Raw genomic sequence first — 288,358 nt, forward strand, 5'->3', positions numbered from 1 at the left:
TACACCCATTCTGCCATTTGCATTGCTCACTTCAGTCTAGAAACGAATCATGAGTCTATTTTAATGAATAGTTAGATATTTGTACCTGCCCGTTCAGGGCTGTCTCTACCATCAACTAGTACTAATCGGGAGGGGCAAGTTACATCCCTATTTAAGATCCCCACGTTCAGAGGAACGCTACGTAGTGGAGGTGCGGAATTTTTTCATTTATTTCACTCTGAAATAAATGAAAATTGAAATTTGTTAAATAGTGACATGTCAGAATTGTTTTTTTCTCTCCGCGAATCTTTATTTTTGGGGAAAGCTGCGTAGCACGCAGTTTTAATGTTAATGATGGTTAATGTCGATAATCAGCTTTAATTCAGTCCTTACCCACCACACCCACCCAACAGGCTAATCACCCGCTGCATTGAAGCACATTACAATGCGGAGGAAACGAAAATAGAATGTTTCCTTTGGTAGCCACGGGCAATGAGGCAACAGCTCTGCGCTCTTGCTTCGTCGCGGTTTTCCGCATCGATGCGATGTGGCTTAAGGTACGTCCGTCATTCCGCGCGCCGGAAGGTTCGATGTCGGACATTCGAGTGTCATATTCCGTCCAGAATTTGGCCAGCCCGGGCACGTCTACCGACGAGCCCTTGTCATTCCGCTCCTAGTAACGCCGTGGTTCGCTCGAACCCGGTACCTTCGGTCAGGCCCTGATGGCTATGACAAAACTACCACCTGGGAAATTTTCATCAATTCCCAGGATTTTATCTAAATTTTGAAAGTGGCACTTGATTTTGATGACCCTTGTTTTTGCAGTAGTCTCTTGAACAATTTGGTATTTTTTTTTAACAAAAATTTGGTGCGTAACTTATGATATTTCGGCTATAAACGATACGACTCAATCACACCATGGTGTGTGTACTTAGTGGGTCACGGCAGAGAGTATTGCTGAAGTTAATTGTGTTTTTAATTAATTAAAGTCCTTTAAAGTTTCAATTTCATATATATTTTTAAAACAGACCGTAACTTGTTAATGATCCGGAAAGTAACGCCGTTTGTGTTATGTGTTTTAAGTTTAAACTGTTAAAGATTATCGCAAGGAGGATATTTAATTTTATCACGTATAGTTTTGAAATGCACAAGGATCAGTGGTCGACTCACTCGTAATTTAAAATGACTGAAATCTCCTCGCCCCGAAGATGGGAGTCTTGGTACTAATAATTGTAGTGCAAATTGATAAGGAGATAGTCGAGAGAATACACGAGTCAGTCGCAGAGCATTTTTATTTTTACCTTGTTTAAGGAATATTTTTTTACTAAAGTAAAGTTAATATGTGGAAAAACGAAACGCTAATTATATTTCTAGGAATAGAGGAGCAATTATATGTCCGCTACTATATGCTGGCGTAAGTAGTAAGAGTGACGCTACCATTCGGTTAGAGTATAACCCGCTCGTTGATTCAATGTTCTAGCTAAGGATTAATAATAGGTGTTTTAGTTGTACGCGCAGAAATACCGGTAGTGAAATATAAAAGAGTGCGCAAGTGTTTATGTATATGTTTTAAGGAATAGAGGAGCAATGATGTCCGCTACTAAAGGTAGTAAGTGTGACGCTCCCTTCCATTAGTTTTAAGGTTATGTCTTCCCCTACGAATTAATTGTGTACACAGAGGTACCCGTAGCAAGAGGAATGACACTGTCATTGTAGTGCAATGACATAAGAATGACTTAGTCTGCATGACTTTTAGTTTGTTAAAACACCATAGTTAGGCGTAAGCCAACTTGTAATGAAAAGTAGAACGAGACGTAAGCGGTATTCAAGGCGTGGAGTATTTCACATATTAACGAGATTTGTTTTGTTATTATCCATATATTTATTGTCTCCTTCAGCTATTTATTAAAGGATAGCTTAATATTCCTCCTTTTGCGTTTTCTAGCTTTGAATTTTAAATACCTTAAATTTCATGTGTATTTATATTATGATATTTATATTTCAAGTTACGGCATTCCTTAATGTTTAAATAAACACTCTTCAGCATTATTCAACAGATTTCGTGTGGTTATTTAATCGCATCGCAAATCACTAAATAGCGATAAAAGTTAAAAAGGTTGTTTAAATTAAGGCAAATCTGGTTGTCATTTTTTTTCATTAAATAACGATGAAGTATTGCGAATAGTGTAATCAATCAAGCCCTCCCCTTAGGTATAATCACGTTTACATTCCGTCAGCTTACGATAGGTTTAAACACGCAAGTTTAATCTCTGCACCGAAAGCACGATTCATTCGTTGTTTTCCTTTCGTTCCTTCGAACTCAGGATATGTGCAGTCGCAAGACTCAAGTCAAAGATTTTCCTTCCATGTAAGTCGCCAGATTTCCGTGCGGAAATTTTCACATTCGAGTTAGCGGAAGAAACAAATCTTATTTCAGTCTCGGAGAGAGAGAATTTGGTGACACCTTTCTTTGTTGTAGATGAACTTTACACTCAGCTGGCGTCGACACTGAAATTCCTAGCCTCCCAACGAGGTGAGAATAAGAGTCTCTTCAAGGGTGCTTATTTATGCGTTTTTCTCGTTCCTTCAGAATTTTCAAAGTTTCCCGAATGAAATTTAATTACTTCTTACAGATTAATTTCATGTTAATCTTCGTAAAGTAGGTAATAGCGAGTAATTGTGCTTATATTTTAATCTCCCACACATCATAGACTTTAGTTGAAGTAATATCATACGAAAGGAACGTGATTCCCAGGTTATTTGTAGGGGTGAGGAAATCGTTACTGTTATCCTATTACTAATTTGGAACTTAATTTTAACTGTTAATTTATGCTATACGTCAGGCGTATGCAAGCGCAAACCAACCTTGACTAGTGAGCGTTAACAGTGCGTCACTATGTCGCCTTGATTTATTCATCCATTTTTATGTATCTTTCGTAATTAATGATCTTAACATCATTGGAGCCATGTCATTTACTCTTTTATTATATCTTAGTGATCCCGAATTTACTTGTGGCTAGGTCCGTTTTAACAGCTGTGACGTTACCAGATTTTGGGTTAATTATTTTTTTTTCGTCAGTTCCTCATTTTTTACAATGCTTTGACACTTCTGACATGATATTAATGGATTTCGTCGGGTTAATTTTCTGATACCAGGGGATATATTTGATACCATCTACATATTACTTTTATATATTTATCAATATTTAATCCTAGATATTTTCGTTTATTTTATTGTATATTGATCATGTCCCAACAAAGGGCATTTAGTGACATGTCATAACTTTAGTTATATTGCACATTATTTTATATTTTGGGAGAAGCCAGGGGCTATATATATATATATAATTTAGTCAATATATACATATATTACTTTTGATGAAGTCAGATTTTCATTTTAATGGTGTTCCAGTGTTAAGGCGTCAAATGACATTTTCCGCCTTTTATTTTCTTTAGCCTTCATTCAAACTTTGTTTTATACTTTATATCACTTATTGGGCAGTTTATTTTATTTTAGTTTACTTATTTTTACTCATGATTTTCACTTGCCTATAAAAGACGATTACTTTACACATTTTTTATATATTTTCAATATTGGATGACTGAGAGCAATGTAGTCTTTCCAAACCTACCTGTTTCCTACCCTGTTCGGAAATTCCAAGAGTTCAAGGAATTTCGAAAGTAGTCCAGCGATTTTTTTGAGGCCGGAAGAAGAACGCATTCCTGAAGGCTTTGGAGCTCACCAGCCTCCTTTGGTTTTCAGCGGTGTATGTCACGTAGCAGCACCGAAAATCCTATTCCAAGTGACATCCCAGGATTGGAACAGCGTCAGAAATATCAGAAGAAATGTCATCTTACAGAGCAAACCCCCCCCCCCCCCCCCACGACTCTAACCCCCCTTAAGAAGAAGCATGAACATCTTTCATGTACATCGTCCCCTTTTGCTCTGTAAGGCCAGGCAGTGTACTTCACCACATATTGGAACTTTCCGGGTACAGTCAACGACCCAAATGTGTTGAGACCCACCCCTGTGGATCAGCAACCTGCCAGGCCACCTGTGAACAGTTTCATCCTACCAGTGGCCATATTTACTGTTCCCCTTCTTGAAGTGTTCGCAGCATGGTACACCTTCCGTTTTCACATGCAACCAGCGTACGAAATGTGTCGCCATTCGATGTGTGCCGGAAATATGCAATGGCGTCTGCTGTGAACTTTCGGAGGCCTATCATAAATACCCCCCAGTGTCCGCCATTGAACAACGCATATTTTGGGGCGTGGATACGCTACTTGGAGTGGCTTTCCATGGACTACCCTGTGTTCGCCCGCCCCATGGCCAACGTCTTTTCATCTGACCTTTGCTGAACAGTATTCCAGAACTTTCCACACCGGGATTCGAATCCGGTCCCCCAGTGAAATTGTGATCGGTCAAGGACCGTGTATGTCCCGGAACAGTGCTTCGTACCCCAGGACTCCGGGGTTTGAGTGTATTTGGATTGCCCTGCCTTTTGATTTCTCAGGTCATAGTGTGCTACGAATGTCAGTGAAAACATCATCTTCAAATATTTTTTTTTAATCTTCGTGTGGTTGTGCGCAGTCCAGTGGAGCTTGGTGTTTACCATGGTCCTTTTGCTCTCGCCTCGAACTGTCATCCTGATGAGGCGGAAGATTGCGAGCATGCGGCCTTAAGGTTTCTCACGGATTAAGTTCGGTGCTTAGATAGCACTTGTTCTGAAGACATTCGCATGTATCGCGTTACGATGCAGTGTGTTGAACTTTCCGCTGACTCCACGGACCTGCGAACAACACTTTATATCGCATGTTGACCAACCATCAACATTGTTGATTACGAAAGACTCTTCCAGCGTGTGGCTAATGAAAACAAAAGACTTTCTTTCAGCATTCAAGTTTGAGCTTAATTCTGTTCCATTTAATTTTCGGTGAAGGGTCTCCGACATTTTTTTATTATTTTATTTTATGTAACCTTTTTTTTCATGTAATAAACAAAAACCTTTTAAATTTTGGTGAATGGCAGAAGGTTCAATTTAAACTTTTAATGATTACAATTTCAATTTTGGGAAATTGTCTCGCAAGAGGGAGTGTCGTACCATACCCTGTTCGATTAAGAAATATTGACCCTGGCAGACCTTGTCAGCTCCTGTTCAGAAATGTGATGGATAAGCTTTCTACAGGAAATGGTAAGAACACTGGCCTTTGGCAAGAGGTGACGAGAGGCCAAGCGAGGGTTTAAATAGGTGCGCATGAGAGCGACACGAGGTCTTTTAATCTGGAATCATCGGAGAAGCAGGAGCTACTGGTCTTATTTCTAAACCGAACAGGGTAAGCTAGTCTACACCCATTCTGCCATTTGCATTGCTCACTTCAGTCTAGAAACGAATCATGAGTCTATTTTAATGAATAGTTAGATATTTGTACCTGCCCGTTCAGGGCTGTCTCTACCATCAACTAGTACTAATCGGGAGGGGCAAGTTACATCCCTATTTAAGATCCCCGAGTTCAGAGGAACACTACGAATTCTTCATAGCAGGGAAAAGATGAAAATCTGATGGGGCAGGTCAGGGGAATAAGATAGATGGGGACGTGCGGTGAAGCCACACTCGACCAAAGCAGCCAGTGCAGCGAGGCCTTGCCGACAGAGGTACCGAATCACACTCTTCTCTGACACTTCATTCATTTTCAACCTGATAAAAAAATAGAAGAAAACATGTGAATTTCATAAAAGTTCGCACAGAGTGTCCTAAAACTCACACCTTACATCCTCCAAAATGTTAACTACCTAGCATCATTCCTTCCATGTGAGGCTCAAAACTCTTCTCTCCCCCCTTGTATTTAAAGGCACCAGGACTTAAGCGCATACCCTCAAATATATGGGGGAGGAGGCTTACTTCCTTTTTTATTGTTTCTGCAAATATCAACATTTTTTGTAGAAATGCACTAAAAGTAATTTTTTGAACAAAGAAAAAAGGGAGAAGGAAGAAATTTTTGATTTGTAGCAGACAAACTATGCTACAATTTGGTATACTGGGCATTACCGGTAGTTGCAGTAGAAATTATATATTAATACTCTAGAAAAATAGATCATGTTTTGAACTCTGAAGCAGAAATCTGCTACAGTAAGTGGCTATTGATTGTATCATTTTCGTTGCTGTTTTTTGATTGTATTTGATTGGTATGAGGATTAATGCATATCTTACTGAATTTTACTGTAATTATGCATTATTTATGCTATAAATGTTATGATTTTTTTTACAAAAATTAAAATTCTGTTTACCATTAGTGAACATGTAAAAGCTCGCCCCTATCCAACAGTCAAGTTTTGTTCAGTATTCTTTCTTATTGCTTTTAACATGTGAAGTGAATATTCTGAAATGGTTGGTTAAATTAGATTACAATTTCGTGTTTAGCTTCTGACACACATTTAAATACATGAATTGCCCTAATGACTTGCTTTGGAAAAGTTTGGTTCTCGGTCTGGAAAAGTTAGGGAATTTAGATTTTACAAAACTGTAGACACCCTGTTACCATTTTTCTTCAAATTCAAGATGCTATTGAATATAACGTGCTACTAAAATATTGTTTCAGTTTTTGAGAAAAAATCATAACAGTACTTTATTATAACAATACTGTATAGTATTAAATTTGCATTGCTGTTACATTTACTTTTAATAATACTACCATAAGACAATTTTGTTAAGTGCAATTTTTATCAATATTAGGATTTCTGTAAATAATCGAGGAAAAGCTTGATTATTGAACATATGAGGGACATTCCAAAAGCAAGTTTCGTCATTTTTTTTCACAGGGAATCTGTATTACGAAGTGAGAAAACACATTGCCATAACGAAAGACAATCTTTCCTGAATTCACAACAGGAGGAGCGAGAGCAGAGGAGCGATGGCGCATACGCAGAGTGCCGAAAAATAGAGATAAGCAGCACACCAATGTGCCCGAGCTCATTCGCTCTGGAATGCGAAGGGTGTCATTTGGTTTGATTACCTAACTACAGGGACCGTCAATGCAGCACGATATTGCCACACACTAAGCAAACTGAAGTCCGCCATTCAACGTAAGAGACCATGGTTCTTGGACGACAATTCAAGACCCCACACAGCAAGGGTCACTGCAGAACACATTCGTTGTCTGGGATGAGAGAGATTGAATCACCTGGCCTGCAGCCCTGATCTTGCCCCATCAGACTTCCACCTTCTTCCTGCGTTGAAGTCAGCACTATCGGGACGTCACCTCGGAAACAATGAAGAGGTGCAACAGGCTCTGAAGACCTTCCTTAAATCGCTGGGCACCGATTTTTACCAGGAGGGTTTCTTGAAATTGATTTCACGGTACGACAAATATATCAATGTTGGTGGCAACTATGTGGGAAAATAGCCAAAAGATTGTATTTTGTTATGACATTGTATTCTTTCGTTCGTAATAAAGCTTCTTTGTGAAAAAAAAATGACGAAACTTACTTTCGGAACGTCCCTTGTATATACTTGAAGATGCCATTGAAATCAAGATACATCTAAATTTTAAACATCCAAAATCCAAAGAAAAGGTTTGCCTTGGATTGGAAGACATTCAGTAGACTATATACTCTTAGCAATATATATACAGTATTTGTAAAAATAAAACAAGTTAAAATAACTCATAATATTTAATCTTGAAAATAAATCCAATTTTATTCTGTTATTCTAATACAATTTATATAACAGGATCAATATTGAGGAACATACCATACAATTTTGTAGAATTTTAAATGATGTACTACTTCCTCTTGTTACGATATGGAATTTTTCTTCTCACGAGAAAAATCAAGGTATTTGAGAAGATAGCTCCACTCATTAAAATCTAATGATAATATATCAACTGTTGTTCTGGCACGATATGTAAATTTGTGAGGTAAACCTGGTTCCTGAAACCAAGGAATTAAATTAAAGAAGATAAGAATAAAAATAGTGATAATTGATTTAAACAGAACTTCATGAAATAATATATAACAGTTGGGCTGAAAAGTTCGTAGGCTGACTCATAGATGGCGTTACTAGAATTAAATCCATGTGATTTTTACTTATTACTAACCTTCAAAAGATACGTGTATAAATTTCACAGCTGCCGGATAATTAGTTCGTGAGATATAGCATTGTGAGTGAAGCAGCTTTTGTTATTGTGAAAAAATGGATAAAAAAGAATTTTGTATGTTAATAAAGCATTGCTTTTTGGCGAAAAAAAATACTGTTGAAGCCAATGTTGATAAACATTATTCGGACTCTGCACCAGGAAAATCAACCGTTGAGAAGTGGTTTGCTAAATTTAAACGAGGCGAAATGAGCATCGAAGACGATGCATGCAGTGGACGCCCCAAAGAGGCTGTTACCGACGAAAACATCACAAAAGTCCACAAAATAATTTTCAATGATCGTAAAGTGAAGTTGATCGAGATAGCTGAGACTTTAAAAATATCAAAGGAACGTGTTGGACATATTGTGCATGAATATTTGAACATGCGAAAGCTGTGTGCAAAATGGGTGCCGCGCGTGCTCAGAATCGATCAAAAGCAACAACGTTTTGATGATTTGGAGCAATGTTTAGCGATATTCAACCGTAATAAAATTGCTTCCCCATCCACCATATTCTCCAGATCTGGCTCCCAGTGACTTTTTCCTGTTTGCAGACCTTAAAAGAATGCTCGCTGGAAAGAAATTTAGCACTGATGAAGAGGTAATTGCCGAAACAGGCCTATTTTGAGGCTAAAGAGAAATCGTACTATAAAAATGGCATCGAAAAATTGTATGACCGCTATAATCGTTGTATCGCCCTCGAAGGCAACTATATTGAATAATAAAATCGAATTTTGTCAAAAAAATATTTTTTACTATGTTAGCCTACGAACTTTTCAGCCCAACTGTTATGGTGCACAGTCGAGTGCTGCAATGAGCATTTTTCGCTCGAGTAGCAAATAATTAGCACAGGCAACCAGGGTGGCCACTCTAGAACCATGATAAAATTCAAGTATAATTCCCAGTTTTCAAGACTAACTTTCCATAAATTCAAGGATACAAGCAGATGTTTTCTCTATTTCAACGTTACATATTACCACCTCTCACCATCCACACAAAAATATATTACCAAATATAAAGAGTCTGTGTCATTCCAAAGTACCCCAAAATTCTATTTCAATTTAATTAAACAGCATATTTGAATTTTCAAAAATATTTAATTTAAGGTGCGGAGTTTACATGTGCCATTTCACATTCTCAGACTTGAAATACATCTACAAACGCAAGTCACAAATGTTACGGGATAAAAAAAATTGAAATTCTTATACAATTCACGAACTACCTAATCAACTTCAAGATATCTTATCTTGCAATAATCTTCTGTCTGTCAGGTAGATAGTTATGCAAAGGACAGTAGGAAAGTAAACGAGCTGAGAGAATTCAGTCTTTGTATTTTCCAAGCAGCTTTCTTTTCTTTTCCTTCTTCGATAAAAATAAAAGCTATACTGAAAATTTACCGCAAAGCATTAATAAATGTGTATGGGATTGTAATTTTTCACATCAACAGAGGAAAATTCACGCACAATTCTTGGAATTCAAGGAATTCCCAGTTAGTAACCACCCTGGCAACGCTAGATGGCACACAGATTTGATAGGTCTTCTGTTCAAGCAAAAAACACTTGAACGAGCAGAATACACTTGTACCTTATTAGTACATGTATTTCTGTCATTTGTCTATGATGGTAGTGGGTCCTCAAGTAAAAGACTAAGTGAATTGAAAATTAAGTGAGCATAGTCATCATCTCCATGTTAAAATGCAGTTTTGTATATCTTACCGAGATATGTGAAAATTAAATATATGATTATGAGCTGAAACTGCCTAGGCTGACATTTTATGTTTCTACACACATTAAAATGATATTCGATTGAATGTTATAACTAGTGCTCGGAAGTTGAGGAAAAATCCTTTTTTTTCACTAGTGTCCGAAGACGAGGCCCAACATAATATATGTTCATTTTGGGTCATTGTAGGCCAGAAAAAGGTGGGTTTTATTTGTCATTTTTTGCCTTTTTCGGCGATTTTTGGCTTATTGGTCCTTTTTTAAGGTCTTAACGGCTTTTTTCCTACTAAGTTTTTCCTGCCCATTCTCAATTCGAATCATCATCAGTTCATCACCTCTTCAACATCCTTTCTGTAGTAAAGAAATAAAAAAAGAGAAATATATTTGAACCATCCCTGAAACGAGAGAAAAACATTTTTGGACGACTGAAGCAGGTAACCCTAGTGTGGTTAGGCCAAATATAATTCTTCAAATATGATTTTTCAAATTATGTTAATCTAAAAAATATATAACGTCTGAAAGAAGATGCATTTCATTCATATAGTTTTTTCGCACTGTGTTTTCCATACCACCAGAATTTTGTATTTTTTTATTCATTATATATGTAATTAAAACTGAAGTTAATTAATTAATTTGGATCACATTTATACGTCCTTTTTTCAGTTTTTAGGTCTTTTTATAGATCTTTTTTTGGCAATTTATAGGTCTTCAACTTCCGAGCCCTAGTTATAACGCATTTTATTATTTCACAGAATATTATTATCCTTTTCGGTAAGTGAACAATGATGTACACGTACTTGTTGCATTGTGATACAATATTTTTAATTGCTTAGGCATGTCTGTCAGCATGTGTATGCATTTTACATTTCGGTCTGTAGATACTGAATACTTTCATGTACGTACGTTGTATTTGAGTCTTACATAATAATATAAGGAATTATGATTTAGAATTGCAATTGCATAGAGTGGTTTCCTTCCGTGTATGGGTTTTAGGTTGACAGTGCTGCTTAGTAGGCTTAGAAATATGACACTGCCAATCATTCCCTAAGATACCTTGAATCATTACACTATGAGTGCGGTACGCTCAAGCGTAGGAGACTCAAAACGAGTTTGAGCAAGCGAAAGTGGTCCCATGCCGCACTCTAGTGCACAGAGGAGGCTTAGGTCTCCACACATTCTTGAACTCAGCCATAATGAAGGTGATGTGATCAGCATCATGCTCTGGCTACCTTTATCCCCCCAGAGTCACTTATGCATGGATACTACCATAAAAAAATCCCCCCTATGAACACTCACTCCATGAACTGAACTTGGGTTCGCTGTGGCTGGACTACTGATCCTTATTCATGAAAGATACAGGCTATATTATAAATTATTGAAATAGTTCATGAAAATTTTGGCAGAATTTCTATGTACCATACCAATGCCACTGATGTACCAATCCAACCATCAAATCAAATTGTGCTGGGAATCCTCTGTATATTACGGAATTCAAAACTCTTCAAATGATGAGTGATCCTGTTTTATTTCTGAATATTTGTATATGTTATATCATCTGATCTAATAATTTAGTTACAGTTCTCATTAATAATACTCAATATACAATTAATATTCCTTTATATTATTAGTTACAATAAAATTCAAACTGATTTTGAGGGAAAATAAATATGCATTATTATTAATCATACATTATTCATAACAAAGCATTAAAATATTGAAAAAGATAAAATGAGTCACTAATATCTTCCCTGTTCGACTCTACTGATTGTTATTGCATTTTGTAGCACATGTATTAGACATTTTCTTTGTTCTACAACAAATATTTAAAACCAATTGTGTGAGGTACAAAACCTGTTGTTTAAATAAACATTAAATAAAAATAGTTGTAGCATAATAACAGTTGGGCTGAAAAGTTCGTAGGCTAACACAGTAAAAAATATTTTTTTGACAAAATTCGATTTTATTATTCAATATAGTTGCCTTCGAGAGCGATACAACGATTATAGCGGTCATACAATTTTTCGATGCCATTTTTATAGTACGATTTCTCTTTAGCCTCAAAATAGGCCTCAGTTTCGGCGATTACCTCTTCATCAATGCTAAATTTTTTTCCAGCGAGCATTCTTTTTTATGGTCTGCAACCAGGAAAATGTCACTGGGGCCCAGATCTGGAGAATATGGTGGATGGGGAAGCAATTCGTAGTCTAATTCATATAATTTTGCCATCGTTTTCAAGTATTTGTGACACGGTGCATTGTCTTGATGAAACAGCACTTTTTTGCACAGCTCTCGCATGTTCAAATGTTCATGCACAATATGTCCAACACGTTCCTTTGATATTTTTAAAGTCTCAGCTATCTCGATCAACTTCACTTTACGATCATTTAAAATTATTTTGTGGACTTTTTTGATGTTTTCGTCGGCAACAGCCTCTTTGGGGCGTCCACTGTGCATCGTCTTCGATGCTCATTTCGCCTCGTTTAAATTTAGCAAACCACTTCTCAACGGTTGATTTTCCTGGTGCAGAGTCCGAATAATGTTTATCAAGCCAAGCCTTGGCTTCAACAGTATTTTTTTCGCCAAAAAGCAATGCTTTATTATTAACACACGAAATTCTTTTTTATCCATTTTTTCACAATAACAAAAGCTGCTTCACTCACAATGCTATATCTCACGAACTAACTATCCGGCAGCTGTGAAATTTATACACGTATCTTTTGAAGGTTAGTACTAAGTAAAAATCACATGGATTTAATTCTAGTAACGCCATCTATGAGTCAGCCTACGAACTTTTCAGCCCAACTGTTATATCGTAAAAAGTGTGAAAGAAAATAGTATTTTCCTGTATGTAAAACAGTTTTTTTTGTTTTAGAATAGGCAATTATAACACCATTAAGTCTTGTTTCCATGATTATGAAAAACTAAATATGCTGACCAAGGCAGTAATTTATTTTATTAAAAACATAAACTAAACGTAACGTTTCAACCTTCTAGCAAGGTCTTCTTCAGACTCTGTATCAAGTACAAAAGTAACAAGATACACAAAAAGGGCATTATATATACACAAACATTACTCCCTCCAAGACTATTAGAAAGTTGTTAGGAACTTGATAGCAGGTGGCTTTCACTTGCCAACTGTACTTTCACCTAAAAGGCTAAACATAATTACTTTCATATAGAATGGGGTTGGACTTTTTATCTCACGCTCTTTTTCCTTCATTTTTCTCCCTTCTCTCCTCTTTTTCTCTTGTCCTTCCATTCTTTCTAACACCTTCTTCCATTTTTTGTTTAACTTCAGTCCCCCATTCCACTTCATTATGTCTTCTTCACCTTTCTTCTCTATTTCCTTGGCTTCCTTCCATTTTCTCACTAGCATTCTCCCCTTCCTATCTGCTTAGAATCATCCCACTCTATGTCATGTTCTGTTTCTCTCATGTGTTTAAATATTGCATTTCTCTCTCTCTTAAGTCGTACATCATCCCTATGTTGTTTCAACCTGTCTTTCAGCCTTTTTTTCGTTTCTCCTATGTACACACTCTGACATTCTTTACATTTTACTTCGTAGATAATCCCTTCCTCTTCCTCTTCTCTGTTCTCCTTTTTCTTGCTTGCATTCTTCGCTATTCCTAAGATGCTTCCACATTCCATATGAAAGTAATTATGTTTAGCCTTTTAGGTGAAAGTACAGTTGGCAAGTGCTAGCCACCTGCTAGAATGTTCCTAACAACTTTCTAATAGTCTGGAGGGAGTAATGTTTTTGTGTATATATATATTGTGTATCTTGTTACTTTTGTACTTGATACAGAGTCTGATGAAGACCTTGCTAGAAGGTTGAAACGTTACGTTTAGTTTATGTTTTTAATAAAATAAATTACTGCCTTGGTCAGCTTATTTAGTTTTTTTAGAATAGGCAATGTTTTAACCAGATTTCAATACATGTCGTCTCTGTTGAATCTCTACTGCTTGTTGTTTCAATGTCTAAATTTTTACTGCAACTTACAACCTTAGAGTACTTTGCTTTGGGAGGGGGGAGATTGACAGGGACACATTTCTATATTATTATTACTATTTTCATGGCATTTCCCCTCTTAGCATGTTATTGCAATGTAACCCAAAACAAGATTTGTAGCAATCAGCCCATCAGAAATATTGGGGCCCAAGCATAGCCAAAAATAAGAAAGTGTGAATATTGACACACCTATAAAAATGGAAGAAGGCATTCCTCAAATTTCAAATTTTTACAACAATGCTATCAGCAAATGTGCTTACTGGAAAAGAAATTCAGTCCTTCGAATTAAGCTTAACGTCCACTGAGATGTGGAGAAACGCTGCAACAGATGTGTTTCCGTCAACTCAGTGCACAATAACCTTCAAAATAGCCTGCAGACTTCTGGCATGGAAATTTTCCACTTCGGTTCTGTGCGTTTCCCTGTAGTGAGCGTTAGCGTTTGATTTCAATAGAAGCAGACGACGGAAGTTCTCCTGCCATGTTTCTGTGCATTTCCCCACATCTCAGTGGGCGTTAAGCTTTAACCTCTTCTCTTAACAAATGTGACACTTACGGAACAAAATTTGTCATTTAAAGAATAATTTGCAGAAATTATAACAATAACACCATGATGTTTCCGAGATTGATTATTTTGTAAAGCACTTCAGTACAAATTTCAATACACACCACATTATCATTTCTAAATCATACATGGTAAATAAAATAATATCAGTTTTGGATAATCAATTGGGAATGACAAACACATCTGGCTGCAACACTACTCAAGGTGCCATGTTGCAAATTCAGGGGCAACTGATTGAGCAGTGTGATTGCGAAGTAATAGAGCACTCCTCATATAATAAGTTACCACTGAGACTTATTTTGGATGCTACAAGATTCACTACAGGGACCGTCACTTCAAAACCACCAATGACACGGTGTGGGCCATAGGATGGTCCCACAGCAGTGGCGTAAATAGCACCAATGTGGCACTGGAGGGCGCACGAGCTTCGGGGACGCAGTTAGAATGAAAAGTTAAGGAATAAGTTTGTGCATTAAATTATATTTTCAACCGAACACATTATATTTTTATGCTCCTAAAACTGCAAACAGAAAATTTTAATCACTAGAAAAGTAGAAAGTGAATTTCTACATTAGAAGAAAACTTTTATTAGCTGAATAGTTCAGGTCATAGATTACGTCGCCGAAGGAGACGACAGGTAAGGAAAAGTTCTGGAACCGTTTTCACCCCTCCCTGCTCCTACTTACTGCCCGCGTTTTAGCAAGGTTTCGTTAAATTGTGCTGTTGTTAAGTTTTTTTTGTAGTTGTTGTAGAGGAATCTGCTACAAATTTCTGGGAGACATATGAACAAGATCTTCCACTATAGTTACATACATGGTTTCATTTGGGAAAGTGTAGAATCAACTGATATCATAAGAAGAACGCTGCTAAGCATTGAAAGTGATCTTGCTCGAAAACTGGACTTAACGAGACCAGCACAAGAATTTGCTTACATCAAAAAAAGACAGAGGACTGTTAATGGGCATTTAACAATATCGTAATTTTTGTAGTAACAGTGCATTTTCATTTGTAATTGTAACACAATTTTTTACCGTTTGTCTTTTAAAACCTTTCGTAGCAGTTTTTAAATAGATTCAAATTACACATGTATTTTCATATTTTTAAATACGTAGTATAAATGCAGAAGTGAGTTAAATTTTAGAAAAAGAAAGTTTAAAAAAAATGTGTAGGGGTGCACAACTGTAAGTTGCGGGGAGGCGCAGAGCGTGTTAGTTACGCTACTGCCCCACAGTGATGTATGGAAAACGATTCTGCTGAAAGCATGAGAAAATTGGGCATGTGAGGGTTGACTTTCTGCTAAGGGACCCAAATGTCAAAATCACTACCACAACTGCTTTTTGTAGGCCAATGAGACTCTGGCTTCTGAACCTACGGCCAGCATAAACCTCTGTAGGACTCTGTGTGTGTGTGTTGTCCTGTGATTTTTCCTGACATATGCTGAGCACCACTTTACAGCCTCAGCTTTTATCCCAGGTAGGGATATTTGAGTTCTCAGACACGGTCCTATTTTAGTTATGGTAAGGGACTGGACTCCATATAATGTGACAAGTGCAAAATAGCCTAAGTGATGACACACCCACAATTTTCGATTCAAACAATGAATCAAAGTGCTCCCCTGTGCTATGCACCTCGCCATAAAGGCGTATAGAGGGTGTGGGGTTAGGGCCCCACACATTCTTGATCACGGCCGAAGGTGGGAGTGATGTGATCAGCACCACGCCACAGGCCACCTTTACCCCCGGAGCTGCTTGAACAGGTGGAAAAATTCCCAGTTCTCCCTCGCCAGGGATCGCATGGTAGTCAGATGCCCTAACCACTGAGCTACCGCAGCCACTTTCAAGCAATGAATCAAGCATGAGAAAATTGCCAGAAATTTAGCAACAAGTGTTACACTCGGCCGGTAACTATTACGGTAGGTAAAGTTCCCCCCGTGCATATAGCACCGTGCCATGAAGGCACATTTAGGAGATGTGGGGGTAGGGCTCCACACATTCTCGACCTATGCCATTTGGAGATGATGTGATCAGCACCATGCTCTGCCCGCCTTTACCCCTCCAGGTACAAATTTATTTGATTCTGGGCGAGCCCCAGAGCTGCTTTATGCAGGAACAAGGCCAGAAAAATTTCGAACTTATATCACCCACCCTGTGTATGAAACCCTTCTGACACCCTTCTGACTAGGCCATATCATAAACAAGCCCCCCCCTCTCTCTCTCTCTCTCTCTCTCTCTCTCTCTCTCTCTATATATATATATATATATATATATATATATATATATATATATATATATATATATATATATAGAGAGAGAGAGAGAGGCTTGTTTATGATATTCTTGTATTGAGTTTTATATTTAGATATACAGTAGTCTCTCGCTAATCCGGCCCTCAATAGTCCGGCCTGTAGTCACTCAAGCAGAAATGACGTGCACAACAATGAATTATCATGTTCAACAATGTTGTTAGTTAAAAATGTTAAACAATGCTATACATACCTACAGTATTTGAAATTGTGACTTTCTTACAGTAAAGTTCAGTGCATACTATGGCTTCTAAAAGGAAACACGTAAAGTACAGCCTGTATAGTCCCTATGTGTTTAAACTACATAGTAGCACGTAATTTCCAACCCTCTCAATAATGCGGCACTTCCGCAAATCCGGCACCCATACGTGCAAGGAATGGCCGGATTAGCGAGAGTCTAGTGTGTATGCTATTCTTGTATTATGTCTTATATTTGTATGTTTATACTATTCTTGTATTAGGTGTCTAATATTTGTATGTTTATACTATTCTTGTATTATGTCTTATATTTGTATGTTTATACTATTCTTGTATTATGTTTTATATTTGTATGTTTATACTATTCTTGTATTAGGTATGTCTAATATTTGTATGTTTATACTATTCTTGTATTATGTTTTATATTTGTGTTTATACTATTCTTGTATTAGGTATGTCTAATATTTGTATGTTTATACTATTCTTGTATTATGTCTTATATTTGTATGTTTATACTATTCTTGTATTAGGTATGTCTAATATTTGTATGTTTATACTATTCTTGTATTATGTCTTATATTTGTATGTTTATACTATTCTTGTATTAGGTATGTCTAATATTTGTATGTTTATACTATTCTTGTATTATGTCTTATATTTGTATGTTTATACTATTCTTGTATTAGGTATGTCTAATATTTGTATGTTTATACTATTCTTGTATTATGTCTTATATTTGTATGTTTATACTATTCTTGTATTAGGTATGTCTAATATTTGTATGTTTATACTATTCTTGTATTATGTCTTATATTTGTATGTTTATACTATTCTTGTATAAAGTATGTCTAATATTTGTATGTTTATACTATTCTTGTATTATGTTTTATATTTGTACCAATCTATTGCACTATTGTAATACTTAATGATGAATAAACTATTGATATTGATATTGAACTGTGTCAAAAAAGCAATGAATTAGAAAGTTTAGTTGCTGCAAGAACAGGTATTATTCTTAAATTGCTAACTTTTTAAAATATTGGTACTGGTATTACCAGGAATTGATTGATGCTTGTGGAATAAATAAATGAATACATACCAAACCAAATGCCTTGCCAACCATCAAAACTTCTACCAGCTTTTCAGTCGTACCTATTGTAAGTACTTCAACATCTCCTCTGTGGATAAAATACACTGTGTTGTCAACGTCACCCTTATGAACAATAAAGTATCCAGGAAAGAACACATTGTGTCTGAAGTGGCCTATTAATTGCCGTTGAAAGTCATCATTAAATTTGGAAAATTTTTGTGACTGCAAAAGAAAAAAAGTACAAAATTAGCAGATACATAACTTTCAAAAGAAGCTGTATTTATTAGTCTTGATATGAAAAGTTTAGAGCATTGAAAACCCTGGACTTTTTTTGGGGTATTGCACCTACAGGACAATACTTTTGTTACTATTCTGTTTTTGTATTTTTTATATTTCATGCCTTTTTTATGTATTTTGGCTAATTGTGGTGATGAGGAGGAATGGTCATTAGACAAAATTAATGAAAGGGTAACTCTCAAAGAAATGGGCAGATCAGGACTAAACTAGAATCCATGGATTTAACTTGGGGCTTAAATTGGGGGAGGTCAGAATCGATTTTTTTTTATCCCATAAAAAATAAAAATACGAGGCATATTTTAAAGTAAGTACCTTTTGAATTCTGCCGCTGCAGTGCTGCGGTCGGTGTCCCGTGCATGCGCACTGTGTACGTACATCTGTTGGCAAGCAACAGACGCCATTGCGGCAACAATCGATCGTTTATAAATTTGCTTTTGCGTATTTAAAATGCCTCTGCTGATTGTGAATCCCGCCGACTGTGAAATACGCGCTGTTATTCGTTTTCTTAGTGCTAAAGGCATGAAAGCAGTTGAAATTTACCGTCACATTTGTGAAGGACAAAACATTATGAGTGATGGAATGGTACGTAAATGGGTAAGAGCTTTCAAAGATGACCGAAAGGATGTTCATGATGAGGAACAGAGTGGGCGACCCTCAGTGATCACTGTTGATTTGGTGCAGAAAGTCAATGAAAAAGTGAAAGGAGAACAGTTGCTTCACGATTTCTTCGTTATCAGAGGAGTTCCCTGAAGTGTTATCTACGAAATTGTTACCGAACGCTTAAACTATCGAAAATTGTGCTCACAATGGGTACCAAAAATGTTAACTGAGGCCCACAAAAGCAAATGTTTAGGTAGCACCTTGACTTTTCTTGTGCGTTATGAAGCTGAAGGTGACGCGTACTTAAGCCAAATTGTCACAGGTGATGAAACATGGGTGGCCTACGTTACACCCGAAACAAAACAACAATCCATGGAATGGCAGCATTCAACATTGCCCAAGGAAGTGAAGTTTAAGCACACGATAGCCTCAAAATGGTCGTGTTGCAGTGGCTGTCAACTCAGGCGGCAAACTTCTATGACGACGAAATACAAAAGCTTGTTGTTCAATATGATAAGTGCCTTAATATTGGTGGCAATTATGTGGAAAAGTAGATAAAAGTGTGGTCTTTCGTGTAACAATAAAATTGTTACAAAAAGTTTACTTGTTTTTTGTACATATCAAAACGGTACTTACTTAAAAAATACGCCTCGTATATCTAGTACTATTTTGCTAACTGTTACATTTGTGAAATCATAAGAAAATACTCATTACTTTTATTCTTCGGGTCCCAGGAGGTTAACGAAAGTACCATTAACTTCTAAATCTGGGAGGGGCAAATGCCCCCCTTGCCCCTACTATCTATGGTGGTGAGATCATAAGTGGACCTTTTAATGCACTATGCTACACTATCTTCCCAAAGTATTCACAGCTGGAATCTATTTTTTTACGAATTGTTATTGCATTTTGTAACACACATTACAGTAGCCATTTTTTTTTTGCAACGAATATTTACAACCAATGTTCTTGTGCATCTTGCAATAGTGGAGATTTTACCATCTTATAAGTTCCACACATTAAATTTATTTAAATATCAGTCTATTTTTTGCCAAATAACAGTACAATATTATTGAGAATTTCTGGGCCGTTTGAGAAATATTTGGTACACCCAACAGCAAAAGAAACAGTAGATGAATTGTCCATCGTCATTTTCATTTGATTTGCATTACACCGTGTGATGATAATGAATTGAAATAATGACATCAATAAGCAGAGGGCAATGCCTACTTTGAACTTACGTAGTTTCATTCCTTAAAACGACACAGGATGTAAAATACCATTATTTTTGCCTTTGACTGTACAAACATGGCAATAATTATAGGGCGGAGGTAGTCATCACTCGCAGGAATACTTGGGTTTGTTGGGGAACAACGGGTTGATCCCTGGAACCCTGCCACTTATTTTACTAGAGTTGTGTACGAGGGTCATCCAGAAAATAAAGACCGTTTGGTTATACAAAATGAAAAACACAATATTTATTGGAAAAAACAATTCTGTTACATACCTGAAGCTTCCTTCACTTCTCTACATAATCACCTCCTACATTTAAACATTTGTCGCATCTGGGCACGAGCTTCAGAATTCCCATGTTATACTCTTCTGCCGCCAGTTCATTAAGGTCATGGCAACAGTCTTTTGGGATCGTAAATGTGTTTCTTTTGGTGGATTTCATGCCAAAAGACACTACAATCAATGCAAATCGTTATTGTGAGACTAAGAAAACTACGGCGAGCCATCCAAAACAGGAGGCGAGGAATGCTTTCTGGACGAATTGTGCTTCTGCACAACAATGCCCGCCCTCACACTGCTGGTGCAACTCAAGAATTGCTGGATCAGTTCGAATGGGAATTTTTTGATCATCCACCCTATAGTCCAGACCTTGCTCCTAGCGATTTCCACCTTTTCCCTAAGCTGAAAGAGTTTCTGGGCGGTAAACGTTTTGGAAGTGATGAAGAGTTGGAGAATGCAGTGACCACCTGGCTTAATGAACTGGCGGCAGAAGAGTATAACATGGGAATTCTGAAGCTCGTGCCCAACTACGACAAATGTTTAAATGTAGGAGGTGACTATGTAGAGAAGTGAAGGAAGCTTCAGGTATGTAACAGAACTGTTTTTTCCAATAAATATTGTGTTTTTCATTTTGTATAACCAAACGGTCTTTATTTTCTGGATGACCCTCGTATTTTCTTTAAAAAATCAAATTATGTGTGACAGTTTTACTGTTCTATGTCAACTACTATTAGTTTTGAAAACAAGAGTAGCTATAGAAGAAAGCAAAATCAAACTTACTTGACGAATATGACGACCATATGCATTATTAAGGAGGTCATGCCTCAGCGGAAGAGGGGCGTTCTTAATTAGTTCAGGAAGTTGTTTCCCACCGTTTGTTGTCCACAGTTTCCTACTATAATGCCAGAATTGGTCTAGCAAGGTATGTCGAATGTTTTGGTTCCTTAAATAATCCTTTAAAAATAGCAATAATAAAAAGCAGTTAAAAAGAATATCACAAAACACTACATACAATGTATAACTAAGCTGATACCAAAGATGATTTTATTTTTTTCTTCCGTTGACCCTTGTTTAAAAGGGCATGGAAAACGTCAAGATACATAATGAAATAATAATTACAAGGGTCGTTCAAGGTTGACCGAGACTTTTATTTCTGCAGAGGAAATAGGTAGCAGAAGAAACACCAAACTATGTCAGTTTTTCAAAGTATTCTCTGTGCACGCAGAGGCACCGTTGCCATCGTTCTGGCAGCTCCCGAATTCCTTTGGCGTAGAAAGAACTTGGTTGTTGTCGTAGCCAGTGGAGGACATCGCTCCGCAGTGCTTCGTCTGTCGTGAATTTCTTCCCTCCCAGATGGTCTTTAAGGGGTGCAAACAAATGATAATCACTGGGGGCTAAATCTGGATTGTAGGGGGGATGGAGCAGAACTTCCCAGCGCATGTCGGCCAGAGTTGTTGTTGTCACATTGGCCGTGTGAGGGTGGGCATTGTCATGGAGAAGAATGACATTTCCAGACAACATCCCAGGTCTTTTCTTGCGAATGGACTTTCGTACAGCACCACTCAACAATGTGGAGTAATACTGGGCATTAATCGTGCTCCCTTTGTCCAGAAAATCCACATGGATAACGCCCTTCATGTCCCAGAAGACACTTGCCATGATCTTTCCAGCGGACGGCTGCGTTTTGCTTTTCTTGGGGGGCGGGGAACCTTTATGCTGCCACTCCATGCTGCGTCTTTTGGTCTCTGGGGTTGAATTGTGCAACCATGTTTCATCACACGTGATGATGGATTGCAACAATTCATCACCTTCTGCTCGAAACCGATTCAGAAGCTGTTCACAGACCGTCCAGCGTGTCCACTTCTGATCGAATGTCAGCTGGCAGGGAACCCACCTTGCACAGATTTTGCGGAAGCGTAAGTGGTCGTGAATGATTGTCTCAACACTCCCAACACTGATATTCACCTCGGCAGCAATATCCCGCACTGTTACTCTCGGGTTCTCAAGAATCATTTGCTCAACACATGCGATATTCACTGGTGTGACTGCAGTTGGGCGAATGTGTCCATGCGCTTCATTTGTCACCAGCTCCCGTCCTTCGCGAAACTGCTTACACCATTCGTACACTCTTGTCCGCGACATCGTTTGTTCACCATACTGTGCTTGCAATCGTCTGAAAATCTCAGCTGGTTTCACTTTCTCCTTCACGAGAAATTTGATTACACACCGCTGCTCCACAGACACACTGCTTGCCGCCATGTTCGCTGCAACTGCTGCGCATGCGCGAAATACGTCATGCCGGGCGCTAGTTACTCGCAAAGGAATACATTACGTCACCCGCACATTTCATCACGATCCGGCTATTCATCGATTTTTTACGTACGAAAATCCCGGTCAACCTTGAACGACCTTTGTAGTTAAGTACATCATAACAAAAAAGAAGAAACATTGTGTAGTACATTACATCACTACACCAAAGTAAAAATGAAAAAATACACTTCATTACACTACAATAAAAATAAAAAACACATTATCATTGTTGCATGATTGAAATAAGAATACAATTAAAATACATATTTTTTAGTACATTGGCCTTGTATTGTCTTGTTCCATGAATTCTCCGATACTGTAGAGAGCTCTATCTGTCAAAAAAAAATTTATTGTTTGTATTTGTTTATCTTTTGGAGATATCAGTTTTATGTCATGAGGCAGCTGGTTGTAGAATATTTTTCCGGCATTCATTGGTGATTGTTTTGAGATATTGAGTCTGTGTTGGTTCTGGTAATAATCATCTTTCCCCCTTGTATTGTGGTTGTGTAATTGATTATTTTTAATCAGGCTTCCAATATTTAGAACAAACGTTATAGCCTTATAGATGTATAGGGAGTATATTGTCATTATTTGTTTTTCCCTGAATAACTCTTTGCAAGATTCCCTACAGCCTAGTTTGTACATTATTCTAAGTGCTCTCTTTGAAGTCTCAGTATTCTGACAGTATTATTATAAAATGATCCACCCCAAGCTATTATGCCATATTCAACATAGGGGTAAATTAGTCCATAATATATGCATTTGTTAATTTCTGTTAAATTATATTCAGCCATTTGTTTTAGCAGGTATAGATTAGATGATAATTTACTGCAGATGTTGTTTATTTGTTCTTCCCACGTTAATTTTTGATCTAGTGTTATTCCCAAAAACTTTACTGAAGATACAGTTTCTATGAGCACATTGTCTATGCATAGTGTTTGTGACTCAAAATCCATGTTTCGGATTGTATTGAATATCATAAATTGTGTTTTATTGTTTTTTATTATTAATCCATGTGAAGTTAAGTATTGTGCCAGTTGGTTTATGGTGATAAAAGTGTTTATTTCAAGCTTCCTAGGGTCGATACCTCTGGCAAGAACAGTTGTGTCATCTGCATAGGTGACAATTTTTGTGTTTGGGTATTCTGGTACATTGTTTATGTATAAAATAAAGAGCAGGGGCCCCAGGATTGATCCTTGGGGTACCCCCATTAACACTTTCCTACTTTGCGATTTAAAGTTAGTGACTATACCATGCATGTTGTAGCTTATTTGAGTAATTTGCATTCTGTCCTGTAGATAAGATCATAAGCTATCCCTCTAATTCCTATATTGCTTAGTTTGACCATAAGCAGGTCATGTCTTACCCTATCGAATGCCTTGGAAAGATCTAGATATATAGTGTTTGCAGCTTCGTGTTTCTCTAATGTTTCGGTTACATAATCGATTAACTGTGCTAGAGCTGTGTTTATTGATTTCCCTTTCTGGAATCCATGCTGGTTTCTGTTTATGTTATATTTGTTACAAAACTTTATAATATAATTTGATAAAATTTTTTCCAATATCTTTGAAAAACAGATGTTAGGGAGATAGGTCTGTAGTTTTCAATGTCTGTTGCAGCTCCTTTTTTGAATATGGGTATCACTGTGCTGTGTTTTAGAACTTTGGGGAATGTACCAAATTTTATTGAATTGTTGACTGCATACAGCAGGGGTTCTAAAATAGATTCTGAGCAGGATTTAATAAGTTCAGCTGACCATTCATCAGGTCCGTATGATTTTTTGTTTTTTAAACCTTGTATAACTTTTTTTAACTCATTAGCACTTACTTCTGGGATATATATACTGTTTGGCTGATATTTCTCGATTGGGATCTCTAGTGTTTTGTCATTATTTTCATTCTCTCTGTTTGTGTTGATTAAGTTTATAAAATATTCGTTGAATAAGTTACATATGATATTCGGGTCAATTACTTCAGTGTCATCCTTGATGACTTTTATGTTTGCTTTATCATTGTTTGTGTTTGATACACGGTAATTGTTTACTATTTTCCAAATGGCTTTTTGTTTATTAACAGACTTTTTTATTTGTTTACTGAAAATATTTGATTTTTGATTCTTTATGGCTTTCCTGAATAGTTTTTTTACATTTTTGTACTTTTTCTGGTGCTTAGTGTCTTTTGTAATTCTAAATTTTTCATATTCTATTTTCATATTACTTTTCAAAAGTATAATTTCTTCTGTTAGTGGCACTTTCTTCTTATTAGGGTATATTCTTTTTGTTGTTTTGGGACAAGCTACATTTAAATAATATGTTAAGTGGCTTATTAGCAATTCCCAGATGCATGCATAACACCAGTGATATCTACATTAGAGATGTTGATTGAAATATACTCATTGATACTAGCTAATACTTTTATGGATTATCAGAATCTTGTGGGGTCTGAAAAAATGTTACTTGACACGTTTGCAGTCTGAATATCCTGAAAATTATGCAAAATGCATAATTTTTTATTGTTCTGCTAAGAGTACTGTGGATAGAAATGGTATTGTGATTAAATGATAGTATCGTTCAAATTATGAACATTTTGAAGCAAAACCTATAGTTAGAGGCATACATATTTTGTTTCTGATGCGAACACAAAATGTGAAATAACATGTTGATTTTTTATGTTTTTGAAGGGTGTGAGGTATATTTTTCTACCACATTTTGCAATGAAATGATGCAAAATGCAAAATAAAGTCTTAAACACAAAATTTAGAGTTTATATACTGATGTGACACTTTCTGAAGTCTGAATTATTCTGCATGATATGCAAATCATGGGAAATTAATTAATTCTGCTGTAAATATTTGAGAAATTGGGGGAAACCCTGGGGGGTAAAGGCGGTCAGGGGCGTGATGCTGATCACATCACCCCACTCACGACCGGATCAAGAAAGTGTGGGGCGTTACCCCCACACCCCTATACGCCTTCATGGCGTGGTGCTATGCACAGGGGAGCACTTTACCTTTTTGTAAATATTTGAGAAATAAAAATTGACTCCTTTACACAGGGAAAAACTTATTACTCTGAAAACTAAATAAATGTTCCATTAGAAGGGAGATGTTTCTTTTATGTAATAAGTGTAGTTTTAAATTCAAATTTAGGGTTTCATTCACCATTTCAACCCTGAAATGCCATTTGTCAATACCGCTTTTGATCCTGAAATGTGCCCAGTTTTTGTACCAAAATCTTGATGTTTTATTCACCACAAATGTGGTTCAACCTATAGTTCTACTACAAAACTGAACCTGGGTTTTTATCCACTTTATGCACAGATAGGCCAATCGGGACTGGACATACAGTTTAAATTGGGATCTGAAAAACTTTGTGTCTCCACTGAGTATTGAACCCATGACCCATTGATTACAAGTCACGACATTAGCACCACGCCAGCCTCAGTATTGGCACTGATATTGGGTCGAAGTGGCATTGGCGCAGCTCTATATATAACTATAAATAATATTATACAAGTTATGAAACAACAGAGAATATGCATTAAACTATGTTCCATTGTCAACTCTAACTCATTAATGTATTTTGGCAGCTTTCCTCCACTTCTTTGAAGAAAGTAGTATTAATTGTTGTTATTTTCCTGTAGTTTACGGTTATTACAAACATAAGCAAACAGTTTTTGTTGTGACGTTTCAGGAGAACACACGCTCCCTTCATGAGACATTTATTTTCATTTTGACTAAAGATATAGTTATAACAATGGTTAGTAATTTTTAAACAAAAAGAACCCTTTATATAATGGATGTTGTCAATGTTACATTGTTGTAATATAGCAACTTAACTGTGAAAAGAAGCAGTCTGTTTTATTCTTATTTCAGATATAAAAAATTTAATCACATTATTTTTTTTATTTAAAAGTATGAATCCCAAATATTATCAGGTCATTCAAAGTCATCATTGTTTTAACAAAGTCTCTTGATGTTTTCTGTTACATTAAATTTTAAAGATGTTAGCTTACTCCATTTGTGAAAAATAAAACTTCATACTGGATCTATGTTACAATTTTCATTATTTAATTTATTCCAGTGTTTTTCTGCAAGGAATGAAGCTTCCCAGACATTCAACTCTATGTTTCCCATCAATCTTCAATCAAGTTTCCCTTCTCTTTAAATCAAATGCTTCTCTTTGATGATGTGAGATGACAAACCTGTTCTTGGGTTTAGATTGATAATGTCCAAATCGCGTTCGTGCCATCTTATTGCCATTTTCCTTGCTGTTTGTCCCACATAATCCTTTGAACATGAACAACTTATATTATATATTCCTGTGGTTTCCACATCTGGTAGAGAATTTCTCATTTTGAATTCATTAAATGTACATTCCAAACTTCTTGATGATCTAAAAACAATTTTGAAATTAAATCTTCTAAAAATGTTGGCAATTTTATGTGAGAATCCCTTGTGGAATGGAATGCACACAAATTTCTTTTCAACAGATTTTTCATCTTTGTCTGTATTTCTCTTTTCCTTTAGTTTTCTTGCGACTTGTTTTTTGATTTGGTTTATTCTGTTAGTATGAAAGCCATTTTCTTTTGCTATATTAAAAAGCCTTTCTTCTTCATTTTTGTTTATCCTTATTATTAGAACATAGTCTTTGTGATCTGAGGAAAAAAATAAAAATATATTATCCATTGTTATAAGTGAATGTTCTGAATTGGCATGGATGTATTTTTTCCCTGCTATTATTCTACAATGCAAGCAATGCGTGCATACAAGAAAAACTATTAATTGTTGTTTCTTAATTGTTATTTACATCACATTATGAGAATGGTAAGTGGGTCTCAAAGTATGATCACTAGGCTTAGGATAGTTATGTTTGCATATAGCATATGGAAATGCATATTTTCATTGTCATCAGGATATATTGCATATTTTACAGATTTTTCTTATAAATCCATATTCTGCTGTTTCTGTCTGAAAATTTGTAGTTTCCTTTCCTTTGGAGCAGTTCAGAAACATGATTCAGTATGTGTTCGTGAACAATTCTGGCTACAAGCTCCTGAAGGACATTTGCTCTATTCATGAAGGGAATCAAAATGTGGACGGTATTCCAAGTGAACTGCACGTTTCCGATTCGTTGAAATTACAACATGTGCCTATTGTTTCTTGTGATTAGAGAGTGTTTTCAGAGTATAAAGGTATTCACGTGGATAACAGGCATAAGTTTACTTTTGAGCATCTGAAACAATACATAGTTATTAAGTGCAACAGTAACCTTTCATGCTGAGTAGAATGAGACACAGCTGGTGGAATACAACCTTCTGCTAACGTTCAGTGAAGTCAGAAACAGTTAGTGGACTTATGATAAAGACACATATGCAAAAACCATATGTAAAATATGGTCAATAATCAAAAAGGTCAGCCAAAACATATTTTTTTACTTATGTAAATAGTGGAATTAATAAATAGTTACAAGCTATGGCTAAATTTTCTGAGTTTGACGTACATTTTTAAAATTTTAAGTGCATATTTTGATCATTTAAAGAGCATATTTCGAGCATTTTAAGAGCATATTTGCATGCATATTTAAAGGTTTTTTTAGTGCATAACTATCCAAAGCCTAATCATCACCCTACTGCATAATGAGATAGGGCAAGTTCCAGTAAGAACGAATTCACAAGCTACATACAGAATTACTTACGTGAAATTTAGAAGATTTCGTACTTCCGCGTTGCACAATTTAATGGTTCAATCCTATTAATTTCGAAGATCCACTGTCTTCATTCACAAAAGGGTACGGCGTTTGAAGCGGAGATGGTATCGCGTCACTACATTGTTTGTTCCCGGGCAGCAGTGGTTGCGATTTTTCCCGTTTGGCAGCACTGGCGCGCACATCTTGGTTTGCGTCGTCTGCTTCCTGTTGTCCGGTGGCGTTGTCAGTTGGGGGTTGGGGGGCTGGGCCGTGTTGCTCGGTAATGTGCCGTTCCTGTTCCCCGCATGGCTGGAGGGGGTCGAGTATGTGCATAGCATCTTTTCTTTTTCAGGTCGGGGATCTTTCTGAGGACAGGGTGCCAAGTTGGGTGTGCTTGTCATTGTCCAGGTTTAGTGCTGGTTTCTGCTGGATGATGGCATGGGTTTATTTGATGGTGTTTTCTATGACAGAGCCGGTTGGGTGAAGTATGGATATGGAGGAGATGGTGTGGTTAGTGGAGTGGAGGTGTTGGGAGAGGCCTGATTTAGGTGTGTCGTTTTTGGCATCTTTTACATGCTCGTTAATCCGTTCTTGGACGGTGTGGATGGTTCTGCCAATGTAGGTGTTGTGGCATTGGCATGTGGTCTTGTAGACACCGGGGGATGCAAGTTTGGGTAGGTAGTATCTCTTGAAGTTGGGTAGTGCCCTTCCGATTTGGGATATGGGTTTGTGTGCTACTCGGATGTTGAAGGGTTTGAGGGCCTTGGCAAATTTTCCAGATGTGGTGGGGTGGTAAGGAAAGGCGATCCATTTGGGTTTAGGGTTTTGGTTCGGGTTATCTCTGTTTCTTGGGTTTCTGAACTGGGCTGAACGAGCATGTAAAAGATGCCAAAAAACGACACACCTAAATCAGGCCTCTCCCAACACCTCCACTCCACTAACCACACCATCTCCTCCATATCCATACTTCACCCAACTGGCTCTGTCATAGAAAACACCATCAAAGAAACCCATGCCATCATCCAGCAGAAACCAGCACTAAACCTGGACAATGGACAAGCGCACCCAACTTGGCACCCTGTCCTCAGAAAGATCCCCGACCTGAAAAAGAAAAGATGCTATGCACATACTCGACCCTCCTCCAGCCATGCGGGGAACAGGAACGGCACATTACCGAGCAACACGGCCCAGCCCCCCAACCCCCAACTGACAACGCCACTGGACAACAGGAAGCAGACGACGCAAACCAAGATGCGCACGCCAGTGCTGCCGAACGGGAAAAATCGCAACCACCGCTGCCCGGGAACAAACAATGTAGTGACGCGATACCATCTCCGCTTCAAACGCCGTACCCTTTTGTGAATGAAGACAGTGGATCTTCGAAATTAATAGGATTGAACCATTAAATTGTGCAACGTGGAAGTACGAAATCTTCTAAATTTCACGTAAGTAATTTTAAACCATGTTTACCGCAACCACCATGAATACATACAGAACTTTTAAAAAATCCGATCATTTATCAAAAGTTTTAGAAAACAGAAAAATTACAAATATATACTTACAGCATATATGTTCAATTGGTAATCATAGGTTACTAAAGATGCTGAATAAGCATCCCAAACTAGTGATATGTCACCAATTAATATTCCAATTGCAAATTTGGAGATAATCATTGCGGCAATTGCAAAAACCAGTTCTTCCAAATTTCGTGATGCTGTATCACCATAGCCTGTTGTTGTTATGAGTGACATTATATAGTATAATGCATGGGAATACTTCTCGAATGGTGTGGTATCATCAGAATCAAGCCCAGCTGTAATAACAAACAGAAATTGTTTTACAAATACAAATGAGAAGTTTTGGTATTGAATGAAGAGGAAAAAATAAGTTAATGCATTTGTATGCTGGTTACAATGTAAGGTTGGTACTATATGTTCAGAAACTAAATGCTCGGTGGCGGTGGCCAAATCTGGAACTAACGATGGTATGAGATATTATTTGCACATGTAAGAATGCCCCTTCACATTTACAATATGTGAGTTTTGTCACAGTAATGTAGACGGGACAGAATAAGTTGCCACAGAAGTCTAGTTCTGAGTTGCAGACTAAGTCTATTCAAGCTTGTAAAAATAAACTAGTGTATGTTAACAAAGTTTGCAAGATTGCTGACGATCCTTAAGACAAAATTTCAAATTAGTTTGTTGGAGTGGTAAAGTGGGAAAGAGGTAAAGGCCTGGCCCAGTTGTCTGAAGATCGCACGTTCAAATCTCTTTTAGAGCCGATTATTTTTTTTATTAAGTAGAATTAGTGTATTGTCGACATTATAAGAAGCAAATACGATAAGTCTAATTCCTCGTCCATGCCACTTAGGATGTGTTTTTCGTGTATCTTCTCCAATACTAAATTACTTCTAACAGAAGGCAATAGGGTGGACAGAGAGATATTGGCAAAAATCTTAAACCTTTGAGACCCATCCTGTAAGGTAAAATACGAGTTGATTGTTTTTAAATAAAATAGAAGAACAATGACAACCTAGATATCCAGTGGCGTAGCAACATATCGCGAGGTCTTGGGCGAGATGAGAATGAGTCCCCAACCTGTTTTTAAATTTGAAATCTCAATGTGACTCGATACAAAATCTTCAGAGATACGTCAGCAAATTATCATATTTATATAATAAATTATTGAAGAAAATTATATTTAATAATTTCACTCACTCTAATAATGTCTTTGTTTCCGAGGAGCTGAAATATGAAGCTATAGGAAGTAAGTAAGAACTTCCTATATTATCCATTGCCTTCTTCAGTTGCAAATGACCCAAGCGTTCAAATGCCTCACACTTGCTTTGTGGCACTTAGAGATGATTTATTGTTAACATATTAAAATCGGGAGTACAAGGTCGAGGGAAAGAAGAAAATACAAGACAAATTGCTTTTTATTCGAGAAATGAATAAATGGGTAAAAATGTCCACTCAAGATATCGTGAATTTCTGTGAAAATGTTTCACATGAGAAATATGACAATAATTTTTAAATTTTTCCGGGCCCCCTTAGGATTAGAGCCTGTATGTTATGCCCCTGATTTGACGTATTATAAAGTTATAAAGTTTAAAGCCAGATAAAAACAGAATGTTTTAATTTTATTGCCTACAAAAATTAGCCTGTTCCATCTTTTCCCCCTGACTTCTATTTTCTATTTAATATATTTTTTGTATCAACCCCATGAGATGCGGGGCCCGGGCGCTCGCCCACCCCTTGATATACCACTACATATTCCTTCTCTACAAATTCTTGGGCACCCTGCTGCTAAACCACCAAGGATGACGTCATACTGCTGAGAAAACCTTCGCGTTCACTGTGTGAATTGTGGGCTCAGAGATCACGAAGCTTGCCAATTGTAGAACTGCGCATGCTCAGCTCGCAGTCTTCTTAGGTAGACTGTTGAATCACACACGACATGGGCCATCCTATATGTGACCGAATTCTAAATGTCCTCGTTCACAATATGTAGAGTTAACAAGAAAACATTATGTTTCGTAGTTTCGAGGAACACTAATTTAATTGTAATATACTTTTTATGAATAGCAGATAGAATAGTGCTATATCGTTTCAACACATGGGTACGAGCATATAAGCGATAAATCAAGAAGGACGGTGTGGTCCGGTCACTATGATACCTGTTCACCACACGAAGGGTTCCCGGTTAGATTCTGCCCATAGCACTGTTTTTCTTTAAGGATAGAATGCCAACTAATGCAAGCCTGTAAAATTTTTTATTGCGTATTTGATGACAAATGTATTTATTTTTAATAGAAATTGCAAATAGTTTTGAAATTGCTCAATACAAAACTACAGTCCGGCAGAGTTAACTTGAGAGAAATGGCTGCCAGCTGCTGGCGCCGCTGCAGGAGTACCAACCTACAGCGAATGCTTCACTCTCACACAAATCATGGGCAATCAGCTGACAACGGGAGATGGGAGATTTGAGAAATACTTACATTGTGTAAGAGAAATATCACTGTATTAAGAGGACCTGCTAAGAAAATTATAAGCATTATAAGTATTCTATCTTACACAATAAATGGATAAACACTCTTTACCTTTAGTCCGTAATTTGAAACACCGAGCTTCTATGCACTGCCGCTTTGCTTGCTTCACCAGTCACTGCACGTGAGTCCTTTCAACAGTTGGTAACATTTCACGCACCTGAACATTAGTTTCCGTTGGCCCGTTACAGCGGGAAGTCCCCCGCTCTAGCCAATTCGAGCACAGTTGCATCACTCACAGAGCTGCCATTTCTCTCAAGTTAATTCTGTGGGACTGTACTTTAATAAAGATGAAGAAGTTCTCTCGGGATATCAGCCAGGTGATCTCTGGATAGGCTTCCGAGCTTTCGAGAGCTAACGTCACTATCATCTTCAGGGATTGAAGTGCAGAGAAAGGTTGAGGGTATGGTTTTATGTATTGCTGTGGGAGGGATACGGTGCAGGTGCTGGGCCAATCAGGTGCCGTCTCTACAACGTCCGCAATCTCCATTTTGTCCAAGGGGTTGAACTTCACCCCAGCTCCTTAAACAATTCCAACCACAGACATAATCAGCAGTATCGAGCAAGCCGTAAAAGACCTTCCAGTCACAGCCGTCCAAGACATTCGTCGAGAAGTATATGTGGCCCTTAAAAGGGCCTCTCAGCCATAACCAAACGTCACAGCAGCAGACAAAGCTGCGCTCAAGCAACTGAGAGAAGACCAAGACACTATCATCCTACCAGCAGACAAAGGAAGAGCCGCTGTTATACTTGAATCTACAGAGTACGACAGCAAAATCACCAACATTATCACCGACGGCACATACCGGCCTTTACTCCGAAACTCCACAACTGCAATAGAGAGAAAAACCAGGTTCTACTAAAGAAATCCACACTGCCGAAAGACCCGGGACCGGATAACACCCAATGGAACAGTACCTCCACGACTGTATGGCCTTCCCAAAATACACAAAGCTGCTGTACCATTAACACCTATCATCAGCACCATTGGATGCCCTACCTAGAGACTCGCCAAATTCTTACGGCACAACTCCAACCTCTGACGGGCAAGTGCCAACACCATGTCAAGAATTCATCAGACTTCATCAAGATCCTTTAGAACATCAGAACTTCTCCCGGCGACCTTCTAGTTAGCTTCGACGTAGTGTCACTCTTCACCAGAGTGCCTCTTCAAGATTCCTTGAAACTGTTAGAGCAACACTTCGCACCAGATTTCATCAGCCTTTTCAAACACACCCTAACTTCAACCTACTTCAGCTACAAGGGCAGGTACTACGAACATACCGATGGAGTGGCGATGGGATCCCCGCTCTCGTCTGCAATAGCAAATTTCTTCATGGAGAACTTTGAACATGAGGCACTCAGTTCAGCTCCACAGAAATCTATTGAATTTTACAGATAGGTAGACGATACCTTTGTCATCTGGCCACACGGCGAAGCAGCGCTACAGACGTTCCTGGACCATCTCAACAACCAGCACCCGAACATCAAACTCACCATGGAGACAGAGACCAATGGCAGCCTTCCGTTGCTGGACATCCTAATCACACACAAACCGGATGGGACCTTAGGACACAGCGTATAGAGGAAGCCCACGTACACTGACCTATACCTCAATGCCAAGAGTTTTCACCATCCAGCCCAGCGGTCAACCGTGTTCTCTACATTGTTTCACCGGGCCATCTCAATCAGCGACACAGAACACCTTCAAGATGAAATAAGACACCTGTGCACAGCTTTCAGACAGAATGGATACACGGAAGGCATCATCAACAAGACACTGGGGCGAGTCATGCACAACAAGATAAACCAAACAAACAAACCTGGATCCTCCAGACAACCAAGAAGAGAAGAAATTAGCCGTCGTCCCATACACTGGAAACCTCTCCACAGTCATCAGCCGCATTCTTACAAAACACAACATTAAGACGATCCACAAACCACCACAGAAAGTCAAGACCCGACTTCAAAACCCTAAAGTCGACCTAGGACAGAAGACACCAGGGGTTTACCATATTGTCTGTACCTGCAGTAAAGCCTACATCAGGCAAACGGGGAGGACAATCGAACAACGATGCAAAGAGCATGCCAGCTACATAAAGAATTTTCACAGAAAAATCCAGGTTAGCAGAACATTCCATACAAGAGGGCCATAGAATCGACTCCACAACCACCAAGATCATCAATAAGTCATCCAATTACTGGGACAGAATCATCAAAGAAGCAATAGCCATGGGGAAAAGGAAACCTGAACAAGACACGGGACTAGAACTGGACCCAGCCTGGCTAGCGATAGTCGACTGGGAGCGTGGACGTCGTAGAGACGGCACCTGATTGGCCCGCCATCTGCACCGTACCCCTCCCACAGCAATACATAAAACCATACCCTAAACTTTTCTCTGCACTTCAATCCCTGAAGATGAGAGTGACGTTAGCTCTCGAAAGCTCGGAAGCCTATCCAGAGATCCCGAGAGAACTTCATCATTCGTCACCAGGAAAGCTTCAAGAATTGCTTTAATAAAGTTGAAACCATAAAATGAAACATGAATGAAGTAAATGTAATAATAAAATATTGTAAATAGTGTACTATTTAAATCTAGTGTTTGCATAGAATTGATGTTAACTATATCATTTTCTTGTGCATCATGGGTTTACTGATGAAGCTATGCTATTAAACCTTGCCTCTAAATCCATAAACAGACGCAAATGTTAATGTTGTAATTGTCAGTAGCCTCGTGGGAAGCTGTCATTTCATAAAGTGATGTCTCTTGCAATTTTCCATTTATATTCCTTCAGTTTCTATTAAAATCATAAAAGATTTATGTTGTTTTATACCTTGAAAAATTATGTGGTTTTAGGCATTGTATACATGCAGTGAGCGAATAAGATATCAACTTTGTATCACTGCACTCATCATTCCCTACCCACAGACAAACGTTCCTTAAAAATTGAAACAATATCATCATCCCCCTCCCCCCCTGCCAAATAACCACATACCTTGCTTACAAAATTACTCGTCTCTCCACTGCACGGAGGTTTCGATTGTGGATCCACGTGATTGAACCAAGGTGTGATGTCATATATTGTATCGTCGTGGATGCTACACGTTGAGGCAGAGATCATTCTTCCCCAACCCTTTGGATAATGTCCTATTGCAGAGCAATCAAGGAACTAACTTCCTGTGTGTGAATTGTATCCCGGGCAAAACAGGCTTTTCTGTGCATGATCCCTATTTCCCTACATTTCCCTTCAATACCTAAACTTGCATTTATTGTCGAATAACATATAAAGTCATATATTTTTTTGTTTACAGAAGCCTAAGTGGACAAATGAAATGCTTTGTGAACGTGACATTGTGGTCAAGTCGGTATGAAAACTTCCCAACATATCAATGGTCCTGGTTTCGCCTCTCGTCAAAGGCAGATTCTTTTTACAGTGCAGTGCCAACTAGTGTATACCTAGGATGGAATTAATTAGACATATCGGCACAACTGTTATTTTTTAATAAAAATGTAATGGGTTTGAGAGTAACTACTCGCTATTAAACTTCTTACAAAATGTGGAAAGGCATGTGAACGAGACATACAGTTCTTGCTTTGCATATCATGCAAGATCAAGAAACAGTGGAACGTTAATGTGGAAATTCCTAGCAGCCACATCAAAAATTCAAGCTTTTTATTGAAAAAAAAATATTGGTTGAGTTATGAATAGAATTTCAATTGTTAAAACGAAAAGTAGCTAAGAACGTATTAGGTTATATGAGTCGACTGATTTAGTCCAGATCCTAACATTATAATTGTGTTGTAAAATCTGTAACTGTATATAAGAATCAGACTGAAGGAGCACCTGGGTTCTCGACCTGTGTATAGGACCGGTAGCAACCCACAATCGTGAGGCAATTGGGGAGCTATGAGTGAGTAGCATAACCCGGTTCGGAAATCTCCTGTAACGGCTGAGGGTTCAACATGCTGACCTCATGTCACCCCATTACCGGTTGAAGTTCTCCACACCTCTATGTAGGATTGTGGGAGGGAGACTGGCAGTCGGGAGATAGGCCAAGACCCTTCAAGGGCTGTTGCGCCATGGGTTATTTATTATTTATTTATTTAAGAAGGAAACATCTAAAGTGCTTTTCGAAAGTAGCACATGAAATCATGGATTAAAAATGTGTGTGCTGTGGTTACAGATTTTAAAAAAATCACTGTCTAAATGTGGATTTGAACACACACATGTTGGTGCCTCATTGGCAACTAAAAGAAAATAAAAAAAAATCTGTAACCGCACTCGAACATACATCCTTCAGAGCATGAAGCCGTAACAGTAACCACTCACCTACACCTTCTATTGGTAGGTATTTATTTACTTATCATGTAAGTTTTCGAATTGTTTCACTACTGGCGACGCAAATTTTTTTTCGCTTATTTTCCAAGTGAAAAACTTAAAATGTGAGAACATGTAAAATCTGAGAAAATTTCGTAGCACTTGTCTCTATTGGGACCATGAAGAATAAATGTATAATGCGGACAATGTAAAACCAGGTTTCACTATTCAATATACAAAGGCTGTCGCAGAGAAGGTGAGACTAATTCCTGTATAGGAAAACAGCAACTTCCATTGGCTAGCAAATGTACTAGGGTGAAAATTTGGTTCATTAGCTGCTGATTGAGACCAAAATGAGCGCAATAGGTCAAAAAGTCGTAACTGCGTAGCAGTTAAAAGACAAGCATGTAGATGGACACCTCCAAGAATCATTAAAATGAAACAAAAAAATTACAAACCACAAAATTTTTATTCAGAATCAGCCATATCGATTAGACGTACATCTTTTTCAAAATAGGCACCATTGACAGCTAAGCAAGCATCCATATTCTCCTGCCACTTTGTGAATGTCTTTGAAAATTCGTCGTCAAGTAGCGAACTGAAGAAAACTTGCGCTGTGGCGATCACTTCTTTGTTCGTCATGAAATGACGACCACGTAAAGCAATCTTTAAAAGTGAAAATAGCCAAAGGTCGCAGGGTGCAAGGTCCGAGCTGTATGCTGGATGCGGGAAAATTTCTGTTTTTCTCTTTGTCGCGTAATGCTGAAAAGCCCACGCAGTACGCGGGCGTGCGTTATCGTGGTGCAATATGAAGGAGTTCTTCAAATGCAGCCTCAAATGCTACATGCTGGCGCAGAGTCTCAATGACTCCTTGATAATACTGTGGCTCTACTCAGTCTGTCTTGATCGGCATATGCTTGTTGAAACATTGCATATGTTACCGCAGCACTTTTCTCTAAACACCAACAAAATTTAATGCATGTCGCTGTTCATCTTGAATACTCATCGCAATAAGTAATGTTATACACAAAAACCTGGAGGGGTAAACGAAACACGTTCCACGTAAATCAACACAGCTGCTCACTAACATTGTTTCGCAACATGTGACAACTTGCTACGGAAACAGAATGAGTCATCCAACACGACGTGACTAGTGCCGAAACCATAGGCAGTGTTGCCACACCAGGAAAAAATCTGTCTCACCTTCTCTGCGACAGCCTTTGTACATCATGGAAAATATAGGGTTATTCAAATAGAACTTACTGGTTTTGTGATTTTATTGTGGGGATCTTGCGGACCATATCATCATTATATCAATGTACATCTGTGCCTGATGTCCACACGTTTTTATTCCCATAGTTCCGCACAGGTTGCACACTTAGCCTCTAGAGTGTGTAATACAACATGGTGGCATCTGAAGAGGAGAAGGCATTCTGTGTCCTGCAATTCCACGAAACAAAGTCTGTTATGAACTGTACGACAAAAGTGAAGGAAGCTGAGAGAGTCATCAATGCAGAAAGGCATTCGTAACTGCTTGTTCCATTTGTTGACTTCTATGGGATTCGTTGGCAAGCTTTATGGATCCGGTCCACAGTCTCGTTCAACACTGATTGGCCACTGGATTTTCCTTTGCACAGAACCATAGTCTCAAACTATTTGTGCCACTTACAGGTTCTTTTTTCCATTGGTGGTTCTTTCTGAAATTTTGTCCTCCACTGTCGTATACGGTTGTAACAGACTTTGTTTTGTGGAATTGCAGGACACAGAATACCTTCTCTTCAGATGCCACTATGTCGCATTGCACACTCCTAGCGGCGAAGTGTGGAACCAGCAGTGTGTAGGACTATTTGAATAAAACCTTGTGAACATCAGGCACAGATAGGCACACATAATGATGATATGTTCCATAAATTCCCAACAATGAAACACAAAACCAAAGAGTCGTGTTTGAATAAGCCTATATTAAAAGTTGGTAACAACCAAGGAAGCTACCAACTATGGGATCATGTGTCTTTTGTCATATCATCAATCATTACCAGCTGCAATTTCACTTACTGGTTGCTTCCTTGGGTGTGAAGATACAAAAAAAGAAGTTTGCAAATAATAAACAAAATGTAAAAAAATGTGTCGAGACATAACACTATTTGTCCAAAATTACTAAATTAATAAAACAGGCTCTCACCGGTATTCACGGCCCATGAGTCAGTTTTGCACGTTCCATTAAGACACGCCAGCATGTACCAAACACAAGCCAAGAAATGTGCAAGAAGTGTGGTCCATATCAAAACACCTGACAGGACCAAGTTAAACTTATTGACTTTCAGCTTTTGTGATCTGGCACGATAGAACTGTACTATATAGACCTGAAAGAAAGTAAAAAATCATACCAACATGTTGCAAAATCCTTTTGAATAAATGGACAATAAATTGTACAACAATCTGTATAAGAAATAAAATAAAATTTGAGACAGATTAACCGGTATCAGGCAATATGGGCATATCAGGTTTTTGGTAATTGCTGATGATTTTAGTGGTCCCATATATCTTGCTACATGCCCCTTGCACAGTCTGTTAACCCTTTGCTCTTTCTGCTGGTGGCAATGACTTTATCAGGCCTACAACTGAAGTCATATCAGGATCATGGAATCACGAACACTGGATTATTATTAACGTGTAGTGCGTGTTACTCACTATATAATATAAGCAATACTAAATTAGTATAAAATTGGACTTACTTACGTGAGTGAGTATGAAGTTTTGAAAACAACGTTTCGGGGTACAACTGCCCCCTTCTTCAGGTTGTTATTTTCTCTAGGCACTAATCATTATGCCGCATCACGAAGTGTTAAAAAGTAGGTTAGAGGTTGGGTTAAGGAACACCTAAAATAATATTCCTGTCTAAAAACCACCAGTTAAAAATCCACTTTTAAAAAAGTTCCCCATTTCCCGAGAGACCTCTTAAAACTGGGATCCTAAAAATCGGTAAAACATATTCTGTTGCTCAGCCAGCACTGTGTGTCAAAGTGCGAGAACTTCTGAACAGTGATTAAGTGTTCGTTTGATAGCACAGGAGTTAAATTTACTGGAATCCATTGTGTGCATTCAATTGTGACTGATGATTTGCATCTGAAGGGAGATCGCCGATTCTTGGCTGCTGCATCACGACAATGCGCCCAGTCACACGTCGCTAATTGTGAGGGAGGCACTGGCCAAATGTGGCAATGCTGCTGCAAGCACCCTACAGTCCAGATATGGCTCCCCCAACTTCTTTTTGTTCCCTCGGATCAAAAGGAACCTGAAAGGACCGTTTCAGGATGATTGAGGCGGTCAAAGCAGCTTCGACGGGATGCCTGAACAGCCTTGCGGTTGCAGACTTCCAGGGGGCGTATGAAGAGTGGAAAAAGTGCTGGCAGCGGTGTATTGATGCAGGAGGGTCATATTTTGAAGAATATTAACACACTGTACATATATCTTCAATAAATTTCTTTTTATGACTTCAGTCCCGATACTTATTGGACAAACTGTGTACTACCAAAACTACTACAATTTCTGGGTATTTATACATGAGGTTTTACCCTCCAACCTCCTTTTGATTACATAATTATCACATCATAATAAATTTACATTAATTGAAATTATTTATATAAATGTTCATTAAACTTACAAATTTTAAATGTTGAGATATTATACATTTCTTTCTTCTATCTTGCTTTTCAAAAAAGAAAATTTAATTTATAAATTGCAGTCATAAGTTTATTACATTCAGGTTAGTCAATTCCTTACCTTTGAGCGCTGATTCATAGAACAACAATTATGTAATATACTAATGCTACATTTCTCAATGCCATATTTATAACAGAGCCCTAACAATCTGTAAGTTAGTATAGCATACTAGAATTTTGTTATTGTTTCATCATGAGCATTTGAATTTACATATTTTCATTTTGTAAAATAAATGCCAAATTATATAGTTTCTTTTCTATTTCAGTTAACCTAGTCACAAATAAATTAATTAATCATTTTTATGTTCAGGAAACACACAATTTCTACTTTGGATTAGCATCGATTTTATATTGGTTAAATTTACATCTCGACTCTTTTATAATATATTTCAGATGGTACAGACATGCCCATTTATTATCAGTAAAATCCAATATATCTATAAGTAATATAGTGCAAAATTCCACCAGTTTGTCATTCTTTTCATGCTTACGGTGGAACTCCAATTTTACATTCCCGGATTTAACATTTTCCCACAGTATATATTCAATCCTGATGGTCTAAACATTGTAAAATGTTATAAAGTTTCCCTATATTTTACATTTTTGCTAATTTTACGTTCTTTTGGCTCTGAGGCCAGATATGGAGGAAGCCAAGTGTGTGACCCTTTGGGTTTGCCATCCCAAACAAGTGACTGGGTACAGCTTAGAAAGAAATAAAAACCTTACAAATTCCTATGTAAGTAAAAGAAAATACCAAAATAATAATAATTAAATAAAATTTATAGTGGCACTACACTATCTTTCTTTCTCCAGTGAACATGCAGCCAGAAATTTTCATTTTGTGTGGTGGTTACCGTTTCCTTCCATTTTTATTTATGCAGATAAGGAACATTCCTGGTTCCTTTCCTTTTTTTATGCATCCCCTCATGCATGCACATTACATTTCTGCCTTTCGGTTACGTGGGTGAATCAAATATAAACGGGAATTTATTTGTTACTTGCAGGGAAAGTGTAGTGGAGTCCTGTGGCCTTGAGGTGATGATAGTGGGTGTATCTGGAGTCTGTTCCTTCCCTGGAATCCTTGTCAACTTTTAACATCAGTCAGTAGCAGGATGAGTGAGCAGGAGGTACACCCGTCCATTGCGCAACGCATCTTTTTATCACATTTCTTACAAACGAAGGGGTAAAACCAAGTGAAATTTTGACCAGACTTCATGCACAGTTTGGTGAGTCCATCCTTTCAAAGACTCATGTGTATGAATGGCACAACATGTTTTTGGGAGGACGGGAAACTGTGGAAAATGAAAGACATCAACGGCAGCCAAGCAAAAGCATCACTCAAGAAAACATTCAGGCTGTTCAGGACTTGACTGAAGGGGACCGTCGCTTGGCAGTCAGTGAAATTTCATCTGCAATGGGCATAAGTTATGGTAGTGCTCACACGATCATTCATGAGAACTTGGGCTACAGAAAAATCGAGGTGGGTCCCACGCCTCCTCACTGAGGAGCAGAAAAAGGTTCGACTGGAAATCTCTCAAAGGCTCCTGGTTCGTTATGAGAGAGAAGGGGATGAATTTTTGCACCGTCTTGCCACCTGTGATGAAACTTGGGTCCACCACTACACACCAGAGTCAAAACAGGGAGTGGCAGAAAAAAAGAAGAGGCTGGGCTAGTCAAGGCCAAAAGCCATGCATCAGCTGGGAAGATTCTTGCCACATTTTTTTGGGATTTCAGAGGTGTCATTTTTATTGATTATCTTCATGAAAGAAGAACAGTAAATGCTGCTTACTATTGTCAACTCCTGGAAAGTGTTAAGGCTGCTTATCGGACCAAACGACATGGTACACCCATCAGAAGTGCTCTGCTGCTTCATGACAATGCCAGACCTCACACAGCTGGTGCAACACGTGACAAACTGGACGAAATTCATTGGACACCACTTGAATATCATCCATACAGTCCAGACTTATCCCCTTGTGATTATCACTTGTTTGGACCCCTGAAAGAAGCACTCGGAGGTAAGCATTTTCAGGATGACGCAGAAGTGGAAGAGTTTGTGTGCAACTGGCTGCACACAAGACCGAGAACTTTCTGGGACAGAGGGATTGCCAAACTCCCTATCCGCTGGCAAAAGTGCATTTCAGTTCAAGGTAGCTATGTAGAAAAGTAATTAATTTGTTTTGTATTTGTATTTTGTTTCAATAAATTATGAAAAATAAATTCCCGTTTATATTTGATTCACCCTAGTAATTATGAATAAGATGAAAACTTCTACGCAAAATCTTCAGTAATGAGATCATGAAAAAGCTCTCGACATGACTATTAAGGCAGCTGTGGAATTACATCATGAATATTACAGCTCATTTATTTAATTTGCACTTAGATGTAGAAAGTGCTTTTTTTTAAGTCCACCATTCATTATTTTATTCCATAAACTTAAATTATTATCTCACTTACTATTCTTCCCAGATGTATTATGCGTAGATATGCAAGACACAATAACCTGTCATCAAGAGGCACAAACAGTGCCAAAAATTCCACTGGAAAATTTATAACAGCATCAACAACCAGTTTTATCTTATTTGCGCAATATCTGTTAAAAGAAAAGATAATATGAACAATACGAGCCAAAGTGGTTAAATTTGCTTGCAAAATATTAGGTCAGTCAAAAAGTAAATGCAATCATTTTTTTAAATTTTTCACAGCAACAATAGAAAACTTACAATTATATCATTTTCCAACATAGTCCCCCTGAACTTCAATACACTTGGTCAAACGTTCCACAAGCTTTCCGATACCCTGAGAAAAAAAGGTTTTCGGTTGAGCAGCAAGCCACGTATGCACCGCTTCCTTCACCTGTTGAATCGCCGGCCTCTTAAAGCATCTTTAAGTGGACCGAACAGATGGTAATCCGACGGAGCTAGATCGGGACTGTATGCAGGATGCTCTAACACCTCGAAGCCCAGATTCCGAAGAGTTTGAGCGGTGTTGGCGGCGGTATGAGGACGCTCGTTGTCATGCAACAAAAGAATGCCTTCCAACAATCGACCTCGTCGTTTGCTTCGAATTGCAGGCTTCAACTTGTTCGAAAGCATATCACTGTATCGTTCACTGTTTATTGTTGTCTCCCTTTTCACAAAATGTTCCATAATTACCCCTTCTGAGTCCCAAAAAAGTGTGAGCATTACCTTTCCTGCAGAATGTTGATGCTTGACTTTTTTTTCCGAACTTGTTCGACCGCTTTTGAACATTTCAATCCACTGGTAAACACTTCGCAGCGGTAAAACATTGTCACCGTATTGTGCTGAAAGTCTTCTATGGATTTCAGCTCCTGGTACACCTTCAGACCACAAAACAGACGCTGTTCTTCTGTGGTGCACACAGGCAGTGGCGCAGCCATGTTTACTTGGCAACACTGCAGGGCGAACTGAAGTGATAACGCTGTAACCTGCCACAGGCGAAGACAACGATACTATCTATCGGCTTGCGAGCGCAGAAAGCTGTACAGCCAACATACGGAAGAAAAGAGAAACATTGCATTTACTTTTTGACTAACCTAATATATTCACATACAACATTATTACAAGTAATAAAATACCATTAAAACATCAAATTAAAATCCCATTCTATTCATGGTTCAACAATGAATCGGTCTTATACAGGGTCCGGCAGAGGAGTTAGATGGTTTTGAAATGTGAATAACACACCTAATTTTCAAAGGTACAGAAATACAGGTTATTGTATGCCATTTTTATTTACCATGACAGTTCGTGCAAAAAAAAAAAAAAAAAAGATGCCTTCAATTTACTTCTATACACATTCAAAGGTCTTTTTCCTTTCCATTTAAATGACCTACGTAAGATCTTGAGTCAGCGCTTTGTCCGTTTGAACAATTGAAAGAAATTCAAATCAACAATCGGCGATCCGGTGAGAAGTTGGTAGCCTGCTTAACTGTTTGTCAGCCCAGTAAGCATGGAGCCCTGGAATGTGCAACATCGAGCGTTTGTTGTGGAGGGATTCTTCAAGACTGGAGAATCTGTATTGAAAACTCAGCGTCTTTTTCAACGTCATTTTCATGTGGCACGCCATGGGTGTGTACCAAGCTGCAACACTATTCTCGCGTGGGTGAAGATGCTGTGCTGCGTTTTCAATACAGATTCTCCAGTCTTGAAGAATCCCTCCACAACAAACGCTCGATGTTGCACATTCCAAGGCTCCATGCTTACTTGGCTGACAAACAGTTAAGCAGACCACCAATTTCTCACCGGATCGCCGGTTGTTGATTTGAATTTCTTTCAATTGTTCAAAGGAACAAAGCGCTGACTCAAGATCTTATGTAGGCCATTTAAATGGAAAGGAAAAAGGCCTTCGAATGTGTATAGAAGTAAATTGAAGGCACTATTTTCTTTACACTAACTGTCGTGGTAAATAAAAATGGCATACAATAACCTGTATTTCTGTAGTAATACATTTCTGTACCTTTGAAAATTAAGTGTGTTATTCACATTTCAAAACCATCTAACTCCTCTGCCGAACCCTGTAGATGTGCTGCTTGTTAGTAAACAAAATATATTTTACACTTGAAACTGCCACTTTCCTAAGTTGTGGATCCTACTTATTTTTCCACATCCTTCATGAAGAGCTGCACCCAACTCCATACCACCGAGTCAGTCATGGCATGTTCTCGTACACCTCACAAAGTTGATGATAAATTTTAACGGGTTTCATGTTCCTTGCATTCAAAAAACTAATTGCAGACTGCACCGTGGCAGGCTTCTGCATTATCTTAAGCATTTTAAACATGAGGCAAAACATGTAAATACTGTTCGAATATCTGCAAATGGCATCTTTGCCTTGCACAGAATTAATAAACTCAGGAGGCATGTGCACCATCATGACTGCAGCAGCAATATTTGAATAGGAACTTACTTTCTGTATAACCCTCATATATGTGTGCAGGTGCTTGCAAATCAAAATGGAAGAAACAGCGTCACTCAACTGACAAAATGATTTAGTTGATATTTTGCAGACTTTCCACATCATTAGCATAGAAGGGAAGATTCCATACATTAATTAAGGTGGTGAATGAACATAGAAAAAATTATATGAGACTCTCCCATGCACACATACCTATGTCTAACCTCGGACAAGTCTGTGACTAGTTCACCATTCTCATTATAGTACCCAGTATGAAGCAAAACAAATATGCGAAACGGAAAGAAGACCTCCATTATGCATATTGGAATCCAAGCCAATGGGCTGAAATCATGAAATGCTACCTGATACAGCACCAACACCCACGTTAGATATGAAAACATTAAGCACGTCCGATCCAGGATTGTGCTAGCTATCGACCCAGGTCGTAGACATACTTTATTCATTTCGAACCTGAAACAATAAAATTAAGAATTTCAACAAAAACTATCGCAAATTGTACATATAATTAAGGTTTCTTGTGATGCATTTAAGGGCATGAGGAAGGGTTTCTACAAGGCTCTCCTCTCAGCAGGAGCTGCGAGCACTGTTGCCAGCTTAGCTCTTTAGGAGCCAGATTTGGCTCTTTTGTGCACTTTTTTGGCTGTGAACTGTGGTGCCCCACTTTCATGCCATCACTGGCTCCAGACCACAGAGACAAACTTTTGCCTTAAATATACATTTTGCACGTTATATTTTTATATTGGTGGCATCGTCCCATGCCCTCTTACCCCCCCACTTTTTTATAGCACTGTGGCTGACATAATTATGACATAATATTGTTATCCAGGAATACTTTATTTTTTATTTCATACATGGTGGATATTGAGATGGGTGATGCTGCCAAAGATCTAGATGGTGAAAACTATGAATAAATTGTCATCACTTTAAAGTTTATTTATTTATTTAGCAAAAGATCCTTAACAATTACAAAGGATCATATTAAAAACATTTGTAATAGAGATTGAATATACATTCTAAAAATTACAAAAATACAAAACTACAGAATTGCAATATTACAAAATTCAAAGCAAAAGATAAAAATGGCAGTAGGTATGTTACACAAAGTAACAGAACAAAATACAAACACAATATAGTACAGTGACAACAGAGTATTGCTAAATACTTTCAGATTAAGATTAATTACACAATTTGTACAAATATCACATCCATATGAGAGTAAATAAGGCATGACTTTAAATACATAGTATCGATAAAAATAATATAATACAAACACAGCTTCAATCAAATTTATTGTGAATTTAAATGATTAGGCAATGACAATATATATCTTTTTATTATTGAGCTATATGTTATAAAAGGAAGTGCGAAGTCTACTTTAAGAGCAGCAGCATCCCCATTCCCTCCTCCTCCTCCTGACACCTAGGAGCACATTATCAAGCCTTCGAAAATCTAGCTCCTTGAAAGTGAGTTTTAACCCCATTTAAGGTGAAATTTAGCTTTTATGCACGTCAGGTGTGGCAATACTGCTGCAGAGAGATGTTGTGAGCCGAAGAAATACTTATCGGAGTATTATTTTATTTGTTCTCTTGGGAATATCAAACTTACCATTGCGTAAAAAAACATATGTACGGAAAGATTCTCTCCGTAAGATTGCTCAAGATTTTGTCACCAGTTGGAAAAGTCGAAATGTCCATTTGATTAGGTTTGTTTTTTGGTTTGAGTTGGTGTTTTAAGTCCACTTTATGTACAGATAGGCTAATCGGGACTGGACCTACAGTTTAAAGTGGGATCCGAACCACTATGTACCTCCACCGGGTATCAAACCAGGAACCCCTTGATTACAAGGTGATGACACAACCACTGCACCATCGGGGAGGCCCTCCATTTGATTAAACGTAACTAGAAGTTAATTGCCTCTTCATAAGGAATATATGGGATCCTGTAAATATTTATTCATTATATTTTTCAAAGATCGTATCTGGCTTCATAATACTTATAAAACTGCTTCCACTTCCAACATGGGGGGATATTCATGCTCTCTTTTGCCTCTGTCATTTTTCAGTAGCAGTTCACATTTCGATGTTATTGAAATAAATAGCCTTAAGTAAGAGCAGTGGTGGTCCAGTCAGTTGACCTCTGACTGGCATGCTGCAGATCCAGGTTTGATTCCCTGTGTAAGTGGAGCTGCTTTCGGGTTCACCCAGCCTCTGATAAATATATATTAGGTGGAAAGGAACATCGTACTGATCACATCACCTTGACAAAAGACAAAGATCGTGAATACAGAAGGTCGTTTCACGTCCATGGTAACAAAGTTAGAACCCACCTCACCTTAAGAAAATCCATGACGTCACGAGCGGTGGTGCTCCACGTGATACCCCTGTCTTTCAGCAATATCCCTGCATCGGAGTTTCCATTGAAGGAGACTGCGTTGAAGAACACATTGGTCCAAACGATCATATTCCTCCTGACAAGCTTTCCAAAGACCCTCAATTGTGCGGGGCCGTCTGCTTCCCAAGGCTCGTTTCAACAACGGAAACCCACAAAAATCCATGGAAGAGTCATCGGGGGATTTCACAGGGATGTCTGTAAAGGGGATTACATGAATGCCCGTTTCAAGTGCCATCCAATCCATGTATGCCTGCGTGGACTTTGCCGTATGACTGGAAGCCTTGTCCTGGTGGATGACAACACGAGATGTGTCGCTGCCATAGAGAGAAGGAATATCATGTCTGTAAAGTGGCTCCAAAATATTAGTCTGGTAATAGACTGCATTTATTTTAGCCTTTTTTTTCCACTCTGTGCAGTGGAAGTTTGCCATTATGGCAGTAACCACCAACAACCATGAACCCGCGTGGAAAACTTTCAGCACATTCACGTACCCACTCAAATCGACCTCTTGCATCACGTGGTCGATAGTAGATGGCCCTTTTTTTTACCACATACCGACAGATACACCCATGCTTCATCCAGAGACACCACATACTTCCAGCGGTCCCCTGCCAGACGGCGTTCGTAGAGCTTCCGACTGTTGGTCTTCCTCTCCTGGACATGTGAGGCACACAACTTACAAACTTGAGCCTTGTGCTTCCGCACAAGTTGTAAATCTTGGGCTATGATGCGATTTACAGTTGCAGGGAAACATTGCACTGCCTGTGCAATCACCCTTTGCGTTGCAGGGTTTTCACATCGCACCAAGGATCTCACTTTCCGCACAACATCGGAGGAACGCTTGGGCTTCAGATATGTCCGAGGCCCACTTTGACTGGTTCCAGCAACAGGTGTGGTGCAAGCTTTATGGCGATTCAACACTGCATTGATGCCCTTCTTTGACACATGGAATGCTTTCATGTGACACTGTTTAATTATCTGGCTATAACTATAACCAACGTCGGAAACGGCACAGATGTACCCCTCCCAAAAGACTGGAATTTTTGGTGCCATATAAAGACTCGCTCACACACCAAACATTGTCTTTGAAAGTCAACACACAATACTTTCGTCCTACTGGATCTGGCTGCTCTGTGCTGTGCCTACGTGCTGCTCCCTGGTGATCAAAATCGTTACCATCAAATGAAACAACCTTCTGTATGTCGGGGCCCTAGCTCCCCCCCCCCCCCAATATGCCTTTGTGGCATGTTACAATGTACAGTGGGTAGCTTTACCATTTCACAAGATACATTAACCCTTTCCAATCCTATGTTGGACCTCATCTGACATCTTGATTTTCCTGTTCCATTTCGATGTCGGAAGACGTCCGACACTTTATTTTGTTGCGTTTGTCTGCCCACTCTGCTGACCATTTTTTTTAAAAAATAATGACAAATTACAGACTATGATGAAAATACTGACTTCTACTAACCATTTTCCACCCCGGCAGTAGGTGATTTCAGTCAGTAGATGCCAGTACAACCCATGTTGATTACATGTTAGGTCAGTATTTATGCATTTGCAGATCCAGGACTAACATTAACATGAGCCCTCACATTCTTATACAGGGTGGGGAAGAAACAATTAAGATGATTTAAATTTGGCGCCATATCGACATCGTTGTAGGTGGCCTGGTGAAACACACATCCCTGAATAGAGTGGTTTAAAGCTTTCAGTCATCAGGCAGCGTTGATCGGAAGAGTGGTTGCTGTGGAAATGCTGAGGACTATGCTGAAATGCTTCTGCCACTCAGCACACACTTTCCGGTGTTCGTACAGTTCGAGGGCAACCAGGAGGACTCTTCCTGACAATGGATGCAGTAGTCCTCAATTGTGTAATCCAATTCGATATTGTTTGGCATGTCGGAACCTTTCTATTCCGATGTCAAAATGTCATCGAAAAACACACTGTGATACAATAGCGAAATCATTGTTTCAAAAGAACTTTTCCAACAAATTGTTGATGATCTTCCGACCAATGCTGCATGACGACTGAAGGCTTTAAAGCACCCTACTCATGGATGTGTGTTCCTCCATGCCACCTGCAAAGATGTCGGTATAGTGCCAAATGTAAATTGTTTAATTGTTTCTGCCCCACATTGTATATGAGAATTAGACACATGGAATTTCCATATGCAGGATGAGTCAGAATGGTGGCATCATGTTTAGACTCATTTTGATTTACTGTTTGATCTGAAAAGTCACATTTCCATGAGAATATTACGTGCTGGAGTTACATCAACAGTGACTGAACAATCATCCAAGATGGAGTTCAGCGGAGAGCATTACATTACAGTTGTTTGTGTGTGGAATTTATCATGTTACTGATTTGTTAGTTAATCTTTAGCCACGTGGTTAGTTCATAATGTTTCCTTTCTTATTATAATGATAATAATAATAATAAAATAATTTTTATCACACTGAATAATGCAGAACATGCATGATATTCATCAGCCAGTCAGAACAGTCAATGTTTGATCACATTGGTGCAAAATATGGATGGTGATTATTCAACCAGTTCTGACAGTCAATGTTAGGCACACCGAGCAGTGCAGAACATGGTTAATTCCCTGTAATACAACACCTTTGCAAATGGATACTTACATTGACTCAATTGTCCTGTGTTCCCCTGTACATTCTCCTTCCCTACCGGATTGATTTCCACACTGTTCAGGGGTAGAGTTTGGCTTATCGCTATTTTCATCATTACACTCCTCTGGCAACACATTCTAGAATAAAGTTAAAAATATATAAATATATTTCTTAGTTGTGAACCAACCCATTAAATATTTACTAGACTTAACTGAAGCAAGTTTTGTATTATGGACAAGTTGTTGACACCTGTCAAGAAAAAAATCTTTGAAAGTTAAGGTAGAAAAGAATTCAATTTTATAATTTTGACTACTCATGAAAACATTATTTTATTCCATTAAGCAGTAAAACATGAAAACATTAGGTTCTGCAAAGTATATGCAAGAAATGTTATCTTTTCACACACACACACACACACACAAGAAAGTCATATTCGTGTACAAGAAGAGTCAAATCCAAATAACATATTGATCAAATTGATTTAGTTCTGGGGCAGGCAGAGTTGATTTCATGATTAAATGACAGTTATTCTGATTGTCACACGTGTCAAACTATGAATATTTTAAAGCAAAGGTTTTGTAGTTTGGTACGGCAAAGTTGCAATGGAATACTTATGTATTAATATGTACAAATATTCAGAATGAGTTTTTTCCTTGTATGTACGCATTGCTTACATTGTAGAATTATTTTCCTGTAGTTTACGGTTATTACAAGCATGAGAAAACAGATTTTCGTTGTGATGTTTCAGGAGAACACACACTCCCTTCATCAGACATTTATTTTCATTTTGACTAAAGATACAGTTATAACAATGGTTAGCAATTTTTTAAAACAAAAAGAATCTGTTATAAAATGGATGTTGTCAATGTTACATTATTGTAATATAGCAACTCAACTGTGAAAAGAAGCAGTTTGTTTTATTTTTATTTCAGATAAAAAAATTTTGATCACATTATTTTTTTATTTAAAATTATGAATCCCAAATATCATCAGGTAATTCAAATTCATCATTGTTTTCACAAAGTCTCTTGATGTTTTCTTTTACATTAAATTTTGAAGATGGTGGCTTACTCCATTTGTGAAAAAGAAAACTCCATACTGGATCTATGTTATCATTTTCATTATTTAATTTATTCCAGTGTTCTTCTGCAATGCATGAATGAAGCTTCCCAGACATTCAACTCTATGTTTCCCGTCAATCTTTTTAAAACCCTTCTCTTTTTAATCAAATGCTTTTTTTTTGATGATGTGAGATGACAAACCTGTTCTTGGGTTTAGATTTATAATGTCCAAATCGTGTTCGTGCCATCTTATTGCCATTTTCCTTGCTGTTTGTCCTACAGAATCCTTTGAACATGAACAACTTATATTATATATTCCTGTGGTTTCCACATCTGGTAGAGAATTTCTCATTTTGAATTCATTAAATGTACATTCCAAACTTCTTGGTGATCTAAAAACAATTTTGAAATCAAAACTTCTAAAAATGTTGGCAATTTTATGTGAGAATCCCTTGTGGAATGCAATGCACACAAATTTCTTTTCAACAGATTTTTCATCTTTGTGTGTATTTCTCTCTTCGTTTAGTTTTCTTGCGACTTGCTTTTTGATTTGGTTTATTCTGTTAGTGTGAAAGCCATTTTCTTTTGCTATATTAAAAAGGATTTCTTCTTCATTTTTGATATTCTTATTATTAGAACATAGTCTTTGTGCTCTCAGGAAAAAAATTAAAAATATATTATCCATTGTTATACGCAAATGTTCTGAATTGGCATGGATGTATTTTTCCCCTGCTAATTTTTTCCTATGGACTGATGTTTGGTTAGTTGAGTCAGTTGTCTTAATTTGCAGACCAAGGAAAGAAATTACATTGTTATTCCATGGGTTCGCAAGTGAATTTTATGCGACGATGTGATTCATTTAACAATTTAAATACGTCTATGATGGTGTTCTCATTTTTAGCATTAATTAGCACATCATCTACATATCTGATGTAGTGTATGATATCCACACCTACCTCATTCTCAATTGGAGATTCTATGTAATGAAGGAAAATGCTGGAGATGATTCTGGATACTGGGTTTCCCATTGATAGACCATTACTTTGCTGATAGATTTTGCCATCAAATATAAAGTAATTGTAATTTGCACATACAGTAAACCATTGAACCATTTCCCATGATTCTACTGGGTTAACCTTCATCTCAATAAGCCATCTGTGTAATGCATCTTTGGCACCTTCTATTGGGACAATTGGATATAAATTTTCAACATCAAAACTTGCAATACGATACTCAATATTCCAAACAATATTGTTTAGTTTCTGTTTCACTTCATATGCATTTTTAACACTGAATGGTGTTTGTTGTTTAATTATAGCAAGTCTTTCAACTAAATATTTGGATAGTTTGTATGCAGGATGTGTGAAAGTTGCAATGATGGGTCGTATTGGAGTTCCCGGTTTGTAAGTTTTTGGTTATACATTGTTGTAACTGAATCTTTAGTCAAAATGAAAATAAATGTCTGATGAAGGGAGTGTGTGTTCTCCTGAAACGTCACAACGAAAAACTGTTTTCTTATGCTTGCAATAACCGTAAACTACAGGAAAATAATTCAGAATAACGCTGAACCATATCCAGAAGTACCAATTGGAATTTATTCATTGATACCAGCTGATATCTCAGATCCTGGGAGCTCACAGGTCTACAAAATCCAGTGTAACCAGGTTGCGAAATCCTGGGGTGGACAGGAGGGGGGAGATTGTCGCCCAAACAAAAGTTTCAAGGGGGGGGGGGCACTTCTGTTACAACAACAAAGATGATAAGCAATTAGTTTTGACTTCAAATATACTATACTAAGGATAATATCTACAACACACACACCAAAAATCGAAGGATAACGTCTGTCTCTGTGTGTCCTTGTGAGTCTCACGCTTGTGCTCTCTCTCACACACTCACTCACTGTCTCTCTCCCTAAGAGATCATTAACAGATCTACACTGTTCAGATACCGGCCAATAATTTATGAAGTCCATAAAAATGCCATGTGACAGTTCCACGTGTCAAAATGTAAAGAATATTGTGCAAAATGCATAATTTTCATAATTTTTGCAACAGCATTGTAGAGAAATGGATTTTGTGATTAATGATCTCATGTGCATATTTCAAAGTAAAACTCTCAAACTGTCTACTTCAGCACAAGTTCATTTTTTCTCTGATGTTCATTTTTAAATGTACAATTATAATTATTAAGTATTTCTAACTTCAAATGTTAATGTTAAAGTTACTGTTCAATGACGTTTGTTTCCTATTTATGTTAAATTGTACAATGTTTATGTGCTATGGTAACAGAGATACCAGTTGCGGAGGTTTGTGATAAAAGTATCAAAAAGTGTTTTAATTTATACAAATATTCAGGTAATTTCAAATTTAGGTATGTAAATCAGCCCATGGAAGTTTAGCTTCACCTTCACAAATCCTGCAAAATATCATTCAGTTAATAACAGTTAATCAACGACGGCAACAACACATGTTCCAATGGAAGACTTATATGAGGGTCATCCAGAAAATAAAGACAGTCTTAAAACGGTTTTTATTTTCTGGATGACCCTCGTATATTAAAATGTACAAATTGTTACAATTTTGAAACATACTCATCGGTATCTGGGAATTGTTAAGAATACCGGCACTGGTTATCAGTATTGGTTCAAAATGGTACACTTCTGTTCAGAGAAAGTGGCACACTCGTTTGAGTTGAATTCCAGCTTCGTGTCTGGCAATACAGCCGAAGTAAGTGTTTGGATCCCATTTTAAACTGTAGGTCCAGTTCCGATTATCCTGCTGTGCATAAAGTGGACTTCAATGCAAAACTCAAACAAACAAGCATATCGATGAAGAAACAATATTTCTATCTAACTCAATTTTTTTAAAAGTTAATTTCAGTTACTCTTCTTCCAAAGAATATTGAATGTTTCATCTTCAGTTGTATTTCACAATGCGTTTTTAGTATTGATTATTGTAAGCACGGAGTTTTAGCTGCAACATGACGAAGAAAATAAAACACGGTTTAAACTCAAAAATATTTAGACTGTCAGAAGATCTCTGGGTGTCATTTTTATTTTCATCTTGCCCCACGAACAATAAAACGTGTAAAAAAAATATAACGCTACAATCGGTGTGACAACTTGTTAGACGGTCCCATGTTCCATCCTCGGTCAAGACACAAATCCCACTTTAAAACACTGAAATACAAAGACAATGAAATAATTAATGTGTCACCATGAGGGGATTCGAACCTAGGATTTTAGCTTACAAATCCGACCTTAAATCGACATGCCACAAGCCACGGTGAGGAAACCTAGATTTTTGGGTAATTTCTCCATAAGATTGCATCTTTTCCTGTCCAGCTCGAAACTTTTGATGTCGCTTCTCGCTAATTACATTCATTTGAAAGCAATATGCTTCATCAGATAGTGTTTATATGCTGTGCACATTGCTGACAGAATACAAGTGAAGCTTGTGCATAAAAATTAATGAAGATATTGGGAACTTGTGCTTTTGTGGAAGGTTAGTGTTTCCAACCCTAAATTACCATCGTGATCTAGCTTCCATCAACATAGCGGATTGTGCTATGTGAGGACGAATCTCATTAAAATAATGTAATATATGTGCCGTTGGTTAAACTATTTATTTCAAAATTATGTCATTATTCTGGAATCTACGGAGGCATTAATTCAGTCGGCAAGGATTTTACGAGATTCACCATTCTATTTTCGTGCTCCATTACGAAACCAATGTGCACGTGTAAAAAAGTAAAGCCCAAAAATTTTTATTTTAGAAAAATGCCATTTACTGTTAAAGTTAAATGAGAGGACAACCATTGACTTATTTTTAATAGCCTCGATGACTGATGTGGGGGGGGGGGGTACCTCCTCTCATGTGCCTTCCTGGCTGTAACATATACTCACTCTTCTTTCTTTCGGATTTCTATTATTTTGCCCATTGCATATTCAGTGCAAACTTTGCGATTATCTTTGCCAAAGTGAATGAGGAAGGAGTTTAGTTATTCTTCAAGCCTTCTCCTGGGCTAGGAAAACATTATTTCCAATTTTTTTTCTTTTTTTTTGCATCATTATTAGGAATTACAACAGCACTATTTCCATCTCGCTTATTCTTATTGAGTTTTTTTTTCCCTTTCATTGTTTAGTGTTGCTTTTCTTTTATTTTTGGCTACTCTCGACAATGAAGAGAGACTCAAAAAGAACACCCACGCTCAGGCCAAATTCGAACCCGGGGCCCTCTCATTCTAATGCATTGTGATAACCACTTCGTTACGGACGTCAAAAATGCATTTTTTAAATATATTTTTCACGAATTTTTCACATTTACATTACTTTGATTGTAGACGTGGACAGTCCAGTTAATTAATACTTACGCTGCAATCTTTCTGTTAGCCTTTTTCTTTGAGTCTGAGAGACACAAAATTCCCTGCATGTGGTTAAAATGTTTGAAAGTAAGCAACACTGCTGCTTTCCAAACACTTACTTCGGCTGTACTGCTAGACACGAAGCTGGACTTCAACTCAAACAAGTGTGCGAGTTTCTCTGAACAGAAGTGTACCAACTCAACGCCAAGTAAGAGGGTATGGGCTAGCATCATAATAATATCGATATTAGGGTACATTTATGCTATTCTTTTACAAAGAAAAAACAATTTTGTGACCACATACTGATAAAATGTGTAATCCATCTTCCTTACTTCCATAATATTCTTTCATATGAGATAATACTTCACCAGAAATGCGTAGCACATCAACATTTCCTTTGGCTTCATATGTACATTCACTCCTTGCATATTTCTTAGTACTGATATTTCCAAATAAACTGAAAGAAGGTGACAATGAAGATATCAGAATACATGTAAATACGATATACTGATATTTGTCACATTATCTTTTCATTAATTCATAAAGGCAATTTATAGTACAGGATGTTTCACTCATGAATACAATTAAGAATAATGCTAAAATATTTTTCAAAACTGCTAAAGAGATAGGTTTGGAAGTTAACAAAGAGAAAACTAAATATATGCTATATGCTTACAGGCCAAAACCAAGTGTTAGGTAATAATCAAAATCTAATTATTGATAACAACTCGTTTGAACCAGTTTCCAAATTCAAATACTTAGGAGTAATATTAACAAATGAAAATTATATTAAAGAGGAAATAAAAAGTAGGCTTAATTCAGGAAATGCATGTTACTTCTCTCTTCATAAACTTTTGTCTTCTCGTTTAATATCTAAGAAACTGAAAGTTAAAATATACAAAACAGTAATTTTGCCTGTAGTATTATATGGATGTGAAACTTGGTCCCTTACATTGAAAGAGGAACATAAATTGAGAGTATTTGAAAATAAGATCCTTAGGAATATCTTTGGACCTAAAAGGGATGAGGAGACAGGTGAGTGAAGAAGGTTACATAATTTCGAACTACATAATTTGTATTCATGTCCAGATATTATTAGAATAATTAAATCAAGAAGACTTAGGTGGGCAGGCCATGTGGCACGAATGGGAGAGGAAAGAAGACTTTACAGGATTCTTGTTGGGAAACCTGATGGTAAGAGACCTGTAGGAAGGCCAAGACGAAGATGGAGGGACAACGTTGAGATGAACCTAAGGGAAATCGGTAGGGATGGAAAAGAGTATATAGATCTTGCTCAAGATAGGGAAAGATGGAAGGCCTGTGTTGCTGCAGTCATGAACCTTTGGGTTTAAGAAGGCTAGGGAGTTAGTTAGTTAGGGTGTTTCACTCGCTCTCGGCCCCTGATTTTTGCTCATAAAATTCAAACTATTGAACAGAATGTAATGAAATTTACTATGGACATACCTTCGTGTACAAGAAGCATGGTGATGTCATTGGAGATGGCGCCACAGTCTCTCTCGTCCTTGCATGAGCATGCACGTGAGCCTGGGCGATTCTGCCGTTAAATGCCAAAACGGTGTCCATAAATGCGTGGCAGTGACAAATTATTGCACAGTTTGGGGTCCGGAAACTGCCTGCAAAGTCTTCTGTTCAATATTTGGTGAAGAAACTGGAAACAACGGGAACATTGTCAGATGTGCACGAAGGAGGACATCCAAAACTGCCAGAAGCAACAATGCAGGAAGCGAAAAACAGATTGCTGGCCTCACCAAGGAAGTCGCACAAAATAGGAGTTTCCACAAGCACATGCCAACGTTCTGCCAAAAAAGGAAAGCAATATGCATATCATGTTACTTCTGTGCAACAATTGCGACCTCCCAACAAAGTGAAAAGAGTCAATTAAGAGACCACTTCCAACACTCGCTGTGACGTCAAGATGCTTCTCATACACCATGGTATGTTCGTAGCAAATTTCATTACATTATGAAATTTGTATACCGTTTGATTTTTATAAGCGAAAATCAGGGGCCGAGAGTGAGTCAAACACCCTGTAGTAGTTATCTCTGAAACTTCTTATGATGTAAGAATTTCAACTACAACATAGTAAACTACAAATATTCTACATTGAAATATTATTTAATTTACCTTCCATGTCCCATTTCTCTTTTAGCATTATTTTTATCTTTTATCGTCACTGTTCCTCGGTAAATTATATATAAAAATGGTTGCACATCATTCCTCCGTATAATTGTTGTTCCTTTCAAAAAATATTCTTCCTCCAAGTATGTTGAAATAACTTTCAAAATTCCATCACTTTCATTCTTAAATATTGGAGCCTAGAAAGAGAAGGCTCAATAACTAATTGATACAAAACAATATACAGGGTGTCCGAGAAGTGTCCATAGATTATTTTATATAGTGCATATTACTCTTAGAGATATATCTATTTATTTACATTATAACATACTTGTGAACTTTACATTATACAGGGTTTTCCAAAAGCCTTTCTTACGTTTGAATTCACTACAACTTTGTAACGAAGATATTTCAGCGAAATAAAGTTTGTATTGCACAGCAGTCTTTAAAGTTTTACCTTCGGAAGTGTGTTCGGACGTGGCTCTTTAGTGGTTGGAGCACGACGTGCTTATGCAGATAGGAGGAGGTGGCTGTAACGTGGTGCAGTTGCAGTACTATGAAGGGAGTCAATTTAGAACAGTGTTATACCCAGGTAAGAGCTTTCCTGTCCCTGCCCCCTTTTCACAGTGCAGAAAGGCTATTTTGACAAAAAAACAGTTTTCCTGCTGGCCTCTTCAGGGAGGATGATTCTAAGATTGCTGCTTGTTGTCGAAACAAAGCATGCTTAATTGATTGTTTGACTGCAAGTTTCTTCATAGATAAACTGCGTTTGGAATAAGCTGTCATTGTTCCAGCGCTTGCCGAACATTGACCTTTCTAGCTGAAACCACGCAGCGTTGTTGCTAGCTACTGTCAACTCCCTTCTGTTTGGAGAAGGCAGGCTGCAAATGAGCTACACATGAATGTATGAATGTTCCTACAGCACACTAATCATTATCACGATAATTGTGCAAAAAAAAGTTCTTCAATTTGATAAAGTGAGTAGTAAAGTAGAAAGTTGAAACACCACATGCGTAAGCGCTGTTTCTCTGCTTCCCATTCACTCCATTTATGCGTGTGACCAATGTTGTGGTATGGCAAATGTAAACTGCTACGTCTGACAAAAATTGCATGCATAAATGGAGTCTGAAAGTTTGTCTGATGAAATGTTGTACCACATAAGACAAAAAATGGCGTAGTGTGACATTTTGTTGCAATTCGACATTAGTCAGATGGCGATATATAACAAAAATAATATTGCATGCATCAATGGAGTCTAACTATTCGTCCGACAAAATGTTGTACCATGACTAGAGGCACAAATTTTTGGCAAATAAAAAAGCAAAATTTCGGTACAAAAACTGTCTATTTCGGGTTCAAAAGCGGTAATAAAATAAAATTTCGGTGTTATAGCAATAAATAATCACATCAAAAGTGCTATATAAAATGACATTTTGGTTTTAAAATTGTGCATATAATCCTAAATTTGATTTAAAAAATGTACTTATTACACAAAATAAACTTATTCCTTCTAATAGCACATTTATGTAGTTACCAGAGTATTAAGTTTATTCCTGTGTAAAGGGATCCATTTTTACTTCTCACATATTTACAGCAGAATAAATCAATTTTCCGTGAATTGCATAACTCGCAGGATACTTCAGACTTCAAAAAGTGTCGTGTCTGAATATAACCAGTAAATTTCGTGTTTAAAAGTCAATTTCTCATTTTGCAGTTCATTTCGCATTATTTTGTGAGAAAACAGGGTAGAAAAATGCACCTCAGACCTCTCAGAAACATGAAAAATGAACATTGCAGCATGTTATTTCATATTTCGTGTTTTCGTTAAAAGCGAAATTTGCATGCCTCTAACCATGACATACTGTCCGACGTAATGTCATATTATGGTGATGGACAATGCCAGAGTGGGTGCACTTTCTACCCTTTTGATTGACAGCTCCACCCTCTTGTAGCTCCCTTATAGACAAGAAGAAATGATAAGTCAATACATTTTACAGGTGATATTTAAAGGCTCATCAAATGGGTCTGCCCCTCTCCCACCTCCTAACCTTCCATCTCTTATTTCCGACACCATGGTTGTGTCCGATGCATAATAGGGACCTAAAAATTTGACACCAAGGGCTGGCAAGGACCTCTTTAAAGGCAAATGCCTGGCAGATCCATTGCATCCCACAAGTTCAACAACAAAAAGAAAATAAATGCCAATCAAGGCAAAATTCCATGACATTTTTGACCTCTGAAATTCCCTGACTTTTCCCGGTTTTCCAGGTCTGTAGCCACCCTGGCTTGAAGACTTCAGTGCTTTGGTCCATCCTATTTTTTTGTTGTAATATGAAGACTTGTATTATGTACCAGAGACATAACAAAAACTTGTGTAAGTCTTTACATGTTTTCCCAGGTTCGAATCCTGGCCTGGGCATGGATGTTTGTGAGTGTCCATTCATCAATTTGATCATCACTCATCCCCATCTTCGCAAATTAGCCAAAAGTGGCACAAGAAGAGAAGAAAAATAAAGCAAATTAATCTTTACATGTTTATTTTATTACAATTCATGAACAATGGTTTGCAAGAAAATTTTCAGTGCAAAGTAACTAAAAATAATTTATAGTTCTTTTCAAACCAAGTAACTGTGTAACTCTGTTACTTTTTAAAAAGCAACTCTCTTAATTGATGCCCACCAATCTATTTTGAATGTATCAGTATATTGAACATACAACAGTTAGAATGAAAGATTCCTTTAGAAAATTCTTGTGGTTAATTTACAGAAAGGGTTGATTATGAAAGTAATATGGATCCAAATAGTCCAAAAATTTTGGCTTTTACAAAATCTGGACAAAAAAATGATATCATGATTTTGGTATCCATGCTTTATATGATATAATTATGAAAGTAATTTATAACACCTCCAACAATAACAAAAGTACAGCTTGAATTAAGTGAATTATTTCTGCAGCACTTTAACAAGTTTTTTAAATTGCTTCCCCAAAAGAGAAGAAACTCCATCTATGGAACAGATCAATCTATCACTAAAAGTGCTAAGTTAAAAATACCTACCATCTTTAAAGTTTCCTCATACAATTGTTTTGTAGCATCCTCTTTTATAGATGTCGGCAGTTGCTCAAATATTGTGCTTGCGTTTAAGCCAGATGTTCTCTCCCAGGTATTTTCAAAATGATTAATGGCTTGGCTGTAAACAAATAAAAATAAAAATTGAAAGTGAATACATTTATAAAAAAGTTAGCTATGCACAAATTCACATTTTTTTAAAATAACATGGTTTTCTATGAATTATATAAAAAAATATTAAAAACAACAGGAATTTTTGATGCAATGTACACAAAGTAATAATAATAATAATAATTCCTTTATTTAGCGGGCGAAATTCAGCCGTAGGTTGCTCTGCCACCTAACCCTTGCCATGAGCTACATAAGAAAATATAAGTATATATAATATAATATGATAATATATGAGTACAGATGGAAAGCTTGATTACACTAAAGAGAAATTACCTACAATTATGAATATTCTCATTTCAGTAATATTAGTCATAAGATAATATAAATGTGAAAGAAAAAGAAAAGAAAAGATTTAAAAAAAAAAATATGAAAAGAAAAAATATAAATGTGAATGTTAACATAAGGTTGCATTTAAGTAAATAATAATAATAATTTGAAGATATTAATAAAATTCCAATTGTTACAGTTATAGAATATGAGTGTTTTGTCGTTTGTTGAGTGCCAGTTCACTTCTAGTATGTGCTACTGTTCTGCTGCTGTTCCTGTAGATGCATTTCTTTCAATTTAATTTTGAAACTCTTATTGAGTTTTATGGATTTAACATTTGTTGGTAGTACATTCCATGCTTTCGGGGCAGATATAGAAAAGGATGAGGTATATAGTGTAGTCAATAGAAGGTTGATTGATCCAATTGAATTGTTGTTTGAAGTCTACTTTATGCAAAGAATGGCTAATTGTGACTGGATCTACAATTTAAAGTATGATCAAACCACTGTACCACATACCTCTACCAAGAATCAAAAACGGGTGGACAAATCTGGACAAAATTTAATCCAGATATTGGCTTGATATCCAGATGTGTGCATTATCTGGACAGTTTTATCGTTTATTCATTTTATGGCTGTCCGCATATTCCATTATTCATCATGTTCATATTTTACTGTATGAATTTTCTACAAATCCTTCATGAAATCTGTACTATCCGGATATCCGAATCATCTGGATATCCAGATTATCTGTTGCATCTGAAACAGATATTGGATAATTTGAAATATATTCTTTATGCCCTTTTCTGAAGAAGGACCAAGGTCAATTTCAAGTTGCTGTGAAGTGGTTTGTTAATGTATCAGTATTTAATAAAACAATTGTTTACAGTAATTCTACCTTAAATGCTGATGTGCCTTTATCATTCAAAAATGGTACAGAAACAATTAATTTGTTACATTCTTAATGAATACTACCTGCTATTTCAAAGGTAGATTTCTTACATTCGCAAATGTTTGTCAACTTCCTCATGATCCATAAAATTGATTAAGTCTTGCAACATTTCTTGATGCTTTGAAAGGGTAAGATTTGCTGTTGCAGTACTGCTTGCTATACTAGCAAACATATAGCCAAACATCAATGTACCTGTAAATAAAAATATTTCATAGCATATTAAGAAGGGCTGAGCTGATTGCGATGTATTGGTATGTATAAAATTCGAAGTTTCTTTTATTTGCACAGTTTTGTGTAAAAGCTGGATATTTCGATTGCATAACATGTAATTCTTGATATACAGGGCAATTCAAAATGAATGGTGCAACTTTACACGGCTATTACGACGTTACTATTTATGAAAGAAAAACAGACAAGGCATCAATATAAAGAAGAACTCTGGAAGTATTATTCCCACTTAGTGGGCTTATTCTGCTTAGCCGATGTTCCACCAGGATCGCCAGTGTCGCAAAATGACCAGTAGAGGGCGTATTGTGTGTTGCAGCTATCGAGAAATGATTCAATCACAATGGTGCAAAGACATTTCCGCATGCATTTCGGTAGTAATGCATGCATTTCACCCTTCCGAAAGATTTACAAAAGCCTTAGAAACCGCTGACAACTTGCTGTCTCATGCATAGCAAGTACTTGATTATCGTTTGGAACTTTTCCACGTTACACTTTGTTCCCATGTTGAATCTTTATAATGTGAGTCATGTGAGTAAAACTTCCACAGTTTTTCTTTATATTGATGCCTTGTCTGATTTTCTATGATAAATACCAGGTATCCAAAAAAGTTCGTGCCGCTGGAACGAAAAGTGAAAGTCAAACGGCATGTGTCGGCAATCCTGTCTGGATGACATCAGAAGTTTACATTCCTGGCAACCGTCAGTCAGTGCAGAGTTTGGAGGCGTGTTGGTCGCATAGACAGCAGGTCTGTAGGAACTACAATCCTGAAGGGAACATGTCAGTGTCAAAGGACGTTTTACGGCCGTGTTTACTGTATGAGTTCAAATTTGGCAGCAATGCTGCAGCCGCTGCTCGAAAGATATGCCCCGCGTTTGGAGAGGCATCAGTGAGTGAGCGCACAGCACAAAAGTGGTTCAGTCGATTTGCATCGGGCGATGAGAGCCTCCAGGACAAGCCTCGAGCTGGACGCCCCACCACTATCGACGAAGCCCTGCTGAAGGAGACCATAGAGCGTGATCCACAGCAAACGTGCAAAGAACTTGCACAAGGGTTTGGAGTGTCGGAGGAAACCATTCGATTGCATCTGCATACCCTTGGGAAGACTTGGAAGCTCAGTAAGTGGGTTCCTCATGTTTTGTCCGAGGAAAACAAATGCCAGCGGCTCACCATTTGTGCATCATTGCTGCCACGCCACAAGAAAGACCCATTCCTGGACCAGATATTGACATGTGACGAGAAATGGTTGTTATACAGTAACCGCAAAAGAAAACATCATTGGTCGTCCCCTGGTTCTGTTCCATTGACCCCCAAAGAAAACATTCATCAACAGATGGTACTGCTCTGTGTTTGGTGGACCAACGCTGGCGTTGTGCACTTTGGATTGCTAGAGCATGGCAAAACCATCACATACGAGGTGTACTCGTCCCAGTTGCAAAGGGTTGCAGGTGCACTGCATCCGAAGCAGCCAGCACTAGTCAACAGGAAAGGAGTGATCCTTCTTCAAGACAATGCTAGACCTCATATGGCGAAAGCGACCAAGGAGGTAATCAACACACTTGGTTGGGAAATTTTACCTCATCCTCCTTACTCCCCGGACATTCCCCCATCCGACTTTCATTTGTTTTTGGCCATGGATAATCATTTGCGTGAGCAACAGTTCCTAAACAGAGATGATGTCACACAGGTCATAGGACAATTTTTTTTGCTTCTCGGGACCAGAACTTTTACAAACGCGGGATTTATAAGCTTGTATTTCATTGGGAACACGTAATTGAAGCTGAGGGAGCTTATTTTTTTTAATAAAACACATTTGCCAGAAATTACAGAGTCTTTATTTCTCACTGCAAAATACGGCATGAACTTTTTTGGATACCTGGTAGTAACGTCATAATAACCAGGGTGGCTACAAACAAGCAGAAATGAAATTCCCTGACTTTTCCAGGTTTTCCAGGACAAAATTTACATTTTTCCCTGACAATTACAAACTAAACTAAATCAATGTTTTTGAAAAATGTAAATAATAAACCCATACAGATCCAGGTACGGATTTGTTAAGTACCAATATTATCTTCTATGAAATTGACTTAATTTCTCTACTCTCTATGATTTGAATTCAAACAACAAAATTGAGAATTTGGAAAATTATTACAATTCATAAGCTAGGGAAGGATTACGGAATTTTATCATATGCAGTAAGTTTAAAATAAAATACTTGATTATTTTTAAAGTTATGACTAAATGTGATAAGAGTGAAGAGTGATTGATTAAGAAATAAAATTTGTAATTGTTTTTCTTGTATCTACGCATTGCTTGCATTGTAGAATTATTTTCCTGTAGTTTACGGTTATTACAAGCATAAGAAAACAGTTTTTCCTTGTGACGTTTCAGGAGCATTGTTATAACTGTATCTTTAGTCAAAATGAAAGGATGTGTGTGTTCTCCTGAAACGTCACAACGAAAAACTGTTTTCTTATGCTTGTAATAACCGTAAACTACAGGAAAACAATTTGTAATTTATCAGTCTCCTTATCCATTATCGGTATTATATGTTGATATTTCCACTGAGGTTTGGAACCCTCTGCTTGCAAGAACCATGAGTGCGGCACTAGTGGTCGGAGAGCAACACACACACACATGCAGGCAGGAAGAAGTGGCATGTAGCTGTAATCTGGTACAGTTGCAATGCAGCCGTTTTAGGACACTTCTAGGTTAAAAATTGCAGCTCTCATACAGTCTCCCACCGACTGTGATCTAGCTTAAGTGTAGTAATCAGATTTTTGCACTCAGAATTTGGCACAGAGCCACCAGCAATCTTGTGAGTTCTGCAGACCGGATGTCGTGAGTGATAGTATGGTCAGACGATGGTGCAGACAATTCACAGAAGGCCAATCGAATGTGCACAACCCCATACAGCTGAGTACACACGGGCCCTTTGCATCACTTCAGGTGAAAGATCTTGGACCGCAAAAACTGTTTCTATGATAGACCTCTTTTTCAGAAAGCCCTGGCCTTGAATGTACCGACTTTCATCTCTTTCTTTAACTAAAGAGGTTTCTAACAGGCCAAGGATTTCACAGCTACACTGCGGTAGAGATCATTCCAGTCTTTGCTGTCAGACACATATACCATGGGCATAAAAAATTTAGTGCCATGCTACAACAAATGTCAGAACAACAGTGGTGATTATGCCGAAAATTAGGTTAGGACTCACTGTTACTAATGCAATAAATTACAACTGATATTCTTGTTTTATTTATGCCTAATCGGTAGGGATCTTGATTATTTTTTTTTTTAAATTGGTGTATTTTTTTATTTTTTTATTTTTTACCATTCAGTGTTATTTTCCCCAAAATTCACTTTTTCATTTTAGCGCATTTTCTGGCAAATACCTAAAATTATACCCTCATTGTATTTTTAAACTACTGTTTCAAATTGTAAGTCACATGGTCTACCTCTTTGTGAGAGTTTGATATCTTGAAAGTTATTTTGGGAAAGTTATTTCCCATACCACCTTCTTAATTTTAAGGTAAGGGTTTTAGATAACGGAATTTTCCCTGTATATACTGAAGGGTGCATAATGACCATAAGTGGTGACGCACCCAAAAAATTTAAATCAATCAATCTCACGTGACAGATACCGATATATTATGGCACAAAAAATTGGCATTATCTTTTTTTGACTTGTTAGTGTTACGTTTCCCAAAATTTGCGTTTTTGTTTTAGAACATTATTCTGCCAAATATATCGGAACTTAATACTCCATTGTGCTCTTAAACTATTATTATAAATTGTAGGTTACGTGGTCTACGTATTTTCGTGACAGTTTGATATGTTGGAACAGATTTTTGAGGAAGTAAAAGCAAAGTGCTCCCCTGCACTTTGCCATGAAGGTGTATAGGGGTATGGAGTTAGGGTCCCACACTTTCTTAATCACGGCTGAAGGTGGGGGTGATGTGATCAGCACCATGCTCCTGGGTACCTTTATCCCTCAAAGTTTCCTCCAGGTACCCGCTTGATATGATGCTGTGTGGGCACCGGAGCAGTTTGAATAGGTGGAAAAGATTCCGGTTCTCCCCCGCAGGGAGACCCCGGGTCTTTCACATGGTAGTCAGACACCGTAACGACTGAGCTCCATTATTTCTCGCTCGACAAATGCCGATGGTGTGCACTTAGCTTGGTAATTCAAAACACATCTCCCGCAACAAATACTGAAGATGTGGCTCCCGTGTGACGGTAGATACGCTCTTGATCTCCTGTTAGCAGGGGTGCCCACAGGGGAGTATTATGGCACAGGTTGCGCCATCGAGATTTTGGGGTGGGGATTTTTTCCTTCAAATAATATAAAATTTAACATTTATATCTTTTTCCTAAAATACTCTGTATATGTAAAGATTTTACACCTTAAATTCACCATATTTAATCCATTAGATGAAGAAAAGAAAGTGTTTAAGGGTACTATCAAAGGTGGGGGGGGGATATCCAACTTTTACATATTAGGCCTTAATTGACATGTGGGGGGGATTCTGAATTAAATTTTGGGGACAGTATCCAACTCTAGGTCTTAGATTATGGCAGGTATTTTAGTTAGTGGGGGGATTGAGCATTAAATTGAAGGGGTATCCAATTCTTGTGTATTGCTTTTGTCTTAGACTGTTGCGGAAATTCTGGTGTGGAGACTGAAAATTAATTTTTTAGAGGAGACAATAACCACTCTTCAATATCAACAGTAAGTCTAAAATTGATTGAATATTAAATTTAAAGGGGGAAATATGAAGCTCTTGATAACTGTTCATCTGTGGTATCCCTTGGTGCAGGTGGAAATTTACAGTGGAGGTGCAGTCATCGCTGGCGAGGGCTGTTGCCTTGCTCACTGTGCACAACCAAGTGGAGAATTCTTGTTGCTCGGCTCTGCATCCGGTGGAATTTGGGGTGAATGAGCATTCAACTGACGAGCTTCAGGACGATGTTTTAGTGAAATTGATATTTTAGCCTTCCATGCTCCCAATTCCTTCATCAATATATACAGTGGCTCCCCGATTTTACATTTTCCCACATTTTAATTGTAACAACTGTAATAATAATTCTACAATTCAAGCAATACTTACATACAAGAATAATGTAATACTTACCAAGAAGAATCAGCACTATGACTAGATACATTTCAAAAAGAGTCTGAGCAGATATGTCACCAAAACCAACGGTAGTTGTTGTTACTGTTATCCAATAGTATCCGATTATGTAAATGACCAATGGGTTACTCGTATTCTGAAAAGCTGTTAAAAATTACAGAAGTTAGTATTTTCAAGATTATGTCAACTGATAATATATTTAAAAAACTTGTTTTTTCAAGGTAGAGATGCTACATCAGGGTGGCTACTCTAGGATCATGGTAAAATTCAAGTATAATTCCAGGTTTTCACGACGAACTTTCCAAAAATTCAAGGGTAGAAGTTTCCTCTATTTGTACCTTACGTATTACCACCTCAGTGTGGTATTTAAGAAATTTTCAGAGGGGGGGAAATTCTACAGACTGTCTAGAGACAGCATGAGATAATGCTTATATATTGTTGTGCGATATAATATATATATGTAATAATATTAATATAATATACCGGTGTATATATATTACACATGTATGTATTTATATGGTGAGGACGCTATAAGTGAGAGAACCTGTCGTGAGTGGTTTCAACACTTCAAGAACGGTGACTTTAACGTCGAAGACCGGCATAGTGGTGGAAGACCAGCTCGGCGTCGTGTACTATGAGCTGTTAAAACCAAGTGAAACAATCACAGGTGCTCGTTATCGAACGCAATTAATGCATTTGAGCCGAGCATTGAAGGACAAACGGCCGCAATACAGCGAGAGGCACGACAAAGTGATTTTGCAGCATGACAACGCACGACCCCACGTTGCCAAAGTGGTGAAAACGTACCTGGAAACATTAAGATGGGACGTCCTACCCCACCCGCCTTATTCTCCAGACATCGCTCCCTCTGATTATCACCTGTTTAGATCAATGGCTCATGAACTGGCTGACCAACACTTCCGATCTTATGAAGAAGTCAAAAAGTGGATCGATTCGTGGATCGCCTCCAAAGATGAACAATTTTTTAGACGCGGCATTCGTACGCTGCCCGAAAGATGGGAGAAAGTAGTGGCCAGCGATGGACAATACTTTGAATAATGCCTGGGTAAGCAATGTTTTTCATTACAGCATCATATTTTTGGGGAAAAACGGCGGAAGCAAAGTTGTACACCTTGTAACTATTCACGTATGCAGCGAAAACTCATTTGTAGGATACAAGAAAGATTTATTTTCCAACTAAACTTAAATTTAATTCTACACGAATTTAATTTACACACACACTTAAAATATGTAGAGTTTCTACTTTTGCTTAGAACGATGAAACTTAACCTGTGTGCTTTGAGACTTTTTAGAGGATGGTATTTAATCAATATAAAAGGTAAACAACGCACGTAAAAGTTTTGTAATGAGATATCTACGTTAAACACGAATACCCAATTCCTATATATACTATTAAAAACAAGATTTCAGTTAATTTGTGTAGTAGTTATGCTGTCTAATGTGTTTCTGTTTGTCTTGTATAGTATCGGTGGTGTGTATGTATGTGTCTTGTGTTGTAGTTGTGCTGTCTAGTACGTTTGTTTTGTCTTGCGTAGTAGTTGTGGTCTAATTTGTTTGTGTTTGTCTTGTGTAGTAGTTGTGGTGTGTAGTTTGTTTGTGTTTATATTGTGTAGTAGTTGTGCTGTGTTTGTGTTTATATTGTGTTATAGTTGTGATGTGTTTGTGTGTGTCTTGTGTAGTAGTCGTGCTGTCGAATGTGTTTGTCTTCATCTTGTGTAGTAATTGTGCTGTCTAATGTGTTTGTGTTCGTCTTGTGTAGTAATTGTGATGTCTAATGTGTTTGTGTTTGTCTTGTGTAGTAGTTCCTCCATTCATATTGGGGGTTAGGCGTAGAGCTGACAACTCTGCACTGTAAAAAAGCCATGTCAAGAATCAGCAATATAAGGCCATGGATGTTCCCAAGGTAAAATATTCCGGAGGTAAAATAGTCCCCAATTCGGATCTCTGGGTGGGGACTACTTTGGGAGGTCCCTGGACTAAGGATAAGATCTTCATTAGGAATAAGGATATTAAATTAGGCACCTGGAATGTTTTGAGCCTTTACCGGCCTGGGACATTTCAGTGTACAGTTAATGAGATAGTTAAGTATAAATTAGATGTAGTAGCTGTCCAGGAAGTTAGGTGGCCAGGAGAAGGGAATCTTAAAACTAAAAATTATACTTTTTTCTATGGTGGTACTGAAAATCATAATTTTGGAACAGGCTTTTTTATAAATAATAGAATTATCTCGGCTCTTAAAACAGTAGAATTTATTAATGATAGGATATCATATGCAGTTTTACAGGGTAGGTGGTGTAAAATTATTTTAATAAACATACATGCACCAACGGAAGATAAAGATGATAATACTAAAGATAATTTTTATACAGAGTTAGAACAGGTCTTTGATAAATTTTCTCAGTATGATATGAAAATTCTGTTAGGTGATTGTAATGCACAGATTGGCAAAGAAGAGACATTTAAACCCACGATTGGTAAAGAAAGTCTTCATGAATTAAGTAATGATAATGGTATAAGATTGATTACTTTTGCAACCTCAAAGAATTTAATTGTGAAAAGTACCACTTTTAAACATAAAGATATCCATAAATATACCTGGTCTTCTCCAGATGGTAAAACTCATAATCAGATAGATCATATTCTCACTGATAAGAGAGGGCATACTAGTATAATTGACGTTCGTACACATAGAGGTGCTGACTGTGCCAGTGACCATTATTTAGTAATTGCTAAATTAAGAGAAAGACTCTCAGTGATAAATCATAAGCAACAAAATCTAAAAGTTCTAAAATTTGATACAGGAAAGTTTACTGATGAAAGAATTAAGAAAGATTACCAAATTAAACTGTCAAATAGATTTGATATTTTGAAGGATTTAAATGATGATGAAAATATAAATGAAACAGACGTAAATAAGAATTGGGAGCACATACGTAATGCAATAGAGTCAGCAGCTAAAGAAAGTATAGGATACCATAAACCGAGAAAAAGTAAGCCATGGTTTGATAATGAATGTCATAATCTAACAGAAATAAGAAATCAGGTTAGACTTAGGTGGTTAAATAACTCTGATACAAATCTAAACAATTATAATAGAATAAAGCGAGAAGTTAACCGCATGTTTAGAAGTAAAAAAAGAGATTACTTGAAAAGCAAAATTAACGAAATAGAAACAAACAGCAAAAATAAAAATATCAGAGATTTATATAAAGGTGTAAATGAGTTTAGAAAGGGGTGGCAACCTAAAGTAAACTTGATAAAAGATAAAGACGGTGATTTTCTAGCTGACCCAAGCGATATTCTAAATAGATGGAAGAACTACTTTAATGACCTTTTAAATGTCCATGTAGGAGATAAATCAGAAGTGATTGAAGTACACACAGCAGAACCTTTAGTTCCAGAACCTAACTTGACTGAAGTTAAAGATGCTATTAAAAGGCTAAAGAATAACAAAGCACCTGGCATTGATTTAATACCAGCTGAGTTAATTAAATATGGTGGAAATTCATTAATATGTCAAATTCATAAATTAATTTGTTTAATATGGAATAAAGAAGAAATCCCTCAACAGTGGAAAGAATCCATAATTGTTCCTGTGTTTAAAAATGGTGATAAAATGAACTGCAATAATTACCGTGGAATTTCTCTACTCTCAACAACAAATAAAATATTATCTAACATTCTTTTAACAAGACTAACACCATATGCTAATGAAATTATAGGTGATTATCAATGTGGATTTAAACGTAACAGATCAACTACAGATCAAATTTTTCACATCAGACAGACACTTGAAAAAAAGTGGGAATATAATCAAAATGTCCATCAGCTATTCATTGATTTCAAAAAAGCATATGATTCGGTCAAAAGAGATAAATTATATAATATATTAGTAGAGTTTGGAATATCTAAGAAGCTTGTTAGTATGATAAAAATATGCACCAGTGAAACAGAAAGTAAAATTCGTGTGGGTATTAATATGTCTGACAAATTTACAATTCATGATGGGTTAAAACAAGGAGATGCATTATCTCCATTGCTCTTTAATTTTGCCTTAGAAAATGCTGTTAGGAAGGTAAAAGAAACTAAAGAAGGACTAAAATTAAATGGTGTGACTCACTTGTTAGCATATGCAGATGATGTAGACTTACTGGGGGATGATGTGAATACAATTAAGAATAATGCTAAAATATTTTTCAAAACTGCTAAAGAGATAGGTTTGGAAGTTAACAAAGAGAAAACTAAATATATGCTATATGCTTACAGGCCAAAACCAAGTGTTAGGTAATAATCAAAATCTAATTATTGATAACAACTCGTTTGAACCAGTTTCCAAATTCAAATACTTAGGAGTAATATTAACAAATGAAAATTATATTAAAGAGGAAATAAAAAGTAGGCTTAATTCAGGAAATGCATGTTACTTCTCTCTTCATAAACTTTTGTCTTCTCGTTTAATATCTAAGAAACTGAAAGTTAAAATATACAAAACAGTAATTTTGCCTGTAGTATTATATGGATGTGAAACTTGGTCCCTTACATTGAAAGAGGAACATAAATTGAGAGTATTTGAAAATAAGATCCTTACGAAAATCTTTGGACCTAAAAGGGATGAGGAGACAGGTGAGTGGAGAAGGTTACATAATTTAGAACTACATAATTTGTATCCATGTCCAGATATTATTAGAATAATTAAATCAAGAAGACTTAGGTGGGCAGGCCATGTGGCACGAATGGGAGAGGAAAGAGAAGTTTACAGGATTCTTGTTGGGAAACCTGATGGTAAGAGACCTGTAGGAAGGCCAAGACGAAGATGGAGGGACAACGTTGAGATGGACCTAAGGGAAATTGGTAGGGATGGAAAAGAGTATATAGATCTTGCTCAAGATAGGGACAGATGGAAGGCCTGTGTTGCTGCAGCCATGAACCTTCGGGTTTAAGAAGGCTAGAGAGTTAGTTAGTTAGTTTTAGTTATAATGTTAATATAATATACCGGTGTGTATATATATTACACATGTGTGTGTGTGTGTGTATATATATATATATTATGTGATTGGCTGATTCAGTGTTTTAAGTCCACCTTGATGCACAGTAAGGCTAATCGGGACTGGACCTACAGTTTTAAAGTAGGAACTGAACCACTATGTGCCTCCACCGGGTATCGAACCCGGGACCACTTTATTACAAGGTGACAATTTTAATTGGTAAATAGGGTCACTCCACACTTCGTTTTATTTCACTGAACTTTTTTAAAAAAGCTTTAAACAAAACTTATTTTTAATAATTGTTGAAAAATTGCCAATGTGAATTTGTATCTTGACAGAACGAAATGGCCAAATCCACATTATGATCAGAACAGTTAATCGGGACTTTGCCTACAGTTTTTAAAGTGAGATTTTGACACCCACCGCCAAACTCTAGTCTGGGACCTAACTTTTGGGGATCTCAATCAAACTTGGGCATAACTTTTTGGGGGAGGCAGAATCAAAAAGTTTTCTACCACATAAAAATAGTGCCCAAGGCTACTTTGCTAATATACCGTTACATTTGCGAAATCATAAAAATTACTCATTAACTTGCATCTATGGACCGGAGCTTAACACAAGTTCTATTAGCTTGTTAATTCTAAAAAATTGTTATGTGGGCAATGAAAGGTAATGTAGCGGCCATGTAATTTTACATTTGTTAAATCTTTCATAGGCAACAAAGAAAGAAACTCAACGCTTTACAACTACTTCCATCTTGTGTAGATGCACTTGCAAATTTTCAAAACCACTCCTTTGACCAACACAGCCTTCACTGCCACCAGCTTTATCAGATTTCGTTCATTTTGAAGGCAGATTCCTGATATAGCAGAGTCTGGAACTCGTAATGCTCACCTTTTCCACTAACATTCTAGCTTCACAAAGATATCTAACTCATTATTAAAAAAAGCAAACTGTTCTTTAAAAAATGACTTCATAAAGGGCTATTGCGTTTGCATCAAAAATTACATGTAGGCTAGCTTTGTGTGCTATTGTTCCATTCATACAAATTGAGGTGTTCTGAGGTGACATGTTCGAGTCACGTGACAACTAAATTGTAACTTTCACATACATTTTCCTACCAAATTCCGTGGACAAAGAAAAGGAGAGAGGGGAGGTGATCTTCAACCCTGGCCACTTGTTTGACAATTCCAGGAATAGAGCAGTCCTTGAGGCCACATCTGTGTTTGCCAAATGAAGCTTCCAGTTGTCTGACAGAAAATGTTGCAATTGAATGGCGAAGTAGGAAAAGTAACTAAATTGCCAATAATTTCTTGTCCCCCCCCAAACACCATTCCCCCAGGATAAAATTTATGAAGCAGAGAGAGGGACACAATTATCCAGAGGGGGGAATTCGCCCTAAAAATACCACACTGCACACACACACACACACAAATATATTAACAATATGAAGGGTCACCATGATTCCAACGTATCCAAAAATTCTAATTCAATTCCATTACACAATAAATATATTTAAAATATTTAATTTAAGGTGCATAGTTTACAGTTATCAATTCACATACTCGGACTCGAAAAAATTGTTAATTGTATATGATATAGACACTCAAATTTACGTAATCAACTTCAAGATATCTCATCTTACAATAATCTTCCATCTGTCAGATAGATTGTTCTTCAAATGACACTAACAAAGCTTAATCCTTCCTCGATAAAATAAAAGCTAAACTGTGAAGTACTTGCCTCAGGGCATTTATAAATATGTATAAATTCAATGGGATTTGGATTAATACAAGTTGCAATTTTGTCACGTCTACGGAGAAAAATTCACGCAGAAATCCTGGAGCCAATAATTCACAGAATTCCCGATGTGTAGCCACCCTGTACATGTGAATAACAAATAAAATTAATTGCAAATTACCACACAGTTTGATAATTGCAGTGCTCTATGATGGGCAGATAAAAAAAGTTCCCAGGATTCCCTTCCAGGTGGAGAATGAGAGATAAGGTAGCACATGCATGTTGTGGTGGGAAGGTTATCATGTATGCTACCAGTTGCAACAGGTCTGGTCACGTTTCGGAATACAGTGTGTCGTTGCTGTTGCATTTCAATTAGATGCGAGTGTTGGTTGGTAATTCAGTGTAATGTTGCAATTTGAACAGCATACAAACATCAAGTTCATGTTCAAATTGGGAAACTCTGCTTCAGAGATGCTATCGACCCTGCAGCAAGTTTATGGTGACACTGTTCTGAAGAAATCTGCAGTTTACGACTGGATTTCCTGGTTTAAGAATGGAGAGGATACGGAGGCTATGTAGCAGAAGGGCTACCACATCCAGAGCCGAAGAAATGATGAAAAAGTGCAACAACTGATTCGATCTGATCCAAGAATGACCATCGTGAAATTGGAGCAAGAAGTTGGTATCTTCCATGGATCCATTCATGCGATTCTGTAAGTTGAGATGTGTCGGTGCAAAGTTTGTTCTCAGGCAGCTGTCATGGATCCGAACCACACATCACTGCTTGTGCAGAAATTCTTTGCCAAGAAACACATTCCTGTCATCACCCACCCACTCTACACTCTAGATCTTGCTCTTGGCAGTTTCCTAATCTAAGAATTGCAACCACAGAGGACATCAAATTGAATGTGGCAATCGAACTACAGAATATTCCAAAATAAGCCTTTCTCCAGTGGCGTGTCTGCACAAGTGTCCTACTATTACAGTGCTATGCTACAATTCCAGAAACTATTTCACTGTTCCTTGCATATGGTGGAAACAGGATGGGCAGAGTTTGAATTCATATCTCTGGCGGTTACGCGGACAAGTTCACGTTTCATTTTTCCATGCAGTTTTTGTTCACAACAAACAAAACTTCGCTGCGAACAAAAACTGCACGGAAAAATGAAACATGAACGTCATGCTTTTCATATCTACATATTCAATAGAGTGAATTCATCTCTCTGATTAAACTCTTTCTTAACCCGGATACTTCCATCACTGTAGCTAAAGTGAGAATGTAAGTTTTTCATCGGTCCGACTTCAGTGCTGAGCACACAGAGTTGTTGACTCAAGATCACCCAATGAAACTTCAGGGTTCATATTTTGGTGTGGATGTAATCTTTGTTCTTGGTCCTTCATCACTTTCATCAAATCATCATTAATCCTCATCACTGTATAAACAAAAGAGGTACAAAGGAAATATTTAAAATGAGCAAATGTCACTTTTCCGCATCTTTGGCTGGTAATGATGATTATAATGAATAATTTGTATTTGTATTTTGTCATTTTATCTTGCTTTTCTGCCACTTTCAGCAAATTGCAACATCACGATCTTGGATGATGAAATGAAACTAATCAAGGGTACCTCACAAAGAACACCACCAGGACTCAAACTGGCGAACTTCGGTGGCGAGATCAAAAGTCGACCACTTAACATGCTCAGCCACCGAGCTGTCTCAACAAGATTCGCAACCATTCTTTTTGGAAGAACGGTTATCATCATAATTTACTATACAGGGTAATATTTGGTGCAATTATCCTAATTTTATTAAAGTACAAGAATATGAACATAATAAGTTTACATGTGCCATATTTAACCACTTACTTGATGAATAGAGCCAACATTCAGACAAACACTGGACATGATAAGTTGCCGAAGAGGTCTTGAAACCTTCTCCAAACGAAGTGGCTATAGACGAATTCTGTGGAGTCTCCATTGGAAATTTGCATGTAAACTGGATCAGAATACTGGTCCATATATTTAGAAAAATCACCGTGATTATAAAGTATTTTACAAACCTGGAGGAGAAAAATAAATGCATTTTTATTTAATATTTTTTTCTGAAATAAAGCTACTCTTTTACATTAATTGTACCAGTAAGTAAAACATGAAACGTACCTGATTCTGTCTGAATTTCTGAAACCGAACATCCGCAAACCCTCTAAAGCAGATGGCAGCCGATATATTTGTAAGACACGATTTAGTTGAAATACTGAGACGAGAAGGTGATGCACTCTGAAAATAAAATATAACAATTCCTTACTGTGCTATATCTATACTGTATTTCTCTACCTGTAATAATAGGAACTGCATTTGCAATGTGCACCATAGATAACAATCAGAATCAGGGTAGCCACTCTAGGACCATGATATAATACTCGGTTTTCATGGCTAATTTTTCAAAAATTCAATGGCAGAAATAGATGCAAATCCTCCTCAAATTCATTGTACTAAAGTAGTTCATAATATGGGAATGAGAGACGCGGTAATAGATAATTAAGCTACTCACGTTTTCCGCGAAGCTGTTTTACATTATTTTCTATTAATTTCGGTAGCTACTGCCACCATCCTCGTTGGAATTCATTGTGTTGTTGCTTGGCGTGTTTGTTGTTTTTTTCCTAAATCGCCACTAGGTGTGCTGCTGTCACCTGTATGTCTGCGCATATGTCGTCTGCTGCTCACCGGTGTTAATTGCTGCAGTCATGGAAGCCAGGCGTGGTGTGCCTGACCACTATCTATGTTCAGTTCATGGTTGTAGTGCATGATGGCATGTGTTTCTTAAATTTTTGTGTCTATGAGAGTGTGTGCTTTGTATTTGACATGTACTTTCTCAATTTTATGGTTGTGGAATTTGATATGCTTGGCGAGTCCGGTGGTGGGTTGGGCAGTTTTTGCATTTGATAGGTGCTGCTGAATTCTCTCACTGATGGGCCTGATGGATCTGCCAATGTAATGAGCTTGCACTCGCATTCAGCATCATAGACGCCTGGATTGTTGATGGGGGAGAGGAAGTACCGTTTATGTTTGTTTAGTTGGTCAGCTATTTTGGAGGTTGGTTTGTGTGCTACTTGGATGTTGTAGGGGCAGAGGGCTTTGGTAAGGCAGTTGGATGTGGCAGGATGGTAGGGAAAGGCAAACCACTTGGTTTTGTTACTGGGATCTGGTTGCAATGGTGGAGCGGGTTGTTGAAGGTTGTCTGACTTGGATTTCAGCTTTGCTGCACCATGTGGAGAGTTGACATTCAGTATATCCGTGTTTTAGTGCCAGTTCCGTGATGGTTGCTATCTCGTCCCTCAGGTCTTCTTCTCTAGAACAGTAGGAGAAGGATCTTCGAAACAAGTTTAGCCTTTTGCTTGGGAGGATGGTTGGATAGTGCATGGATATATTGGTTGTCTGCATCTGGTTTTCTGAAAACTCTGGTTGTGAATTTGTTTCCCCCACGGCTGATGGTGAGGTCCAAGAAATTGATTTTGCCTGCTTTTCATGTTCTATGGTGAATTTTAATCCGGGGTCATGTATAATTCAATACCCATAAACCTAGCCCTACATCAGTTGAAAGGTGGCTGACCATAAACAAAGTCCCCGCACTGGAAGTAGCCGAAACTGCCAATTTGCTACAAGTGAGCTGAAGACACAATTATTTTCAATTTGAAATAATTTCTATTAGCAATCTGAAGGCCTTGCCATGGGAAACCCACTATCGGCTCCCATAGCAAACATAGTAATGCATTTGGCTGAAAAAAGGAACTCAAATTCATCAGATATGGGCGATATGCTGATGACACCATAGTCATATACAAAAAACCCGAAGAGATCAACCTGTTGTTGGAAAAAACTAGATAGCATCCACCCCAGACTAAAATTCACCATAGAACATGAAAAGCAGGGCAAAATTAATTTCTTGGACATCACCATCAGCCGCAGGGGAAACAAATTCACAACCAGAGTTTTCAGAAAACCAGATGCAGGCAACCAATATATCCATGCACTATCCAACCATCCACCCAAGCAAAAGGCAAACGTATGGCTAAACTTCTAAGAGCCTTCTCCTACTGTTCCAGAAAAGAAGACCTGAGGGACGAGATAGCAACCATCATGGAACTGGCACTGAAACATGGATGAAGTGAATGTCAACTCTCCACATGGTGCAGCAAAGCTGAAATCCAAGTCAGACAACCTGCACCATCAACACAACCTGCTCCACCATCGCAACCAGATCCCGGTAACAAAACCAAGTGGTTTGCCTTTCCCTACCATTCTACCACATCCAACCACCTTACCGAAGCCCTCCGCCCCTACAACATCCAAACAACACACAAACCAAGCTCCAAAATAGCTGACCAACTAAACAAACATAAACGGTACTTCCTCTCCTCCCTCAACAATCCAGACATCTATGATGCTGAATGCGAGTGCAAGCTCATTACATGAGGCACACATGGAGGTGTCTTTGGTGTTCTTATTCCTCTTGTCACATTGTAAATTGTAAGTGTTTCTTTGGTTTCTGCCCAAATTATCTTTTTAATTGACTTTCCATATGTGTCACTGTGCCCTTGTTCTCTTGATGATTTCACTTCTTTTTTCATTTGTGTTACAGTGTCATCATCATTCATTGGTTTCTATGCAAACATAAACACGCAATGATACAGGAGTAGTAACCAACCACTGTGGAGGAGTGGTAAGCTATGATACCAGTGGTTCCAGGTTTGAATCCTAACCTTGGCATGGATGTTCTTTGTGAGTATCCCTTCCATCAATATCATCACTCATCCAAATCAAGGGGTCCCAGGTTCGATTCCCGATGGAGGCACATAGTGGTTCGGATCCCACTTTAAACTGTAGGTCCAGTCCCAATTAGCCTTACTGTGCATAAAGTGGACTTAAAACAAAAAATCAATCCAATCATCACTCATCCTTATTGTCACCATATTAGAACCAAAACACCAACATGTTGTGTAAAACAATGTAAATATGTAATATTAATTTATTATTATTATTATAATAATATTGCCTTTAGTATTATACGGATGAGATTTGGTCCCTTACATTAAAGAGGAACATAAATTAGGAGCATTTGAAAATAAAATCCTTAGAAAAATATTTGGACCTAATAGGGATGAGGAGACAGGTGAGTGGAGAACGTTACATAATTTAGAACTACATAATATGTATTCATGTCCAGATATTATTAGAATAATTAAATCAAGAAGACTTAGGTGGGTAGGCCATGTGGCACAAATGGGAGAGGAAAGAAGAGTTTACAGGATTCTTGTTGGGAAACCTAATGGTAAGAGACTTGTGGGAAGGCCAAGATGAAGATAGACCTAAAGGAAATTGGTAACAGATGGAAAGCTTGTGTTGTTGCTTTAACCTTCAGGTTTAAGAAGACTAGAGAGCTGGTTAGTTATTATTAATAATAATATTATTATTAAACATTTTTACACCAATGTGTGTGCATAAGCTAAATTGATAATAACCACACAGTAGCAAAAATAATACTTTAGATAATGATTCATATAAACAATATAAAGATGATAATTACTTACACAACAGATCCTTCAGTTGCACCATACTCTTCATCATACTCTGGTGGCAGGAAAATCGATATGAATAATTCTGTGGGAAATGAAGCGATAACATCCACAGCAAAAGCATGCTTCAGGTAGTGAATTGCCGTGTACAGTGGATGAGTAATCAGAATTCCCCTCTCATCATAGTAAGCAACAAAGAACCTCATAATCCTATGGAACAAATGTTGGAACTGAGTACATTACATGGGAAAAACCTGGTTTCTTCAATGGCTGAATATATGGTAATGAGATGCAAATGATTTTGTTTGTTTACAATTGAAGGGCTCAGGTGTAAAACATGGTAAGTGACATTTTGCATTGGACCCAGTGAAGCCTTGCGGAATTTGTAAACACAACACATAAACAATTTATTTACAGTATAGCTTCTAATAACATTTCTTCTTAATGAACTCAGAAATGACTAAAATATCACTTACGATGTTTTACGCCCGATCCCTTCGATTAATAAGATTAAAGTAGTGCTAACTAACTAGCGTTGAAGATATTGATAACCATGATTTAAAACTGTAACAAAAGTTGTTCAAATATTAATACATAATAACTCAACTGAAATGTATTAGTTTACCAGAATTTTGCTGTAATATATTCAAGAAATAACGAGTGTGGTATAAGAATAAGATTTTTATTTAATGCAACGAAACTAGTACCACGTTTTATTACACAAAAACACATCAATTACACCATTACACATTGCCATTTGCAAAATATTCACAGTCACGTTTATGTGTTGAAAATTATTTTTATGTCCTGCAGGTGACCACCATTTCATCGATGACACTTGGTCAATCTGAGGTTTGTCCATGGCACATTCCAACATGTCAATAGGAATGTTTCTGCTTCAGTACACTTCCCGTAGCTTCAAAGTTCTTCAGGCACATCCTGATTGCATTTGCTGATGGAATAAGATCATGTCTCCCGAGATTAGAATAACATGTATACAGGGTGTTTCCGGGCTGATGATACAAACTTTCAGGGATGCTGGAGAAGGGCACATGTATCAATTTGAGATAAGGAACCCTGGTTCGGAAACGACTTAGTCGAAAGTTATAAGCGAAAATCTGTGTATGAAGATGTAATACTTTCACAAGCTGCTACATTCACAACAGTTGTTCAAAGTGGCATCCTCCAGCTTCACTGCAGGCATGACATCATCGTCCAACAAAGTCCTGGTGTACCCGTTGGAACAACCCTGGGGTCATTTGAACAATGTCACAGGCAGCGAGAATTCTTGCCAGGAGATCCTCTTCAGTCTCAACAGGTGTCTCGTACACAAGACTTTTCACATGACCCCACAAGAAGAAATCAAGTGAGGACGCCACTTTGAACAACTGTTGTGAATGTAGCAGCTTGTGAAACTTGTGCAGGTAATAAAAGTATTACATCTTCATACACCGATTTTCACTTATAACTTTCGACTAAGTCGTTTCCAGACCAGGGTTCTTTATCTCAAATTGATACATCGGCCCTTCTCCATCATCCCTGAAAGTTTATATCATCAGCCCGGAAACACCCTGTATACTCACCTCATATCAGTAACAGTCACCAATAAAGCACCCTCACAGCTACAGCATGTTGAGCTCCACTGCAGCGATCCATACATTGGTGATGCAAATGACAATCAATTAGTGTTGCCATAACCATTACAGAAACTCTCCCAATGAAAACAAAGTAACCCATTTTTATGTCACACCCTGTACATCGAAATAATAAAATGTCTGTCATTAAATCACAAAATCCATACATTCACACAATGCTGGTGCAAAATAAATAAAAATTTGGATTTGCAAAATTTCAACGAAATTAAGACTGCAAAATTGTAATGTGACGGACATTCTTGCAGATTCTGCAAAATGCCACGACTTCTTTTATCACAAGGGAACAGGCAGGACCTAACATAGTAGTCGCCTGATCTAAGCTAAAAAAACCTACATAAAAACACATCATCATAATATATTGCACAACAACAACCAGAACTAGTGGGCCTCTTGAATTGATCATGTGATCTCTCTAAATGTTACAAAATTGTTGTTCTTGTTGCATGTAAAACAATGTACAAACTACGGGGTGAGCAAAAGGTAACTGTGTACCTACACTATGCTTCATTATGCAGAGAAAAACTTCCCTTTCTTGATGTTTGTTGGTATATAAGGGCATGGACAGTTGGTTAGTAAGACACTCATTGTTGTCAGTCACTCATTGTTGTTTCTTCAGAGCTCGTGTGTTTTTGGTGGAACAAGTCTTTTGACATGGAGGTGAATATACGGAAGAAGTGCGAAATAAGTTTTTGGAAAGGTTTCCTGATACAGATCCACCACATCGTAATGCAGTGCGCGGTTGATCGATAAATTTTGCAGAAAGGGATCAGTGAAGAATGCGCCGAAATCAGGCAGGTCACGAGTTCTAACAGAGGACAAATTACAGGATATTTCGATTAGAATAAAGCAAAGCCCACAGAAGTCAATTCGTAAATTGTCACAGCAAGTGAGTGCATCGTATGGCAGCGCAAGAACTGCACTGAAAAAGCTCTTACATTTACACCCTACAAAATAACAGTAGTGCAAAATCTGCAAGAAAGACACCACGGCAAGCGTGTTGAGTATTGCCAGTGGTTCAGAGACTAACCATTGCTAATGCAGCTACGCGTTTTGCAAGATCATGCTCCGAAGAAACAATAATGACTGACTGACAACAATGAGTGTCTTACTAACCAACTGTCCATGTCCTTATGTACCAACTAACATCAAGAAAGGGAAGTTTTTCTCTGCGTAATGAAGCATAATGTAGGTGAACAGTTACCTTTTGCTCACCCGGTATAACGAAAAATAATGAAATTCCAGTCATTCTATCACATGATTCAAACGAAAACCTTAAAAAGTCCGATAAAAATGATATGACAGACTGTATACGGGTCAAATTTACATCAGGTATCAACTGTTATTTACAAAATTACTTCAAGGGTGCAACACGGATCAAGTGCACTTCAAAACACAATTTTCGTAATTTCTAAAGATGGCACCTCCTTCACACATTCGTACCAGTGAAGAGCAGTGGTTTCTTCCTCTGGAAGCCTCAAACTTATACAGGGTGTTTATCAAAATAAGAAATCCAAAATTCTTGACCTCCCCCCCACCCTTTTTCTACTTAGTTAAAGCTGGAAATTAAGAGAATAGATATTTCTATTCAATGAAAAACCCCTACCACAAGGGTGGTTAAAACGAAAACTTTAACAAGACATTTAGACTTGTTTCAATTATTAATACATGTAAAAAATAAAGCTTCAGACTTCATCCTGAATTGGAAATTTACACATTACTTTATTTAATACTTTTACAACCCTTCATGCATACAAGAATGGAATTCTTAAGAAACAAAGTGAACAAATGTTGACCACAACTCAATACAATTTGAGATTTCCAAATATTCAATTTTATCAAATCCCAATAGCATACAGGTACATAACAAATTCACTATACTGTAAAAAATATAAAAAATTATTGACCACAAGCATAATTTCTTGACCTTTTCTCGACTTTCTTGACCTACTTGTTGATTTCTAGACATTTTCTTGGCTCGTAGACACCCTGTTATAGAAATTTTCCAGCAAATGAAAATTGAATATCTCTATGCTTGAATACCACGTCAGCAAGCTTAAGAATGGAGGGAGAAGTACGACAACGGCTTCAGTTCGCAGGCAGATGGGTGGAAAGACCTTCGCAATGGGTCACAAGTGACTGCGCATGCATCCCAAAGATTCTTCTTCCTGAGCAGGCACTAACTCAAGACTTGGAAATATATGTGGATCAGCAATGGATATATAATATAAATCAGCAAACCTGTGCAATTGTACATGCAGAAATCTACTACATAAAAAGCGAAAACAAATTAAGGTTCTAATTTGACTCTCCTTTGTATTTATCAACAAATGATATCAGCTATTTTGTAACAAAAATACTCACAAATCCAAATATGCTAAAACATTAAGGAATTGCACAAAGGGTTGAATTTCATTTCCATATGGTGCCACAGCAAAGCAGTACGGTCCAACTAAGCAATATGACACAGCTGCAACACCACGAATTATCTCCCATATTCCAATGAACTTACCATCCGGCAAGACAGCACAGGGTGGTAAAATATACCTACAGCAAGGATGATAATGTGATTAGTAGAGGCATGCATATTTCGTTTTTGACGAAAACACGAAATGTGAAATAACACATTCTAATGTTAATTTTTCAGGTTTCTGAAAGGTGTGAGGTTCATTTTCCTACCCTATTTTGTCACGAAATGATGCGAAATGAACTGCAAAATATGAAATAGACTCTTAAACACGAAATTTACCGACACTTTCTGAAGTCTCAAGTATCCTGAGAGTTATGCAATTCACGGAAAATTGATTAATTCTACTGTAAATATTTGAGAAGCAAAAATGGATTCTTTATACAGGAATAAACTTAATATTCTGGTAATGATTTAATGTGCTATTAGAAGGGATATGTTTATTTTGTGTAATAGTGCAGTTTTTATATCAAATTTGGGATGATATTCACATTTTTTAAAACCAAAATGTCATTTTATATGGCACTTTTTCACTACTATAACAGCGAAATTTCATTTTATTTACCGCTTTTGAACCCGAAATTGACTGTTTTTGTACCAAAATTTTGCTTTCTTATTTACCAAAAATGTGTGCCTCTGGTGATTAGTAACTAAAGACATAAGTAAACTACATAACCAGGTACAGTAATCAATTACAATTACGAATTACAACACAGTTCACAATATTTATGAACCATATGATACTAATCTAAAATAGTTTTGCTTAACAATATTCATAATTTCACATGAGATAATAATTTTATCACAAAATCCATTCCTCCACACAATGTTATTGCAAAAGTAAAGAAAATTATGCATTTTCCATAATTTGCACGATATTTTGATTTTTGATTTGCTTTATTTTACTTTGCTTCTTGTGCCACTTTTGGCTAATTTGCGAAGATGGAGATGAGTGATGACATGATGAAATTGATGAATGGATACTCGCAAACATCCATGCCCAGGCCGGGACCCCTATTGTTGTAGTGCAATGTTCTAACCACTCCACCACGGGGGCCGGCATTCAGGATATTTAGACTTTGCAATACTTTCGCTCTTGGATAGCAAGCTTCTGATGGCGTAGAAATCATATGAATGAAAAAAGAACAGGCTCAATATTTCATTTGTTGTTGGAAAAGTCGAAATGTCCGATTAGACGTAACTTGAAGTTGAAGTAGCCTCTCCATAAGGAATATATGGGATCCTGTAAATACTCATATTTTTCACAGATACCTGGCTTAATAACCAACATAAAAACCTCCTCCACTTCCAACATGGGGAGAAATTCAAGCTCTCTTCTGCCTCTGTCATTTCTTTCAGTAACAGTTCACATTTCTATGTTATTGAAATGAACGTCCAGCTGCTGCGAAATGGGCCCTCGTAGCCTTAAATTACAACCGATACTTTATAGTGCCGATACAATACTGCCAATACAGATATATTGGCAATGCTATCGGCTCAGCTTTAATATGTGTGTGTGTGCATGCATATATTTCTGAATATTGAGAAGCATCACCATGTTCCCATGCTTCTGCTGTTTGTAGCAATAAATTTCATTAAAAAAAGAACTGGTAAAGGACTTGTTAAGCAAACTCCGTAAGTAAAAAGCACACATGCATATACAGTCAGAATAAATTGACGATAACAGTTATGGTAGTGCGTGTTTTGTCTCTTTTAATTAGAGAAACTTAGAACTCACGTATTCCGCGAAGATCTTGTTGAACAGACCAAACGTAAGAAACGTAAGTAATAAGTAATACTGCCTCATCTCTCATTTCCCAAATTTGATTTTTTTAAAAAAATACATTTTATGCACGGATATGCTAATCAGAACTAGACTTATAGATTAAAGTGGGATCTGAATACCTGTGTGTCCCACCGGGTATCAAACCCAGGACCACTTGATTATAAGGTGGCGTTACCACTTTGCCATCGGAATGCCCATAAACTAATATGCTGGTTATTCATTTCCACTCTTAATAAATATTGGAAGTATTAAAACAGAACGTACCTGAGAAAATTGTATCTCTTATATTTTGTGGTAAATGGACTCATATAATGATGATCTCTTTCTACATGCTTTATTCCAACACTTGTTGGGAGGCTATACCAAGATGTCGCCGAAGTTTCCTTGTCAGACCCTTTGGGAATAAGATTAGCTTCTTCTTCGTTAACGGAATCAGTTTCATTGATAATTTTATCTGCTTCCTGTAATAAACCTCCATCTGTTATTGAATGGTGGACAAGTACAGTTGAGTCAAGATGGTTGTCATTACTATATTTAACTCTTTCTAGTGGAATATCAACACTAGGGTTGAGCCAATAACGGTAACAGTCGCTTTTGTCACCAGCGGGTAAAGAGCCGGACTAACAAGCAACCTAACGGTCAATGGCTCCAAAGGCGGAAGATGATGGATGGTCATCTCAACGGCTGAGGAGGTGGACGAACCTAGAGGAGTAAACCTTGGTCCATCTGGCCCCGGATGGTAGCACCTTATAAGGGCACCTTACCAGGGATACCGTAAAGGCCTCAGTGGCATCTGTGACTGACAAGGGAGGTTATCTAAGTGTTCCCCTCCGAGTTCCATGAAACATGACAGGTGTATAGAGGGGCCCAAAAGAAGAAATACGTGTTTATTTGTTTCGGCTAAAAAAACGGTTTTAGGGGGCAAACCCCCCTCAAATGTCAAGATGAGGACAAATTGAAGTGGGGATCTCACCCCTGTGTCCCCCTCCGATTTCCATGAAACTTGGCAGGTGTATAGAGGAACCAAAAAGAGAAATATGTGTTTTTGTGTTTCAGCTAAAAAACTGTTTTAGGGGCAAACCCCCCCCCCTCAAATGTCAAGATGAGGAGAAATTGAAGTTTGGATCTGACCCCGAAACCACGTAAATATGGCATAGGAAGAAACAGGGGGCATAGGGGCCCTCTATACATCTGCCAAATTTCATGGAAATCGGAGGGGGACACAGGGGTCAGATCCCCACGTCAATTTGTCCTCATCTTGATATTTGAGACTGGTTTTGCCCCCTAAAACAGTTTTTTAGCCGAAACAAAAAACACGTATTTCTTACTTTGGGCCCCTCTGTACACCTGCCAAGTTTCATGGAAATTGGAGGGGACACTGGGGTCAAATGCCCACTTCAATTTGTCCTCATTTTGACATTTGAGGCGGTTTGCCCCCTAAAACAGTCTTTTTTAGCCAAAACAAAAAACACGTATTTCTTCTTTTGGACCCCTTTATAAACGTGCAAAGTTTCATGGAAATCGGAGGGAGACACAGGAGTCAGATTCTCACTTCAATTTGTCCTCATCTTGACATTTGAGGGGGGGTTTGCCCCCTAAAACTGTCTTTTTTTTTTAGCTGAAACCAAGAAGCATGTATTTCTTCCTTTGGGCCTCTCTATACACCTGCCAAGTTTCATGGAAATCGGAAGGGGACACTTAGATAACCTCCCTTGTGAGAAGGAGACCTTTGGAATAGCAGAGATGGCGGAAGAGGCAACCCACCCTTTTGGGAGAAGAGGGAAACCACTGCCTTGTGCAGAAGGGAGACTAAGGGAGTAAACCCTGAGAGAAAATCCTGGTCCACCAGGTTGGGGGTTGGGTGCTGTGCCGACAACTTGGCCCTGAAAAATTACAACAGTTTCGAAACCACAATCAGAGCCTCGGAAGGATGGACATAAACTAAGACGAAGGCAAAATGATATGGACATTGAGATGGGTACATGGAACATCGGAACACTTTTCAAACCAGGGGCTCTGAAAATAGTCACGGACCAACTGATTAAATATAACATAACAGATAGCTGCCCTACAGGAAACAAGTTGGACAATAGAGAAGCAGGGGCGGCCTTCATAGTAGAGAGAAGAATGAAAGATAACATAATTGATTTTAAGCCTATAGATGAGAGAATGTGTAAAATAAGAATGAGAACTAAATTCTTTAATGTAACCATCATAAATGTCTATGCACCTACAGAAGAAAAATAACATTTAATAAAAGATGACTTCTATGATAAACTAGAAAAGACAATAGACAGTGTGCCATCCAGCGATGCGAAGATAATAATGGCAGACCTGAATGCACAGATAGGCAAAGAAGAAATCTATAAACAATTGAAAGACACAGCTTACATGGCAATTCAAACGATAATGGGCATACACTCATTGACCTGATAATTAGTAAAAATATGATAATAGCATCCACAATGTTCCCCAGAAAACAAATACACACTATGGAGATCACGTAATGGAAAATCCAACAATCAAATAGACCATGTTTTGATAGATCGAAGGAGAGCAACAAGCATTATAAATGTACAATCATACAGAGGGGCCAGTTGCGGAACAGACCATTACCTAGTCAAAGTAGTCTTCAGAGGACGAATAACAAAGTCACAAAGAAACAAAACAGAAACAAATCAGAAGTATGATATTAAGAAACTGATAGAAAAAATATAGTGAGAGGTTTAAGAAGGAATTAGTGTACAAACTAGAACAAGTAGGCACAACCAACAAGCAAGTAACAAAAGAAGCAGAAGTGGAAGAAATATGGAATAAGATAAAATCAAATATTGAGGAAACAGCAAACGTAGTGTTAGGACCAATGCAGTACAACAAAGGGAAGGAATGGTTTGATGAAGAGTGCAAAAGGGCCATCCAAGAAAGAGATACAGTATATCAGTCATATCTAGATAGACCAACAAGAGCAAAGAAACAAGAACTGGAAGAGCTAGGAAAAAGAGTGTATAACACATGTCGTAGGAAGAAAAGAAGACATGTAACAGAGAAAATAAATAAAATCAATCAAGACATTAAACAAAGAAATACATACATGGCATACAAGGAAATAAAGAATATTAAACAAAGAAATACATACATGGCATACAAGGAAATAAAGAATATTAAACAAAGAACATACATCCGCAAAGATAAAGAGGGAAAACTACTGGGGAATGAAAAGCAAATATTAAATAGATGGGCTGAATAGTTTGAACAGTTACTGAACAACACAGATCCCCAAAATGAGGACCAATCAATGAGATCAAGGAGGGAAGAAGAGTCAGAAGACCCAGAAGAGCCACCCACACTAGCAGAAATTCAAAAAGCTATTCAGAACCTTAAAAATAACAAAGCATCAGGAAAAGACAGTTTATGAGCAGAAATGTGGAAATATGGAGGGAAGAAGCTGTTAGAATCCCTACACTAACTTCTGTGCGAAGTGGGGCCTCCCCAATGGTGTAGAGGTAACGTCGTCGCCTTGTAATCAAGGGGTCCCGGGTTCGATACCTGGTGGAGGCACATCCCACTTTAAGCTGTAGGTCCAATCCCGATTAGCCTTCCTGTGCATAAAGTGGACTTAAAACAACAAATCAATCAATCCTGTGCGAAGTATTGAGCCTAGAACATATGCCAGATGACTGGAAAGAGAGTATACTTTGCCCCATTTTCAAAATAGGGGATAAACAAATGTGTGAAAACTACAGAGGAATACCATTGCTGTGTGTAGCATACAAGATATTTACAAGTATACTTAGGGAAAGATTACAACCACATGCAGAAGTTGCCAGCTTCAGAAAAGGCAGGTCTACAATAGATCAAATACACACAGTCAGACAGATACTGGAGAAGTGTTGGGAAGGGAGCATAGAAATAACACAAATCTTTGTCAATTTTAAACAAGCCTATCACTCCATTGATAGAACTAATTGGAAACATATTGAGTACATTGCATCTAAAGATATCAGTTCGGTGGTTACGCAGAGATAGGTAATTAACTCTGATACTCTTACTATTCATTTTTCCACGAAAGTCTTTTTCAGCGATCGATTTCGCCACTCGTCTGGTGGCTTCGTCAGGCGTGAACTGTCTTGCTGCGGCTGGTGTGGTTCCTTCTTCTTCCGCTTGTGCTTGTGGCGGCGCTAGTTGTTACAGTACTTTCACTTTTTGTCGTTCTCGTGCGGATGTACAAGCACAAGCGGAAGAAGAAGGAACCACACCAGCAAGACAGTTCACGCCTGACGAAGCCACCAGACGAGTGGTGAAATCGATCGCTGAAAAAAACTTTCACGGAAAAATGAATAGTAAGTGTATCAGAGTTAATATTGAGTAAATTCAGAATACCCACAAAATTAATTTGATTGATAGAAATGACGCAGAACACCAAAGCACGTGTGAAGATACAAGCAAATATGGGAGAGAGCTTTTCAGTTCAACAAGGCCTCAAACAAGGAGATGGCTTGGCATCACTCCTGTTTAATTTGTCTCTGGAATATGTGATAAGGAAACTAATGATAGATACCAGAAGAACATTAGAATATAAGTCGACCCAAATAGTTGGGTATGCAGATGACATCAATATCATAGGAAGATCAATAAGATCAATTAAAGAAGTAGTGGAAACACTAGACGAGAAAGGGAAGGAAATTGGATTACAAATTAACACAAATAAAACAAAAATATTAGTCCAAACAAAGAAAGCAAAGTCAAAAGAAAATCATACAAAAATTGGAGAACATTAATTGGAAGTGGTATCAAGTTTTCCTTATCTAGGAGCATTCATCACAGACAAAAATGATGAGATGATAGAAGTGAGAAATAGATTACAAAGAGCCAATAAAGCACACTTCTCGTTACTACCATTTATTAAATATCATGGAGTAAACCATAGAGCCAAAGTTACATTGTATAAAACCCTAATTCGCAGCATAATAATATATGGGAGTGAAACGAACATTTAATCAAAGTGCAGCTGAAATGGTGGACTTGTTTGAACGGAAAATACCGAGGAAAATATTTGGGCCAATAAAAGTGCAAGATATTTGGTGAATAAGAACCAATCAGGAATTACTTGAACTTTACAAAGATGTACCCATCTCAGCTTATATAAGAGCTAAAAGGTTAGAGTGGGCAGGACACGTAATCAGGATGGATCGCAGATAGAATCCCCAAGAAGGTGATGCAAGGAAGTTCAGTGAGGAGACCCAGAAACAGACGGGAAGAAGCAGTTGGAGCAGACGCAGTACAACTGCTTAGAACTAGGAATTGAAAGAGAGCATTCTTGGATAGGACGGGATGGAAGAGGAAGATAGGGAAGGCCATGGACCGAATACGGACCCGAGCACCATAGAAGAAGTGTGACACTTTAAAATTTTAGCAAAGTTTGACTTCGTTTATTTGTGAAGCATGTAGGCTACAAATGATAATTTCTGTTGGTGCAATACACAAATTATATGCATTCACAAACAATACCTTAATGCGATTAAAAAATATATAATTTCCAGATTATTCAATTTATTATTTACATGGAGCAGGACCATGCCCCTATACAATTGGTATCGACTCTACCTTACTTGAAACCAAGTACCGACACATAACTCTATTAATTATTAATTTACAAATAAAAACACATTATAAATTTCTGATTGGCTAGGCCAACAATCATCCTCGACTAGTCTATCCATTAGAAAACTGGCCCATCCAAAATAGTTTTAAAACAAAAAGAGCACAAATTTATTTTAGATTTTGACATTTATGCTAATACTTGTTAAAAACACAAAACACACAAACAGCACGGAAAAAACACTTTAAAAGTTTGTCCAAGCTTTTGACCCCATCTCGGCAGAGAGCAGTGTCGGCGGAACCTTAACCTCGTCCTCTCAGTCTCTCGACCAGCCCTAATGATGACTCCGTGATGGAGTCGAAAGCTTGAACAAACTTTTAAAGTGTCTTTTACCATGCTGTTTGTATTGTTTTTAACAAGTATGTTTCTGGCATATGATGTAATAATATTTTTTTTTTGTCATATTGATGCTAATATTAACAATTAATTACCTGCTTAATTTGAGCTGAATCAGATGTTTTATTGAAGTCTTCTGCTAAGTACATAAAATTGCAACTTGTGTAAACTGCATTGGCGAGAATTTCTTGGTCAATACATATTATCTTGCAATGTGTCAGGGTTCGCATTGTTACCATGGAAGTCAGTTTGTAGTTCATTTCGAGTGCTCCAGTGTGAGCCCCTGGAGAAAGTAGTTTAGGAGACCATTTTGGAGGTGAAATAATCTGGAAAAACACATATGTAAATCATTTCTAACTACCATAGAATCCTAAATTTACCTTCCCAGATTTTCAATTTTCCTCATTATATTTACCTTTCCGGTCACAATAAAGTAACTTGCTATTAAATTTTCCATAATTATATATTTTCTGGTGTCCCGCACCATGGCCGAGTGGTCTAAGGTGTCATGCTTTGGGCTCCGGCTGAGGGACGCACGCAGGTTTGAGTCACCTGGGGGAAGCGTAACATTTTTTCTCCAGAGATTTCGGCCTGTGTATGGGACCGGTGGCCATCTACCATCGTGAGGAAATTGAGGACCTACGAATGAGTAGCGTAACCCAGTCAGAGAAAACCTACAACGACTGGGCGTTCGTCGTGCTGACCACACATCGGCAGGTGGAAGTGAGGTCGGCAGTTGGTTGGTAGGCCCTGGGCTTAATGGGCTGTTACACCATTATTATTATATATTTTCCGGCTGTGGTCCATTGACGGATGTATGCTTCAGTTTTCTCTGTATATTCATTTACTTCCCACTTTCAAAAATTTCTTTTCTGCTGAAAGACGAGTGACCTACGTATTTTTCAATAAAAGATGATAAACTTACAAAATTTTGTACAATGTCTGAAAGCAAACACACATCTAAATCATATAATAATGACATTTCGTTAAAAGTTTCCTGCATTCTTGTAAGTTCAGTATTTATGCCCATAAGCAATCCAGACAATGACATGTAACCTAAAGTTCTTTGTCAGTTATTGTCATTCTGTATTCAAACATACTCTTTTGTCATATTATTATGTCAAATACAGTATGTATATAATTTACTCTGATAAGCTTACTTGACGAAGCCACCAGACAGGTGGCGAAATCGATCACGAAGAAAAATTTGTTTGGAAAAAATTAAAAGTAAGCTTATCAGGGTAAATTACCTATCTCCGCGTAACTGCCAAACAGATATCTTTAGATACAATGTAAGTATGTAGGTGGATATAAATGTCCTCGGTGCTGTAAAAACACTATTCATTTTCCCTAATTGTTATGACAATAAAATTAATATATTGTCATATTAAGATTTGAAATGGTTAGGTTAAGTTCTGAGTTCCACATTTGTGCAATAGTTATAATAATTCTGATCATATGATTACTCACAATTTATTAATATAATGCAATTAAGTGTCTGATATTACTAATTTTAAACTAATTTTATTAAATATGATGCTTAAGAAGCCAATTTGTATATCATGACCAAATTATCAAACTGTGCATTATTTTGAATTCATGTGCATAACAGTTATTTTTGACTGTTAATATGAAAAACAATATCTTCAATCATAATTATGTTATGTGTTCTTTCAGGCAAGCAAGATAAGAAACATTTAAATTTATAATTAAATTTATTGAAATTGTGTACATTTGCATTGGCATCAAGGTTTATATACAAAGGTCAACTCTTTAAAATTGTTCAATGTATATGATGTCATTCTTGGTATTTTGTATCAACACTCAAAAAATGGTAATTGTAATCACTAGATAAGTATATTGTGATAAACATTGCAAAATAGCGGTAACAGAGCAAATATGTACATTTACTTTACAAACATTCAGGCTGTTAAGCACTTATTGACAAAAATATAAAAAAACAATTGAAGATAACACAGGTAAAAATATTTCTTGAACTAGTTTTTTTGATACTAGTTGTCCGTGTTTTTTAAAAATGATCTCATGATGGATGGGAGATAAGTACAAATGTAGCTATTGGTGAAGGATTGATATTTGTATAAATCTTGATATTTTGAAAAGATTATACTTAGCAAGTTAATCGTTAATAGTTTGTTTAAACTATATAGAGACATTTTTGTTCATAACAGAATCTTGAAAATGCTTTAATAATGGCATAATCTTTAAAAAGGATTTGGAACTTGTGAAAAGTGCCAAGTTTAAATTTGAAGCAGGAAATTATTATCTGCTTGCATCTGCATTATCAAGCTAGTAGATGAATAATGCATTACCTCAAATGAATGTTTTGAGGAATAAGACAAAGTGAGAGAAATATCTTCTGCATTTTGGATGTGAATGAACTAAATGTGGAGTTCTGAAAATGGAAGAATGGAAGCCATCTTGTAAACCTGGTTGAAGAAATTTACATATTGAATATACTCAGAATTAGAACTGATGCATGCTAAAATATAAGAAAAAGACTTACTCTACCTCAAAAGGGTAGAAATATTTTCTTTATTTAAATTACATTTATATGTTAAAAATGGTCTTCTTAATCAATGCATAATTTGATGTTGTTGTAACTTTTGTTTATTCTTGTCTTTTATCAATATATTTTGCATAAAAATACTTATAATTGTTTGAGCATAAATGCAATTCCTCAGCATATGTAAGCTGGTATTCCTTTTCAACATATATCCGTAGCTTCCTACTGTGTTAACTCATTGATTTGAATTCTGATTGGTTAATATTACACTCCAGACAGGTATATACATACAATGATGTGCCACTCAGGACATCAGATTTAACCGAGAGCATTTATCAAAGTGATTGATTAGTGAGATTAACTAAATTGTCTTCTCGATATTTAGTCTCACCATCTGCATCTCTCATCTTTTTCAATTCGTAATATTGTCATACATGAAATTCAACAATTTTTGCCTAAACATTGAATCAATGGATAGGCCTGTGTATAAGCACACACCCTCACACATAAAACAAACAAAGAAACCCAAGTATTTTCAAGTATTGGTATTGGCATCTGTTCTAAGTAGTATTGGTTCAGCCCTATGAAAATATACTAAATAATTTGTACTACCAATAAAATATTACCTCACAATATCCTGCTTTTATGATGAAAATTTTCCGGTGAGTATCTTTCTGGGATATCACTATCTCATTTGGAGGGAAAAGGATAATTTTCGACTGCTTTGCTATAGTCTCAATACACTCCGATTTTACACCCTGCAAAAATATTAATAGTGACAATAACAAAATATAAGTTACATTACATAATTACAAAAATGAATTGTACTATGATACAGGAAATATAGACAAGAGGTAACAGTAAATACATTGTATTGGCATTGTTTAATTCAAGTATTTTATAATGTAGTGTAAAATGTTACAAATTCACAGATCCCAGGTTTAATCAATCACATATGGGTTTATCATTCTGTTCATTCCATAACCCATTGCATCATTCATACTTATGGTTGAAATTTATCTAAGGCAGAAAAATATTATAAAAATCACTAAAAGACAACTAGAAATAGAAATAATATTTAACGAAAAATCTTAAATGGTACACATGTGCATCTTCTATCTTTCTGCTTCCAAGGACTAAGAAATCTCAAGTAAAATCCTTTCATAAAGTTAAAAATTGTTAACATTAAATGCACTTTCAAAAGTGGGATGCCTGTGCACTTTGTTATCTGCTCAGTGATTAAGAAAGCATAATTGAAGAGTTGCATGAAGTTGCAGCGTGTGTAGTATTTGAAAAAAAAAATCAGTGTACGGGATATTCTAGTAAGCAGTGGGATATTAAATATATGTAGTTTAGTAACTATGGAAAGTAATGGAAAGTAACAATCAAAACGAGGGCAAGAGGGTGGATAGTGAACTGAAGGAACTGATAAAGCACAACTGAGAAGGCACCACAACCTATAAAACACAACTGAGATGGAACCCATAAAATACAATCAGGAAGATACTACAACCCATTAAATACAACTGACAAGATACTACAACCCATAAAACACAGCTGAAAAGATACCACAACTCATAAAATAAAATTAAGAAGATACCACAACTCATAATATACAATGAAGAAGATGCCATAACTCATAATATACAATTAAGAAGATACCACAACTCATAAAATACAATTGAGAAGCTACCACAATCCATTAAACACAACTAAGAAGATACTACAACCCATGAAACACAGCTGAAAAGATACCACAACTCATAAAATAAAATTAAGAAGATACCACAACTCATAATATACAATGAAGAAGATGCCATAACTCATAATATACAATTAAGAAGATACCACAACTCATAAAATACAATTGAGAAGCTACCACAATCCATTAAACACAACTGAGAAGATACTACAACCCATAAAACACAGCTGAAAAGATACCACAACTCATAAAATAAAATTAAGAAGATACCACAACTCATAATATACAATGAAGAAGATGCCATAACTCATAATATACAATGAAGAAGATGCCATAACTCATAATATACAATTAAGAAGATACCACAATATATAAAACAGAACTGAGAAGATAGTACAATCCATAAAACACAGCTGAGAAGATACCACAACTCATAAAATACAATTGAGAAGCTACCACAATCCATTAAACACAACTAAGAAGATACTACAACCCATAAAACACAGCTGAAAAGATACCACAACTCAAAAAATAAAATTAAGAAGATACCACAACTCATAATATACAATGAAGAAAATGCCATAACTCATAATATACAATTAAGAAGATACCACAACTCATAAAATACAATTTAGAAGATACCACAATATATAAAACAGAACTGAGAAGATAGTACAATCCATAAAACACAGCTGAGAAGATACCACAACTCATAAAATACAGTTAGAAAGATACCACAATCCATAAAACACAACTGAGAAGATACTACAACCCATAAGATACAATTAAGAAGATGCACATGTGTACCATTTAAGATTTTTCGTTAAATATTATTTCTATTTCTAGTTGTCTTTTAGTGATTTTTATAATATTTTTCTGCCTTAGATAAATTTCAACCATAAGTATGAATGATGCAATGGGTTATGGAATGAACAGAATGATAAACCCATATGTGATTGATTAAACCTGGGATCTGTGAATTTGTAACATTTTACACTACATTATAAATCCATAACTGAGAAGATGCCATAGCTCATAAAACACAACTGAGAAGATACAACACATAAAACATGATGGGAAGATACCATAACCCATAAAACACAACAAGATTCTACAACTCATAGGTATTGCTGAAATATAAACTACTGTTGTATGTACGAAATTATAATTACCTTAAACATCTCTACGTTTTCAATTTCGTTGATTGTTTCTCTTAGTAAAATATCTCCTTTCCATGTTAGGTCATTCAGAAGTGGTGCATTATTTCTTATCTCAATTGCTCTATCATGTACCCATTGAAGCTCAAGGAAATTTTCCACACGTGCTTGAATTTCTTTTGTAATTTTATTTTCTTTCATGAATTTCCTTACAGCATATATAACTTCATGAAATTCCACCCTGAAACAACATTATTTTGCAAAATACTTCATTATTGAAAAAAAGTAAAGTGCTCCCCAGTGCTTTGCACCACACGATGAAGGCAGATAGGGGGTGTGGGGTTAGGGCCCCACACTTTCTTGATCTCCGCCGAGCTGGGGGTAATGTGATCAGCACCATGCCTCTGGCCACCTTTACCCCCAGAGTATTCTCTAGGTACCCACTTTATACGATGCTGGGTGGGTGCCAGAGCTGCTTGAACAGGTTGAAAAAGTCCCGGTTCTCCCCTGCCGGGGATCGAACCCAGGTCTCTCGCATGGTAGTCAGACGCCCTAATGAATGAGCTACCGCGGCTTTTAAAATATAAAATTTTAAATAATTTCAAATAAAAAAAAATACTTCATTAAAGAGGACAAAATGACAAGAATTGCAAAATTCGCCTACATTTTGTGGGAGTGATGTGTCACATAATTTTCAAAATATTAGCACAATACAGGGTGTCTCATAAGTAATAGTGCAAACTAACACAAGTGAACGTACACGATAATAGAAGCAAAAAAGTCTCAGTAAACATGGGTCTGCAAACAAGCCATTTTCGAGATAATCGCGAATGTGTGATTACAAGTCGCCATTGACTTCATTCTTTGTAAACGTCGTCCTAGTTGGTAAAATGCTTTCGAACACCCCCGGTTCATTTTGGAATTGGACACAAGCATGTACAATTCTCTGTACTGATTGTATCCAGCCTGTTTGATTACAACGCCACCTCTCGGAAAAGTTCCGTTTTGTAAACAAAGAGCAAACCTCGGAACGTGCAAGGAGTAAAGCACTCAGGTTTACAAAATGCAATCAGTGATGGCTTCTTACCACACATTATTAGCATTTTTACCAACTAGGACGACGTTTACAAACAATGAAGTCAGTGGCAGCACAGCTTGTAACCACACATTCACAATTATCTCAAAAAAACAGCTCATTTACGGACCCATGTTTACAGAGACTTTTTTGCTTCTATTAGAATGTACTTTCAACTGTGTCAGTTTGCACCATTACTTTTGAGACACCCTGTATATAAATTAATTAGTTTCTGTATGTAATTTTCTAATTCTAGAAGCTAAGGTGTAAATTGGGTTTATTCCATGTGAAATCTGCCAATGAAGAGGTACTTTTCAATCTCACATATTTTGATTCATTTGAAATTTGACATACTGAAAGAGCCACACAGTACTTTAAAAGAAATTAAATGACCCATTTTTAATAAAATGGCTACCAAAGTTTTCTTTACACCACCTTCAATTGCTTTCTCTTTACTCTGACATAGGCATGCAATATCCCGTGTGAAAGAGCCCTTTCAGACCGTTCAAACGTCGTCTGAATAACATCTATGGGTGCCCTCATTGCCGAAATATTGTAATTTTTAGTTAAGAAGGTGTTGAAAAAAATGGTCAAAATCGCACATTTTGCACCCCTGTAATTTCAGAAATTCCAAAGATATGGATCTACAACTTTGCATATTTTTATACCTCAGGTGGTCCCATCCAATATGCAAAATTTCACATGAATCAAAAAATGTAAGGTTGAATTTGTTGATTTGACATGGAATGACTCAATTATGAGTTGGTTTGAGTTGGTGTTTTAAGTCCACTTTATGCACAGTGAGGCTAATCGGGACTGGACCTACAGTGTAAAGTGGAATCCGAACCACTATGTGCCTCCACCGGGTATTGAACACAGGACCCCTTGATTACAAGGCAACGACTGACTCAATTATGAAGAACATGCTTTCCTCTGGTAGATTCTAAAGCATTAGAAGTTTCAACTTTAATTTCAAATTAATAATGTGCGAAAATTTACTTCAAGTTGTGGTTTGTAAACAATTTCAGAATTACATCACAAATGTTTAAAGTACTGTGTGTATATATAATATGGACATAAGCACTGAATGCAAATGGAACTACACTAACAAATTAATACTTTGGCCGTTCAGAATTGATTGAGACTGTGTCCCTTGCGTCTATATGCTGTAACCGAGAACCGGAGTGAGGGTGGTGCATAAGAGCAGTGACCTTGGACTGTGTGCCACCAGACTTTCATTTTCCTAGCTGCAGACAGCATCATGTGACAGGCATTTGTTTCTCAAAGTGTAGTCGGAGTTGTGGATACGTGATGTGCTGCCAAATGGAGGTGTACGATATCAGCATGAAGGTCAACTACCACGGTCAAAGGTGAACCACAAATATTTTCTCTGGCCCTTCTGATTATACAAGCCCTCAAGAAAATTGTTTAATTTTTACACTGACAAAATTTCTGCAATGGAGAATACTACTGGCGGTTTCAGGATTCGTGAACAAGGGGTATGATAAGAAAAACAGTGCTCCGCCTGTACTTATACAGAATGAAAATCGATTACACAGTTTCACACCTTCTTTTATATATTACAATACCTTTACCAATTACCAACCGCGTAACCTATATTTGTTCACACTGAATTTCAATAAATTTAAAATTTCCTGCTTTTCTGTTGATCCATTGATAATTTTCTACAATAAAATTTGCTCGGGGATTTATCTTCTAGTAGAATGTATTACACTAATTTTTTTTCTAGTAATTTTATATGTAGTATCTGTATGACGATATTTTTATAAGTTTAATAATACAGTATAATTAACGTAAGAACTTTTTGGAATATACTGCACTAGTAAAAAGGATCCCATATTATATAGGAATATTTCTATATGCTTCTAACAAAACTATTAACATTTAGTTATTGATATTTAATAATTAAATAATATAATTAATGCCTCTCTGCCCAATGGTGTGTTTAATTAAAATGGGCATTTCACTTACTCGCTTCAACAATAATATAAGAAAATCAGACATTTAAATGCTAAATTCCAAATCAAGGTCTCGTGTCTCGATGTTCGTCATATGTGTGTTCCGAAAGTCTTAACGAAATGAACGCATTCAACGAAAATAACTGGGCTTGTGAATCTGGTGAAACCAGTTATTCTACAGACTTATGGGACACACTAGGCGAAAGCACAGGTGCAGCATTTTGTTTAGAGAAAGTTTCCACATGGTGTCCAGCGGAAGGAATGTCCTTATCGCAAAAATAAACTCTACTGTGGACACTGTTACTCATTTTCATCACATTCTAAAAACAGTTAAGACATATTCATCTTGTGCATGTTGCTTCATACGCTATCTGTTAAAATTATAATACATATTCCAAACTAGTGCAGTTTGAATCCATCAGCGCGTGCGTTGTCTGCAGGCAGCAGACTATTCTCACCGAACAAACCAGCCTCCTTGCCTGTGCATTTGGTGAATCTCGTTCTTGCTCGAAACGCATGGAATGCGATTTTTGGGACAGCATAATGAAACTCATGAAACGCATGGAAGCACTTATGGGACAGCCAGTTACCATAACTTGTTTAATGTGTTAAACTCGTGTAACTTTCGAACGGGCTCTATATCACAGATTTTGTGTCTGGTTAAACAAAATACAAAATGCACGTAACCTTAAGTTATTGAGAGGATCAAAACACGTGACTTGTTGCCCCTGAGAAGAAAAGTTAAAGAAATGCATAATAATTTTTGCAAACATCTTCCCTATTAGCTACCGTGTTAACCTTGAAAATTAAGATTTTTAGTGCTAAGTATACATACCAACATAAAAAAAAAAGAAGCCACAAAGACGAAATTGAGAACTTCAGAGTTCTGAACAATATAATTACATGTCTTATCTTAATATTTTCTTTTCTTTGGGGGTCGATAAAAGAGAATTTGTTTCTTGCTTTTATAATGATTAAGATGACCAGAAGTATGAGAAATGGGTGAAACTATAGAATTAGGTATGACTACTTCACTCAAATACTCGCTCAAAACGTATGTTTTGGTTAACTTTTTTCCTCAGGGGCGAAATGTTGAGTGTTCTCATTGTCCTTCAATAACTTAACTTCACGGATGAAAGGTTGGTTAAATAACTCACGTTTCATTTTGTTGTTGTTAGCCGTACCTAATACTATATGTAGTTTTACCAAGAAATGCCCTGCTGGCCCTCGTGGCAGAGTGGTTAGCACATCGCACTACAACGCCAGGGGTCCCGGGTTCGAATCCTGGCCTGGGCATGATTGTTTGTGAGAGTCCATTCATCAATTTCATCATATCATCACTCATCCTCATCTTCGCAAATTAGCCAAAAGTGGCAGAAGAAGCGAAGTAAAATAAAGCAAATCAATCAATCAAACCAAGCAATGTCCAATTCTTGCAGCAATATTTTATTGTGATTTCAAAAGAAAAACCCAGGAGAGAAGCAAACACAAAAACAACAATAAACCTGACATAATTAATGTTATCCAAAATTCAAGTGTCAATATCTCTAGTTTCGAAACTCGAATCGCAAATTTTTTTTCACTATGATAATATTCGGGAAAAGTGTACAAAAATGATTCGCTAGAAGTAGGCCGTTTTTCAATGATTTCAATAACTCACCTGATTTCGAACATTTCAGAAAATTATTCATGAAAGTAGACTGACGCAAGGTAGCCTTTTCCCATTCCTTCTGGCTTTTTCTATTTTCTGCCCCTTACAGTTTTTTCTTTGCTGTACTCATTTTCATTGGATGCGAAAACAGAAAACCTGTTAAGACCGTACTCTTCTAATGCATGCGATTCACTCACTACCAGACCACAACTGAGTATCCGAAGGGAAGCAATACTACGAAATACTTTTAAAAAAATGTTTATCGTGTCGCTTATTGTTGCGGATCATTAAAATGTTCAAAAACGTCCAGTAACACTTCCGAACAGCCACCTGCCACATTCTGAAACAGTGAACGGAAAAAGAAACACCGACAATTTAATTCGTAAAAGTGAGAATGGATCTTATGAGGGATTGTTGATTAAGAGGACAAGTTAATAACAAAATTGAATAACTATGCATTTCAGTACACTAACTTTACAAAATGTAAATAAATAAATAAAAAAAGTTGTACTGGACAATTAGTCACGTGGTGGATCAAGAAGTCTCTCCCCAAGGCTATAATAATAATAATTGCAATAAAAGTGTTTATTTTTATTAGTTTACAATAGATATTATTTTATAATTACCATTATTTCTACTATTCAAGTTTTATCTTTGGCCCGACCCCCTTACAAAATTTTCTGGTGATGCCAATGGTAGCATTGTACAGGACAGCCAATATTTTTCTAAAATGTGCACATTGCAACTAAGATAGTTATATGATTTAGCGCATAAACCTCTCAAAGATGACTAGCAGATAGAGCTCCCACGGCCAGTCTCTACAAACTTATAGTAAGTAAATCTTAATGTATACATTCTCAACTTACTCAGAACCTCTGTATAAATTCAACGTTGCAGAAAACTCTGCAACGCAATAGCTATACAGTATGATGCCAAACACCACTTCCAGACATGCTAAAATTATATCCTCCTTGTTCTCGGGCAAAAGATCACCATATCCTGTCGTGGACAGCAAAAGCGAGGAAAAGTAGACGGAAACCGTGAAAGGGTGAGTGAAACAAGGATCGATGTCCTTTAGGTCAATCTCGGAATTCATCAGTGTTGAAAACCATGTATCTACCGAGCACAACCTGTATGAAGAGATATTCAAGTTTTATACTTCGCTTCTTGTCAAGGGTGCATGATACAATAAACTTTAAACAAATTGGAATGTCTCCACAAGTTCATGAGCTCGTATGGGCCAAAAAAATTTACGTTTTAATAAATTAATTAATAGAATTATTGTATTGTATTAGTCACACCTTGTGAGTAGCATAGTAAGCCCGTTACTAACCATTATGAATGAATAGGTGTGTAAGGAAGAGGTTTCTTTATTTGTATCTAATATACACTGCTGGACAAAATAAACCGGACACTTGCATTTTTTGTGATAACGCAATAGGTTGATAAAAGCTCTGATTCGAAGGCTAACTAAATATTGCAGAAACTGAATTAAGTACAAATGCATAAACAAAGTACGAGTCTATGAATGGTGCATATGGTACTACATGATCTGACAAACATTCTGTAATATACCTGCAAGCTGTCATTGCAATTCAGATGTCAAATATTAAAGTGTCCGGTTTTCTTTATCCAGCAGTATATATTTGGCTGTTGTAACTTTGTTATCCATGGAATATCAAACTCAATTTTTTTTTACAGGCACCCTTCACCGAGTACTCTTTATGCTGTGAATATCAAATTTTTAATGCCAACCAGAGATATTGGGGGTCAAATTTTGAAAAAAATGGAAAACGATAATTTTCAAAAAGACCTATGACTAAAAGAGGAAACAAGTAACAGAGCTCAAATATTTTCTGCTAAAATTGCCTGAAGAAGGAGGCGGTTGTACCTCCGAAACGTAGCAGTTTCAAAGAAGGAAACTCACAATATTGTAAGTAGTGACCTTTTATTTGATATTTTTATTGCATTTTCATAATAGAAATATTTTTTAATATTTGTCAACTGTGAGTAATTCGCGGAAAACAAATTATGAAACTAAACACCGATACGGGGGAAAAAGTGCGAACTTCTCAAAAGTCAAGGATTAGGTTGAACAACACAATCAATAGCATCTGGTTCCTTAAAGAATGGAGGAGGTTGGGGGTTATCCCAAACTTTCTAAAGTGTTTTTCTTGTATGTACGCATTGCTTGCATTGTAGAATTATTTTTCTGTAGTTTACGGTTATTACAAGCATAACATCACAATGAAAAACTGTTTTCTTATGCTTGTAATAACTGTAAACTACAGGAAAATAAAATATTTATAAAGTGGGGGTATAAACCAATAAGTAACAAAGGGGCTGAACAAAAGAAATTTACAGTTGAGAATGTTGTGTAAATGTATTAGGGAGGCTTACGGGGAGGTGGAGCAACTTAATAAAAAATGCTTATGTATGCACCTGGAGCTGGGCAGATTGCTGGATGGGATGGGAATCTGATTGAAGAGAGGCACTCCAAATGTGTGAAAAGGGCTAACGAATTAAACAAGAAAAGAATATGAAACAAACTGGGAAAAATGAGGGATCGGGAAAGGAAGAAAAATGAAAGAGAGGGAAACAAGAGGGAAGAGGGAGGGAATTGTGGTAAACTTAACAGAACATGCGATTCCAGATGATCTCGTGGAGATTTTAGAAAAAGGGCAAAAGTTCGTGATAGGAAATGAACACATTGAAAAAGAGGAGTTTATAATTGCGGCTGAAAGAGCTGGGATGACGAATGATGACATGGAAGATAGGGCCGAAGCCAAAGGGAAAATTCACGATATTATAGAAGAAAGGGTCAGAAAAGAGAATTTTGGGGAAAACAGGGAATAATGAGGGCACAAGGGATAAAGGGGAAAACGAACATAGGAAAAACATGACAAAGATAAAGAATGTGAAAGACAAGAAGGTGTACTTGATCCGATCTGACAAGGACAACAAAATGGTAGTGACAGGCAAAGATACTTATGAAAGAAAAATGGAGGAATGTTTTTGTTGCAAAGACTTCGTAAAGATCAAAGATAACCCAATAAATAAAATTAAAAGGGAGATTAGGAAAGGGTTGATACTAGGGATGTGCCGAAGCCAATTACAGATGTATGAAAATCATCAGAAATTGACATATTGGCATCGGCAAAAATCCGATATTTAAACCGGTACAGATTATACTATAGTTTTACCTTCTAATAAGTTTTATATTTTTGTTTTGTAAGATTTATTGAAAATTTGGTTATGATTCTTCATCATTGTAGAGTTTTTGCAATAAAATTATTGCAAACTCTCATTCAGAGGATCAACCTAACTATAAATCGGAAATAAAACAGTACATTGCTGAACCAGGATCTGCTGTTGTATTGGAAATTCAAAAATGAGTATTCAAACTTGAAGCAAGTCCTGAGAAAATACCTGGGCATACCTGCTGCATCAGTATTCAGTGATTGAGTGTTCAGTGTTGCTGAACAGATTTGCGATAAGAGAAGAAGTAGGTTACTTCCTGAAGTGCTTCCAAATCTCGTATTTCTGAAGTTGAATCTGGCAAACAAAGAACTTCTTGTGTACTAATGTTAAATCTCTAGGTTCACATAACCTTTTGTAGATGCAAATGTGCATTCGCATCTCTTGAGAATATATATGTATATACATATGATATGCAATAGAAATGTACATACCTCCCATTTCTGTTTAATAATCTTATGTATCGGAATTGGTTAAATATCGGCATCGGTATCAGTTCCAAAAATTATCGGTGAGTACATCGGCATCGGTAAATTTTCAGCTTCATCACATCCCCAGTTGATACAAGTATAACATTGGCTACATCTACAGAAAAGAAATTAATTGAAAATAGTAAGAAAGGCAGTATCCCAATTGCATTCGGGATTCCCAAAATCCATACGGAAGCAACCCCCCTCCCCTAAGACCAATTATACCAATGTACACACATCCAGGATATTTCCTGGCTAAAACTTTGGTCAAGCAAATCAGGGAAGTGGGGGGAAGAAACAGAACACAGCGTCAGAAATTCATGGGAGGTTAAGAAAGAGATTGAGAAATTGATAATCACACCCCAAGATAAAATTATGAGCTTTGACATTGTAAACCTATACCCTAGTGTCCCCAGAGCGGATTGCCTACAAAGATGGCTTATGGAAAAAGGGGTGGACGTAATAATAGCTTGGAAATTTGTAAGATGGTTTCAATTAGTCACAGGGTACAACTATTTTGGTTTTAACAATGAAATTCATTTACAGAAGGAAGGGCTAGACATGGGAAACCTGGTATCTGAGATTATCTCCAGCATCTTTCTGCATTATATAGAAAAAGCAGCCTTAGGACTAATGGATAATGAGATCAAATTTTTCGGAAGATATGTTGTCGACATACTAATAATAGGTGAGGAAAAAGGGTTAAATAGAATGTATAATATTTTGGGGGAGCAGGAAGATCATATCAAGTACACCAAAGAAGAAATGAGTAACGGGGAAATAAACGTTTTGGACCTCGGAATTATTAGCAACAAAGGGAAAATTAGAAATGGAGTGTTTCACAAGGCACTATAGTGCGCGTCAAATCTCCTGCATATGGCGATAGCCAATAGCAGCGCACTGCAGCGGTGCCATGTCGAAATCTCACACGGAAAGAGACAGCGTGGTCGAGCGAAACGCCTTGTCACGGAGAGCACGGGACATTAGATAATATAACATATAATAAACATAATGGGAGAAAAGAACATACCTGATTAGGGACTGCATAATTCTTTCAATATTCTCAATATATCTTTGTAAGATATTTTGTCCCGTAAAGAGTACGTTATCTTTTTGGTAGTAGAAAATTCGCCACGATCGTAAATTTCAAAGACTGTTCTACGAACTACGTCTTTTTTCAAAGTCATCTAAATTTGTCGTTCTTTTCGGTATGTTAATGTGCTTTCTAGTCTAGGTTATTGAAACATTGGAGCAGGCCCCGATCCACATTGTTTTGCCCCCGAACATATCCGAGAAACGGTAGCTTGATTCACACCACACGCTTGAGCTGTTAGATCCTGGCACTTCTTAAAGTCAATTTTACTTCTTTGTTCGTCACTCGAACACTTTTTTTTTTTTTTTAAATGTACACCTGAAAAATCACCTGTCGTGCCTGGCTTCGTACAACACTGTATTTTTCCCTCTTCTCTCGCCATCACTACCACTTGGTTTACTCAACGACATGCTGCACACACCCACTAAACACATGAAAAAAAAAAACGAACAATGACGGTATCCTCTTCGTCAACTTCTTCTGCCATCACTGGGAACGAACGTGCCCTGTTCCCTTCGCTAATCGGAAAGTTTCGGAATGCGACAGGAACGAAGGGAGAACAAAAACGATACAATGCAAATACGTTTATAATAACATTGCTTCTACAGAGGGAACGGTATAAGCTACAATCACGCTTGTTTTTCGTACATACTCGCAAATTCATTATCTTTCCATCTGTTGAACTACTGACACTTGAAATAATCTATTTATATCCGAGCGCCAGGTACACGATTTAGTAGCGAGGTGAAACAGGTTCTGAACTAGGCAACGCTGCACGTCCGTGATTCGCTGCTGCTGTTCAGCAGTTCAAGGCCATATGCAGGAGATTTGACGCGCACTCTAGCAGGGAATATATATATTAAGAAAGAATCAGAACATGCAAGAAGAATGAAAAATAATGTTTTTCTGAACTTTTACATTAGAGCCAATAGGCTCTGTAATCAAAAAGAACTCATAAAAGAGAAAGAATGGATCATGAGAACAGGGATGGGTATAGAGGCAATGAAATGAGGATAATAAGAAGGTGTGCCTATAAAATCTGCAAAAAAGAAAAAAAGAGGGAACTTTGGGAAGAATGAAACAAAAGGGAATGAAGGAGGGGAAGATTAAAAGGCATGTAAGTTCACGGGAATTCCATACTTCAAAAATGTTTCAGAAAAAATCGAAAAAGTATTAAAAGGGTATATATCAAATGCGGAATGAGAGCCCCGCGGAACATTGAGAAGCACTTCTCTGAGTATAAAAGAGCAGGAATGGAAAAAGTCAAAGAAGAAGATGAGAAAGGGGTGTATAGCATTAGGTGTGATGTGACAAAGAATATATCGGGCAAATGGGAAGAAGTGCGAAAATTAGATGGAAGGAGCATGATAAAGATATCAGCGATGCAATTCCTAGAACTGGTCTATCAGAGCACATTCTGGAGAATTCACACAAAATTAAGAAGAGAGGAGTTATTAGAAGGGAAAGGGATACCATTAATAGGAATGTATATGAAGCAGCCAACATATGTAAAGATAGGAATAATAAACTGAATAGGGAAGATGGAAATCTCGACGATATTTGGATTAACATGTTTAAACGATGGGAAAACTGCAAAAAAAGAAATAAAATAGGCTTCCAGGTAACCCCGGAAGTAATCCGGGCTGCACAGGAAATACGTGAATTCGATCTGGAAATGACGTAGATGAAGGGAGGAGTAGACAGCTGAAAGGTAATAGCCTGTGTCAGCTTCCTGCATTCGACACGGGAGCATCAGCTGATGACAGCATGTTTGGCAGGAGGTTTTGATATTATAGTTTTCATCAGTTTCAACCTGTTTTTGTAAATTTTAGTGTATAATGACAAAGGGTAAGGATATATTTTTTAAATAGGAACAAGTTTTATCAAATTTTCTACCTCCATTCCAACCCGCAAGAACCTTTTCCTTAAAAGATAAACTTGACACGGCATGGTAGCGACACATGCCTAAAATTGCCTGAAGAAGGAGGCGGTTGTACATCCGAAACGTACCAGTTTCAAAGAAGGAGACTCACAATATCGTAAGTAGTGACCTTTAATTTGATATTTTTATTGTGTTTTCATAATATAAAAATTTGTTAATATTAAAACTTTGGATGCGTATCTTCCATCTAAAATTATAGCTCTGATATTACAGTACTTACGCTAAAAAAAAATCCTAAACTTTAATTTTAGTTGAAAAGTGAGTACCAGTTTGGTCCTAAATTTCACCCATTTTCATTAGAGATGATTAAAAAACACACAGGAGATAAAATGTATCTTGAAATGTACTGAAATCAATGTTTTGTACCCCAGCTTTCTATCATTTTTCTTAGCCGAGTTATCAAATATCTTGCAACTGTCTGCAAAGGCCAAAAGTGTCGGAAGCCATGAAACAAAAATGGCCAACCTAAAAAAGAAAAAAATGTGTGTTTTGAACTACGGCCATGTCTGAAAGTTGCAAGACCATACTTGAAGCGAGCAGTCTCGAAGTCTTGGACTGGAAGCAGAAATCTTTCAAATTTCACTTCGACTGCAGCACCTAATATGGTCTCATGTATAGCCCGCATTATAATCACTTGTTTTTCACCATAGAAATCACATAGCATTTTAAAACGTTCTTATACAGTGGTGGGGTTTTAAACCGTCATGGTTTTGGAACAAAGCATGGTAGAAAGATGAACAATACGTCAAAGCAAAGAGAAAATCTCCAAGTTTATGTATGCGAAAGCTTACGTGCTGACACCTACAGGCACGAGGGGTAGCGCATGCACGTTGTGTTTCAAGGACATGCAAGCTGCACAAGCTCGTTAGTCCTCCTCGCTACTGAGTCATCATGCTTGCGGTGCAGTGGAAGGTTCAATGTGTGTTTGCTGAACAAACATAAACGGGGACCACCTTCCTGGATATGTTACAAGGGTATGCAGTGCCCCAAAAACCAGAGAATTCAATTTTCCAGTTAGACGGTGCTCCTCCATATTTCATCAGCAATGGGTCGGACGAGGAGGGTGGATTGCCTTGCCCCCACGGTCTCCAGACCTTACACCCATGGATTTCTAGTGGGGTTATGTCAAAACATAAGTGTTTTCCTGTTAATTTCAAAATCTGGACCATTTAAAAGCAAGGATCACTGAAGCTGTTTCGTCTATCATGCCGGATGTTCTCTGCCGTTTTTGGGAAGAGACTGAATATCGTCTTGACGTCTGCAGGGCAACTAAGGGATCACACATCAAAGTCTACTGAACAGGTAAGAAACTTGGAGAGCTTCTCTTTGCTTTGACGTATCGTTCATTTCTCTACCATGCTTTGTTCCAAAACTATGACTGTTTAAAACCCCACCATTCTTTTACGGACACACAGTATTTGCATTTCCTCACACAATAGAAGAACTGCAACCAACTTGCTGACTTTTGATTTCAATTATTTCAAAGTGAATAACAAGCTAATGAGTACAGTAAAGACGGCAATCGGTAGTCCCTAGTGAAGTACAGAAGACAGCATTGTCGAGTCCTGCATGGTGCAGTCTCGAATGCTAGATTAATTGGCCCTTTCGAACTACACTAAGTGATGTCACTTCTGACAAGACCGTACTTCGAGCCTGCATTATGGACTTTTTGGACACAGCCTACTTCTACATGTACAAAAGGAAGCATTTGTTTCCGAAGATTGGTTTCCAAGTGACAAGTGTCGCTTATCACCTGTCATGCATTCCTTCTGTCTGAAAACTTCGTAAAAGTTTAATCTAAAATTTCTCAGCTATTGTATCTGAAGTGTGGGATATGAATACACACAAATAGACTGATATTTATGAATGCCATTATACAGTACCTTGAAATGTAAAACTTACTGAAAGAAACATGCCCTGAGGTAAAGAATGCAGCCACACCAAACTGTTGCACCCAAGATGAAAATTGCATATTTTACTGTTCTGATGAACGTAACATTGCTCCAAGGGTCAATTTCATAAAAAGAAAATAATTTCCATACCTGCAGAGAGACAGATGGATACACTTAGAATATTGTGGAGTGAAGAATAATACATTGCTAGTATTACTACTACAACAAAGGTCAGGGTTGTGAAATTCCAAGGTGCATAGAAATTTCTGAATGTTTAAGATATGCTATCAAAGGATTTAGTGTGTATGGTTTATGATCTTTCATGACACTTGTACTTGATGCCGGCTGCTTCACTGTTAGATAGGAGTGCAGCCATTATACACAAAGTAAATGGAATCCAAAGTCATGCACCATGTGGTCTAAGGCATCATGCTTTGGGCTTCGGCTACAGGACGTGTGCAGGTTCAAGTCTCCTGGGGGTAGCGTAACAAACTTTTCTCTTGAAATTGCAGCCTGAGTATGGGACCGGTGGCCACCTACCATCGTGAGGTAATTGGGTAGCTACGAATGAGCAGTGTAACCAGTTCATGGAAACCTACAACTGGGGGTTCATCGTGCTGACTACACATCACCCGTAACTGGTTGGATGATATCCCACTTCAACAGTATGACGTATTAGTCATAATCTCTTAATATTTGGCAATGTTATTTGTATATTAACAAAATTCGATTAAATGATAGCATATAGCAATGTATGCTTGCGTAATAAGAATGAAAAGTTGATTTGGTTGCGGAAAGTCACGATAGATGGCATACGAATTCAGCTTGAAGCGATCTCCACCCTAATTCATCAAATCCTCAATAGTTGTCACCTAAGTTGTTTTCTAAATTTCAATTATCTATTTTGCTTGCAAAATAATAATTTAAAGGTCATTTGAATGCCTAATGTTGGAATATTCTCAATCTTTGCTATTCTCGTGTCAGTTACAGACATTGAGCGAAGTGCTTTTGCCTCTAAATACGCTCTGGTTCGAGGCTAAGGCAAGTTTCGTTTGTGTGCGGGGTAAGTTCGAGAATTCATGCTATACTAATAAACACTTCAGGAAAATTGAATTTGATTTGCATTATAATATTTTTTCTATGAAAGGGGGAGATCCTGTTACAGTATTCAAACCTAGTTTTAAGATCCTAGACACACTCAACTTTATGTATAACTGGTGTTTATGCGTGTGTAGTCATTCGCAAAATGGATGGAACATGAGCTTTGGGAAGGAGCGAGTTTTTGAACGCACAAGGCAGGAAGTGGCAGTTTTTTAGGGGGAAGCAGGTGGTCGAGCGGTCGGAAAGGAAGGAGCAAGCAGCTGTTTTTTTGGCGGCAGAACGGTTCAAGAAAAGGCTGGGATGGAATGCACTTGGAAGAGTGAGAGTGCATAACTTCTCCATATTAGGACATGTAATGTCAGTGAATGGATTCCGTTGACACTATCTTTGTTGATACTTCGTCGGAGTGTGGGGGTGATGAAAGTTACGCTAGTGAGTAATGACCTTGAACTGACCCTCACTACACGTACGTAAGTACAAAGCTTAATATTACTTGTGCTCTCGAGAGACTTTATGTTCGAATTTTAGTAGTACTACTATGTACGATGTCCGTTCGTAGCTAGCTCAATGCGCGCCGAATTATGTGATTAAAGATTGAGTTCGAATTTCTCATATTAGTGCTAGAAGAAAGTTGACGCAACGCCATGTTGTAAGAATTGACGTTGCACCGATTCTTACATGCTGCGATCACACAACGTGATGTAAAATTTGCGTGATCAAGGAAAAGGTAGCACATGCATCACATATAAAGAATAACGTGTATTAAGTACAGTTTAATAGGAGTCATGTGACAAAGAATTATACCAGTAAAGAGTATTTTTAATCAGTGGCATGCATGCAAGGTAACTGATTTCTTTGTTTCTTTAACCTGGGTCATGCTGATGTATGGAAACGAGTCATTATAATTGTTTCATAAGATATTGCAGTAATGTGAAATTACTATGTGTGGTAGATTGTTTTATGCTGTAAAATCATTCAGTGTGGTGGTTAGATAAGTATATCTAAATATTGAAATTTGATTTCTGGGCCCAATTGGTATGTAAATTAATAGCGTTGAAAGGTTATATCTGAAAGTAAAAAGGGGAGGGAACTTTTTTGCAAAATATTCTTGAATTTGTGATTGTGTTTGCTAATGGCAATGAAGAGTGAATAACAAGACGTAAATTTTCTGCTCATTAATTTTGTGTCAATTTATCATTGAGTTCAGAAGTGAAACGATGAGTCATTTGTGGTACATTTAAATTTTTTGCTTTCGCTTTATCTGAAGAAATTCATATCTCATAAACCACCACAGTATTGCGATTTCGTTTGTTACCTAGATCTCTGGTGTAATTAGTGACATGGTTCACCTGATTTCATATGCAATAATCTGAACTTCCTTTTCAGCAAGGGAAACTCATGTTCGAGTCTGCTGTTCTGGGTTGGGGCATACTGTAAGCTAGCACCCATCCCCCCCCCCCCCCCGGTTGTCAAATATTTGGTCTTCTTTATGTATTCGAATTTCATTTATCAGTAAAGATTAGTTTTTTCCTAGAGCTTGCGAGAATTTAAATTAAATGTTCAGGCAAGGGGTTATCTAAAATTCAATCACAGGGCTGATCATTCTTACTGGCTGGTCAATTGTTTTTTTTTTTTTAGTGTTCGACGTTGATTTTCTTTTTTAACTTGAAGCTTTAATGGTATAAGTTCACAAGAGCAATTGCAATGTTGCGTGACCGTGCATTGCTTGACGGGTGTGTCCAAAGTACAGGGGTTCAAAAATTTTGAGTTAGAGTTTAGGGTTGGGAACATTGTAGAGCGAGTGCATGTGGACATATAGGAACGGGGAAGCCTCATCAGCCTAGTCTCGTCATAACAGGTGGAACTGAGGCCAGCAATTGGTAAGTAGGCCCTGGGCACCAAGGGTTGTTGCGCCATGGGCTATTATTATCAAATGGAATCCCAAAACCTATTGTGTACATGGTTTCTACTTTGCCATTTGTCAATATGAATTGAAGTCAATTAGAAAAGAAGCCACTTGCTCTAGTTTGTAGTGTGAAGTATTTCCACAAGTACCTCATTGGACTTACTTTCACAGCATTTACTGATTTGATGCCATTGTCTCACTTATTGCAGGATAGATTGCTGGCTATTAGTAGAATCAACAGGTGGAAGGTACAATTTGGAAGAATGGTACACTCCTCATTCAACAGCTGCAGCTCAGTCGTTAGTGTGTCTGACTACCATGCGAGGGAACCGGGTTCGATCCCTGGCAAGGGAGAACCGGGATTTTTTCCACCTGTTCAACCTGTTCCAGTGCTGACCCAGCGTCATATAAAGTGGGTACCTGGAGGAAACTCTGGGGGTAAAGGTGGCCAGGGGCATGGTGCTGATCACATCACCTTCACCATCAGCCATGATCAAGAAAGTGTGGGGCCCTAACTCCACACACCCTACATGCCTTCATGGTGTGGTGCAAAGCACAGGGGAGTAATTTACTTTATTTTTACTCCTCATGCAGAACTGACTGATGCATTATCTAGGATTTGCATAGCACATGATCCAGAGTATAACAATCACGATGATTATGTATGTCAGCTGATGGTAGAACCGATTCTTCTTAAATGTACACAAATACTAGGTACAACTCCTTTATACATATTATGGTAAATGCTATATTTTATATATTATTTTAACTGTACCCAACGGTTCTCATCAAATGATTAAATCAGGATTATCACAGGCTGTAAGTAAGTTTTTCAACACATTACTTATAAGATAACAAATAAACTATTGCCAAAACTGATTTGTAAGCTTATAAACCCCTGTCATAGTAGTCTGCTCATGCAGACGGCGATGTCCTGGTCCACTTTGTGACAGCCAGATTCCTGCAGAATGCATTTTGTTTTTCTCCTCTTGACATGTGGCAGGAGATTGGGACAAGGTAATAATAAGGTTCGTGCCATCAAGCACACCATTGGTGCAAGGCTTTGCTCATACAGGCCCTCCCATCAAGAAGAGGTAGTTTTAACTCTACTTTGCATTTGGGCACAGCTGTGTCTCTCATTCTCATGTGCTTCAATGGCTGTACCATCTGCAGTGTCATGTATGTAACACTGTTTGAAGTGTTTGGCACATCGTTATTGAATATATCTATTTAAATAACCTCAGGCTAACATTTCATCTTCCCGACTTCTCGTCATCCAAGTTGGGACACACAGGCATTACGCACATAGGATGCAAAGGAGGCCCTTCCACCCAAAATTTTCAGGTTACTAAATTTAAAAATAAAGGATACTTTTCTTTACCTCCTGGAACCTGAGTAGCAAAGTATTGAAGAGTATGTCTTATGAGTGTGCAAATGTAAGATATTTAGCAAAATAGTTCTGGACTTTTTACAGGATGGAAAACTTATCGATCCTGGCTCCCAGAGACCCAAGTTTGATTCTGCTCCTGAAAGTTAAGTCGCAAGTCTGATTCTGCCTCCAAAAGTTAAGTCCCAAGTTTGATTCCACCCCTGAAAGTAAAGTCCCAACTTGATTCCGCCAACGAAAGTTAAGTTCCAAGTTTGATTCTGCCCCCAAAAGTTAAGTTCCAAGTTTGATTCTGCCCCCGAAAGTTAAGTCCCAAGTTTTCTTCTGCCCCCAAAAGTTATGTCTCAAGTTTGATTCTGCCTCCAAAAGTTAAGTCCCAAGTTTGATTCTGCTATAACCAACCAAAGGTTGGGTATACATCCCCAATACATACAGGCAGCACTCCACTCCAACCAAAGTACAAGGCCAATTCAATTCAGGTAAAATTAATAGGAATAGACATTCCCAGATATGTTAAGATTAACAGAAATTAGGCCTAATTAGTAAAAGTATGATAAAACATCAAAATATTAAGTAAATAATAAGCCCCAGACCAAAATTCATTGGTTATCAAAAATACATCCCTTTTGTTGATAGGTAGAATTCAGAGAGCACATGTTACTTTTCATGCAAATTTTTTATTAATACAGATATTTCCAGGATAATATTTGTGCAAGCACAAAATAACTTGCTTTCCCTGAAAATAACTCCAAGTAACAATTATATGTGCAAACAAACCACAGAAACATCAAAAAATCGATGTTTTTGGACAAAAGACAATCGGTCTCACAGCACCAGAGCCATCTGGTGAGAGTCAGTGGAACTAGCCCTGACTAGACTGCCATCTATTGGGCTTCTCAAGGTACTTGATGAAGGCAAGTAACCCAAGGTGCTGTGGACCAATCAGATGGCCTCATGGGCGTGGCTACCAGACAATGAGTCTGTGATAGCTTTTAACATGTGAGGAAGCCATCTTGATTTCACTTCTTGCTAACAGTTGGTACAGTTAACATCGCTCCAAGTTTTGGGCCAGAGTAGGCCAGTGGAGAGAGGACAATGGTGTCACCAGTGTGTGAAATATCCAATAAGGGCTTGGGAATAGTCCTGTAGTGTATAATATGAACGAATTACAGCACTGGAAGTGTCTTAAAGTGCATGGAACCTATATCCATGAAAATTCTGAAATTCTCAAAAGCACATGGTGAGGACAATGAGCCTCCAGGAAGCCATGATGCTTTGTATCCAAAGACATCCATAATTAATTGGCACATCCTTTGTGATATAGCTCCCTGAAACCGTTCATTTGCAAGACAATACCCATATGTCTTAAGATACCGCTATATTTTTCGTGTAAATTCTCAGAAAATCTCCCCATTTATAGTTGGAGTGACATGTGCAACAAGGCCCAGGTGTGGTAAGGTGAATGCAGAATATGTAAGTACAGTGTTTTTATTACCCATTTTGTTGGTTCCAATTGTAAAAACAATCTTATAAGTTTGTGCAGTGCTTGTGTATAGTTAAAATGTATTAGTACCCCGAATATTAAATGTGTCTTTCCAACATCTTGATTTATCAATTCATATTTGGGCGGGTAAGTCCGGGAAGCGTACCACTCGCTCCGGAATAACTAGGCTGAAAGTCCCTATGATACACCAGCAATCATTCCTCGGAATGGATGCTGGTCTACTGGGGACATCCTCCATGTTAATGGTCACTGGAGGACAGCGTAGAGCTGCATGGGGATGGGTGCGTCCAGGTTGCACAGCAGAGTAGTTTCATAGGTTCAATCAAGCCCAAAGTGGGTGAGTAGGTTAGGTTAACCTATCCTATTGTTCGGCAACGTAACCTGGAGGCACGTATCCCTGGACCAGCCGCGTAGACAAAGCCATTCAACTCCCGAATCCATCGTCTGTCTTTATGTCTTTGTCTTTTGTCTCTTGCGCGGATCGCAAGATTATGAGACTCAGTACCGGCACTCCCCAAATATGAATACCAGATCAAGGTCGTTGGAACGACCAGCAGGTCGTGGGTTCCCACCCAACGGTAGTGCAAGTACCAGTAGTAACCCCCAACTTGACCTCATTGTGGCAATGCTCCAGGAGCAAGCGAAAGTCTCTGAAAATGTTAGTCAGAAACTTGAAGCACAGGGTCAGAAACTTGATGCGCAGGGTCAGAAACTTGATGCGCAGGGTCAGAAACTTGATGCGCAGGGTCAGAAACTTGAGGCACAGGGTCAGAAACTTGAGGCGAAAATTGATGTTCAGGGTAGGGAATTTGCCAAGGCATCGGCTGAAGTAAATAAGAAACTTGAAGCCGTAAGGACGGAATTCCAGGCCAGACTGGACTCCATCCACAATGCCACCACGAAGACCTCAGAATTGTTAACTAAACAAGTAGCGACCAACACCAATAGAATTAACCAAATAGAGATCCAATGTAATGACCTAGAGTTAAGATTAGGTAGGGATTTTACACAAGTGTCAGGCCAAATTTCGGAACTGAGGGAACTCGTTAGCGAAGTGCAAGGCGGTGACAATCAGACCACCACAGCTCAGATTCTAGGGAGGTTAGATGCCCTAGAAAACATATGCAGAGAGCTCACTTGCAGTGACCACATGGTCACGATCGAGAACAGGGTTCTCGAGCAAGTGAGGAAGGAAATGCCGAACTGTCAGGCGGAAGGCCGCAGCTCGCATGTATGCATTTCCGAGGGCCAAGTCACTGAGCAGCGCACCTCCTCACAACAAAGGGTTGGTGAGGAGCAGCTGCCAGCAGAACAAAGGTCTGACGATGCAAGCCTGATGAGGATTCTTGCTTGCCTGGAAGGGATGGAGAGACGAATAACTCAGTCCGCCCTTCCACTTACGTCAGCCACCATGCCCGTCTCACCTGCACGGAATGTGTCTGTTTACCATGCCTTGCACAAAACCAAACGAAGACCTAAGGGTTACGAAAGCTCTGACCAGAGCAGTGGCTATGTGTCTCCCCCTAACAAGTACCACCCACTTGGTAACTCCCCGGAATCCAATTCCGAAAGCTCGGATGCCGAAGTCCGCAGCCAAAGGAAGAGGAAGAATCGGAGGAGGAACAAGAGCAAACCTAGGGTTAGGTTTGCTGATCTCAAACAGCTCCCAACCTTTAACGGGCAGGGGAACAGGCTGGCCTCAGATTTTGTGCAGGAGTTTGAGAGAGATCTCACTCTCCTGGAGGTAGATTTGGCGGATGCCCTCCAAATAATCTCGTTCTGTCTACGGGACGAGGCAGGGCAGTGGTACGAGAGGAACGAACGAAAGTTCAAGTCCTACTCGGATTTCAAAAGGCAGTTCCTCTCATATTTCCAAGGGGATGGGTGGAGAGCTTCTTCCCTTGCGAAGGCTCTCAACGAAAGGTACAACCCATCCCAGCACAGATCAGTGCACAAATATTTCTGGCGACAAGTCAAAATGATTAGGCTTGCGTTGCCAGAAATCGCCGACAACCAGGTTTTCACCCATGTTGTGCAACAGCTGCCGCGCAGCTTGAAGGACCAGTTAATCCTGGCTCCCTTCGTCTCTCTTCAGGAGGTGGCCAACTCCATACTTCGGTATGAGAGTGTGCAAGTGCCACAATATCCTGAGAGGGAAGTTGCAAGGCCAGCACGACCCAATTACGGGAAAACCACGACTCGCATTAACCGAACCTATGTGAGTCGTGGTCAGGGTGAAGCGAGCGGTTCATCCAAAAAGGAGGACGCTCACATGTGCAAATCTGCGAGGGGCTCCCGGCCTAAGGAGTACCCAAACAGAAAGGTAGACCGGAGAAAGGGTGGAACGTCCCAGCGTAAGAGTTCCGCCAGCTCACACGGGTCTTCCGAGCATCTCGCTGAGGTGCATCCAAATGTGCACAACCAGGGAAACTAGGTAGGCAACGTCCTGACGTGGGGAAGGGCGATGCCAAACCTAAACCTGTCCCACAATGTTCAGATTCATGCAAGCACACTCCACTGATAAATCAATATCAGGCAGTGGGTGATTCAATGTTGTCACGTCTTGCGCAAAGAAAATTCGGGTATCCTGTCCAAAGAGACAGTGATGGTAATTACCACATCGGACTTTGCATATCTGGACAATCCTCAGCGCAGTTGCTCAGTGCTTTGAGAAGGGAAAAGTGTGTTCATAAAAATGTGTTATTAATGATATCCACAAATGATATGCTCCGAGGGAAGGACACCAACCAGGTGTTCCGGAACCTCCAGGATATCATTTACACCCTAAAGAGGAAAGGTGCTCAGAAGGTCATTGTTCTGACTCCTCCACCAGTTCCCAGGTTAGCCAATGAGAACCGACACAGGTTCTGGGCCATGTATGACTCGCTAATTGCAAAAATATTATCCCTTGATGATAATAGCAATGTAAGGGTTCTGGATTCCTCATCGAAATTTGTGCACAAGGGCCAAGAAATGAACATGTCGCTGTTCGAAGAAACCATGGGTTACGGTCAAAACATGAGACCCGACCTGGTTCACTTCAGCCCACGAGGTATGGTTGCCATACTCAATGCACTCGATGAGGTAAAATGGTTCACCAAACCAGGTCACACACCCAAGGGTAAACAAATGGAATCTCAACAGAGTGAGATGAATGCCATTCTGCCCTATGAGCAACCCTCGGGAAACTAGCCTGTGCTATTCTCGCTGGGGGTGATGGTGGCCAGGGTGTAACAATTCCTACTCGGTTAGTAAGCATGGAATTTAATAGTGAGGAAACTCATTGATATATGTTTTGTACATTTTTCACTTCCCCAAAGAATCATAGTAGACAATGGTCCCCAGTTAGGGCCAAACAATTCACTCAGGAACTCCGTTATGGAACACTTCCATATTCCTACAGGTGAACAAACCGAATGGGATCAGCAATTGTTCATGGCTGTATCCCGGACGGCCGAAAGGCGAAACAAAGCCAACAATAAGGTAAATGAGTCACAGCAAAACAGAACTGTGATCAAAGTGTACGACTTAGTTTTTCTTAAATCCCATCTCCAAAGCAAAGCTCTAGAGGGACAGACCCACAAATTGTTCCACACCCTCTTCGGTCCATTAGTTTGTAGTGATCAGGTGACGGATAACATATTTAATCTTGTTCATTGTGTTAGCGGTAAGAGCCTACCCAACCAACATGTCAATAACATGAAGTTGTGGAGGTGTAGCTATAAGGTGTATAGTCATTACATTGAGAAGCTCAGACTACTACATCCGGTGTTAGCATCGAGAGTACCTCAAAGAAGTTAATTCAAGCCAAGGGGCCTCTGAATTCAACGAGGACTCAACCTCAATCCCGACGGGGTGCAGCCGTTTCCCTACGACTTGCTTTGTCTGTTGGTAAGACGAGTAACTGCGCACAAATGGCTCCACCCTCGTACCCTTGTGATACTTCCCCATGGAAACTGTAGATGTCTGCTCGTCAGCTCTACGTTTCTTCCTAAACCCGATATCAGTAGGACCTAGGAGAGAAGTACGCGACGGTACGGCTCCTGCGCTATAGTATTAGTCGCATAAGAGGTATTGGTATCCCTCTAGCGCATCCAGGGTAAGACGCACGGATAGGAGTGTACAACAGGTACAAGATGAGGAGAAAAAGCTACACATTTTTCGAACACTAGTATTAATATATGTTAAAGGTCAGAGGTTTTGTGGATGAGGTTCTGTCTGGTCTGTGACATTCACCCATTTGTACATAGGGTAGAAATTTTTTTGTCAAGATCATGTGAGGGATTATTTTATCATTGTATGCAAAAGTCAATTTCAGTGTTGTATACCAGAGTATTTCATTGTTGCATACAAAAGCCTATTTCATTGTTGAGTGTAAGAGTCAATTTCATTGTTGTATACAAAAGTATTATTTCATTGTTGTATACAAAAGTATTACTTCAGTATTATATGCCAAGGCAATTTCATTGTGGTATAAAGGGTAATTTCATTGTTGTCTACCCAGACCATTTCTTTGTTGGACACAAAAGTGAGTCCAACCATCATATAGAGGTTTATTTCCCTATGAGTACAAATCTATGCTAGATCACTCACTACCAATCAAGCAAAATATTGCTTAGCAATCATTGGGTATTTGCACTACCGATGGGTTGGGTTCGACCAAACCAGGGTTAGCAGTAATGGAAATATGCGAGCACCCCCAAACATATAGGGTTGTTTATAAGGAACAACCCAAAAACCAACAAGGGTAAGGTCAAAGCCTGCGTGTGAAGTGGGGCCAGTGAGTACATCACTCCAACTCCCCCTCAGTGTCACCACAAAACCCCGGAGCAAACATACAAAAGTGCATGGTGTCATAGGCAGCAGCAGACCCCCAAGCATATTATACCAGGAACTAGAGACAATCTTTTCAGCGTTCCAACAATATGGGGAAGCAGGGAGTGTGTCAGGGGTTCGTAATCGAACAATGACATCCAGAAACGAACCACCATGACAATCCTACAGACTTCACAAAATGAGTGCATTCCACAGATTGTACACAATCCCAATGGACAGCCAGGTCGAAGCATTGTTCCGCTAAGCGAGCAACAAAAACATTTGATGGCAACGCAAAGTGCACAAAGCCAGGCGACAGCTATCTCCACCTAAGGAGATATTGAAGAACAATTGTGAGGTGATCAAATGTGGACAACAGACCAAGGCGTATGGTGAACATTTTTTGAAGGTACTGCACCCTCAAGTGAATGAGGGGCAGAGACATTAGATACGTACCTAAAAACTACTAAGCAGTTCGAATACAAAAACTGTATTCAGTGCGGCAATAAGCAGATATAACATGAATGACTAAAATCATTTATTGAAAACTTTTAAGTGTGTTATATTAACCATGTATATACCGTCTAGGAAATCGTTCGATATATCGGACAGAACAATATCTCAAACATAGATCCGAGTGACGGGCAAGAATAATTGCAAATTTATTTTCTTTCATGTATATGTTCTTTTCGGACCAGCATGGTCTTAACAATTCAGTGTGTATATAAATATTTTGTGTATGTATTTGGGTATAGTGTAGTAAAGGGTAAAGAAAAATGATCCGCTTCACGTATCCTTTTTCTTTTCCCGAGGGCCCGGGATATGTATAACCAACCAAAGGTTGGGTATACATCCCCAATACATACAGGCAGCACTCCACTCCAACCAAAGTACAAGGCCAATTCAATTCAGGTAAAATTAATAGGAATAGACATTCCCAGATATGTTAAGATTAACAGAAATTAGGCCTAATTAGTAAAAGTATGATAAAACATCAAAATATTAAGTAAATAATAAGCCCCAGACCAAAATTCATTGGTTATCAAAAATACATCCCTTTTGTTGATAGGTAGAATTCAGAGAGCACATGTTACTTTTCATGCAAATTTTTTATTAATACAGATATTTCCAGGATAATATTTGTGCAAGCACAAAATAACTTGCTTTCCCTGAAAATAACTCCAAGTAACAATTATATGTGCAAACAAACCACAGAAACATCAAAAAATCGATGTTTTTGGACAAAAGACAATCGGTCTCACAGCACCAGAGCCATCTGGTGAGAGTCAGTGGAACTAGCCCTGACTAGACTGCCATCTATTGGGCTTCTCAAGGTACTTGATGAAGGCAAGTAACCCAAGGTGCTGTGGACCAATCAGATGGCCTCATGGGCGTGGCTACCAGACAATGAGTCTGTGATAGCTTTTAACATGTGAGGAAGCCATCTTGATTTCACTTCTTGCTAACAGTTGGTACAGTTAACATCGCTCCAAGTTTTGGGCCAGAGTAGGCCAGTGGAGAGAGGACAATGGTGTCACCAGTGTGTGAAATATCCAATAAGGGCTTGGGAATAGTCCTGTAGTGTATAATATGAACGAATTACAGCACTGGAAGTGTCTTAAAGTGCATGGAACCTATATCCATGAAAATTCTGAAATTCTCAAAAGCACATGGTGAGGACAATGAGCCTCCAGGAAGCCATGATGCTTTGTATCCAAAGACATCCATAATTAATCGGCACATCCTTTGTGATATAGCTCCCTGAAACCGTTCATTTGCAAGACAATACCCATATGTCTTAAGATACCGCTATATTTTTCGTGTAAATTCTCAGAAAATCTCCCCATTTATAGTTGGAGTGACATGTGCAACAAGGCCCAGGTGTGGTAAGGTGAATGCAGAATATGTAAGTACAGTGTTTTTATTACCCATTTTGTTGGTTCCAATTGTAAAAACAATCTTATAAGTTTGTGCAGTGCTTGTGTATAGTTAAAATGTATTAGTACCCCGAATATTAAATGTGTCTTTCCAACATCTTGATTTATCAATTCATATTTGGGCGGGTAAGTCCGGGAAGCGTACCACTCGCTCCGGAATAACTAGGCTGAAAGTCCCTATGATACACCAGCAATCATTCCTCGGAATGGATGCTGGTCTACTGGGGACATCCTCCATGTTAATGGTCACTGGAGGACAGCGTAGAGCTGCATGGGGATGGGTGCGTCCAGGTTGCACAGCAGAGTAGTTTCATAGGTTCAATCAAGCCCAAAGTGGGTGAGTAGGTTAGGTTAACCTATCCTATTGTTCGGCAACGTAACCTGGAGGCACGTATCCCTGGACCAGCCGCGTAGACAAAGCCATTCAACTCCCGAATCCATCGTCTGTCTTTATGTCTTTGTCTTTTGTCTCTTGCGCGGATCGCACTGCCCCCGAAAGTTAAGTCCCAAGTTTGATTCTGCCCCCGAAAGTTAAGTTCCAAGTTTGATTCTGCCCCTGAAAGTTAAGTCCCAATTTTGATTCTGTCCCCAAACGTTAAGTTCCAAGTTTGATTCTGCCCCCCAAAAGTTAAGTTCCAAGTTTGATTCTGCCTACAAAAGTTAAGTCTCAAGTTTGATTCTGTCTCTGAAAGTCAAGTCCCAAGTTTGATTCTGCCTCCAAAAGTTAAGTCCCAAGTTTGATTACGTCCTTGAAAATCAAGTCCCAAGTTTGATTCTGCCCCTGAAAGTTAAGTCCCAATTTTGATTCTGTCCCCAAAAGTTAAGTTCCAAGTTTGATTCTGCCCCCCGAAAGTTAAGTTCCAAGTTTGATTCTGCCTCCAAAAGTTAAGTCCCAAGTTTGATTTTGTCCCTGAAAGTTAAGTTCCAAGTTTAATTCTGCCCCCAAAAGTCATGTCTCAAGTTTGATTCTGCCTCCAAAAGTTAAGTCCCAAGTTTGAATCCGTCCCTGAAAGTCCAAGTCCCAAGTTTGATTCTGCCCCTGAAAGTTAAGTCCCAATTTTGATTCTGTCCCCAAAAGTTAAGTTCCAAGTTTGATTCTGACCCCCGAAAGTTAAGTTCCAAGTTTGATTCTGCCCCCCGAAAGTTAAGTTCCAAGTTTGATTCTGCCTCCAAAAGTTAAGTCCCAAGTTTGATTTTGTCCCTGAAAGTTAAGTTCCAAGTTTAATTCTGCCCCCCAAAAGTCATGTCTCAAGTTTGATTCTGCCTCCAAAAGTTAAGTCCCAAGTTTGATTCCGTCCCTGAAAGTCAAGTCCCAAGTTTGATTCTGACTTCAAAAGTTAAGTTCCAAGTTTGATTCTGTCCCTGAAAGTCAAGTCCCAAGTTTCATTCTGCCTCCAAAAGTTAAGTCCCAAGTTTGATTACGTCCTTGAAAATCAAGTCCCAAGTTTGATTCTGCCCCTGAAAGTTAAGTCCCAATTTTGATTCTGTCCCCAAAAGTTAAGTTCCAAGTTTGATTCTGCTCCCCAAAAGTTAAGTTCCAAGTTTGATTCTGCTCCCCGAAAGTTAAGTTCCAAGTTTGTTTCTGCCCCCGAAAGTTAAGTCCCAAGTTTGATTCTGTCCCTGAAAGTCAAGTCCCAAGTTTGATTCTGCCACTGAAAGTTAAGTTCCAAGTTTGATTCCCCCCTTGAAAGTTAAGTCCCAAGTTTGATTCTACCCCCAAAAGTTAAGTCCCAAGTTTGCCCCCCCCCACAAAGTTAAGTCCCAAGTTCGATTTTGCCCCTCCAAAGTTATGCCCCAAGTTACGCCCATGTTGAGAGATGTTTTAAAAATATATTTTTTAGCTTTTTGTCTCTGAGGAAGTATTTAGCCTATCCTTGCCTTTTTAATTTTCTGTGCAGGTCCCTTTACAACATTACACTTTAAACCTCCCAAGGAGTATTTCACAACTTATTTAACATATGTATGACCAATCAGCATTGGGCATACATGCCCACACACAAATAACCACAGGCCAACCTAAGTACAAGGGCCATTAGGTTGGCATCAGGGAAAGCTTGTGAGAGCTATTTTTCCAGAGACTTATACCCCCCACCCCGAATTAGAATCATGGGTCATGTTTACCAACCAGTTGTCACTCATGGGAGGGGTAGAAATGCTTTATTTATAAAGAACCAACCATTGTTAGGCTAACAGTAGCCATTTTGGAGAACAAAAACCATGTGCTACAAATCACATTTTTACTAAATCTTTTATTCTTTACTGAAAATCAGAGATAACACTCACCCATAGGTAAAATAATGCCTAATTTATTAAAAGTAAACTCATTTGCAATTATCTGGCATAATTAAGCCAGAAAAGGTGAAAAAACACCTTTGTTTACACTTTTTAAGCAATTGATAACTCTGCCATCTGGTGGGAGAAAGTGGCACTTCTCCTACAGACAAGGAAAGATCTCAAAGGACTCCAGCTGGCCAATGAGAAGCCTTCAAGGCTGTGACGTCACAGAGGAGACTTTCAGATGGCCTATTGTGTTCTGAGCTTGCTATTCAAGTTCACTTGTATTACAGACCCACCTGGGAGCAGGTCACCTGGAAGTTGCTGGTAAAATCCAGTGTGTGAATGGCCACCTGTGCCAGCAACAAAGGATACATAAAGGGAACAGGGATCTAAGGCCCTGTTACAGTAAACACAGGCCTAAGTGTGTGTGTCCAAGTGGGATATTGTGTCCACAACTGCATTTAAGGATCCCAGTGAAAATTCAGCAAAATAGCGAGTTTTGTGTCCCTCATCCCATGTGGAAATCCAGACCACATGGTCGGCAGAACTGACGCCATAGCAGCATCCATAGGATATCAGACAATATCCAAGTTGTTCTTAGCCATCCATCCAAGAAAAGCCAGGAAAACTCATTTATCATTCCCCCAAAGCCTTTGTTATACCAAGGAAGCACATAATATCCAATTTTTAGTGTGGTGTACCCCAAAATTGTCCATGTGTCGGGATGTGGCGATAAAGAGTGAAATAGTGTGTGTACGGCCCCAGGTATGATTGATGTAGTGTGAAAACGGCTGATATGTAAGTACAAAATCTTTTGTATATCTTTTTTGTGTTATGTACAGTGAAGTGCTCATGTTTGGTGGTAGCTATGCCACAAGCGGTGTTCTTTTTATGAATAAATATGTCGTTCAAAGGTGTCTGACCTTCTATCATTTTAGTGAATCATAAGCCTACCAAGTCCTCCCCTAGTTATCGATTATTAAAGTTAGGCTAAAGTTCGTCTGTTGCTTAACAGATATCTCAGGGGATATCTGTTACTATACGGAACACCACACGTGGAATAGGGTCTGCGTGTGGCCGCGTAAAGCGTGGTTCTCTTTTGTTTTTGCTGTTTTTGATATATTATATATTTAAAGTTAACCTTTAAAACCAACTTTAAATCAATACGTAATATAGAAACACCCAAAAACCATCCCCTCTTATATAAGTAGAGATTTTAGACAAGGGGATTTTTTCTGGTATAATTTGAAGGGTGCAAGATGGTCATACATGTTGAAGCACCCCCAAAATTTTAATTAATTCATTCACCGTTGTAGGAAATTGCTGTTTACAAATTAATGAAATGTCAACGTTCAGGACAAACACAACAATCATATTTGTTATTCCCGGCATTTCCAGGTTTTTGAATATATTAAGTAAATTTTCTGTCTTGTTTTGTCATTTCTTCAGTCAAAGGTTAATTCTCCAGATTCTTCCTGGTTTTGCGCACCTGGAAACCACGTTAAAAGAACCACTAATTTCTATTTTAAAATTGAGTATTTGAAACATTAAGACATTTAAATGTCCAAAAATAAAAATAATTGATGAAAAACAATACACTGGTGCAATAATGAACATTACTTTCACAACGTTAACTATCATATTTTCTATTGTTAAAAATATTGGAAATGAAAAATTTACATGTTTTGAGATGAGTATATAAAGGGCTAAAATGACATCCTGAGAAAACAACAGTTCTTAATATTTTCAAGTCATGAATTCAAAGTTCTTTTTCAAGAACAAGAACAGTAGGCACTAATTTTAGTATTAAACAAAGAAATTGTAAATAAAAACTGTTCCTACCTTCCATACTTTGAAGAGTCTGTTTAATTTTAGTAATGGCGTCATTCGTTCCTTCTGAAAAGGATCCTTGTATGATGGTGTAACAATCTCTAACGGAAATATAGCAAAAATGTCCAAATAAAATCCAAAATTGTTTTTCTGTATAAGAAGTATCTCTTTTACATTTGATGCAAGTTCTGGAAAGAAGCGAAGAAAAAACTATAAAAAATATATATATATATTTATTATATATATTAGGGATGGGCCGATATGAAATTTTGGCCGATACCGATAAAGTACCGATAATGATAACCGATATTCTACTGATCCAATATAAAATTAGAAATGGTCCTTGAAGACCCTGAAATGTTCATTGATCTTAATAAATGTGTGTTTCGAGGTGACTGCAGTGCAAAAGAAGTTGAATATTTAGACAATTACCTTTTTAAAAAGTAGGGCATCGAGATTATCCATAAAAATTACAACAAAATGGCAGAATTTTGCACTAAATTATAAGATATTTATCGATATATCGGATCGGTAAAATAATCGTTAATTTTACCGATACACCGATATGCCTATATCGGCCGATTAATCGGTTCCATCCCACTCACTCACTCACACACACACTCTCACTCTCTCTCTCTTTTTTGGACAAAATAAACCGGACACCCTAATATTTGACATCTAAATTGCAATTACTTATTATTTTTTTCTAATTTAACTTATTAACAATTCTGCTATTCTGCTTCGAAGGCTTACTAAATGTTGCAGAAATTATTTGAAATAAGAAAACCTGAATATATTCAACAGAGAACAAATTATATAAATTACGCAGCACTACTAAATTTATGTGTTATCACAAAAAATGCAAATGTCCGGTTTATTTTGTCCAGCAGTGTAATTTTCAGAAAGTTTGATATGAAGCAAAGTTAACAAGTAACATCTCGTATGTCATGTCCACAATAAATTAGATAAAATTATCACCACTCACTGTCTTGTTGCCACACTGCCGTTGTCAGTTGTACATATATATCCAATAGGAATAAAGCATCGAACAGGAATCCCAGATTCAGTAACCATGCAGGAAATCTTCGCTCGAAAGTTGCATAATATGGGTACAGAATACAGATAATCAGGACCACCAGTCCTATTAAGAAATCCCAGAAATGAACCAATGATGTGTCTGGTTGAAGAATCCATGGAAATGAATGCATACACACAACACCCTCAGTGTGTGTAACTCTCTGTGGGGTAAAAAAAAAAAAAATGAGTATCTCAGATTAAAAAATGATAGGCTTGCAAAATTATTTCCCATGGTTCCCCCCACACATTTTTCCAAATTAAATTGCAGATACTTTCATGGAACTTTCCAGGCCAGTCTATAATACTGTAATGTAGTAAAAAATAAGTGTTAAGTCTTCAAAGTTGAATACACAGGGGGAAAAAATCAAGAGGGAGTTTTGTCAGGGCCATAATTTTCAAGAATGATATATATAGTGGAATCCTGATGCTACGTTACCAGAATTACATTTTTCCAGCTTGGTTTCCTGAAAAACGTAAAATCGAGGTTCTGCTGTATGTGGGTGTCCAAAACCTAATATATGTACATTGATTTAACAAATAGACAGACATCGAACACACCTGGTACTGGCCCTCTTATACCCACGACAATTAATACACATCGAAAATTATTGCAAGCAACTCCATATCAAGTTTTTCTTCACTCATACAAAAACTTTTTTACAACTTACTAACTTTTCTCCCATACTGAACATTAACGTTAATGTTTAAAAGATAGCCCCATAGTCAAAGTTCACACACAATGCAAGGTCCATGTTTCTATTGCATTTTGTACAAAAGTTACATACTTTCAAAGTCAGGTTGCATGACTTTTTAGATACCCTGTACAAGAAGTGGACCAAGAAATTAATTTTATATGATTTATTTTTAGTACTACTATTTCACATGGTCTTTGGGGGACTTGAACCCCAACTCCCCACCTTCTCTCAGCATGTCCTTGACTCACCTCCTTAATTAATCTATATAAACAAGCTTTGATTTTAAAAATAAACTGTGTATTTAAACATTTCTTAAAAAAAGCAACAAACACAAGTATATGAAGCATACCTTTCGCATTCATAAAAATGATAACAAAGTAGCACAATTTTGCACTAATTTATGAACTAGTACAGAAATATCAGATCGGTAACGTTATCAGTAGGGCTTGGAAGTTGAGGAAAAATCCTTTTTTTTTTTTCTTAGTGTCCAAAGACGAGGCCCAACATAATATATGTTCATTTTGGGTCATTGTAGGCCAGAAAAAGGTGGGTTTTATTTGTCGTTTTTTGCCTTTTTCGGCGTTTTTCGGCTTATTGGTTCTTTTTTAGCCTATTTTTAGGTCTTAACGGCTTTTTTTTTCAAATTTGCCTTCTTTCGACTAGTTTTTTACTGACCATTCTCAATTCGAATCATCATCAGTTCATCACCACCTTTTAAACATCCTTTCTTAAAGAAATAAAAACAAAAATAAATAAATAAATATATTTGAACCATCCCTGAAACGAGAGAAAAACATTTTTGGACGACTGAAGCAGGTACTAACTCTTTTAACCATAACTTGTCTGGAAGGTGTAAGTGACAACTTTATCTTGTTTTGAAGATTTCAGCATGGTGTATACGACCAGACAGCACGCGCCTGAAAAGATCTCAAGTCAGATAAGGAGGTGCCGTGCATAGATTCATTAAATATGTAATTAGAACTGAAGTTATTAATTAATTTGGATCACATTTATACGTCATTTTTTCAGTTTTTAGGTCTTTTTTTGTTGGCAATTTATAGGTCTTCAACTTCCAAGCTCTAGTTATCAACAACTGAGACTATTAGGATAAATATTAAAGTGAAGAATTAGACACAAAATAAACACAATTAAAATACCAGCTGGCCAGAATTAAAGTTGCCCTATTCAGAGCCCTCTGGAGTCCATTTGAAGCATCGGATTGTGGTGAAACTTGGTAAAGAGGTTATGGAGACCCTGAGGAAATGCTGACAAAAAAAAGTTCAAATATTCACCACCAGGTTGAGGTAATCGGTAGATGCTTATTTCGTTTTTGACGAAAACATGAAATGCGAAATAACACATCATAATTTTCATTCTTTATGTTTGTGAAAGGTGTGAGGTTCATTTTGCTACCATGTTTTGTCGTGAAATAATGTGAAATGAACTGCAAAATGCGAACTATAGAAATTTAGAGTTTATTTACTGACACAACACATTCTGAAGTTTGAATTATCCTCAGAGTTAAGCGATTCACGGAAAACTGATTAATTCTGCTAAATATTTGAGAAGCCAAAGTAGACATCTTTAAACAGGAATAAACTTAACACTCTGCTACCAACATAAATGTGCTATTAGAACGGATATGTTTATTTTGTGTAATAAGTGCAGTTTTAAAATCAAATTTAGGATTTTGTTCACAATGTTAAAACCAAAATATCACTTGATATAAGCTACCGCTTTTAATCCGATTTTTCACTGCTATTAACACCCGAAATAGACAGTTTTTGTATGAAAATTTTGCTTCTTTATTTACCAAAAATATGTGCCTTTAGTAATTGGCCACCAGAATGCCCTCAAAATCCCACAAGACACTGGTGAGACCTATTCAGTGGACCATTGTACTCTGGCCTTCTTTCAGCATGGAGAACCACTGTTGTGCCATTCTACTGACTGTTGTTTTATCATGGGTTCGTAGCAATACAACCATGTTTCATCCACCGACCACCGTTACGTCATTGCGCAAAACTACATTAATCACACAGAGGCTTAGTTTGCAGAGCAACTTTCAGACTTCTATTTGCAAGGTCTGAAAGCACTGAAACAGCAACATGAAACGTGCATTGTGTTAGAATGAGAATACGTTGAATAAAACCACCAAGCACTGTTTGGCATATCCATGTCTTATAGAGGAGGACGTGAATTTATCATCTTACAATCCTATATCTTTTTCCATTAGAACTGTTGACACCTGTCTTCAGTCATTATATCAACTCAAAAAATGGGAAGTTAAAATACATTTTCACAAACATAGAAAATATTAATTGAAATGATAAAAGTACCTTTGCTATGTTATAAATATCTGTGATATCTAACAAGACACTGTTTGATGATTTCGTTTGTTCAAGAGGATCATCGTACTCAGGACTCTGTGGTAATTTACGCTGCAATTTTGACCTGGAAAAAATAAATAATAATATAAGACTTTTATTAGTTGAATTGGATGAATAAAGCATATTTACATAAAATTTAATTCCCTATGAATTTCATATAAATTCAGAAAACTGAAAAAATATCTGTTGATCCAAGTTTTGATCCCAGTGGAAGGTCCAAAATTTCAGTGTTGGTCCAGCATCATGGGGTCAACATCATTGTGGATAGAGTTTGAAGTGGTCAGGGAAAAAAATGCAGCTTGTCATGTCTCTTCAGTTAGAGACACATATCACTTGTCACCTGTCATGTAATAGTAAACTTCTGCGTATGTGTTTACTTAAATTGTCCTCAAACATCGAATATTTTAACGTAACCATTTGTTTCCTATTTCATGACACGACATTTCAGACACAAACACGTAACCATTACATGGTCAGATATGCTCATCACGACTGAACGTACAATTTTAGAATTGAATTTGAACCACTATGCTACAAGTCTCCACTGGGATCGAACCTGCTACCCCTTGATTGAAAGACAACAGCATTACCACTATGCCATTGGGTACACATGTACATGTAAGGCAAAAACAAATTAGTAACAAGAAGCAATGGCCAAAAAAGCCAAAATTTTCGTTTTTTCTCCAAAAGAGCAGACTTTTTTTCAACTAATTGTGGAGGTACATGAAAGCAATAATAATGGACTCTGGTCTAAAAAGCCGGAAAACAGCAGTGATAAGACATGATGTGCTGACGAAGAATAAGCCTTGCCCTAAAAAAACTACTGTCGCACCAGGTAGGTCCATTTTGGAAGTTGTGAAAAATTTTCTTCCGAGACTTGTGACTAGTTAAATGTGACTTCAAGTACTGAAAACACTTACACAAATCTAGAAAAACGATCTTCACATTTCCTGCGAGTCCTCTTATCATCTTCTGCAGCTTTAATTCTTCCCTGTAAAAAGAAAAACCAATTACAGTGTGGAGTATTAACATCATAGACTGGTAGATGAAATATTCCCTTTTAAGGTGAAGTGTGCATTTATTTCAATATCCACTGTACAAGAGAGAGTATGAATATCTCCCGTTTCAAGTTGCTGTGTGGTTTTGACACACACAGCTGGATGATGGAAAATATATATGTAAAAGTTGGGATATTTGTACATATCCTGGCCTAGGTTGCTTTTTGCCTGTTAGCCGGGAAAGCCAACGGTTGTTTTCCCCCAACGGCTTTCCTGTTTGAAAGGTGACAATAGGGCCTTGCTCTGGTAGTTGGGGGCGGGCTGTTTGATGGAGCTATAAATACCAGGTTCCGACTTGTTACGGTCTCTCTCTCACCGCTCTCACTCTATCAGATGCTCAGATACTCATCCAGTTGCCAACTCTCAGATACTCCGATACAAGGGCCAATGGATTGAGGCAGTTTTTTACTGAGCCAGATGGATGCATAGAGAGTGAGTGTCGTATGTATAGGGACCTCTGCTGCGAGAGCGGGTTAGCACTATGCTAAATAGTGCACTCGCACAGTGAAGGCCTGGAGGTCCTGTTAAGTGCATTTCTCTGTTTCGGGGCGAAAGCCAACGGGGAGCAGTTGTTAATGGATTGTAACGGAAAGATGTATATACAAAGAAGGGCAGCAGTATAAATAAATCTGTACATAAAGAGAAAACTGCACGAGATGTTATTATTTTACCAACAACGTAGAAACAATTTTTTAAGTTGATAATTAAAGAATTTATAGAACCCCATGTATTCCTTATAGAGTAACAACTTCAAGTTACAGCTAATTAAATGCAAGTTTCGACTTTTTCCACCGCCAACAAGATCTTCAACTTGTCCTCTTTTTGGTCATGTGTTTTTCTACACCATCGAAAGTTTGATATTCTCAAGAGAACAAGTAAAATAATACTCCCATAAGTAATCTTAAGTTTCTCCCCCTTCTACAACCATCCAGCACACAAACTTCTTCAGCTTGCCACGGCGAAAGGTCAGTGGGAGAGGGGCAGTCTTTCAGAACCTCGTGTCTGACTGGGCACTGAAACTGTTCCTCGTGGCCTTAAATGAGAGTCCTCATGGACGGCTTGACAGCATTACCGTCTACTTGATTCAAACTGTAACAGTACAATATACTCTTCCTTAATTCTTATGAAGGTATTGTAATTGATGAAAATGTTCATTACCCTACAATAGTCCTCCCCGTGGTTGTGTCATTGCCTTGTAATCAAGGGGTCCTGGGTTCGATACCCAGTGGAGGCACATGGTGGTTCGGATTCCACTTTGAACTGTAGGTCCAGTCCCGATTAGACTTTCTGTACACAAAGTGGACTTTAAAACACCAATTCAATCAATTACCCTACAATAAAAATTGGAATAAGTGCCTCTTGGCTTGCCTGACCTAATATTTAGTTTTTCTTTCATCAGAAATCACAGAATTCACTTAAAATGACATATTGCTTTGTGCTGTACTGGCCTGGAATTTTTATCCTTACAGCCATGGTGAAATTAATGCAGGAAGATGGTAAAATAGCAGCACCACATTTTCATCAAAGCTAGGCAGAGTCCTTGGGGACCACAGTAACTTGTTTACTAAAATATTATAAATGGCATTTTTTGAAGGCCCAACTTATTCTCAACAGCCAGGCTTGGGCTAGAGCTGTGATCGATATGTTTGGATACGTTTTGCAGGAATGACAGGAAGACACACTTCTCAAATTTCTGAGACTTCTACTCCTCGTACTCGAAGTGGGGTGGGGGACACTGAGAGTGCTACCCCAATCAGTTAATAAAATTGTATCCTGTTTTATCACGAAATGAACTGCAAATTCATAAATAAATTCTCAAACATGAAATTTAGAGTTTATTTGCCAATGCAACACTTTCTGAAGTTTGACTTATCCCGTGAGTTATGCAATTCACGGAAAATTGATTAATTGTGCTGTAAATATTTGAGAAGCAAAAATGGACCCCTTTATACAAGAATAAACTTAATACATAAATGTGCTATTGGAAGGGATATGTTTATTTTGTGTAATATGTGTAATTTTTAAATCAAATTTAGGAGTATATTCACAATTTTAAAACCAAAATGTCATTTTACACACGGCTTTTGATACAATTTTTCACCACTATAACATCAAAATTTTATTTTATTTATAGCTTTCGAACCTGAAATTGACTGTTCTTGTACAAAAATTTTGTATTTTTATTTATCAAAAAATATGTGTCTCCACTCACTACTCTGTAACGTGCAAAGTTTCCGCACGTTCATGACTTTCTGTAAACTTGGATTTGGGTGTGGTTTTCAACAGGAAGCACTCAAGGTGCTGTGGATCGATCTTATCTTGCCTGCCTTCAGTCCACATGCACGTGCTACCCTTTGGTGAAGTAAGGTCAGCAACAACAGGAAAGCTTCAGGCACTTAGAAGAGGGACAAGGAACTTCGCTTCAAAACTGCTACCCCTCTAGTCTTCTGACTAGAGCTTATATACTTCGGGTGTGGCCGAAACAACCTTACGCAGGGTTATTTCTGTTGCCTCGTGTCGTTGTCAGGAAGTGTAGAAGGTCAGGGAGGCATGGGCAGAGGTCTGACTGTCATTGCATCACGTCATCGGTTGTTCGCATGTGGTGTCCTCACATATGGGGCTCTCCGCACGTGGAGTAACTGATCATATCTGTTTCCTAGACTCCTTTTCAGTAACCACAGCTTTCCTGTTGTTGCTGACCTTACTTCACCAAAGGGTAGCACGTGCATGTGGACTGAAGACAGGCAAGCACCAAATCCAAGTTTACAGAAAGTCATGAACATGCGGAAACTTTGCACGTTACAACTCCACCCACTGACTGAATATGATTCTTCTCTTGTTTTTCTTAGGGGGAAAAAACACCATTTAACAAGTTACCTGAATCTTTTCAAACATCATCTGAGAAGTTTCTGAGTAACATATAAGCGTCCTAAAGAAGTCAGTTTTATTGAGCACTTGCAGCTCGCAATATGTCGCTGCTCGGATAGTGGACTTCGATGGTAAGTATAACCATAGGTAACCTTCTCCGAGGCAAGTTCCAGTTGTAAAGGATATAATTGGGCTTTGGCAATCTTCCGAAAGCACCTGGCCAATGAAAGAATAAGAAATGCTTAGAATTAAAACACACCTTCTGCAATTCTTTCTTACATATAGTTATACTTTGCTTTGATATATGTATAGAACTAGCATTACTTACATTTTCATAGCATTAAAAAATTTGGTTGAACAAGCAGTAATATTTCTTTTTGTCCTGGTTTTTGTGGTGGCGGACATTCCTCCTCCACCATACTTTTTTGGATCCTGTTCCAACATAATGATTTGGCACTACTTTCCGTAAAGAAACACACACATATAACATACAAATTTAATACTTGGTGAACTGTCCTGAAAATACAGTACTGTGTTTTTCCACGAGACTGGGGTTTTTAGCTATTTTTCAGAAAATCATAGAAAATGTGTTGCTAAGTTTCTTATTATTTTCAATTTTTTTTTTTAAATCTACAGGACATTCTCCTTTCACAGTATATAATATGTTACTTTTATGTACATTTTCCCACATTTATGAATATTCAGCAATTTTTTGAAAGAAAAAAAATCAACATTATAGTAAAAGTTAGTGAAAACATATTTTCAATATCTAATGTAGAAAAATAACTAATGAAAAATATCCTAAAAACTTACTCTTCAGGTTCTAAATCATCACTAACTGGAAAATCCTCGTAAATAATTTCCACAATATGCAATATGAAATAAATTATTCAAAGCTATTCTCAAGAGTACAGACAAAAATGCAACGTCATTCAATACGAGCAAATGTACAAATCAGCAAGGAATTATTTTCCTGTAGTTTACGGTTATTACAAGCATAAGAAAACAGTTTTTCTTTGTGACGTTTCAGGAGAACACACGCTCCTTTCATCAGACATTTATTTTCATAAAATATTATATAAAAAAAAGTCAAAATAGAAATAAATGTCTGATGAAAGGAGTGTGTGTTCTCCCGAAACGTCACAAAGAAAAACTGTTTTCTTATGCTTGTAATAACCGTAAACTACAGGAAAATAATTCTATAATGCAAGCAATGCGTACATACAAGAAAAACTATTATTCAGCAAGGAAAACACGACATCTAGCATTTGGAATTTGAAAGCAGTGGTTACAACACATGCACAAAAGATGCAGTAAAATTATAGCACATCGTTCATTCACAATACGAGAGTACAGCGGAGAGTGGGCTATGCACATTGCCCATCTTATTGGACAGTAGTTGTATGACAGGCATAGCCCATCGCAAATCTGGAATGTGTTAAAGTATGTATACAACTAAAATACAAAGTCTGTGATACACAACAAAATCAGGTTTTGCCATGGGGCTCTTTAATAATGTGTGGTCAGGACATGAATACCCGTCACTGCTATTCTTCTGGCACTTCTTTCCAAGTACCTGACCTCATGATGCTTGGTCAACATTCAAATTTTGTGGTGACCAACAGGAATTGATCCTAGAACCTCTTGAATCAAAGGCAAGACCACCAAATATTAAGTACATGAGAACTCCACAAACATTTCACTCGTTTTTTTTTTTTTTTTATCTTTCTCACCTCAATAACTCCTGATGTAACACATATCAGTACATATCTGAGTGCATCTTGATGGCATATTATGTCTCCTGGCTGGTAAAATTCGTGAGACACGTACAGAGAGAGTTTCTTAAGAAAAGGTTCATGTGCATCTCGAAAAATATTACACTGAAAAAAAAAGAAAAATGATGATTTGAATGAAGAAATAGTTTGCTTTCGAGTACCTGAACAAAATATTTGCACAAGTGGAATTCAACACATGAAATTACGTATCTACAGCTTTAAATTAGTGTTCAGATGAAAGCAATTCAATTGCACATAATGATCATAATTTACTCTTATGTTAATTAACTTAAAGGATGATAATGGTTTACTTTGAGTCAAAGCCTGTTTTTAGATGTCGAGAAGGAAAAATGTCCTTTATTCTTATTTTATATCACAATTTGTTGTTACATTTAGAATTTCAAGTGGGGTGATCACTTAAGTTTAGATCTAAAAGGTAATCATCCTTTTATAATTCAGGGCTTCCCTGATGTTGTAGTAATAACATAATTGCCTTTTAATCAAGGGAGTTCCAGATTCGATACATGGGGGAGGCACATAATGGTTTGGATACCATTTTCAACTGTAAATCCAGTACTGATAAGCTAATCTGTGAATAAAATTAACACAAAAAACTTCAAACTTCAAAACTTTCATATTTCAGGAGGGTTTCCTATTTATGTTGATGATTTTTTTATATGTATATAAAAAGGATTATTCCAAGCCACATGTCATCAACATATCAAAAGAAATGAAGACTCAGTCACAGCACATATTCTGGTTTGTCGTAATTCACAATTTTCGGATCGTATCTTTCTTCAGGGAAGGGAGAAAAGAGAAAGGTGTGGAAGAAAGATGGCTGAAAATGCAATGGAGGAATGGTCAGCAGTTTCCTTGAGTAAAGATACAGGAAAATCCGAAAGTACAGATTTCCACTTTTTCCTATTTTTTTAAAAATAATGACTTATTGTTACACATCTCAGGTGGGGCAGCCTTAACGAGATGAAAGATCATTAAATAACTAAAAATACAAATTTCCACTTACATGGAATCTGAACTATTCATAAAATTAATGCAAAAAGATGACCCATATGCTAAGTCACAAATCAATACATAAGCAGATACAAATATCAAAACAGGATAAACTTACATTATCAAATATCTGACTATTAATATCAAAATACAATTCCATTTGAAGTGGTTTTGGTAAGAGATCAACCTCAATTGGTGATTTGATCCCTGACTTCTTACTCCACATCTCCATATAATAATTAATTACCCTTTTAATTAAATTATCTCTAATTCCAATTTCAACCTGAAAGGAAAGGTGCCAAACGTAACTAAATCTCTTAAATTGGCAAAGTAAATACAATTATCATAAGTACAACATTCTTTAATTTTTTTGAAGAAAAAATAACTTTAGATTGACTCATACATTTACACTCACTCACACACATGTACACTCTGCCCCCTCACACACACATAAAACACATGATGCTTAAGTGTACCTAACTAACTAACTCTCTAGCCTTCTTAAACCCGAAGGTTCATGGCTGCAGCAACACAGGCCTTCCATCTGTCCCTATCTTGAGCAAGATCTATATACTCTTTTCCATCCCTACCAATTTACTTTAGGTCCATCTTAACATTATCCCACCATCTTCGTCTTGGCCTTCCTAATGGTCACTTACCATCAGGTTTCCCAACAAGAATCCTGGGAACTCCTCTTTCCTCTCCCATTCGTGCCACATGGCCTGCCCACCTAAGTCTTCTTGATTTAATTATTCTAATAATATCTGGACATGAATACAAATTATGTAGTTCTAAATTATGTAACCTTCTCCACTCACCTGTCTCCTCATCCCTTTCAGGTCCAAATATTTTCCTAAGGATCTTATTTTCAAACACTCTCAATTTATGTTCCTCTTTCAATGTAAGGGACCAAGTTTCACACCGATATAATACTACAGGCAAAATTACTGTTTTGTATATTTTAACTTTTAGTGTCTTAGATATTAAACGAGAAGACAAAAGTTTATGAAGAGAGAAGTAACATGCATTTCCTGAATTAAGCCTACTTTTCATTTCCTCTTTAGTATAATTTTCATTTGTTAATATTACTCCTAAGTATTTGAATTTGGAAACTGGTTCAAACGAGTTGTTATCAATAATTAGATACTGATTATTACCTAACACTTGGCTTAAGTGTACCAAATACAACAAAACACTATTGATCCATAAAATAATTTCAATTTCACTTCTATGGAATACATACCAGGTTATCTTTCACCAAAGGAATTTTCTCAAAAAAGTCAAATCGTCTTCTCTCGAAGTTCATAAGCAATGCAGTTAAAGCACTTATTAGTGATCCTACTGCTAAAACAAACCCAAGTGACATAGCTGCGACACACACCCACATTTCTATGGCATTATTAGCATAAATGTCACCCAATCTGAAATAGCAAAATAAAATAATTTCAGTGACATGGTGGAAGACATAGAATCAAGTGCCTTATGAATAATAGGGAGTTCCAAACAAAACAATAAACTATGCGAGTGAGCTGATGCTATGATATTAGATATGACCATAGAAATTTAGAGGTATAGAGGTTTTCTCAGGTTCATCTTTCAGACACACATACTGAGCTTAGTTCTGAATTCAAGATAAACCTACAGCTTCCTTACTTCAGGATCCTTGATGTTACATTTGTTCTATTTTGCTTTTCTTACACTTTTAGCTAATCGTGATGAGGATGAACGACGATTAGACCAAATTGATGAATAGACGCTTACAAGGAATGCCTACACACAGGCTTGGAACTTTGGTAGCAAGATCAAGAGTCAGCCATTGATTGTGATGGCCAGCAACCCAGCCTTCTCCTCAAGTCAGAAAAGAAATAGAACCATCATTAAAAAGACACTCTGAAGTAATTTCCACTATCGACAGAATTAAGGAGCCACTGTCATCTGAAAACGGGGAAAAGAACAAGAAACTAACTACATGTTTAACTATTTAATTTAGTATTTTTACACAGAACTGACGACTACACATGTGACTGGGATGAAAATATTTTTTATTCATTGAACAGTCTTCTCATTATGATTTTTATATGAATAGTCGTGTATCTACATTTCCTAAACTATAATATTGATATTTTATTCTCACAGTTGCATACAAATATTTTGAAATGATGATACATACGTATGCTGCATAAACTGTGCTTTGTATATAAATGCAGGAAATAAAGATGTAGTGTTATGATATACGAGGGCAAATCGAAAAGTCTTTGCACCTAATTTTTTTCTAGCTTGTTATAAGTGTTATTACAAAAGCAAGATAGATATACAAGCGATGCAGTAGGCTTTTCTTGGAATGGCCCTATTGTAACTTCTGATTTCTTCCAGGGCACACAGGGGCAGTGCCAGGGGGTGCTTGCGCACCCCTTAATTTTCTTTCACACCCCCTATGTTCAACTGAAAACACTAACGCTTAGAGTGTCATATTATGTCATGTCGTCATATTGACCACCAAATGTTAGATACTGAAGTAAGACCGTTATTATTGTATGCAACAGACAAACACTGACAGAGATGCCGATATACATACTTTTCTGTACTGACGGCAGCCTCAATGAAAATCAGTGGCCATTTTTTTTCCTCTCGTCAGCATTGTTGTTATGAATGTTTCTCCATTTGTTTCTTCAAGTGGTCCGTTTGTGGTTTTCGATAATTGTCTATAACTTAATGTGAGTTAGGTTTTCTTTTCTTGTTCTTTACTGCATTGTTGACAAATGGTTTATTTTCTGCCTACTTGTTCTTCCTCACACTGGAGCAAAAATTTGAGCTACTTTCAATTTCATTTCAGTCAGTAATTTATGTTAATTAGTGGCAGCGATTAGGGTAGCTTTTTGCTCCCACACTATGCTAAATCTTATCTACCAAGGGAAAGTAAACTGTCCTTGCCCCCCCTAATTTTCTTTCCGTACCCCCTCAGCACCCCTAGATGATTAATCCTGGTGCCGCCGCTGATGGCACGGTACTGTATCAGTTGCCAAAGATGGCTGCCGGAGTGCTCAGGAAGTCCACGTCATACGAGCAGCGAGGTGTTATTCATTTTTTAAACAATGTTCATCATCAAGAAGCTTAGGAACCCACCGACACGTAGGAAAGGCCGAGTTCAGTGACAATGTCCTTCAGATGAACACATCAATCAGCTTTGACCATTTCATCAACACGGGTAATGTTGTCCGGCGTCAGCAAGGAACAAGGTTGGGCCGATCGCTCATTGTCGTCCACATTTTCAAACTCCTTGCACCACCACTGCACACTTCCCACTGATAAACATTTGTCCCCATACACTGGCTCCATTTCCCTGTGGATATCTGTGGCTGTTTGTCCTTTGCACCATAAAAAACTAATAACACTTCGCTGCTCATATGGCGTGAAATTCCTGAGTACTCCGGCCATCTTTGCCAACTGATAACAGCACCGTGTCGTGGAAGAAATCGAAAGTTACAATAGGGCCGTTCCAAGAAAAGTCTACTGCATCGCTCGTATATCTCGCTTTTGAAATAACACTTATAACAAGCTAGAAAAAAAATAGGCGCAAAGACTTTTCGATTTGCCCTCATACAATTATTGTTTTTATAAATTTTAAATACTGAATGGCTTTCAAAGCACATCTGACAACAAAGACTGTGTAGTCATTATAAGAATGTGATTTTAACCCTCACTGGTATCATACGTCTGAGAGACATCTAAGGTTTTTCCTCCCCCCCCCCCCCCAATGTGGTATTCCTCTCTCCATCCCTGTACCTTCGAGTTGGATTGTTGTCTACGTGCAATGAAAATCTCTCGATTGTATTGTTATCTGACCTTGAGTTTTATCGTATCAAAGTTGTTGGTCTGTCTCAGAGACGTATGATACGGAACACTTTCTAGTCAACCTTGCCTTCACATATTTGTATTTACTGCGACTATTTTGGATTAATATGGCATATCATGCCATGTGATGTTCCTGAATTCTTTGATATTAGAAAACATGCATTTTTTGGGATCCAAAATTTAAAAGGAGAACAAAATTCCCATGCCTGAAGTGTAGCGGGCCAATCTCCTAGCAGCAGCCAAAAAAATCTGTCAGGACTACTTTGTAAAAACAAGTGATTGTACCTGCATTTATTAAAAACATTTTTCTGTTCCTCGCAGATTCTTGTAATATAAATAGATATTCTATGTTAATTCAAACTATAATTTTCACTACCAGTTTGCATGAAAAGAAAATGGTTATTAATATTAATACTTCCCACTAGGAAAAACTGTGTGCTCCAAAAAACAAAGGCATTTAATCTTCAAAATGTTAGATTATAAATTCAAATCTTTTCATAATTTTCATTTTTATTTTAAATTGAGTATGTTATGAAAATTAATAATTAAAAATACAACATAAAAATATATAATAAACAGAATTATATATATTTTTTAAAACAATGCTGCATTTTACACGAGTTACCTTCGAATTTATATTATATATTTCTTGTCCTCATTTCTTTTGAATTGTTTTTTCTTTCACATACTACAAAATGCACGTAAGAATGGCATGAAACAAATTACTTAAAATTGACGAAAATAAAGTTTTAGATAATGAAATATATTAGGTGTCTGTCAGACACCATGATACCAGTTACGTTACATTATGAGATGATACCAGTTTTAAGGGTTAAGGACCATGCGAGACCCCTCCTGGTGGGTTCCTGAACTGAGGATGGAAAGAAAAACACTATGGAAGCAGATATTTCACCCTCAATATGGCTTTATAGAAAATCTTGGGTAGACATCTTGCTTTTTATTAAAAAAAAAAAAAACTCTATACCCTGTCCCAGATATCTCTGGAGAAAGGTGGCAGAGAAGGGGTAAGGGGGATCGAGTGAGCAGAGCAAACAGTACACACTACTGGGAAGGCTGATAACTGGTTACTTTTACCCCTCCACGGAATCCCTTTCCTCTCACGTGTTCATAAGTGGAGTTGTCTCACGTCACTACTTGCACAGAGACTTGTTTTCGTTCGCTAGAATGTACATTTCTTCCTTCATAATTATCCAAAATTCATACATTTTTTACGAGTTCTGAAAACTATCCTGAGAACAACAAATTTGACAAACCAATGATTTTTTAGCACTAATTTCATACTACAATTCAGCTAGAAATGTTATTGTTTATAATTTAGTTGCATATAACTTACCCAGTATTTGTTAATGTCATTAATGAAAAATACATGCAGAGCAGATACCAATCTTTTGGTTGGCTTAATGGAAGGGTTTTCGACTCCACCAACACTGTCCAGTACCTACTGTCTTCACAGTGCGACTGAAAGAAATACAAAACAATAAATTGAAGACTGCTTCACAATATTCTTCTATAACAAGCCACACATTGAAAATAGTCAAACAGCTAGTTCACAGTTCAAAATTAAAACAGCTGTCTGACGGACTCCCTCCATAGTAGGTATGTGATTATAAATGCCCCTTAGTATAGGTCCACCAACCCATCTGAAACCCTGGCATGGGAGCAGTGGTGCTAGTTAAAGTTACGGGGAAGCCTGTAGTTCGCATATTTTCCGAGGTTTCAGAAAGCTTGGTGGATCTATAGTTAAGGTTAAAAAACTGGAGGGAAGGAAACAAATCTGATGGTGCAAGACCAGGTGAGTTGGCTAGATACATTCTGCATCCACAAGTGGTCACTTTCCTTTTTTTGTGATGTCAGACATGGGAACAGTGGCAATGTTTTGAAGCACTTGTCCACTTTTGAGCATGCACTGCCTACATTTTCCACAATATAGCAGAAAAACTAAATGTGGCAAAGGGCTGCAATTGTGTGCAAACCTACTTCAGACAAAACAGCCAACTAATTCTTGAAGCTTTCCTGACGACGAATGAAGTTTTCTCGGGATATCAGCCAGGTGATTTCCAGATACAATCCCGAGCTTTCGAGACCTAACGTCACTCTCATCTTCAAAAACAGAAGTGCAGAGCTTATAAAACCTTTCCGAGCAGGCCTCATCTCCAGGAAAATATCAACTCTGGGCAAGCCCCAGCACCTAGCGACCTGTTGGGTGAGATGAGTCAAGGCAAGAGCTTATAAAACCTTTTTCTGCTCCCCCAAAAATAGGCAATAGATAGGCAGGAGAGTTCAATGAACTAACCGATCTCTAACTACGCACTGGTAATGATCAGGCTGGAAAGTTCGGGTCTTGTGATATGTGTTCTTTCTCTTACCAACGTGATGCTGGTGCATCTTAGTATCTTGTCCGTTGTTGCATTTTTGATCCGATACTTCAGTTTGGTGAAGATGGGTATTCCTTTCTTGTCTCTGCATCTATGTAAGAAAGCCAGAGTTGACAACAGCTGTTTTCTTGGTGCGTAGATCTTCAAATCTCAGGATCCGTTGTAACATTTCCTCCCCTAGAGGCATGTGAAGTAATTCTTGAAGCTTTCCTGGTGGCGAATGAGCAACTTCAAGTTGAAATAAGACACCTGTGCACAGCTTTCAGACAGAAGGCATCATCAACAAGACATTAGAGCGAGTAATGCACGGTGATTAAGGGGGGCAAGGGGGCAATTGCTCACCAAATTTTCACCACTTTTTCCCCCGCACTATGCTAAACTTTATCTACAAAGGGAAATATACTGCCTTTGCACCCCCACCCCCCAGTTTGCACCTTGCCTTCCCGGTTTTGGAACCCAATCGCCGCCACTGAACAAACCTGTAACCCCCAGACAACCAAGAAGAGAAGAAGATAGCCATCGTCCCATACACTGGAAATCTCTCCGCAGTCATCACTCGCATTCTATCAAAGCACAACATTAAGACCATCCACAAAACACCACAGAAAGTCAGAAGCTGGCTTCAAAACCCTAAAGACAACCTAGGACAGAAGACAGCCGAGGTTTACCATATCAGCTATTCCTGCGGTAAAGTCTACATCGGACAAACAGGGAGGACAATCGAACAACACTGCAAAGAACATGCCAGCTACATCAAGAATTTCCATCCAGAAAAATCCGGGTTAGCAGAGCATTCCACCCAAGAGGGCCATAGAATCGACTTCACAACCACAAAGATCATCAATAAGTCATCCAATTACTGGGACAGACCATCAAAGAAGCAATAGCCATACATGGCGAAAAGGAAAACCTCAACAGGGACATGGGACTAGAACTGGACCCAGCCTGGTTAGCGATAGTCGACTGGGAGCATGGACGTCGGAGAAACGCCACCTGATTGGCCCGCCACCTACACTGTACCCCTCCCACACCAAAAACATATAACCATACCCTAATGATTCTTTGCACTTCTATCCAGTGATGTTAGCTCTCGAAAGTTCGGAAGCATATCCGTAAATCACCTGGCTGATATCTCGAGAAAACTTCTTCATCATTCGCCAGCAGGAAAGCCAACTAATTGTCAAGAAATACTCAATAAATTTTATGTGTTTCTAATTGGTGGCCAAAAAGAAGTAAAAGGTATGAATTTAAGGGAGGCCTTCTTGTTTTGTCATTTATTTGCATATTAAACATTCACACAAGTAGAGTGAGTTGAACTGTTTTTGAATGTGTCTACTAAATATTTGTATTTGTAGATTTCTTATTTTGCATTGCTCTTCTACTACTTTTGGCCAATCATAACAATGAGGATGAGTGATGATTAGAAAAAAATTGATGATGGACACTCACAAAGTACAACTGTATCCAGGGCGGGAACTGGTGACATCGAAAGTCAAACACCTAACATGCTGAGTTACAGAGCCAGCTGATTAAATATTCAATGAATTTGAATACTATTAGTTTAATAGAAAAAAAAAAGTTAACTTAATTTATAAGGAGACTTCCTAGACCGAAAAGGTTTTCAAAATGCAATAATAATGAGTGAAAAATAAAAATTCAATAGAGCCAGAACCAGCATTTGAAACAGTTTCTCGGAAAAAAGATTAGTGTGACAAAATTAATAATTTTTGTGCCTTTATTAATATCTTACTGTTTTCCTCGAGTTACCATGATGACAACTGCTGCTGCTACTAATATTAATAACAATAACAACATTTGTCTGTTCAAGAAATAGTGCTTATTTCCTTTCATCCTTCCCTGCAAAGCAAAATATTTAATTCACACATTAAGTATATGATTACCTGAACTTTAAAAATTTTGCATACATAAAATAATTTATTACTTACCAAGCATGCTAATCTGAACCATATGCAAGCTGTGGTGTGGACAGCAACATATAACCAAACACAATACTTTGCAATAAAAAATACAAATTTTCTTCTTATAACAGATCTGTTCAAGTCACCTAAAAATGAACACAAAAAATATATCATCTACACACACACATAGCAACTCATATATTTAATTACTGCTTATTTTGTCCAACATTTCTGGCAGGCTAACTGCAATGATGGGGATAATTACATGAAATTGACAAAATGATGCTCACAAAGGAACATAAATGCCCAAGATGGGATTAATTTGAATTTGATGTTAAAATTGTGGGAGCGTCAGCACTTAGGCTATTTTGCTCCCGTCACATTATACGGGGGCCAGCCCCTTATCATTACAAAGAACAACTCTAACGTTGCATAATTAAAAATCTTAAAATGTCCTGACTTCTGTTAAAAGCTGAGGCTGTAAACGGGCACTCAGCACACATAAGGACAACAGGACAATACAAACAAAATTATACTGGCCATGGGGCCAGTCGCCAGAGCCTCGTTAGTCTTCAGTCCAGGGTGTACTAATGTGGAAGTGAGGTTGACATTTGGGTGTACTACGTGGAAGGTCACCCCTTACACCCCAAGATGGGATTCAAACCCAGAACTTTTGGTGTGAAGATCATGGGTTGAGCATCCATTCAAAATGGGCACCAATATGATGGTGTGTGTACACACACACAAATTGTTTAGAAAAGTCTACCGCAATCCACATTTTATTGTCTATGTTTATACATCAACAGTTAGGGACACTAATCAATATTTCAAACAAAAGATGTGTTGGTCACATGTTTCACCAGTTGATTATCAAAATTAACCCAAAAGACAGAAAAGAAGCATAAAACAGCCATATTATATTTAATTTTACATAGGAGCACATGTTGTTGAGAATTTATATGGATTTATAACATACAAAATCATATTGAATATTCCTCGGCTTTTCCAGGTTTATAAATATTTTTTTAAGAAATTCTGGCTTTCTAGTCATACATTGATTTCCATGACATTTCCAGGATTTTTAAGTTAGTGGGATCCCTGTCGGTATCCTTCACTTTGTACCTCCTCAAGAAAGTGAAATATATTGAATGGTTTCTTAAGATTATGGTGTTTATGAATGTTAGCTCGCAGAGATGTGATATTGTGAAGTAAACTGCATCTGTTGTCTTTGTGTGTTACCTTACCATGAAGCAGAACAGTCAGAAGCTTCGTGCAACTGAATATAGCACCCAACACAACAATCCACAACAGCAGCTACCATATAATTTTACAACGATAGGTTAGGACTTGTTAGGTTTGGACCTGATAGCAATTTTCAACATGTTCTTTCGCTATTTTAGTGTGCATACAAATGATCTTTACTAATAAAATGCAGTAAAAGTACTCAGAGATGGAATGTTTTTACTTACGTGAGCTACACTTTAGGATCAAATGTCTCTTATTTGTGCTTTATATTACATAAAACATCAAAATCTGTCGATTAAAAAAAAACAACATAATTCTCAATGGGATACAAGAGGTGAACTTTACTACCTGTCTATAGGTTAATCACAACTATGAAGAGGAGGATGAAATTTGCTAGTATGATGAAGGGTACACCATGAGTTAAGTACAAAATATTATGTACCCTAGGGTATTTAGTCATTTGTTTCACATTGCAGCAATCAGTAGTTGACTGGATAAGTGCATGCTAAATAGATACAAACGCAACAATATTTTCATGGCATTAAGCCTAGTAACGGTTTCGAATGTTTAATGGTTTTTAGCAATTTTTGTAGGAGTACTAAAAGGCACTTAAGAATACTGGAAATGAATGTGAAAGTAAGTTCAAAGTTTGGAGAAACTAATTAGCACAGCTAATGTTGCTTGTGCGAGCAGGCGTTCTTAGATTCCAGTCGACTCGGATAAGAGTTTTTGCAGATTTTCATGCGAGGTTTGAAGAGGATTTTGTGTTCAAGACCAGGTATTATGTGAAGGCGTTTAAGGCATTTAGGGGCGTTATTTTAATGCTAAGAGCCCTAAACCTGATCCACCTAACCTGTCATGTGAAGTAGATGGGAGCAGCAGTCCGTATCCAAGACGACAGTAAATGAATGGCTGCTCACAAAGAATCCTATTGGAGTATACAAGAGGGAAAATCGTTCTCCAGAAAATGTGCAGTAAGTAATCACTAAGACTCTGAAGTATGTGTGAACAGGCATTCGGAATTAAACAATCGGAACCTGAACCCTAAGCCTGCTTTACACACACACAAAGGATAATGAAGGCCTGTGAATAATGATCACTAAAATGTTACTCATCGGAAATCGAACCCCTTGGACTACAATAATCTACAGTTATGTGCAGTACAAGGGATATTGCGAATATACATAACAGAAGCATAGGCGCTGACTCCATGGGGCTTGGGGGGCTCGAGCCGCCCCCCCCCCAATGTTAACGATGTGGGGCAGAGCCCCCTAATAATTTTGCTTAAGAGGATCTAATGTATTATTTTGCTTCTTTTGTAAAGTTTACTCTGAATTGTGCCACATGAACTTAACTTTAAATACACATTTGAATGTTCTAGACCATCAGTTTGGGGGCTGAGACCGCTAAACCATCAACTTTGGAGGGGGCTATGACCAGGTAGTGGATGGGACGTTTGGGCTACAAATGGCTCTCACATGACATTCAGAACGAGATCATTGATATATTAGGGAGATCTGTTTTGCGCTCCGTTGTAGCAGATATGAAAAAGTCGGGAATATTTTGCTATGGTTGACGAAACTTGTGACATATCCATCCGTGGACAATTAAAATTCTGCATTAGAACTGTGAATAAAAATTTTGATACTTTTGAGGGATTCATGGGCTTTTATGAGATTCCGAACAATGAGACCAAAACTTAAAAACGGGAGAGAGTGAGTCATTAATTAATTTATTTCAGTGATCAGAGCCCACCCAAATAATTTTGACAAGTCGGCGCCCTTGAACAGAAGAATAAGTAAGTGTAAACAACGAAAAATGTACGTACATTATTTTCTTTCAAAAATTCATTTAAATTAATTTGTTCTAATCATGCTATGTAAATATACGTACTTATTACACATGAAACCTTCCATCTTGATACTAATAACAATGTGCCTATTGAACAGGTTTTCTGAATTGAATTAAGTTCACAGGTACACTTTTACAAACTTTACGAGCAACAACACGCATTTCGCATTTTCCGCCATGATTGTAGCAACAGTGTTGCCATATAACAAGAAATCACAATTTCCCTTTAAGACGCAAATTTTCCCTTCTAGGAAAATACCAACCCTCTAGTGCCTCCCGCTATACCTCCCTAGAAAAGAAGAACAAGGAGATAAAGGGTTTTCGGTTAAATATATGTATTGGTTGGGTGTTTCAAGACAAAATAAGTATACCCAGTGGCGTGCCCAGGATTTTCGAAAGGAGGGGGTTAGGTGTACATTTTTTAGTAGTCAGCCCTCATTTTCCATCTTTTTTTGGATTTCATTGTATTTTTTAACGAATACTGGGCCAAAGGGGGGGTTATAACCCCTTGGGCACGCCACTGAGTATACCCCAAAAATGTGTTCACCACTTAAATATATCAAAATTGCTCAAACTTGAAAGTAAAGAGTTTAAAATTCGTGTGAGATAAACTCACTTTACGGTATACAGGGTGATTCAGAATTCCTATTACACACTTCTAGGGGTTGTAGAGGGGACTTAGGAGATGAGTTTTGATAAGTGATCCATGTCCGGAAACGTACCGTTTTTGTACTACACAGATGACAAGATCACATAATTTCACATCTGCTTTACCTGCGTCACTACATGAGCTGCTCGATGTGGCGACCCTGAAATTCGTTGCAAACAGTATACCTCCGAAGGATGTTTGCATACACACGCTCAAAAATACCTAGTGTGTGCTGAATCGTGTCTGCTGCAGCGAGAACTCGTGCAACCAGGTCTTCCTGCGACATTACAGGAGTCTCATAAACAAGACTCTTCATGTTGCCCCATACGAAAAAAGTGAAGAGGAGTTAGATCCGGCGATCGTGGTGGCCAAGGAGTTGGTCCACCGCGACCTATCCACATGTCCCCGTATGTTTGATTCAGATGTTGTTGGACGTCATGGGAAAAGTGTGCTGGTGCGCCATCATGTTAGAACCACATGTGCTGGCGAATGTGCAGCGGCACATCGTCCAAGAACTGCGCCAATACTTCTTGCAGGAAGGTCAAGTACCTCGGTCCCGTTAGGCAGCCCGGAAGAAAGTACGACCCAATCAGACGACCATCGATGATGCCAGCCCATACATTGATGACAAACCGTTGCTGAAATCCATTAGAATGTATGTCACGAGGATTTTCGTCATTCCAAATGTTGCTGTTCCGACTGTTGAAAACACCTTCCCTGGTGAAATGCGCTTCATCCGTAAAAAGAGCAAGCCGAGGAATCTCGGGAACTTCCACACAAAGGTGTATAAACCATGCGCAGTAATTGACACGTGGTACAAAATCTGCCGGACCCATTGCCTGTACCCTCTGGGGTTGGTACGGTTGAAGCTGCTGGTCATGAAAAATACGCCAGACGCTGCTCTGACACACATTCATGTGACGTGCAATGGTGCGAGTACTCGTCGACGAGTTATCGTCAGTTCGATGAAGGACCTCCTCTTCAACGCCGAGAGTGCGGCATGTCCGTGGAGCACCACAGTCGGCCCTGTTAACTTTGAAGTTACTGTTTCTCGAAGCCGTTGCTCTAATCGTGCAAAAAGGTATGTGATGGAGTGACACGATGCGAAAAATGATCTGCATAAAAACGTTGCGCAGCTCTACCATTACGTCCAGCTTCGCCGTTAATTAACAACATGTCTGTGTTCTCGGCAAACGTGTATTTAACCATACTGTACTGTCTTGCGCAACGATTGAATAACAACTGACGTGAAGGTCGAAGCACACCGGATTGTAAACAGCGAACTGTCTGCAGCCACGACTGAATAGCTATTGACGTGAAGGTCGAAGCACACCGGATTGTAAACAGCGAACTGTCTGCAGCCACGACTGAATAGCAACTGACGTGAAGGTCGAAGCACACCGGATTGTAAACAGAGGACGTTGAAAGCAGCACACATGACATCAGGTGACTGAAGACGTCGCCTTCGGTCAATGTGGGTTGCCTACCGTGAAGCGGGAGATGTGAAATTATGTGATCTTGTCATATGTGTAGTACCAAAACTGTACGTTTCCGGACATGGGTTCCTTATCAAATCTTGATCCACTAAGTCCCCCTACAACCCCTAAAAGTGTGTAATAGGAATTCTGAATCACCCTGTATAACGTTTGAATTAAAGTACATGTACTTACGAAAGAAGAAATATGCTCTGTATATTCGTGGAACACACGCCATTTTCAAGAAGTAGGAGATGCTGTAATCCACGGTAGAATAATGTAAAATCATCACCGTTCTGTATGCAAAACTGTAGGGAATAATGGTATATATATCAAACAAAATCCACCATTTGTCACTCTTTTTTGTTCTGGTCTGTTCTAAATAATTTATTGTCCAAAGGAAGACGGATAACATTACATCTAACACAAATATTGCGTCTGCTAAGAACTCAATCAACATGAAAAAGGTACTGTAATCACTATCCTTAAGAAAGCAGAGGTAGAAGGTACATAGCAAGTAGTTAATGATAACGGAAGCAGTTACTAAAATGCGCCAAGATAGTAGATTGCGTAAAGCCTGTATTTTAAATGATGCCTGCATTTCTTTGGCTTCCTGAGTACCTTTGTTATGTCCAGGCGTTCGCTTAAATTTGGCGCGTAAAGAATTAACACATCTACAGGCCCAGTTTGTCTTTGGTGCCATCGTTAAGATGCTGAGTGAAGGTAACTGGCTTTCCATATTAGCTCCCAGTTTGAATTTGTCAACTTTTCATCTGACCCCACAACAACCGTAACCAAAATTATTCGAACCAAATATTGTTAACTGTATCAGGTCAGGGCGAGAAGAACTTGCAAAAGTTTTGTGCCTTTCAGGTTTACTCATATCCTATAGAGCAATTTCATTGGTCGCCAGAGAAGATATCATGGAATCATGTTTACGTCACAAGAAACAAATTGAGTTTGATATTGCGAAACGATTAGTTTCGAACATAGGCGTAGCTACGGGGTGTGCCGGGTGTGCCTATAGTTCAAATCACAAACCTTGACACCTTCTGTAAACAAAACCACCTGCATGCAGAAAGCATTGCAAACTCATAGAAGTAAAATAATCCACACGAAAATCCAGCGTTGTTACAGGATTCATTACGTAAGGTAAAACAACTGCCAATTTGTAGTATGGAATACGCTGCCGCAAATGACGTCTCACTTTAAACCCAATGTTCTTTCTTTTGTACAGGGAGGTTATTTCAGTCGTTCACCGCCATCGTGTCGGCCGGTCGGCGCCGCCTTCATGCAACAGGTCCCGGCAAATTGCGTTAGAGGAAGTCCGTAACAGAAACAGCTTGTTTTGTAATGTTTCCACTTTTCACAATTACAGTTACAATTACAATTGAATAAGCACGTACCTTGTCGCAAGGATGCTGGAAAAGGTGTCCTCCCAAATACAAATATTTCTGGCACCTTATTTCTGACATCTAATCTTAGATTAGACATTGCTACTTTATCGTCAGTTGACAGAAAGGGAAGACAGCATCCCGGCGCATAAAGCGAACCGAAACCGTAAAATGATATTTAAAATTAATAATAGTGATCACTAACCTGGTGTGTTATAAGATATATTGAAAATGACCTCCTTCAACAGCAATACAACACGTTTCTTAGGTTCAAGAGATCCTGTCTCTCGTAATTGCCTGACCACTTTTCTGCAAGAGTTCGTTTTCACGTAATTATCGTACATAAAAACTCGATGTTCAAGACTATATTTGTTTAGCGGAATAACTAATGAATGAATAACAATTAACACACAATAAAGCACTAGCACACCAACTCAATAACACAGTATAAAAAAGACGCGTACTGATAAACGCAAACAGAAGTGAGCATGAGGGTACGTTACACTCACGACGTCTGGTAGCCGACAGTGTTGCTAACCATTTTCCGGCAATGTCCCTACAGACATAGTAAAAATCTCCCTACAACTGACCAAATGTCCCTACGCCAAGTAAAGCGTCTAAAAAAACAACACCTCATTAGCATGCAAAACAGAAGAGAAAATATACACATTTACTTACCAAATCTTTCTGCTCGGTGCTCCACAATTAATGAAGGAGCGAATTTACAATACAGGACCCCTCCCCGATTTTTGTAATATTTCGCATACTCACTAATTGAGGCCTCCTAATCACGAATTTGAAGTTAAAATTTGTGGGTCACCTGTAGAAATAGCAAAATAAGTGAATTTGAGTGGTCCGTGATCGGCACGATTGCTCATTACTTACCGGAAGATTTTGTGTTTCCAATACTTAAAAAATGAAATATACATTCCTGATATTGCTACGACCCCAAATTTGAACTATGTTTGCCTATCCTATCCTATCCTAACCTAACCTAACCTTACCGTGAATGGTTCGTGGGGTTATCCGTCAATGGCTTGTGGGGCTACCCGTGCTTGGTTTTTCGACCCCAAATTTTAATTATGTTTGCCTTGCCTAACCTAACTTAACCTAACCTTACCGAGAATGGTCAGTGGGGCTATCCGTGAATGGTTTTGCGCTAATTGTGATTACGAACCGATAAAAAAATCGTATTCATCATCGAAGACACCATTTTCGTATCCTGCAATTTTACGATCGATGCACTGTTGCCAAGCTTACCTGAAATCAAATCAGTCCACATTCCACATGTTCTTCTACATCGTGATTGTCACTGTCACATGTAATCCCCTTCTTTAGGCAATATACCGAAATCCATAAGTTTATTAATTACCCCACGAAATCCTCCTACACACTCCACCTAAAAATCTGTACAACATTAACAACTTTTTTACTGTTCTCTTCCGCCATTCTTACACGATCCATGCTCTCCAAGTATGAAATCAACAGTGTGGCAACGCTGTAGACAGCGTAACTAATTGCGAACGTCAATTGTTCATATCAACAAATATGGCTACCATACTTGTATACGGAGAATCATTGCGAGAATTGAAATGCTTATTTTACAACTTCTACACGTTAATGAACAATTTTTTCACCTCACCCCAACATGTTAACTTGAGATAAATCATCACGACTAATTATTTCGTGAGTATAAGACGTAGCATAGAAATTACAGAAGGGTCCGGTATTGTAAATTTTTGCCTTAATGAATAATAGGGGTGTGCGGGACAAAATGTTTTGGGTCGGGACGGGAATTTTTTTTAAATCCCGACATTCGCAACGGGAAAAATTTTCAATTTCCCGACCAAGTCGGGAAATTTTCGAAATTTCCCGAAGCTCAGGAAATCTCGAATTCTACACGTCATTTTCACTTTAAGTGATTGTTTTTGCATTTCTAGAATAAAAACTTACAATTTATGATAAGTTCCAGAAACTTACAATGAAGAAAACGTCGAGAATTAACGACTTTTTAAAGTGACCATTCGGTATTTCCCGACTGCTTGGGATCCCGAAAAGTCGGGAAGTCATTTCCCGAAGTCGGGATCGGGAAGGGAATTTTCTTTTCCCGATCCCGGTCCCGACTTTTCGGGATCCCGCACACCCCTATTGAATAACGTTGAGTCATTTACTGTTATTTGAAGTCATACATGCTGCTGCTGTGAAGAGATAGATGTTGGTTGGTGATGCTGTATTTCCTGAAGTCTTTAACAATTCTGGTCCCATTTTATTTCTCTTTTTTGTTTTTGTATCACTTAGGTAACATTGAAAATATTCTTTCAGTTTCCGCGTTAGAATGTGGCAATGTTAGCACTATTTTCGCGAGAGTGGAAATGTTTTCAAAAAATAACTTGCCTTGAAAGTTCTCGGTAACCGATAACATGTTCCAAAATTCTGATGGAGACTTGTTGGTTAGTTGTTTTTTCTCTTCCTCACTAAAGTATTCAGATAAACTAATCCATTCATTCCAAACCGAGCACGAAGAAAGTGCAGCTGACTGGCGAGTAAGCTTTGCACCTTTGCGCAATAAAAAGTTATTTTCCAAGATTGAAAAAAGTCCCTACGTTTTCCTTCATTTGGCAAAATCTACGCGGGCGAAATATAGTGAAAAGTCCCTAAGGTTGGTATCACTGCCGACACTGTCTCATTCGTGCAGTATGAAGCGCCGTCTCGCGGCTGACAACTCCCCCGATAAGCTGCCGGTGCTCTCGCGACAACTGAGGATAAAGTAGCAATGTCTAATCTAAGATTAGATGTCAGAAATAAGGTGCCAGAAATATTTGTATTTGGGAGGACACCTTTTCCAGCATCCTTGCGACAAGGTACGTGCTTATTCAATTGTAATTGTAACTGTAATTGTGAAAAGTGGAAACATTACAAAACAAGCTGTTTCTGTTACGGACTTCCTCTAACGCAATTTGCCGGGACCTGTTGCATGAAGGCGGCGCCGACCGGCCGACACGATGGCGGTGAACGACTGAAATAACCTCCCTGTACTTATTGCTTCACCTTTATGGTTAACTCTTTGCACCAGTAATCATTTCCCTTAAATTTGGCTTCTTTCTTGCATGCGAATTGAATATATTTTACTTGCATTTTTTTAGACAAAATGATATAACATGGTAATGTATATTTCTAAGGATGATATAGATAGGAGTGTATTTGAAATTTGTTTGTAGATTTTATGTAAATTGTATCTTATGTAAATAAAATATATAATGGGTATAAACAGCCATATGCATTGCTGTAAGTCCAATAAATATATTGATGATGATGATGAAAACAAGACAAAGAAAGTTCGTAAATTTATTGCGGTTGGAAACTTTGACAAGCATCCTAATAACGATTTTTGTCCCGCCAAATATAGTGCACTTCGTAAAATAACTTGGTGACATGGCAAGGCAAGAGTGAACATTTTGTAGTAATATGCATTGTAACTTTCAATGAGCTTGGAGATTTGTGTACATAATGATATTTTATAACATTGGTTATTTTCTAAAAATAATCATGTGAACAGCAAGAAAGTAGTGCAACTTAGTAATATTGCCTGACTTGTCCTCAGAAAAATAACATGCCGAGTTCTATGCGTGCGGGAAGGTCTCCGTGTTCTCCGAGCTTGTTTTCAAAACACCAGCAAGGACAGCCCTTGAAAAGGGGTGAGAAACAGATTCTACTCAATATTTATGTAACGTTCTGTCAGTGGTATCCTGAGAAACCAGTAAATGAAGTGGTTAAGTTGGTATCCCAGTGCAGTGGTGTGTCAGTGTCTGCAGTTTTAAGGGTTATGAAAGAGAGAATGACCGGGAGAGTAACAATGTATGCGGCTGCATATTCGTCTGATGTTTTGAGAGCGGGTTCTCACATTCAGAGGCTCTTATATAAAATGAATAGGTGCGGCGAACTACGAGTGTAACAGCAGATGATTGCGGTCATGGATCAGCTGACGCGGAGTGATACATCGAATCGGTGAGACCGTTTGTTTACAGAAGGTCTCAGGGTTGGTGATTTAGACCTTAGGCACACCCTAATGGGCTGCATTATCAAAGAGAATTAAAGACAGATATTTCAATAAGAGGGAAAATAAGCTGCAGTTTGTAAGAAGTTAAAAATGTCATTACTTGGTACAAACGTGTGCATTATCGCTGATGAAACTAGTGTCTATAGATTTTCGATTTTTTTATGTCATTGGAGAAAGAAGATATTTACTGAATTATACTCTGTACTACAGCGCTTTCCTTCTATACCTGTCACAAGCTGCACGTGTGAGAGAGCTTTCTCAAAGCTTACCCAAGTTAAAACTAAATTAAGAGCAACTCAGAAGCAGGATAGATTGGAAGCCCTGCTCTTGCTATTTGTGGAACAGGAAAAACATTAGACTATTGATGTAAATGAAGTTATTGATGAGTTTAAGAACATTGTACCGTTTGACAGACGTCTCTTGTTATAGATGACGTGTATTTTGATGTATTTGTTTGTAACATTTATGAACATTTTGTGTGTGTGTAATTTCTATGCAATTTGATTTTTTTCTACTACATATATTCAGAAATTTCCAACCCTGTCATTTAGTGAATTTATATTCCTTTACAAACATCAGTGCAGTTAAAGAGCCAAGTGATTGTGTTGCAAAATATGCTACAAGATCTCATTTCTTTTCTTTGTGCACACCCAAATATAAAGTTCTAGCTACGCCTATGGTTTCGAATCTGCCTTCGACACAATACTTCCACATTAGGTACCTAACATGTCATAATGTTTGTGCAATAAGTATACACTTATATGCATGCGAGCTTAAAATGAAGATGCACTGTAAAAAGTGCACTTAAATGTAGTTAAGTGTTGAAGGAGTTTTTCGTGAAGATATAAAGTATTACATTTATGCAAAAAAAATTGTCATCTATCATAGATACAGGGTTGCAGGAATGGCAGCATCTTATAATAGTAACTGTGATGAAGAGTTTAACGAAGTTTATTTTAGTCCACTTTATACTCAGATAAGCTAATCACTTTTTCGAAACACTTCACCTGGATTCGAACAGAGGACATCTTAATACAGCGATAGCCACTACGTTTTCGGCGAGCTCATTATTTTGATCAGGATATGCTGTATACCTTGCCCCATAGCTAAATCGAGCGCTCTTGCCTTCGATGCTACCGATCTCGAGTACACCTTGTACTGCAGTTTACAAACTAACGAGGCTCTGGCGTCTGGACTCGCAGCCAGTATAATCCTCTGCGGGGCTCTTGCTGTGTTCTTTCTTCATCATTTTCATCTTATCGCCATTCATTCTCATTATTCATTCTCATCTTCATGATTAACCAAGAGTGTCCGAAAAGCGAAGTGAAACAAAACAACTGAGTTATGATTTTTAGTTTCGTATTTCATATACGTGGTGGCACAGTGTCGACCTCCGTGGCGGAGTGGTTAGCAGAGCGCACCAGGGGTTCCGGGTTCGAGTCCCGGGTAAGGCATGGATATTTGTGTTTGTCTGTCCTCAGATAAATCGATAAAATAGTCCAAGTGATATGAGTAAAGCATGTGGTTGACTAACTTTTTAGCGTTCTTAAACCCGAAGGTTTATGGAACACAAGCCTTCATGTACCCCTATCCTGGGCAAGATAATCCAATCTTTTCCATCCTTACCGATTGGCTTTAGATCCATCTCAACATTGTCCCTCCAACTTCGTCTTGGCCTTCCTACAGGTCTCTTACCATTAGATTTCCCAACAAGAATCCTGCAAACTCCTCTTTCCTCTCCCATTCGTGCCACATGGCCTGCCCACCTAAGTCTTCGTGATTTAATTATTCTAATAATGTCCGGACAGCAATACAAATTGTGCAGTTCTAAATTATGTAACCTTCCCCACTCACCTAGCTCCTCATCCCTTTTAGGTCCAAATATTTTCCTAAAGATTTCGAAGCTTGTGGTTGTTGTGGAGAAATCAAGCAAAAATGAAGCAAGCCACTAGTAGTCTTCAGTTTCCTTGGCATACTTTCATAGAGGCCCACTGAACATTGATTGGTATTTAATGTAGTGGCTTAAGCTTACATGCATGGTTTGTTTCCAACTTCACACCCTAAATTTCATTCCGCACCCCTTCAGCACCCATAGATGATTCATCCATGGGCTGCCGCTGGCACGGAGCAAGAACTGTCAATACTGTTATGAAAATTCGTCCATGAGCGTGTAAACCAAGATGCTTCTGAAGATGAAAAAAGTAAAATGCCCAAATTATTGTTCGTTTCAAAGACAACGTCAACTATTAGTTCAATCAAGATGATCGTTATATGTAATTAAATAAGTATATGCAAGTAACGATATTCATGATTCAGTACTTTTTTCACGCTTCCAACAGTAATTTTTTTGCTTGTGACCGTAGTTGGCTACACTGAAATTTGATATATTACACACAAATTACAGATTACGAGCCATTCTATGATGGAGTATATCCTTGAAGAGTGGGAAAAATATTTCAAACCCGCCATACTGGTCCTGAAGAATAATTAATCCTATGCAAATGGTGGAAGGGTGGGGCAACCAATACAGATCAAAACTTGGTAGGCTACTGTATTTATGTTACACATGTGTGTCAGTGCTCGGAAAATTACTTTTCAAAACTTACCGAGTTACAGTTACTTGGTTCAAAAAGTAACTGAGTTATAGATATTTTCCAAGTGCCAATAACTGTAAGTTACTTTATCAGTTACTTTTTGCTCGAAACATTCTTGCATACAAATTTCACACAATCGACAATCATTAGTTGCAATAAAATACACATGAAGACTTAAAACCGTCTTATTTATATTTAAGTACAATTTTTGTTGCAACTTTTAATCCAAATTATGTCAAACTGTTAGTAGTTTATCTTTTCTAATGTAATTTCGTGGTCCTTTTCAAAACAACTTTGGTAGATGCTTTACTCAGGGTTCAGTCATGAACCTCTGGTTTTGTAGCATGTGTACCCCCCTCCAAAATTCAGACCTGTGCGATATCGCTTGATTTATTGATTGATTTGGTGTCTTAATTTAAGTCCACTTTACGCACAGTAAGGTTAATCGGGACGGGACCTACAGTGGGATTCGAACCACCATGTGATATCGCTAGAATATCAATATCGAGTCGATGTATTGAATAACGAAAATGTAACTAAGTAACTAAATATCTTTCAGTTCGACGTTGGAATTGTGAAAAACAGAGAATCATGTTGCTCGTTGAATAAGCTAAAATCAATGTCCCACAACATAATAGCGCGTAGTTGTTCGCTGTGCCTGTATTTCTCAACAGCCCTAGACCTAGAAAGTGGGTTATCAAAAAAACACAATGGAAGGAAACGTCATTTCGGCAACGAACGTTTTAGTTCTGTGTTTCTCTAATAGATGGCAACAGCGTGTCAACCCTAGCATTTTGCAGGTTCCAAAATCTTGGGGATTTTTCCATCTCTCTTTTGTTTTTACTTTCTCAAATGCTTTGTCTATGCTTTAACGTTACAATAAAAAAGCGAAATCCCTTGAATAGTGCGAAAATTACACGGAATTGAAAATTAATTAAAATTTCCGTTTTGCTTGAAAATATATAAATATTTCAAGTTCCATGGTGTCCGAGATCGGTACGTGTGCTCTGAAAGCTAGAATAGGAAATAATATTTTTGTAGATACAGCAGTGTACACACGTAAGTCAATAATTGTTCGGTAGCATTGTTCAAGACCACAGTGAAAAAAAGGAGGTTCATGTTTTAATACTATTGTGATCTGAATTGTACAGAAAAAACAGAAGTCAAGTAAAAGCTTATTTATTATTTTTATTATTTATTTTTATTTGTTTCTTTATTTATTTGTGGCGGAGATTAAGGCTCATGCCTTTTCTTACACTCAACCACATACAAAATTTCATAATATAGAACATATTCATAAATTGATTCATATATAAACATTGCAAATAACGATCACACATATACATTTCATGTCAAACCAACAGCGGTAAAAATATGTAATTCAAAGAAATACATAAAACATTTATATACATGTACACACTCATACATAGGTTTATATACATAACAGGCCACTACAAATATTTATTAAACATGTACTAATTTGACAAAAAAAAAATCTCAATGAAACTTTCTCTTAATCTTCTTTTGAAGATACCTATGGAAACTGATTTTCTCATTTCATGTGAAAGTGCATTCCAGTCCCTAACCACTGATACAGAAAAAGAGTTACTAAAAAATTCAGTTTTGTGAGTTTTAATTGTCAGAAGATTGGAACTTTGGGATCTTGTGTATGATAACTCTGGGTTTCCTAAGGGAAGCAATCTGTCTGTGAGATATACGGTGAGTCACATAATTATTCGGACAGATAAGGTTTCTGAATATTTACTGACGTAGTCGTGATATAATATGATGATAAATGTTTAATATTTATTTAACAAATAAAACTCAATATGAGCACACTGTTATTTATCTTCAATTATGTTTAATATAATATATTAGTAAAATATTTTCATTAAACAAAACAAACATTTTTTGTGGGTTAAAAAAAATTATTCGGACACATGGAAGGAGAAACAGGAAAACACGCTTGAAAAGCAACGAACAGAAATATCAGTATCTGGTAGGCATCCCTTTCATTTTTAACACCTCGGATAAACGATTTGGCATACTTTCTACCAATTTTCTGGTCTACACTGGCGATATGTTGGCCCATTCATGTTGAAGTCTCTCCTTGAGGTCTGCCTTCGAGGTTATACAGGGAGGTTATTGCAGCATGCCACCGCTTCAGCATCGGCCGCTTGCCGGCCCAGTCATGCAACAGGTGCCGGCAAATTGCGTAACAGATAGCCCGTAACAGAAACCGCTTGTTTTGTAATGTTTCCACTTTTCACAATTACAGTTACAATTACAATTGAAATAAGCACGTACCTTGTCGCACGGATGCAGGAAAAGGTGTCCTCCCAAATACAAATATTTCTGGCACCTTATTTCTGACGTCTAATCTTAGATTAGTCATCGCTACTTTATTCTCAGTTGTCGCGACAGCGCCTGCAGCTTATCGGGGGTTGGGTGAGTTGTCAGCCGCGAGATGGCGCTTCATACTGCACGTGTCGGCAGTGATGCCAACCGTAGGGACATGTCCCTACGCATAGGGACTTTTCACTAAATTTCGCCCGCGTAGGAACGTAGGGACAGATTTTGCCAAATGAGGGAAAACGTAGGTACTTTTTTCAATCTTGGTAAATTACATTTTATGAATTAGTTTATCTGGATACTTTAGCGAGGAGGAGAAAAAAGAACTAACTAACAGATCTCCATCAGAATTTTGGAACATGTTATCGGTTACCAAAAACTTTCAAGGCAAGTTCCTTTTTGAAAACATTTCCACTCTCGCGAAAATAGTGCTAACATTGCCGCATTCTAACGCGGAAACGGAAAGAATATTTTCAATGTTAAGTGATACAAAAACAAAAAAGGGAAATAAAATGGGACCAAAATTGTTAAAGAATGCAGGAAATACAGCATCACCAACCAACATCTATCTCTTCACAGCAGCAGCATGTATGACTTCAAATAACATAATCAACAGTAAACGACTCAACGTTATTCATTAGGGGTGTGCTGGATTGTTTACTTTAAAAAGTCGTTAATTCTCGACGTTTTCTGCCTTGTAAGTTTCTGGAACTTATCGAAAGTTGTAAGTTTTTATTCTAGAAATGCAAAAACAATCACTTAAAGTGAAAATGACTTGTAAAATTCGAGATTTCCAGTGCTTCGGGAAATTTCGAACATTTCCCGTCCAGAAAATTTTCCGACTTGGTCGGGAAATTGCAAATTTTTCAGTCCCGAATGTCGGGATTTAAAAAAATTACCGTCCCGATCCCGTCCCGACCCAAAAAATTCTGTCCAGCACACCCCTATTATTCATTAAGGCAAGAATTTACAATACCGGACCCTTCTGTAATTTCTATGCTACGTCTTATACTCACGAAATAATTATTCGTGATGATTTATCTCAAGTTAACATGTTGGGGTGAGGGGGAAAAAAATGTTCATTAACGTGTAGAAGTTGTAAAATAAGCTTTTCAATTCTCGCAATGATTCTCCGTATACAAGTATGGTAGCCATATTTGTTGATATGAACAAATTAAAATTAGTTACGCTGTCTACAGCGTTGCCACACTGTTGATTTCATACTTGGAGAGCATGGATCGTGTAAGAATGGCGGAAGAGAACAGTAAAAAAGTTGTTAATGTTGTACAGATTGTTAGGTGGAGTGTGCAGGAGGATGGCTGTGGGCTAATTAATAAACTTATGGATTTCAGTATATTGCCCAAAGAACGTGCTTACATGTGACAGCGACAATCACGATGTAGAAGAACTGATTTGATTACAGGTAAATTTGGCAACAGTACATCAATCATAAAATTGCAGGATACGAAAATGGCCTTCGATGATGAACGTTTGCCGTTAAAGTGCTACGAAAATAATATTTTTTATCGGTTCGTAATCACAATTACCGCAAAACCATTCAGGAATAGCCCCACTGACCATTCTCGGTAAGTTTAGGTTAAGTTAGGTTAGGCAAACATAGTTAAAATTTGGGCTCGAAAAAAACATGCACGGGTAGCCCAACAAACCATTGACGGATAGCCCCACGAACCATTCAGGTACGGTTAGGTTAGGTTAGGATAGGCAAACATAGTTAAAATTTGGGGTCGTAGTAATATCAGGAATGTATATTTCGTTTTTTAAGTATTGGAAACACAAAATCTTCCGGTAAATAATAAGCAATCGTGCCGATCGCGGACCACTCAATGTCACTTATTTTGCAATTTCTACACGTGACCCCCCAAATTTTAACTTCAAATTCGTGATTAGGAGGCCTCAATTAGTGAGTATGCGAAATATTACAAAAAATCGGGGAGAGGTCCTGTATTGTAAATTCGCTCCTTCATTAATTGTGGAAGCACCGAGCAGAAAGATTTGGTAAGTAAATGTGTATATTTTATCTTCTGTTTGCATGCTCATGAGGTGTTTTTTTTTTAGTCACTTTACTTGGCGTAGGGACATTTGGTCAGTTGTAGGGACATTTTGACTACGTCTGTAGGGACATTGCCGAAAAATGGTTAGCAACACTGTCGGCTACCAGACAGTGAGTCTACGCTCATTCATGTTCACTTCTGTTCGCGTTTATCAGTACGCGTTTTGTTTATACTGTGTTATTGAGTTGGTGTGCTAGTGCTTTATTGTGTGTTAATTGTTATTCATTCATTACTTATGTCGTTAAACAAATATAGTCTTGAACATAGAGTTTTTATGTACGATAATTACGTGAAAACGAATTCTTGCAGAAAAGTGGTCAGGGATTACGATAGACAGGATCTCTTGAACCTAAGAAACGTGTTGTATTGCTGTTGAAGGAAGTCATTTTCAACATCTCTTATAACACAGGAGGTTAGTGATCATCATTATTATTACTTTTAAATATCATTTTACGCTTTCGGTTTGCTTTATGCGCCGGGATGCTGTCTTCCCTTTCTGTCAACTGAGGATAAAGTAGCGATGTCTAATCTAAGATTAGATGTCAGAAATAAGGTGCCGGAAATATTTGTATTTGGGAGGACACCTTTTCCTGCATCCGTGCGACAAGGTACGTGCTTATTTCAATTGTAATTGTAACTGTAATTGTGAAAAGTGGAAACATTACAAAACAAGCGGTTTCTGTTACGGGCTATCTGTTACGCAATTTGCCGGCACCTGTTGCATGACTGGGCCGGCAAGCGGCCGATGCTGAAGCGGTGGCATGCTGCGTGTTTTCCTCACTTCTTTCTCCAACTTACACCAGAGGTGCTCAATGACGTTCAAGTCTGGAGACTACGGTGGAGGATGGAGCACTTTTGGGGAGTTGTACAATAACCATTCTTCTACTACGCGGGAAGTGTTCTTCGGGTCATTATCTTGATAAAATATAAAGTTACAGAGAATGCCCATCATTTCAGCACTAGTCTTTAGATTTTACTTCAGACTGTCAAGGTAACGGTACATGTCCATTGTCTGTTCGATGAAAGCCAATTTACCAACGCCTTGGGCCGACATGCAACCCCAAACCATAACGTGACCACCTCCGTGCTTCACTGTTGCTTGCAAATTTTTCCCTCGGAGCTCCTCGTTTGGTTTACGCCACACTGTTACCCTCCCATCTGACTCACAAATATTGAATTTACTCTCGTCAGTGAAAATTACCCGATTCCACCATGTCTGATCCTTTCCTAAGTGTTCCTTTGCGAACACCAGTCTTTTTGTCCTGTTTGGCTTACTTACAAATGGCTTTCTCCTGGCTACACGGCCATGATAGTTTGCCCTTCTGAGCACTCTTCGTATAGTATCAGGATGACTATGCTTTCCACACTCCTCAGCTACCTCAGTACACACCATTGGAGCACTCATCTTTGTTTGTTTTTTTAATTTTCCTCACGATTACTGTCTCTTCTCTGGGGGAAAAAATTCTTGGTCTCCCTGTATGACCGTGGGACTCGATCCTGTCTTCATCTTTAAATCGCTTAACAATATCTGCAACTGTACTTTTTTTCATTTTCAACATTGAGGCTATTGCACGGTAAGTTTTACCCTTAGCGTGGTGCCATATCACTAACTGACGTTGTTCAAATGAACTTTCCTTTCCTCTTCGCTCCATTTCTACATAGAAAATGTTCTTATATCACAACTTTGTTAAACAAAACGCGATCGTAATTGCTACAGAAACCTACAGGAAACCAGAGTTAATATATATGAACAGAGTATCAATCAATCCGTAAATCGAAATTGTCACTGTATCGCAAACTTACGTTAACATTTACTATGTGTCCGAATAATTTTGTGGCACTATTTTTGCAACGGTAGGGATTCATCCTTCGTTATATTGTTGCTGATGTTCGTTTTTTAACTTTTTATCGTCCAATTTTGTGCTAAACATGACATTTTTTAAACGAAAATCAACTTCAACGCTGTACACAGATTTCACTCCCTTCCCGCTCGTAAACGTTAGAAATTTACTGTGTGTCCGAATAATTATGTGACTCACTGTAAAGGACTTCCTGTATAAAGTAACTTATATAGCAACACTAGTTTTCTGTACCTCCGTCTTTCTTTCATTTCAGTTTATACAATTTCTATTCGATACCACTTCTATGTGTTTGAATCTTGTGCAGAAGAAAATGTGCATTGCATGTTGTCTTTCCACATAATAATGAAGGGAAGGAGAGCAAATTTTAAACTGTGTTACATTTCACTGTGAAAAAGCTATAAAAGTTGTGAATTTATTAAACTACCTGCGAGATTTTTTAATTCTAAATGTCCGCATTAAATTTGCGAGAAAAATACGAATATGTGCTTGGAATGGATTTCGATTTACCAATAATATAATACGTTTCAGTTACGTTTTTTTAAAAAATAATCAAGTGTACAAATTGATTTAAATAAGTAGAGAATTTGTATAAATAAGTATAAACTGTCATACTTATAACTTGACAAATTTTGCATCTCTGACGAGTATTAGCGTGGAGATTTAAATATCTAAACTAAGGGACGAACGAGAAGTTGTAACTCTAGAACCAAGTTAAAATCATAGCTCTGTAACAGAATATTCTCAACATAATTATTAATCTTCAAATAAGAACACAATGGTTCCGTCATTGCAATCTTTTCAACTCTTGATTTAGGTTATGAAATTTAATGAATATTTACCCGTTTGTAACAGCATGTATTTTGTTGGCGGCGATTGGGTTCTAAAACCGGGGCGTGGGGGGGGGGCAAGGTTCCAAAACTGGGGGGCAAGGACAGTTTATTTTCCTTGGTTGATAAGGTTTAGCATAGTGCGTGGGCAAACGTGGCAAAAAGTGGGGTGCCAACTACCTCCCCCACATGCCCCCTCCTAATCGCCGTCATTGTTCTGTAGCAAGGAACAAAGAGCAATACCTAGAAAAGAAAAAGACCAAGAAAAATATCACACAATATGCAATACGTTACTGGCAGATTAGAGATTGATCTGAAATATGTTTGAAAAATGAATCTAAGATATACTTTACAGTAGCGAATACTTCCAGATTGCAACAATTTTGTTGAAAGCCAATGAGATTGTTACAACCTAGAAGTGTCTGCGACTGTGCAAAGGGAACGTATAATCGTACTTATGGACCCTGAGAGAGATTAGTTATACAGTGGCCAGGCAAATCCTGGTAAAGTCACAGTATATTTCATTAAACCACTCGTTTGAAAACTTGCTTTTCCCAGTGTAACGTGCATGTTTAGATTTGCTACGTGTAGTGAGTCACTCCCTATATGCGTTGAATTGATACTTAACCTTATCAGTACATTTTCCCAACCACCAATACCAGGCAGGACATAAGAAAAATGCGATTGTTTTATGCAGCCATTAAACTGTACGTGCAGCAAGAAAGTTAAATGGCATGAAGGAAATCAAATCGAATAAGAAACCAGACTTGATGTAGTTGGTTTAATGTGATTTGCTGTTGAGTTGCATTCAAAGCGATAAGCTAACGAGAAACTTGGAATTCTAAAGCATGAAGTAACTGGTGCGTAAAGCTAATTTATTGCTTTCAGGTGACCTAAACCGTTCATGTGACAGGATCTGCCTACAGTGGAGACAGATTCTCTCTTGCTAAAAATGCAAGAATTTCCATTAACACTTTATTTCTTCCCAATTTACTTACATATTTGACTAGCTGAGAAAGTAATTTTGCTAGAGAGGCATCTGATTGTATAACAACGTGCAACAAAATCTCCATTATCTCAACAGTGTTGCAAATACACTAAATTGCAGTTCAGCTACATCTGAGATTAAGATAAATCATGCAATTTTGTTGATTCGTTTATGCCTTTCAAATGCATAGGACCAAGTTATCGAATGCATGTAAAGTTCGGATAATTTTGGCTTTCTCCTAAGATATATACGTGGGCGACTCTATTAGATCCCCTTTATTTACACCATCTCACTCTTTCTGCATAGTATTGATTGATTGATTGGTTTTGTATATTTTACTTCGCCTTCTGTCACTTTTGGCTAATCGCGAAGATGTGGATGAGTAGGCCTAATGATGTGATGAAACTCATGAAGAGACGCTCACAAAGAACAGCCACGCCCAGGCCAGGATTCTAACCCGGGACCCTGGCATCATAGCGCACTGTGCTAACCACTCCGCTAGGGTGGCCGGCTGTTTCTGAATATTATACAGGATGAGACAAAAGTCTGGTACATAAGAAAACAAATATGTGCATACAAACTTACACATGATTGATAAAATTGTTACGATTACAGTATATGTTCACTATGCGCACGCACCAACTGCGTGTTTCAATTCTGCCCTTACAGTTGCGTAAGATGTCTGCTAGTAGGGTGTGGGCAATTCTTTGGAAGTGGTGTCTTTATATCCATCCTTTGAGGTGGTCCAGGCTCTTAGTTTTCTTAGTATACACGATAATCTTTACGTGACCCCACAACAAATATCCATGGGCGTTAGGTCTGGCATGGTGGCCATTCACCAATGTAACCTGACTTTTGCCTCACCCTGTTGTTAATTACATATTAATAGTGCAAGACAAATTATCGCGGTTTCAGTCCGTATTATCCAAGCTTTGTGTATTCTTTTTATTTACAGCGAATTTCTCATCACAATGAATGAGGATGAATAATGAATTTTTGAAACAGATGATGTGACAAATACATCGAAACATCTCAGAACTCGAATGCTGAGCAGAACGTTGTTCGCTCTACGATTCCAGAAGTATGATAATTTAGATGCCAGCGTGTTCGATGCCATGATTTATCCTCATCGCCGCAATTAATCCAGGACGCAAAATAGGGATGCATTCTTCCAACCTCGCTGATTACTACACTGAAGGTTAACCCAACAATGAATGAAGGGAGTAAAACGGACTCATTTGTTTATGTCGAGGGTAATTTTCCATTACGTAACACAAAACGTCTTAAGTGTGGATGACGTGTTGTCGGGTGGGAATGGGAGTGTATCTACCTTTTGAAGATTACTTCGTTGATTCCCCCAAGGTCTTGGCTCCCCAGACATTGTCACTCTCGAGTAGTCTCAGGAAATCCCTGTTAACGAAGGTGCATTATCCTTTTCCACAGCCTTGTACTTGCCAAGAATTCCGAAGTTCGCTCCTACTTGATACTAGTCGTGCGTGTCCAGTCCAGTGTTTCCAGCAGCTAGAATTTTTCCTTCGTTCGATATATTTTTCTTAATTTACAGTGTGTGTATGTGTGTACTTTGGTTAGTTAGCGTCCCTTTTCTGCCACTTTCGACGAATCGCAACAATGAGGATGAGTGGCGATGTGATGAAAGTGATGGACATTCATATAGAACACACATTTTCATGCCGGGATTTGGAATTTACTTCTTACTAGACATTTAATACTTCAGTGTGATGAAAAACTTTAAAAAGATAAAATTAACAACAAATGGAGGCTTTTAAACTTGCTACCTCCCCCAATTAGTAACTGTATTAACTTTAAATCTCTAACCTTTTTATTTTTTTTAATAATAATAATATAATCCTTTGCGCAACAGCCCTGAAGGGCCTTGGCTTACCTACCGACTGCTGGTCTCCCTCCCACGCTTTCCTTCGTCACCTCTAAGCATGGAGATCTTCAACCAGTATTGAAATAGTCGGGGGGTCAGCGGTCAGCCCGACGTATCCCCAGCCGTTATAGTAGGTTTCCGGGACCGGATTACGCTTACTCATTCAAAGCTCCCCAATTTCCTCACGATGGTGGGTTGCCACCGCGGCCCTATACGTAGGCCGAATAAATTCCGGCCAGAGCCGGATTCGAACCTACGCCGTCCCGCAGCGAACGAACTTAAGACGAGTGGACGCCTTAACCCGCTTTTTTTATTATTAATAAAGGGAATACCCCCTACACGGAGGTATACCCCACCATTCACACTTTTTCTCACTTTTACACTTTTTCAATTGTTACAGTTTCTCATTTTCTTATCACCTGGAGAAACACAAATACCCATGCCTTACCCGGGACTCGAACCCAGAACCCCTGGCGTTGTAGCGCGCTCTGCTAACCATTCCGCCACGGAGGTCGACGCTTGGCTATTTTTTAAATTTTTTTTTAATACAGTAAAACCTCGTTAATCCGGACTAATGGGGGGATAAGTTTACCGGTTCAACGAATGTCCGGATTAACTGAAATAACATAAAAGAACAGTGTAAAGTGCATTAAAACTCCGTTTATAGCAACAAAACACGTTTATTATGTTGTATTTAAAGGGCATAGACCTAAATACACTATACAGAACAGGACAAAGTCTACGGGAAATAGAATTTCATCAGTGGTTGTCTGCCTTTTCTCTGGGAAGTTCTCTTGTTGATTTCTAACCACATCTAAAATCTTGTATTCTGCTTTATTTTCTTTTTGCCTTTTGCCTGTCAGGATTAAGCAAAGTCCGGCTTATCGGCGTTCGGATTAACGAGATTTTACTGTAATACCATTTCATACACTTTACACTAGTATTAACGTTCCGATTACAAACCTTTCTCTCTAAATTTAAGATCCTTATAATCAATAATTGTAGATCTAACACAATAACATTTTAATCATACTAACACTATTAAATGTAAACCAATGAATATTCTGGTCTGCGAATAATCATTGGTCCATTTTCAGGTATGATAATCATACCTATATATAAAAAAAAAATAATTACAAATAAAGAATAAAGAACGGGAACGGGGGAGTCCGGTTAAAATTTCGCGTCACTGACGTTCCGGTGTAATTTAAGACACCGGGACAATAGTGCATCCGAATGTACCCTCTCCCTGGAAACCCTAATGCTAGCATTTTATGATCAAAGAGTTTGTTTCCTGGTGGAGGTATATTATTGTACTATAGTGCATCGGATTCCACTTTAAAGATCCAGCCCTGATTGGTTTATCTGAACACAAACTGAATCTAAAAAAACCTCTAAGGCCCGATTGTATAAAGCAGTTAATCCTCGATTAGCCACAAAAATTGATCTGCAGTCAGGCTGAACTCTGATTTTGTGTTGCATAAAAGTTGAACTGAGATTAAGTCCCTTCGATCTGCGGTCAAAGTTGACTCGCGATTTTTCTCCACGTGGAACTCGCACAAGCAATAAATGGCCGTTTAGTATCTAATTTACGTGATTTTACCAAATTTGCAACATGTTCGAATATTTAGTATGTCCAGCACCTCAGATTTATTCTTTATTCAAATATTAAATACATGCATTTTCCGGAACATACTTTAAAATGTTTGCTGTTCAGTGTTGGACAATTTGCAACATCACAGGCACACTAGCAACATGTCTGGATTTGCCACGTTGCCAAACGTATTTCTTTGACCGAAGATCAGGATTTGATCTAAGATCGACAAATCGACAGTTAGCTTTATACAACATGGTAGAAGCTTCAACTTAGTTCATTCCCGGATCGTAGGTAAAATCTGATCTTCAGTTAGTGATGTTTATACAACCGGCCCGTAATGTCTTGATGTGATACACGAGTTTTTAATCCGTCCATTTTATGCAGAAACAGACTAATCGGGACTGGGCCTATATTTTAAAGTGGGAGCCGAACCACTACGTGCCTTCCGCAGGGATCTTTGATTACAAGGCGATGACGTCATCACAACGCCGTCGGTAAGGTACTGTATGTAATATTTTTGAAGTTGTTGTTAATAGGAATAGCCACAAAATTCGGATAACGGTTATCCGAATTTCAAATTATCCGATATCCATTTCGGATATTTCCGAATTTTATCCGGATTTGCCCATCCCTAATGTAGAAAAGTCCGCACATTATATTTCCAATGTTACATCTTATAGTCTTGTAGATGTTCCCCTCCCAGGGAAAAATTCTAGATCCGCCTGTGCCGTTATCCATAGAATCTGGAGAGACGTGATTATCTATTGGCAGACCTTTAGTTGGAAAGCATACAGCAGCAACGAGAAACGGCACAGCCGAGTGTTTAACCCTCGGATGCATGTGTGGGGTCATTTTGACCCCACTGTCTGTTTTTTTCCTGGTATTATAATAAAATCTAAATAAAAAATTCTGATTTTCTGTGACATCTTACCATGCTACTTCAGCTATAGGAACATGTATAAATAAATTTCTTACAATTTATTTTTAATTATATTTTTAACGTTTTTTTAACAATACCCCTCCTTTCCATGTGTGGGGTCATTCTGACCCCAGCCTGAAAACAGCAGGAAAACATTCATAAAGGGAAATTGATCCTAAATATTATGTTCAATTATGCACAAACTAAACGCAATCATCTCAAGGTCAACCACTCACCCTGCCATAACACTGCAAAGTGCGCATGCGCAGATGTATTTGGCGCGGATCGAGGAGATACAAGCCACCAGTTATTATTTAACGAGGCGGCGTGTAAGTCTGTCGGTACTTCTACAGTTCGTCGTTTAGATTTCATTGTTGCGTACGAAGATTGATTGATTGATTGATTGATTTAGTTTATTTTACTTCGCGTTTTGTGCCTCTTGGCTAATTTGCGAAGATGGGGATGAGTGATGAAATGGATGAAAATGGACATTCACAAACAACCATACCCGACCGGGATTCGAACCCGGGAACCTTGGCGTCGCAGCGCGATGTGCTAACCACTCGGCCACAAGGTCGGGCTTGCGTACGAAGAGATGCCGACAGCGTCTGGTAGGGCGTCGCATTGTGTTTGTGACCAGGTACTTTCTTAGTGCTGTTTTGTACCACTCTAAAAGCGTCTTTGTATTATTACATTGAAAGTGACACTGACAGTAATGACCACAAGAGGATTAATTCTGAATAAAATTCACGAGCTGCTAGAAGAAGACGATGATGGTGTTGCCAGTTACACGGACAGCTTTAACGAAGAGGATGGTGTTACAGAAGCGGAAGAGGTTCCGAAAGAGAGCAGTGATGTTGAAACAGACATAAGCAGTGAAGACCGTGAAGAGGATGATGCAACAGATGACCAAGGAACTTTCGGCATGATCTCAAAGAATGGAATTCAGTGGAAAAGCTAGCAGTCAAGCTCTTATCAGACTGCTGCACACAACATCATACGAGAACCTACACTTACCAATATCAAGACAAGACAGCCTTGCACATCACAATTGGCCTTCCATGAAAATGAGATCCGAAGAAAAACAAAAATGTCATTCTACTCAGCACCATGCATCATGACATACATATTGATGATGATGATTCTAAGAAGAAGCCAGAAATCATACAGTTTTACAACCAAACAAAGAGTGGAGTGGACGCCATGGACAAACTGGTTCAAACATACACCTGCAGAAGACAGACACGTCCATGGCCAATGGCCCTATTTTATAACGAAATCAATGTAGGCGTTCTCAATGCATACACATGCTACTTGTCACAGCATTCTGATTACACTTCAGGCGTCAGTCACAAACACCTTATGTTCCTTATCGAGTTGGCGAATGAGTTGATTCTTCCTCACATGCGGGGGAGGTGCCAAAGCTTGAACCTGAAGAAACCAGTAACCGAGGCAATGAAACTTTGCGGCGTAGTAAGATAGGCACAGAGACTGGAGGATAGATCTTCAAAGAAAAGAGTAAGATGCCAGGTCTGCACAAGACAAGAGGACAGGAAGACGACGGAACGTTGTAGAAGATGTGGCAAACCTCTGTGCAAAGTCCACAGCAGTGTGATTGTGGTATGCTCAGAATGCGAGTGACGTGTATTTAATTGCCATGAGATGCCGGCACATTCTTCTTTTTATTTCTTTTATTATTATTTTTTTATTCTTATTTTTTTAATTTATTTTTTCTAGAAAAAATAATATTTAGTTCTGTATTGTGTTATCTGTAAAATACTGTTTCTCAAGTCAACTGAAGTTCTGTTAATTGCGAGCGAAGTGTAACTACCATTAATATGTAGAACAGTGAATTGTCAAGACATTGTTATTTTTGGGGGGGGGTTAAATAATAATAATAGAAGTGTAATTGTTTCCTATGTTATATTCAGAGAAATTTTTGATCAATAAACCATATTTGCTGAACTATTTACTCTGTCGTACATATTTCAATGCATAATTGCATTGGGGTCAAATTGACCCCACATATGTAAAGTTGTAAAAAAAAAGTGACATGCATCCGAGGGTTAAGTGGCTAAAGAAACGCTCTCGTAAATTCCATTCGCCGGTCGCCTATCTTCATTAGGCGTTCGGTCGTTAAGTCCTTGTTGCTAGCTTTAACTCTGATCCTTGTGATTCGATTGGGGGCGTGTTGCATTGTTCTGGGTGGCAAAAACATTCCACGTGGCACAAACATCATAAACTAGCTTGAATGTCACATGTGACGACGTTCCTCGTTAAGTTGTCTTGGAAGACTGACTGCTTTTTGACTTGTATTGTTCTTTCGTAACTGACTTGGCTTCTAAACATGGACCAGTGTTGAATCCAGCCCCACCCCCCTCCCTGGGAGGAAACTTCACGGGGGGATGTCACAAGCATCAAATTATAATACCACGCGGTGGCTCAGTCGGTAACGCGTCTGGCTACCATGCTAAAGGTTCCGGGTTCGATCCCCGGCCGGTTCAAATACGGGAACTTTTCTAACGATGGAAGCGGCCCCGGCGCCCACCCAGCGTCGAATGACATGGGTACCTGGGGGAAACCCTGGGGGGTAAAGGCGGTCAGGGGCGTGATGCTGATCACATCACCCCCACTCACGACCGGATCAAGAAAGTGTGGGGCGTTACCCCCACACCCCCTATACGCCTTCATGGCGTGGTGCTATGCACAGGGGAGCACTTTACCTTTACCTTATATCATAAAATTGTTTCTTACAACTGATATGTAAAATGTAAAGTTCCTCCTGCGTATAGCACCTTGCCGTGAAGGCACATTTAATGAATGTGAGGGAGGGCCCCACACATTCTCGACCTAGTACATTTTGGAGGGGATGTGATCAGCATCACGCTCCGGCAGCCTTTACCCCCTAGGGTTGCCCCCAGGTACGCATAGATTTGAGGCTGGGTGAGCCCCAGAGCCGACCTTGGATCACCTGACATGTAATTAAGTATAATTAGGTTTAATTAACTATCATTTTAAGAATAAGGTCACGAGAATCAATAAAATAATAATAATAATAATAATAACTAGGGCTGAGCCGATACCAGTGGTACCGGTAAGTATCGGTTGAAATTTTCCCACCGATATCATCCGATTCCATTGTCTTTCAGTCTCTATGACCAAGGCCAAGAACAACATTTGTCCTTTTCAAAAGTTCGTTCACCCTTCCTTGTGGCAGACGCTAAAACGCTCCGCAGGGAGATTACCCGAAATATGGACAAACTACCACCCTCCTGAGAAGCAGATGATCGACAAGATCAAAGGCATGGGCAAAGTGAAAGCTGGGACCAAACTTCTGGAAGGCATGCATCTACCTGGTAAAGACTGTATGTAAATAAAATAAATCATTTTGTTTCCAATTCGTGTTCGCAAACTCGTGAGGTAAGAAAGATGGACATTTTTCAAACAACATTACTACCGTGATGGGCCGCGATTTTTTTTTTTAGTCAACTTGTGAATGCGGGTTCATTTCTTGCTCTCTGATTGGCTGTTGGAAAGTTACGGTGCTCTGATTTTGAGAATATCTTATTTCCTATTTTTCAGCGAAAATTTGTGTTTTCTAATCTAACCTAATCTAACCTAACGTACAGCGCAAGTAAGATATTCTCACAATCAGAGCACCGTAACTTTCCAACAGCCAATTCAGAGAGCAAGAAATGAACCCGCATTCACAAGTTGACTGGAAAAGAAAATGCGCTTCCGGGCCAGATGAATGCGGAGCTCTTGGGAAAGACGGACAGCAGTATTACATGTTACAAGGTGCCGAAAACCACAGTATTGGACAACAGAACATTCCAAAATATTTAGCAAACATAACCTAATACTACAAGAATTTTAAAAATGCATTAAAAATATACAATTGTTACATTTCAACTATAGAACTATAAAAGTTTTTAAATAATTGTCCTTGTATATGAAGTTGAAAATTGGGTACTATTATCGTATGAGGGAAACACCTACGAATCATATATTTCGGACTTCTTTACATTGCTAACGTGTTATTTTCGAATGTGGAACATTTCCTAAAGTGAAATAATGCATATCAAAGTCTATTTCTTAGATTTACGAGTACTTACTGTTACCTGTGTTTCGAATCTGTAACACATTATGGCCGTGATAGCGTACTGGTTTAGGGGGCGTTCTGAGAGTGTTTTGTCGATTCATGCAGTGTTGCAACCTCGTTCACCGGAAAATATCTACTTTCGTGCCCGGATTTGAAATTATGCTAATACGTCGCAAACCATTGACGTTAGCCTCACAAACCATTGACGTTAGACCCAAAAACCATTCACGTTAGCCCCAAAAACCATTTTCCGTAAGGTTAGGTTAGGTTAAGTTAGGTTAGGCAAGCATAGTTAAAAAAAATAATTAAAAATACTCGACACGTCATGTTATAGTGAAAACACGGCGAGGCTGAAACACTGGCTACGAGGTTGCATCATCTTAACACACGGAACATTGCACTCTCGTGCAGAAAGCAAATGGCGGGAGCAGAAACAGCGTGTCGGACAGAGATTTTCGCAGAAAACAACACGCATTCACATTAAAATGGATCAAATCTACATTGAGGAACTTCCACAATGCTAAAGAAAATGATTTCGGTAAGTACTTTCTCCTGTAAATTTGAAGGAATCCGATTCCCTCATACGATAATGTTACCGAAAATTGTTTTAACAACATTATCAATATCTATCTCACGGTATTCGAATTATAACTGCTTATGAGATACAGAACATACTTGTTATTTTTGTATTTCTTATCAAGACACAATAATTCGCTATTTCCTCTCAAATTGTATGATTTCACCTTAAGGAGTTTTGGTAACATATATTTTCCCTCAAAGATTCCTTCCATATAAGGAGACCCCGGATTTTTAGGTTCTAAAAAGAGTGCTTTTAGGTTTCTAAAATAGGTTCTAAAAATCCTAAAATAGGTTCTAAAAATCCTAAAATAGGGTCTAAAAATCCTAAAATAGGGTCTAAAAATCCTAAAATAGGTTCTAAAAATCCTAAAATAGGGTCTAAAAATCCTAAAATAGGTTCTAAAAATCCTAAATTAGGCTCAAAAAAGCCTGAAGTAGGTTCCAAAAAATGTAAAAAGGTTCAAAATTCATGAAAAATACTGATTACAACCGTTGAAATAAAAATTTCAATTTTTGGATACATTGGAATCGTGCAGACCCTTTATATTGTTAATATATATCTGTATATTTGTGTGTGTGTGTGTGTGTGTGTGTGTGTGGTGAGAGGCGGTAATAAGTAAGGTTAAAATAGAGAAAATATCTGCCTGTACCATTGAATTTTTTTAAATTTCGGCTTGAAAACCAGTAAGTATAGTTGAATTTCATCATGATCCTAGAGTGACCACCCTGAATACATAACAATTCTTTCATGTTATCCACAGTGACACGTTCTTTAGTCAAAAGAACATGATTTAACTAAAATAAGTTCACATGAAGGACTCGAAAGCATTCGCGTGATGCCTCTCAGGGTATGGGGTAATATATCTCTGTTAGTTCGTCAAATAAAATCACAGTTAAGTTTTCACTAAGAAAAAGGAAGTATATTTTCCTTCTTTGCAAACTAAATACTTATATCCTAACATATAATCCATGTCACTCCAAGAAATTAAACTTCTTATAATTCAACTTGATCACTCTATTCAAAGACCGAGCCCGAACTTCCAAAGTCAAGACAAAATATTTCATTCTCACGCCACTGCCTGTGAGAATGAAATATTACTTTATGACAAGTTTGCGTGAAAGCAAAGTTGTACAATATTACATTTCATGTTAGGTAGACTTCGATATATTCGCGGAAACATGTTGTGCACTGAAGAAAAAAATACAAGTGCATAGCCTAGTGTAAATATAGTGTACATAAATGCTCATTTGAACTTGTCTTTTCTGGTATACACAGTACATTATGTTCAACGTACTTGGAAGATGTATCTTGTAATAAATAATAATAATAACAAGTGGTGTGCGGTATCTAGAAAAGTCTGGACCGGGATCGGAAAGAAAAATTCCGTCCCGAACCAGACTTCAGCAAATGACTTCCCTACTTTTCTGGATCCCGAGCAGTCGGGAAATTCCGAATGGTCATTTCAAAACGGTATTAATTCTTTTCTTTTCTACATTGCAAGTGCCTGGAACTTATCGGAAATTGTTAGTTTTCATCCCAGAAATGCAATCACTTAAGGTGAAAATGACGTGTAGAATTTGAAATTTCCAGAGCGTCGGAAAATTTCCCGACTAGTCGAGAAATTGCGAATATTTCCCGTCCCGAATAACGGGATTTTAAAAAAAATCCGTTCCGATCAATAATATTCTGTCCCGCATAACAATAAGTACCTATCGATATTTATTTTCAATTTGTCTAAAGCCACAAAATGTAAATGGGTGGAAATGCTCATTTGTGTACTCGATTTCGTATGTTCAGTTTCTGGCATGGTTTTCCTATCTGCATAGTGCAACACTAGTGCATAGATTTGGAATTCATTTCATGGATAAATTCACTTCTTACCATCGTTTCGTCATCACGAGTAAACAACGGATTGGCCCAACCTATACTTCTAATAACCTTGCTCGTAATTGCCACGGTAACAGCTCTTACAAGATAAGTATATACAGGTTAGTCACTATCATGACATTATCAGTGATAGGTAAATTACAGAAATTAAGATTAGATTGATTGATTTAGTTTATTTTACTTCGCGTTTTGTGCCTCTTGGCTAATTTGCGAAGATGGGGATGAGTGATGAAATGATGAAATAGATGAATGGACATTCACAAACAACCAAGCCCGATCAGGATTCGAACCCGGGACCCTTGGCGTCGCAGCGCGATGTGCTAACCACTCGGCCACAGGGTCGGGCAATTAAGATTAGAGAACAATAAACATTTGTACAAGAGAAAAGATAATTAATAACAATAAATATTAGTGCAGTGGGAAAGGACGTGTCAACAGTCAAACTTAGCTTTTTTTCAGTGAGGATCATCTTACGTATTTAACATGATCTTTCAACAAAAACAGTCAGTGGTGCAAATTTGAATGTTGAAACGTTACTTTGCAAGGCATGAATGCCACAAAGCACAGAACGATCGTGCAGGTAACAGTGGCGCCAGACATTTTGCTTTGTTTAGAGCAGGGGTTTCCAAACTTTTTGTTTCACGGCGCCCTTAGTGTTTCAAAATCTTTCCGTGCTGCCCAAGTCAGAATGTAGGCTTGTCTAACACTTGTGGTTAGGTTGCTTGCCTGAAGTTAAAAATTAAGCACATATTTCAAATTCAGAACTCGTAAAGGTACTAAATAAGCATATATTTCGAACAATCATATAATTGAATATATTGGAACATTTCGCGGCGCGCCTATAAGCCAGCCTGGGGCGCCCTGGGGTCAGGTCGCACACTTTGGGAACCACTGGTTCAGAGCTCTGAAAAACATCATTGGACTTGGAGGAAGAAAAATTGACAGAAATTTTGTTTCAAACACGTTAATCATTGACATTTTTCGGTACCAAAGCAAGAAAATACCTCTGTGTGATACAAAAATTCTTAAAAACCTTAAAAAAATACATAAAAACCTAAGAAAAGGTTTGATTTAAGCGCATAAACCTAAAATAGGTTTTAACAAGCAAAATAGGTTATTTTAGGCACTATAAAACTTTGTCAGTTGTTGCGTTTTTTTTTATGAAACGCTGACATAACTTGTTATTTCTTACATACCTGCAAAGAAAAAATAGGTTAAAAACCTACAATCCGAGGTCTACATATAAGATATAATTCGCTTTTTAGCTCTGACATCAAGTCTGTCTATTTCTAGATGATTCAGCAGGTTATCATACTCATAATAGCATTTGAATAGCTTGAATTTGTAATATATAAATATGATAAATCTGTTTTGTATTTTTTCTATTGATTGTTTCATCTTAGCACTACATGCGTAATACCAATGTGACTGTTGGTATGGACCGATACCGAAGAAATTGTTTTTATTGCAAATGACAGAGAATGATGGACAGCATAGCATAAAGAGGCCTTATTTTAATAACTGTATTTACATATATTTCTACGTCGCTTATCTCCCTCTCCAGGTTAACCCAAACGACAAGAATGAATTGTGTTTACATGAAATTGAAGAGGAGACACAATCCACCGATTTCTTTTTATTTGGCGTAACTGCAACACGTTAAAAAGTCTTGCAATAATTCAAAAAACCTTTCTTTGCATCGTCTGAGTCTACAGAAGTTTATATAACACAAAATTACCAAATGTCACATACAATACATTTTTGCACAAATGTCAATACATTTTAAAGTGTTATAAATATAATGCTACATGAGAATAATTTGGGAGCTATTTAATGTCATTAAAGGAATGTAATGTGATGAGTAGGGAGCGGAAGTTGATGACCTAAAAAATATAGGTATATTACATATAGAATGTCCTAAAAAATGGGAAAAAATATATTTCTCTTAAGTTTATAGTACGTCGCTTTTCTGTATATACGGATAATTGTAACGATGAGAATTAACGATTTAATGGATTCCTGAACATGATTTTAACCTTGGACATCTAACCAGAAAGCGATGAAGCTGACATGTATATGAAGAATTTGTGTAACATTTTTTATTCATACGAACATGGACCAACTGAAATTTTACTGCTGCTGCTGCTGCTAATAATAATAATTATTATTATTATTTTCATTATATTTGTTTAGACCCGGTGGAGGCACATGGTGGTTCGTATCCCACTTTAAACTGTAGGTTCAGTACCGATTAGCCTTACTGTGCATAAAGTGGACTTAAAACACCAAATCAAACAATCAATCATATTTGTTTAGGTGAAGGGAAAAAATAATCCAGAAAGGGAAATTTTGCCCCTTTGAAAGGGAAATTGTGCTCTCAGATTGCGGCAACACTGCCTCTCAGTTGGCACCTTCACACAAGCTTGAAGCTTATCCTGATCGATAATTTAAATGCTTTCATTATTTTGACTTTAATTACAAATAGGGCTGAATCAGTGCTCATTACAACGAAAAAACAGAAAGAAAAAAGACACGTTCTACATTACATTAAAGATAGCCAAAGTGAGTATGGTTGCCAAATTTCTTAGCTATTGTAGGAATGCTGTGCCAGGTTGCTGAAATTATCGGGAGGGGCCGGGGGGCAAGATACAAAATGGAATAATAATAATAATAATAATATTGAGTTGCGTCACTGCAGATTTCTTTTGAGAAAACTGGCCAGTCCGAGCGACACGTGCAGCTTATGGTATCACTTCGGTGCGGAAAGATTGCATTTTTTCCCGAAGGATCGAAGATTAAAGTTTTCAAGATCCCAGAAATCAGAGTTTTATTTGATGAGAGGTGAAACAACATTAACTTTATGACTAACATTTTCCCATAAATTTTAAATATTCTTCGACGAAATATGTAAAAGTTAAGAACAAAATAGAATAACTGTATTTCAACATAATAATTAAGAATACGTATAATGGAAAAAAAAGTTGTGATCGATATTCAGTCAACCGGAAAAATTTCCACAATAATACAACAATAATCGGGTGTTCGACGTGCTGACCCCACGTCCCCCCATTAGTGGTTGAAGATCTCCACACCTCTAGGCAGGATTGTGGGGGGGAGACTGGCAGTCGGGAGATAAACCAAGGCCAGTGACGGCGATTAGGGGGGGCTGTTGCCCCCCACTTTTCGCCGCTTTTGCCCCCGCACTATGCTAAACCATATTTACACAGGGGGAAGGGAATATACTGTCTTTGCCCCCCCCCCCGGTTTTGTAACCTAAACGCCGCCACTGGCCAAGGCGCTTACGGGTTGTCGAGTCACGGGTTATTATTATTAATAACATAACATAACCCCACAGCGCTACAGCCCTTGAAGGGCCTGGGCTTACCTACCGACTGCTGGTCTCCCTCCCACACTGTTCCTCCGTCACCTGTTATAGCGTGGAGATCTTAGTGGTGACGAGTGATCAGCCCGACGAACCCCCAGCCGTTGTTGTAGGTCTTCTTGACCGGGTTACGCTCACTCACTCGGAGCTTCCCAATTTCCTCACGATGGTTGGTTGCCACCGGCCCTATACGTAGGCCGAATAAATTCCGACCAGACCCGGATTCGAACCTACGCCGTCCCGCAGCGAACGATCTCAAGACGAGTGAACGCCTTAACCCGCTCGACTACGGAGGAGGACTATTATTATTAATACATTTGGAATAACACTGGTTTATTTTTAATACTTTGGTTATTTTATAATAATCGTAACCAAGATAATAATTTAATAGCAGATGTAATAATAATTATTATTATCATTTCTGCAATTCAAATTATATAAAATGTGGGGCGTTACCCCCACACTCCCCTATACGCCTTCATGGCGTGGCTAAGCACAGGGGAGCACTTTACTTTTTTTAAAATGGCCTGACCCCCACAAAAATTTCTGGCGACGCCCATAACTGTAACTCATTTACTTTTTGATCCAGTAACTATAACAGAAACTCAGTTAATTTTTCAACTTCGGAACTGTAACACTAATTCAGTTACTGCACAGTAACGTATTGTAAAATACCCAATAAATAATTATCTACGTACATAGAAAACGACTTTGGTATGAGTGACTTTGTAGTTACGAGTACCATTTGTAATCGTTTTCATAACACAGAAGAGCGAAATGATGCAAGCGTGATACTTATATAAAACGAACACTATCTATGCTAGGAAAAAAAAGTTACTCTTTCGACCGTGACAGGACTCGAACCTGCAATCTTCGGATCCGAAGTCCGACGCCTTATCCATTAGGCCACACGGTCACATGGGCGTCTACTTCTTTCAAATCGATAACATAACTGGTGAACGGATCTGGTTTACATGGTAAGAGAGTCGCCTCGGTCTCATGCCAGTAGCTAGACAGAAGGCAGTGAGTGGCATGTCCAGGATTTTCGCCTTTTCTTGTCTGTGACGCTAAACATACTGGGCCAAACGGGGAAGTATGGCCCCCACCAACACCCCCTCGGCACGCCACTGTTAGAGTGGACCATCCACCCTCGAGTTTCTAAATTACTTGAGCGAGGCACATCATTTATCATGAAATAATTTTATTTTCCTGTATAAAATTATCGAGAACTATTGATTTGATTTTTGTTATTTAGCGTAGCTTTTCTGTCACTATTGGCTAATCACGACGATGAGGATGCGTGATGATATGATGAAGGTAGGGTTGCCAGACGTCCCGTATATATGTCCCGGTGTCCCGGAAAATGTTCTCTTTTGTCCCGTATTTAGCTAAAGAAACAACGAATTCAAATTTCAAAATCATTTTATACAACAAAAAATTAATAACAATTTATAACTAACCTAATTGGATACCAATTACCATTTACCACTCAATCCTCATATTAACATTGACGTAGAACTGCTCATTGTCGATTTTCGATATGACATTTCTATGATGACTGTTCAGTGGACCAAAGAACGAAATCGGTTGGACTTAACGCTTGCCAGTTCTAGTGAATGAGAATAAGTCATGTTCTGAATTTTTTAGTAATGCATTGGAAAAAACAGTCCTCTTAAAAGACGCCAAGAGTTCGCTCAAATATTAATATATTTTGTCAAAATGTTAAAAATTAGGGATTAGCAATGCTTTAAACAGCAATTAGTAATGATTAGAAATGATATATATTTTTTAACTATATCTATGTCTATATAATCTGTATGTCCCGTTTTTTTTATTTCAGAAATCTGATAGCCCTAAAGGTGCACTCACAGAGAGCACCCATGCTCAGGCCGATATTCGAATCCCTGGTGTCGTAGTGCGCTGTGCTAACCACTACACCACTGAGGCCGACACTCCGGCTGTAAAAAATTATCTTAATGATAAATAGGTGTTGTGATAAATGTGAAAGAAAATGGATACTTTTAAATAAAAATTTGGTGTACAGAAAGAGAAGAGAAAGAATGAGAAAGAAAAGGAAGTTTACAGAAATTAATGAGAATGGGAAAGAAAAAATTAGGTGTACAGAAAGAAAGATAAAGAAAAGGATGCTTACAGAAATTAAAGAGAATGGGAAAGAAAAAAATGAGGTGTACAGAAAGAAAGAAAAGGAAGCTTGCAGAGATTAAAGACAAAATTAGACAGAAATAAATTAATGCGAGAGACAGAATGAGAATGAGAAAAAAAGGATGTGAACAGAAATAAATAAGAGAAAGAACGAGATGATAAATGTGGTATACAGGCAAGGAGAATTACTGAGAAAGAAAAATAAAGCTTACAGGAATTAAAGCGAGACAGAATGAGAGAGATAAGGAGGTAGACAGAAATAAATCAGAGAAAGAATGAAGAATAAATATAGTGTACAGAAAGAAAGAGAAAAGGAAGCTTAGAGAAATTAAAGAGACAGACAGAATGAGGACGAATAGTGGGCTGGACAGAAATAAAAGAGGAAATGAGAAAGAATTTGAAAGAATAAGGACAGCTAGAGAGGTGCCACAGGTAACAAGAGCCAAAGGAATGAAGTGAAGGGGAAAAGTAGGTGAAAAAATAAATACAAGGAGAAAATAAAAGATTAAACATGGGAGAGAGGGAGAGAGAGAGAGAGAAAAGATAGGTAATCTCAGAAGCACTGAAGTAGAGCTTACCGAAAGTATTTTGTGCACAAACCGAAAGAATTTTTTTTCAAGTAATTTTCACATTGGAATTCTTGTAAGGGTGAGTTTGATTGTATGAAAACATCGCATTAATAGAGCGCCATCTTGCGTCAACCCTTTTTCCAAGAATCTTGCAGGAGCTGTTTACTCTGTCTGACACGCTCTTGAAGCGAGACAGTCAACAACGCTAACGATCGGAAGTGAATTAAAGTATTTGACGCAGACATTCCTTCTATATTTTCCCTGCAACGTCTCGTCTATATTTAGCCGCGGAAAATAATTTTAGAAGCAGCAAAATTGGTGTGAAGACTGAAAATAGGTTCGATACCGAATATGTGGGAGGAAAATCCTCATTCCTTGGCGGTGACGCGGCTTTTTGTGTTCATCCCCTCCGGATTTCTCATAGTTTTTGGTTTTTTAATTCCTTGCTCCTAATTCCTCTGCTGACTTCCGTGGCATGGGTGTTCTTTGTGATTGTCCCTTCATCAACTTCATCACATCATCACTCATCCTCATCTTCGTGATTAGCCAAAAAGTGGCTGAAAAGCGAAATAAATCAAATCAAGCCAATCATCACTCATCTTCATTTTCGCGATTAGCCAAAAAGTGACAGAACAGCGATGTAAAATAAACCAAATCAATCAATCTTAATTCCTCTGTCCCCTCTCTTCCAATATCATTCTCATGTTATTACTGCTTTCAAGTCCACTTTATGTACAGATAGACTAATCCAGCTGCACCTACAGGTTAAGGTGAGATCGGAACCACTTTACCACCGAATCGAGAGCTCGGGACACTTATTTGATTACAATATAGGGGAGACCGGGGTAATTAGAACATGGGGTTATTGGAACATGTTAATGTAGAATAATTTAAAACGAAAAGACTGGTGTAATAACATTTCATACCTATGTACCTACACTAAACCTACATGCAGAAAATTTGTTATTGGAATAACTACACAAAAGTAAGTTTTATTTGACTTTTATTATACACCTGCAAAAAATGATGTGACGCATGTTTGGTGTTTCTCTGCTTCTGAATATACTGGATGTGAATGAAAGAACCCTTGCAAAATTTTCTTCACCCCTATAATAAAACATAAGGGCACACATCTTTTCATGTGAGTTTGGTTGTCTATGGGCAATTTGCCTGGTTTTTATAAGCAAAGTTCTTATTACCCCAAAAATTTCTGCAAAGGGGTTATTAGAACATTGCGTAATTTGCTTGATTTTGCTTGGGGTAATTAGAACAGTCATGGGGTAATAAGAACATCATCTTGAAATACCATGAAACGTAACTACTTTTGGAACAACCTGCTTTTAGACTGGAACAGAACCAATCCTGGTGCTCGTTTGCCGAAGTCTGTCTTTGCTCAGTACATAGGGAGAGTGTGGTCTAGGAGTTTCAAGAAATCATACCTAGTGTCGGGATTTAAAACTACTGGTCTGTTTCCACTGGATGAATCCATGTTTCCAAGTGAAGAATTTGACCCCCTTGCCCTAGCACGATTTCGTAATCAAAGTCAAGAAGACATACAACCTGGATCAACAGTTGTTGCTGATGTTCAGATGACTCAGAATTCACGAAATACAACTGCCTCCACTGACATCCCACCAGGAGCAGTTCAAGATCCAGTAAACATTCACACTGCCAGCCAACCAGCCACTCCTTCCTCTTCCATTACTTCAACAGCAATGCCAACGCCTTCAGATGTTGAAAATGTTCTGAATAGAAGTACTACACCACCATCCCAGTATCTGTCTTTTGAACAATTCATCAGAGAATCTCTTAGTAAACAACACAGACCAAGCGGACAAAATCCAAGAACAATGTCTAGTGGTAATCTATCAAGAGTACGCCTTTCTGATCAGTATGGCGAAATTCTAACAACTGAAGATGCTATGCAGCGACTGAAAGAAATGTCTACTAGGCCTACCAGTGCCAAAAAAAGAAATCGCCCTACTCAGAAAAAAATACCCACAGGAAAGACCAAAAAAGACAAGAAAAGAATGTCCCTTCAATCCAGCTCTACTTCTTCAGAAAGTGAAATAGACCTATCTCTCAATGATGAAAACAGCACCGACATTGAAGATGACGTGGAGCCACAGGCCGAAAGTGAACCAGGCCCAGCAGCTGAAAATCAGCCAGGTTGTTCTGGTATACCAACTGTTCCAAAACGGAACAAAACACAGGAAAACAATGAGGAAAGTGGTAGGCCTAATGAGGCCGATGAAGAATCAGAGGATGACGATGTAGGCCTATTCAAACTGGAAAAGTACTACGCTGTATATTACGAGCGAAAGTGGAATGTTGGTAGAATTATTAAAATCTCTAATGGCCAGTCTAAAGCAACAATCAAGTTTCTGGAGGAAAAAGAAACTGGCAAGTTCGATTGGGCACGAAGACCTGATGTTGAGGAAATTGATAGGAAGTTTATATTTTACGGACCTTTGGAGTTAAATGGAATCGGTCCATTTACCCTTCCATTGTATGACATCATTAAGAGCAAGTATGAAGCTTTCAAAAAAGAAATCAAACATTCAAATCAGTAGATCTACTGGTGCCAAACTGACAAATGTTAATATGGGTCAAGTGTTCTTTGGTGTAGCTTTTGTCATGTAGCCTATATTTTATGGTTTCATATATAATTGTTTTTTGAGACTGATAAGCTTAATTTCTGTATATATTAGTTTTTCACGACAGTTAAACCTGTTAATGTAAGTTATCTTAAGTGTTTTCATAAGTATTAGCACTACTTGTTACAAATTGGAGTAAGTTTTCCTCCAAAAAATATGCTTTTTTGTACTTTTTCTAATTGATATACTAGATTGTACATGTAACTATTAGAAGTTTTTTCTTTACTACATTGTAGAATGGCCTGTAACCTTTCAAATAAATCATAGAACACTGATTTTCATTCACACATGTTTGCTTCATAGCTGGGAAATTGAACTTTATGAAAAAAGACGTTAACTTGGGATTTTATTTAAACAAGCATTGATAACTCCAGAAGAGGTAGAGCTATTGTGTTCAAATTTGCAGGGTAAATGGGACATTTATATATGATGTTTGTATTACCCCAACAGCAATCTAAAGCTATTCAGTTGAAATTTCTAACTTATGTTCCATTAACCCCAAATGGGGTAATTGGAACAATTTTATGGTGTCATGACAATTTATTTTTTTTGGACGAGTATTTGCAATGCAGGTATGGTCATTATTTTTTTCAAAAATATACAAAAGATGTCCTTTGAAATGGTAGAAATTTTTAAAAAATCCATCAGTAACTTTCTGAGTAATTTACAGTGGAACTTCTACAGGCTGTTTCCTGTTCTAATTACCCCGGTCTCCCCTATTCTCTATTGAATACGTTCTCTACTTTCAAAATGGCAGTTAGATTAATTCTAGAAATTGCAGGAGAACAATATTGAATTAGCAGCTTCGTAATTATTTTAGAGAACGCTAGCTTATATATAACGTGTACATATTTGTAGACAAATTAAATCTGCATGATGTTTTTCGATTTATTTTATTTTTTAATACTTCAATCCTTCATTAACGTGTCTGCTATTGCAATAGCATTTAGTAGAAACTTTAGCATACAGTGCCATCTAGTGGTTGGCGTGTCAGTTGGTCTTTGACGTTACAACTCTAAAATTTTTCATGTAAAGTTTTGACCTGACAGAGGCGGCAGGGTGACCTCCTTGAGTAGCGAAAAAATCTTATTTTTTATATATAAGCGTGGCTACTTTTTTTTTTTAAAAAAAGTTGTGATAAATCAGATCTCATATTGGCAACATGGAATGGAGAGAAAGAAGTTTCCAGATAAAAACATAGATGGCAGCACAGTCTTAAAGAAAATAAATAGATTGTTGGAGAATAAATATCGTTTTAGTGAGATAAAACGTATGATAGAAAAGTGTAGAAAAGATGAGGTTAATGTATAGGTAAAAAAAAAGGTAAAGTGTTCCCCTGTGCATAGCACCACGCCATTAAGGCGTATAGGGGGTGTGGGGGTAACGCCCCACACTTTCTTGATCCGGTCGTGAGTGGGGGTGATGTGATCAGCATCACGCCCCTGACCGCCTTTACCCCCCAGGGTTTCCCCCAGGTACCCATGTTATTCGACGCTGGGTGGGCGCCGGGGCCGCTTCCATCGTTAGAAAAGTTCCCGGATTTGAATGTATAGGAAAGAGATAATAGATAGAAAGGAAAATAAAAGTGATTTTCATCATTCAAGAAGGTTAAGCCTGTAGTCAATTGTAAGGCACTCATGAAGAAGTAAGTAATCATAAAAATAAATAAAGTACAAATTTAATAACAGAAGCACAGTTTAATACATACATTACAAATGACAGTAATCTTTTAGCTCAAATCGGTACATGATTTTGTAATTACATTAATTCATTCAAGGAAAGACCTGCCCCTGGGCAAAAAACAACACATGAATGAGTGAAATTAAATGAATGAATGGGCATTAAATAAATACATACCTACAATAAACTTATTCTTTAACAGAAACACTTAAAGTATTTAATAATAAGGCAATTCTCTTTATTTTAAATTGTGAATATGTAACATGATCAAGGTTTTTATTGGGAGTGGAATTTTATCTTGAGCCGCCCTGCTGACAATATTTGGAATGCACTGCAAATGTTTCCGATAATAAGTCATATTTTGTTGGATTGCTAATCTATACGAAATAAACCATGCCCCTAACAAATATTCCATGCTAGCTTTTCCAATGCAACTCAACATCGAGGGCGACACAACATAGGCTTCCATATTGAGTCACTTCGTGATATCGTTAGTGCATTGTTTCGTTGTTGAAATGTGACTTATCTCTCTTGAGATTTAACGAGATGAAGAAATGTTACGCTTAACTTGTAGTTGCTCATAAACTGATAACGATATATAGCTTCTATTGTTTTCGAAGTCATAATATTCTGTTCCACGTTGACTTCACGCCTTTCTTTGTCCGAGTTTCTTCTTGCTAACGTGCAGCAGGCAGCCTGAAGTTGTTGGATGAATATACTAGAATAATACGTTTGCTGTACATGCAAGATTTTCCTCACATTGAAAAAATTGAGAAATGAGAATATAATAACGTAACCCAAGCAAGACATTAACTAACTAACTAACTCCCTAGCCTTCTTAAACCCGAAGGTTCATGGCTGCAGCAACACAGGCCTTCCATCTTTCCCTATCTTGAGCAAGTTCTATATACTCTTTTCCATCCCTACCGATTTCCTTTAGGTACATCTCAACGTTATCCCTCCATCTTCGTCTTGGCCTTCCTACAGGTCTCTTACCATCAGGTTTCCCAACAAGAATCCTGTAAACTCCTCTTTCCTCTCCCATTCGTGCCACATGGCCTGCCCACCTAAGTCTTCTTGATTTAATTATTCTAATAATATCTTGACATGAATACAAGACATTAGTTTTTTAAACAAATGAATTATATCGAGTTGCTGGATAGGGTTGACAGATTTCTAAAATAAAAATAAAAACGGGACATACAGATTATATAGACATGGATATAGTTAAATTTATTTCTTTATAATATTTTTGAACATTACAAAATCAATTGCTGTTTAAAGCATTGTTATTCCCTAATTTTTAACATTTTTACAAAATATATTAATATTTGAAGGAACTCTTGGCATCCTTTAAGAGGATCCTTTTTTCCAATGCATTACCATAAAATTCAGAACATTATTCTCATTCACTATAACTTGCAATATGCTTTCCACTGTCGTTAAGTCCAACCGATTTCGTTCTTGGGTACAGGGTCAACGAAGGTAGTAATAAGCTGTGTTGTACACAGCGTATATTGATGCACTTGTAAGTTGAATTGTATCTTCTGCAAATATGCTGTATAATGAAATAAACTATCGGAGTATTAATTGAGGCGACTGTACACTGAATAGTCATCATAGAAATGTCATATCGACAATCGACAGTTCTACGTCAATGTTAATATGAGGATTGAGTGGTAAATGGTAATTGGTACCCAATTAGGTTAGTTATAAATTGTTATTAATTTTTTGTTGTATAAAATGATTTTGAAATTTGAATTCGTTATTTCTTTAGCTAAATACGGGACAAATGGGCATCCCGAGAACATTTTCCTGGATACCGGGACATTTCTTTAAAAAAGGGGACAATCCCGTATATACGGGACGTCTGGTAACCCTATATAATGTAACAGTAATGAGTTGCTTTTTAAAAGGAACTATTATCATTTTACATTACTTTACTTAAGTCACCTTACATGGGCGTCCATTAAGGGGGCAAGGGGACCATGACCCCACCCCTGGAAAATGAAAGTCGCCCAAAAAATTTACATATTTCAACACAATTTCATTTCAGCCACAGTAACGTATGTTAATTGTTGCAAGGGTGTTTCAGGAACATTAACTTCAAACTCAAGCAATGTTTTTTCTGGGGGAAGAATACTATTATGGGTAAAAATGTGCCTCCTTCGCCCCCTGGAACAAATTCCTTGGTTGCCCCTCCCTGGAAAAAATCCTGAGGACGTCCATGTCACTTCACTAAATTCAGAACTGGCCAATTTTTCGTGAGGACAAAACCTGATTTTTCAGCAGAAATAAAGATGGCGGGTTTACTTTTTACAGATTTAGGAGGGGGCCATAGGGGACAACAACTGTTCTGCATCTGCAAGGAGACCTCAGCGAGAAGTAAAAATGGGCTACAAAATAATAATAATAATAAACATATGTTGTTAGTCCTGGCCTCCATATATACAAATCCTGGCATCAGTAGCGACACCAGAAGTTGTTTTGGAGCCGCAAGGCTAGATGTGTGTGTGTGAAATTATACACTTAAATAATATGTAATATATACTGGGTGTCTATAAATGATACATACAACTTACTTTCCCTGTAGAATGAAAACTAAATTACATATGTCTTCTCTGTGACAGGAAGACAGTTTAAAATGGGATACGAACTATTGGGTGCGTGACTATTTGTTTTAATGATAGTTGGATTTATTGTTGACAAGAATTAAAGTTAGTCCTGCATAACATAATAAGCAATTTCAAAATCATCTAGGAGTCCTACCATAAAAGTATTCTTTAACAGTAATACTTAGTATGCTTAAAGTATTTAAAAAAAATCAGGCAATTATTTTTCGTCATTAAAACCGTAAATTTGTAGCTTGGTTTGGTCCTGTATTTTATTGGAGGAAGGTTAGAAAAAATAGGGAGTGGGGCCTCAAATATCCACCTCGCTCGGATGAAAATTTTATCTTGAGCGGTTGAGCCGCCACTGGCCCCTACATGCAACGCTGGCCTGCACGCGTACACAACGAATTGGCATTTAAAAAACCGCTCAAGAACTGTACTTTAACTATCTTCCGCAATCGTTGAACGGCAGCACTGTCGTGGTGGGGCAGGTACTAAATCATTCATCAACCACTCGCATTTCACTTTGTTTTTTTATTCTTCCCTAAGACCTCTTCGATGACTGACCATGAAAGAGACCTCTTGTCATTTGCTTGAAGCACGTGGTATCTTGGGGAGTTCCCAGTTAGGAAAAAAAAGAAAAAGAAAACTACGAATTTAAAGAGGAGGGGGGGGGGGTATAGAGTGGGAAGGAGGTTCGGTTGTCTGGTTCTCCCACAGAACATCGTCTGGCCAGAGACTGAAGCTGAAGTATCGGGAAGTTAGTGTTGCCAAATACAACACCGAGAAAATTACTCTAATTCTGTGTCTTCCCGTTTTGCCGAATCCTCTTTCGTCGAATATTTTGACGGGACATAATTTTCCCTCCGTTGGGAAATTTCATGTGTAAACAAACAGAAAACTTATTAAAATCTTATGTTGTAAAATATACCTAGAGGAAGTACGTATTTATAGTTTTTGTGGATCTGGAGAATGCATTAGATAGAGTGACCTCTATAACCCATAATATGACAATCTGACCTAACCAACCTAAGGCTACGTAGAAATTTCTACGTAGTACATCTCTTGTGCCTCATCTTCAATAACCTAAGGCTGGTGTATTCCCGTTATGTATAATTTTTTTTAATGGGTTACTTTCTTTATAAATTAAATATTTCATTTTCTGTTCTTATTTGGGATGTTTCCAAATTTGCATTAATCACAAAGACCCCTGATACAAGTTTTCACAAATCTGCCTCATTTGAAATATTTTCCATTTGAGCTTAAATTAGATGGAATTAGAAATAGGCAAGACTACAGACTGGAATCCCTGTTTCATATAAAATGGCGGTCAGGTCATCAATCACTTCAGTATGTACAGATAGGCTAAGCCATTTGACGAAGCGGGGATACACGATCCTCAGAGACGCGGGCAAACTATCAGAAGTTTCTGGTAAGTGATCGTCCAAATAAGATGCAATGATAAGAACAGTAACTCAAGGAAGAACAAAAAGAAATCAATGATACGACCAAGCCTTCCATCTGTCCCTATTCTGGGCAAGATCAATCCAATCTTTTCCATCCGTACAGATTTCTTTTAGGCCCATCTCAACGTTAGTTATCCCCCAATCCTCGTCTTGGCCTTCCTACAGGTCTTTTACCATCAGGTTTCCCAACAAGAATCCTGTAAGAACAGTTCATAGAAATCATTATCACAACTCGTTTTTGGTGAATACCAAGCCACGAAGAAAAGAGAAGAAGGAAAACAGGAGTGAGCACAGGCCCGTAGCCAGAATTTTATTTCGGGGGGGGGTCATCCCTTATTATCGCCAGAAATATTTGTAGAGGGGCTCAGGCCATAGATAACACTTGCTTAGTACAAATAATAATGACAATAATAATCAATGGCCGCGATTGGGCTCCAAAACCGGGGAGCAAAGACAGTACATTGCCCTTTGTACATAAGATTTAGAATAGTGCGGGGCCAAAATTGGCGAAAAGTGGGGGGGGGGGGCAACTGCCCCCACTCGCCCCCATAATCGCCGCTACTGATAATAATTATTGTTATTTTACAATAATAACTATCATAAGTTATTAAAAATATACCAGTTTCAATTCAAATTTATTGTTATATTACATAAATTGAAAGACACTGCTACTCGATCCACCGTTATAAGTGAATATCTAACACAATTGTTGTCCATTATTTTTCTTATGTTTTGTAGTTAGTGTACTGAAAATCATAGTTATTGTATTTTGTTATTAACTTTTACACAATCGTTCAAAAAAGGCTTTAACAGTTAGTGGTAAATTTTACTCATAAAGTTTATATTCTGTGACCTCTCACGAAGAAAGCTATAAGTGTTGGAAGCTGTGGATCCATTTATTCTTTGGATTAAATGCTAGATTATAAAACTATAACCTGGTTCCTCTATTATACACTGAACTTTTGTTTTTATGTAATGCAGTTTTTACTGTGGTTATAACTTTATTTCTGTTATTAAAAAAAACACTTTAAAATTAGATATTTGTAGATTTCGGGGGGGGGGGCTTTAGCCCCCTTAGCCCTCCCCCTGGCTACGTGTCTGAATGAGTAGGAAAGTGTCGACTTTTCGTTTTTATCGGGTCAGAGAGCTTCAGTAAACCAACCTCCTAGGTTCAGCACTCCCGAGTTGTTTCGTGTCCCCGTGGACCAATTTACCGAGACTGGTGATTCCACGCAATTGGCGTCCGAACCAAACCCAAACCTTTTTCTTCTCAGTTGGCAACACTGAATTTAAAAAAGTTACCACAGCCAAGGTCGCTTAAAAGAACGTGTTTCCCAGGTAGTTGCCTGAGGGCATTCAGGAAGAGGTTGTGTAGGTAACTGGGGACTCCCGCAAGAACGCTACGCCTTCTTCCACAAACGTCGAGATACGAGTTGCTCCCAAATGGCGAATTTTAACATGTTCAAGGTCTCTTCGGTGGCGGTACGGACTTCATCAATTCATTTTTTGAACTCTGGTCTCATGTTATTGTTATCCTTTTAAAATAGTGACCAATGAAACCATTAGCAACGAAGGACAATATTAATTCCAGACCGATAGCCTTTTTTTTTTTGTTTGGTGATACACACACGCCTGCTTTAGCTCCTCCCACCTGCATTTATTTATTATATTTTTTGCTAAATTGATGTCGTATTTAGAAATGGAAAGCATGAAAAACTGACCACTTGCTCAACTTGTGCGCTATGGCTTATATTAGTCATACGCCAGTGCTGACTCCATGCGACGAAAATAGGACATTACGCAGGCCTTCAATAATCAGGTAGGTCGTGGCACATGCACATTTTTATTTGCTTATTTTGTAGCGTTGAACCAAGTTTGATTTCTTCAAGAGTTGTAAGTAATAAGTGCAGATTGATTTCCATCCTGTTTCATTACTTTGTTTCTTTCATACAAATGTGTTTTTTCTTAGCTTACGTTCTACTGATGTAAAGATCGTTAAGTTTTTTATTGGTGGTTTTGTTTCAATTTCCGAATTTTGTAAACGAACGCGCTGCACTCTACACTATCACCATTGTAGCGATGATATGAAACTCATATTTTACTCCACCTTTACTCCACACGAGGTTTATAGAAAATATGTACGCCGCGACAGGAATTGTACGGTTTTATTTATTATTCTCTAGCTTGCAGAAGTTGAATCAAGGTTAAACTTTATCAATTAATAGGCGAATTTTAATTCCCTCCTATTACTATCTCAGTTAAAATTCTGTACTAACTTCCGGTATACACTAGCGACATTGTGACAAAATATCAAACTTATACTGGCCAATGTTACTATAATTTGGCTGTAACATTGGTATTCAATTCTATTGTTTTTGGAAACAGGAAGGGGTAGTTTGTAAAGCAGGTGTAGTAAAATTGTAGGTCATGGTTTATGAATGTTATCGTAGCAGAGGATAAAACAAAATATCATCTATTTATTAGCCATCTGTTTGGGCAAAAATCAATCTCATTTGATATTTGTTTCCTTCTTAACAGCGCTTCTCATTGTCATTTTTGTTGATATGCGAGAGTAAGCGTTGGCAGAGCTAGTTTCAAACCCATTTTGTGCACAGACGCTACAGTTTAATTGTAGTCGATTTCTTGATTACCAAGCGATCAGGAAGTTGTGATTTATGCTTGAACGTCGATTTGAGAAATTTTTGTGCTAGATAGCACTCGTACTTAGGTTTTCCCACCCAACAGAGATTGAAGACATTTAAATCTTACCCACCCATATCACTACCATGAAATAAAACATATATTTGGAAAACTAACTCATGGTTAATGAAACTGTGGACAGGCATTTTAAATCATCGAAACAAATGGCAGCAACACCAGCGTACCCAGGATTTTTTCGGAAATTTTAAAGGTGGATATTGCTGCGTTCTACGGGGAAGGAGGAGACATGATACACAATAAAGTATTTCGTAATTCCGATTTTTAATATTTGCTTTAAAAAGTTGTTAAAAGGACAAAACTAATATAGTAATCGGGGGTTATTTAAATGGGAATTTGCATATATCACTTCGGTTTTACCCAGAGTTCTTTAATTACTGCTTTCATTCAAAGCTTTTGACTTTCTCAAAATTTCGGAGGGGGTTTACAGCCAGATCAGATGACCCCCCCCCCGTACGCCAATGGTCAGCAATAATTATCTAAATTTGAACAGGCCGAGATGAATGAAGTAATGATGAAACAACGGAACGTCCAAATTCTACGGTGATTTGAACTCAGGAACTTTGCAACTTCGTAGCATGCTCCAATATCGGGATAACTTTCGATCCCCGTGTCCCACTTTGAACTGTAGGTCCAGTACCGATTAGCCTATCTGTGCATAAAGTGGACTTAGGAAACTAAAACAAACGATATCCGAATCGCAACAGCCCGTTGTCGATTGTGTGATTTGGTTTATTTTACTTCGCTTTTCTGCCACCTTGGCTAATCGCGAAGATGAGGATGAGTGATGATATGATGAAATTGAAAGAATTCGAACCGGAGACCCGTGGCGTGGTAGCACTCTGTTCTAACCACTCCGCCACGGAGGTCGGCAAGCCGCGATCGAGAACGTGTTGAGCAAGTTCTTTTTTTCTTAACGAGATCTTAAGATCTGGAAATATGTTGGTTCTAATTCGAAATCGAAGCAGTTTGAACTTAAAGAGCAATTTAGTTTTACCTATGCTCCTTGCCTGTGACTGAAACGACGAAATAGGCGCTGGAGAAAAACTGACGAGTCATTGTTTCTTAGTCATCGGAAGATCCAGCGCGGGTAGAATGAACGCTGGAACATTTTTATTGATCTGGAAGCATGTTTCCGCTGGGGTTTCTGGAGGCTGTGAGAAACTGGAGAGCGTGACGTTCAAATACTTCACGTTCTAGCCTTTTTCTTTGTTGAGGTAAGCGATAGAATTTCACCCACGGAGCTAGAGGTTGATTCACTTGATTTATTTTACTTCGCCTTTTCGCCACTTCTGGCAAACCGCAAAGATGATGATGAGTGATGATTATGAAGAAAATGATGAAAGGACACTCACAAAGAACACCCATGCACAGACCGGGATTCGAACCTGGAATCCCTGGTGTCGTAGCGCGCTGTTCGAGGTCGGGAAAAATCCAGAGGGTCCAAGGTGCGAACAATAGGATATGGCATGAGTAACCCACACAGCACACAAATGTCCAAAAGATATCCACTGGATATATTTTGGATATTTGTGTCGGAAGTTCTGGATATCCAATAGATATCCTGGAATTTCCAAAAGACATCCACTGGATATCTGATGGATATCCATTTGTCCGCACACCTGATATCCAGAAATGGATATGTTTTGGACATTTCCGGATCACTTCCAACATAAAGTATGAGAAAATATACATAACGGGAATACTATGACCATTTTCTAATATTCGAAACACATCCTATTTATGTTCATGTTGGATAGCAAGTTCTGGATCAATTCTAGATATGTTTTGGATATCCAGAATTGGATGTGTTTTGGATATCCCGTTTTGGACAAGATCTGGATATGTTTTGGATATCCAGAATTGGATGTGTTTTGGATATCCCGTTTTGGACAAGATCTGGATATGTTTTGGATATCCAGAATTGGATGTGTTTTGGATATCCCGTTTTGGAAGAGATCTGGCGACGTATTTGATATTCGGAATTGGACAATGTTTCTGACAGCCAGTTCTACACACGTTTAGGCTGTGTATTAGATATCAAGAATTGGTCGAGTTTCAGATATCCAGTTATGGATATCCAATAAACGTCCCAAGGTTATCCAGAAATGGATATCCATAATATCCATGGATCTGATCTTGGACATTGTGGATATCTAATGGATATCCCTGGGAGATTGGTGCTGTATGGGAACGAGGAAGTAAGACAATTCCTCTCCAAAACACTGCTTTAGTTTGAAGTTGTCGAGTTTCTGCAACGATCTGTATGAAGCTTGACGCGCACTGAGAAGCCCGAAACGCTGCAACAGGACGGAACAGTTTCGCTTCCGGCGTCTCAGTGGGCGATAACTTTTAAGAAGATAACTTACAGACTTCTGGCACGGAAATTCCCGCTTCGGTTCCTCACGTTCCCCTGTAGTAAGCGTTACACCATTTGATTTCAATAGAAGCAGACGACAGAAGTTCTGTTGCGGATTTTTCCGTGCTTCCCCCTCGTCTCAATTCGCGAGGTCACTCAGAGAACTAAATGCATCATATCGATTGATGCATCAGAATGCATCGATTGAGGCACTAAAGTGTATTTTATGGCTTCTTCAAAGAATCACATTCACATTTGGGTGCATTTTTGTATGTCGTGAAAGAAACACCATGGTGCATCCATCATTTGATTCAAGTGAGGACTTATTACAGTCGAGATGAACTTCAACGCATCTGTCGATGCGTTTTGATGCACCTTGGTGCGTTTTGATGCACCAGAATGCATCTTTTTCGATGATGCATGAAGGAACATCAACTGATGCACTGAAGTGCATCTCGACTGAACCCAAATGCATCAAATGTGATTGTGATTCTTTGAAGAAGCCATAAAACACACTTTAGTGCATCAATCGATGCAGTCTGGTGCATAAATCGATATGATGCATTTAGTTTTCTGTGTATATAGTGAGGCCGCCGTAACACCCGGTGCGGGGACCTCCTTTATGGCAGTGGACCCTCTGTTGCCGCGTTTACCTACGAAGGAACTCGCAGTTAAACAACCAATTAGGCCTAATGATTGGGCAAGAAGCGGCAACAATAAAAATCTCTCCTCTCCGAAGCAGCCAGCAGGGAAACAGGATTCTGTCAAAATGACCGTTCTGCGGTGTGAATGGAGGCCGGTTCGTATGGCGGCACTACTATAGTTTTACTTGCATCAGCACTTTTTAATAATTAAGGCAAGAAATGTAGTACGTGTGGATGTCATTTTCCAGGGTGCAACATTTATTCCCCATTCAAGAACGATGGGCATTCCAGTTGAAACAGCTCCATATCAGGAACTGGTCTGTACAAGTTGGACATTTCAGTGAAATGTCTTCCCAACTCAGAAAGTCTTACTAATTGCCTCGCGGGAGGATGAATTGGCTTTTGAAACAGTTGACATTACGCACTGCTAACCTAACTTACAAGCAAAAGATTTACAATAAACTCAAAATATGTCAGTGGAAAGAAGGAACTCCCCGTAGAGTACTACAGTACAACCTCGTTAATCCGGACCAATGGAGGGATAAGTTGACCGGTTTAACGAAAGTCCGAATTAACTGAAATAACCTAAAAGAACAGCAGAAAGTGTATTAAAGCTCAGTTTATAGCAACAAAACAAGTTTATTATGGTGTATTTAAAGGACATAGGCCTAAATACACTATACAGTACAGTACAAAGTCTGCGCGAAACAGAATTTCATCAGTGGTTGACTGCCTTTTCTTTGGGAAGTTCTCTTCTTGACTTCTAGCCACATCTAAAACCTTGCATTCTGCCTTTTGCCTGTCCGGATTAAGCGAAGTCCGGCTTATCGGTGTCGGGATTAACGAGGGTTTACTGTATTTCTGCAAATGGATATATTACCTAGTATTTCAGGATGACGTGCAGTAACGATAAGAACATCTCTTACCTGTTCCCCTTCACTTCCGAGCAGCGGCTCCTGAATTGGGAACATTCCAATTCAAACATTCCACGTGAAAATATCGGTTCCTGAATTGGGAACATTCCAATTCAAACATTCCACGTGAAAATATCGGTTCCTGAATTGGGAACATTCCAATTCAAACATTCCACGTGAAAATATCGGTTCCTGAATTGGGAACTTTCGTCATAGTTCCTGAATTGCGACATCCTGAGTTGTGACATCACGGAGTACAACGGCCACCTTGCCCCCTTCCACAGGCACAAGCCAAGCGTTCTGATTAGGGCCAACACTAATCGAAGAATGTTGGAATAAACCGGAAATAAAATTTAATTTCCATTCTGTCTTTTCATTAAGATTTGGCCTCGATGTAGTACAATTAATAATATTCTACATTCAAATTTAGGCCTAACACTGAAATTTGCTGATGAATAAAATCGAAAGGAACTATACCGGCCTCCCTGGCGGAAAGGTTATCACAGCACGCTACGGCGTCAGGGGTCCCAGGTTCGAATCCCCGTCTAGGCATAGGTGCTCTTTGTGCGTGTCCCTTCATCACTTTCATCACTCATCCTCATCGTCGCTATAAGTCAAATCGAAAAAAAAATATGATACTACATCTTCTTCTTTTCTGGCACTACAGCCCATCACAGGCCTTGGCCTCCTTCAGAATCTTCCGCCATCCATCTCTATCCAGCGCCTTCCTTCTCCAACTCCTAACTCCCAGCATACTTAGGTCCTCTTCTACCGAATCAACCCACCTTAAAGGTGGTCTTCCTACTTTTCTCCTGCCCTCCATATGCATAAACGTTATCTTTTTGCACATCGAGTTATCTGGCATTCGGTATATATGTCCTAGCCACCTTAACCGTATTAGTTTAATTTCCTTCACAATATCTATATCTTGGTAGAGTTGATATAGTTCATTATTGTATCTTCTTCTCCAAAATCCGTTTTCACATATAGGACCATAGATCCTGCGCAGGATCTTCCTTTCAAAACTTCCGATCATTGTCTCAGCATTCTTAGTTATAATCCATGATTCACATCCATACATTAAAATAGGTCTTATTAACGTTTTGTATAGCTTAACTTTTGTTTTCCTTCTGATATACCGGGACTTCATATGTTTTTTTTTCATATGTTTTCCAAGTCCAAAGTAACTTCTATTTGCCATACTTATTCTGTGTTGAATCTCTGTCAGAGAATCTCCTTTTTCTGTTATATACACACCAAGATATTTAAATTCCTGTACTCTCTCGAAGGAGAGCCCGTTAACTTCAAGATGTGTAGTACTAGTATGCACCTTGGTTATTTCCATATATTTTGTTTTAGCAGCATTTACTGCAAGCCCCATTTTTTGTGCTGCTGTAAGGAGATTAGCTACAGCTTCACGCAATGCTCTTGTTGTTCTAGCTATTATAACCACATCATCTGCATATGCCATCATTTGCACTGACTTGTTTATTATAGTTCCTCTAGTGTCTATGCCTGATTCTCTGACAGCCTTTTCTAGTGCAATATTGAATAGCATACATGACAGGGCATCTCCTTGACGCAATCCTTGTTTTGTTTCGAATTCTTGAGATAGCTGATTTCTTATCTGTACTCTACATCGCACTTTTTTTAGAGTCTCTTCTACTAGATTTACTAATTTCTGTGGGATGTTGAATTCCCTCATGGCTTCAATCAGCTCGTTCCTTCGTATGGTATCATACGCAGATTTAAAATCTATATAGAGGTGATATGTATTTATTCCAAATTCTTTTGTCTTTGCGCATATCTGTCTAATTGTATGTATGTGGTCTGAGGTCGATTTTCCCTCTCTAAAGCCACATTGGTAGTCACCTATTATTTTGTTTACATACGGGGAGAGCCTTCGGAAAAGTATATTAGAGAGAATTTTGTATCCGGTGTTAAGTTTGCTGATGCCTCTATAGTTTTCTGTTTGTAGGCCATCCCCCTTCTTATATATGGGGTATATTATACCTTCTTCCCATTGTGATGGGATTTCTTCATCCTTCCATATTTTATCTAGTAGATTTTGAATGCTTCTCAAGAAATCCCTTCCGTGAAGTTTCATCATCTCTGCTGTTATTTTGTCAGATCCTGGCGCTCTATTGTTTTTCAGCTTCTCAATGGCACTCTTAACTTCTTCAAGGCTAGGTCCCTGCTTTTCCTGTTCATTAAGCTGGGGATTTGTTACATTCTGATCTTCTTCCGTATGCTGATTCTGTTCTTGCTCCATTCCACTTCCATTCTGGTTTTGTTCATTCAAAAGTTCATTAAAATGTTCCTGCAATCTAATTAAAATATCCTGGTCATTACTTAACAGTCGTCCGTCTTTATCCTTACATATGCTCCAGTTTGGAATCCTCGCATTTCATTGACAGTTCTATAAAATCTTCTACTCTCTCGTTTCCCATTAAATGATTCCACTTGTCTCATTTTACTTTCCACACTCTCTTTTTTCTTTCTCTTATGTATTTTCTTTTCCTTCCTTCTCAGTTCTCTATATACTTCTAGCTTTGCTCTTGTAAAATAACTTTGTATCATATTTCTGTATGCTTCATTTTTCTGCTTGGTTATCTCCTTGCACTCCTCGTCAAACCATTCATTACGGTTTTGTTTCTTCATTTCCCCTATTTCCTCATCTGCTACTTTTATTATTACATCTCGTATTTTGCACCACTCTTCATTGGGATTGGTGTTGTTCACGCCATCTTCCAGGTTTTTCAGTCTGTCAGTAATCTTTTGCTGATATGTTTTCTTTCTGTCTCTTTCCTTCAATTTATATATATCATATTTTGTGATTTTACTTTCTTGCCTTTTGTGTATACATGATATTCTGTTCTTGATCTTAGCAATCACCAGGTAGTGATCTGTGTCCACATTTGCTCCCCTAAAACTACGTACATCTAAAATGCTTGATTTGTGTTTACTATCTAAAATTACATGGTCTATCTGGTTACTTGATCTCCCATCTGGAGTTCTCCATGTTGCTTTATGTATATCTTTGTGAGGATAAAAGGTGCCTGCTATGATCATTTGATGCCTATTTGCAAAATCAATCAGTTTTATTCCATTATTGTTACTCTCATGGTGCAGGCTATGAGATCCTATCACAGGTTTAGCCCAGATTTCCCTGCCTACCTTTGCATTAAAATCTCCAAGCATTATTTTGATATCATACTACATATAATCTCAAAGGAAATCTTTTCTAATTCGGAACGAATTTAGATGTGTTCGAATTTAGAATACTTCTAATAACCTTGAATACAACTATATTTTGACCCCCTATTTAAGGCTTTCCAAGGATAAATCAATGTATGTTGTTGTTAATGTGGGATATTAATCGCATGTAACGGTGAACGTAGTGCCATTTAATGTGTTTTGTTGAATAACCTTCTCAGCCCCACCCAACGACATCCACAGATTTCTTTTAAAAGAGGGAGGCAAAATTAGAATATGACGTCATGTTTATGTTGTCAGAAGAGAGAGAGACGTTTTAAGGGAGAGGGAAATGAAGGGAAATCAAGAAAGGAAAGGAAACAAACTAGGGCGGGATAGGAAGAGAAAGAAGGAAAGCGGAAAATAAACGAGCCACAGAGAGAGAGAGAGAGAGAGAGAGAGAGAGAGAGCAGAAAGGAAGTGAGAGAAGAATGAAAATAAGGACATGAGAGAGAAAGGGAAAGTAGTTCGGGAGGGAAGGAAATGAAAATAAAGAGTGTTTGTGTGTGTGAGAGAAGAAAGATGCAAGAGAGAAAGAGGAAATAAGAGAGAGAACGAAAGGGGAAAAAAGAGAAAGGGGAAGTAAAGAGAGGGAAGGGAAAATAAAGAGAGAGAAGGGGAAATAACGAGAGAGAAGGGGAAATAACGAGAGAGAAAGGGGAAATAAAGAGAGAGGAAGGGGAAATAACGAGAGAGAGGAAATAAGAGGGGGAGAGAGAGGAAATAAGGAGAGAAAGAGGAAGTTAGAGAAAAAGAGAAAGGGGAAATGTAGAGAGAAAGGGGAAATAAAGAGAGAGAAGGGGAAATAAAGAGAAAGAAGGGGAAATAAACAGAGAGAAGGGGAAATAAATAGAAAGAGGAAATAAGAGGGAGAGAGAAAGAGGAAATAAGAGAGAGAGAAAGAGGAAGTAAGAGGGAGAGAAGAGGAAATAGAAGAGAGAGAAGAGGAAATAAAGAGAGAGAAGGGGAAATAAAGAGAGAGAAGGGGAAATAAAGAGGGAAATAAAGAGAGAGAAGGGTAAATAAAGAGAGAGAAGGGAAATAGAGAGAAAAAGGATAAATAAAGAGAGAAAGCGGAAATAAAGAGAGAGAAGGGGAAATAAACAAAAAGGAAATAAGAGAGAAAGGGGAAATAAGGAGAGAGAAAGGGGAAATAAAGAGAAAAGGGGAAATAAAGAGAGAGAAGGGGAAATAAAGAGAGAGTATGGGAAATAAGAGGGAGAGAAAGAGGAAATGAGAGATAGAAAGAGGAAGTAAGAGAGAGAGAGGGGAAATAAAGAGAGAGAAGGGGAAATAACGAGAGAGAAGGGGAAATAAAGAGAAAGAGGAAATAAGAGAGAGAAAGGGGAAATAAAGAGAAAAGGGGAAATAAAGAGAGAGAAGGGGAAATGAAGAGAGAGTATGGGAAATAAGAGGGAGAGAGAAAGAGGAAATGAGAGATAGAAAGAGGAAGTAAGACAGAGAAAGAAGAAGTAAGAGAGAGAGAGAGGGGAAATAAAGAGAGAGAAGGGGAAATAAAGAGAGAAAGGGAAAATAAAGAGACAGAAGGGGAAATAAAGAGATAGAAAGGGAAATAACGAGAGAGAAGGGGAAATAAAGAGAAAGAGGAAATAAGAGAGAGAGAAAGGGGAAATAAAGAGAGAGAAAGGGGAAATAAAGAGAGAGAAAGGGGAAATAAGAGGGAGAGAGAAAGAGGAAATGAGAGAGAGAAAGAGGAAGTAAGAGAGAGAAAGGGGAAATATATAGAGAAAGGGGAAATAAGAGAGAAAGGAAATAAGAGAGAGGATAAGAAGCAAGAAAGAGAATTAAAAAGAAGTAAGAAAGAGAAAGATGAATAAGAGACAGTGAATAGGAAGCAAGATAGAAAGAATGGAAACGAAGCATGAGAGAGAGAGAAAGAGGCAATAAGAGAAAAGGAGAGGAAACGAAGCAAGGAAGAGAATAGAAAGGAAGCGAGAGAAAAAGAGAGAGAAACGGATAGAGAGGAAAAGAAGCACGAAATAAAATGGAAAAGAAACAGCAAGAGAGAGAATGGAAAAGAAGCAAGAGAGATAGAGGAAATAGAGAGAGACGGGGAAGAAGAAAGAGAATGGAAAAGATGCGAGAGAGAGAGGTGGAGGGAAGGAAGTGAGAGAAAGGGTACGAGAGAGAGAAGAAATAAAATAAGCGAGAGAGGGAGACAAAGAGAAAACTAGAAAAAAGAGAGGATTGGAAAGTAAGAGGAAATGAGACAGAAAACGAGTAAGCATTTTTCTTATTTCATGAAGGGTCATGACCCCCTTCGAACCTTCCTACGAGCGCTTATGGATCCATTTGCGTTCGTATTCCAGTATTCCACCTTGTCCAATTTAAAACACTTTTGCCCATGTCAGTATTTCAACGCATTTAACAGTCTGAACATTTCACAGCTTCCCCCAGCTCCTGTTTTTCCGGTTCACTTGAGAAACGATAACGAACGCCTTATTAAACTCGGATTATATTGAATTCTTCCTCTGCGATTGACAGAGGGAGTCACTTCTAAAAGATCTTCCCGTCCCACATAATTTTACGTAATGTCATCACAGTCAATTACGACACGCAAGTGATGATAAGCTTTCAGCTTCCCAAAAGTCATGGAACGTAGAATTCAATGACGTCAGAATCTGAGGCATGGATATTCTTGCTTGCAGGGGGCAGCATAATCGGTAGCACTGGAACGGAGCCCAAAACGTCATCAACGGATATTTTGCTACTGACTTATCTTTGATTATGCGCATGCGCCACCTTACTTGATGATGTTTAGGTGCGAGAGAGGGGAGGTACTGTCAGTAATCCTGACAACCTTAGATTTTACTCGGCAGAAGGTGGTAGGGAGACGCGTGGTACGGTACAGTACAACTTTCATTTCTCATACTGATCCCGACGCTGACGAAAGCTTCCAGACAGGCACTAAGTTATCAAAGAGACGATGCGACAACAATTTGCTTACGCGGAAGTACAAAGGTTCGATTCTAATAGCACGGGTTCACGAAACGCACACACGATGAATCAAAACCGTACACCAGCGCCACGGCGGAGAAGGCGGAAATCTTTGTCGTCTGCTAGTCGTTGTGTTTTCTCACAACTGGTAGACGGGTAGGCCTAGCCTCCGCGAAGCAAGTATAGCGTTTGTGTTGTTCGAAGTTCGTAAAGAGTTTACTTTTTTCGTTCAACGAAAAGTTCTTGTTAAAACGAACATTTCTTGGCTTGTTTCGTCGAAAGATGGTTGATTTCAAGCCCAAGTTGTATTACATGCCCGGTTCACCGCCCTGCAGAGCAGTATGGATGTGTGTGAAAGAACTGACACTGGACATCGACATGAGGAAGATTGACATGTATCAGAAGGCCGAGCAAAAGCAGCCCTGGTTTGTCAAGGTAAACAGATTTATATATTATTTCATTTCGGTGTGCTTGTGATTTTTCACGACAAACTCACCTGTTGCTTTTATGACACAGAACACCCTCGCAACGCCAACGCTTTTTTTTTTTCTTTGCTTTCGCTGCACTTTTTTCTCCAACGTTGAAACTGCATACGCAACGTTGCAATTTAATAAAGACCCTTTGTTTTGCTTTTGGAATGCAAGCATTATCGCCGACTGCAAGCTGCTACAGTTTCTTCCTTGCTTATTTGACCAGCTGAGGTTAAAAGTTCGTACTTCATGTTGTAAGCTGATAATTTTTATGCAGCTGGTTGTTATAAAGCGACCTTTCACACTCTTAGTTTATGTATTTCTATCGAGATGTGGATACTTCGTACAACTCTGGCGTTTTGACGATTTTCCTTTAGCTGCGTGCTAAAATTTAACTATTATTCTCGTAATAAAAACAACCATCAAACAGGATGCTTCACTTGAGCGAGTGGGTGAACTTTAGTCAAATTTTAAGTTGAATTGACATCTTAATGTCATTTGGTGTGGGAATTTCTGCAAGGATTTCGTCCTTTGATTTGCATCCGGAAGTAGATTAATATATATTAGAACTTGACATATTCCTCTAGCATTTTTTAAATATCGAATTGTCAATTTTATGACCTCCCCGATGGTCTAGTGGTACACCGTCGCCTTGTAATCAAGGGGTCCAGGGTCGGTATCCGGTGAAGACACATTGTACAGTGATTCGGATCCCACTTTCAATTGAAGGTCCAGTTCCGATAAGCCAGTGCATAAAGTGGACTTAAAAAACAATTCAATTCAATGAATTGTCAATTTCGTTGGGTGAGCGCGTTGTATGTATGACCTCTGTATCGCATCTCTAGCTTCGAGTTGCGGCTAAGATATTTGTGTCTAATGGTGGTTGTTCTTCTATCTGTTTTATACATTCATCGTTCATCTTCATCATGACGCACAACCTAGAGAGAAAGTGACGCTAAATAGCTAAATAACCAAATAGAAAGAACAACAAATAGATGTGTGCTTTAAAGGTTATTCGCTTGTGCCGGTAGTGAACGGACAATTTAAATTGAAGTGAAATGCGCCCTTCTATAATTCGCACCCCTGTACCCATACTACACTGATAATAATAACAGTTTAATAAGGAAGCTGGAAAGGTAAGAAATTAATGGTATTCTTGGACAAAAATTGCTTTTCAAATTTATCAGATCATTTTCAAAAAGGTTCAATAATCTTAAGATAGTCGAGCTTCAGTTTCGAGAATCGTAATGTTATAAACCATGTTAACTAATGTAACGAAAGCAGAAATTCCTAACCAAAATTTCATAAAAATATAGTCCAGTTTTTCGCTCAGCATTCACAGTTGTTTCTGTCATTGTGCCAGAACATTCCATCAAAGTTATTAAAAGATAATATGAAGCTTTATAAAATGTAACTAAATCGAGAAATTGAACGAGAACAATCTATAGGTACCGTATATGGCAAAATAATATTCATATCAAGTCCAAGGTTGTTTGTGACTTAAAGAATAGTACTTTACCAAATTCTACCATCGAAGTAACTAACATTTACCAGAAATCATAGCTTGTCTAAAAGATGTCAAAAGAAAATTAATGCATTTTGCCCTATTTGCTACAGAACGGTACTGGCATAAGACTGCATCGTGGATACGGGACGATATTTCGTGTGAGAAAGATTGCGTGATGTGTAACGATTGTCTTTTGTTCAGTATTCGAGCAGTGACTTTTCACATAATTGTTTCAACTTCTTGCACGCACATCACGCCACAAGAATCTAAGCCAAGTTCATAAACAATTAAGATCACAATTAAGAAATAAAAGGTTATTCATTCGTAACATGTGTCCCTTGAACACACACAAAAAAAACTGAAATAGAGGTTAGTGTTGACCTGATTTTTTGTGTGAGTAAAGTTGATTCTGTGACAATAATAACCATGTATTCATATCAGAATTAGAGTGCGATTAAGCTGGAGGTGCAACCTTAAACTAAACACAAGCAAAACCTTTTTTCAACAAGGGAAAGCTTTCATCTAGAGGGATAATTCTATCCCTCATGAAACTATTGTAAAAATTACAGTTTGCATCAAGGTGGATCACTTTAAAGAAATATTTTATAGAATAATGTACATGAAGATATCGGAATCACTTTTCGTGAAAGTACATTAATCTCCTAATCATGTAATGGTGTTTATTAGGCTCTAGGATAGAAAAAGATAGGAAATACAATATGGTGTACAGAGTACATCCAGAATGTTTTAGTTTTACTGGAAGAAAAGTTACTGAAATTATTATAGATTCATTAACACACTCAACAAACATTTCCATAGTAGGTTCATATATACAGTATCAGAAACAGAAACAGAAAAATGTATATTTACACTATACTTTTTTATTTGCCTTGATCAAACTGTTCAAATATTTTACAGGGCCGTTTACTAGGAAAAGCCTTTCTATAAAAAATATATCTATGTGCATGGTGCCAAAAACCATACAAGCAATTTTAAGTATGTAAAAAAAATCTGATATAAATAGAAAATCAAACATTTTTTTTCATAAAATTAATGATTTTTATCCACCCTAGTTTGCATTATCAAGAAATACTTAGAATATTTCACACAAATGTTTTGACAAGAACGAGGAGTAGGCTATACAGTGGCAATGCCAGTGAGGGACGCAGGGAGTCCTGGCTCGCTAAATATATACTTAAGTAAATAATTATGTAGTTTTACATTACATTAACGATTTCTTCTAGTTACTGTTGTTGTTGAATTGGTTTATTTTGCTTTTCTTTTCTGCTATTTTGGCTAATCGCGAAGGTAAGGTGAGTGATGCTACGATGAAATTGATGAAGAGGCGTCATTGATCCTACTCCATATAAATAACTAAATGAATCAATCTGGAAATTACTATGATTTAAATGATTGTGAATCCATATTATTTGCATATTTCACCAATAAAAATTATTAGCATTTCTAGCTTACATGCTTCACAGACGAACTCAACTTTACTAAGTTTTAAAGCATCACACACATAACACATTTTAGTTAAGCTTTTCGTGCATTTCCTCACGATGATGGGTGGCCACCGCTCCCATACACAGGCCGAAATCTCAGGGGAAAAGTTGTTACGCTTCCCCCAGGAGACTCGAACCTGCCCTAACCATTTCGCCATGGAGGTGGCTTCTAGTTAGTATCAATAATAATACTAATATGCATTTTCTTCCTTCAAGATAGAGAACGCAACCTTACAAAAAATGCATTGTCTACACGTGGAACCCAAAATATGTAAATTGACACAAATACAGTTATGTGTCCGGAAGAAGTGCCTAAACTTCTAAGGATGCATATTTGATGCATCGAAATACACAGAAGAATGCATCAAGGGGTACTTTTATCAGCTGTTGTTCCGTGTGATGCACTTAAATGCATAAATTGAGATCAGACACTGTGATTTCAAACAAACCAATTTTTTTACCAAGAATTGAAGTCAATTTTTGAAATGTACTTACTGTTTTCCTCTAGCGTTCACCACATCATGTGACTTCATCAGGAGATAAGACAATATTAGTCCAAGTTTAAAACATGGGAAGGTTAGTTGGATTTAAAAAGGTTAAAATGTAAAAAATACAGTGTGGCCATATCGAATAAGACAGTTTCCAGCCAGAGATGGAGCGGCAGGCCACTGCATTGTCTGTTAAAATTTTAACCCTTTTTTAACCCAACGTACCTTCCCAATGTTTTAAACTTTGACTTTTCTTTGTCTTTTCTCCTGATGAAGCCACATGAAGAGTTGAAAGCTAGAGGAAAACCGTAAGTACATGCCAAAACTGGACTTCACTTGGTGAAATTATGGCATGTGGTGTAAGTTATGCCTTATCAAAATGTATTAGCTCGTCGCCCCTCGAGTCAAATGTTTACGGCGTATCGTTATAAAACATCTCCGCGAGCAAAAAAAACAAAACAGAAAACGTTCATATGTAACATAATCATCATGATCAATGCAAAATTTCCCACTTTCTGGCGGGTGTACAGATTGTCACCAACATCAAAGCTCTTTGTTTTGCACACGTATCATTAAAATAACTTTATGAAGTTTTATGTAATGTGTAGCTATATATAGCGTCATATTGATTCACATATTTTTCAAAACTATGTAACGAGTCTTCGGAATTAAATTTTGAATGTGCTGCTGCTACAATAGATAATTTGAACCTTGTCATACTTTCGGTCTATCGGAGCCAATTAGGGTCTTTAGAAATATTTCTTGAACGTCTTGAAAGTGTACTTAAGAACATACCAAATATTCATTAGAAAAAAGTATTAGTTTGTGGAGATTTCAATGTTAATTTTCTAAAAACTGCTCTGAGCGAAACCGTTTGTTGACACTAACTTTTATAATATTAACTATATAATTACAAAACGTACCAGAATAACAGCTAATTCCGAAACTGCAATTCACAAATCTCGATCACGGTGACATCTCATAACATTAAGAACTGTCTCTCTGATCACACATGCCAAATCATGCACGTAAAAACTACACGTTACCAAAGAACCTATTATGCACGAAAGTTATATAGTCGAAGAAATATGTACAAATTTAAATCTTTATATGTAAGTCAAATAGACAGTGATGAAAAGTTCACAATTTTCACAAATACACCCTACAATATTTTTGACAAAACTTTCCCTAAAACTAAAACGTGGCAAAGAAAATTATAACATTCACAGAGAAAATTGAAACACAGAGCATTTTTACACCAAATATGAATTTCCAATATAATGATGGAAAAAATGCTTCCTTCATAGAGCCTTAATACGAATAGTTTTGTGGGAAAAGTATTTCTTTCCATGGCTCTATACCGGCTCGGTGGCCGAGAGAGTTAATTCGTCGACTTTTGAATTCTCCACCGAAGTTATTGGGTTCGAATTCCGGTTTGGGCATGGATTCCTTTTGTGAGTGTCTCTTCATGAATTTTATCTAATCACCACTCATCGTAAGTGTCTGTAAAGCGACGTAAAACAACTGGACGATAGAAATACGCGGTATTAAACGAGTCAACTTTATCAGCCAACGAAATTCCATTCCAGAGGAATTAAATATGGAGTAAGGATACATCTAAATACATAAATTTCCAAAATATCAAGAGATTGATTGATTAAATTGTTCTTTAAAGTCCACTTTATGCACATATAGACTAATCGGGACTGTACCTACAGTTTTAAAGTGATATCCGAACAATCATGCAATGTGACTCCACCGGGTATTGAACCCGGGAGCCCTTGATTGCAAGGCGACGACGTTACCACTACGCCATTGGGGAGGGCCATCAAAATCTGAAGAGAAAATAATCAATATTTACACCGATCTGTGTCATGGAAATCGGCGTCTAACTGGGAATATAAAATAAATATTAAAAAACGTGGAAAAGTCTCGAAAGAATATTTTTCATATTTCTCTTGCTGTGATTGAGTTTTCAATTGGGTATATTGTGTACATTTTAAATTTATTTGACTAGAGTAGTTAATAAACTGCAATCATTTCAATAGTGTACTATTATAGATTCGACTATTGTTCAGTAGTAAGTTAAAACATTACAGATCGGTCTTAAGTGCATTTAACAATAACTAGAGGCACACATTTTTGGTAAATAAAAAAGCAAAATTTCGGTACAAAAACGGAGTCAATTTCGGGTTCAAAAGCGGTAAATAAAATAAAATATCGGTGTTATAGCGGTGAAAAAATGGATGAAAAGTGGTATATAAAAAGACATATTGGTTTTAAAATTGTGAAAATAATCCTAAATTTGATTTAAAAACTACACTTATTCCACAGAATTAACATTTCACTTCTAATAGCACATTTATGTAGTTATCAGAGTATTAAGTTTATTTCTGTGTAAAGGAGTCCATTTTTGCTTCTCCAATATTAACAGCAGAATTAATCAATTTTCCGGGAATTGCATAACTCTCAGGATAATTCAGACCTCAGAAGGTGTCGCGTCGGTGAAAAAACCCTGAATTTCGTGTTTAAGAGTTAATTTCGCTTTTTGCAGTTCATTTCGCATTATTTCGTGACAAAATATGGTCACAAAATGCACCTCACATCTTTCAAAAACATGAAAAATTAACACTACAATGTCAAAAACGAAATATGCATGCCCCTAACAATAACATATAATCCCGGTGAATATAAAGACTTACTTGATTAGATTTAAGGAATTCTTCTCTTTTCTGCCACTTTTGGCCAATCACGAAGATGAGGGTACATGGCGATAAGATTAAATTGATGAATGGCTCATATGGACACCCTTCGATTACAGTGGCTGTGGATTCAGGCGCCAGAGCTTTGTTACCCTGCAAAAATGCACTTGAGTTCCCTACACCCCGGATAGTAGAGAAATTTGTTTTGATAAAATAAGCTCTGTGCAATACAGGAATTCAGTTGCTATCAACTATGTACAAAATTTTATCTGTATTGTAACGAGATTATCACAAGCTAGTGAATTTATAAGAGCTTATGAAAGAGGATTTAAACGCAATACTTACACCTGATCAGATGATATATTTGAAGCCAAATGGCGAAAAAAATGGCAAGATAAAAGTGCTGAATAAAAGTCACATTTCTTAAATTGCTCGAATTTAATAAATCACACTAAAAACTCATAAATTCTTGTGTTGATATCTGGTCTCGGATTCTCAGATTGTTTCACATATTAAATAAGAGTTATGTCGCCAAAAATTATTAACACAGCGCTTGTTGAATGAATATTCCAATCTTTGTTAACTTAAATCCCAAGGTCGATTGATTTAAATCAGATGATATTTTTTTAAAAAAAAAATCAGTGATTTAAATTACTTTAAATAAATAATTTATAGAATAATGTACGTACATAAAAGATTTTGTAGATATCAGAATCACTTTTGATGAAAGTAGTAATCTTGTAATCATTTAATGGTGTTTATTGGGCTCTAAGGAAGGAAACAAAATATATGTACTGATGGGGTGAAGCTCATACAAAAGGAAATGTGATATGTAAACTGTAAAAATACTTAAATTTATCTTGATTTAAAATTCAATAATTTTTATAGTCAAAAATAGCGAACAGTTTGTGTTGAAAAATATCCAAAATACTAATGATGTTAAACCATAAATAGTGAAATTACCATTAACTGTAAATAAACATGGCAGCTGATATTTTACAAAATATAATTAAAATATTGTCAAAATTCGGCTACAAAGACTATAAGAAACTTTTTAAGTTCAATCAAAGAGTACATACAGAATGTTTAATTGTCACTGGAAAAACAAAGTTACTAAAATTATTATACATTCCATAGTAGGTTCATATATACAGTATCAGAAACAGACAAATGTATATTTACGTATATTTTTTATTTTCTTTAATCAAACTGTACAAATATTTAACAGACTTAAAATATTTAACTGTTACATATTTACTAGAAAAAGCCTTTTTTATAAAACACAAAGCTATATCTACATGTATAGTACCAAAAACCATACAAGCAATTTTAAGTGTGTTTTATTTTAAAAAAATCGATTTAAATTAAAAAAAATCATCAAAATGATTTTTTAAATAAAAAAACATGATTTTTATCCACCCTGCTAAATCCACAGTATATAACCCAAATTGTGTTACCGTAAATTTTACAATATTCTGCCGTCTGAGTAAAAAAAAAAAGTTTTATTTATGTAAATTTTAATACTTAATCAGGCTTAAAGACATAATGGTTACAGATTGCAGTTGAATCCAACATAAATACATTAAAGAAAACAATCAAAATTACATTAACTATGAAATACACGTTATTACTTATTTTTACTGTCGTTAGATGGCAGGGTAAATTGACTGTTTTTTTTTCACATTACAAAATAGTTTTTTTTTCCTTATCTCCGCGGCGTAGTGGTTAACATAAGGCGTTACGAAGCCAGGGCCCACGGGTTTGAATCCTGGGCAAGGCACGTTGATGCCCCAACATGTGTTCCACCATGCAAAAGCTCTTGGTGCACGAATCAAGGGTAATTATAAATGATTCATCGGGCTTCAAAGTGAAATATTTCCAAAACTATTAATATAATATGTGTGTGGTAATCATGAAACGAAAGAACACATCTGAAAGTTTAATTTCTCATATTTGTAACCTTGGCGCCTGCCGACAGATGGCAGTACAAACCTAGTTTCCAAAATTGCGTCTATCCAGCAAAAAGTGTTTTGGAATATGAGAAGTGTTTTTCCGTTGTTACCGTACAGCGTGCATTCCGGAGACAGTCTGTAACTGCACCGCCAGGTCACCACGCTGAAGATGACGTAGCGCTTTTCCCATGGCCTCCTAGATCTCCCGACCTAACGGTTTGTGATTTTTTTTCCTTTGGGGGCATGTGAAGGACACAGTGTATGTGCCACCACTACCAACATCTTTGGTTGAGCTGCAGGATCACATTACAGCTGCATTTACGACCATTAGTAGGGATATGATAGAGCGCGTGTGGGGCGAACTAGACTGTCGCATAGATGTGTGTCGTATGACGAAACGAAGCCACATTGAACATCTGTGAAAGTATGCCCTTCCAAACACGATGAATCATTTATAATTACCCTATATGTTAAAAATATCAGAAACATAGAATTAGTTTTGAGGATTTTCTTTTCCAGGACTTCGGTAAAGTTGAAAGATGAAAATAACTTGGTAATAAAAAAAAGTTTTGTACGTTTAAGGCAGAGGTAGAAAATTACAGGGCACTCGTCACCGTGTCGCCTGAATTTTAAAATTCAATTTTAATTTATTGTTAATATTTCCAGTTCGCTTACGGAAATTTCCTTTCCTTACTTTTTTTACTAATGATTATATGTATATGTTTTTTAATGTTTGTGTTTTCTGTATCACTTAAATCATTGAATAATAAATATGCAATTATAATGTTTTGCACTGTTGCTAACTGAATTTTAATATCTTCAGGAATTTGGTAGAATCAGCCATATACGAGAATGTATTGCATAGTTACCACAGGAGTCTTCTGTAGGAAGGTCACTGCGGCGAAAGAATTAATTACTTCTAATTAAATTCATTAATTGATAAATTAATTTCATTATTAAATTAATTGTTTGTAGATCACATTTCATAGCTTGTTGGATTCATGGTTTTCTTAGCCCGTATTTGGGTGGGGGGGCTCCTGAGAAAAAGGGGCCTGAATTATTTGTAGTTTTATCTACCCCTGTTAAAAGGGATAGTTTAAGGTAAAGTAATTCTAATTAATTTAATAGTGTTGATGTTAACTTTTTTTAGCAATTTTTTTACGTCGCATTTCTGCCACCTTTGGCTAATCCAGACGATGTAAGTGATGATTGCATGAAATTGATGACGTTGATGACTCGACACATCCGGGCACTCAAATATGCATTTCAATCCACTGTAAGCCACCTTGATCGATCGTAGTGGTATCGCCTTGTTCGATACCCGGTGGAGGCAGGTAGTGGTTCGGATTCCACTTTAAACTGTAGGTCCAGTCCCGATTAGCCTATCGGTGCATAAAGTGAACTTGAAACAAAAATTCAACTTATCCACTCTAAAATGTCATTGACGTTCTCCAAATTAAGAAACTAATTTACCTTTGTAACTTTTGAAATTTTCACCAATTTATGCTAATATTAACACTCCATTAATAATCCTAATTTTCACAGTCGCTAGACCAAACCATGGACTGAAATCTTAAATTCTTCACCATCAGACAGTGATGTGTATCTATGCATAAACAACAATAGTCTAAATTCTACACGTAGACTATTTTATACACGTAGATAACTTAATCTGTGTAAACAATTGGCGAAAGGTGATGACTTAGAAAAGGGCGCTGTAGAAGCAGCCCCCGCCCCCCCCCCCACTTTTTGCAACATTTGCTCCCGTACTATATCTACCAAGCGAAAGTAAACTGTCCTTGCCCCCCCTAGTTTTGGCACCTTGCCCCCCCCCCCCAAGTTTTGGAACCCAATCGCCGCCACTGTGTAGAAGTGAAACAAAATTGTACTACACAGAAGTTGCTGATGTGTGATACTCTTCCTTACAATTGCGAACATTTTCTCGCCAAGGTATGAAATATTCAAGGACGTGAAATATTCTAGTGTTTCATGGAATGGAAAGATACTACTTTTGCCCCACGACCAGTGATGTGCGTCTACGCGTAAACAACGATAGTCTACATTCTACACGTAGACTATTTTATACACGTAGATGACGTAATCTATGTAAACAACATGGCGAGAGGTGTAAACTTAGCAAAGGCCGCCGTGAAAGTAAAACAAAATTATACTGCGTATCAGTTGCTGATGTGTGAGGAGAACTTTTCATACTCTTTCTTCCAAATTCGAAAAATTTCTCACCTAGGAAAAAACCTAACTTAAAATATTCTAGTGTTTTATGGAGAAAAGACTAGTTTTGACTCAGGACTGCCATCTGTTGTCTTTCTTGCATACTATTTATCTTCTTCCATAGTTGATGATAGAAGAGAAGAGACATTTTGTTGTAAATATGATTCTTGTCAGTTCGTTAGGAACTAACATAGTTGAAAATGTCACTTTCCTTTCATGAAAGCCTTGAAAATTAATTTTAATGCACTTTAGATTGTCTACGTAGTCTATGTAAACTACAACCCAATGTAATCTACGCGTAGATTACGTGTAGACACGCATGTAGACGTAAACTTATAGTCTACGGCACATCACTGCCCACGACTGTCATCTGTTTTTTTGCATACAATTTAGCTTTTTCACATGCTAGAAAAGGGAGAGAAATGTTGTTGTAAATTGGATTCTTGTCAGTTCGTTAGTAACATATATAGTTGAAAATGTCACTTTCCTTTCATGAAAGCTTTGAAAATTAATGTATATGTAGTTTAGATCGTCTATGTAGTCTATTTAAACTACAACCCAATGTTATGTAGATTACGTGTAGACAACGCATTATACGTAAGCTTATAGTGACGGCACATGACGTCAGACGTCGCCAAGGAAATTATTCCGCATCCGTAAGGGACAGTCTTCTACACATGGACTCGTGTGGTGAGACTTAAATTAATTTACAACCAGCCCTATCGATGTTAATTAGATTAATTGAGGGGCAGCTGTGGCATGAATTGCAGTGCGCATGCCGCGTCATCTAGTAGCAAAATAAATAAGTTACATTGTCCTGCCTGTTGCTCTGCGTAGAAACTCGCTGTCAAGCTAAACTTGGTCGTTAAACTCGACTCTGATCCCTGACTGGTCATTGGTGTTCCTTGTGAGTGACCCTTCATCAATTTCATTATATCATCACTCATCCTCATCGTTGCAAATGCAAGAAAGATTGCTGTCTATTTTTATTAGAATTGTTTAACTTTAAACTGACCCTTATACTTAGTTACAAAGCTCTGTTGAATTAACTTTGTGGATATCGTTGATTTACTTTACTCCGCTTTTCTGCCACTAATCGCGAATATGAGGATGATTGATGCTATGATGAAATTGATGAAGGGACAATCTTAAGGGACACACATGCCCAGGCCGGGATTCGAACACGGGTTGTAAATATCATGTGTTGTTTCAATTGAAGCGATATTTTTTTGTATTTTCTATAAGTTCTAATCATCTGTAAAAGAAAATTGTATATGAAAGAAAATTTGTTTGTTGCATTTTTGCCCCTCTCGTCTAATCGCGACGATGATGAGGGATAATTAGATGAAATTGATCGACTCTAATAAAAATACAATAATGCCTACGCCGGGACTCGAACTCGGGTTAATTCGATGGCGAGATCGAAATTCGAGCATTTAACGCACTAGGCCACCGAACCGGCGGCGTATTTACAAACTCTGGAGTGCTGCAGAACCAGAGGTATAAAATGCTTTCTTATTGGCTGTGAGCACTGGAAGTGTTTATGTTCCGTGTCAGTAGTTTCTTACTTGGTCGTTTAGAAGAAAATTAGACTCGTGATTATCTAGTAATATAGTTTGTAATCAAATTGTCGAAATTATGTTAAGAAATATATAAAAATATGGAAAATGTTAAAAATACAATGAATCTTGTCTTGGCTAGAAAAATCAATATTAAGCCATCGAAAAACAATAGACCCTAATGTTAAATATTTCTAAAGCGCTTGTAACTTATGTGAAGTGATTACTACATTATAGGAGAAATTTCACAACTTGACATGTGCTAAATAATACAATTTTTGTGTAATAACTTTAACAATGTGCAAAAATGAACCTCAGTTTAAAGGAGTTTCTCATCTTGTTGGGATGGATGTCTGAAATCTGCAATGTCAACTTGAACCCTGCCATCTAGCGTTAATTTGAAGGAACACTGCATTAACTTCCGGAAGATAGCCAATCAGGAGCCAAATATGGCTTGAGGTTCTGCATCACTATAGGGTTTGTAAATACGCAAACTGGCGAAAAGAAAATTAGTAAGTTGTCGAGAATGAGAGACGAATCGTACTCAGTCATTTCAAAATTACCCCACCTTCCCTTAGCACTTATTTTTTTATCATACACAAAGAATAAAACACCACAGCGAGTAGCCTGGACGATATCCCGTCCGAGCTGCAAAGTTGCCCTTGCACACGAATCCGAAAGGAATAATACGAAACGCTCACCCAGCACCCGTCTTTTTATGGTATTTTTTCCCCATCTCCTTTCACTCAGGGAACCTAACCGACTGGTTTGGTTGGCAATTACTGGGATACTTAATGTTCTGGAATGGTACTACGATCTGGCAGTATTCTTCAGAGATAGTTCCTCTATGTGCGTCTCTGAGTTGCTTTTAAAACTTTTAGCCATTGTATTTTCCGCACAGCTACAAGTCATGACGAACCGGCCACATCAAGGAAGAACTAGTTTCTTTACGCTTGTCAACTGTCTGCTAGGGAGCGTGTCTTTTGCAAGGAGCTTGTAATTGTAAAATAAACACTTCATCACCAGATGGCACTGAGGGTCTTGATCCATTACATGCTCATATGCGCATCCCAGAGAGGGGAGGTGGGCATAATATTCTGTAACCATATGGTATTGCATAACATTGTGGAATATACATATGTATTTTTCAACATATTAAAGCTCTGTGAGCACAGGCGTGCACATACTAATTTGTTTCAGGGTGCCTTAAAGTGACTTTCAATTGCCTATCTGCATGGGCGTCGCCAGAAATTTTTGCAGGGGGTTCGGGCAAATGATAAAGGTTGAATAATAGAAAAATAATAAGTATTATTACCACGGTTATAAATGTTATTATACAATAATAAATATAAAGAAAAAATATTCGAAATAATAATAATAATATTTATTATTATTATATAAATAGGGAGACTCGACCCACCAAACGAGTGAATACCAACACAATATTTTTCAGCATTTCTTTTGCATTTTATGCAGTTAGTAGTATCTGAAATGCATTTTGATATTAACTTTTGCACGTCTCGTTCAAAAAAAGGCTTTAAATGTTAGGGGGATTTTTTTCATATAGTTACTTGTGTGACCTCTCACCTACAACTAATTACTAGAATTGTGAAAACTGTGGAACCATTTGTTCTTTAGATGAAATGGTAGAATATAACCTTGTTCCTGTATTTTTCACTCAATGTTTTCGACCCAGTGCATTTTTACTTTGATTTTTCAGTTTGAATACTTACTAAATTAACTTTATTTCTGTTATTAACAATAGCAGTAACAAACTTTCGGCTTTCTTGTATCTTTAAATAAACGATGTTAATTTCCAGGAGGGTCCACCGACTCGTTCGACCCTCCTTCCGAGCTCATGCCTATCTGGACAATGTTAGCCGTAACTTCGTGTTCCCTTTTCACAGAAATTATTATGTACGCATATATGAAGATGATATTTTAACATTCTAGTCTGGGTGTTTGTTATAACTTTGCCGCAGGTTTTTCTGTCATTGTGACGATTTTTGCCTTTATTAAATAATGAAAGTAAACAATTGTTACAGAGTAACAAACTGTAACAAATATAATACAGCAATCTCTGCAGTTCAATGTAAAGCTTTGTTAAACCTAATATCATTTAAATATTATGATATTTAAAACGGCAATGGTAACCGCCTTGTACACGATAAATTAAACCACGAACAAGTCCTTGAATTGAACGCTTAAAAGGAAATGACGTCAGAAACAACACTATTTTTCTCATTATATCCAAGGTTCGGTCCAAGAATTTCCATTTAGGAATGGTTCTAATTAACGCAATCCAAGCCTGACTATTGACCAATCAGAGCACATGCCATTAAAATCGATTATCGGAAAGCGACCTGTAGGTATAATGGCGGCCGCGTGAGATGCAAACAATGTATCACTTCACATTTTAAAAAATCTATAACTATTCAACCGAGAGGAATAACGTTTCCTCTAAGCAGCTATTAGTTACAAATCAATGGCAATGCTTAAATACATACTTTATAGCGTTTACTGTACACACATTGAAGAATATTTTAGTTTTTTCAATGTGGCTGTTCATTGCCAAACTTTTCCGGTGGCGGCGCCACCCATGTTTTGTCCCTAAATAATTTCGTTCGTCATTTGGTTGCCCTAAGCTATTCATTGGAACGCGATGGGATGGCTATTCAAACGTTATTGTCAACGAAGGTAAGAATTTCTCGTGTAAATCGATAATAAAATGGGTTTAATAAAGTTTTAAGATTATGTAGCAAGTCATAAGTTTCCGAAAATTACATTCTCCTTAAACTTAGAATTAATACATGAAAGTGCAACGGTAGGATAGCTCAAACGGGCAAAATATAGCATGTTTATGCACAAATAGCACTAAACTATACGTCATTTTGGTCGTCCGTAGCTGCCATGGGTCGATAATACAAAAATTAAGATTTTTACTCTACGCAATATGTTTGTATTTTTTGGTTGGGCGTATGTGTAATTCAACGGCGGGAGTTGGAATCGGAGAAAGCAAGAGAAATTCCCAAAAGTATAATATATATATATATATATATATATATATATATATACGGATGGGCCATATTGATGGGACACATTTCAAATGCATATGTGGAGCATGTAGGAAGCAACATTTATTACCAAATATATGGAAAACACTGCCAAAGGACGGAAGTTTTGCACTGTGTTCAGTGTTTGAAGATTACATCCCTGAGATGGACACCACCTTGACGAGAACATTTGTTAATACGAACAGAAAGACACAGTCACAGTCACCGCTGAGCAGTACAACACGATGCTACGAACATTCTTCGTACCCGAAATGAGACGGCTTGGCCTAAGGAACATGTGGCTGCAGCAGGATGGTGCCACTAGTCATACAGCAGTAGTGTCAATGACAACCCTTCGACGACACTTACCGGGACGGCTCATCTCGAGATTCAATGATGTCCATTGGCCATCCAGATCCCCGGATCTAACTCCACCGGACTACTTCCTGTGGGGTTACCTAAAAGACAAGGTGAACACCATAAGGCACACTACCATCAATGAACTGAAAGACAACATCTGAAGGGAGATGTCCTTTGGCAGTGGTGTCCATATATTTGGTAATAAATGTTACTTCCTACATGCTCCACATATGCATTTGAAATGTCTCCCATCAATATGGCCCACCCTATATATATATATATATATATATATATATATATATATATATATATAAGTGCGTAAGAACATGATATTTATTATTATACACTATGACACTATGCCCTATCAGATAACTTGATACTAACGTATTTTTTCATTGTATTTAAAAGCAGACATTTTTCCTTGTAATTTCGTCCTTTTTGGAAACAATAATTTTAAAATTACAATTCCTGTAAATATGAAAGCCCTAGAGGTTGCGAGAAATGAAACAGAAGATAAAACATTTATTGTAATACTGTATTTATTATTCTCGATAAATGTGTATATATAAAACAGAGGGCCATATTTACTAATCATGCGAAAAGTATATCATGTAAAAAAAAAAGACGTCTGTTATTAAGAAAAACTAAAAATTAAAGTACAGTCTCGCGGAATTATGTATTATTCCTTACCGGATTCACAACAATAAAGCACTTAAATTGTGAATATTGCAAGTGACGTAAACAAGTGCTGTGCAAATTTAAGGCTTTTTTTAATTCCGATTTATTTTCTGTTGTTGACGATCGTCTTTTAAAAAAAATATTTTTACAGCACTGATTATTCAACTATCATGTTCAGACACAATTTCTGAGGTTAAGATGAAATGAAACTTGAAATTTAATGTAATACACTCCGCGCCAAAAAAATCGCCCCCTAGCGATAAAATCTAATATTTCCTTTCAAGCAGTATGTGTTATTTTCTTTTAATTATTTTAAAATTTTAAAATTTTCTGAAATTTTACTTACTCTAACAATGAAGGTAATAATGAAGAAATCAACAAAGAAAGCGGTTAGTTGATTAAATTGTTAAGCTTTATGGCCATTGTTGCCTTCCGCTATTGTTTAGTTATTTCTTGAAAATGTAATATTATATTTTTATTGCAAATGTAGAGTAGGCTATAACAAAGAATTAACGGAATTTGGATCACAATAGTAATAATAATAATGTGCAAAAATGTAGGAAAATGTAAGAAAGTAACTCCCTCCTTGATCTACATAATATGTACTATAAAATATCACACACTATTAAAAAATAGTTGTAAATAGTACATGGTTGAAATAAATCCACAAACGAAGAGAAATACTACTAGAAATATTTTTTTTACACTTTATTACTAGGGGGCGATTCTTTTTTGCCGCGGAGTGTAGCAGCACCTTCAGCATCAAATTCCCCATGAATTTAAATGGCAGAACAATTGCCCATCAAAAACGTGGGGACACAACAGGGGTGCTGCCACCTACAATAGAATGCTTTGACCAGGCCCATTGTAAACACCGTGCACTCACCACGGATGGTGTATAACTCGATGTGCCTTTCGTGCTGTATGTATTATACGTACACTAGCGGATTACCCGGCGTTGCCCGGGTGTTTAATGAATTCTAACTATAGCGTAAAATTTAACTAATTTTATTTACAGGTATTTAAAGTATAAGTACAGTATACAAATTATAAAGTAATATCTTTACAAATTCACTATAATATAAATTTAAGTTAACATTTGATTATTTTTGAACATTTTTAGTTCCACCTTCAGGAGTAAGAATAAATAAATTGAACGGCATGGGGAGTGTCACTATTCATCTTAGCGACCCAGAAAACTATGGATTCTAGACTAATGTCGGTAGTTTTACGTCACGCCCTTCCCACCCCCACCCCTAGGGGTGCCAGGGGTGTCTTACCCGCACAGTATTTCTTTCCAGATTGTAAGTCATATGTGTACCAAGTTTGGTCATCGTGAATGTCACCAATTAGCTTAGAGACTCCGAAAACTATGGATTCGACACTGATCTAGGCCATTTTAGACATTTTATTTTTCACCCCCTCTCATCCCCCATCCCGATAGCGATCAACTTGGAGTTGAACGGCATTGGGAGTGTCACTATTCATCTTAGCGGCCCCGAAAACTATGAATTCCACTCTAATATCGGTTGTTTTTGATTATTTTTACATGTCACCCCTTCCCACCCCCAACCCTAGGGGTGCCAAGCCCCACAGTATTTCTTTGCAGATTACAAGTGATACGTGTACAAAGTTTGGTTGAAATCGCTCCAGGCGTTCGAGAGTTATGCCGGTACGAACACACACACATACATACATCCATTTTTATATATTAGAAGATTGTATTCGCAACCGAAATCTTCCATGAAGTGCTTTCGTGTAAAGTATAAAGTTTCTCGAAACATTTACATAGCATTTATGCTAGCAAAAATGTTAAAGGAAATGCTTCTGTCTAAAGCGGACCTGGACATCAACATCACACTTCTTTCGATTTTTTAATATTCCCTACTTTTTCCTTTTGAAATAAAATTAACTTTGTTACGGCTAAGCTCTAGTCTATTTATTTATTTTCATGCCGTACACACTGCCATCTTTTGGTCAAATGTGAACTTATCCAATTCTTCTTTGATCGTGTAAACGAACAATTTCAGACCATTCATGATATCCAATATGAACGCTGTTCAACGATTTTCAATTGCGTTCACTTCAGCGACTTGTTCACGATTCATTTGATCGTGTTACAAGGCGCTTTACAATAATTTCGGCAATCGCAAACCTACTGACAATGGCTAAAATATATTTCAAGGTATCAGATTGTATTGCTATCTCTACTTGAAACTTCAGTGGTCCACTATGAGATAAATCCTCAAAATAAATCTTTGTACACTTTCCTCACAAAAACAACTTCTCATAATCACTATTAACAGTTATTAAACTACTATTATCATCAGCTTATAAATTGCACAGAGCTCCTCGCGTAAATCTGTTTGAATTTCATTTTCTTGTGAAGTTTAGATTGCTACTGTAATCGTCTTGTTACGTATAAATGTAAACAAACAAATAAGTCTTGTGAGTTTAACAAGGTTGCATTAGCAATCGAGGCTGGGCTCGGGAAACGGAAGTGTGGGCGTGTTTGTTGATCTGTGCTATTTATAAAGTGATTTACCACGTGATTACTGATTATATTGTAGTAAACAATATCGCATTGTTCTTGAGAGAGAGAGGGGGGGGAGAGAAATATCTCAAACCAAACGAAATTCCTTACTTATTTAAAAATGGATATTATTTTCATCATTTAAATGGTGGTTTCAACATTTTTTTATTTCTTGAGAACATACTAGGAAGCGCCCAGATACCTTTGGCTTCCCCGTTCCCACGCCTATGTCTGTGCACAGCTTCACTTACCAACCCATCTATACAGTTAACAAAGATCACAGTTCACATGTTCACATACTATGAACGTATCTATTTCACAATGTTTGACTGCCTGACACAGTTCACAAAAAAATAGGGTCCGGGTCTAACTACTAACTGCCGGCCTCAAGCCAACCACATCCTACTCACTTACGGGGTGACGTGTGGTCAGAACGACGAACCCCCGGGTTACCCAACTCATTTGCAGCTCCCCAATTTCGTCACGATGGTGGGGGCCGCCGGTCCCATACACAGGCCGAAATCTCAGGAGAAAAGTTGTTACCCTTCCCCCAGGAGACTCGCACCTGCGCGCGTCCCGTAGCGTCCAAACCATGACGCCTTAGACCGCAATTAAGCTTTCCCCAGGCTAAATACGCGAATGTGACGATAAACTGTGACCGGATATAGTCACAAACTAGTGTAATATTCAACCAAATCGTACCGGATTATCTCACCTCGGAACAGCGAGTATGAGGTTAATGGCGAAAGTACACTAGCACACACATGGACTTGTAAAACATTAATGTCACAAGAAATAAGTGTGTGTTACAGAAGATTAATGTATTGATGCACTGAATACATATAGAAGTAACAGTTCACTTACACGGAAGTCCGCGACAAGAAACATTTCACACAACCATCTCTTCTCAGTCCTCCATTGGCACTCTCGAGTGTTGCCAGGTCCTATTCGAAATTCTTTTCTGTTTGCTACGTTCCCCGGATTAATCACAATGGAACTACTTACGATTATTCCTCAACGGCGAGCCTGAGACTTATCAGCCTACCATGAAGCCCTCAGGTTGTGGGAAATCAGATAAGGATATGCTTACGTAAACATTACCAACTTGCACTCGCAATTAAACTCCTTATTAGAAACAAAATTGTATTAAATTCATAATTGTTCTTCACTACACAAATTATCACATTCACATTTCCAAAATCACGTCCATTATTCCAGCAACCTCCATAATATCTCTCACCTCACAATTCACAATCAAATGTTTTAAGGTTTGTTCATAACCATAAAAGACTACCCAATTCAACAAAACAAATTACGTCATAATAGACAATTAACATTTTAAACATATTAAACACCTAAAATGATACAATAAGTGGGTGCGTATCATGGCATCCTCCCACAAAAAAAAAAGAAAATTAACAAAATGAAAATGGAGTAAATTTTCTTTTTCAAAACTCTAGGGCCATCCACTCAACTCAACAACTGCTTCTCAGTTTCTTGGAGTGTAGGACGGGGCAGACGTATTCCAAGTGGTAACATCTAATTGTTTAACACTAGTTTCTCCACTATCGAAATCTTCCGTCTGTGTAGCACTTTCTTTCCTCCTCCAATTGTAGTTACCTCTATACCTGTTATAGCGATGTGGGGAGAAATTATTATTACCATACGAACTTCTTCTTCGGAATGGCGTTCTTCTTTCTTCTCCAGAAGATCGCTGTGATCCCTCGCAGTTCCTTCTTCTGTAGAACCCGCTTCTATTTTCTTCTCCTGAAGGATTGTTACTTTGTCGAGCGCTACCACTGAAGTTCTCATTATCAGATCTTCCGTTACCAGCAGGCACCTTCGCTGAATTGGGTTGATTTCTGGAGAACGTCAATTGCCTAACTCTAGCTTGGTTGGTTCTTCTGTCCTCGAATCTCGGGTTTTCTGTCGTCCATCCGTCGAGTTGCTCCGAGGCTTCATATCTTCCCAAGAAGCTGGTAAGTTGATCCATGTCGCGTGGATCGCGAGTAAGTACCAACTGACGCACTCGCAGCGGAAGTTGACTAATAACCAAGTTCAGCGCTTCGCTTTGGTCAACGCTATCCACAAGATTACAATAAGAGCCATATGTGTCCCAGCAATATTCTTCAAGTGAGAGGCCACAGCTCCTCGTATACCGTTTGTTTCTCAGAGTCTGCATTTCCCTTTGTTTGGCATCAGCAGAGGCATATTGTTTTCTAAAGGCAGAACAAAAGTGTTCAAAAGTCTTCCACTTCTTCTCATTTGCAACAAACCACGCCTTAGCCTTTCCTACCATAAGAGAGGGCAATAACTTCAATCTAAAAATCATAGGGACATTCATTAGATCCAGGCATGTTATTAGCTCTTTTAAATACCTCTCAGCAGAGACAGTATTAATCTCTCCAGCAAACTTTGAAAGAGCGTTAACATCAGACATGCGAAAATATTTGTAGGAACTATTCTTATAGGCATTGTCACGAGATATCTCATCCTGTCCCCATCTCTCAGACTTTCCATTATTATGTCTCTTCCTGGGCTTTGTAATTTTCCTAGTTTCAGTTTCCTCAGAACTAGAGGAAACTGCAGAGCAAGAACTTGACGAGTAACGATTTCTTTTCCTCATCTTCCTCTTGGAATCACCTCTCGTTGTTGAACCGTTCATTCCCGGTTGAAACACAGCTTCACCATTTTGAGAAGGTTCTCGAACCCCACAGCCTGCCATTAACATCTGTAGTTGATCGACCTGCCTATCTACAGATGCGACTTTCTCCGTAACTTCTTCAAGTTTCTTTTCTTGCCTTCTCTGATTTAGCTCTAAATTATCAAGTAATTCTGAGGAACCCTGTGTTCCTTCTGGCCTTGCAATTATTTCAACACTCTCTATTCGTCCCCTCAATTTCTCAATTTCATTTCCTTTTCTTTAGCTTCTCTAGATGTTTTCTCCTGTGTCAAGTCTAAGTTCCACTTGTCATAATCCTCCTTTTGTTTTTCTTCCAGCTTTAGAATTAATTCAGCTACTTGCTGCCTTTCACACGCAATTTCCTTCCTCAGAGTCTCCTTAATTTCTCTACATTCCTTTCGCCCCTCTTCTATTCTAAATAATAATTCTTCCTTATCTTGACTGAGCAGCTTCATCAATTCTCCTCTTTCTTCATTCCTTTTTCTTTCTTGTTCATTTCTTATCCTTTCCTGTTCCTCTTTATCTTCTCTTCTGATTCTTTCTTGTTCATTTCTTATCCTTTCCTGTTCCTCTTTATCTTCTCTTCTGATTCTTTCTTGTTCATCTTTATCTTCATTTCTTTTTCTATCTTGTTCATTTCTTATCCTTTCCTGTTCCTCTTTATCTTCTCTTCTGATTCTTTCTTGTTCATTTCTTATCCTTTCCTGTTCCTCTTTATCTTCTCTTCTGATTCTTTCTTGTTCATCTTTATCTTCTTTTCTTCCCATTTCCATTTTCTCCATCAGGGTTTGAAACAACTGTTCCAAACAAGGACTTCCTTTGTTACCCTTCTCTTTACAAATTAGACATTTCAATTCTTCCCCCTTATACTGCGATTTTGGCAAAGGATAACCAGCACAACGTAAGTGGAAGCTTCTTTTGCAATCATTGCACTCGACCTCTTCATCATCAGCTTTCCCTTTATCGGAACAGCAACTTAAAGTATCCATTTTTAACTTACGACGATCACTTCTTAAGTTACGCTTCTGCATACCCTACTCAAACACATTTATCGAGTCCCGCGTTGCGGCGCCAAAAAGTTTAAACCTGCTACGTTCCCCGGATTAATCACAATGGAACTACTTACGATTATTCCTCAACGGCGAGCCTGAGACTTATCAGCCTACCATGAAGCCCTCAGGTTGTGGGAAATCAGATAAGGATATGCTTACGTAAACATTACCAACTTGCACTCGCAATTAAACTCCTTATTAGAAACAAAATTGTATTAAATTCATAATTGTTCTTCACTACACAAATTATCACATTCACATTTCCAAAATCACGTCCATTATTCCAGCAACCTCCATAATATCTCTCACCTCACAATTCACAATCAAATGTTTTAAGGTTAGTTCATAACCATAAAAGACTACCCAATTCAACAAAACAAATTACGTCATAATAGACAATTAACATTTTAAACATATTAAACACCTAAAATGATACAATAAGTGGGTGCGTATTATGTTTTACATCTACAATATTACTAACACTAATCTATCTCGTTATAAAACTTCTGAGAGCTGATTACATTACTAAATTACTTGGAGTTTATACTATTGAAAGGAAAATGTAGCAAGGGAAGTATTACCAGGTGTAGAAGTATGAAACCGGAATTTGTTTGCAAGAAGTAAACGGCTGGTGTTTGCAACTGAGAAACAATATTTTATTCAAAGTAAGCTCCATTGCTAGTTACACATTTCTCCCACCTTTCCGGCAGGTTATGAATGCCACGCCAAAAAAACGTTCTTCTTTTGAAGCGAACCAGTCCGCGAGCTATGTTCGTACATCTTCATACGAATTGAAGCGCTGTTCTGCAAGAGCGTGTCCCAGTGAGGCAAATAGATGATAATCTGAAGGAGCCAAGTCCGGAGAATACGCCGCCTGCCCTAGTATCTCCCATTTGAACGCCTCGATCGTTTCCCGGACCCGTTTTGCTGTGTGTGGCGAGGCGTTGTCATGGAGCAGGATGCCCTTGTGTTGCCTTGCTTCATATTCCGGCCGTTTGTCACGTAATGCTCGATGTAAATTGATCATTTGCTGTTGGTAGCGATCTGCGTTAACGGTTTCACCGGGTTTTAGCTTGCAATTCGTTGTCTTCGAACTTTTTCGGAGGTTTCCCACGTTCCTCGTTTCGCAAGTCAAAATCGCCACTTTTGAATTTCTTGAACCACTCGAAACACTGTGTTTTCCCGAGAACATGTTCGCCGTAAGCTTCGACGAGCATTCGATGCGATTCTGCGGCGGTTTTCTTCAAATGATAACAGAACACCAATGCTGTCCGCAAATCGTAGTTCGTAGGCACAAAACTCGACATGTTCCGGGTGTGCAACACCTTCCTCTGTCTGGCACTCGGGTTACTGTGTTCCGATATAACGTCCTCGGGAGTGGCGGGCAGCAGCTGCCGCTGCTTACGCGATCTTCCGCGCCCTCCACTGCCGGCTAGCACCATCTATCGGCCAATTCCGGTTTCATACTTCTACACCTGGTAGTAAATTCGGTATTATCATCCATCAGGGTTGGACCTACAATATTCAACCAACATTTTTCTGTCTGAAAAAATCAGATTTTTGTTCTTATTCTGAAGTATAGATGTCCTATATAATTACAATATAAACAATGTTACAATTAATAAACAATTTATGTATTTCGTATTCTTACCTAATAGCAATAAGCAGAACATATTGAAGGTTAAAACCAAGAATTATGCGAGGCTAATAAAAGCTTCTAAATTATAGTTTTCGTTCATTTCAGATACGCCACAGATGCGACGTTCATTATATTTATTTATAAAACTGGGTGTGTTCAATATCAAACTATTTTGCATATACATGTGGCAATTCGTAATCATATCCAATTACGTTCTCTATCACAATTATCCTTTACTTTTTATTGAATATTGACGCTCTAGTCAATTTACATTGTTTCATGTAAAATACCGATCTTCTTTTGTAGTTTTTAGACAGAAAAGTAAATGCTAGTGTCAACCCTGAGTTTGTACCACGTGGTCGTATACATAAAGGTTACAAATGAAGATTTTCGAGCCTTTGCAACGAGAATTCAACAAACAAAACGTTATGCACTCTGAGATAGTCGATGTTGTAGGGTGACACCTTGAATACATGTTCACAATTACGTAAAGATAATAAAATTATCCTAACCTGGCCAGTTATCAATTTTTTTTTCTTGCCTCTTTGCAGATGAACCCGCAACACACTGTTCCTACGCTTGACGACAATGGCTTTATCTTGTGGGAGAGGTAGGTGCAATTTAGGTGCAATTTTCATGAAGATATATCAGCGTTCGGAAAGTTACTCTTTAGAAAGTCATTTTGGAAAGTAACTAAGTTACTTCTATAGTTACTTTCTGCTGGAAACATGGGTGTCGCCAGATTTTTTTGTACGGAAACAATAATAATTATGCTTATATTTATTATTTTTATTCCAAATGTATTATTATTATTATTATTATTATTATATAATTGGGGAGACTTTTCTACTCGATCTGCCAAATGCATGAAGCACAACTGTTATACATATGTATTTTTTATATATTTCACACACTAGTGTACCGACATGTATAATTATTCTATTTCTTTATTAACTTTCACACACCTAGTTTTAAAAAAGAATAGGCTTCAAAAGTTAGGAAAAAATTTAGTCATAGTGCTTGATGTATGCCCTCTCACATAAAATCCTAATTTTTGTTTAATGAATTTAGAATAGTTCTCAGTCTGAGGAAGACCCTGATATAGGGTAGATACGTAACGTGCTTTTAATTTTTAATATACTTCCTTGGTCAGCAACTTTAGTGTATCTAATTCTTGTAATTTTGAAAACTGCGAAACCATTTATTGGCATTATTTATTTATACGTATTTAGTTTCTTGCGTCGGATTAATTTACCGTCCCCCCTAGAACAAACTATTTCAGGCTAATTTAAAATGGCTTTGGAACAGACAATGCAATTTGCATAAGCCAAGTTGTAAAACTTTTTTAATACGACAGCTAGTAAAATCTAATTGTAATTATTGGTATGCAAATTATAGTATTTTTATTTTTTGCAAAATGTACAATTTGATATCCAAATATTTTCGTAAATTGAAGTCTTCTGTAGGCCATAATAATAATGATAAGATTTGTGTTTTAATTCTACTTTTAAGCCTACTTAAGGCTAATCGGGACTGGACCTGCCGTTTAAAGTGGGATCCGAACCACTGTGTCATGTGCCTCCACCGGGTATCTAACCCGAGACCCCTTGATTACAAGGCGATGACGTTACCACTATGCCATCGGGGAGGTCCCAATTATGATGATAATAATAATAGTAGTTTATTTTAAGTCCTGAGCACAGTATATAACCTAATACAGCACTGAGTCTAGTATAGAGAGTCCAAATCACAGGGATAAAATATGTACGATGCATAAAATAATACATTGATAGTAACATTAAATTTCAAGATTTTTTAAGAACAAGACCTTCTAATAATTAAATTATGCTGATCACATCAATAGTCATATACGCCTTCACGTCCGATTTCTACAATTTATAACATATTTAAAGTATTAGTGTTTTTATTAATTCACTGCCATTTTTACTATTTACTGAAATAGAGGAATTTTGTCTAGTGCTGCATTTGGGAACATTATAAGCTATAGCTCGTATGAAATGCTGACCGTCGATCTTTCATGATGTTATGTACAAATATAGTTATGTTGTTAATTCTTCTCAAGTACAGTGTTTGTAATTTGGGTGATTTCAACCGCTCCTTATATTTAAATGTTTTGTAGCATTTCTTAATTTTCTCTGATAATTAATTTCTGAACTTATTCTATTTTTCTACATGACATTTAGCTGCCGAGCTCCATGATAAGAATAATAATAGTAATAATAATGATTGCTGTTGGGAGATTTGGGATCGCGGATTGTTCCGTACCTTATACTTTTGGAGCCAAGATGGCCGCCACGTTATCCTCTGGACACTAGTGCCTCGTTAAAAGAGAGTAAAGAGTCTGTCACGGACGACGAACAAAACGACGAAAACGATCGCAATGACAAGGATCGCAAACTGTCACGAACGCAATGGCAGTGCCACTTGCCAAGGACGACGTGACTTCCAGTCGGACGTAAAGTTGTATATCCAAATATACTGTGGACAAATGAGGCACAGGCGAAGAAAAACGTACAACCACTGATCGGTCGCACGGCAGCTGCTAAACTGGACGCGACGAACGTCTCGACGCTACTGTCAACTCAACCTCTTTCACAGCGAGCGCGGCTCTGCTCGTCTTACCTACCTGCGAGACTTACTATGGCCGTTACGCGCGCTTATTCACGCATGAGGGTTGACCTTAGCTTAATGTAAGACGCAATTCATCTGCGTAACATATATATATGTATGTTCATATAACTATAACTGTGTGTTATTTCACTCTCCACTATAGATAACCTTTCAGTAACACACACACAGAGAGCTGCAAGTTATGGTAATCCTAGCCTGCCTCAATCTTCCAAATACCTTATTTTCTAATTTCACCTCGGCTAAAACTCAGACGGCTAAATGGGATACTCTGACCCCTCTCAGGTACGGGCTTGGTGAATAAAGCATTGAGAACTTAAGGGTGTTGTTGGTGAATCATGAAATAAATGAACGACTATTCTCAAATTTTAAGATTGGCAACTGCATCTTCTGGGAGGTTACTTTGACCTTTCTTTTCATTCATTTTTATCCAGGAGATGGTTTATTTCCAATACATACGAAAGCTTACATTACACTCAAGTTACAATTTACAGTCCATGAATATCCTTAAATTTAAAATAAATACAGAATCCCCTGTTCGTTAATATTAGATTCGATGAATCCAGAATTCTAATTTGCTGCATGTCTCCACGGGAAAAATCCAAATATGTATATGTGCAGGGAATAGTTACGTGTGTATGTGCGTCGCTAGGAGGAAGCCGTACCAGGGAAGAGAACCCTGTCGTTTTTGCAACCGTAGACGAAGCTTACGGCCTACCATTCAGTAGCAGACAAAAACTTTCGTACGTGCCCCTTCCTACAGTATTGCGACCAAAATGTGTCACGAGTGTCGATGTTAATACGGGCAGGATTTTAAACAGAGTAGAATCTACGGGCTCCACTGAGTACTTGGGATCGAGAAACGTTAATAGGTAAGAGCTTGCAACAAGATACACGCCAATGATGACATTTCCATTGAAAAACGAGACATATTGCATTGCATGTCTAGTTTTGCTTCCTTGCCCAAATAAGTCTACGTTGAATAAATTTTGAAGAAGGCCAAAATAAAGTTCGGAGATCTGAAATTCTATCATTTATCCGTAAGAGAATATATGGGTCAACAGTGACAAATACATGTCCAATAGGCAGGCGTCATTAACCTCAAAGGATTTCGGCCGATCCTAACCTGTCGTCCCATAACATTATAAATTTCGAAGTATAAATTGTGCTTGGCGAAATACAGGTATCTTTATTCCCAAGTGTCATTAGATGTTTATATCGTAGAGCCGACGCTGATGGAATGCGTGCAAACTAAGCTCCGCATTTACTTATATACCTTTCCAATCGATGCTCACTTGTTAAGCATTACGTAATTTGCACAGCGCAACTTGCGACATTTCCAAAAACTAAATACTCATCAATGTCTATATTCACAATCTCAATATCAAAGTTGAACTAATTTCCACGTTGCAGCAAAACCAAATAAAATTGTATAAGGGGAACGATTCATCTCTGTTAATAAGGACTAAACTAGAATCATTCCTCGTTGCAACTTGAACCTTATTGAATACATTAAACTTAAAAGAACAGATTCGATCTTCCCATTGTTGTTAAACGAAATCTATGTCAATCTAAATCATAAACATTTTTTCTGCCGTGAAGAACACAGATTTACATATTCAATATTAAAGATTCGGTCAGAAAATTAACATACAGATTATTACATTAGGCTGCGTTTACACTTTTGTTATAATAAAGGAAATATTAGTGGATTATATAAGTCTAATAGTAATCTTTCTATTTATCAAAAATTATGAAATATGAAATATTAAATATCAAATAATATGAACTAACTAATATAAAATAACCCAGAATAATTAACGGCACATGGATATGAGCCGTGAGGTTCATATCAAGTCTGTGATGAGGAAAGCGACGCGATGTAAGATGTATTGCAGTTTGGCTGCAAGTACTGTATATTATGCAACGAATACATCAGTTCTATGTAATTGAGTGTCCTTATTGTGTGTACTAGTCTATCTACAGCATCATTAACCTTCCTGGATATGCTACAAACAGCGTCCGAAAAAAGAAGTGTGTTTCTTGTTGGATCACGGGCGCGAACACGAATTTAGATTTTTCTAATATGAAGGGAGAAATTGCGTCAAGAAATGAATTTTTTGGCCACTCTGCTCTCGTGTGGAAGCCTAAGCTCACAATATATCCATGACACTGTGTAGTCCCATTCTCCCCCTTTAGGATCAATTAGGGATAGATAAAGCATTTTATCTAAAGCTTGTGTTTACTCGATGGTTAGCGATAAGGTCAAATCACTTCACGGCTTACTCAGAGACAACCCGACGCTACGTTTCAGCCCCATGAAAGATAAAAAAGGACGGGGCTAGAAGAAGGCATGAGAATATAATGACAATTAGTGACGGGTAGGATTCTTGCCTCTAAAACGTAGGCCTGCTTTAGACAAAAGTGTTTCCCTTACCATAAATGCTTCAAAATTCTTGTAGCATTTTTTTTTATAGGAGACAGTACTTTACACTCTGCAACATTTCGATGTGATGCGATTGCGAAAGCGTGCAGAGAACGTTAGATAATATCTGCAGCACGAAAGGCATACGAAATGAGCCAGTGTCCTGTGTTTACAATTGAAACAATCTATTCTTCCGTACGTATACTGTAGACGCTATAAAGTATGTATTTAAGCAGTCCCATTGATTTGTAACTAATACCTTTTTATAGGAAACTTTATTCGTCTCGGTTGAATCATAGTTTGAGCTTTTGCTTTGGGGGGGGGGGGGGCAGACTCTGGGAGAAGCATATGATGTACCGGAGGGTTATTGACTATCCCCTAGATTAAAAGGGGTCCGGAGGCCTTCTCCCGGAAATTAAAAAACAACAACTTAAAAACACTGAGTTCTAGGCCTTTTAGATTTGAAAATGTTAAATTTCCTCGCTTAAGTAAACAAATATTAATTAGTATATTGGTTGTCAGTTTTAAAAGAAGCAAAACAGTACGATTATTGCATTTTGCATTTCATTATTTTTTTATTGATACAATACTCGTATTACTTTTAAAAAGTTACGGTACAATAGTAAGCTTCAGAAATTTTATAAAAATTAAACTGAAAGGTTCTTTTAATCCCTCAACAGTAGCTAATTGTTGACTCAACACAAAGTCATTTTACGTTTTTCTTTCTTCAAACTGTACACATCAATCAAATCGTCTAAGTTAATTTTTTTTAACAACATCTGATTCAGAGTATAAGATCATTAAATTGTTCAATTTCTCTTGACCCATTGTGCAACGCAACCAGATGTGGATTCGCCTCATAACAGAAAATGTCCTCTCGCAAGTGCCCACTTGTAAGAACTACCCGCTATTGCGGCGCAATTAGCGCACAGCCATCATGCCAAACGTCAAGATTTGCGGTATGGCTTCATAACAAAAACGTAGTAACTGAACTTAATCATGTGTTATTTTTTTAAGTATTTTTTTAAGTTGGGTCCCCCCTGGCCCCTCCAGAACTCCGCCTATGGGTTGAATAGTTATCGGCTTTTAAAAATGTGTAGCGATGCATTGTTTAAATGTCACGCGGCAGCCATTATATCTGCACTCGTGACCTAGAGGTCGCTCCTGATTGGTTATGCTATGAAAAATGCTAAGGAAACAGGACCGATCCTATCCTTGAGAAATGCCATAACATTTCTCAATTTACACGGTAGCATTTTGGTCATGGCTTTTGTATAAAGCGGACCTTACTGAACCATATGAATCTGGCCCACGAGAGAACAACAGCGCTTTGATTTATTCCCTGCGCTACGTTTTCTACAACCGCAGTGTGACATTCCAATGTAAAACGTACTGGCGGACATTTTTTGAAGGCAACTTTTAATCGGTCAAGCCTGGTCTGTAGTTGTAAATAAATTCAATCCCGGACTGGGAGAGAAAATCAGCAAACGTAAATGAGTTCTAGACAGTGTAGAACCTTTTCATATTTAAAGCATTTCAATTCGGTCCAGGAGCCTTTTTTTTAGGAACAATTACAATACGGTCCAGGAACATTTTTTGAATGAAACAATACGCAACTTGGACCGAATTTAAATTGTGCGAGAGAAAAAAGGTTTCGGTCCTGTAGAAGAACCCATTAGAACCCATTAAAATTTATCTCTTCCTGGACCTTTAACAACCGTGCTTTGAGGGCCAGAACATAATTATCACGCAGTTTCTTTTTCATTTGGTGACACATTATCAGCGTATCGAGTCCCATCGCCGCTGTTTCCTGACTTTCGAGATCGGAACCCTCTACTACTTTTTAAGTCACCTCTATGTGCCTCCACGGAGTATCGAACCCGGGACCAATTGATTACAAGGCGAGGACGTTACCATTAATATACCATCGGGAAGGCTTGAAATATCACAAGAATAGAGCAGTCCCTTGTCGCTTTTTCATTTCGTTTCCAACAAGGAATATGAATTTTCTAGACCTAGCAATTTCTTGCTGAAGTTGGCAACTATGCATGTGCTTTTTCCTATTTTATAATTTCGCCAGTCTTTAACCACTTGTCTGTAATTACTAGCAAGCAAAGATTATAGGGCTATCAAACCTTCTGTACGCAGTGCCGGATCTACAAGCCGCAAAACCCCGCAGTGCTGGGGGGCCCGGAGACAAGTGAGCCTTTAGGGGCCCCTCAGCCATTGACATAGAGGGTTCGTATATGCGTATGTAAAAAATAAACGTAGTTACTCAGAGGTACAGAAACGAATACAAATTTATACATGAAGGTAAGGTAAAGTTCCCTGTGAATGGCACCTTGCCATGGAGGCACATTTAGGGTAGGCCCCCACATATTTTCTATGTCGACCATCTTGGAGGTCATGTGATCACCTTCATTACCCCCCCCCACCCGGTACCATTTGATTTGAGGCTGGGTGGGTCCTAGAGTCGCTTTATGAGGGGACAAAGCCGAAAAAATTCCCACCTTAGATCAACCATCCCGGGTTTCCCGTTTGTAGTCAGATTAGAATCCAATCAAGCTAGAATTTCATGAGAAATGGAGTGCTGAAAGTTTCTTCCACCTATCTTTAATCACAAAAAAGTAATGACTGCATGATTGTATCAAATGTATAATTTTCCAGGTGTGAGGAAACAGTGTCATATATATTTATATCACATCAACCCCTTCCCATTTAAAGATTTGAGTTGAATTCATTATGGACCATTTACACGAGGCCAATTGTGAAGACATTCCACTAAGGCAATCCAATGGCTACTGGCGCCGAAAACTGTGGAACCATTCTAATTTAGTGGAGTGGCTTGAGACAATGGCTGGATTGCCTCTATTCACACGATGCCAATGTTGGATTGGCTGAGTGGAATGTCTTTACAATTGGCCTCGTGTAAATGGTCCATTATGGCGGACGTAAGCTTGAAACACACCAATGTTGTTCCCCCTAAACCTAACCTGTTTCTGTCATGACCAATTGTACCCAGCCTAACTCCTTCACTTTTTATAGGGGGTGAAGGGACTTTTGAATCACCCTCCAGGCCCTTATATGTGACTTTGTCAACATGAGATCAAGAATTACACACACACACACACACATTCACATACACCCATACATGTGTGTTTAGTGGTAGGTAGGTAGGTAGGTAGAGGTGGGGGGGGGGCTTTGGTAATATTTTGCGGGGGCCAAATATTTGTAGATCCGGCACTGACTGTACGTTAGGAAATTTGAAACTACGTAGCTTAATTTTTGTAGTTTGAAATTGCACACAACTTTTAACTTTCAAATCTTTATGCAACTTGATGTGCGGTTACATAAGAATATGAACTATGTGTAATCTAAAATGATTGAACACGCACGAAATGGCCATATAGCTCATATATGGGTAGAACATCCAAGTGATTGCCTATACTTTAGATGTATCACATTGTAATATGCAAGAACTAAGTTTCCAAAGTTCTTAATATTAAAATATATTTTATGGTTGCATTTAAGTGTATGTTAGTATTGAGATTTACTATAAATACATTAATCGTTAACTTTCTGTCGTAGTGCTTCTTTTTTCAGTACATCCAATGTAGAATGTGTATCTTTTATAAAAGCGAGACATCTCTTGTTAGTAATTAATTACTAAAGTATGTTTTCAAGATTGTTTATTGGTGGGCAGCAAAGTATAAAATATAAACCCTTGATCGTTTTATGTACACTATTATAGAGTTTTAAAATATTGTTAAAGTTAGACTTGTACAGAGGAAATTGTGTGAATATGTTGACAAATATGAAAATAGGTTGAATAACAAGTAAGATTTCAGATGTGGAATGGGTTAAGTGTCTGTATTGTGCGGAGGGCATAATTTCCTCCCATATCCTACATGATAAATATTACAGATTAAACTGACTGGATTGTATGCCACAAGGTTATTCTGTGTGACTAATTTCCTTACAGTATAAACTAGATTAAGTTAAGTTGGGTACAATATAGTGTACAGCACTAGTTCTTTTGGTACAGCTCTTTCCGTTTTCCCGCCAAAGACACGTTCAGCTAGAAAGCGCGCCAGCGGAGGAATCAATCCGATAGCACCTTAGCTTAAGCTTATTGGCTGATCAACTCATGTGTGCGCAATTACAATTTTTTGGCGGGAAAATATAAGGGCATCTGCAGAACATTTTCTAAAGTGAGTCAAGATAAGAAAGTTGCGTTTTTGAAGTTGGAATATGTTGCAAATCATGTCATGTCAGGTGTACACATTATTGTGCAATAAAGAGAGGAAGAAGAGAAATGCATGAAGCAACATAGAAATTTAAAATAAAGAGAAAGAGAGCGGTAGGACGAGGGAAATAAACACGATGGAGAAGAGATAAGGTCAAGAAAAGGCCACAAAGTGAGAAAAATGGATAAATAAGGTCAAAAGAAGGCCACAAAGTGAGAAAAGGGATAAATAAGGTCGGGAGAAGGCCACAAAATTAGAAAAAGGGATCAATAAGGTCGAGCGAAGGTCGCAAAGTAAGAAAAGGGACAAATAAGGTCGGAAGAAGGCCACAAAATTAGAAAAAGGGGTAAATAAGGTCAAGAGAAGGCCACAAAGTGAGAAAAATGGATAAATAAGGTCAAAAGAAGGCCACACAGTGAGAAAAAGGGACAAATAAGCTCGAGAGAAGGCCATAAAGTTAGAAAAATGGATAAATAAGGTAAAAAGAAGGCCACAAAGTTAGAAAAAAGGGGTAAATAAGGTCGAGAGAAGGCCACAAAGTTAGAAAAAGGGATAAATAAGGTCGAGGGAAGGCCACAAAGTTAGAAAATGGGATGAATGAGATCGAGAGAAGGCCACAAAGTGAGAAAAGAGAGAGCAACTATGGGGATAGAACGTAGAGAATTCAAAATGAGACAGAAAAGGAAAAGAAGAGGTAACAAAAGAGAGAACCTACAAGAGAGTGAATAAGCAAGAAGGGAAAGGTTCTCAGACTGCTGAAGGACAGATGAAATCTGGAAAGAATCTTAAAAGCAAATACAAACAGAAAGAAAGACGGTACAAATAAAGCAAGGACATAAAAGATCAGATGGGTCATCTACATCCCCTTTCCTCTTGACCCTCAATGTGGGGCGCCCACGAAAAGAGACGTCCTTTGCTGGATGCGTTTGTGGATGGATTTAGCCAGGCAGGAGTAGTTTCTTCAGGAGATGCTGGCCAACTAATGTCTTCTTATGGATCCGTCTTTTTCCGCTTTGCTGTCGGTGTGTTTGATATCCGCCAGCAAAGAGGAAGAGACCGATTCCCTACGAAGCAGTTCGACGGCCGCCGGACGAAGAGGAACTTCAAGGAAGATCTTTTGAAAGAGGACCAATTCATCAGTATAATTGGTAACATGGCTTCTGGTCTACTTGATTAACAATACAACTCTCCTATTGCTTACATCTTTTGGCGGTATGGTTAGCGTAGAGTTTTGGGAACGTTGCATGACACATTGTAAAAATCAAGACGATACGGAAACTTAGCTTCCGTGAGTTTCGGTTCGTTCAAGAATTAAATTAAATTTACTATGGAAAAGCTGCTCCTCGCACTCTCAGTTACAGTGCCGACTAGCCTTTCTGTGCATAAAGTTGACTCAAAAATAAACTCAAACAAATCTCTTCTCTTATATATATATATATATATATATTTTATATAAAAATGGATGTATGTGTGTATAGTATGTGTGTGTTTGTTCAGCAATAACTCTCGAACCCCTGGAGCGATTTCAACCAAACTTGGCACACGTATCACTTGTAACCTGGAAATAAATACTGTGGGGTAAGACACCCCTGGGAGTGGGGTGGGAAGAGGCGACATGTAAAAATAATCGAGAACCAAGGATATTAAATTCCGCACAAACAGACATCCGTGACTCTATGCAATCCGCAGAACGACAGTGTTTCTCGGGTTGTCTATCATTCAGGCTGTGTTGCGAATGGAATCCATAGTTTTCGTGACACTCCCAATGCGGTTCAACTCCAAGTTCATCACCTATCGGCATGGGGGGGGGGGGGGGTGAAAAATAAAATGCCACAAATGACCTAGATTAGTGTCGAATTCATAGTTTTCGGAGTCGCTAAGCTAATTGGTGACGATCACATTTAAAATTAGTTACATTTTACACTATAGTTAGAATTCATTATTTTCCTTCTAATACAAGATTGGGATAAATAAATACCCGGGCAACTACGGGTAATCAGTTAGTAGAAAATAAAGGGGGGAACCCCCTGACGAGCCCGTCTCCGCCCGCATACATTCAGAGGTATGCACTTTTGCCCTAAATAAAACCAGGTTGTCAGTTTTCTCTGAATTGTGTATCCTCCGTTTATCTATTCACAAACTTTATTTGGGCTTACATGTTAAGTGAATACAATATGTTACAAAACGTATGTAGTTTTATTTCTGCCCTATTCTGGGATCCAGAAGAACATGTCTGTGACACACTCAGTTTTGTACTACCTATTATTATTTCGATCCTAACTCCAATTGTAAATTGGAATTAAAGATTACGAGAATAGTATATTGGTTTAGTTTTGTTTCAGTTCTAGAAATTGTTTAGGTTTATTTATGGTCATTAGAAAATAAGAAATTGGAAATTGGGGTTTCGTTTCACACACAAAACATCATAATTGGAATTTAGAGTATCCTGTAATACAAATTACTGTAAATGGTTGCATGTATGAGTGATAACTAACTCGCTAGCCTTCTTAAACCAGAAGGTTCATGTCTGCAGCAACACAGGCCTTCCATCAGTCCCTATCCTGAGCAAAATCTATATACTCTTTTCCATCCCTACAGATTTCCTTTAGGTCCATCTCAACGTTGTCCCTCCATCTCCTACAGGTCTCTTACCATCAGGTTTCCCAACAAGAATCCTGTAAACTCCTCTTTCCTCTCCTATTCGTGCCACATGCCCACCTAAGTCTTCTTGATTTAATCATTCTAATAATATCTGGACATGAATACAAATTATGTACTTGTAGATTATGTAACCTTTTCCACTCACCTGTCTCCTCATCTCTTTTAGGCCCAAATATTTTCCTAAGGATCTTATTTTCAAATAAGTATGAGTGATATATATTGGATTTATGAATTTAAGTAAAATATATTGGACGAACTGGAAATAAATATTTGAGAGGTGGGGTAAAATTTATTTGTAGTTTGGGGAATTAGATTACTTGTGAGAGTAATTAATTTTTTTCTTTCCATTTCGTTTTAGCCAAAGAAATAGCCACGCTTATGTAAGGTTTTAGCGCCATTCAAGGTGGACGCCCACCCCCACGGATGTAATATTTGACCCTTTCCAAAGTACTGTAGCGTTACTATATCTGTACTCCCGGAAAATGTGCAAACTACATACTCTCAAAGTACGAGCGGCTAGCGGAAGTTATAGCAACTTGGAGATATGGGTTATGTTAAGAGCACCGAACCTGACCTGCCTGATCGACTCAAATCACCCAGAAAAATTTTAAAATGACACCCGCCGACTCAGATTTTAATGAAACTTGATGGATTTCTTAATACTACCAAGGTATGAATGAACACATGCAAAATTTTCCTTCTGTAGACCTCATAGTTATTGAGAAAACTGAGGCTAAAATTACAGAATTTTGTACGGATCGGTCAACAAAGTTATACCATAATTGGAAGCAAAGTTATGAATTGTTTTATTTGATCTTGTAAGTATATAAATTTTACATTTTCTATAAGGTTGACAACCATGGGCGTAACTTGGGACTAAATTTTGAGAGGGCAGATTCAAACTGGGCCTAATTTTGAGGGGGCAGAATTAAACTGCCTTATATTGAGGGGGGCAGAATCAAACTAAGCCCAATTTTGAGGGGGCAGAATTAAACTGCTTTATATTGAGGAGACAGAATCAAACTGGGCTTAATTTTGAGGGGGTAGAATTAAACTGCCTTATATTGAGGGGGCAGAATCAAACTAAGCCCAATTTTGAGGGGGCAGAATTAAACTGCCTAATATTGAGGGGACAGAATCACACTGGGCCTAATTTTGAGAGGGCAGAATCACACTGGGCCTAATTTTTAGAGGGCAGAATCAAACGGGGCCTAATTTTTAGAGGGCAGAATCACACTGGGCCTAATTTTTAGAGGTCAGAATCAAACTGGGCCTAATTTTTAGAGGGCAGAATCAAACTGGGCCTAATTTTTAGAGGGCAGAATCAAACTGGGCCTAATTTTTAGAGGGCAGAATCACACTGGGCCTAATTTTTAGAGGGCAGAATCAAACTGGGCCTAATTTTTAGAGGGCAGAATCAAACGGGGCCTAATTTTTAGAGGGCAGAATCACACTGGGCCTAATTTTTAGAGGTCAGAATCAAACTGGGCCTAATTTTTAGAGGGCAGAATCAAACTGGGCCTATTTTTTTAGAGGGCAGAATCAAACTGGGCCTAATTTTGAGAGGGCAGAATCAAACTGGGCCTAATTTTTAGAGGGCAGAATCAAACTGGGCCTAATTTTTAGAGGGCAGAATCAAACTGGGCCTAATTTTTAGAGGGCAGAATCAAACTGGGCCTAATTTTTAGAGGGCAGAATCAAACTGGGCCTAATTTTTAGAGGGCAGAATCAAACTGGGCCTAATTTTTAGAGGGCAGAATCAAACTGGGCCTAATTTTTAGAGGGCAGAATCAAACTGGGCCTAATTTTTAGAGGGCAGAATCAAACTGGGCCTAATTTTTAGAGGGCAGAATCAAACTGGGCCTAATTTTGAGGGGGCAGAATTATTGATTGATTGATTGATTTAGTTTATTTTACTTCGCGTTTTGTGCCTCTTGGCTAATTTGCGAAGATGGGGATGAGTGATGAAATGATGAAATGGATGAAAATGGACATTCACAAACAACCATACCCGACCGGGATTCGAACCCGGGACCCTTGGCGTCGCAGCGCGATGTGCTAACCACTCGGCCACAGGGTCGGGCAGGGGGCAGAATTAAACTGCTTTATATTGAGGAGACAGAATCAAACTGGGCTTAATTTTGAGGGGGTAGAATTAAACTGCCTTATATTGAGGGGGCAGAATCAAACTAAGCCCAATTTTGAGGGGGCAGAATTAAACTGCCTAATATTGAGGGGACAGAATCACACTGGGCCTAATTTTTAGAGGTCAGAATCAAACTGGGCCTAATTTTTAGAGGGCAGAATCAAACTGGGCCTATTTTTTTAGAGGGCAGAATCAAACTGGGCCCAATTTTGAGAGGGCAGAATCAAACTGGGCCTAATTTTTAGAGGGCAGAATCAAACTGGGTCTAATTTTTAGAGGGCAGAATCAAACTGGGCCTAATTTTTAGAGGGCAGAATCAAACTGGGCCTAATTTTTAGAGAGCAGAATCAAACTGGGCCTAATTTTGAGGGGGCAGAATTAAACTGCTTTATATTGAGGAGACAGAATCAAACTGGGCTTAATTTTGAGGGGGTAGAATTAAACTGCATTATATTGAGGGGGCAGAATCAAACTAAGCCCAATTTTGAGGGGGCAGAATTAAACTGCCTAATATTGAGGGGACAGAATCACACTGGGCCTAATTTTGAGAGGGCAGAATCACACTGGGCCTAATTTTTAGAGGGCAGAATCACACTGGGCCTAATTTTTAGAGGTCAGAATCAAACTGGGCCTAATTTTTAGAGGGCAGAATCAAACTGGGCCTAATTTTTAGAGGGCAGAATCAAACTGGGCCTAATTTTTAGAGGGCAGAATCACACTGGGCCTAATTTTTAGAGGGCAGAATCAAACTGGGCCTAATTTTTAGAGGGCAGAATCAAACTGGGCCTAATTTTTAGAGGGCAGAATCAAACTGGGCCTAATTTTTAGAGGGCAGAATCAAACTGGGCCTAATTTTTAGAGGGCAGAATCAAACTGGGCCTAATTTTGAGGGGGCAGAATTAAACTGCTTTATATTGAGGAGACAGAATCAAACTGGGCTTAATTTTGAGGGGGTAGAATTAAACTGCCTTATATTGAGGGGGCAGAATCAAACTAAGGCCAATTTTGAGGGGGCAGAATTAAACTGCCTAATATTGAGGGGACAGAATCACACTGGGCCTAATTTTGAGAGGGCAGAATCAAACGGGGCCTAATTTTTAGAGGGCAGAATCAAACGGGGCCTAATTTTTAGAGGGCAGAATCAAACTGGGCCTAATTTTTAGAGGGCAGAATCAAACTGGGCCTAATTTTTAGAGGGCAGAATCAAACGGGGCCTAATTTTTAGAGGGCAGAATCACACTGGGCCTAATTTTTAGAGGGCAGAATCACACTGGGCCTAATTTTTAGAGGGCAGAATCACACTGGGCCTAATTTTTAGAGGTCAGAATCAAACTGGGCCTAATTTTTAGAGGGCAGAATCAAACTGGGCCTAATTTTTAGAGGGCAGAATCAAACTGGGCCTAATTTTTAGAGGGCAGAATCAAACTGGGCCTAATTTTGAGGGGGCAGAATTAAACTGCTTTATATTGAGGAGACAGAATCAAACTGGGCTTAATTTTGAGGGGGTAGAATTAAACTGCCTTATATTGAGGGGGCAGAATCAAACTAAGCCCAATTTTGAGGGGGCAGAATTAAACTGCGTAATATTGAGGGGACAGAATCACACTGGGCCTAATTTTGAGAGGGCAGAATCAAACGGGGCCTAATTTTTAGAGGGCAGAATCACACTGGGCCTAATTTTTAGAGGGCAGAATCACACTGGGCCTAATTTTTAGAGGGCAGAATCAAACTGGGCCTAATTTTTAGAGGGCAGAATCAAACTGGGCCTAATTTTGAGGGGGCAGAATTAAACTGCTTTATATTGAGGAGACAGAATCAAACTGGGCTTAATTTTGAGGGGGTAGAATTAAACTGCCTTATATTGAGGGGGCAGAATCAAACTAAGCCCAATTTTGAGGGGGCAGAATTAAACTGCCTAATATTGAGGGGACAGAATCACACTGGGCCTAATTTTGAGAGGGCAGAATCACACTGGGCCTAATTTTTAGAGGGCAGAATCAAACGGGGCCTAATTTTTAGAGGGCAGAATCACACTGGGCCTAATTTTTAGAGGTCAGAATCAAACGGCCTAATTTTTAGAGGGCAGAATCAAACTGGGCCTATTTTTTTAGAGGGCAGAATCAAACTGGGCCCAATTTTGAGAGGGCAGAATCAAACTGGGCCCAATTTTGAGGGGACAGAATTAAACTGGGCCCAATTTTGAGGGGACAGAATTAAACTGGGCCCAATTTTGAGTGGGTAGAATTAAACTGCCTGATATTGAGGAGACAGAATCAAACTGGGCCCAATTTTGAGGGGGCAGAATTAAACTGCCTTATATTGAGGGGACAGAATCAAACTGGGCCTAATTTTGAGGGGACAGAATTAAACTGGGCCTAATTTTGAGGGGACAATTAAACTGGGCCCAATTTTGAGAGGTTCAGAATCAAACTGGGCCCAATTTTGAGAGGGCAGAATCAAACTGGGCCCAATTTCGAGGGGACGGAATCAGACTTGGGGCCTAATTTTGAGGGGGTAGAATCAAACCTGGGGCTTACGTTTGGGGAAGAGACTCGAAAAGTTTTCCATCCCTTAAAAACAGCGTCCAGAATTATTTGCTAAATAACTGTGACGTTTGCGAAATCACAAATATTACTCTTTATTACTTCGCTCCTCAGGCCCCCTAACTTGTAAATTTTAATAAACCTGAAAATTTTGGTGGGGCAAGCGCCCCCCTTGCCCCCTCCAAGTTACGCCTATGTTGCCCTGCTATATGAATACAGTGTATCACTGAGAGCTAACATTTTACACATGTAAGGTACTTCATGTCTTCTACCATACTTGAAAATGTGAAATGGTCGGATTGCGATGATTCGGCATGCAATGACACTTAAAATTTGTCTTAATGAAGATTTATCAATAGAAACAGTGAAAATGCCACTAATTTTATTTTGGAGCCTTTTATAACATACTTTAAGTTTCAATAGTTTCAATTTAAATAAAAATGGCATGATAACTGCAGTGCAGTGCCTTTTAGTGATAATGCAATTAAGTAACGTCAGACGTTGACAAAAAAAATATCAACATTTTTGAAAATGCAAGAATTTCTTCTGACCCTCAGTGCAAAGGAATCTTACTGATAACGTTTTAATGGAATACACGGATATCTATGAATTTTAGAAAAAAAAATCGAAGTGATATGTCGATTTGACTCTGAGATATAACCTTTTCTGTTAAGCACTGCAGGCCACCACCATCGCCGATCCGTGCAAAATTCTGAAACTTTAGCCTCCAGTTAGTAATGAACAAATACACCAAGTTTCATTAAAATCTGAATCTGTGGGTGATTTGAAGTGGAACCAGTATTAGGCAGGTTGAATTTAGTGCTGTTGGCGAAGCTTGTACGGCACACAAATACGTGACGTCATAACAGTCACTGAAAATCTCCAAGTTGCTATAGCTGTCGCTCAGTTAGTTTCAAAAGCGATTTTAAACATGCGACACTAGCGCCGCCATTTCCAGGTCAGAGGTACTAATATGGCAGTGGATCAAGCACAATGGTCGTCTCGTCGATCTGTCTTACCAATGATATGTATGACCGTATAGGAACGTGGCGATTATTGCTTTCAAAACCGCGAATACTTCAAAGCGTTGCGCATGACGGCCATTAATCATGTGTGAGTGTGAGTCATAACCCACGCGCCATCCACGCGTAACAGATTTCCTTCTGACCTGTGCGGTTACGGTTCTTGGCGGGAATGATCAAACCTGATTGGGCGTCGCCCGATGCTAACATGCCATTGGATTTCCACAATAATGAGGTGTCTAAATGAAAGGCTACCGGTATTGCGTATTGATTCTTGACTTAAATTATTTCTTAATGGTTTACAAGTTCGCTGAACGTTTTTCTTCAGCATACTTTTTTTTTTAACGCAACATTTTAAAAATTAAATCAAAGTTTTACGTATCTCGCCGTTGCTCATTTTTAAAAATTCCCTTGCCATCCTCAGTTTATAGGCGTAGTTCTGGAGGGGGCAGAGGGGGCCTGGCCCCCAACCTAAAAAAGACTAAAAAAATAACACATGATTAAGTTCAGTTACTACATTTTTGTTATGAAGCCATACCGCAAATTTTGACGTTTGGCATGATGGCATGTGCGGTAATTGCGCCGCAAAAGCCGGACTTAGACGATTTGATTGATGTGTAGCCTACAGTTTGAAGAAAGAAAAGCGTAAAATGACTGTGTTCAGTCAACAGTTAGTTAGTGCTGAGGCATCAAAAGAACTTTTCAATTTAATTTTTCTAAAATTTCTGAAGCTTACTTTTGTACCGTAACTTTTTTAAAGTAATACGAGTATTGTATCAATAAAAAATTATTTAAATGCAATAATCGTACTGTTTTGCTTCTTTTAAAACTGACAACCAATATACTAATTAATATTTGTTTACTTAAGCGAGGAAATTTAACATTTTCAAATTTAAAGGGCCTAGAACTCAGTGTTTTTCAGTTGTTTATTTTTAATTTCAGGGGATATTCAACAACCTTCAGGTACATCATATGCTTCTCCCAGAGTCTGCCCCCCACCCCCAAAGCAAAAGCTCAAACTCCGCCCATACCTCAGTTGATTCTCAATCTGTCTGTACACCACCGTTGCTGCCTATTCAATCACAAGGACTTTGCTTAACCATGCTGGTCTATTGTTCTTTATTTTGACACCCGAATCGCACTTTTTTTTATGGAAACAAAAATCCATTTCAACTTAATCCTAAGGTCGAATAAATTTTCCATACCTTGAACATAGTTGCTCGCACTTTACAAATAACTAGCCTTCTTAAACCCGAAGGTTCATGGCTGCAGAAACACAGGCCTTCCATCTGTCCCTATCTTGAGCAAGTTCTATATAATATTTTCCATCCCTACCGATTTTCTTTAGGTCCATCTCAACGTTATCTCTCAATCTTCGTCTTGGCCTTCCTATAGGTCTCTTACCATCAGGTTTCCCAACAAGAAACCTGTAAACTCTTCTTTCCTCTCCCATTCGTGCCACATGGGCTGTCTTTTTTTATTTAATCATTGTAATAATATCTGGACTTGGATACAAATTATGCAGTTCTAAATTATGTAACCTTCTCCACTCACCTGTCTCCTCATCCCTTTTAGGCCCAAATATTTTCCTAAGGATCTTATTTTCAAATACTCTCAATTTATGTTCCTCTTTCAATGTAAGGGACCAAGTTTCACATCCATATAATACTACAGGTAAAATTAGTGTTTTGTGTATTCTAACTTTTAGTGTCTTAGATATTAAACGAGAAGACAAAAGTTTATGAAGAGAAAAGTAACGCACTTTACAAATGTCTTTTTTTTTTCACTTGGGGCGAGCACCGATGTGGCAAGTGACTACTAAATATTAAGTATTAAATTTATTAATGCCAATTAAGATTTATGGCAGCTTTCAAACAAAAATTATAATTTGGCAAATTTTCTGCTCTTTTATTTTGGTTATCTTCACTTTTTGTGTACAATGTACCATTTTCGAAATATTATATTTTTTTTAGTTTCCAAGGAGAGTTTCTGGCGCCATATTTTCAGGATGCCGGCAAACATACAGGTCATAGCGTGGTTACTCTTCAAAATCGGATTCCTTTTATTTTTTTTTTACTACAGAGGCAGTTTCTGTTGCATTTAGTTCCCCAGACGACATTCTTCATCCTCGACCAGTGATGCGCGTCTACGCGTAAACAACGATTGTCTACATTCTACGTGTAGACAATGTACGGCGTTCTCATAGTTCTAGAAGCAGCAACCAGCATCAGCAGGCGGACATAGAGAGCGTGAACTATTCCTCTGTTCAGAAATAAGTGTTTTAAGTATTTACTTACGTTCAACCAATTCACTACGTATTAATTGAGCTGCAAAATAAACTTAGTCGCGACATTCCCCAAAGAATGCGATGTCCGTAGAATGACATGTTTTACTTATATCAACCATTTCACAGTGGAAAAATCTGCTTTAAAGACAGTAAAAGTATGCCGTAATAATAAGACAAAAATATTTGTAGCCTTCCCTTTTGTCAGTGTAAAAAATAATGTCAGTTTTCACTATGGCTGTCATTTGTTTTTCTTCCGGCAGTCCCTTTTCCCCTTGTTAGTGAAAATTCCATAACTTTGATTACGTCGGATGGTGGGGTGTAAGGGGTACTCCTTCCACGTAGTGCACCCAATAGTCAACCTCATTTCCACGTAGTACACCCTGGACTAAAGACTAACGAGGCTCTGGCGACTGGCCCCATGGCCAGTATAATTCTGTGTCGTCCTGTGTTTTGTCCTTATTTGTGCTGTGTTTTCTTTGCAGCCTCGGCTTTTAACGGAAGTCGGAACATTTTAATATTTTATGATTTTAGTTCTGCAACGTTAGAGTTCTTATGTGTAACGATAAGGGGCTGGACCCCGTATAATGTGACGGGTGCAAAATAGCCTTAGTGCTGACGCACCCAAATTTTTAAATTCAAATTCAAAACGTCGGATGGTCTTAAGTTGGTTATAGGCCCAGATTATCGACATGTTTGAAGAAAAAAATACTTTCTCTTTCAAAGAGCACTGGGATATCTTTCTTCCCTGCTGTTTACATTGTCTACAGTAGACTATGTAAACTATTAAGTCAATGTAATCTTCGTGTAGATTACGCGTAGACAAAGCATGTAGAGGTAAACTTATAGTCTACGGCACATCACTGTCCTCGACTTTCCTCAACACTGTGAAAGCAGTCTGTATTGTACGACAACACCTTGTGTATTTATGTTCAAGACAAGTACAAGAAGCAAAGATTTGCTAAGAACACGTACTGTTACATCTTTATTCTTCTACTGTATTTATACCTATTCATGTAATAATAACAATAACAAATTAATTTAAGTATATTTATAATTATTTGTATTAAGATATACAGTTATTTTATTATTATTATTATTTGTGACACTTGTTTCGGGCCCACCAGAAATATATAGGGTGGTCACAAATTCTTCTTTCCTTTTTATCTTTCTTTACACGTATGTATAATCTAACCGACATAGCGCAAGAAGTGGATGTTGTTTACAATGGCAGCAAGTCGCCTAAGCATTGAACAGCGTGTATGTTTACGTGTATTTTCCATTACCAATAACGTGTAGCTGAAGTTCAGCGACGAATGCTGCAGGAATGTGGACCTCTAGCACTTAAAAGTGACGCTGTCTCAAGAATCAAGTTATTTGATGGAACCGGAAGTGTTTCAAAGCTTCAAAATCTGTTAAGCCACGAATAGATAGAAGGAAAAATTACGTCCCCAAACTTGCATTGATTTAAATGGAGCTAAAATGCATCATTATGTGGAAAACCGATAAAACTGTCATTGTGATGTCTATTATTATCTTCAGAAAATAAAAAGTTGCCAATGTTATAAATATGTTCTCGTTGGTAAACGTAATTGATTCATGGCCACCCTCTATATCTAGATTCGTGTCTACTGTTCATAATACTTAGTCCTCGACTTTTCGGGGGTGGGGCACGTGCCCCTGTGCCCCCCGCTATATCCACAAGTGTCCAGAGTCAATAGCAAATAACAATGAGCTCCAATGGAATGCTACTCAAGGCGCCCACTAACAAAATTCCACCTCCTTTGCAATTCACAGTCCGGTTTAACTTATACACAATGCCCTGGTATTCGTAAAGTAACGTCACCTTTGACTGCGGTTACTCTTTAGACCAGCCTACCTTCGGTTCATGTTCCGAAAATGACTCCTCCAAGCAGGAAACATCTCGGTATCTGAATTCCAAGAACCGGTCTATGATCGTTAAAACGAAAAGCCGGGTCTACACGCAGAAGGAATTCTTTGTTTTTGTAGCTCTTCGGAAAACATTCGCCGACTCTTTGACAAAAAGATACTAGGGTGCAGCGTTGCCAACCGCGCTACAATGTTGCCGAGTCTAGTATATTTTAAGTTGCAAAATTTCAGCAGGAAATAACATTTTTATCATGTTTTCTTAAAATTATTTTTTGTTGAGATGCATGTTGATCGTATGCGGTCCAGCGCCCTACTTTGTCGGGGGGCTATAACCAAAAAGTTTTGAATAATCCGATAAAGAATTAAATACAAAAATATGGGAAACGACACAGCCGTGGTGATCCGCAAGATTTTTTGTGTTTGGGAGAGGGGGTGGTAAGCGAAACACATTCCCCTAGTGTTGCCCCTGAAAGAGACGCTCAGTCAATATGACGTTATCATGTTCCTGTTATATTCCTTTTAATAATAAACATAAACGATTGTGACAAATAAAATTATATATGCGAAATACATACTTTCAAGTTTACATTCATTTTCCAGGGAAGGGGATACGGCTCCCTTGCCCCGCCTCCCGCTCATCCATGAAAACATTATTTAAAATTTTATGCTCTAAAAATTTACTTCAATGATATTTTGAAGCTAGATTCTTAGATTTTGAGTTAATTTGAAAAATATAAAATTCGGTAGCCATTTATTAATATTTTCAGACATAAGTTGTCATATTTTCAGAAGGAATGAAAAAGCCATCATTTATTTCTTCTGGGTAAGTTAGATCATATAGTTCATTTTAAAAATACCTGTGTTGACGTTGTACTTTTCCCTTTCAATGATAATTCAAATTTTAGTAAACCATGTTTTCGGTCCAAAAAATCAGATAATATTATTTAATTAAGTTGTGTAACAAAATATAAATATGATAGGTTGGTATATTTTTTTCTGAAATACTTATTGTTTGTTTAACATTGTTGTGAAATTTCAAAAAGATTGAATAATTTATAAGGGAGATATAATTATTTTTCTAAGTGCAACTCACACTTGGAGTCTCTGGGAATGGAAGAAAGGTTGAATCACTGAAAGTTTGAGGGGCTATAAAACTGAAACCAGACAAGTTAGAGACAAAAACATTTATGTGGTTTTTCACCACCATGGAAGGATTAAATGTGCCAAGTTTTATCAACATCTGAGAGTATGGGTTCCCAAACCCGCTTTTTTTTGGTTGAATTGACATGGAATGAGCCTTACAATACTGCGTGAATAGGTTAACTTCGAAAGCATTAAGAACGAAATTTAAATTATGACTAACGTAATTTTGAGGTGCAAGGTTTTTTTTGTGCACCTATATCCCGGCCAGCGTTGTAGTCCTTACTTAATTATGTTAAAACCTTCATAATTTTACCCCTCAGGAAAATCCATTGAAGTCTTCCGGCCTTTATCTCGGGTGGCTCCGGGGTACCGCCCCGGCTGCCCCTTCTAAAGTTTGAACAGTGATTTTCTTCCGTGATAAGTTGGTAACACTGAGTTAGTCCGCCATGTAAGCTTGCGCAGGAGATAACACAGTGGAGAAAAATGAACTTGCATGTTTTGTACGGACATAATAATGTTGTGGTCATTCATTGTTGAGTGGTCTGGTATTTCTGACTTCTATTCCGTTGGATGACTTGGCATGACCCTATGGGCTGGAGAACTTTTGAGTCAAAACCTTGCTTAAGGCAGGAGGCAACAGAATCATTGCCCGAAGCTAGTGGACAAAATGTAAGTTCATCATAATGTCAACATTTATTATAAAGCAAACATAAGACGATTTTGAGTAAAATAATAATATTTGATATTAAACCGGTTTGTAATTGAATACAGTGCGCGAATTAACGGGAGAGGGGGTGTGCCGGCCCCCACAAAAAGTTATCCCCCTTAAAGAAAATGTAATTCAAAGCATAATAGTATATGTTCCGTACCTTGTACATTTGGAGCCAAGATGGCCGCCAGAATATTCTCTGGACACTAGTGCCTGCTAAAAAAGGAGTGAATAGTCTGATCGGATAGAAGCGACGCTATGGGAGTTGTATTGCAGGCTGTCTGCAATCAATCTATATTATGGAACGAATACATTATATATGTATAATTGAGTGTCTTTATTATATGCATTAGTCTACCTACAGCATCATTAACCTTCCTGGAAATGCTACAAACAGCTTCCGAAACAAGAAGAGTGTTTCCTGTTCCATCACGGCCGCGAACAGTATACCATTGCTTAACTGTGTCACAGACAACTGAAAAATAATTCATGGCCAATAATGGTCCAGTCATCAAAGATTTCCCTGGCGAAACGTATGTAGAATTGCTCATTATAGGACACCATTCTGCAAGTGGTCCACCTCACCGAGCCAACAGCACGCTGTTTTACACTTAAGTTTACATGGCATACATGTATTAAAGCGTTCACAAGAAGCTTGTAGGTAGGTTAGGTGGAAATTAAGTTAGAACTTGTCAATAGAAATTTGGTCAAGATTTCGGTGTTATTAGTTCGATAGCTTTTTTGCGTATTACAAGGTTCGCCCATAAAAAAATAACTTATTTTTATGAAATAAATGACTATCACCTTCAAAATAATCACCAGAGGAGGCAATACACTTTGACCAGCGTTTGTACAGGTCTTGGGAACACTGTTGATAGTCATTGACAGTAAGTGTTCGCAAATTACGCGTAACATTTAATTTAATGTCCGCGACGTCGTCAAATCTTTCTCCCTTTCATAGCCATCTTAAGCTTGGGAAAAAGGAAAAAATCAGCAGGTGATAAGTCCGGAGAATATGGAGGGTGATTGATCACTGTCACTTAATGCTTAGCAAGGTATTGTTGTACAGACAATGCTGTATGAGGCCGAGCATTATCGTGTAACAGAAACCATTGGCCAGAATCACAGAGGTCCTTCCTAACCCGCTTCATCCTGTTTCTGAGTCGACCAAGCACTTCCTTGTAATACCACTGATTGATTGTTTGGTTTTCAGGCACAAGTTCATGGTGGATCAGTCCTTGGGAATCAAAAAATGCGATGAGCAGCACCTTTGTCTTCGATTTCGACATCCGTGCTTTTGTCTTTAAGGGCGAGAACTGTCCTTTCCACTGCGCACTATCTCTTTTTGTTTCGGGGTCATATTGTAAACACCAGGTTTCATTTCACCATACACTGCCCGTATCATCTGTAACGTTTCGGTAAACGATTTACCCAATTTGTAACAAGACTTTATGCTGTAACGTTGATCCATCTTGGTGCGCGTATTTTGTACGCAGCCTGCACACGAGCTGCATCTGACGCACGCTTGTCCCGATACCGACTGCCTGTAACAGGTTGAAACATGCACTTAACGGGAAGTTTAGATACAGCTCTTTGCAGTGTTGCCAAAATAAGGTACCTTTTTATTTGGTTTGGTTCTTGTTTTTGACAGTTCGGTTTCTTTATGGGCGGACCTTGTAGTTTGGATTTTCTTAGAATATAAATAGCACAGTTTCTAAATTTCGTCTCAATGTTATCATAAGATTTATAACTTGACAAGTTTAAAAACAAGACGTTGCAATCCATTGTTTGCGCACCTCGCATCACATTTCCCCACCCCATTGACTGCGGCGACTTTAGTTCGCAGTGTTGCAAACCTGGAGGGAGAGGAATCGTCTGAGAATTTTCAACGAAATTTGAATGTGAAAGGCATGAATTAGTATCCCCTCACCTACGCTACCTATTGATTACGCTAAATTCTAAATACATTTTGATATTTTCCCTTTAAACCTTAAATGAATTAAGTTATATTAAGGATATTTCTTACCAGCGTAAGAAATGTAAGAAATAAAAGGATAGAAAAATGAAAAATGTATAAACGATAGAACTGAGCTCACCTTCTAAATGTTTTCTAGTTCTCCTTCTTCAGTTTCACTCTCCCACTCGTCCGAGTCTGTGTCTATCGATGAATCTGTGTCCGTGTCTGAATCGGCTTCACCAAGTCTAATTATAGTTCATCTACACACTCGTCCTGAAGTCCATCTCTTTCAAAGTAAGAATCTTCAATTTTTTCACGTGTTCACAACATTTAATCCATTTCTGTACAGAATATTCACTAAATAATTTTCCCAGCAATTCTTTCTTTGCGTCCAGTTAATCCGAAATGAATTTCCTTGCCTTACCCTTGATTCCCCCCCCACACACACACACAAGTTCAATGGGATATAAGTCTCCGTGGTAAGGCGGAAGTCGTATTATGGTGTGCCCCGCGTTTCTAAATTTCGTGTCAATCGAATACTGTTTCACATAAGGTACACTTTGAATTTTTAAGTACAATTGCCTTTTGTTAATTGTTCACAATGCTTTCGCTCTATTCTGCGCATCAATTTCAGTTTCGTTTGCAGGTTTGTCAGTCGCTGAGAGCCACTGTACCATGAAAATCGTCATATTTGTTTTAGCTTAATTTTGCTGAGCTGGCACCACTGGTACTCTCAACGCCAGACCAGTGAGTAGAAGAGTGGTGGGGAGGATGACGTAATAGGAAGTGCTCCGCAGCGATCTGCGCATATCGGGACTTAACTTGTCAGGCTATAGTAACGTAGATTGGAATCAAGGTTTTAAGGTACTCAGAACCGAAAGGCAATAGTTTAGATTACTGAACTTGCCCCAGAAAATTAACTCCAGAAATGAGATCACAAATCCCCGGGTTCGAATTCCGACCTGGTCATGGGTGTTCGTTGTGAATTTCCCTTCATCAATTTCATATCATCATCAATCATTCCCATCTTCGCGATTAGCGAAAAGTGGCAGAAATGCAAAGTGAAAATGAACCAAATCGTTCAATCCATGTCAGTGATACAAAATAAATTGAAAGTAATTTGAAATTTCCACAGTTCTTTCTTTGGATGGTGGTGCGACAAATGATGCAGAAGTGTCATGGAGAAAAATACATTTAATTTAGTCGAAGTTTACCCACTTCTACCTTTTCCTGCGCTTCTGCCATAGTGTGGAGCTTTCACGTGATTTTTCTTCTTCCTATCCATCTTCTCTCTTTTTTTTCATCTGGTTTATAATCTTTCCATTTGCCCTGCAAGAGAACTTCGTTTGGGTTGACGGGATATTTCCAGGATGGTCTGCTTCCATGGGATGCCTCTTTTCCCTTTCGCTCTCTCTTAGCCTTTCTGAGTCCTTCCCATCCCTCTTTTTCACTTTTTTTCCTGTTATTTCCTTCTTTAAGTCTTTCTCTCTTTCTTTCTTTGTTTTATCACTTTTCTTTCTCCTCCTGTGTTGACTTTACTTTCTGTTATTTCTTCTTTTAGTTTTTATCTTTCTTTGATTTATCACTTTTGTTTCTTCTCTTATTCTCTCTCTTTTCTTCTGTTTCTGTCACTTCCCTTTCTGGTTTTACTCTTTGTCTCTGTTTGCCACTTCTATTTTCTTTAATTCTCTCTCTCTTTCCCTTTAGTTCATATCTCTCAGTTTCAGTCATTCTGTTTCCTTTCCGTTTCTCCATCTCTTTGCATGTTTCAACCTCCGTTTCTATCACTTGTCATTCTTTCTTTTACTCTTTCTCTCTGTTTTCCTACAACATACCTCTTTCTCTAATTCTCTCTCTCTCTCTCTCTTTTTCTGTTTTTGCCACTTGTATCTTTCTTTTAGTCTTCGTCCCGTTTGTTTCCGTTTCTACCACTCTCTTGGGCTTGGGCCACAGTGCAGGAGAGAAAGGATGCAATTGACCCCCACGGCCCCCCTAATCGCTGGCACTGGATGAAATCATTTAACTTCTAGAAAACATGATGACTGTCCCAGCCACCTCGACTACAACCCTATCTTTCTTCCTCTCTGCGTGTTTTTCTTGCTTTGCTGTCAGTGATTCTGAAAATTCATCACGTAGATGATGTGGGTGAGCAAGGACTTTCACGGTGGGCTGGGGCCCATCCTTGTCCACCTGGTGGCAACATCTGTGTCTCTTTTTCTCTCTTTCCACGTTATTCTGTTTCTCTTGATTATACCACTTTTAATCAGTTTCTTATTTGAACAGCCACGATAATGTTTAGAAAATGATATAGGCCTATTTATAAATTAAATTACATGCATTAGCAATTATTATTACAATAAAGAATTCCAAATATGAGTTAACCCATAGCTCGCTACGAAGTGTGGAAGCGGGCTATGGTTAACCAAAGAAAAAGGAAGAGAGAAATTTTCACCTGGTAGCCAGTAGCGACGATTGGGTGCCAAAACTGGGGGGCAAGGACAATTTACTTTCTCTTAGTAGACAAGTTTGAGTTTTTGTTTCAGGTCCTTTATGCACAGATGGACTAATTGGGACTGGACCTACAGTTTAAAGTGGTCTGGGTAGACAAGGCTTAGCATTAAGAGGCCATAGTGCAGTGGAAATAGTGAGGGGGGTGCAACTGCCCTCCATGCCCCTCCAATCGCCGCCACTGCTAGTAGCCTTGCATCAATGGTTATAAAAGTAAAAGTACCCAATATCGCAAACTGCAGACTTCTGGAGACTGCCTCTCCACATAACAAACACATTCATTTATGCTAGGACAAAAATTGAAAAAGCGTCGGATATTTTCATAGCTTTTTATAGGTTGAAATACATTTAAAAATTTCATGGATCGAGGGGGGAGGCATGGCCCCTCCCCTGGGTACAGGTCATAAAAATGGTCCGGGCGGGTTTTTAGGAAGATGGGGTGCAAAATTATGACATGATTTTTCACTTAAATGTATGGCCAATATTTAGGCACATGTTGCTTGATCTGCTGACAAAATTTCGACTCGCTAGTGTTGCCAGGTAAGGTAATATGCCCCTAAAATGGCACTTTTCCACTAAATCCACACAATCGCCAGTCATAAATTCATCCAATGCTGCACATGATCAATATTGGTCGAAATGACACGCCTAATTAAGACCGTTCCATAATTTCTTGTATATTTCCTTCAACGAAAAGTGGCACTCTGGAAAAATTTTAACTCTGCCTTCCACCAATTTTAAATTTATATATAATTTTCTGTACGGCGTAAACTGATAATGTTAAGAACTAAAAAATATCTCAATGCATGAGGCTTTATAGTGCAGAAAACCCGGTACGATTTTCATGATATAAATTTTCAAAGTTTGGGTTGCGAAACTTTTGAAACCTTCTCTACTACCGGATTAATAAATGTATATTGCAATATTCAGATATTTGTCTATAATGAGACCTATTATTATTCATACTGAAGCAGTGTAAAATTATTTTACACTAGTAAACGCAAAACTTGTGTTCGAAGTGCTTTATCTTTGTCGAAAGTTGGCAACATTTTTGCAGTCTAAAAATGTCTTCTTTTTTAGTTTTTCACCTGATAACCCTACATGTGGGCCATTTCGGGACAATCTTGCCACAATCGGGCGCCCCTTGGCCTATTGGCCCTGTGCACTGCTAATGTGTAAACGTCTCAGCAGCTGTTGGTATGCTCTGAAACATTTCACTCGTAGGAAAAGGTCAAAATAATCTTCCAACAGGCGTCGTGCACCCTGACATTTTTTTTAAAAACCACAAGTCTCTATTATGAACCGAAAAATTCACGATGCATGCCATTGATTTCACAACTCCACGCTCTCGGTTTAGTCCAAATCAAAATCCGTGAGCGTTCAGACCTTATTCAAACAAGCATAGCAACATATCGTGGAACTTGAGGTACAGGAGGGGGAGGGGGAGGGGTAACAAAACAAAAGAACAATCGAACAATTGTTTCGCTGAAGGAGCGTAAGACAAGCAACTGTTGTGCCAGGCAGTACAGTCACACCATAAAACCCTCAGCGAGAAATAACACCTTATGTCGTATCATGTTTTGACTTCTCGAGCAGGCCAAGTCCAGGCACAAACAATATCATGGAATGCAAGAATACAATGGTGCACCAGGGGACATTACTGACTTTCAATGTGTCGAACGTGCGATAACCAATGCTTTCTGCAATAATAATACCCGGAATTGGCAATATATGCGCAATACAATCCCGTCGCATGTAATAAGCATAACCTTTCGGCATAACCGTGCCTTGTGTTGAATTATAAATATTTGTTGTACAATCGCCACTTCGATAAGGTGATATTGTTCGCCTAATAGTTGTGTTACGGAGAGGTAGGTGGCAGGTGTGTCGAGATATCACCTGATCTAAGAAGTTCCTGTTGCCAACGTGGCATCAGTGGTACCAGATCTGAGCATTTTACACTCTAATTCGGCCCCTAATATCACTAGATTAGCAGTAAAATGCTAGAAATAACTTTTATGAGGTCGCGAAAGAAATCTATCTCTCACTGTAACTACATGGACCTCAACGTTTATATTATTAAAGTATTGACTGCATAAATAAAATTCTAATTTGAGTGACAATTTCTATCCTAACACTCTATACATCCGTGGTTCCCAAATTGTGCGGCGTGGCTGTCTTACAGGGGAAATGCGAAATGTGTCCCACTAATTACAATTGTATATTCAATAAATGATATCATTGTTCCAAATATGTTTATTTTTTAACTTGAGGCATGCAGCCGATCCACACTAACTGAGCATTGCAAGTGTAAAGTGTAAAGCCACGGAACTGGATATCCAGTAGGTATGCCCTAGTTAGCGCTGGACTGGCTACCAATTTTCTACTTTTCGCCTCACACGATACTTATCAGCGTACTTGTCGATATACTTTTGTTCCCATACGAGGGAAGTTGTAATGACAGCCGCGTGAGATATCACTTCACATTACATTTTTAAAAGCCGATAACTATTCAACCGAGAGGAATAACGTTTCGTATAAAACATTATTAGGTACAAAACAATGGCGCTGCTTAAATATATACTTTATAACGTTTACTGTACGCGTATGGGAGAATATTTTAGTTGTTTCAAATGTAAACACCGTGCACTCGGCATAGATGGTGTAACTCAACGCGCCTTTCATGCTGTATACGTTATACATTGCTGGAGTAACAGTGACGTGCGGTGACGTCGACACTTGGGGTAGCAGTCAGTGGCGTGCTCAAGGGGGGTGGGGTTGGTGTGGGTCACACCCCTCTTCCCTTTAGGGCCCAGTATTCCTAAAAAAAAGAATGCCAATAACAGGAAAATATTACAAAATGATGAATGAGTACTAAAAAAAAGTACACGTCAACCCCACCCACATTCGAAAATAAAAAACGATTTGATTTGATTACTAAGCCAGAGATCCTGGGTTAGAATCTCAGCTTGGCCATGGGTATTCTTTGTGTGTGCCCTTCATCAATTTTATCGTATCATCTTCGCGATTAGCCAAAAGTGGCGGAAAAACGAAGTAAAATAAACCTAATCGAGCAATCAATCAATGATTTGATTTCATTTTTGTTACTTAGCGTCGCTTTTTTTGTCACATTTGGTTAATTGCGAAGATGATACGATAAAATCAATGAAGGTACAAACACAAAGAACACCCATGGCCAGGACGGGGTTCGAACCCGGAACGCCTGGTGTCGTAGCGCGCTGTGATAACCACTCCGCACAGTTGGTTGATTTGGTGCTTTAAGTCCACTTTATGCACAGAAACAAAACACACTATTTTGCAGTTTCTTCAATAATATTCATTTGGCTTTTTGAGTTCTAAAAAAAAGTAAAAAGTAAAGTGTTCCCCTGTGCATAGCACCACGCCATGAAGGCGTATAGGGGGTGTGGGGGTAACGCCCCACACTTTCTTGATCCGGTCGTGAGTGGGGGTGATGTGATCAGCATCACGCCCCTGACCGCCTTTACCCCCCAGGGTTTCCCCCAGGTACCCATGTTATTCGACGCTGGGTGGGCGCCGGGGCCGCTTCCACCGTTAGAAAAGTTCCCGGATTTGAACCGGCCGGGGATCGAACCCGGGACCTTGAGCATGGTAGTCAGACGCGTTACCGACTGAGCCACCGCGGCCGCTTTTTGAGTTCTGAGATACATTTTTCATTCCAAATTATTTCATTATTCACTGCAGAGTACAACATATAGGACAAGAATGCGCACTCATCACGGGTTCGAATCCTGGCCTGGATTGTTCATACGAGGTCCCTTCATCAATTTCATCATATCATCACTCATCCTCATTTTCGCAATAACCAAATGTGGCAGAAGAGCGAAGTAAAATAAACCAATCCAACAACAATATTAACGCGCGTCCTCTTGCCCAAATAAATACATCCGTATTTATGACTGTTAGAGGCCAAGAGTAGTATATTTAAATAAAACGCTACTAAAACGAGAGTGAGAGAGAGCCCGAGCACATATTTGTAATTTATTCATTATATATTCCATACTTGAAAAAAAAGAAAGAAAGCATAACATTATTGTCTGCACATAACACGTTCCCATTTCATAAATAATAAAACTACATCCCATATTATACATACATATTATACAACGTGTAAAATGTTGTGTAAGTACAGAGAACTGCAGAAAATTTTACCCTGAGTTCTTTAGAGGATTTACAAAAAAAATCTATGAGAAACCAATCCCCTATCTGTCCTATAGGAGATAGACTGGGGGACCTGAAAGCACGGGCTTTCAACCATTGCAGCGGGGAGAGGGGGCAAGGGAGGTAGAGGTAGAAATCTTCCTTTCTTTAGCTCGGCCGTTTCTACCTGGAAACTGGTCAGGCGGAAGAAGAGCGAGCTAGGGTATCCAGCCAGCTTTGCCAGCGGAGAACACCGATGGACGAGAAGAGCGTGGAAAAAAAAGGTGTTGCATATGAGCTGTGGTGGCTTTAACAAGACAATAAATATTGTGATTTGAATATAATTCGAGATGTGAGATTGATTGATCTATCTCTGCTAGACTAGCTACTCCTCAGTGCACGTCACTGGTAACACTCGGAAACTACAGACAAAAGCGCTCCTTTGCACACTCACAGATTATCTTCACATGGCGAAACTTTGCTCTGATTGGCTGTTCCACAGAATCCAGTCGAGGAAAGCAAGTAGCAATTAGAACATGTCCTATTCCTCCAAACCAGTCAAGCAGTCAGCCAGGCGGCCATGATTCAGCGCCAACTAGGGCATTGCTGCTAGAAATCCAGCTCCGTATGACAGGGGCTTAAGATAGGCCTACATTTTGACTTAGGCGCCGCGGAAAAATCTTGAAACATTTAAGGGCGCCAGAAAACGAAAAATTTTGGGAATCTCTATTCATATTTTACATCATTTTTCTGCCATTTTTGGCTAACACTTTTGATAGCAAGGATGAATGTGTTGTTTGTCGTTTTATGTGCTTTACAGGCTCAGCTTTTAACTTACGTAAGGAGATCTTATTCTCCAGAGACACGTGTTGGTTTCATTTATGGCCTGGCCCCGCATAATGTGACGGGTGCAAAGAGCCCAAGTGTTGACACACCATCAATTTAAATTTTCAATCAATCCGAGAGGTTTAGTGGGGACTAGAGTAGCTAATGCATTGGACCACTTTCGCTGGAAAATACTCGATCGAATCTCCCACGCTCGAGCGTAATTCGCTCGAATATATAAAGGGTAAACGCCTAATTTGAATCGAGTGCTATTGTTTTGTTTCGAGGTTGGCAGACCTGTTCTTACAAATGTTGGCATCTGTTGTCATGCCGATTAATGTAGCCTCAATTGTTTTGACTCGTTTGTTGCGGTTTCCTTCCGAAAATCCTCGAATAATCCAGGAGCATGAAATCCATCCAACCGCTGAGAACGACTGTGCGGTGTGGGTTTTGACAGGTGGAGTGTGATCTTACACCCTGTGATTTCTTCTTAAGGGGGTTTGTGAAATCACAGGTGTACGTCAACAAACCACGAACCCTTTTGGAACTGAAGGCGGAAATCATACGGGTGGTTGGAGGCATCGGGACAGACATCTGCGAGAGGGTTACCAATAATGTTGTGGAGCGTGTAAATGCATGCAGACTCAGTAGGGGTGGACATATGCCTGACATTGTCTTTCATACGTAAATGGGAGATGTTACTGCGTACGTATATGTGAAATATAACTATTTTCATGATATTTTCCTTATTTTTATTTAATTTTCTAATTCGGCGCCCTATACGGAACACCGTATAGAATATAGAATATCATTTCAATGGAACAATAATCGTACAAATATATGTGTAAAAATCCGTCCTGGTAGTTTCAGCCCATAATCATCTATTCTTTTCATGTATTGCTGTGTGTTGTAAAGATGGACTAAATTGCATTTTAACATGAAGATAATGACTATGTTCACTTCAGTTTCAATATCGCTGCATCTTTCACTTCACGATCCATGTTTGAAGGGCCAATACTACAGAAAAATTACGGTTACACGTGAACTACTGGATTCCGAGCGTATACCGATCGTTTGAATGTTCGAGCGTTATTCGCTCGAGCGAAGAAACTCATTCCTTAAGCCATCTAGCGTCATCCGTCTGAACTACGATCGAGCAAAAAGGCCTCGATGCAGCACTGGGGACCATACGCCTTAGCGCGCGATGTTAATTGGACATCATCCAGTAATTTTATTACATATACTTATTCCAACGCTACATTTCGAGGGAGCATGTCTTCTCTCGTCTTCCGGCGAACACATTTCTTTTTGCCGGTGGTAGGGATCGAACCTACGACAGACCTGCAAATAGCGTGCGCTAAACAAGTACTCCTATGTGTCTTTTGTTTTGGGCCCTGCCGATATATTAATAGTTTTGTTATCGTGGTACTTCAGTCGGTCCTCGTGGCGGAGTGGTTAGCACATCGCGCTACGACGCCAGGGGTCTCGGGTTCGAATCCCGGCTTGGGCATGGATGTTTGTGGGTGTGCGTTCATAGATTTCATCATATCATCACTCATCCCTATCTTTACAAATTAGCCCAAACTGGCACAACAAGCGAAGTAAAATAAAGCAAATCAATTAATCATGGTACTTCACTTCCACTAATGCATGCATAACACTTGTAAACATTAAAATATAAAGTTACATAATTCCTGCATAAGAGAATGATCTCCATGGTGAGATAGTTTACAATGAATACAGAAAGAAAGTAGCTTTACTTTCTGAGTGTATGTCCAACTCGCGTTTTTTTAGTTGTCCGTTAGGCAACTTACTGAAAAACATGTTTTGTGGTGTACCTCGTTTGCTCATGGTGAACACGCTTCGAATTTGAAAAATCTAAGTTATTGACATGACGTTCTTTCGGCAAATTTCGAATGATATAATCGATGTCAAGTTAATTTAATTACAAGGAGGGTTCAACCCAGTGCCGGATCTACACATCTTGGGCGCCCTTCAAAATATTACCAAAGGGCCCCACATGCCCTAAATGTGCCTTCATGGCACGGTGTTATATGCACAGGGAACTTTATCTTTACCTGTATACTATATTGTATTCGTTTCTGTACCCCTGAGCACCTAAGTTTATTTTTAACATACGCATATACGAACCCTCTACTATGTCCATGGCTGAGGGCCTCCTCAAGGCTTACTTGTCTCCGGGCTCCACGCACTGCGGGGTCTTGCGGCTTGTAGATCCCGCACTGGTTCAACCTTGTTTTGCTGTAGCTGAGTAAAGCCCCTATCACACGGAACTGGATTTCTAGTAGGAATGCCCTAGTTAGCGCTGAACTAACTTTCTAGGTAGCATCATGGCCGCCTGGCTGACTGCTTGACTGGTTTGGAGGAATAGGACATGTTCTAATTGCTACTTGCTTTCCTCGACTGGATTCTGTGGAACAGCCAATCAGAGCAAAGTTTCGCCATGTGAAGATGCAAAGGAGTGTTTTTGTCTGTGGTTTCCGAGTGTTAATCCAGCAATGTATAACGTATACACCATCTATGCCGAGTGCACGGTGTTTACATTTGAAACAACTAAAATATTCTTCCATACGTGTACAGTAAACGTTGTAAAGTATGTATTTAATCAGCGCCATTGTTTTGTACCTAATAACAGTTTACACTAAACGTTATTCCTCTCGGTTAAATAGTTATCGGCTTTTAAAAATGTGAAGTGATACGTTGTTTACATCTCACGCGGCCGCCATTACAACTTCCCTCGTATGGGAACAAAAGTCTATCGACAAGTACGCTGATAAGTATCGTGTGAGGCGAAAACTAACAAATTGGTAGCCAGTCCAGCGCCAACTAGGGCATACCTACTGATATTCAGTTCCGTGTGATGCGGGCTTAACATAAATAAAGAGTTACAATGCACTTCCTCTGAACTGAAGGTATTTTTAAACCCTGCAAATGGACGAGTCTTGTTTTGCGGCCACCCGATGGCGCAGTGGCCTTATTGTCGAGGGATCTCTGGTTCGATACCCGGTGGAGGCACATAGTGGTTCAGATTCCAGAACTGTAGGTCCAGTCCCAATTAGTCTTACTGTGCATAAAGTTGACTTAAAACAATTGAGTGAAGGGGCATATTTGGATTTTTTGGAGTTGCTTCGCGGACAGCAGGACAAGGGTCTAAGAAAAAGGACTGTCCTGCAAAAACCAGGACGTATGGTCACCTTATGGTGGTTTTACAGTAAAATTGAAATCACTTTTTTTACGGTGACCTTTGTAGCACGATAACGGGTATCACGAATTTGTTCTACGTTCGTAAGCAGAAGTAGTTTGGAGGTGTGTCTTGATTGCTAGCCCACACGATAAACCTTGTTAAAGAAGTTTCTTGTGATCTCCAATTAGCGAAAGTGTTAATGGAGGATTTGGTCCACGGGGGGGGGGGGGGGGTTAGTTTCTACGTGAACAGATCCAGTTACTTCAACAATTACTACCCCCACCCCTCCACTAATAGGGGGCTGAAGGGACTACATCCCCCTCCGAAATTGTGAGAAACTCAATATTTTCAAATAAAAGCTCGGGAAAAATCAGAGTGGTTTCTTGTACATGGTACAGAGTCTGAAGAAGACCTTGCTAGAAGGTTGAAACGTTACGTTTAGTTTATGTTTTATAATAAAATAAATTTCTGCCCTGGTCAGCATATTGAGTTTTTCATATCATGGAAACAAGGCTTAATGGTGTTATAAGAGTGGTAAATGCAAAGTCACCTTAAAATGACTCCCGAATGTCATTTTTGAGAGTGGAAAGCTTTTAATAAGAAATATCTTATTGTGTATGCCGCCCCCCGTAGAAAGCAGCTATGCCCTGTCCTGTACCACGACCATCTTTATCTGGCCGTGCCTGCACACCTTTACAATTTCAGCCCCTCCCGAAAATAAATCCTGCGTACGCCAGTGGCCCCCTCCAAATTCATGATTGTTGAACGATGGAGACCCGTTTCTTGACAACATCAGCATGTGGAGAAACGTGAAGGTACCTTTTTGCTAAATTGCCTGCCTTGGTTGGTGGTGGAGTGGTTAACGTATAGTTCTATGAAACCTAGACGTTTCATTGTGTACAGGGCCGGCCGGTGGAAGAAATTGTCGCTTTGGATATGTAGGGAGGTGACTTTTTCGCGAATATCAACGCCCCCTTCACGTAGAACACCCAGGAAACTGTTCTATTTTATTTTATTCTTGTTATTTACCGTCGCTTGTCTGCCATTTTGGCTAATCGCGACGAGGATGAGTTATCACATGATGAAATTAATGAATGGACACTCACAAAGAACTCCCATGGCCAGATCTGGATTCGAACCCGGGACCGTAGCGCGCTTTGATAATCACCCCGCCACGGAGGTCGTGCTCTATCTTCCTCCATACTCTCCGATAGCGTAGTTATCAAGGGGTCTTGGGTTCGACCCCCGCCACATAGTGGTTTGGATCTCACTATAAAATGGGCCAGTCCCGATTAGCCCGTCTGTGCATAAAGTGGACATAGAACTCAAACTCGAGCGACTATAACTTTATTTTCCACAACGGAAACAATGTATGATGTGATGTTCATTGCCTTCAGAAATTTCACCAAGGTGCTGGCTTGTGTTTTACGTTAACGTTATTCAATTATTATGTAGTTCATCCAGCATGGATCGAGGACTCAGGGGCGATTCCTCCATGTAGGAAGCGAGGAACTTCCTATAGTTCATTTATACTTGCTTCCAGTTCACTACTTTTTAAGAGTTTAATAATAATGCGCGTTATAAAATTATGAGCTCAACGTTGGTACAATTGACTAAGTTAGCTACTGTCAAGAGTTGACTGCTGTCGCTTGCTCCAGGTGCAACCCAAAGACTATGGACACAGGCTTTGTGTCCCGCCTGAGAAACCTGGCTGGTATCACTACAAGCAGATGGGTGAGAAGTGGAAAAGGGGCAGGGGGAAGGTTGCGGTTTTAAAGCATCCAGCGAGGAAGCATCGAGGGTTTCCTCAAATCAATGGTGCAAACCCCAGCAAAATAGTACTAAACCTAGCACAGTTCGATCTTTGTTGGCATCTAGCACCCTGCTTTTGCCATAATGGTAAAATCTAGCATAATCTGCAAACGTGAGTCTCTAGGAGAGGGAAATCTAATTCGAAGGAGTATGTTTTCAGGAAATAAAAATAAAATTAGGTCCAAATCTTATTTTTACTTCAACAGCGGACATGTTTCAAATAAATGGGAGTATGCTCACACAGCAAACAAGCTTTTTACAACCATGCCACGATCCATTCTCTATCTTTTCTATATCCTGCCAGATTTTGTTCGTGAGGAAATTTTATGGCAGGAAATCGGTAGAAGGTTGGGGGTAAACAAATAGTTCTCGTAAAACCGTTTCAAGTTTTTTGCTGAACCCATTTCGTTTGTTGAGCAATCGTACACAATTTTTCAAACCTTCCTCGGTTTACCATAATTTCTTCCTACACCCCAAAAAAACCACGAGTCGCCCGCCACTGCTGCATCAAGGACCACACCAACACAGTCTGTTGATCTATGATCTAGTGTTCATTTGCCAGTGTTCGGAAAGTTACTTTTGAGAAGGTAACTAGTTACAGTTGCTTAAAAAAGTAACTCAAGTTACAGTTACTGATTTTAAAAAGAAACTCAAGTTACAGTTACTGATTTTAAAAAGAAACTCAAGTTACAGTTACTGATTTTAAAAAGAAACTCAAGTTACAGTTACTGATTTTAAAAAGAAACTCAAGTTACAGTTACTGATTTTAAAAAGAAACTCAAGTTACAGTTACCGAATTTAAAAAAGTAACTCAAGTTACAGTTACCGAATTTAAAAAAGAAACTCAAGTTACAGTTACTGATTTTAAAAAAGTAACTCAGTTACAGTTACTGATTTTAAAAAAGAAACTCAGTTACAGTTACTGATTTTAAAAAAGAAACTCAGTTACAGTTACTGATTTTAAAAAAGAAACTCAGTTACAGTTACTGATTTTAAAAAAAGTAACTCAGTTACAGTTACTGATTTTTTTAAAAAAGAAACTCAGTTACAGTTACTGATTTTTAAAAAAGAAACTCAGTTACAGTTACCGATTTTGAAAAAGTAACTCAGTTACAGTTACCGATTTTGAAAAAGTAACTCAGTTACAGTTACTGATTTTAAAAAAGAAACTCAGTTACAGTTACTGATTTTAAAAAGTAACTCAGTTACAATTACTGATTTTAAAAAAGAAACTCAGTTACAGTTACTGATTTTAAAAAAGTAACTCAGTTACAGTTACTGATTTTAAAAAAAGTAACTCAGTTACAGTTACTGATTTTAAAAAAAGTAACTCAGTTACAGTTACTGATTTTAAAAAGTAACTCAGTTACAGTTACCGATTTAAAAGTAGTAACTCAGTTACAGTTACCGATTTTAAAAAAGGAACTCAGTTACAGTTACCGATTTTAAAAAAACTCAGTTACAGTTACCGATTTTAAAAAAGGAACTCAGTTACAGTTACCGATTTTAAAAAAACTCAGTTACAGTTACCGATTTTAAAAAAGTAACTCAGTTATAGTTACCGATTTTAAAAAAGTAACTCAGTTATAGTTACCGATTTTAAAAAAGTAACTCAGTTAAAGTTACTGATTTTAAAAAAGAAACTCAGTTACAGTTACTGATTTTAAAAAAGAAACTCAGTTACAGTTACTGATTTTAAAAAAGAAACTCAGTTACAGTTACCGATTTTTAAAAAAGAAACTCAGTTACAGTTACCGATTTTAAAAAAGCAACTCAGTTACAGTTACCGATTTTAAAAAAGTAACTCAGTTACAGTTACCGATTTAAAAAAAAGTAACTCAGTTACAGTTACCGATTTTAAAAAAGTAACTCAGTTACAGTTACCGATTTTAAAAAAGTAACTCAGTTAGTTACCGATTTTAAAAAAGAAACTCAGTTTCAGTTACCGATTTTTAAAAAGAAACTCAGTTACAGTTACCGATTTTAAAAAAGTAACTCAGTTACAGTTACTGATTTTAAAAAATAACTCAGTTACAGTTACTGATTTTAAAAAAGTAACTCAGTTACAGTTACAGATTTTAAAAAGTAACTCAGTTACAGTTACCGATTTTAAAAAGTAACTTTAGTTACAGTTGCTTTCTGCTGGATATTTTCTTGCAAGCAAATTACACAAATCGGGAGATGTGTTGCGCAAAAAGAGTGTGACAGAGAAATACATTTGTTGTACAATTTCAAGTGCTTATGAACCAAAAAAACTATAAAAATGATAATGTAGTAGAATATAATTGTGCTTTATCAATGAAAGTGAGAATTCCATTTTAAACTTACCCCTTTCATTTCTCTCTGGATTCTGCGACGTTTATTAAACAAGCGAGAATGATGGCTAGGGTCGTCCTGATTCGTTGGTTTGCCACATGAGCAGAGCTAGGATTTTTATGACCTAAAAATCATCGAAATATGCAAAATAAAATATGCCCTTATGACCTAAAATTGTACAAAATATGCACCATAATTTGAAAAATATGCCCTTATAATTGGACTGTTTCAAACACCAATATCTATATGCTGAGATATTTTCACATATTTACTATTTTTAGTTCACTTTATGGGCCCTGAGTTGCAATACACATTGAATACTTTCTGTAAATTTTACCGAAGTCAGAATGTTTTAATATTTTAGTTAACGATATTGCAGTTATTTTAGTTATGGTAAGGGGCTGGACCCCGTATAACATGACGGGTGCAATGCTGACGCACCCAAAAGTTCAAATTCAAATTAATCGTAACCGGAAATATTTTTACTTCAATTTTTAAATTATCAGGACTTGAGATAAATTAAATCACGTAGATACAATTGCATTGTTTTGCATCACATGCACACTTGCTAGCTCTCGTCTTAATCCAGTTTCGTTCATCGTAACAGTCTTTCGTAAATAAACACTGAAATATTCCAGTATGTCCCTTTTTATTTTAACCCAGTATTCTAGCACAGAAAAACTATCGGATGCTGTTTACACAAGACGGAAAATTATAAGGCCACAGGGAAACAAACTGAAGAAACAAGAGAGACTTCACAGCACGCAACCGACAATGACAGACTGTCAACAATAGGAAAGAATTCTTCTCCTATCTGCCCGCTTTTGGGAAATCCACCCCTCTTCAGAGGTATGCTTGTCACTTTGGAATTGACGACTATCAAACGAAAGATGAAACATGCGATAATGCCTGGCACCTGGAGCCTACAGACTGGCAGTGCCCACCGACAGGAGCAACTTTCTCTTTTTCTCTTCATCTGGCGTTTGCAAGAATTAAGGTAACAAAGGATGGACTTTTGTATCGCAGAAGAAACTGAGTTCCAGCTCAAATCACCAATAATTTACATATAAATTTAAGTGTCGTAAAGTGACTGTAAAAGTACCTGATGAAGCGTTACTTCTATTGAAAAAAGTAACTGTTACTTATAACTAGTTACTTCCAAACACTGTCATTTACTCTGTCTCTTCCCCCTCCCCAGAGTGCGAAATCATTGAAGACTGGTTGGGGTACGGAAGATCTTAATCTACACACACACACAAACAAATAGGCCAATTATATGACATTATACAGATATATATTATATACATATATATATAAGGTTATTGAACATGAATAAAATAAATTACTAAGTATTTGAAAATATATTATTATTAAATACATGTAAAAAATCATTTGTTACTTTTATGTATACCATATACGTATACTAACGTAGGTAGCACACAAATTCCTCTACTAACTGGTTAAAGATGTCAAATTACAAAATTGTTGGAATAGTTATAAGTTTTTGATTTCTATGTATACATATAACTCAACTAGATTTAATAGTTATATTTATATTTCATTCTTATCTTACTTTATTGTGCATATATTGTTATTGGTGTAGAGCTGTTAATGATTTCTTTAAGAGAGAGAAGACATTCAACAATCACACTACAGTGTGTGTTTTTGATACTACCGTTGATAAAGAAAATTTGAAGTCAAAACTAATTGCTTATTTTTTGTTGTAACAAAAACTCTGCCCCCGGATTGTTGGTGGGGGGAAATCCGCTTGTGCACCTAGAGTTTCGCACCCTACGCCCCCCGCCCAATTATCCTTTGTATTGAAACTTGAAGAAACCTCTCGGACACAAATCTCGTTTCGATGTTACAGACATCAACTAGGCTGGAATTGATTTTTCAACAACTGGAAGAGTTAACCCTGGTTGATATGAAGCGTCTTTGCAGCCTTTCTCGCGATCCACAGAGAGGCTTATGACATTATTGGGCTCCTTTCTCTTCAAGAGGCTCCAGATTTGCCTCTGGAAAGACCTGAAGAGCTCTCTCAAACTGGAAAGATAGTCCGAAGTGGGGTTCAAGTACCTCGCAGATCCGCGGTGGGAAATCACACAATCCTCGCTGCCCTGGGTCTGTTTTCACTCGAGACAATCCAGGTTGTGGAAGAGAAATATGGGTTTTCCCCCTCACTTTGTGGAAACCTTTTTATATGTTATTCCAACATACCGTTCGGAGTCGTTGGTACACCCACGCACGTGGTGGTGTGTGACTGACCTGGAGTAATATGGGAGATACCAGAGCTAAGCTCCTCCCATGATCCATTGTGGTCGACGTCACAGTCCGGTCAGCGCCATGTTGGCAAGTAGACCTGGTAGCTTCGGGCTCCCCCACAAACATACATATAAATTAGACGATATACATATTTATAATGTTATTAAAAGTAAAAATTCATTACTAAAATATTAGTATTATTATTATTAATTACACAAAGAAAATTATTTGTTAGTTTTACATATATCAGATATTATAACGTAGCAAACTAATTTCCTTACTAACTGGTTAAAGATGTTAATAAATTATGAAATAGTAGAAGTGGTTTTATTATGTTAAGTTTTTATTTAGCTTTTGCTTTATGTTAATATAAATCAATTAGATTTCATAGTTATTATTGTTTTCCATTCTTGTTTTACTTTAATTGTGCGTATTGATGCAGATTTGTTAATGATCTCTTGAGAGAGAATGCATTCAATACTCACAACTACACTAATTTGTGTGTGTTTTCGATATTATTCTAGTAAACTATACTTGAAATTGAAAGTAATTGCTTATCTTTTGTTTGTTGGAACAAAAACTCTCCACCCCGGAAATATTTGGTGGGGAGGATTTTTGAGGCCAAGATTATTGGTGGGGGAAATCCCCCATTCTCTCCCAGGATTTCGCACCCTGGGTGGTACAGAGAACGAGATCCTATTCTTGAAAACTAGTCGATATGAGAATAGACCCTCCCTTGGAGGACGAGATTCTAAATAGCCTGAATGAAGATCTAAGCGTAATTTTTCCTCAAAGCATCAGTTTTGCAAATATACACAGAACTGAAAATGTGTCATGGGTGACCTTCATTGAAGGCCCCAAAAAGTTACCGTTACTGATGTTGCAGACAAACGAGGCTCTGCCGCCTGGTTTCACAGCCGGTATAATCCTCTGTGGGCTTGTCTTGGGCTCGATACCCAGTGGAGGCCCATTGCACACACTCAGTGGCGTGCCGACGATTTTCGAAAGGGATGGGTTATGTGTACATTTTTAAAGTAGTCAGTCCTCATTTTGCCACCTTTGACTTTCTTTTCTTTTAAAAAAAAATACTGGACCACATCCACCAACCCTGCCTTGGGCACGCCACTGTGCACAGTGGGTCGGAATCCACTTTAAACTGTAGGTCCAGTCCCGATTAGCCTACCATCTTATCACCATTCATACCCATCGTCGCGATTAGCCAAAAACGTCAGAAATGTGACGTTAAATAAATTAAATCATTCAACCCAAAATGTGTGTGCCAGTTGACACAAATATGCTGACTTCAGTAACACATTAAAGTGCATAAAATTATAATTATGCACTTTTTGATGCATAACAATACACACAGAAATCCATGAATTTGTACTCTGTAGTTACTTGCACTGTAACTTGGTTCGTAGCTAACCAATCAGAAGCGACTTCTAGGTCACGAGTGAAGTTGTGATGGCGGTCGCGTGAGATGTAAACGATGCATCACTTCACATGTTTAAAAGCCGATAACTATTCAACCGAGAGGAATAACGTTTCGTGTAAAACGGTATTAGGTACAAAAGCAATGGCACTGCTTAAATACATACTTTACAACGTTCACTGTACACGTATGGAAGAATATGCTAGTTGTTTCAAATGTAAACACCGTGCACTCAACATAGATGGTGTAACTCGACGTACCTTTCATGCTGTATATGTTATACATTGTAATCGCAAAAGCTAACCGAAATGTTACATGAAATGCTTGCGTGTAAAAGTACTATCTGTTATAAGATTGTTGGAAGCATTTACGCTAGCAAAAATGTTAAAGGAAATTCTTTCGTCTAAAATCGGCTTAAATGTTTTCAAAATATATCGTTGTATCCCCCCCCCAAAAAATGTTGAAACAACGTATGATAGAATTCTTCCATAACCCCTTCCTTAATGAACGAGCACAAATAAGCTAATCGAATCTAGATTTTCTGGATGCTGCGTCATTTTTGAGGTCCGCAAGGAATAAATGCTGATAAAGAAAAGTATCTGGAAGCCCCAGCTTGCTTCTCTCTCTAACACACACACACACACACACACACACACACACACACACACACACAGGTCTTTCTGATGCTTGTGTGTTTGTGCCCTGAAAGTGAATTCTCAATCTTTATTCCTTATTTTTTTATTTCAATGTTAACACAAATACTGTAGAATAACTTCACAATAACTGCTGACGCAGTCGCTTTATGATCAAGAGATTCCTGTTTCGATATCCAGTGAAAGTGCATGGCACAGAGGACTGGGTCCAACTTGAAACTATAGGACCAGTTTCGATTTGTTAACCTGGACTTTCTTCACAAAAAATCGCGATGTATGGCTGCATTTAAATGTAGAAAATGCTACACATACAATTTCCAAAGTTACACTCTAATATTGCTTATTCTGGGCTTATGCATAGGACATTTCTTCTCATCTTCACAGACTTTCATCTTCAAAGCGTTAGGAATTCGTCCTAGAAATTCATCCACTGTAACGTAGAGATGTGCTTTTTATATGGAGGCGAAGAGTTGTTTATGCATTGCAGAGAACGCGTTGACAACTCTGATGGTAGATGCTCGAAAACTTGGTATATCACAGAAATAGAACAGCGCTGAAGCTGAAATTAGCTGAAGTGTCAAGTTATGCAACAAGCTTCACTAACAGTTTGTGATTTTGGTGAGCACACTTAACGGTTAAGGGTATTGTCTCGGAACTTGAGCAAACAAATTCCGTTCATGCAAATCTTGAAAGATTTTGAGCACGAACAAAAAAATAATTCAAAGCATGGGATTTGTGTGCGCACCCAATCCTTGAACGCCATTGTTTTACATGCATCTTCCCTTGCCGTCACTTGCTGGGCATTTTCTTTCTTTACGCCAGATAAAGGTGGACTTGCATTGGTATTATCTTTGCTTTCTGGGTTATCCACTGCAGGGGAAACACACAAGTCAACAGAAAATTAGCAAATATGAAACTTGCTCATACAAATCAGCACGTTCAGCAACGGAATATTACAGCTTCGAAATTATTGTGTCAGCCATACGTGAGCGCACTCGCGCGTGTGTATTGTTGCTCTTCTTGCGTACCCGAGTCGATTTAACTTTTATTATTGTACATAATTTTTATATTAATTTATATTTTGATATTTTATATTCTTTCAGTGTTTCGTGTATATAATAACTTACATGCAGTCTGATATACATCGTCTCAACCTTAAAAGTCAGTATGGGTTAAATGGAGCGCGGCGTTACCAGATCAACAAACGGAGGCGCATGAGTCGCTGTTAATCGATTCTGACAAATTTACTTCCTTAATATCGTATAGGAAATCTTCAAAATCTATGTATTTGATGTATTTTGGGGAAAATGGTAGTTTCCTCAAGATTTGCATGTAAATGTTTATATTTCGACGTAACTATTCACTATTTTACATTTGCATTATATGTGTAATACACGCAACTATTGTTACTTCTTTCGTTGAATACTGTATCCTTGACATAAACAGAATTAAATAAATGCAAAAACAAACATTAAGATATATTTTTTACTGAAAATACAGTAATAACAAAATGTGCTCACGTACCTTTAAGCGTAACTACTGTCCTCGTCTGGTAATGATGTTACATCCTCATAAAATCTTCTGTTTCTCTTGATGGACCCTGTTCCATCGTATTTTCTCGTTCTGGCATTATTCTGTTTCCACATTCTTTTCGACTTCTTTCGTATTCTGTATACAAGACGTTCAGAAGTCTCGGTAACATAAGCCGCTGTCTTAACCGCCTTGCGGATTTACCTCTAAGTTTACCAATACTGCGTCTTTTTCCAGCTTCTCTATCCATTATTAAACGAAATATGTAACTTACACACAATCCACAATCATCACACAGCACACTGCACTTCCTACGATTTTGATTTGATTTGATTTGATTTAGTTTATTATAGTACTTCGCGTTTTGTGCCTCTTGGCTAATTTGCGAAGATGGGGATGAGTGATGAAATTGATGAATGGACATTCACAAACAACCAAGCCCGAGCGGGATTCGAACCCGGGACCCTTGCACTTCCAACGAACCGGGGCACCTGCCTGCAACTGAATTGTAACGTCGGTGGCGATCAATGAATTTGATACGCGAGACAGCCCGCGTAAACAAACTAAGATTGTGCAATAAATAAAGGTGCTGTGGAGTAACAATGTATTCTAAAAATAACTTCAAACAATGGTTAACACTTTTCTCGCTTGGTCTGCATGTGTATCGCGACAAACCGAAAAGTTTCTCGCTAACCAACTTTTTCGTCTTACGGTCTGATGATTTATACAAAATATCCAATGTATATAGATATAACTCTTCTCGTAAGCAAATTAATTCACTCAGGCGAAGAATATCATATCTACAAACACCATAGATCCCATATATATAAAAAAAACAACTGGCGAAGTTGTTCAAGCGGTTTGATATTTATGGCTTTTGAAGTATTTACTACAAAAAAATTAAGCGTTTTGCAAAATTGCGTAATTATGGAAATTCCAGATCACATTAATTTATGACAGGTTATACGTCGTCATTGAATAGAGCATAAAAAACTCTACAGGACAATGATTTCACTGTTTGAAATGTATGACTTTTACATTTTGTAAATTTTGTATCATCTGGCAACGCAGCGGTGGTAGAGAAGGACAGAGCTATTGGCAAAACTCATGTATTAGAGAGAGAGGGAAGTACTCCATTTACTTCCATACTGATTTTTAAGGTTGAGACGCTCTTTTTTATATATAATTTAATATTCTCACACAAAACGTTTTATGTAAACATGGTTAAGTGGAAGTAAAAGCTCAACAACAAAATAAAAATGGAAATAAATAAATCGGTACGTGCAGCAAGTTTGCTAATACAAATCGTCATTTGGGACATGTGTGCTCATACAAATCTGCACGTGCAGCAAGTTTGCTGATACAAATCGGCATTGGAACATGTTCGCTCATACAAATTGGAACGTGCAGCAAGTTTGCTAATACAAATCGGCACTTGGAACATGTTCGCTCATACAAATCGGCACTTGGAACATGTTCGCTCATACAAATCGGCACTTGGAACATGTTCGCTCATACAAATCGGCACTTGGAACATGTTCGCTCATACAAATCGGTACTTGGAACATGTTCACTCATACAAATCGACACGTACAGCACGCTTGTTCATAGAAATCGCTATGGGCAGCTCGTTTGCGCGTACATTTAGTCACAAAATCACGAAGTAAAACCCACAGTGGAAAGTCTCCATAGTCCTAGGTCTATTTTTCATTCGAGTGTTGGGCACCTGAATTAAAATTCTGGACCCTAACCTGGTCGTGGACAAATCGCCACATCTTGAGTGCCGCAGCCACAGAGGAATGACTTGAGAGTGTCGTCTCCATGTGAATGCCGGAGCGCCGTTAATTCCCGAAGCGGGGTTTATTTGGGTCGCCCTCCATTCCGCCCAGATGCTTTTCGTCTTCGCATAGCTGACAGAAGACATTCATAAACACTCAAAAAAGCAGGCCCCTTGCACGCGACCCGGGCCAAATCGTAAATATGTAAACAGAAGTGAGTGCGAGAGACGATGGAACGTCCTCCGCGCGTACCAAATATAGTCACGATCATGAGACGTTACTCAAATCCTTTTTCTGAGTTATTTTCATAACTTGTCGCCGTATCTATCGCAGTCATTGTACGGTAACAAATCTTGAATTGTCAGTCATTTTTCTTTTGGGTTCGAAATGGAAATTTTCACGAAATGGAACGCTTCATTTTCCTTCTTTTGGTATGGTTACTAGAGCAACGAGATAGCCACTAGTGAAATTATGCGCTGTATTACAATTAATAATAGTTAATATTAAATTATTTACACAAACATAAAATATTATTTTGGAACTTTATTCTTTTAAAATTTAAAAAATTGTGGATGGCAGTCAGCTCATCCAACTGGGTAAAAATATTACGTAATGTTACTTATTAAAAAATCAATTTGTGCAAGAGAAAGATATTTCCAATTTGTTAATTTTCTCATGATCAGGGATTGGATTTATTGTTTGACTGATTTGAAATTTTATATGAGTAAATCTGTCGGAAAACTCGAATCCACAAGAAACTACAAATGATAATAATAATATTTATCAAATAAAAATGTGAAAAAGAAAACCACAAGCAATAAAAAGATGAAGGCAAAATAGACGCGGCAACAATGCAGAGAGGAAGATTATATGAATGCCATAACATGTACTATTAAAGAATATTAACAATTTTGTTCACAGTGAAAAGGAGAATGTAGTGAAATATCTAAAAAATAATAATAAACAAACCAGAACGGTCCGTTGCCGTTTATGACGAGACGGTCCAGAGAAGGGGAAAAAACGAGTGGGCGGAGCGAAACAGTAAAGGGCTGGTAGCTGCAGCCTCGTTTCCCCCTCCATGAATTCACTTCCCCTCTCATGCGATCATTTTTTGTCGAGCCCTCTCGAGTCCCTACTTGTGAAGAGACTTGCGAAGAGACTTGTTTCCGTTCACTTGCTCCAGAGATTCTCGGAACAGTGTGTACTCGAAAAATTGTTCATCATCAAGTGTTTATACTGTTCGAAAAAGTTGTTCATCATCAATAGTTTTTAACTGATATAAAAATTGTTCATCACCAATAGTTTTTAACTGTTCGAAAAATTGTTCATCAAGCGTTTTTTTAACTGTCGAAAATGTTTTCATCATCAAGGGTTTTTAACTGTTCGAAAAATTGTTCATCATCAAGCAGATTGCCGATTGATTTGCTTTATTTTACTTCGCTTTTTGTGCCACTTTTGGCTAATTTGCGAAGATGGGGATGAGTGATAATATGATGAAATGATGAATAGACACTCACAATCATCCATGCCCAGGCCGGGATTCGAACCCGGGACCACTGGCGTCGTAGTGCGATGTACTAAACACTCCGCCCCGGGACCTTCATCATCAAGCGTTTATACAGTTTGAAAAATTGTTCGTTATCGGTAGTTTATACGGTTCGAAAAATTGTTAATGATCAATAGTTTTTAACTGTTCGAAAAATTGTTCGTCATCATTAGTTTGTACTGTTTGAAAAAATATTCATCGCCAGTAGTTTATACCGGTCGAAAAATTGTTCATCCTCAATAGTTTATATTCAAAAATTGTTCATCATCAATAGTTTATATTGTTCATAAAATTGTTCATCAATAGTTTATATTGTTCAAAAAAATTGTTCATCCTCAATAGTTTATATTGTTCAAAAAATTGTTCATCATCAATAGTTTATATTGTTAAAAAATTGTTCATCCTCAATAGTTTATATTGTTCAAAAAATTGTTCATCCTCAATAGTTTATATTGTTCAAAAAATTGTTCATCCTCAATAGTTTATATTGTTCAAAAATTGTTCATCATCAATAGTTTATATTGTTAAAAAATTGTTCATCCTCAATAGTTTATATTGTTCAAAAAATTGTTCATCATCAATACTAATGTCAGAAAATACAAACGACACTCAATGATCTCCCAAGTTATTTCCCTTTAACACAACCACGACACGACAATGAACGTAACAACTCAATAGTATTTTGATTGACTCACTTTCGATGCAACCTATACGTATGCCATAAAACCACAGCGCCTAGAATAACGTAGTGTGGAAAACGGTATGATTCTGCGCTCTCTGGATGGTTCCACTCGAAAATGATCCGCTAGAGGCGCTGGTGTTGACCCCGGTGCTTGGTGTTCGACTGCTTATAATGGAAGTAAATGGAGTTTTCGCTGCAACGTCTGATTCTTTTACATGAAGCATTTCTATGAATGTGATAATTGCTATGATATTTGGTACAGTGGTCGCGAAGATATTAACGAACATTCTATACAGTCGACCACGTCCTGTTATCGTTACTTTCATTAATAATACGGGAGAAAAAATACGCGTGGAATGCTCTTGGCAACTAAATTTTTGTGTATGAATTAGGTTCGTTATTATTATCATCATCATTTCTTTTAAAGATATACACACTGAAGCATTTCTATTTTTGATATTTACTGTATCTTTTCTTCCGCTTTAAACTAATCGCGGCGATGATGATAATGATGATTGCATGAAACGACAAGGGGAACCCCACAAAACTTTCTTAGTGCCATCGACATGAGTGTAAGGCAACTTTCAAACCAATGGGAGAAGCGACACGGGATGTTCACACTGTCACACTAGTGACACACACTTCCAGACTGTAAAATAGCATTCATTGCACATGAGGGTCCAAACAGCAAACGACACGTTCATATGGCGTATTCGCGTGCTACTTGTTACTTCGGTCGGAAAGCTCCTTAAAGGAAGGGTGCTGAGACCGAAGCGACGCACTACAGGGGGAGTTCCCAACAAAGTGACAAGCGACATGGTGCCTTCAGTCTATTAGCAAGCGTTGCTTGCGAACAATAGATAGGCGACACGATAAACCGCACATTACAACTACAGATCTAGGCGACACGATAAGCAACACGTGTCGCTTTGTCGCTTCTTCGTCCTCAAACTGGGCCATTTCCTCAATAGCTTGCAACACGTTGCCGTGGTTTGTTGTTCGCACATACGCGATGCAATGAGTGAGTGTCTTGCTTTAGTGAGATTGCGCACCAAAGCGACAAGAGGCACGTGACACTTATCGCTTGAGGATTTCACCAACCGAACGCTGGCCTGTGCTTCCCGTCATGCCGCTACGATGTGAAATGTTGCTCTTGATTGGCTCCTTCCAAGCAACATGTGTCGCTTCGGTATGAAAGTTGCCTTGGACCGAATGACCCGTGTCGCTTTGGTGTGAAATCCTCGTATCGTTTGTCGCGTGTCGCTTTGGTGTAAAATCTCCTTGAGGAAACGGTGCAGTCAGAGCTTTTGTCCCTACGGTTCGAAAGGCTGCATTGATTTCCGACTGCTCGCTTTCAAGCGAAATTTGTGGTTTGTCACCTCGGTATGAAATATCTCTCAGGATACTATTTATATTCTAATAACATAGAAAAATAAACTCTAATACGCAGTCCAAGACCTGACGTCCGGAATCACATTGCGATGTTTCTTCTTGTGTTACGCATGCTATTTATTTATTAATTTTATTTTACTTTTCTTTCCAAATTAATGCCTTTTCGTGACTGCAAATCACTCCACAAATATAACTGTTTCCATAAATTCACTTACCGCCTTTCTAGAGAAACTAATCTACACAATATATTCCAAAACCTAACTAACCCGCATTACTTCCATAACAAAATTAGCACCTGGGTCGATCGCACTGCCATCTACTTGTCATCGTCTCGGGGAACTAGTTTCTTGGGTCGTTTTCCACACTACGTTATTCAAGGCGCTGTAATAAAACTAATCACATTGTTAATGAAAATTGTGCTTTGTAATTTCCCCCACCGTCCTCTTGTAATTTATACCGTACAGACTGTTTCGTGCGACAAGAAAGATTGTTATTTATCGTTTATTTTATGGATAAATGTCTCCAGGAATGAAACAAGTCGCCCCTGGTGAAAAACATCAAAGCAAACACGCAGTAAGTAGTCTCTAAAACTGCGAAGCATGTGTTAACAGACAATTAGAAATCTATCCATGTAAAAAATGCGTGCGTATCAGGATGAAACTGCAATTAAACAAAAGGAACTTTGGTCGATTTTAACCAAACGAACATGGAAATTTACTCTATCGACGGCTGTTGCTGATAATCTCTTTTCGAATGTCCAAGAATTTGTTTGTACCCGACATCAGCAGTCACAAAAGCCTTGAAAACTTGTCGTATAGCTGAAAATACGAAAATATCGTAAGCAATTGCTTCAAAACCAGGTGTTCCCGGTTCGAATCTCGGCCTGGATAGGATGTTCTTGTGAATGTATCTTCAATAGTTTCATCCTCATCGTCACGATTAGCCAGAAGTGGAAGAAAAGCGACGCCAAATAACAAAAATCCAATCAAAACAGTTGCTTCAAAGTTCATTGGCAACATACACTGGCATGTTGAATGACTGCTATTGTGTAAAGCGTGTGCGACACAAACCTATAAGTGGAAGTTACCCTGAAGATGAGAATGCTTGGAATATTTCCCACAAATCACCTGGTCGATAGCCGGAGAGAAACTTTTCATCATTCGTCGCAAGGAAAGTTTCAACATTTACCATAGCTCTCGCCACGAAAACAGTCCAGTCAAGGTTGGAGCTTCCCCTTGCTTCCTCCACCCACCGGGCCCTCCAGGGTTGCCACACTTCATCTAAGCTGCTCGGTCGACACTTCGCGCGTTCTACACCCAACGGCGAAAGAAAGAGTAGGCGAATTGTCCACCACCATTTTTATTCGGTCTGAATTACACAATGTGATGACAATGAATTGAAATAAAGACGTCAATTAGCAGAGAACAATGCCTGCTTCGAACCAACATAGTTTCATTTCTTAAAACAACACAGGATGTAGAATAAAAAGTAATGAAAATAGCGGTGGACAATTTGCTTACTATTATCTTTGCCGTTGACTATACGTGCGGTTGATTTCATAGCTTGAAATTGTTGCTTATTGGCAACACTGTAGGTGGGTGGCGTGACCTTGACTGCTTTCCTGGCGAGAGCTCTACAAACCTATGTTTCTGTGTATTGGTGTTATCCGTAGACAGAGCAATGATTTTATTGGTCAGCTTATACTTGTCAAGTTCGTCTGTAATCATACTGAAGTTTCCCCCACTACTTTTATTCATAGGTAGGGTAATTGGGACTGAACCTACAGTTTAAAGTGTGTTCCGAAGCACTAAGTGCCTCTACCGGGTATCGAACCCGGGATCCCTGACATTTCCTCCTGAAGATTACGAAACTGTAGTACTCTTATTTATGTACCAATATCCGGCACAGAATAACGCACAAGGGCAGCACTAACTTTCTAGCTTTATGATTCGAACTGTCAATCATAATAGACACAAATCGGTGCCATAATGAACTATAATGCTATCTCACAATGTCGAATTTTTATTTGAACACTTCGGACTGAAGATACATACCCGCGGACTGCTTACGGTAATTAGCTGACGATAGAATGGAAGGTAATCTTAATCGTTTACGTGTAATAAGCATCTCGGAATGACTCTTTCAAAGGCTTCACGAAAATTTCTCCCCTCCACCCCATACGACGTACGTCGTTCCTCTGTCTATTGACACTAATCTCTACGATGAAAATGAATGTTAATGAAGAGACACTAACAAACAACCATACCGGATTGGAGACTCGAACCCGGAACCTGTGCTCATATGGATCTTCATATGACGTGCAAAATACACCATACGGTACCCTCGACCCTCTGTACCGCCTGGAGAAAGTGAAATATCTTGCACGGTTTATAAAGATTTTGTTGTTTATGAACGTTTTCAGTTGATTTTAGCTCTCGGAAATGTGTTGTTGTGAAGTAAAGTACGTCTGTTACCCTAGCATGTTACTTTACTGTGAAGCAGAACAGTCCGAAGGCTTCGCGCAAGTGAATATAGCACCCAAAACGACTTTCCACAACAGAAGCTATAATTTTACGTAGTTAGGTTAGGATTGGTACTGATAGTTATTTTCGGCGTGTTCTTTCGCTATTTTAGTGTACATACGGTATGAATGTAACAATATAGAGAATGTCTCCAATTCCTTTCCTACTTCTTATAGTCACTAAAAATGCAGTCCTGGTAACGTATCTGGAGTTGAGATTTGGGGGTGACGTGTAGAAATTGTACACTTACGTCTATATATGTTGCAAAATTACGTTCTTCATTACCGCGATCATTCTCCATACAGAAACATAGGAACCATGTTTGATGATATGAACAAGTGACGTTCGGCATTCGTTGCGCTGTCTACAGCGTTGCCACACTGTTGCTTCGTTACTTGCAGAGCATTAGTTGTTGCTTGGTCAGTGAGAACGACGAGGTAGAAGAGCATGTGGAATGCGGACTTTGATTAGAGGTAGGTTTGGCAACCGTGTTCGAGCGTTCTTCTAGAAAAATGGCGTCTTGCGCAGTGAGGAAGCTAGTGATAATGAGAATGGGAAACGACTTTAAGAAATTAGAAACATTCCAAACGCTATACAATACCTACGTAAGGTCAAAATTGGAATACGCGTCTATAGTCTGGTCCCCACAAAACCTAAATGAAACCAGCAGAATAGAGAATGTACAAAGCAAGTTCCTTCGATTCCTAGGACTGAAAAGAGACTGTGTTTACCCCAAATGTACTACTTATCATACCCTAAAAAAATACTTCAATGTACAATCCCTAGGCGATAGAAGAAACATACATCAGTTACTATTGTTACATAAACTTTTAAACAACTCATTAGACTCCTCTCAGCTGCTCTCAGAAATCCCTTTTTATGTACCATATAATAAGGTAAGACCACGGAAAGAGCTGTTTCAAGTACCGAGAGCTCAAACAAAGTCAGACAATGCGGTACCCACTCGGAGAATGTGCAGGTTATATAATGAAATTGCAAAGACATATGATAAGATAGACATCTTCCAAAGTTTTCGAAAATTCAAAAGGGAAACAGAAACTTATTTCCAAAGCCAGACTTAACTTTGTTTATTCAGTCTCTTTATGTACAGGCGTAGAGTCCATCCTATTTTTCTTTTTTCTTTTGTGTTATTTACTAATTACTGTCATTACATCTATATATCATCGTTTTTAAATGTAAGGTGAAGCACATATGTTTTTCCTTGGTTATTTTCTTGGTTATCATGTGTAAGTTCTAACCCAAACTGTCAGGTTAATACTTTGTACTTCTCTTTCATATCTAATCTTATATTAATTTTTATATTACTGTAACACATATTATCATATTATTGTACTTTTTGAATTCTTCTGATTGCATATTTTGCGTACCAAACAGTGTTATAATACAAGACACTGTAAATGGGCATTTGCCTGTAGTGTCATGTCTTTAAATAAATAAATAAATAAATAAATAAATAAACAATATGTGCTCATTGGGAAAGATTTAACTGATATCCCCACGAAACTTTTTCCGGTAACGTTAGGGTAAGAAAGTATCTCCAATTTCGTTAATATTTGGTATATTAACTAATTTTGGCCTTCTAATCAGTACATTATGAACGGGTAGCCCCACAAAACATTCACGGATATCCCCACGAACAATTTCCGGTAAGGTTAGGTTAGGCAAGCTTAGTTAACATTTTGGTAAAAGTTTCGTATCCGCAAAACGTATTTCTTCAATTTTACAGGAGAAAGTACTTACCGAAATGAGTTTCTTTATACTGTACGAAGGTCTTGAAGTGTCCCCCCCCCCCTCGTTTAATTTTTTTCCCGGTAAATCATGTAATTTTCGATATTAATTTCACTCCGATGCACGCAAGCTGTTCCCTTGATGTCCGTCTACTACGTGAACCAAATGTTTGCGTGCGTTTCATGACGTAATAACCGGCCAGTGTTTCAAACCACGTGGTTTTGTAACTGTGTAACAGTTGTAGAACGTAAATAAACGAAACAATTTTAACTATGTTTGCCTTACCTAACCTTGCCGTGCATGGTTCGTGGGGCTATTTATGAATGGTTCGTGGGGCTATCCGTGCATGGTTCGTGGGGTTTTTGAACCTGGGAAAAAATACAAAATGAGTAACAGGAAAGTAGGTATTTTTCTATGAAGAAGGTTGCAACACTGCATAACCACTGATCATGGACAACGCTAGTCAAGATTTCTCCGCCATATCTCATTTACCGCAAAGCGAAAGCGAACAAACAAAAATAACTCGATATGTTCAAATTTGAGATTATTTGCGTGGGAATAACGAAATGGCACCTTCAACAATCCTTAGGAATGCAGAATACGTAAGTACCAATGTGAAAAAGAAGAAAAAAGGGAATTTGAGACGTTTGGCGGTTACTGAAATTTTACCAAAATGTTGTTCGTAAAACAATGCGATACAGCTTTAAAAAACAATATCTCAACTTACATCAGCTTTCTTTCACGATTTCCAGACGTGACCCCTGCATTTTAACAACAGATTCGTGATTAGAAGACCAAATTGAGTTAGTATACCAAATATTAACGAAATTTGAGATATTCTCTATATTCTGCATTCGCCCCGTACATACAAACAGTCCTTACTAACAAAAAGCGGCGAAAGTACTCCGAAATTGCAGGTTTTAATTTACGTGGCCCATTCTTTGGGATCAAATATCTCCGTTATTTGTGCTTTCCTAACGCTGGAACCACTTTTACACTACGTAAAACATTGAAATCTGCCGATTAAAAAAAAAAATCGACGTAATTCTCGAGGAGGTACAGTGGGTAAACGGCTCCAACTATACTACTACTAGTGTCTTTTATACTAATATCATCCCACGTACATTATTTAAAAATATGCTACATAGATTTACATTACTTAACCCATTTTTACATGATCGCAACGTCATGTTGGTAAGACCTGCGGTCTTTCTGCTCTCCATGGTTACGTATTCTCACAGTCCCAATTCCATTGAACAAAACACTAACAAATACGGATATTAGTGGAAATCCACGAAAACGCCATTCAACCGTGTTTAAAGTTTGCGCTCTGTCGGAAAGCAGTTCGAATCCGTCTCTACGCCTGCTGCGCGCTCATGTCACGTGACCATTAGGAGCTTTGAGGTTATCGCCGGTAGATACGCCTCACAGAAGCTAGGTCACAGCGCTTGCAATCGAGGGTCTCGCTGACCGCACAAGCCTCAACCAACCACCCCGATTCGTCTTCTGACGTCTGCCGAAATGCATTCGTTGTTAGGATTAGTTCTCTTAGCATAAAGAATGCATTGTTGCTCAAGCC

The 288,358-nt window shown here is 38.0% G+C and overlaps 2 protein-coding genes and 1 non-coding gene across 3 annotated transcripts in view; 1 reads left to right on the forward strand and 2 right to left on the reverse strand.

The window, feature by feature from the left end:
• Window positions 1-7,632: 7,632 nt before the first annotated feature.
• On the reverse strand, window positions 7,633-149,728 carry LOC146005024 (uncharacterized). The gene is made up of 34 exons (XM_083144158.1): window positions 149,716-149,728; window positions 146,605-146,723; window positions 143,617-143,741; window positions 139,654-139,831; window positions 138,529-138,693; window positions 137,358-137,504; window positions 135,634-135,840; window positions 132,619-132,689; window positions 131,648-131,762; window positions 128,522-128,774; window positions 127,549-127,724; window positions 110,790-110,929; window positions 102,991-103,254; window positions 97,435-97,660; window positions 95,187-95,318; window positions 92,132-92,362; window positions 86,306-86,502; window positions 84,153-84,335; window positions 80,152-80,346; window positions 76,724-76,840; window positions 76,430-76,623; window positions 67,817-67,960; window positions 62,510-62,651; window positions 61,059-61,191; window positions 58,013-58,203; window positions 56,171-56,324; window positions 50,457-50,581; window positions 45,616-45,873; window positions 42,943-43,078; window positions 38,946-39,126; window positions 29,961-30,211; window positions 21,183-21,356; window positions 18,006-18,218; window positions 7,633-7,909 (listed from the first exon to the last, which is right to left on the reverse strand). The coding sequence occupies exons 3-34, from the start codon at window positions 143,649-143,651 to the stop codon at window positions 7,775-7,777; spliced, it is 5,463 nt and encodes a 1,820-aa protein (XP_083000284.1). The 5' UTR covers window positions 143,652-143,741; window positions 146,605-146,723; window positions 149,716-149,728; the 3' UTR covers window positions 7,633-7,774.
• A 33,419-nt stretch (window positions 149,729-183,147) lies between these two features.
• On the reverse strand, window positions 183,148-183,220 carry TRNAR-UCG (transfer RNA arginine (anticodon UCG)). Its single transcript has one exon. It is a non-coding gene; the product is annotated as a tRNA-Arg (tRNA).
• Window positions 183,221-206,170: 22,950 nt separating this feature from the next.
• LOC146004742 (glutathione S-transferase 1-1-like) overlaps window positions 206,171-288,358 on the forward strand; it is a 114,743-nt gene continuing 32,555 nt past the window's right edge. The window contains exons 1-2 of the mRNA XM_083143708.1: window positions 206,171-206,734; window positions 231,261-231,319. Of these exons, the coding sequence (XP_082999834.1) occupies window positions 206,582-206,734; window positions 231,261-231,319 (212 nt within the window). The 5' untranslated portion in view covers window positions 206,171-206,581. The remainder of the gene's footprint in view (window positions 206,735-231,260; window positions 231,320-288,358) is intronic.

This window comes from Lepisma saccharinum, chromosome 22, assembly GCF_977018435.1.
Source record: "Lepisma saccharinum chromosome 22, izLepSacc3.1, whole genome shotgun sequence".
Lineage (NCBI taxonomy): Eukaryota > Metazoa > Arthropoda > Insecta > Zygentoma > Lepismatidae > Lepisma > Lepisma saccharinum.

Excerpts from the sequence above, each read along its gene's own strand:
- LOC146005024 (XM_083144158.1), bottom strand. The coding sequence starts at position 143,651 with ATGTATTTTTCATTAATGACATTAACAAATACTGG. Across the intron at positions 50,582-56,170 it reads ATGGATTACACATTTTATCA|AATGTGTTGCCAGAGGAGTG; the intron begins GTATGTGGTCAC and ends ACTTTATTCTAG. Across the intron at positions 18,219-21,182 it reads ATGGTCGTCATATTCGTCAA|TCACAAAAATTTTCCAAATT; the intron begins GTAAGTTTGATT and ends TTTCTTTTGCAG.